We start from the raw sequence: 243,793 nt of genomic DNA on the forward strand, positions 1-243,793 counted from the left end.
GCCCACGGGTTTATTTACACAGATGTGAGGTTCTACAAAGAAGGGACTTAAAGTGCTTTGAAAGTCTCAACAAACAATGACACTATGAATAAAACATTTGTTTATTGGTCAGCAGACTTAAGGAACTAAAAGATACAACAGGCATTTTCTTCTTATTGTGTATATTTGTGTATATGGTAAAGATAAATCAATCTGGATTTAAAAGACAAAAAAAGCATATCTTTCTGCATCCATATGCATACTATCCACAATAAATAATATATAAGATTGAATGTGTTGACTGTATTCCCCCATCATATAAATTGTAAAAAAGCATGATAAAGGTGCCAAAATGATATAATTTTTCAACAAAGAAACCATTAAGATGCAATTGATGATGTGCAAACCCCTCACACACTACAATCACCAGCAAAGTACACACTTTTAATGTGTAGTCTGAGTTTGCAAACTGGGACTCAGTCTGTCTCTTTGCATATCTACATCTGAAGAAATCATCAACTTGCCATCTTGCTGTTTTTGTATAGAGACTGCAGTGCAGTTGATGATGAATCATATGGGATCCAGCATAGACCCAAAACACATTCTCAGACAATCTTACTCAGACTTTCTCAAACAGCGAGTCTCGTTCCCCTAAAAGGCAAAAGGCCTCTTATAAAAAGAGCTGACAAGATGTTGATAAGAGTGTTTCTAAAAAGGAACAGACACTCTACGGTTTATTCAAGACAGCGTCATCATTGAGCCATCCAGTGCAATTAACATCCAAGTGTGAATGACCTCAAATTAGAGCAAATAGGTTACACGACACACAATGGATTTAGGGTCACTACTTTATTTTTTTTCCCGGTACAATTGTTTTCATAGTACTTTTCATTCATCCAAACATAAAGTTAGACATGTGATTCATTAACTTTACAGATGTTTACCCAAAGATTTGCCAAGATCTGTTTTGTTTACGCAACGGACCCTTTTGTCTTTGTCCCTTCCAAACCCCCCATTTGCGTCGCCCTGAAATATCAACAGGTTTTATTTCCAATGTTAACAATGCTTTAAAAGTCTCAGAGAGGCTTGAAAAAAGTAGAGTGGGGTCTGCGTCTATCAATCAATTGTAGAGTCGTGCAATACACAAAACCTACAAGGAAATAAATGTCCAGCAGTAGCTTGCTTCTTTACAAAATCACTTTTGTGGAAGAGTAAGGGCAATTGGTAAATATTGAATTAAATTCCAATGCTAACCCACTTCTTAATCAAGTCCAGACTGAATTCATCCTCCACTTGAACAGTCTTTGGCGTAATTAGATTTAATAGTGGCCATCTGGTTGTCATCCCCTCAAATTCACATTTAGCGAGACCCACTGGTTAGAAGTCAAGTGATTGACATGCACATTGAATTTGCCTCTCTTTCATGCTGACAATAGCTTGTAGCCAGACACAATATCTCATTTGTCCATAGTTCAATGCCAGCAGCATTTCCAGCCAAAGTCTTGTTTGTGAGTGAAAGAGGGGCGCAAGCTCTTGCTGTTTCACTTTTCTTCTGCAGAGTCACCAGGGTCTGCGATGACAAAGTAGATGTCACTTCTGTCAAACCGTATTGTGGCTTTGACAGTGGGAAGCAAGAGCTAAAAAACTAAGATCAATTTTGGGGAATAGATGAAAGATTCTTAGGCCATAGGGGGTACATTTTGAATATTAAAAAAAGCGAAAATGTGAGAGAGCAAACAAGCTTGTTAACGCTATTTTGTAATAGCCTAATATAAAATCGGCACATGCCCAGTACCCTCAAATCAACTTCCAGTATGAATAAATAATAATTCTTCTTTTCGAATCCCAGACCGCCAGCCCATTTATAACTTCACGCCGTCTCCAGTCATCGTGCGAAGAGGAAAGCTGCTTGTTTTAACAGATTGGGATGCTTTGATGCATACTTCAGTTGTGGTGGATTTTTGCAGCTGCAATGCATGTTAAAGTAAACAGTCGAGTTGATAAGATCTTCATAGATGAATTTGCAGGCATGGTCTCTCGAGCAGCTGGAAAGTATAAGGGCAGAGAGGAATGTAATATCATGACTTTTTCTGCTGTTCCACTTTATGTGGCAAAATATGGACAGCGGGAGAGATATTATTGAAAATAACAGTGTGGAGGAACATTATTGGCAAATGAAAATAGTAATGAGAACCACAGTTTTCTCTAAAATCACAAGGATTCATAACAAAATGTGTTACGACCATTACAAAGGCTGTTTATGGAAGTATGTATTCTTCTCACAGGAATGGAAATTCACAAATACAATCTTTTTAATATAAATTATTCTCTTAGACTAAAATGACAAACATTGGATTTGAGTAATTTGTTTAAAGTAGTTGTTGACCCCAAAATTATTTTCACCATTTCATTTTACACTGTTTCTTTAAAGTTTTTATTTTTTTCCTCTTGAGAAATCTCAGTAATGTCTAAAACTGTGCTCACAAGTGACTGACAATCTACAACTGCCCAGCCAAAAAAACTGCTTAAGAGTCTATGATTGGATCATTATTGCAGTGATTCTTATGTTTGTAGCATTTCATACGTTTGGCAACAGTTCTTCTAACTCTAATTGATTGAGTGTGTAGCTTTTCATTTCTTAAACAACCATTTAGGAAGACATCACAACATTTAAGAGGTGCATCAATTTTTGGTCAAGATCTTGTATAGAGAATGGAAGAGTCCAGCACTCTGTAAAGTCTCCTCTAGCACATCCCAAAGACTTTCAATGAATTTAAGGTCTGGACTGAGAGGTGCCAATTCATGTGTGAAAATGATTCTTCATTCTTTCAGTTTGAGCCTGATGAATCATGATGTGTCTCCCTACATGGTTATTTAAGAAATGAAAAGCTTCACACTCCATCAGTTAGGGTTAGAAGAACTGTTGCCAAAAATGTAACATGCTAGAAACTCTAAGAACTCTGAATCATTATTGAATCACTGCAATAATGGTCCAATCATAAACTCTTAAGCCAAAATGACTTAAGTCTAAATCCAAACAGCAACTTTTTTTTTTAGCCAGGCAGTATACGATTTCAGTATGATCTCAAACATTTCTCATCCAATTTTCCACATTGCTATCCACATTGAATTTGTTTTTCTTTACAATTACAATAGCTCAACAATTGTGTAATTTGTGTCTTTTTTTATTTCCCCAGCATTATTCTAAGAAAAACAGCTGAGATAAAATTGTTAGGAGTCAAATTTTGTTCTTCTGTCTGGTTTCCCTCCATGATGTCAGTTTTGATATGATAAAATCGCCGTCTGAGCACAGAGACTATGGTCTGGGGAGAATGTATGACCGGTATCGTTTTCCCTTTGTGCTCGGCGTAGACATTGGGACATACAGAGGAATGAAAATAGAGTGAACGGTGGTCTAGAGGGTCCGCGGGTTCCAGTTCATTATCAGTCCTGCACTTCTCTGGTTCTGTATAACTTCAAGGTTAACAAGCTGTCTGGAGCCGTTCTGTCTGCTGTCCACCGTTACCTGAAGCAACTCTCGGCAAGATAGAAACTCGATAAGAGTTTCAGTTATATGACCAAAAGCAGCTCATGAGAAATAGACTGAAAATAATGTCTGTGGACCCTTCACATAGAAATCTGATTAACCCAAAAGTGTTTGATATTGCAAAGTGTGAGATGTTTTATTAATCACAACTCATGACATTCTCACAGATTCTTTTGTGAATGTTCCCATAGTGACTGTACACTTTTTTTACGAATTCACTACAATTCGGTGTCTAATTATTTTAAATGCATTAGAGGCACAAATCCCATGTTTGGGATTGAAAAAACATTTAGTCAGGGAGGTATGTCTGTTATGATCTCGGATAAAATCAAATCAATCAAAATTCAATCAATAAACTTTTAAAGGCCGTTTTCTCTGTTACACTGTTGCCATAATAAAACAATGTACCGCTTCAATGATTTTGACCTTCTGAATTGCATTCACTTATATATATATTGGTGGTCAGAATTAATGGCACCCCTGGTAAATATGATAAAAAATGGCTGTAAAAAATAAATCTGCATTGTTTATCCTTTTGATCTTTCATTCAAAAATTTAGCAAAAATCTAACCTTTCATTGAAGTAAAAGAATTGAAAGTGGAGGGGAAATCACATTATTAAATAAATGCTTTTCTCCAAAACACGCTGGCCACAATTAATGGCACCCTTTTATTAAATACTTTTTGCAATCTCCTTTTGCACAGATAACAGCTCTGAGTTTTCTACTATAATGCCTGATGAGTTTGGAGAACACCTGACAAGAGATCAGAGACCATTCCTCCATACAGAATCTCTCCAGATCCTTCAGATTTACAAGTTCACGTTGGTGCTTCTTCTCTTCCGTTCGCCCCACTCATTTTCTATAGGGTTCAGATTAGGGGACTGTGACGGTCATGGCAGAAGCTTCATTTTGTGCTCAGTTACCCATTTTTGTATTGATTTTGATGTTTGTTTTAGACCGTTATCCAACCACGGCCCATTATAAGATTTCTAGCCGAGGCATTCAGGTTTAGATTTTTTATCTGTTGGTTGGTATTTGCTAGAATCCATAATACCATGTATCTGAACAAGATGTCCAGGACCTCCAGCTAAAAAATAGGCCCACAACAAATAAGATCTAGCAGTATATTTAACCGTAGGCATGGGGTACTTTTTATCCTTGTTTGCACCAAACACATCTGGTGGGTTTGCTGCCAAAAAGCCCTTTTTTGTTTCATCTGACCATACAATCCAGTCCCTTTTGAAGTTCCAGTCATGTCTGACAACGTTTGTTTTTGGAGGAGCGAGGAGGATTTTTTTTGAAACACTCCCAAACAACATGTGGTGATGTAGGGGTTGTTTGATATATTTTTTTAGGCTTTCTGGCCCCCAAGATTCAAGTAATCTCTGCAATTCTCCATCTGTGATTCTTGGAGAGTCTTTGGCCACTCAAACTTTCCTCCTTTCCATGCATTAGGATGATATAGACACACGTCCTCTTCCAGGCAGATTCGTAACATCTTTAGTTGATTGATGGGGATTTTAAATTCTTTAGCTATTTTCTTACAGCCACTTTCTATTTGTGTAATGCTCAACAATCTTTTGATGCACATCAGAACTATATTCTTTGGTTTTACTCATTGTGATGGATGATTAAAATAATTTGGCCTTTGTCTTTCCTCATATTTAAACTCATAGCTAGACAATTTCATGTTCCTAGTCACCCTGGTGTGCTAAAAAAAGGAAAAATTAATAGGAATATACTTGTAAAAAAATCTAGGGGTGCCAATAATATATATATATAGCACTGTATTTAACTTAACAAAGAAGAAAAACATGAAGGCCTATATAAGCTAGATTTGGCAGATTTCAAATCAAAATAACCCCCAAGAACATTTTCTAAATAAAATATTAATGAGGATTGAAGGAAGTGTATTATCTTTGTTCAGTCCACTTCGTGTTGTGACAGATGGCACAGTTGTCATGACGATGGAACAACAGAAAGAAACCGATGCTCAAGTTTTGTGCCAGAGACGCTGATGTGATATTTCAGTTATGTTTGACTCAAGGTTTGTGGTTTGCTTGATCAAAGTCAGACGGTTGTTTTATGTGAAAGGAATGGAGGAATTTGGTTCTTCTGTAACTGTCACAACAAAAAGAGAAAGTGAGATGGGAGAAAAGAGAAAAAGGGCCCTCAGGACATGAAAATGTTGTAGGACAACAGGAGAGGTGAGACAACATTGATAGGGGCATTAAATATGGCTGAAGAACAGATGCATGAAGCTGTCAACACATTAATCTTTGATTAATATCACTTTCAAAACAAGAACAACCGCTCCTGACCACCAAACACTTCAAAGCGCTATGCTCAACGTCAGCAGTAATTGACTAAATGTTTTGTTTTGAACAATACTTTTGCTCTTCTTGAAATTTTCTGAATTTGCAAATCATATTAAATGTCTATCCAGGATTTTGCATGCAAGCCTGTTACCACAGAAATAAAATAAAATAAAATGATTGAGACAATATTTTCTTTATTTATGGGTTTATTTTTATTAATGGGTTTATCAACATTTGCTACCAAACTAGAAACTGGGTGAAAGCCAACTGTATATTGGTTAAGAATTTGTGTTTCATTTAATTTAATGTTTATTTTATTTTATTTTATTGCTCAAAGTTCAATCTCTCTACATAAAATAAAATAGGACAGAAATAATATATATAGGTAAAAAAATAGGCCTAAGTAAATTAGAAACAATTAAATAAATAAAACAATTATGTAATTATTATAATGATTAATTATATCTCATGTAGAATGTGATGAAAAGACTCATGCCGAGTCTATATCTCCTCAGACCTGAATACATGTGATGAAAGCATTTGAGAGCATGTCAAGCCCGCACATGAACTTTATGATAGCAATCAGATTCGGATTGAGATACATCCCCATGCAATAAGGGACTTGAAATGAAAAAGAACAGGAATGTGTGTGGAAGGATCCCTTTAAAAGCCTGGTGCCGTGACCACCAACATCCTTGACCCGCACAAATATGACCAGATCCTATTGGCCTTGCTCATGTTTATAGCTTCCCAATGTGAGCGTTACTTTTTAAGTCATCAGATAATACAATAGAGGCTTTCTCCTGTCTGGGTCAAGTTTTGGGATAACCAGACCTGATTCTGTGTGACCTGAAATCTAGACCCTTATCAGAGCTCTGTATCATGAGAGCTCAACCCTGTTATCATAAGCTCTGTTTGAAATCGCAAACAAACTGCAGGAAGAGGCCAAAGACAACAGAGAGAGGCAAGATGAAACAAGGAATCTCCCAGAGATAAAAATCAACTGCAGGCTGTCCAATGTCCTCCAGGGGTCAGGGCCAAAGTTCAAAACCATATGTGTATGTAAGGATTCAGGAAAGAGAATTCACTGTGGAAACCACTGGTCAAATATTCAATGGATCCAGGAAAAATAAAAAAGCAAAATGCCATTAAAATTACTAAGGATTAATCAGAACAAAGACACAATTCTCTCTCATATATATATATATATATTTATGTGTGTGTGTGTGTGTGTGTGTGTGTGTGTGTGTGTGTGTGTGTGTGTGTAGTCCAATATAATTAAATAATAAACAAATAATCATTGAAATCATTAATCATCTCCAACATCCCTCAAACAGGAAAAATCTCAAGAAATAACTATTTTAAAGAATCAAAATAAAAATATATAAAAATTATAATTATTAAAATCTCGTTTCGTTTAATGAATGATTTATCATCATTAAATGTCCCATTACATTTAACTATAAGAAATGCTCACTAACCTTTGACCTTTCTTTCAGCATTGAGGACAGCGCCACAGCTTTACACAAAGACAGGATGTGAGTTGTACTGAATATAAATCAATCGTTCATATTGCCTTTCAACGTAAGGTTCAAAGGTCACGCGTCTCGTCTCAGGCGGTTTAAATACTCAAGCATTTATTGCACCCTTGTTTATGGCGAGATGAAACTGCCGACCAGAATGCTGAGCTTGTAGTAGAGATTGTTATGCTAGTGCAACCTGAGATTACACACACAGATCCTCATGTGGGAAAGGTCAGCATGCTGAGTGTGTGTGAAGAACTGTGAGAGAGTGTAGTGTCTTTGCTATTCCTCCTTGAAATATGGTCTCTTCACACACTGCGGCAGTCATTTGTCACCCTGGCACGCTGTCCCGATGTCCTGTTCATATTTATGTGCTGGCTGGCAGCCACTGTCCGACTGCAAGTAATGAATAAATGACCCTCTGCACACATACCTCCTGCTTCCCTTCTGCTCCTTGGCTCAGCATCACGCCATTAGTTAGTAGTGCCTTGCTAAGACAAGCTTCCATCACTATTACTATTGCGAATACTGAAGGTTAATGAGGCAACAAAGTATTAAACTAAATCGCAGAGCACAAATTACACAAAAACACAAATTATATCTCTGGAAGGTGTGCTGTTATATTTCTAAACAATCAGATTTATGATTGTGGACATCAAAATGGAAGAAAAAATTCCCCAGACTTGCAATGAAGGAGGACCCTGAATCATGAGATAAACAAATATCACAGAGACTTCCCAGACAGCAACATAGTGTCGGCCCAGATCCAGTGTGGGGATGAGTTCCAGCAAAGTGATAAATCACAGCTAGGACCCCAGTAGTATGCCTGATCTAAAGCTGTTCTCGTGATTCTTAATGTAATCAATCAAACTTTAATTCATATAATAAACTTTTATTTTTAGTTAAAGTGAAAGAAATTGCATTTTTAGGTATGTTTTGGGACATTGTTAATTGTTATTAAGCAAATCCTTATCAAATTAACGATTAATAAAAGCTTATTTTTGTGCGATTCTTGCACACTACTAAGTTATGACCGCAAAATGCTTTTACCAGAGTGCATGATTTTATAAACGAATACATTTTGATGTTTCCAACATACAGTATAACCAGCTCTGTATGCAATTCCAAAAGGGTCCTTGCACCATCTGTGCTCTGGACCGAAAAAGGTTAAAATATGTTTCTTTGCACATGGATATTTCGACATTCTCACAACCAAAACTGAATGGAAAACATTTGTAGAACATAAATTAGTCAGCTGGCCTGTAGCATCTCCTGTATCATTAAGAATATCAAAGGCAATGGAATGAGAATAATTCATCATCAGACAATGTGCATTAGAACAACAGCAGCTCCATAAAACCCACCATAATCAAGCACAAAGATCTTTTTGTGAGTAAATATATATGGTTTATGTTTCTACCCAGAGCTTTTGACAGATATACTGGTATGGCAATAATGAAAGGAGCTTTCTTTTAAGTAGATTCAATCAATAAATTGATATGTTCCAGAAAACGTCATTGTTTACAGCTGTTTGGAGGACAGCTATAAAGATGAATAAATGAAAAAGGCTTAGGCTTGATTTATGAACCCAGAGGAGCTTATTAAATACACTCAGATCTGTCAGCCTTTACAGTAATTCCAGTTAAGAGACATGAGCAAGGACACATGTCATGCTGTTGTTTCTCTGGAGCAGATGTCCTTCAGCACGGATCACACAATCCAAAACAAAATTGCCAATATGAAACCTTCTTTTGTAATGTAAAGCTCTTTTAAATGAATTGAGACTGAGATTAAGAGGAAACAGATAAACAGACAGACAAAGACAGATTGAAAAGAGAGAATGTTTAGATTGCAGTTCTTATCAGGTCCTCATTAAAGCTTGGTTTGGGATTCGGAGAGAAGGAGTCAGACCTGCCTCAGATAAACCTGTAGATATGACAGCAATGCATTATTGAGTCAGACTCATCTGCTCTCAGCATGTGGACAGAGCAGAATGTGACAAATGGTATCTGAAAACAAATATCAAGAAAAAGGAAAAGTAAATTACATTTTCACCTGCTTGAAATGAGGATAGCTGCGTGGTTAATGCATTAGACTTAAGATCCAATGGATTTGTGTGGGTTTGAACCCCACCTCTGGTGGAGAAATGCAAGTTGGTGGTAATGTGCTTAGTCATCAACAAAAGAATCTGAAAGTCTTAAAGATAAACAGTACTGTGGTTATGACAGTACAGATACACAAACTTCTGTATGTTTGATAACTTGCTATGGTGCTACACCATAAAATTCTTTATTGGCATCTGTGGTTCCATGAAGAACATATATCAAAGCAAACTTTCCATTACACAAAAGTTTTTTTAGAAGGTTCTATGGTTTATCAAACATTTCTTCACACTAAGCAAAAAAAAATAAAAAATAATTCTTTTAAGAACTGTTCACTAAAAGGTTATTTTTGGAAACCAAAAATTGTTCTTCTAAAACACCTTTTTGGAACTTTTGTTTTTAGGATGGTAGGGCTGTTCCTGTGTGGTGACATTTAAAATATGAATACGCTTGTGTTGTAGTTTAAGCAACTTTAAACATTAAAGTTATTGTAATCTACAATGATAATAACATTAATGGAAACACCTAACAAGATGTTAAATAAAAACAGTTAAAGTGAGGGAATAACATTTTGTGACGGAGCAGAACAGGTTTAAAACACAAGCCCAAGTTCTGTTACTTGTAGAAAATTTGATTACCCTACCTTGGGAATTTCACCCAAGGAAATATTAATAACACCTGGAGGTGTTATTAGGTCACACTCTCTTTTCATAAATGGTAGGCTGGAAACGTGGGTAATGTATAAAAATACAAAGATTTTATTGGTACAAAAGTTAATTTAAAAAAAAGGAGGAAGAAATTCACTTTAAAGTGTCCTTAGTGATACTGTATAGTATCTTACAGCTCTCTCCAACAACAACACAAAAATAACTTTACATAAAGACTAAAATTTACAGTTTACAAACTTAAAGACAGAAAAATCAACAAAATACACTCACTGTTCGAGGTGCGTGCATGGCTCAAACGGATTTACAATTGAGTCACGAGACTGAAAAAAGTGATTGGTAAATCATAAAAATAATACGTACTGATTGTTTCCCTCCAAAACTGTCACAGCTCCTAGAGGGAAAGAGATTTTACATGAACTATAAAGAAAGAAAGAAGAAATATTGTTTCTTTATATAAGAAACAATGATATGGAATATAACAAAAATGATGGAGAGTCAATTCATGAATTGGGGAAATGAACTAATATTGCATTGTTGATGAGCACTTAACTGAATCATAATAATACATACTATATGTATTTTAAAATCTAATGGTAGTGAAGCAATTTCTGTTATTGGAAAACCTATACAATTAAAAAGCTAAGCAATGATAAAATCATCAGTTTCCACTGACATCATCTGTTCTGATGTTTTAATTCAAGACCTGACTTACAGCTTAAGATTTCTTCCTCTTTCCTGTTCAGTTTTAGCACCCCATTCGTCCAGCGCTGAGGCAGAGGTGTTTACTGTCTGCTCCAGGTGCTGTTACGAGGGCCATAGCGGGCCAGGCCTGGGGAGAGCGAGGGGCCACCCTGGATAGCATAAACAAACACCCCAGAGAGCCTGCTGTTTTGATAATGTCCATGATTAGCTCAGGTGCTGGGTTATGACCCTGCCGGACCCACAGGCCTGACGGGGGCTGTGTGTGTTTTCCTTCTTCTCTGGCAAGGAAAAGATGCAGCTGCTTTTACCAGGCCAACATTTAAACCAGAAGCCCCTGACAGGACTGACTGAAGGGAAATTGTAATTGTGTGGCTTAAAACTGCAGTAGGGAGTTTTGAGAAAATGTTGACTTAGCCTGAAAATTTGAAGAAGCACAACTTACAGGTCCAACCCCCTTGCTCTCTGCTGCACTACAGCCCTCCCTCCACAGCTCCTCCCCCACAGCAGAGCCTGCCGTGAACGCGCAGGCTAGTAAGCAGGACCAGCGATGACGGCGGATTATAAACAGTTATGGAACATTCACTAATAGGGACGAAACATCAACAATATGCTTTACATTGACTATGGCCTGCCCATACTTTAACTACAAACTTGGTCCTCAAATCATTATGTATTTTGCAATACATGTAACTTTATAAGGTTGCACTCTTTCTATAAGTTATAAATAGCTACTAAGATAACGTTAAAGGATTAGTTCACTTTAAAAAAAAACTTTTGCTGATAATTTACTCACCCCCACGTCATCCAAGATGTCCATGTCTTTCTTTCTTCAGTCGAAAAGAAATTAAGGTTTTTGATGAAAACATTCCAGGCTTTTTCTCCATATAATGGACTTTAATAGGACACAAACGTTTCAAGGACCAAATGACAGTTTCAGCGCAGCTTCAAAGGGCTTTAAACGATACCAGACGATGAATAAGGGTCTTATCTAGCGAAACGATCGGTCATTTCAAAAATAAATAAAAAAGTTTTATAAGCACAAATGCTCGCCTTGCTCTGTTCTGTGATGCACGTTCGGGATCCTGTTCGAACTCGTTCATCCAAATGAACGAATCTTTTTTCGAGTCATTTTGTTCGTTGAATGAACGAAATGACTCCTAAAAAGACTCGTTCAAAATGAACAAATCTTTTTTCGAGTCATTTCATTCGTTGAATGAACGAAATGACTCGAAAAAAGATTCGTTCATTTGGATGAACGAGTTCGAACAGGAGAGTCACGAACGACGGTACGCACTCGGGCTGTGCAAGAGAGGGGTGATCAGCGCGTACACGAGCGTGATTGACACTGCTAAGACATTCCTCCTGGCTCTGATTGGTTGTTTCTGACCGGGAGCGGTGTATTTCTGCAAATGGCAGTAGGACCACAGGGAGGAGCCAGAGGAGCTTGATTTTTTTCACAGATTATCTGTCAAATATTCTACTTTCAGGACATAATGACAGTTTTAACAAATATTTGTTTACAAAAGCTACCTACTGGAGCTTTAAGTCCATGTTTATTAGCTTATTTATGCACCTAAATGCTGAAAAAATATATTTTTGGCAGATTCAAAAAGGTTTTTTATTTCAATGAAAAATTGGCAGAAAGACTAAATATACACGTTTTGGTCCAATATATTGGGTATATATATTCTTAATAAATACCACATACTGATCTAATGGTAAAACAATAAGACAGTTGCTGAAAGTCAATAATTGAATAGCCTACTGTACCATCCATCAACACCCTCCTGATGATGAATCCTACACAACTGAATAGAGTGAATAAAGTGTCTTTGTTGGTTTTAAATTTGTCAAGTGTGAAAAAACATGAAAATCTCCACATCACTTTGGTTTATGGTTCAGTTCTCACTATTAAAGTTGTTAATTAGCATGTTACAAACACATATTAATGCCTTATTCTGCATGATTCATATTCTACATATTCTACATATTCTACATCCCTAAATCCCACCCTATAACTAAACTTAACAACTACCTTACTAAATACTGCTGGCGCTGCTCTTAGTATTAAGGCAGTATTTGAAACATATTCAGCACCACAATTCATTTTTGGAATAGCCTACTGCAAATCAGTTTTACAGGAAATATTAAAGAACGCTCTCAGAAGCAATATTGATATTGATAAGCAGTAGGCTAATTAAGAGTTTATTGAGACAGAAGTCATAGTTAATAGTTAGTTAAGTGTGATAATTAGTTCCTAATCTAATGTGTGACCAAAATGTCCTACCCCAAATTCTTGTTTCAATAGCAAAATCATTATGAAGGCTTTCAATAAGTGAATAACACACTATCCTAACCAGGATGGCCGAGTGGTTAAGGCGTTGGACTTAAGATCCAATGGACAAATGTCCTCGTGGGTTCGAACCCCACTCCTGGTAGTTCAATAAGAATTTTAAAATTACTTTAGTAATGTGGCTGGAGTATAGTAAGATGGCTGTACTAATGCAGTTACATTTCTAACAAAATTACCAAGATGTCTGAGAGGTTTAGCTGTTGGACTTAAGATCCAATGGGCAAATGTCATTGTGGGTTCAAACCCAGGCCGATCTCACGGTAATTCGTACCAATTTTACGAGGTGGCTAATTCGTACGAATTCATACGACCTCACTCGTACGAATTAGTACGATTTTTGCTAAATCGTACATATTTTACGAGTTGCTCAATTCGTATGAATTTGTATGAATGACCTACCCCTGACCCCGCCCCTAAATCTACCCATCACGTGGGTTCAGACAAATCGTACGAATTCATACGAATTAGCCACTTTTTAATCACTCGTACAAATTCGTACGAATTGGTCGTGAGAAAGCGTTGTCAAACCCCACTCCAGGTAGATTAATGTGAATTTTAAATGGGGTACAGTAAAGCAGCAGTACTATAATTACATTAATGCAGTTGCATTACTAACAAGCTTGCTCCTCAAAAATTAGCATCACAGGATGGATGAGTGGTTATGGTGTTGAACTTAAGATAAGTTGGTAGGATACCTTCTTTGAACCAAAAAATTGATTTGAATCCAACTCATGGCAGATGCATGTTTATTTAAAAGAGGATTTTACTAATGTATATAACACATAAAAGCTAAGTAGCCACTATACGAAGATTTGACGGTGGAATGGAGTGATTGACCAATCAGTTAAGACTCTCTGGAATACTTGATTCTCATTGGTCAGTCTTCAAAATTGATAAGAGTGCACATATACCTTTTATGGGGAGTATTTTAACTGAAATGCTGCAAGCCATGCTCGTTTTTTTCTTGTAAGTCTTTGGCATAAAATGCAAGGCAAGGGACACAGACATTTTTTTCAGATTTGCTGTTGCTTAAAACACATACTTTCCAGGAACTTCTTCAGTTTATTGCTGTGGTTGTGGCAGCCAACAACAGGACAGCTGAACCCTGCACTCATTTGAATTTTTAGTTATGTTGAAAAAGTTTCTGTTTAATTAATTCAGTCGCTCTTTTTATTGTTTTAACAATAAATTCCAATGGAGACCAAAACAGGACAGAATACAAACGGAAATTAGTATCCATCATGGCGGTGCTCATATTTTGCTCAGGAAAAGGGTGGAAAATCTCTCATATAACTCATATATATTCCTTTTCTCCTCACATAATAAAATCATTTAAAAACTCAAATCAATATTTGATGTTAGTTAATTTATTTCATGTAAAGTACAGTCAGCTGGTCATTTCAACCACATTCAACCACATTCAAGAGGTTTTTTTACATAAAAATTTCGGTTTTAGACATCTTTAAAAGTAAACAAACATCTAGTGAGAGAGAAAAAAAATCAACTGGTACATAAATAACTCTTGACATTTGATGAAAGGATGAATCAATATACACAGAAACCACCCAGATCGCAGGAATCAAATGAGGGGTGAGTTCAGCTGGAGGGAATGTAATATGTACCCAACACCCTCTCTTACTGAAAAGAGAAAGAAAGAAAGAATGGATGGAGAGCTTGGAGTTTGTGTTGTACTCATGGACCAGCTGTGTAAATCTCTCACTGTCCTCCTCAGGGGGAGTGCGGACTCATTTTTAGAAACACTGGTATTCCAGTAACTTAAGAGCACTCTTCGGGCATGTAACTGTAGAGAGATCAAGAAACAAAGACTGCTGTAGAGCTCCGTACAAATCCCCGTTCAACACAGACTAAAGCTCTCAGGTGGCCTGAAATAGGTAAAGAGGTTGTTAAGGAAGCGAGGAGGCAGTGCATATTAATAGCTTGAGTTATTGAGTCTCCAATAAACCAGTTCACTTCGGTCTGTCTACCTCATTTTCCTCCATCCCTGTGTCATTTTTCGGAAAAGAACCAGTGTGTTATATTGATTTGCAGCACCCTGCGGCAAGCGAACCCTTCCCCCGTGACCTGTCAGGTATGACGCACAAAAGAAAAGAAAGAAATAACAGATAGAAATTAAGCACATGCTGGGAATCACTCGTCTACAATATCAAGAAATCATTCGCACCAAAAGTCACCACAATTACCCAAAGAGAGCTCTCAGAAAAGATAATGACTATGTGCTCTTCAAAGGCAACTATCTGGCCCCCCTTTTGCTGAGATCCAGCAGGGTTTTTCGGAGATGGAAAGGGTGAAGCCCCCAGCCAAGAGTGCTGCCCCTGTTGATGGAGAAGCCATGGAAAAGCAGGAACAATTGAAAGCTCATTAGCATGGCAAAGGTCTGCTCATTACAAGGGATCATTATAGCTGCTCTCAGATGAAAGGGCTGGTCAGACTCCAAATAAGGAGGTGTGCACTATTCTTAAAAAGAGTGCTAGAAATAAGAAACAGAGGATAAATCCCCTCACCCTCGATCTAAATTGACATGTCTGGTCTGCCAATATATGCAAGTTGCAACACACCATCAATAAAACGATATAACCTATATATTTAATTGCATTATGTTGGGACATGTTGCCATTAAAAGTCACCCTGTGTTCAATCAACTGTATCGTTTTCCTAGGCAATAAAAGCAGGAATGTTCAGAAGCTTTTTTGTGGCCATTACTTTTAAATGTGTGACAAAAATATAAATTGACTTTAGAAAATAGACCTATCGTTGGTAAATATTCATTGGAGTAAAAAGTGTGAGAACTAGCTCCAATCTGAATTTGCAAGTCCATCAGTCTCATCAGGAGAAACACCAACTATGTCAGAAAAATAGAAAGACCCATTGTGTTTTTGTTTCTCATTTTTCAACACCAGGAATAAGTTGCCACATGGAATTACACACAGTTAAAATTGGTGGTTAGTAGATTTTCTTTGGTAAACAGTTTGAATCTCTTTTTTTCATTCAAGCAAGTCAAAAAGGATTAGTCTGTTGATGTTTTAACCACTATGTTGTTGCATTCCTTAAAAAATAAGTGGAAAATGCCTTTTGTATTTGCCAAAAGCCAATTTTCACTCTCATCTTGAGCTCGCAGAGTATGGATTTTGGACCCTACATGTACACACAGAGCACCACTGCCATAACCACTAAAACACAGCAGTGATCTCCTTCCCCCAGAGCAGCAAAGTCATTATCAGCTGTCCAGGTCTTACTTATGAGCTCCAAGCTCCCAGGAGACATCGGGATAAGTGTGCTGGTCAGTGGGGGAGGTGAGGGCCGATGGGGTCCTGCTCCTAAACGAGGGCCTGAGGAAGAACAGAGGGATTCAGAATGATGAAGGAGTCTTTGAAGAGCTGGAGATGGAGGGATGATGGCTCTTTGAGGTCTGCTTGAGCACTGAAGGGCTTTTGTGTCGAAACCTCTTGCAAGAACAGTTCACGTTACTGCAGGACAATGGCTGGTTAAACTGCACACAGAAAGGGGTTAATCCACAAAGAATAGGCCGGTGGCCGGTAAAGCTAGTGACACAGGGCCTAGAGAAAAGCATTAGTCAATAAAGCACTAATTAAAGCATTTGCTTGGTGAGCCGTACAGAAGGCGATCAAAGCAGAACGCGGTTGTGTCACAAATGGGGAAGATGCTTAAAGGGACGCGTTCACTCGGCATTAAGGATGGATAAGAACACACACTGAGCAGCTGCACAATCTGTTTAGAAACATAGTTCTACCAGAAAGACTCGGGAGATAGAATGATATAATAACACATATATTTATTAACAGCCCAGCAGGCAAATGTTTATAAAGTTCTTTGGCATAGGCCCGTCCTTAGCGCACAATCCGAGGGTAGCGGAAACTGCATGTCCTGCCTAAGAAAGAAGGCAGGGGCGCAGATGACCCCCCGGAGGGTGGTGGAGGTGGGGAGGATGGAGGGGAAGGGGACCATCTTGGTGGAGGAGGGGAGGATGGAGGTAATTAGCAGCGTCAGCATATGCGAACTCAGACAAGTCTAAGTACCAATCTTTTATACTGCAAATATTATACTGCCTTAGATGTGAAGGCAATTAGTGGCGCAGCGATTGAGTCTTCCTGGTAGAACTTGTGCTAAAGCGTGCATATCCAGTTTTAACTTCTTCATTGATTTAGAAAACATAACTTAATTTTATATAGTGACCAGGATCATTAAGATCAATGATATTAAATGGAATGTAGTAATGTATGTGGTTGCATTACTAACAAACTGGTTTCTCAAAGTGGTTCTGAAGTACATGTAAAACGAACAAAGGGATATTAGCAGCCAAAACAATAACCAGGATGGCAAAGTGGTTAAGCCATTGGACTTGAGATCTAATGGACAAATGTCCTTGTGGGTTCAAACACCACTCCAGGTAGGTCAATTAGAATTTTAGATAGAATATAGTAATATGCCTGTGTATGGTTGTGTTACTTACAAATTGGTGTCTAAACATAACAAAGTGACTAGGATGGTTAAGGCGTTGTACTTAAGATCCAATGGACAAATGTCCCTCTGGGTTTGAGCCTCACTCCTGATAGATCATTGTAAATATTAAATGGAATATAGTATTGCAAGTGTAATTATTTTAACTACATTATAATGATGTGGCTATTTGTGGTTGAGTTACTGATAAAACTGGTATCTCAAAATGAAAGAATCATAAAATGGCCAAGTGGTTAAGGTGTTGGTCTTAAAATCCAATAGACAAATGTCCTTGTTGGTTAAAACCCCACTCCTGATTGATCGTTATGGATTTTACAGGGAATATAGTAATGCAACTGTACTATGATTGCATTATAGTCATTTGGCTGTATGTGGTCGCGTTACTAACAAGCTGGTTTCTCAAAACGAAAGCATCACGTAGTGACTAGAATTGGCATGTGGTTAAGTCTTTGGACTCAAGATCCAATGGATAAATGTCCTTGTGGGTTCAAACCCAATTTTTGTCGATGATTGTGATTTTCAAATGGAATATAGTGATGCCTGTTTTGGTGGTTGCGTTACCAACTTGCTAGTTTCTCAAAGTGGTTCTGAAGTACCTGTAAAAGTAAACAGGGTGGCTGAGTGGTTAAGACATTGGAATTAGGGGCAAATTGGGCAAATGTCCTTGTGGGTTCAAACTTCAGTCCTTGTACAATACTGCAAAATCTGTAGATAATAGCATCTGTTAAACGATAAAATAGAAATGGAGTCAATGGACATATGAAACATGTTTAGGCAAGACTCAGTGTTCTCCACACAGAAGACAAAATATTGGTGAAATATTAATTTCAAGGTGAAACATAGCCATGTGCCACGGTCATTTTAATAACCAGATGTTTTTTTCCTCAGAAACCTCTTTCCCTGCTCTCCCATGTGTACTATGCGTGCTTCTTACAAAACAGGTCTTGTCTCACATGAGCACTTCTCTATATGAGTGCTAATAAGAACCATGTCAGGAGGGATGCATGCTGTTTCACAAAGCGAGAGGAACTGAGCCCAGCGACTGACAGGTTGTATATAGATGCTATCCACACCTTCTACAGAGTCCCTGTTGATCCCTCCGTCTCTATGGCACCCCTGCAATATTAAGCCACCAGAAACCATGGTTACTGATTTATGTGTGCTTTCCATCCTCACAAGACTGAAGCAGATGTAATGAATGGAATCATTATGTTGCTTCATTATGCATTCAAAAACAATTTCATGTGATTTACAAACAATAAATTACAACACATGGACATTTCTCCAATAAGGGCTAGTATCAGGTATTTGATTAAAGGTTCAGGCAAATGTGTATTATAAATGTCTTTATAGCACACAATTCCAATTAGTTTTTTCAAATTCAATCTTTAGGACTGGCTGTCCACACTTTCATTTTGCAATCAATGAGATCAGATCCATTCGTTCAGATAGTGTAGTCAATATTAGGCATAATGGTTACCGTAATAATGACATCAAATAATGCTGGTTACTAAACTAAAGTCCTGGTTGGGACTCTTGAAGTGCCCTCTTAAAATAAGTGACCAGGATGGCCGAGTGGTTAAGGCGTTGGACTTAAGATCCAATGGACAAATGTCCTCGTGGGTTCGAACCCCACTCCTGGTAAATCAATGTGTTTTTTCATTGGAATATGGTAATATGCCTGTATGTGGTTGGGTTACTAACAAGGTGGTTTCTCAAAGTATTAGCATCAAAAATAGTATCTAGGATGGCTGAGTTGGACTTAAGACAAATGTATATGTTATGGGAATAACTAGCCAGACCTTCATTGACATTTCCATACATTGAGTATGATGATACATATAGGTTGCATCACAAGTGGTGAAAAAGCAACTTGCAATACTATTTGATCTTACAGACTGACACATTTCCAAAATAAAATTTTAAAGATCAGATTTTGTAAATTGTTGCTGCAAAGTACTAAACTGCCTTGATTCAGATTTAACAAAAATTTGTTTTTAAAACAGCCATTGTATCCAGATGCCAAATGATTGCCCATGTTTCCCTTTCTAACAACCATATTGGTAAATCATGCCAGTGGCATGCCATTACAGCTCAAATAGATGGTTTTAACAGTGGCCAGATAATAATCCACATTTATTTTTCCTTTGCCTCACTGAGGTTATGTATGTTTATTGATACCCATCTTTAAAAAAAACAGCGATGAAAATGCATTAACAGATGTAAATGTAAATCCGTATTTGCCCACCTTTGATTTTTGGATTAGTGAGATCATGCATTATAATTTTCTTTAATTCTCTTCTCTGCTTGGAATAAGATATTATCCCGACAAATTGAAGCTCATTCATTAGGTGTCATCATGGGGTTCGAACCCCAATCCTGGTTGAGCAGTTCAATTTTTAAGTAGAAGCACATGCTGGGAGATTCCTCAAAGTGTTTCTGAAGTAGTTTTTTGGCATGGCATTCAATGTTTTTTTCTCTGTCCACCAACTTCAACCACTTAAGCACATTTGCTTTATTGCTGAGCCCCAAATACAAACCCTCGTTTTGACTGAATTGTGTAGGAGTATCCATAAATTGGGGAACTCTGAGTGTGCCCTGGTTGGGGGGTCACCAATAAAGGCCCACTTCCCTTTGGTTGTGTGCTGCTGAACAGCAGGACAGGCCTAGTTTTTCTCACCCAGCCTTCCCATCTGACAACAAATAAACAGTCAGAGGTCTTTAATGTGCCATACAGATGACACCTCCGATCTCTTCCTTTACAAAGAGTTCAGGAAGCTTTGGGTGTCAAGACAAATATTATGGCAGTGGAGATTCATTTGGCGTGTGTCTGAGGCTTGAGTCTTTCCTTCTAACCTGAGCGTGAGCTGAAGGAAGAGTGTGGAAATGAAAAACACAAGAGGAACCATCTGTCTGGTGGACAGATCTACATTTGGTCAAACACTGGCCTGTGTGGAATTAGGACTTTAATGAAGAGTCAAAACTCGCAAAAACACTGAACACAATAAGTGATGGCTCTATCAGCAAGTTTTAAATGGGCCTTTTTAATGCCACTCAAATTTTCTTATAAAACTATCCATTTCATAACGAAAAAAGTTTTATAATCTAAAGAATGTTGAGCCATATCATTTACCCATGATTCCTCAGTGATGCTATGTAGAACAGGTCTAATTATCGCTTTATCTAGCCAGCAGGTATCTTCAAACCTGATTAACACCTTGACCAATTATGCAGATAAATTTGCGAAAACATTTGCCTCCCCACGAGGTGTTGTGAAACGAGATTACACCCAAACTAATTATAAACAAGTCCCCCAAGTCCCCTAATCAGATATCAGCTCTGCGACACACTTAATCTTCACAGGAAATAGAATGAATCAAGAAGGATCTGAATGACTCAGGCACCATTTTGCGTGCCATGCTTTTCCACAGTCTCTCATCACAATATGTGAAATTAGAACTGTCATTTAAACCAAAGGGTCCGTTTATTAGGAGCCAGCCTGTCTCATCAGTGCAATTGAAAAAACATGTCCAGAGCATTCTAGTGCTGGCTCTGAGAGAGCACCAGATCCATTCCCATTCGCCTGCGAGACAGACACGGAGACGGGAACCGGTGCAGTCAGACTGAGAGCCGGGAAAGAGAGGATTATCATGTGGCGTGGTCTCTGACCACCTCATTTCCTTCCCCTGAGCAATCTCCGTCTTCATCTCTCGCCTGCAGCTACACATGCTATCACTTGCCATCTTTATGTCTCTTGAGTGTCAAAGCTTTCTGTTTTCTAACCACTCCACCCTACCTAATGTACCACTGACATCTGAACAGACTGATCTCTCGTTGTGGCTAACAGTCAACGCTGTTTTTGGATGATTTAGAAGGCTGCACTTCTTGTCGCTAGGTGGGTATTTCAAGGCACCAAGCGAACTTGATAATACCATTAATCATCTAGGGTTGTGTATGGCATTGGTTTTGTACCACAGTTCTCAAGTCAAGACCAAATAGAGGCATGCTTATGAACTCTGCAGATCAGAATAGCATACTACCTATACTATTTCTGCAGCATGTTAATTTTGCAGAGCATGCAAAAGTATGGAATATACTATACTAAATTGGATCTGTTAGCATTTCCTATTAATCTCAAAAAATGACCTGCTACATTTGCCAAAATATGCAAAGCATACAAGGAATAGACACTTCCTACAATGAAATGCAATCAACTTTTCCACTTTTATTTTAAATTAGAAGTAATATGATCTGCAATGTCCTTCTTGACCTATTATTAACCTGACTGCTAAAAGACATTTTTAAACAAAATGAAATTCAAATGAACCCATTTTTTTTCTAAGAATCCAACATGCCATGTGATATGATCATGTGACATCAATGTACTGTTTGAAATGTTGGCTGAATTTATAGCACACTCGCATACTTGTCTGTTTCTATGGCCCTGTTTACACCTGGTATTAAGATGTCTATCGGATCACAAGTGGATGAGGGAGACACATTCCCGTTTACACCTGGTGTTTTAATCTGTTTATTTTGTCCACTCGCTCTACTATATTGATTTGGTGCTCAAGAAATATTTTTTGTATATGAGTGTTGAAATCAAGTCATGAAATACAACCATGCTGCCTAATATTTTTGTAGAAACTGTTATATTTTTTTTTCAGGATACTTAGAATAGAGTTCCAAACTTTTGGTAGTGTAAACTGTGTAAACTGAATTGAATGCAACAGTTTGCAAGAACGGTTTTATGAATGACTCGCTCAGCTCGTATTTCATGAATAAGGCCCATAGCCAGTGTGATTTATTTTCGGGAGGGTTCTGGAAATGCATATCCCTGTTCAATCTCTGAACCCTGTGGCCTGAGTTGAAGGGGAACTCACGAAATATGAATTAGATGGATGGATTTAAAATTACAGGGATTAGGTGCAAATAAGAAACCTTGCTCTGTCTGCTTTAGCTTCTCCCAGTCTGTTAAATCACTTGAATTAGTCTAATGGTCTTTATTGACGTCTGTTTAGCCTGTTTCATTCAGTGGAAAAAGCATGCCTGACTTGCAGCGTGCCATGCAGTAGTGGGTACTACAAATTAGGAACGGTTTCCTCTCCCAGCCAGCCCACTTTTCCCAACATGAGGCTTTTCCATGATGGAAAACTGCTCCGTCAGCTCTAAAGTTGCAAAACATTCAGCACAGTTTGTGTTGACCTGCGGCTCTGATCAGTCTCCTGAACTGTTACATTCTCAATGGGCTTAATCTCCATTTTTGGAGAGGGGCGTAAACCAGTCCCCCCTCGGTAACCCCCCTGGCCCCCTGCTCATACTTACTTCCAACATTCCAGATGAGCAGCTGGTTTCCAAGGCAACCACAGTAAGCATGGATGACTACAACCATGCAGTCGTCTTTTGTCCTTTTGGTTGATGAGGTAATAACAAGGCCGGTCACCTTGCGTCTAAAACACACTGGGAGTTGCTCTGATTGGTGACAGCTTGTGCATGCTTAAACACAGCTGGCTGAGGACATCGCTCACTGTCACAGGCATGGCAAAATCAGCCAGATGAAATACGACCTACTCAGATTCAATTTCAGTCACTCTTCCTTTGGAAGGAGATAACCTTGAGCCTTAAATGAAACATACAGCCAAAAATGAAACATTTATTCACCCTCATGTTGTTCCAAACCCAAAGACTTTAATCCCGCTCAGAGTGGGCCGAGTAGGACCAGTTAGATTTGGTGCTGTAACCCGGATGGGAGTCAAGTTTAGGGGGGTGAGTGTAACAGATGTAGGCCAGTAAGAGCTGTGCATGTAAACCTCACTCCCCTGGCCTCAAGAAGCATGTTAGCGGCTGTCTCCCATGCCAGAGACCCCAGTTCAAATCCCGCTCGGACTGGGTTAAGTAGAACTGGTTGGATGATGCACTCTAAGTATGTGTGTTTATATGTGAAAAATAGAAATAGAATTAAAATCTGTTCATCATTTAAAACTCACCTATAACCAAAGCCACTTAAAGACAAGTCTGTAACCTTAGCTGAAAAAAAGGACTTCTAACTTTGCAGTATGCAGAGAAGGAGACAAGAGGCCGTTTTTTAATGGATGTAAATGGAGAAGAGCCTTCACTATGTTTTTTTTTTTTTTTTTTGGTGAGGAAAAAGCTTATCTTTTAATGAATCGACAGCCCATCAGCTAATCTTCAACATGTTTGCTCTTAAACATTAGTTTTCAATTGATTCTGTATTTTTAGAGTTTACACCAAGAAATAAATGATGTCCAAAAAAACATTAGACTTCATTGAGTTTCATTATACTAGTGTAATGCCCGTGCAAAATCTGTTTTTGTGTGTTTTTAGTAATTGTTGGTTTGGTATGTTTGAGTTGCTGAATAGCCTAGGCTATTACACAGGAGCCTAAACTCCGAGAAAACGATAACGTTAAGCGTTAGTTTTTAAACCACAACCCTCTAAAGTCAGAATGTTTATTTTTGGGAGTGGCCACTCGGTGTGCAGTGTGAGCCAGAGTGACCAGTGGCTAGAGCGACAAAAGCCAATATGTGCTTCTTTTACCGATATATTAAACGATATCTTTTGCATTTCTAATCCAAACAACGTCAAACTTGGCACTGCACTTACTCGTGCCCGTAGAAAGACACCTGTCAAGTTTGAAATCCATCGGACTAACGGTTCGTGAGATATGCGTTTAACAGACACACACACACACACAGACACACAGACGTTCCTGTAATTTATAGATAGATGTTCAAAAACACTGAAACATTTTTCAGAATATGCGTGTTTGTGTTGCACAAGAATATTTGGCAAGCTAATATAAACACTTCTTTAAACTGATATTTAATTCACAGTAGGTATAGAATGACGAAATTGAATGCTCATATTTTCTGTCAATCTCATGTGTACCTGCATGCCCGCCCATGTCCTAGTTCCATCTACTGCCACTAAGGCGGCAGACCATCACATCATTGATTGATTATTTGTGATCTTGAGCGATGATTCATTCCAAACACTCATCATCTCTCAGCATGCTAAAAACAACTAAAGAGACAATGTCGGTAAGTCATAATTCCATCTTTTTTATTCTGTGCCAAATGCATCTGATAGCCTTATCGTGCGTCTGTGACATGTCATGGCATGCCCCAACTGCCAAATACAGACGTTCCTAATTAACTTCCAGGCGAGGGAACATGAAAGTTTCAGGGTGCATTTCACCAACAGCTCATGCAACCCAACAAAGGGTGGATAAATTGGCTGTGGGCCTCTTCAAACCCCATGCTCCTCTCAGGAGGCCTGTGGAGACAGGTAACTTGTACTACCATCTGGGCTCTTACAATGAGAATGAGCCTCCATTTATATTTAGTAGCTTCTTCCAAATTGGGCGGCTTCCTTTCAGGGTGGTCAGGAGGGAAATTGGTTCGCCAAGATCATGACAGCCAAGATCATGTTTGCAACAAGCCAAAGATATTGGAATATTATACGTAAATTATTTCAGGTGGTGATTTGCATTTCAAAGACTGAAATATTATATATGAAATATATATTTAAAAAAAATTATTGGATGTCAATCAATTGTGGAAAGATTTGCTAATCCAAACATGCAAGTGTAGTATTTTAATAATAGTATTTTTCATTTTATATAATTATACCACCATTCAAAAGTTTGGGGTCAGTAAGATTTTTTGCTATCAGTAAGAATTCACTTTTATTACTTTTATTAATTAACGTTTTAATTACTTTTATTCAGCAAGGCTGCTTTGAATTGATTTAAAAAGGACAGTAATGATATTAATAATGTTACAAAAGATTTCTGTTTTAGTAAATGCTGTTCTTTTGAACTTTCTCTCCATCAAAGAATCCTGATAAAGAGAATGATGGTTTCGGCAAAAAATATGCGAGCAAAATATAAACAGCAATGACATTATTGCATAAACATTAATGAGCAGCAAATCAGTATATTATATTGATTAATGAAAGGATTATGTGACACTGAAGACTGGATTAATGATGCTGAAAATTCAGCTTTGCTCATTTGATAATATTTTACAACATTACTGTTTTTACTTTATTTTTTATCAAATAAATGCAGTTTTGGAGCATAAGAGACTTAAACAACATTTAACAAAATCTCACTGATCCCAGATCTTTGTATGGTATACTGTATATATATTATGTTTTATATGTTGTAACTGAAATGCATTTACCTAAAATAGAAGCCACTAGCAACCACATAGAAATGCACTACAAATCATTGCATAGCAACACCCTGACAACCAACTAACAACCACCAAATTTTGTGAGTTTTGAATGAGCAAACACCATTCACATTTTTGGCAGAATATAAAATAATATAGTTAGTTAATATTATTTTTCACTACTTGTGCTGCTTTGGTTACAAAAGCAGCAAAGAAAAGTCAAGAAAACAAACTTTTTCTTTAGGCACAAAAAGAGTGGGGAAATTAAACAATAAATATAGCTAATTTAAATATATGTTGTCTTTAAATAAGGTCAGCTACAGATGGCCTTTCTGTGACCTCTGAATCAACCCCTGGGAAATCACTGGGCAAGGGGGAGGGTGCGTGTGTTTGTGTGTGTGTGTGTGCGTGCGTGCTTGCGTGCGTGTGTGTGTTTGTGTATGTGCTCTCTTTGTGCCACTTTGAAATCCTTACACTAAATTTCTTCCCTAAATAATTACACACAACCACAGATCTAAAGGCCAATTACATTGCAGGTTGAAAACGAATTTACTTCATCATTTTAACCTTATAAATTTTACTAAGCAGTTAGCTGGAGCCGTGACCGTGGGATGGTGAGTGAGTGAATCTCAGATGGTTTCGATTGGAAACCAGGTGAACTGATAACCTCAGGGATTCACACTCAAAGCCCATGGTGTGTCCTCTGGGCGGCACAGACACACATCTTGACCCCTGATGAACTCACTGATGAGCTGGTGGGGATCCGTTTTATACACATCAGGTTGCCTGTAACTTTTGCGTCTTAGTTTTGTTAGCATGTAGCCATCCGTGTTGCTCCCGCCCTTGTGTTTGTTGCTCAGGGTCAGCTGTCATCCCACCCTGGGGAGATGTGAGAGAGTCAAAAACAACATCCACAACACAATGCCCAGGAACACTAATGATTCCATGTTTATCTATGACTGGAAGATGCAAAAAAGTTAAATGAAATGTGGCGCAATATAGGAAATGGCATCTCAAAATGTAATGTAATACTCAAACCCACTTCTAACCAAATAATTACTTGAAATAGATTTATGCAAAGTTAAACTGGTCTGGCAATAAATGGATGGACTTTAGCGTGAGAGTGGACTCTAGACCAAAGTTTCCCATTGGACCTAGTTAGGGAAATAAAGTTAAAGGAGGGTTGCCCAAGGAATATCTGGAGTAAAATGAAATGGCGTTTATATACTTTTAACAGTGCAATTGTCCGGATTATACGGACTTGCTCCTCCTTAAATTTTAATATGTAGGGTGAAACACTAGACTGATAAAAAATTAAAAAAGCTTTCCGTGACTGTGGAGAAGAAAAGACTTGGAATGGGGCTTAAAAGATTATTCCAGATCTTCGTTTCTCCAGATTTCCTGGAGGTTGCCAATTGTAGTAAAAACTATAACGTGTGGGGTGCCAGGATTTGAAAAACGGCTTCTCTTAAGACTGGCCAAAATCTTTACAAGCCGCTTCAAAGCTGCTTCATATCTGCTTTCTAACTCCGTATTCATTTTCACTTCAGCCCACAACGTTGCCTTTTCATTAGAGTTAAACCCCATGGAAACCACTGTAGCAAAAGAGGACTCCATTTAACTGCACCCATTGAGCCTCTAATGCTAATAGACAAATAACAAAGTACCGCACAGAGTTGAAAGCGGAGGCACATGCATTTGGTTAGGACTGAATGGAGTGTAAGTCCTTCTCCCAGACCTCCTCTGATTCCCGTGAAGAGCGACTTGTTGGTATTTCCCTGAATCAGACTCTTTCTTCCCCGTTTCCCCCCTCTGCCGGTCACCCATTTCAAAGACGGGTCCAGCTGGGACGTCCCACCCTCTCTACTTCCATCACAGCAGTGTCTTCCTGTCATCCCCCACTTTCTCACCTTATCCTCTCTCCCGTTAGTCACATAAGCCCATCAAAGCAAAGACCACCACTTTTCTGACTGTACTTGAAAGCACCCAAAACAAAAACAGCAATCAAAGCAAGCATATAAGACATGTGCGTGTGAAAGTCAGGGCTGCCAATGTAGAAAACGTTAACTTATGAGGTTAATTAAATGTGTTTAACTGTGTTAAATTTAACACAGTTAATGCATTTAGCTAATTGGACATTAAAATGTCTAAAGCCTGGTCAGAATGCAAGCATCGGCTGGGCTCTTGTTTATCAGTAAATGACTTTCCATAGAGCTAATTTAATAGGGTAGACATGTTTCCCACACTTTTAGAAATCACTTTGTCCTTTCTACTCTTTGGGAGACTATAAATATATTTTAAAGAGGTTATATTTTGCTTGGAAAGTATGAAAGACCATGATTAAGTATCTGTTCACTTCAGCAGTGTCCTGCGTGAAGAAGCAAGCGGTAACCAGTAATCTCACCTCAGAAAACCATTTTTTCACATGAATACTAATTCAATTAATAAATAATCATCAAGCATTAGTTCTGGCAGGTCACGTTAGTCAAGCTCGCATCAGCTGACTCTCAGCTGATTCACGTCTATTCACCTATTGGAATACGAAGCCCATCACTGTATACATATATAAGCTCCTTCAGTATTATCAGCAGCTATCGCATTTCTCAGGAGATAATTACCCTCCTCCATCCCCAGCTCCTCCTCTCGTCAGTCAGGATTTGGTTTTCAGAATAAATTCTCGAATTATGTTGTACTTGAATTAAACGAAAATTAAAGAAAATCTTGAATTAACGATATTGCATGCATTCATGTTGGTTCTGTTCTGTTTACCCTAAGGGGGGTTATTGCTGCTGCTCTTATCCATGCTAGGCTGCATGGATGCGCAGGGAGTTCTCGCCCAGAACGGAACCATACCGCCAATCCAAAATGTATGCTAATTGTCAATCGTATTTGACGATAGTGGTCCTGACTGAAATGAACGTCCTGAAAAGAGATGTCAACAACATAAAAAAAAACATTTTCTTGTTTGTTGCAGTTGTCGCAAAGTTTCAGGCTTAATTATGAAACTTTTAGACAAAATGCAGAGGGATTGACATTTCTATAAAGTTTTGTTTTTAAACTGTCACATGGAGTGTATCCAGCGCAAATAGACATTTAGTCCTGTCATGCCTATAAAAAGATACTGATGATTTATAATATGTGTACCCCTCCACTTATTCGATCGTTCCAAAACCGAATCCTAAATTAAATCTAGATGAGACTTTTTACAAGACTTATTTGCATGTGTTTAAATTACGTAATTTAATTAGCACGGAAATCGATGGCAGCAACATGATTAACTTTCAACTTCAATGATTCACATATGAAATTAAAAAGATTCACATGCTACAGTTTTGAAGTAGCTTTAACAACAGTAATATTTAGTGGACAATTTCATGAAAAAACGAAATGTGATAGTTGTCACAAAGTACAGAAAACATTATTTGAATCTCTTGGCAGCCCAGGTGAAAATACAGAAGAAGGACGAGTTTTGTCAGTTGTGTTGAGCTTTGTCACTCTTTGAAACAAGCCAACAAAAGCCTGAATGACTTATAAACACAGACAGACACATAAACTTCTTTTTTTTTTATTTTTGCAGATAAACTGGTTATTTTCTTGGGTTTCTTGTCCAGACATGAAAGTCAGACAGAAACCAGCCCAACTGTAAATGGAGTCTTATTGATTTTACAAGGAAAAACCTTGAGCTCTCACCCAGGTGAAGAGAAAACAACAACTCTGCCTCATTTCAGCTGAATGGAAATAAGCCGCTCGATTGATTCCTTTAAGAACCGTGTGAACACTGTGTGAATGGCTTGGTGGAGATGTATTCACAAACTCTATTCAGTTGATGCATTCTTAACTGTTTTACTGAGAATGACAGAATTACTTCTTTTAAAGCTGGAGGCAGCAGTAAACATCTCAGCATGGCAACTGGGCACCAGCATTCACCTCTGATGTTAGACCAGTATCAGTTTCTCCAGGCCAAAACTGGACCGTGGGATGAGTTAGAATGTCATATGAGTAGCTAACATTAAACTGCATGCTCTCACTTTAGCTGCTAATGAGACCCTTTCAGCACTGACGGTTTGACAGACTGAGTATTTCTGTTGAGGATAGACTGGAATGTGGAGACATCTCTCCTATAGCAGCCTGGATGTTTGCATAAGCAAAATGTTCACACGCCATCCACAACACTGAAACCTTATTTCATTTGCGACGCAAATTCATATTCCAAAAAAAACGAACTTGTTTGACATCACTATAGAATGATACTTTAGCTTCCAAAAGTCTAAAAAAACCAAGGCTAAATGAACAAACATTATGACATCATATAAATGCTTATAAGACCGCTACTTGCTGTTCACTTTTAATTGTAATAAGTATAATAATCATAAATAGTAAATAGTGTATATAGTCAACATTTGAAATGGATCAAAACCTTTCATCAAAGTCACACATGCATTTTGAACAATACCCATTCTTGTGACAATAACTTTGATTAACTTTTTTGATCCACATCAAATCTTGACTACTGTATATTAAAGTCCCTGTGAACCGGAATTTGCAAACGTCTTTACTTCAGTGTTGTGACGTATTTCCAAGTGAAACAAAGTCATCAGAGAAGGAATGCCACTCCAGGGCTGAAGCAAATTTTCAGATTTTGATTAAAGATTACCCGCGATAAACACATTTTTTTTGTGTGTGTATTAACTTGCACAGATTAATTGTTCACCACAAGACTTGTAATGTGCGCTAACAAAGTAAATAGGGTCAATTTTGATTGCATGATGATTTTAAATACTTAAATAATTAAGTAATAATATAAAATTCATGTAGAATGTTTTTTAATAACTAAGGGACTATGTAGATTTGGCTGGTCATCGTCACAGAAAAAAGGGTGATCAGGACCCTGAAAAGGTTTATTTCGAGATAATGACAAGCTGACTGTACTTTTCTCTACTCATTAAATGTTTACTTGTAAATAAATACATGGGCATGCATGAAATATTGATATGAGTTACAATTATTCAAATATGTGTGAATACAGAGTGTGCAGAGTGACACATGCTATGATAAAACTAATTATACAGTTTATTGGTCAGTGACTGCATAGTGCCACAACTGACTTAATTGAATCAGGTATTCCAAAGAACTGCATAATAATGTTTACTGACACTACAAAGAGTCAGTGAGGGGGAAAAAAATCTTGATGAAACCTTAGCTAAAAAAACCCCCCACAAATTTATAATTATTACTCAGCAGTTAAGTAAATAACCCCCAGTCTTTCTCTTCACCTGTATGGAGTGTGTATCATTTACACAGCAGTGGTCTAAGAAGGGCCTCTACAATTTTCCCACAACAATACAGATGGCCCAGCTAATGACTTCTTTTATCAGGCCTTGAAACATGCACAGAGCGTTTAACTCCAAGTGCTGCAAATAATTCAGACAAATGAAATGTTCCATATGCGGCTGCGTTCTGTTATGGTGCCAGAACCGGAGTCACGAATCAAGGGAGGGTCCCGATCAGCGGCATCTGATGCCGTGCCACATAACACACAGTTGTTCACTGCAACACATTTAAATACCACCCAGCGATGGTTTACAATTTGACATTCAATGCTAAAAGATGTTTTTCACTGAGCTGCATAAGGGAGGGAGAGACAACTAGTTTATTTGTCTCTTGTTCTTTCCAAAGCCAAAAGAATCGAAACCACTGTGTATATTTGACGAAATATTTCTTCATTTGTGTAAAACTTTTGTTTTTAGATATGGCCTTGGGGGTCTATCTTTGGCATTAATCTCAGATGAACAAATGGTGTGAAGTCTTTCCCATCCTCAGCTTCACTGCTGAGGCACTAAATTGTACAGCAATGTGACAGTTTTGTCTCAAGTGTCCACATCTGTCCCCATATTCTTCTGTATATTCTGGATGTCTGTAATAGGATGCATTCTTACTCTATATTTGAAGTGCATCTAATAGAAAAACAAGCCAATGATGATGATGATGATGGAGTCAAAATCTTTATAGAAGAAATAAAATCAACATATTTAACAAAAGTGTAAATATATTAATAAACTCTAGAAGAAACACAAACCGGAATACTATAGTGACTATTTATTGGTAAGGAAAGGCAAAAGTCTTAATTTGCTCTTTAAATAATAGCGTTTTCAAACTACTGAAACACATTTTCTTTATGTGCTAGCATTATATGTGTATAAAAGAGCACCAGCAGCAAATTTCTTTGTGATTATTTTCTAAAAGTACAATTACATGCCAAACCACAGTTTGATATGGAAGAAATAACAACCGTCATTAATTCTCATTAGGCCTGTAGACACAACTTCCTCTCTTTAGTGCTCTGGAGGAGAGAGAGAGAGAGAGAGAGAGAGAGAGAGAGAGAGAGAGAGAGAGAGAGAGAGAGAGAGAGAGAGAGAGAGAGAGAGAGAGAGAGAGAGAGAGAGAGAGAGAGAGAGAGAGAGAGAGAGAGAGAGTATTAGTCACTATATCTACAGTCTCAAAATAAGGAAAGGCTTATCTGAGGACAGAAGAGAGGAGATAAGCTTCAGCTCACCCATGTTCATGTGTTTATGTAGAGACAGACAGAGAACTTTTACTAGAATCTGAGGAACAATCAATGACACAACTCAACACCACAAAACTCTTATGCTGTTATTGTTAGAGAGAGCGAGAGAGAGAGAGAGAGAGAGAGAGAGAGAGAGAGAGAGAGAGAGAGAGAGAGAGGGAGAGAGAGAGAAAAGAGAGAGAGAGAGGAGAGAGACAGAGAGAGAGAGAGAGGAGAGAGAGAGAGAGAGAGAGAGGAGAGAGAGAGAGAGAGAGAGAGAGAGAGAGAGAGACACACAGAGAGAGAGAGAGAGAGAGAGAGAGAGAGAGAGAGAGAGAGAGAGAGAGAGAGAGAGAGAGAGGAGAGAGAGAGAGAGAGAGAGAGAGAGAGGAGAGAGACAGAGAGAGAGGAGAGAGACAGAGAGAGAGAGAGACAGAGAGAGAGAGAGAGGAGAGAGACAGAGAGAGAGAGAGAGAGAGAGGAGAGAGAGAGAGAGAGAGAGAGAGAGACACAGAGAGAGAGAGAGAGAGAGAGAGAGAGGAGAGAGAGAGAGAGAGAGAGAGAGAGAGAGGAGAGAGACAGAGAGAGAGACACAGAGAGAGAGAGAGAGAGAGAGAGAGAGAGAGAGAGAGAGAGAGAGAGAGAGAGAGAGAGGAGAGAGACAGAGAGAGAGAGAGAGAGACAGAGAGAGAGAGAGAGAGAGAGAGAGTATTAGTCATTATATCTACAGTCTCAAAATAACAAATAACGACTATTAGGCAGGTTTAAGGCTGTTGGACGTCCCAATCCCCTCTGTTGACTCATTATGGCAGACGTCAGTGTCTGTATTTAAGGTAATTTACGGTGGTAAAAACGTTTGAATGATGGAGTACAAATGTTTTCCTACAGCTGGTCATTTTTTCTAGCAGGCTTTCAAAATAGCTACAGGATATCTGAGGTTTGTCAGAGCATTAGATCAGACACAGCACAAATATTACATTAATATTATATTTCTCCACTACAGATTGCCTACATCAGTCTTTTGAATGCAAAAAATTTGGACTTCTCAGAATTAAGATTTGGAAGTCAATAAGAGGCTATAGCGGCAGATTGAACTAGGCCTATATGAATTTATTGTTGATTCATATACTCCACACTTTCTACGATTGAACCGTAACTGTAGTTTGTTGAACTGACCGAGCCCGTCTATACACACAAGCCCATCAGACGATCTTTGTTTGTTTATCCCTGTTTCAGCATTCAGACAACACACACAGGCACATTTCATGCTCCACAAACTACATCATGAATGCTTACTGCTAAAATTAGCACATTAAACAAATAAGTGCTGATCTGCTTTGCATGAAAACACAGCAAACTGCTGCACAAGTTTTGTTAAAAGAAGTTCCTGGGTAAACATTAAGGCCGGACAATATAAAGAAAATGGTATCTCCCCCCAAAAAGGTCTGCTAGATGAATAAATGCAATATATATATATATATATATATATATATATATATATATATATATATATATATTATAAATTGTTACAATGCATGCAAACCCCATAATGATGATAACCGACCTTGAACTGAACTAAACTAGACACAGGTGGGTTTAATCAGTCATGAAGGAGACAGGAACTAAACCTTTCAAAAGGAAACGCAGGAACATGAACCGAAACTAATTGTGACCCTGACAATATTCAAATCAATAATTATAGAGAAAAATTATACAAAAAAGTATATAAAATAAGAATAAGTCTGCTAAATTACTAAATATGAATATATTAATATATTTATAAAATTAAAATTAAAATGTATTAAAAATACATAAAGTATAAATAAAATATAAATACACAGTCTGCGAGGTTGGATATTTATAAATACTAAATATTTATAAATGCATATATTAAAATAAATGTATGTATAAATATATGTATACATATATACATACATATACATACTCACATATTTAATTTTATGTCATTAACAAAATCATTGTGAATTTATTGTGAATATTCGATGACACATATCCCTATAGCGACCATAAAACAAAAGGTTACTATCCTCATGAGGTCATAATTACCTTTTCATTAAGCATGGTAAAGGGCTTTCATTTGAGCACTGAGTGCAAGTCATGGATCAGTCTGACAACCTAATGACTCTCTGTGGGCTTATCAACAAAGTCATCAATGCTTTTAAAAAGCACTGGCTGCTTGTACCATAAATGTAATTCTTCAGGGCAAGACAAACCAGGCATCCTCAGACAATTATGCAAAATAGAGAAGAGAAAGAGAGGAGAAGGATTATGCAACCTGCTTTTGAATTTTCTTCCATACGAATGCATTTGCCTCACACCGATCACACGAATAGTTGGGATTTTTGACATAATGAGCGTCAGATCCAGTGTTTGCACTCGCCTCATGGCGACAACCTCATTCTGCAACTTTTATTATGCAAAAACCTAATTAAGTGTGTTGGAAAAGCAAAGCCCCCTGCTCCTTTAAAGCCAAGATCAAATATAGCTGTGGTCAAAAGTGTCCATGACTCCCTCAAGCCTGTTTTCAACATCTCTGATTACATGCAAATGAAGTGTAGGGTCCTGTTGAGACCACCAACCCCTCTCCCCACAGGCTCCGGTGACCTCCACAAGCCCCTCTCTCTCCCCTCGGGGTGCAGACGACCCCTCCCTCGACAGCCCAAGCTCTGATGACACACCGGGGACAAACTAAGAGAGGGAAAAAGCTCTATTAAGGAGACAATGTGTTTCACAATAATCACCTGCCTGGCTCTCTCTCTCTCTCTCTCTCTCCATTACACCCGGATCTCTCCCACCGAAACCCTGCAGCGCTTTCTTAGAGGTCAGCCAAGGAACTCATTTAAATAGAGATGCGTTTATTCTGTTACGAGTGACTTATGGCCTGTCGGACTGGGGCGCTGCTGGTGAACACTGATTCCTACTGGTTCCCAAGATTGCAGATAGCTGGGGATCGTGCTGTATTTATTGATCTCAAAGGAGCGTGTGGCGTCGGATGCAGAATAATAATAATGTCACTGCTTTCTGCTGTCGGAGGGCCAGTTACATGGTTTTAACATAAGTTTTGAATGATTCGATCATTAAAACCATATTCTGAGGTAGTCATAAACAAATTGACCACATTTGCAGTGTGAATGCTAAAACGAACCATTAATACTCGCCTTTGGTGGCTATACATACAGCTTTAATACATAATATGATTTATTATTCATTCAAGATGCCATAGATTGAGAATTTGTTGTTGACACTGACATAAAAATATAGACATACATGTCAAATAATAAATACACAATAGACATAAGGTAAAAAAATTTAAGTAGACATGAAAATAAACAATTTAAAAATAAGAGATTTTAAATGTCATTAAGATGACAAAAGTAAAAGGACTTAAAGTCCTGTTTAAAAAATATGTCAGATAATATATGTTCTTATCTTATTTATAATGTTATTCATATAATTATATAAATAAAATAATTTGTATACAGATATAAAAAATAATATAATAAATGTAATTGAACTATTAATTTTAAAAACATCATACATATATATACAATAAAAAGACGTTTGACATAAATAGAAATGTAAACAAATAAAGCATAAATAAAAACTTCAAATGTCAAAATTACATCAAGATGACAAGAGTAAAAGGAATTTTAGTTAAAAAAACAAATTCTATATTTAATTTTAAAAATGGTTATTTAAAACTTACTAAAAATACTTAAAATGCTAATATAAAAATATGAATGAAATAATAATAAAAATATATTTTCTTTATTGTATTGAATACATTATATGAATAACAGTTTTGTACAAAATTATATATATATATATATTCAGTATACCTAGTTAATGTTATAATGCTCAACAAATATAACACTGAACACTCCATTACAAAGAGCAAATGTTTTGTAATGCGAATTATTTTCTTTGAAAACATTTTGGTGCTTTTTTCAATATGCAGTAGTAAGTGATGCATGTAGTCATGAAATCGTTGACTTTCCCCTGGATAAAACTAGATCACAAGTGGTCACTGGAGACACATTTGAGATGCATGTCACTAGCAGGTGCAAACAGGGCCATAGTTACACAACCCGGGTCAGACACCCACTCTGAACATGTTCACTCTTAGGCAGAGAAGACTGGAAAGCTGTTTACCTTTAAAGCTTTTATGCATCGTCCAGATCTCCTTTTAACAACCCAGATGGGACATGTTACATCACCCTGAAGTCTTTTATCCGCATCCAGATCTGATTCTACAAAGAGCAGAGGGGTTAGGACACAGGCGGGGATGTTGTGGTCTGTCTGAGTCTGGTCCCTTTTGATTTACACATCCAATATCTCCATATCTGTCATCCATTTCCTCCCATTTAACTTTATGACTCTTGGTGACTGTTTGAAGATCAATGGAGGAGGACAGACTGCTGCGGGGAAAGGGAAGTCAGAAGTCTCACAAACAAAGTGTCTTTCTATGTCTCTCTCACATACACACCATCTCTTGTTGTTCTCAAAGCCGGTGTCACTCCTCAGAGCCGGGTCGTTGAGCTTGCTGAACACACCACTTAAGCCATGCTGGGCACACAGAGAGCCGTAATTACAGAGAAAGAGCCATCGGTAGAAATCAAGAAGTTCAAGGAGCAAACAAGCTTTGAGATGCCCGATATGGGGTCTAATGTGAACGCTGACTGAGTGCAGTTGAAATTGCTGATCTATAGGCCTATAGAGACTCTGATGGGGTCTCGGATCTCAGTGTATTCTTGAGAAGGGGCAAGGGAAAGGGCAGTGTGTGGGAAGGGAGGACGCTGCATTGTTCCCTATGCATTATTCAGCTTAATGTGACAGTGTTTGGGTATTAGTGCCCGTTGAACCACCGTCATGATGGAGACTAGAAAGTGCCTATTTGTTTTGTCTTCATTAACTCCAAAGTCAGAAGTTCAGATGAGGCCAAACGTTTGGAAGAGAAAGAAAAACGATGCCTTTCATGTGCCGCAGGAAATCTGAAACTGACGACATGAACAACCAACTTCTTCACTTTAATATTATTGCTTGTGAAGCCATTGTAAGTGTGGATATGAGATAATATTTTTTAGTTGATCTTAATCAGGATTTAACCCCAAATGTCTTTCTTTGAGATTATGCAGTTTAAAAGAGAATTAAGATAAAACTGACACATTAAAAAGCTTAGATTATGATAATTCAGGTTATTTGATTATTTGTTAAGCCCATCTTAAAATGTTACTGACCGCTCCTTGCTAAGGCAACTGTTGCATCCATTATTTTCTTGGCTTTTGCTCTACAGTATGTTAATACAAGTAACCACGAATTTCTTTGTTAAGTCTTTGTTTATGGAAATAAACCAACAATATGGTAATGCATCTTTGCAATCACACACAATATCCAAAGAGAATAAAAGGATGTTTCCATTTCTAAATATTCAAATAAATATATAGATTAAATTAGTAAATTTATACTTAATTCCAGCCATTTTTAAGTTCATGTAATAATTATTCAATTAAATTTTTACCACTTTTTAATTACATTTTGCTCAAAATTACACAATTCATCTCACAGTGTTGGTCAAAAGTTTGGAAACATTACTATTTTTAATATTTTTGAAAGATGTCTCTTATGTATCAAGTCTGTATTTATTTGCTCAAAAATACAGAAAAAGTATTACAAAACTGTAATGCTGTGAAATATTATTACAATTTAAAATAATGGTTTTCTATTTTTATATAATTTAAAGTATAATTTATTTCTTTGATGCAAAGCTGGATTTACAGCATCAGTACTCCAGTGTTTAGTGTCACATATCCTTTAGAAATCATTTTGTATATTGTACTGTAAATATATATATATATATATTAATGAATAACATAAAAATACCAGTAATGAATAACGACCAGTAATGGTCGGGTAAATTATATTTTATATCAGCTCCTCCAGTTGTTTATCTCTGGTTTTGCTAACCCAGTGATGCTGGTGTAAACCTTTAAAGCTCTTTCCAATAAATATCAAACACAACCAATAAAACTATAAAGCCAGGGGCTTAAGAGACGTGAAGATCTATTTACTGGTTGCATGAAGCAGACAGCCCGCAGCGCATGTACCACAATGCTAAAAGCCCATCAGCTATCTGATCGCCTTCACTAGCTGAAATCAAGATACTTCTGAGAAACTCTCTCCTGACAATGAGTGCGAGAAGAGAGTGCCCTGGTTTCTGGTGGGGAGATTGTTTTGCGTGGGTTTTCCACCAGTTGTCCATGTATTAAGTTTACCAACTTGGCCTCTCGCTGACCTGGCTGGATGAGCTGGTTTCAAAAGAAGATTGATCTGTGCGTGATCTCTGACAGGCCTGAGAGAGTCATTGGACTCTGGAGAGTAACTCAGAAGCAAGGCTAAATCAACACTGAATGCATGCTTCTCATAGCCCACGGTCTCAGGCCCCAACCTGCCTGTTCCACAGGACCCGACTGACCTTGGGCGACATAGCGACCACAACTGCCATCCAAACCAATGTAAGCTATGAAGTCAGTATGGATCCTTCTGGACAAAAAAACAAGGTGACCTCTAAATTTAAACTTCTTTTGGCTTTCTTTGTAATGTTAAATTATTAGATAGTACTAATCACTTATGACTGAAAAATAACTTAAGCTTGACAGAAACAGAATGCCATGGTACTACCATGGTACCTCTCCATTATAAACATGGTACATTCTCATTATGTAGAATAGCTACTAGATCTAAATGTCTTGTTTTTCATTGCTTGTATTTTCGCAGAAACACAATGGAAATCACAGTTACAGTCAAAACCTCAAACATGAGATCTGTTCTCAGACGTTTTTGCTGACGTCTAAACTCACTGTGAACTTCTTAAAAATACCTACTTAAACACCTTCTGCCAAGTACATTATGCTTCCTTTTTTTGCTTGTGCTGATCATCCACAGGTTGATTGAAACCATTAACCATAAGGCCAATAACCAATTCAACATTTATTAGGCAACCACAATATGGATGCATATGGAAGTTGGAGAAATCTGACACCATTCTGTGAATTTTTTTTACTCTAAATCATTTTAAGATCTATGGTTATCATGCATGCTAAATAAACTATCATCTAACTGATTCTGAATACGAGATTTACTGATCTCAGTGAGGATAAAGAAACATCTTGTAACCAGGCAGGAAAAGCCATGTGTTCTTAAATGCCAGAAAGAGAAGAGCACAGTCTGGTTTTCACACAGCTGCGGTAATATAAACAGATGCACTGTGCTTTAAAAAGCCAGACCTATTCCAGGAGGCTATCTATGCTAGATTCTGGAAACAGAAGGGGAAATCTTTTCAACGTGACCGTGAAGAACATGAGCCAAAAAATTAAAGGTCAGATACTCGTGAAAGAACAGAGTATCTTGAGTGCCACGGGTTTAGTTGCTTCCACTCTTCTCTTTCACTACATATTCAACAAAAAGTTGTATCTGTCATCTACGTTCAATCTGTTTCTCTCCAGAGTCAGACCATATTAGCAACAGTAGAAATGTCTATAGCAAAGATATAAGTCAAGAATAAATTCAACATCGGATCCTCATGTTTTCGTTATGTTCTTCAGTGCTGAAGGAGACTTCAGGAGACTCCAGCACTGCTGATGCCGATGTCTGTGAGTTTGCTGTCCCTGAACGATGCAACCCAAATGGCATGGAGGAAGAACTTTAAGTGTTTGTTTACTAAACACTTGCAAAGACTATAAGTAGATGCCACATTTAACTGCTGCCTCCTCTAGCAGGAGGTTTAGTTTGGTTTAACATGGCCTTGACATTGGAAAATTCAAATTTCCGACTATAAAAATAAACAGGGGTGCAGTTTTAGGATTGTTCAGTACATGTGCTGGTACTTTAACATGGTTTCTTGGATTCAAAAGTACAGAGAAACAGCCATTACATCAAATAAACAAGGACAACACTGAATGATTTTAACAATGGGATTTAATAAAGAATAAAGACATAAGAAATTGACATACATTAACATTTATTTTACAAAAGGGTAATTTACAGCTAATAAGGTAAATGGTAAAGCTGTTGCTCATGCATATTTAATGTGCATTTAACAAAAGCCCTTAATGATCAGCAGGTGAACTAGGCTTGGTGAACATTTCTCAGACAGACTGTCTGTAATACACTTCTTCAGTTCAGTCATACTTCCTGTTCTTTTCCATGTATGGCTAACCAAATATATTAAGTTATAAATATCTTTAGTAAAGTAAACCATGTATGGACAGTGCATTTACATAGTACTTGCTATGTAGAAGCATCACAGCAAAAGCTGAACTTATAATAAATACAAAACAAAAAGGCTACAGACAATGACATCAAAGGGGTGGAAAGTGCAGGGGAAGGCGTTGTGCTGGACAGAAGTTGATTTCCCAGCTGACAGACAGGCAGTTTTAGGCCGTGCAGCTGATTTCTGTCTAGGCACTTGATTGTTTGATAAGGGAGTGAAGCCAATTTGATTGGCAGCATCCTAACTGATCTCTGTGTCCCTCAAGTCTCTCACACTGTGGTCATGAGTTTTAAAGAGCCTGATCGGAAACGTAAGATCTTCTTCTTTAAATTGTGGGAAGCCTTGATTTTGACAAATGCCTTAGCCTGTGCTGACGTCATTCCGTGAGATACTGCACCCGCCTGGTTGAACTGGGGCCAATTGACCCCTGCACTGCCCTCAGAGTCACTGCTAGTGCTGCTCTCAGCTACGTAGTCCGCCTCGCTAGCGCTCGACTCGCTGTCCCCAAAACAGTTTGTAGTATAGTTACTGCGCTCATCCTCGCTTGTGTCCAGAATGGTGGAATGGAAGAGAGAGGCGCACTCTGCTGAATATTCAGAGTCGCTGCCAACGTAAGCGTAGGGGCTGGTGTAGTGTGTGTTAGACGGCAGGTGCATGGCTGACATGTGGCCCAGCATTTCTCGTTTCTGCCTGCAGTGAGCCCTCCTGTAAGCCTCCTCGTACGGGATCTCATGGAGACCCCTCGGTCGCCGATGGTAGTCGTTGCGCTTGTACTTGGGTTTGGCCAATACTGCCTCATGATGTCGGTGATGTCCATGGTGTCTCTGGGAAGAAGATCGACCCCCTGTGGAACTTGTGTGCTTCTCCAGGATTCGTTCTTCAGGGATTGGGGCAGGGATTCTCTTGGCTCTTGAGGAGGACTTCTTGTAGGATTTATGCAAGTGGTGGACGTCGTCCACTTGTCGAGACCTCCTAGATCCTGTCCGATGCTTGTCACGACCAATCTCGGAAACATGCTTGGACACATGAGGTCTGCTTTTTGCACTGGTGAAATTTTTCACTTTAACAATCTTGATGTTCTTGGTGCCACCCTTACGGAGATTTACATTCTGTTTCTGAGCAGCGATGTACTGAGCATTGACCATTTGACCTCCCTCATCTTGGCTTTGTGAAGAAGAACCGAGACTGAGCAACTCTGGAGCCAGCTGCTCGGCGTCTTCACCAAAACTTCCTGGAGCCTGAGCTTTAGGACCCCTCTTAAGAGGACTTGCTTTCATTGCTTGTCCTGATTTATTGTCCTCCATAGCGTAATAAGAATGCTTGTTGAGTTTGGGAGAAGAAACTGCATTCGGGCTGCCTAAATCCTGGGAGTCCTTCGATGCAACACTTAACGGCTGGCCTTTACTGGCTCCAAAAACTTTCTTCTTCAAGAGGCAACTAGTGTTATTTTCATTGGTGATTGAGTAACCGTTCTGTGGCTGACTTGGAGACTCAGAAGACCACTGTCTTTGGGGTGAAGCTGTGCTTGGCTCAGTGCTAATTGCTAATGCATCTTGTAAACATGTCTGCCAGTTAGGCTTGAGGTCAGAGGTCCTATGCTGGGCCTGGACAGAAGCAGGGGCCCGTGAGCAAAGACTAGCCTGCCTCAAAATGCTCTTGGAGGGATCAGTGTTGATGCTTGTTCTTGGTTTGCTGGTCCTCAACGGTTGTGCCCTCCTCTGAAGTAGCCCAAAGATATAACTATCCAGTTTTTTGTTTGGGAGCATCTGAGAGGCATGCCAAGATGAATTCTGGGTGCCCATGACCTGTTCAGGTTTCTGTTCTTCACTCGATGCTTCACCATTCTTGGAGAAGCTACAATCGTCCTTTAGGTGACTAGTCATGGACTGGAAGTAGATGGGACTCTGGACAACCACTGCATGGAGAGGGCTGGGGTACCGGTAAACATCATTACCGTTTTTGGCTATGAGATCAGAGTGGAATTTGGAAAGGCCATCGCAGGAGCCATCCGGAGAAGGGGAGTAAGATGCAGAAAGAGACCTGCGGACTGTTCCAGAACTTGAGTCTTCGCATTGGCAATCACACTCTGCACAAATGCCCAGCTCATCTGCAAATCCCAGAGGACACAACAGTTAATACTACAAGAAAATGTAATGTCAGATTACTAAAACCAATAATTTCATTATGCTATGGCATGTGAGAGGAGAGTATATCTGATTCATAGAGTTCTAGTGCTCAGCTGGGTGGGTGGTTGATTAGTTTTGATGTGCTAATGAGCCTTTTGTTGCTAGCTTATAGGTGTGGCTGGGAGAGCCATCAGTAGGTCTGTGAAACTGTTTCTATCTCTGTCTGGGTCCAAACCTCTCTTGTTTCACCTCTATTTGCACAGTTGAGCTTAAGTGATTATAGAATGCTCTCTGCTAACGGTAATGTAAAACAAAAACAGATGTCATTTGAAGAAACTGGGACAAACGAACAGAGCGTCCCTTCTTTGTGATACCAGCTTCTAAGCCTGGAGGAAGAAATCACCATTAAGTAAATAGTTCTGCATAACAAAGCTAGAGAAGGGAACAGTGTTTCAAGAATGCATTGAACAGCGCTGATAGGTAAGACCAGTCTGAATGACCCATAAACCTCAAATCATCACAAGGAGACTCTCACCTGCAGGCTTAAGCCTTCCCTCAGAGGCACAGAGCGAGGTGTCGAGGGGGGTGCACAGGCAGGTGGTGGAACGACAACTGGACAAACACTCGCTGAAGACGGAGTTGGAGGAATTGGAGAGGGATCCAGAAGCACCGTCGCTTAGGTCGTAAAAGCCTGGGAGAGAGAGGGTGAGACATTAACACATTAATTTTACATCTTCAGGAATGAGTTGATGTGCTCTTTCACTCTTAACTTAGTTCTCTTTTGGAACCTACTTTCAATTAGAATATATTTGAATAACATAGCGTTTACGAAAGTACACATTTGCCAGAGGAAATAGAGCTAGGAACCAGATCTCCATACATCAAAACTGATATTAGCATTAAAATGGTGAAGAATAAAACCATAACAACTACTACAAACAGCCCCCAAAATAGCTAAAGGTTGAAGAACTCTATATTCACGTTAGAAGCAGTTACAGTATAAGGACATTTTAACAATTAAGAATTTCAGAGAGGAGCATACACACATGTAATCAATCTTTACTTTATATAACTTTCCTCCAACAAAAGTGCAGTCAGTTCCAGCACTAAAATTACCTCTCGTTTTTGGAATGTAAACTAATGTAGCTGTAGCAGGCCTCTGGTACAGGGTGCAGATTGTTCACATTACCAAATTAGTGTTTAAGCAAAACAGCTAAACAGTTTCCAACAGACATTAGGGCTCATAGGTACACATGCTACTACAGGCCCAAAGCACAAAGTAGTCTTTTGCAAAGTGATATAATTCGAACAGGACATCTGATTACCACCCTCGGGTGATTGTAGAAGATTAACAATCATTAGAAATGCTTTCCTGTGCTCGTGGATCAGTTTTATTGGAAATCTTTTCTGCCTACGCCAATTGCTTGGATTGGTTTTATGCCGACGATTCTGCAGGCAATCAATTTTGCCAACCCTTAATGATAATTCTATAAAACATGAAGTGCACAGAATTCAAGCCCCTTTAAAAGAGCTATGGCTCCACAAAAGATACTAACCCGAGCTTGGACGGCTGTCCGTTTCCACGTGTTCATGTGAAGTCTCTGTGTCCAACCGCAGGTCACTGATCTGTCTGTCTAATTCCTGGAGCTGATTGATCAAACCTGCATCTCGTCTCCTAAGGCAGTTCTATAAAGAAACAATACATATTAAAAGATGTTAACAAAAGATTTCATAAATGTTTAGTAGCTTCATAAAGGGTAAAATTGTTTGGTATTTAATTTAGAAGGTTTTGCCCTGCAGCCCAAACAAGAACCTGCAAACAGTTGCATTTCACAATTCATGTCTCAATGCCGGTGGCCTCATGGCACTGATCAGACAATTGTAATGAACTAAATAAGAGTCACACCTCGCATGGGAATAACCATTCAAGTTCGACACACCGCTTGCGAGCAATTGGATGCATCTGACAACACCCGTATCATGTGCTGCATTCCAAATTAAGCATGGTGAAATGGCAGACTGAAGAAAATGTGGCCCCTTCAAAGCAGAAGGACATTACTTCAAATGACCTATAATCAGAGGCATGTTATCTGCTGCAAAATTTAACTGCTGTTTGCTGACAGGGGAGGTAATGCAGTGCAGATTCCAGGCTATATGGAGCAGTGGAATGGTGTTTCCTCCGCTGCAGACCGAGGCTGTAAAAAAGCCTGGTCCTGACAGGCGGACTGCAAGTGATTTATGGCCCCTGAGCGCTCAGCATGCTGGGCTGTGCAGACCATTTTTACACAAAGTGCCATTTGCAGAGCACACCAACGTTTATTTTGAAATGGCATCAAATTAACCCCAGACCACTCTTGATGGCCTGGACTTGGGTTTTGGTCGATGGTGTCTACATTTCTGGTTTATACTCAATTCATTGCACAAGCTCAGCTCAGTCAAAGACCATGATTGGTTGGTGATTGGTTGTTTGTTTTTGGAAAATCATAAGGACATCAGGCATTATATGATCCACACATTGCCATTAACTTTAATGTAGTTCTGGGTGTGAGGCCTGCAAACAAACTGACCTCAAGATAAACAAGTGTAATTCTCAAGCCACTTGTGTACATGTCTGAGGCTTTAGCAAAGCCAGGAAATAAATCCAAACCTTGTAATTCTTTTCTGTATACATACATTAACCACAATGCATGAACCCCGTAGGGTTACAATAATGGAAATGTTTGCAAATTCCTCAAGTGGAACCAGGTGTCTTTGGCCCAACTGTTAAATTTAATCTTGGTCATCCTCTAAAGACAGCAGGGGGCTTGAGCTGGGCTTGTAAAAAGTTAATTTCCATTGAAGCCTATCAACTAATCTTATTCAGGCCTGTCAGACCCCCTCCTAGACTTGCATTAGAAACTCAGGGATGTTCTACTACCTCCAGGAAGTTTGATTTAAATTGTTCTCTTTTTTTTTTAATTAGCCTTCTAATGATTATAGCACTTGCGTTTCTGGTGCTAAAAATAAAGAAAGAAAAAAAAGACTATTTTGTCTATAGCCTACCAGTATTCATCTTCCAAATACCTTTTCTACGGTTTGCAATTTGATGCAAGACAAAGCAAAGCCAAAATTTAATAGACAAAAGCATTTTAAAATACTTTTTAATATACTCTATTATTTTTATTGATCTCAATCCAACAAAATGTTTAATTATGGAAATTAAAAAATCTTTTTTAAAAGTCTTTTTTAATTATAATTTAAATTAATGTAAATATAATAATATAATTTAATAAATGTAAAATATGAAAATGCTCAATGCATTAACCATGTAACCTGGTAGTACCATGGTATTCTTGGAAGTACCCTGGAGTACCATGCAAATACAATGGCACATTCAATGGCACACAATGGCACATTCAATTTAGTACCATGGTACAAAGAAAAGTACAGTACTCGGTAATAGTACTTACTAGTATTACTAGTACTAGTATTAGTACTTACCATCACTGTACTATGGTCTCTTGTAAGGGTTATTCGATTAAAATAAAAGGTCAAATGATGTAATCTAAAAATGTCAATGCCAAAAAAAAAAATATGTTGCGCTAGGACTACAGACTACTTCAACAAAAACAATAATAATAAACAGTTTCTGTTACTCACCAATTGTTTTCTGAGTAATAAAATATTCTCCTCCAGAAGTTTCTCTTCAGTGTTCAGATAGCTGTCCTCCACTGTAATGCAGGGTTTGTCCTCCTGACAGTTCAACACACCCCTGACCAGCAGCTCCTGTCTCTGCCTCAGATACTCCAGCTCGGTCAGACCCGCAACAGTCGCGTCCACACGCTCTCGGGTTCGAACCCGCTCCACTTCACCAAAGCGCGCATCGCATTCCTTCCGATCCCGCACCATGAGCGCGCAATAATCCCGGGACACCAGCATCTCTGACAGCTCATTCATTTATATATCCAGCGATAATAATCTGATGGAGATTCTTCTTATGAACTAAATGCATCTGAGAAACACTTACGACATGGTCAGATAATTTCAATGTATTAAAAGTGATCATCAAAACAAAACAAAAAAAGAATCCCAAAAATTCAGAGAGAGACAAAAAAAACAGGACTGTTTGTAATATAAATTTTGAATTTGAAAAGTTTGTTGTCTCTGCTGAAGCTCAGTATAAAAAAAGTCCAAATCCACAGATAGATGGAAAGAGAAGGCTTCGATGTGTCCCGTCCGGTTGATACTGGGATCTGAATGTGTCTCGCAGGGAAGAGCTCAATCACACTCGCGCACAAGGAGGAAACCTCGCTGCTGAGGAGGCCACGGGGTCCCAATGCCCGCCCGGTTCTGTTCTGTTCACTCCACTCCCTCCTCCTCTGACTTATGGAGGTGTCCTTTCATGCATGATCTTTAAACAGGAGGATCATTGCATTAGATGGTTTATACTATTCAGATTACATGCAAAATCATAAATAAGTATTTACTATCCCATATATCCCCTTAATTATCATATTCAACAAAAACAGGAGCACATTTTGTAGCACTGGCAGGTTGCTACAGTACATGTAGCAGAGAAATACAGTACATAAACGCAAACACACCCAAGCCTTCAAAATATGATGAGATTTATAAGCACGTAAATTTTTGTCTTCAAATCAATTTCATATCCTATACATTTCATATATCTGTTTATTAAAAAGTACAATGGTGGTACAGTGATGAGATTAGGTGCTGTACGACCATATTCTTAGACACATGATATTTACATGAACACGGTACACTAAAGGATACCATGGCGTAATGTCTAATAAATGTTATTACTTTGGTATAATTTCTAAAAGAACAGGAAAATACTAGTGGCCATACAAATACACAATGCACAAGGGAGATATAATGACCTAATTTTTTTTTAATAAATTGCATTACCGTTAATGACATGCATTTCAGATAATTCATTTTTATTATTAAGATTTCTGAAAGGTGCATCTGATTTAAAGGCACTCAGGTGTACTGACTGCCCTCTACTGTTGTTCAAACAAAAACATTGTTTACTTTCAAATGCACTTGATTGACTATTGCTATAAAATATATATTACTAATGTGTTTTTTTACAAATGCATAAATTACCCTATCAAAATTTTCTAGATGCATGTAATCTAAAAGGAAATAAAAACACGGACATTTCACTAAGATGTGGGGAAATATACATTGACTCAAACAAAGAATGATCTACAGGTTTTTCTAAAACATGTGTTTAAACATTATTTCTGGTAATAGACTCGACAGCTGCTTCTATAAGAGGCTGAAGTCACATTTCTCAACCAGCTCATCATTAGTCAGACGCGTGGAGAACTCAAAACAGACATCCGATTTGTTTGAAAATGCATCTGTGAAATGGATCAAAGAATTTACATATCGGGAATGCGATTGTTCTGGAAAGGTTTTAAGCTAATTCATATTTTGGATCCAAAGATGTGTATAGTTTTTAAACAGGTTTTTTAAATTAAAATTTAGGCCTTTTCTAATTAAAAAAACATTTTTCTTTTCTGGAAAGGATGGACACTCGTATCTAAATTCCAATTAAAAAGGAACAGACAATGTTTATATTCATTGGAATAAATGAGTTGCGCTTACAGCTCTGACGCAAACCCCCCTTTCCACGAAAGCGTGTCTAATGAAAAACACTGCACCTCTCAAACCCTTGTCCATCAACGTCAGCCAATGGCTCAGACAGTTTCATTTGATTTGCAGCTAAGCAGGCGGTGAAGATGAGTCAAAGAGAGGAGGAGACCCTCAGTAGACGGCACAAAGCTTAATCTCGCTCTCTAAACATGACAGGGATCGAGGAAATGGGATCCATGGCTGCTTCTATGAGGAACAGATGTTTGAAACACAGCTGGTGACCCTTCTCAAACCGCTCTGAAACATTAGCCCAGGCCGAACGGTTGCACAAGCACACAGATATACACACACGGTCACGGATGCGGAAAGAAAGAGTGGCTTTAGGGCACAAACTCAATAATTGGACAGAGTCGTGATTGCGGCCCCACTCCTTTGGACTGTGGGACAGGAAGTGACCCGGGTATACATACAGTGTAATTGGATCAAAGGCTGCAGTCTTTGTACCACCAGAATCAAATCTCTCAGACAAACAGGACAAATCCTTCCTTTCAGTGCCAGATTTCCCAAAAAAGCTCACTGTTTCAAACAGAACACAAGAGAGAAGTGTCTCTATTAAAATAAATTGAACTGTTTTAACAGTCGACGCTTGATTATTTTATGTAAATCATTTCCCATATAATTTGACCCAAAAAAACCCAGACACTTTCCCCTTAGACTAGCTTTTGCTAGTACAAAGTCACATTTGTGCTTTAACCTAATCCAATCACTCACAGTAATTACCTTATGAATTTTGTAAGGCCCATTAAACGAGAACAGGACCCTATTATGTAGGACTGGCAGGAACATGGGGAATAAATTAATACATCTAAATACATCAAAGCCTACAGATGCCGAGCCGTGGCGACAAATCGAGCAAATGCGGCGTGAGGGTTTATAAGCATGATACCAGCCGTCGCCTCTCACCTATATCTTATGTCATGCTGGACACAGAGCGCTTTTATACAACACATCAGTCATATCGCTGATGTTATTACTTTAAATGTACACCCAAAGACTGTGGCAATGAGCCAAAAATAACTTGTCGGAGGTGTTTGTTTTAGTATTCTTGGAGTAGTGGAAACAAAAGACTTGGAAAATATTCCAAGAGACCGGACAGTATACATGGAGTTGAATGGGCGCTGGATGCAGGTGTCAGCGCTGGGTCCGTTTAAGCTTTGTGATTGTGATTCGAAAAGTAGAGCTTGTCTATTCACCACACACTGTGAGAAACCACATGCACTCATCAATATCGTCGAGGGATGCTGGATAAAATTCAAGGCCAGATCTTTGTTCACTAAATCCATGAACTTTCTTGATGCTATAAGCTTAAAAAGGCCGTATAAGATTTTGAGGTTAAGAAAAAATTTGAATAGGCCTAAATTAATTCCATATCTCTTTGTCAAGAAAAACAAGGCTTAAAAGAATATTCTGAGTTCATAAGTGATTTTTTGTTTCTACATACTGAGGGACAAAGCCAAAATTATTGTCTGTGGTCATCGGCAGCATGCCAAAGATGCTGTGGAACACCACAAACAATTTTTTTGTTTGTACAATTTTATCACACTAGTTTCATGTCAGTGCAGTGTCTTGCCTCATACTTCCATTGTTTTAACCCAAAAAATTGACAAATCCAACCGTTAGGAGACAAAAATTTAATAAAGAAATTTAAACCAACAATTGGGTTTCCCCTATTTGACCCAACCATAACAGCCCAGCATTTTTTAGACTATATAAAGCCTACTGTATCACATCTGATACACAAATTTTCAAGGTCTCTATAATTATCAACATGATCAAAACTTTGTTGATCTACAATCTACTTCATACCTTCTGTTATCTGATTTATGGTTTATACTTACTTTTTTTCAAATAAAAGGCCTTAAAGTATAAACTTTAAGTCATGGTACACACGTCTTTTTACTGTGAAATCCTTACTGATTTTTATAGGGTAAAAGTAAGAATACGTTTTCTACAGGTTAAATTAACTGACTATTTTTTCATATGTCAGGCGATACAGCGTTATTTACAGACAAATGTTTGCTCGTTTTTACAATGAAATATATGACATTGCTGTTTAAATCTTTACAAAATGATTACAAGACTGAAATATAATTGAGCAATAGTGCGAGTCATTACTTAATGAATCTAAAATGAGACAAAGACAGCTGAATATTAATGCAAAGTCAGTCGTGCTGCTACTGACGGGTGTCCCATGAGCCTCCTGCTGTGATTCAGACCAACATATAGTGCCCTCGGGCTATTATTAAGTTTGACGTGGATGTCAGGCTTGATATGTCTTACATACGCTCTTGTGTTTGTACTGCTGTTCAGACAACGCATATGGAATAAGAGAATCCGTCATGTCAAAAGCATATAACTCCAACAGAGACTAGAAAAGCCTTTTTTAGACACCTTTTAGAAAATAATTTTGACCATATGTTTCTTACAACTCTAAACCTGAATCTCGAATGACTTTTTCGAGGGTGTCGGTTGATGTTAATGTTACAGCAATAAAAACAGATTTGAAAAAGAAGCATTACCATTGGCACGTGTGGAGATGCTCTGGATGGTGATCTTGACATTCAGCCCTTTAAAAAGTGGAGATTAGATTAAAATAAAGGCTGTATGGGACATTGATGTGTCAAATGTCAAAAGTTCAATGTCAAATCGCCAGTATCTCTGCAGTCTGTACAGAATATCCCGGTAAAACAACAAAGCTTAACAGACATCTGAGCCGAGCTGCCTGAGGTCAGGACATTGTCCAAGAAGTTGTTTCTTCTTAGATTTGCTTACTCATACAACTTCTTACCACACAATTTCTCCCTTATGAAATACCAGCTATGCCTTTGTACTTTAAACTGCCTGTGATCCAGTCCAAAGGTCTTTAAAATCAAACAAAAAGAAACCAGGAAAAGAACTATTTGCCTAAAGTAAGACATGGAGAAGGTGATACTTCAGCTAAAGAGAACGGCGTCAGCTAAAAGTGGTTCTGGGGCTCTTTTATTCTTTGGAGAATTCACACAATAGTGGTCGGACCAGGCGCTTTCCAACATCTCCTTACTGTCAGCCTGCGGATCATTAAGAGTATTAATGGTGGGGTAATGTGGACCGGCACAATGCCAATGACCCCCTCTCGTCACACAGACCCCTCTCAAAAGCCTCTTCACACACATTTACCCCGTGAACACGTTCACCATGACAGTCTGAGTGCAGACACTCACAAACACATTATATGAGTACTTTTCCACCGCAGCTACACGCTGATCTGTGTGAGCCGAGGGCAGGCAAGTGATGAAAGATTTGCATGCAGAACACCATTTAAGGAAAATAAAAAAGACAAAGGAAAACCAACAATGACAAAGAACAATAACAGTGAAAAGATGAAGAGTGATATTGTTCTATGCAGGGTGGATGCTGCTATTATTTACTCATACACTACCGTTCAAAAGTTTGGGGTCAGTCAGATCATTTTTTTGTTGTTGTTGTTGAAAGAAATTTATACTTTTATTCAGCAAGGATGCATTAAGTTAAACAAAATTGACAGTTTTCTACTTCATATCAAATAATCCAGAGAAAAAATATATCACGATTCAACAAAAATAATAAGCAGCACGGCTGTTTTCAACATTGACAATAATAAGATACGTTTCTTAAGCATCAAATCAGAATATTAGAATGATTTCTGAAGGATCATGTGACACTGAAGACTGGAGTAATGATGCTGAAAATTCAGCTTTAACATCACAGAAATAAATTACATTTGAAAATATATTCAAATACAAATAGGTTTTTATTAATTGTAATTATATTTCACAATATAACTGATATTTTAGATCAGTTAAACACATTGTTGAGCAGAGGAGACACGTTTCAAAAACATTTCAAAATATTACCAAATCCAAACTTTGAAATGGTAATGTATGTTGATGAATGTATGTAGATGATTGTTACTTACATATTAAAACAAAAATACAGATAGAGTGGCTTCAAAAAGTATTCGGACATGAAGTCACACTTAATCTAGAAATGTCATTGTGATCTACAGTACTTTAAAATATTATTTATTTTGAAGAGATAGCAAAAAAACACTTTTCAAGCATAGATTTCACAAATAGAAAGGTTTTAAATGATAAAACAAAATATACATACAGTTCAAAATGCGGACTAAAAAATCTGACTGTCAGACATTAGTGGAAATTGTATTGTTAGATAAAAGTGAAAAGTTTTAAAATATCTTGGACAGCGTATACTGTACATATACTTGATATATTATTTTCTAAAGAAATGACATTCAAATTTAAGTGTGAGTTAAATGTCAGTTTAAGTTAAAGTTCACATTAAATAAGCTGGTGCATAAGATATGTCACATCATCACATGCTGATGGTGGAACAAGCGATTTTCACAACATAAAGGAAATAAACAATTATTACTGTGAAAGCAGATTAGAGACTGATTCTTACAAGCTTGCTGTAGTCATGTGGAGGTTGAGTTTGTTCCACGGAGGTTCTGGATTTGTGGTTCTGTGATGCCGTTGCTGTTCAGTTGTCTGTTCTGGTTCCATATCTCAGACTCAAGATGTGAAGATTTGAGTGAAACATCTGAAAGAAATGCTTTATGAGATAAAAAGAATTTCCACCAAAGCCTGAGAGGGCCTTTGAGTTCAGATGACAACAAACTCGAAAGGTCAGATATAAAACCAAATGATGCAGCCAACAATTCACTTCATAAAGAAAAACTTCACAGCTCATATCCTGCATCTTCGGATGCATTTTCTGTCTTCCAAATGTCAAACAATCCACGTAATTGGCCTGGTTTCCATATGCTTCATACACCTTACTGACAGATCAAAATCATTATTTGTTTTACAGGTTTCACAGATCCAGTGTAATTAAAGTGAAAGTGCACAGATTTAATACTTCTTGTCTGAGAGCCAAAACTGAACTTTCAAAGGTTTTCAAATTAATCCATGTTTAGTATGCGAGACTGATCGACAATCTGAAGGAAATGAGTTTGTGTAATGCAGCGATCCGTTTCTAAACTGCAAAGATGATACCGATTGACTTTTTGCTTTGCTTTTCTAATCCCCGCAGCGCTGGCTTTAACCGGGAGGTAACGCGGATACGGTCGTCATGGCAACATCTTATCAGCCACCGGTCCTCCTGCATCCCTTCTCCGCCCCTCCATCATTCCTCCCAGTGATTTGTGTGTAATTAAAACACACTCATGCCGCCGGAGACGCTTCCCGCACACTTATTTTAAAAAGGTGCTGTGTGGGTCTTTGAATTGGACATGGTGGGTTGTCTTCAAATGAAAATGATTGCTGTGAAGGTCACAATCTGAAAAAAAAAGAAAAACATTAAATGCTTTTCTCACACAGCTTCAATTTATTCTGGAAAAGTACAAGACAAAGAAGAGTGTGTGTATGTTATGGTTACAATTTGGTCTATTATTATTAACTATTTTAGTATATGACCATTTAACTCTATTAAAAATACATTTAAATTCAAATCAATTATTTCATGTCCACTTTACTAATTTATTTGGCACGAAACCACTCATTACTGCAAAATAAACCCCTCTGGGATTGTTCTCATATTCGTCTGGGTTTATTTTCTGTGAAAATGATTGACTGACTGACTGTATATATACTGTATATATATACTGACACATACAAACAGTGTTGGGTACACTGTAAAACCAAACAGTTGTTCTAACTAACACTTTTTAGTTAACTTTACTTAACATCAAAGAATTAGTTGAACTTACTTAAAACAATTTAGTAATCTGTACTGTTTGCATGCTATGCCTTCTTTACTCAGAAAACCCAAGTACACATTACTTGACTGGTTTGAGTACCATTTTGCAAAAGCAAAAAAAAAAAAAAAAATACAGGCGGGGCAAAGGGTTTTTTGAGGCAGGGTAAATCTTAATAGACTTTTCACTGATTTCTTCAAATAACAATTTTGGGAGAACGTAACCATAAGTTGACTTCGTAAATTCATGTTGATTTCCTAAAATTTCTCACCATTATTGTGATAAGTGTTTCCTTTGGTTGGGCACTGGGAACTTAATTTATATTATTGTAATTTTCTTCCAATTGATGCAGTGATGCAACATGAAATCAGTTATATGATTTCAAAGGAAGTGAAGTAATAAATATTACATATATTTATACTTAAATTAATTCCATGTTTTGAATGAATTTATTAATGATATCTATCATAACTATTTCATGTATAATAATGATCTTTTAACATTTTATTGCTAACACTTATGGCTTAAACTTTTGATTGGGTTGATATAATCCCTCTATATTTGGGACAATTTCTTGCAATTTTGCTTGAGTCACACACAGACTTCAACATTCAGCATGCAAACCACAACAATGGTAACACATTTTTTTATTATTAATTTAATTAATTAGATCATTACAATTGTATTTGATGTCTCTTGTCAGTATAACCCCAATAACGATAGCAAATACAATTGTAATGGTAAAATAAAGCCAAAAATAGTAAAACAAAGCAATTAATTTATTCATGCCGCAATGCACTCTGGGAGTACACTTCCTCAGATCACAGATAGAATTAAGTTGACACAACTTAAATAGATTAAGTAAGAAAAACTTGATGCAATTAAGTTATGATTACTTAATTAAATTAAGGCAACGAGTTACCTTAGTTTGTTTAAGTAGATTCTACTTATCCGGGTTTACAGTGTACATTATTTACAAATTGTAGTCTGTTACTGATTCCAAATTACGTGACAAAATAATCCATTAGATTACACTTTACACTTATGGTAATGTACTTTTAGAACACTTTTGACCTAATTTATCACATTGAGTTCAATAGGATAATCTTGTACCATATGGATATAAAAGTACAAAGAGAAAGAAAATAGATTTCATTCTTTGTTATCAATAACATGAAATGCATTAAATATTATATTTGGTCAGGGGTTTCCAGACTGGGGTTCATGATAGAACTGCATGGGTTCATGAGTTTAATGAAAAGCTATTAATTAAATCTTTTTTTTTTAAATGAAAATACATACATTTAAAATAAAAACAAGAAAAATGAAACACTTCATATTTTACAAAAAATATTTTAAAATTATAAATATTTGTTTAACCTCATGTGACCATTAAACGACATCAGAGAACTTAATTTGTATTATTATTGACTTAATTTTATTACTGACCTACATTAAGTTATTGACATGTTCAGTTAAGATTTTCAGCTGACAGCAAAGTTGGGGAATCTCTGCTTTGTATGTAAATATGAAATGACGTGAATCTGTACATTTTAATGTGTTTGAAAGACAAAAGCCTTCCAAATATAGTAATACATGGTTAAATGACTCACTAAGCGATAATTCAAATAATAATTCACGTGTTCGTCCGGAGCTGATTAGATATGCACTATTGGAATGTTGAGAAAACATTTAAAAGTTAAAAGTGAATTGATTTGTGTTAATCTAGAGATCAAATGTGGTGGGTGTCATGTTCAGTGATATACTCATGACTAGTGACTGGTCTGTGTGTGCGATTCCACAAACCTGCAAGACCATCTGAACACATAATAGCAGTAAAAAATTTTTTTTTTTTTAAAAAGGAACATTTAAAAGATGAAAAAGAAGTAGCAGGGAGAATAAATGAATTATGAATAATTTACTTAATTTACTTAAAATGAATAATTCATTTAATTGTGAGAATAACAAAACATAACATAACATAAAAATCAGTTAGTTTGGGGAAAGCTACTTTTAAAAGTAACTAAAATTAAAAAGTAACTAATTGTATTACTTACTTTTTATGGAAAGCAATCCATTACATTACTTTTGTGCTGCTGTTTTTTCATCTGGACTAGGCTTGCTTGTGTGTTTTATAACTACAACAACAACAATAAAGTTATATTTATGGCAAATGTAAAGGCCCTTTCATACCAAAAGTGAAATGAATAAGCCTCAGGCTGAAGGAAATGCAAATTCACACCTGTACAGTAGAGGGCGCTGCTCAAACAAACCGCTGCCATTCTGGATTACAGAAGAATAGGACGCAGGAGAAGAAATTCGGATTTTCATCTAAAGCCATTTTTGCTTATTCATTTGGTCGAGGTGGATCATCGAAGGTCAGCAGCAAAGACATTGGTTAATAAAGTGAGATTAAATACATAAAGTATAACTGTATTATTTAACATTTAATTGTTGCAGGGTTGTGTAATATTCTGAGTTTGCATTTCACTGTTTTTATTCATTTTGAGAAACAATGTATTTGTTTTTGAGCAGGTGAGATGAGTAAATTCATGCTCACATTTATTCTAGAACTACAATAGCATTCATGTTTCCTTAGCGCACAACACCTCTGGAGTTACTCACGATTTCTCTTTACATGGAGACAGGAGAGCTGTCAGTCAATGCATGGGTAAACAAAGTAACTTGCGCTACTCATTTGAAAAAGTAACTCCGATATTTTGTTGTATATTTAAAAGTAACAAGTTACCTTACTAGTTACTTGAAAAAAGTAACCTGATTACATTATTTGCTTTACTTGTGATGTGTTACCCCCAACACCGTATGTATATATAATCAAATATCTAAATTATTTTGATGAGTCAAAGTAACGGAAAAGAATACGTGGTATAACTTACAGAATTATATTTATATAGAAATATAAACAGAAAAATCCCCACACAGCTCCTTTTAGTTTTAGCTAAATGGATTTAACACACTTATAGGCTTAAAATTCAGGTTACATGGTGCATTCATTCAAGCTGTCATGGATTTTGTGGATTAATAAATCAACATTGCAGCTGTGGGCTTATCAACATCTCACATACTAATAACTCTGAAATATCATTCATATCACATGGCAGTTTTCCACCACAGGATAATCAGGATTAATACATTCATAGTTCGATTTAATTACTTTCTCCTGATTGATCAAAGTGTCCATCACAAACTGGGCACAGAGGCATTGTACCACAAAATAAATATACCCATTTTTTCCATGTATAAATCAAATAATACAAAGAGCTGATTAAATCAAGCACATGGGAGTTGACTGTATAATTATCCTATGAAAGCATAACCTTCACTATTTTAAGGCTCCTCGCTCTCTCCGTTTCGGTTACTTGAGAATGGCTGCTAATAAACAGAAAGCCGTCCACACTTTCATCACTCTCAATTACCCTGAGATGTGTTTACTCAGGACGACGTTTCTCTCTCACCATCACATCGCTCACACCATCAGAGGCGTAAATCACCCCCATGCACCATTTTCCTCGTCTTTGGCGGTATCCCTTAATCGCCTTAATTAAATGGTGACTGTGGCTCCTAAAATAACTTGGACTTTTCAGCGCTCTAAAGGCCAGATCAAACAAACATCTGCAGCGAGCCCGTGAGGGTCTGCGGTGGCGGTCCTCAGAGACTGAAGCAGGCCTCTCACAAACGTCACCGAATAAAAGATGGACTCCATTAGGGACCTAACGGTTTAAGATCTGCTTCGTGTTAGGAAAACTGTGAGTCTTTTCCTCCCTCCCATGTCCCCACTTCAATACTGACTCTGGGTTTCCCTAAAGCTCCTGGATTAGGATCTGCTTTCCTCCGCACGGTTTGGCCATCTGATGTCTTTCTGCTGTCTATCAGGTGAAAAATATAAACCAGATTAACCCTACTCGCCATTGCCATATGTGAATTATGGATACATACGTACATATTTCAAGTACATGTCAAAAGTCAAACTGGTTTGGTTGTGCTATTAAGAGTATCTGATCCCCCGGTGTCAAATCAACTGTAAAATATACTGCGGGTGCTATCGCAGTAACTTTGGTTGAACTTTTACCTTTTTTTTATATTTATGCATTTGGCTGATGCAAATGCCATTGAATTCAAGGTATACATTTTATCATTTGCCTTGCCTGGGTATTGAGTAACCATCTATTTCATGCATTCCCTGGGAATCGGACCCATGACCTTGATGTTGTTAGAATCAAAACTCCACTTTGATTAACAGGAATGCTTTACATTAGCCGGCACTAAATTACTGCATTAACTACAGGCAAAACGGTGCATTAATTAAGCTTTCACAATTTCAAAAAAGGTATCACCTACAGAAATTAATAATAATAATAATAATTTCCAAATAAATAAATAAAAGATTTTAAATTTCTGTACAAGGAGGGACCTGACCTAAATATTGATGATTTTCGCCATATATTTAATGCATTTCCTGGGAATCAAACCCATGATTTTAATGTTAATAGAGTCTTGCAATGCTGTTTGATTTACAGGAATGTAAATGTAGAATCTCGCAATTCTGACTTTATAACTCGCAATTGCGATTATCACCCTGTGGTGAAAATCAAGTTTTTAATGTTGTTTATGTCTATGTGGTGTTTTTAATATGCTTTAAGATGTGCAAATTCATAAGTCAGTACCATTGCTGAGTTTTTTCTCTTTAAAACCGCAGTGAACCAAAGACGATCTCAAAAACACGGTTTGTAATCGCTGGTGTTTCTGACATCACAAACTACCTTGTAACCAATCACGTCAACGTGTGATCATCAACGAGTGGTTCTCTGAGCTGTGTGAGTGAGTGGAGGCGGGGCTAATTAGCATATTCATAGAACAACATATACTAAATTAGGCAAGAGTGTAGAGTTACATTCCAGCTATTTTAAGGCATGAAGAATTATTTTTTAAAAATGTTAAAAACATTTAAATATGCAATTTTGGTGATCAAAGATTAGTTTCAAGGGATACAATTATTGACTACAGGGGGACTTTAAAATATTTTATTCTGTGGTAGAAACAAGCTTCCATACATTTTCTAGTTTATAATACTTTGCTCATGACATTAGCTATAGCCATTTCACCAGTAGAAACATTACTGGGAAAGTCTGGAGCCCAATGAGAAACAGAAATACCACCAAGGCCACTCTATTAGCGCCAAATGATTTCAGATTTCATTTTACAGAAATCACTTCAACAAGGGCCGCATATTTTTTATGCTGTAAATATTTTACAGCGTTCTGGGGTAGGATGCCGCAAACTTCAAAACCCAGCTGTCCAAATCTCAAGATCTACATCAAAATCTGTGGTGTGGGTTTCCATTGTTTAGAGAGCTTTCAATAATCAACCCGTATTCCATGAAAGTTTTAAGACTCTCCCTTACAGTCCTGCGTTTTAAAACATTAATCAAAGCACTGAAAATAGCGCATGGAGAGCGTATTGTTCTCCGAGTGAGTCAGGAAGGGAGAGAGAGGTGGAAAATGAGAGAGAAATATTTCAAGTCTATCTAGAGACCAACAAGCATTCGACATTAATTCTATTTTGGACACTCAGCCTAAGGACGCTGGAAAGGAAAAGGGAACAGAGCAGTTTCTGTGACTAAAGTCAGTCTTTACAGTACCTCTATATCCAGGACAAATCCTCCTCTGGGATACTTTTCATGGTGAGCATCTTTCTTTCTGAACACACATATAATCAATATCCATCTCCAGTCTCTTTCCATCACAGTCTCCGTCTTATTTTGCCTGACGCATTTCAGAAAGGTCACCTGGAACTAATACACCTTAAATCTGTGGAACCAAATCACAAATTACAAACAGGTTCCTGAGGATATGGCATTCAGAAGCGGAAAATAACTGTAAGATTGGACATAGATCTGTTTATAGCAGTGACAAACAATAATTGTGTTTCTTGGAAACACATTCTAGTCCCCTAAAACAACAGACAAATAAAACAAGCAAAAAAGTGAACAATTGAGAAACCACTACATTTGCATTCATAGGCTGGTGAATGCAAAATAATCCCAATTCACGATAATTAGCAACCAGTTTGGACCCAGTGAGCGCATCTTCAGGGGATTTATTCTGTCTAGTTTTGGCATACTGCCCGAGGCGCAGCTCAAACACACGGCTAAGCAACTGTAAGAAAACAGCAGGTATTGTGGGAAGGTATTAGAAACCCTACTTTTGTTTTTCTGGCTCCACCTGTAAGAATCCTAAGCTGTCAGCAGTGCTGAATAATTCATGCTCTCTCAGGCATATACACACTCTTGCACCAGCACCAATCTAACAGTCTTAGACATCGAAGAGTCGTCCACAATGGCTCTGATCTTCATGCAAGTGACTCATCTGCTTTTCTGTTGAACAAAGACTTTACTGACCGAACACCATGTCAAGACTGTCATACTGAGTTTTAAAACAACACTTAAAAGTGTGTCAGCAAGATATTGACAATAAAGTTGTACAGGAATAAAGATACATTTGATTTAGTTCAAATAAAATAAATAAAATATTTAAACGTGTGTCAGCAACATGTTGACTATCAAAATATGTATGGGAATAAAAATACAATTGATACTATTTAGTGCAGTTAAAACTAGTGCTGTCAAACTGGTTAATCCCGATTAATTGCATCTATGTAATATGTGTGTGTGTGTCTGTACATGCATGTATATATATATATATATATATATGTGTGTGTGTGTGTGTGTGTGTGTGTGTGTGTGTGTGTGTGTGTGTGTGTGTGTGTGTGTATGAATATATATATATACACACACACACACACACACACACACACACACACACACACACACACACACACACACACACACACGTATATATATTAGTATATATATATATTAATCGCAATTAATCAATTTGACAGCACTAGTAAAAATAAAATATGAATCAAAATAAAAACGTGTTCATTTACTTTAGATAAAATACATTGAGTTCAATCAAGTGGTGTTTGCAAATGATACGAACAGACAAATTAAATTGTGAGCTATAAATATTGAAGTAAGGCTTGAACCAGCATAGCAACACACTAAAAACACACTGAGCACCTTAGCAACCACATACTCTATTCTCTAGTCACATTGACAAATACAGAAGTACATTGTAATGGCCACTTCTGTTTCTCTGTACAGCTGCTGAAACGGCTGTCTTTCTTTGGTCTGGCGGTGGAGGATAAAAGCTGTTCTCCTTCCTGTTCTCTCAGCACGCCTGCCATCTCTGGCTCTGAGGGTCAAAGCCCACATCTGGAGACATCTGCTCCCCTCAGCCTTTACCTCATACACAATATAATGGACATTGGTGCCTTTGATTGAACCATTGCATGATGATTTTATGCAATAGTGTACAAATGACAGACATTTCAGCTAAGCGAACAATACATATACGCCTTTGTACATCTTACAAAGAACTTCAGCAGCAATAGAAGGATTAAAAATCAATACTGTTCGCAAATCAGCTGAGACAAACTCCCAGAAGCCATTGGTTTACATGTCCAAACCACTCATGACTGCATAATTGATAATGGAGCATCATCACCGTGAGGTCATAAATGCAAAACAACAGCGTTCTCGCTCCCTTTCTGGTTCTTATTGATGGATGTGGGCTGATACCCCTCTTCCCACAAATCAATGCTTTCTTACTCGCAGATATTCCTATGGCTGGAACAATGCAGCCATCCTAGACTCAATCTGTGCCAAGGAAACTGTATGTCCATCCATCATCTGATCTGGCAGTGTGAACGCAGCCTGATTTCCATAAACACACACAGACAGCTTCCATCTGTATCCCTCCATTGGACGCCAAACCTTACGCTCCATAATTAATCTCAGGCCGAGCAAGGAGCCATTAGCAAACACATTGTAGCTGTATTCTTATTTGTGGTGTGAGAGCAACAACAAACGAGGATGGATGTCTTAGAGAGGTTTTTTTTTTTAGCATCTTCACATGGAGCCTGACGGAGAATCCCTTGGCCAGTGTCCAGCACCCATCCTCCGTTGCGGTTCTCTTATCCATTGAGGCTCCATTAAAACCCCAGAGCGAGATAATCAAACCCCTCCCAAACACCAATTAACAAGCATTCAGCCCAGTGGCGCAACACTCCAGCACGGGCCAAGAAATCTGCAGTGTCTCCAAACAAACTCTCATATTTGACTACGAGAAGTTAATAGTCTCATTAAATAAGCTCAACTCCCCATCGTTGCTGAGACACTTCAGCTATATAGGATAATCCAAAAACGTTATTAAAATAATGCAACTATAAACTAGTATAAATTAACAATAGTATCATGAACAAACATGAGTTAACAAAGGAAAACAGCACATTTGTCATGTATATATGCATGTATGTATATATATATATATATATACAGTATATATATATATATATATATATATATATATATATATATACATATATACACAGTATATAAATACATGGGATGCACCGATATGAAAATTATACCCGATACTGATAATTTTTTATATTTGAAGGCCGATAACCGATATATTGGCCGATAAATCTAAATCCAAATCTAAATAATTATATAATTTTTGATAGCATGATTACAAAAACAAAAGTCTCACCATTAAAATACATATCCCAAGCACACAATTCTAATGTTCTCATTTTAATGTTATGTAGCCTATATGACAGACTTGCTGTGTATGTTGCACTTAACTGTTTATGTTGTTTTTTCCTTTTTTGAAGTGATTCCAATCAATTTCAAGCAATTCAAAACCATCATGGCGAACAGAGGGCATCAAGGGCATCATATATATATATATATATACACACATACACAAACTCAAACATTTGGGATTGTTTTTTATTTTTTTTAAAGAAAGTCACCAAGTCTGCATTTATTTGATCCAAAATACAGTAAAAACAGTAATATTGTGAAACATTATTACAATTTAAAATAACTGTTATCTATTTCAATATATTTTTATATGTAATCTATTCCTGTGATCAAATCTGAATTTCCAGCATCATTCCTCCAGTCTTCAGTGTCACATGATCCTTCATCATTCTAATATGCTGATTTGCTGCTCAAGAAATATATATCAACATTCAATCAAACCAACCAAAATAAACCAAACTCGGCTGTCAAACCAGACTAAAAGCTCTAGTGTGATAGTGATTTACAACTTAAAGAATAGAAGTCCAGTAGACATACTGTATATAGGTGGACATGAGGCTGGTGAGTGTCTCAGCAGGTGGAGGCTTCAAGGTCTGACATGAGGGAGTGATCTGTTTGGCAGGTGTTCAGGACTGAGGGTCACTCGGGTACAAGCCCCACCATCCTGAAGCTTAACTGCAGTCATTCATCCCCGGAGGGACAACAACAAAGCGATGGCACACTAAACTGGCCTAAATCTTCCAAGAAAAGTAATTGATCTTTTAAAACTCTCTGGTCTGAGAGGGTAAGGAAGTTCTTTGTGCTTCTTATCATGACCCCGAACATCATTACTCAATGTCACCTTGCTCTTGTTGTGGAATAAAGCAAGAAATGTTAACCAAAGCTGGTCAATGTTACCGAGTCAGATAGTCTGTGAATGTCCTACTTCCATCCAATTATTTGGTGTAACACTCTTCCTCTAACAACTTTGAAGAATGTGCTAATGTAACACTTAAATGCCCTGTGCAATTTTGTGGCCTTCAGTACTTCTTTGAGGGAATATGCTAATGTATTGTGAAATAGCAGATGAACAGATGAAATATTATACGGTATATATAGGTACAGTGTATATACAGCTTTTATGCTATAGCAGCCATTTTGAGTCACCAATGTGTGTGTTTTATGAGTGGGGGAGATGAACAGCTAATTGATTCTTCTGAAATACTACTTAGACATGCATATTTATGAAGCCATCCTTTTGATTTCATGGCTTTATTATATAATATGTGCTATACTATATATATACATATACAATATATACATATTTAATAGCTTTATTACATATATATATATATACATACATATATACATATTTAATAGCTTTATTATATATATATATATATATATATATATATATAATATGTAATAAAGCTATTAAATATGTCCAATCACTAAATCCTGTTTGTTAGGGTTACACCAACAAGGGAAAGTACGGAGTCCCAGTCTTTAAGTCATGAAATCACAAAGCTGGCTTCATAAATATGCATGTCTAAGTAGTATTTCAAAAGAATCAATTAGCTGTTCATCTCCCCCACTCATAAAACACACACATTGGTGGCTCAAAATGGCTGCTAGCATAAAAGAGCCTTGATATATGTGCATATATTTAATCTATTTTATTACCCTACCCTCAATTTCCCAATAAATGCTTTGCGGAACGACACTGGAGCTCTGGATCCTTAATGCACACAATAAAATGCTCTCTAAAGGGCTGATTAAATTCAAAACTGTATCAGGAGGCGGATCACATGAGCTTCAGTCTGCACTTCTACTGGAAATCATCAAATCCAAATACTCTCCATTAGCATAAAGTTAACCTGTCGCTCTTTTGTTGTGTCAAATCCTAACCTCATTGGTCGCTTTGTAGATGCAAATCACTGTCAGTATTAACACCCCTCCAATAGTTCTGCCTGTACTCCTCAAGAAATCCTTTCCTACCAGACGGAATAGTTTGGAAAAATGCAAAAAAATCCAAGACTTTTCCCAAAAGCATAATCCATCTAAAGTCACAATGATTAAATGCACAAAGTGTCACCTTTATCCTCTGGAGCGGTTTCATCCAATCACAACTCACGCTAGAATTCTACCAACTATTGACATTCCAAACAAAACAGACACTCCGACGTGTGCCAATTCCCTCAAGGTTTAAGCACCAGTCTCTGATGGAAGCAGTCGCCTGATAGATGAAGAGGTGGGGGAAGATTTTACGTGTTTTCTCTGTTCCGCAGGACATTTCAAAAGAAGAGTGGACAATGTCATGGTTAATTTCCTGCGGGTTCTTGCCTCGCACATCTGGCTTTGATAAACAGCTGGCTAACGGGGGCTTTAAGAGGTTTTTTTTTTTCTTTAGGGTGGGAGACTGATATGAGCTGACTGCAAAGCTTGGCCCGCAAACCTAATCTTTAGAAAGCACTTTAAGACAGTTTGAGTGATTTCAGGCCAGTTTGTTTTTTGATGCCTTCTCTTTTCTCTGCAATTGAGTCCAGCTCTCCTTGCGGTTCTCCTGCATATTCATTATAATCCAATCAAACTGAGCTCTCAAATGCAATATGATGAGGTTGATCACTTAGTGCTTGGACACACACATCTGCTTATATAGTTAGCAGTCTACAGAAGCTACATATCATGAACCCAACGAAAAGGAGAGCAGGATTAAATCACATCAAGAGCAATAACACAAAGTTGGCAAAATGTTGATTACCACAGGCATTTAATTCAACTCGTCTCAGCGCACTGCAAAGAAAAGTTTAATATTTTCACTACCACAAAATATAACCACAGTACTTGACCATCGCTTATGTTAGCACAAAATATATAAGATAACATTGCACTGTTAAAAATTGCTGTAAAAATACAGCCAATTTCCAACAGTAAAATACTGTTATTTCAATAAACAGTTTAATCCTGTAAATTTACAGTCTATGTTCCATAAATTAATTACTTGCGGTGAATTTACAGCATTTACAATATGCCACAAGACATAAATTGCAATGAACCATGACTAACTAAAAAACTAATTTACGTTTCTTCAGAGTAGCTGTGTGTCATTGTGTGTTGGTTGTGTCTCTGGTCAGCATCACATCACACAATTAGCTTCTTCATTTTCAGACCGGCTCTAGCTGCTCTTATCATACACACTTATCGCTCCATTGGCTGCTCTACAGCTGTGAAAGCCTAACATTTTCCCAGGTGAGCACTTTATATATAGATTTCACTCTATTCTTCTTATACCTGCAGAAAAAACAAAGCAAAGTGGATAGGGGGTTATTTGGTGCCTTAGTGCTCTCACACTGAAAACAACAATACTCTGAATTATTATTTTATTCCTGAACACAATCTACTGGGAGTTCCTGCGCCAAGGTCAAGATGGATCTAGATGCTTCCATTAAAGTCACTCACAGACCGCATACTGTAGAAAAAAAATGCAATGGACTTCTAAAAATTGTATGCTCCAATCTGGCTGCTTTTATGCCAATTTCATTGGGAAACAAAAATGCATTTACAAGGTACTAGTAGGCTACTATACTGAACACTACTAAGAAATGAACTATAATTGCTAGTTAGTCACTGTTAATTATCACTGAAACAATCTTGGCAGTTCCCTGCATTAGTAAAAAAAAAAAAAAGAAGAAAAAAAAAGGTTACTTTATTTTATGGTGTCCGTGTTACAGTGTAATTATATATTTATGTACTGAGTAATAATAATTCACTACAAGTACTTACTATAGTGTTAGGGTAAGGATTAGGGCTTGGTTAGGCTAAATTGCATGTAATTATGCATAATTTATAGTTACAGTAACTACATGTAACATTTAACAAGGACACTAAAATAAAGTGTTACCCCCCCCCAAAATACACATTAATATAGCCAGAAAACATCAACATTATGGCCCGATTTCACAAACAAGGCTTAGATTAAACCAGGATTAGGTCTAAGTTCAATTAGGGCATTTAAGTAGCTTTTTAAAAAAGTGCCTTAGAAAAAACATTACTGATGTGCATCTTGAGACAAAACAATGGCACTGACATATTTTAAGTTATGTCAGTGCAAGTTTCTTTCAGTTCAGACAGCTCAAACATGCATTTTCGCTTGGGACTAGCTTAAGCCTGGTTTGTGAAACTGGCCAAATAAGTGTAAATATGAGATTAGTGTGATAAAATAGCTATTGACATTGTCTGTGCAAAGTTATATCCAGTTTTCCCAAGTCAGGATCAAATAAAAGCCTGTAAACCTGCAACTTTCAGACAATGCACGAATAAACCAGAAAGTCGCGGTTTACATGGAGCAAAGTCCACCATAACATTTTATTTTTTATCTGCGTTGAAATATAGTCCCACCAATGAAAGTATGATTAAATAATTAACTTTACCGCTCAAATAGCACATAGTTTTGTATTAAAAGAAGCTTTAGTGCTTTAACTAAAATATAAGCATTTCTGATTTGTTTTCAGAGTAATGGCCATGAAATAACTGTACTTATTACTTTTGGAAGGACAGAAACTTGGATTACAGTCTATACATTTTTCAATAATTTCTCTTAGAATGAACTACCACTTTTAGTGAATATTGGTCAATTATTAGCCAAAATTGTGGTTGATTCTAGGCCAGAAGAGCAGTAAAATGGACCAGACTTTATGGCGATAGTCAGAAGTCTGGTTCTACGAGACTGCTTCCACTCATTCTCCCAGACTTTATCATGTCTTAAGTGCTGAAAAGGAAACAGGATGCTTATTAGACATGCATCATCAGTGCAGGATAGCACCATCTGATAGCGGCTATCTCTCTCTATCTCCCCCTGTAATGGGAGAAACAGCAGTCGGAGACTAATGATGTGAAAACCCTCTCTCATGAAGTAATGCACTGCGCTGCTATTACCATGACAGAGAACAGCCGTTCAGACAGAATCAACCCGACAGCCGACGTCAACCTGGGGAGAAATCCGTTAAAACTGTATAAAAAAAGTTCAATCAAAAGGTTTTGCAGGATTTGTTTAAAATTTATTTGCATAAAAAGTGTACAATTACAATACATAGGGTTTTATTTAACAGTGATGCTAAGAGACAAGAAAACAATTCATTATGTCTCTTGTCATCCAACTACGAGCGTCTGTAATGTTAATCATTTAGAACACCAAGAACATCTCATTCCTTTCAGGCACTTCACAGTTTCCTGTCAGAGAGGTTTCATAGGGTCTTTGCTGTTAAAACACATCATTAGCAGAAGAGTCTGTATGTCCTTCAACAGAGCTGAGGCTGACAGACTCTAGATCCTGTTTGGCAGAGGGCAGCCTCACTGACATCACTCTGACATCACTTCCTCCTCCGTCTGTGTGCAGAAACATGTCTTCACCTGTGGGGATGGAAACAACATTTGAGCTTATAACAATGCAAAAGCATTACATAAACAAGATTTCAATGGTAGAAATTATTTGTGATCACTAACATTTTTTTTTTTTCAACGAAATACTTTCATTTCACAAGGATGCATTAAATTGATCACAAGTGACAGGAAAGATATTTATAATGTTACAAAAAAAAAAATAATGCTGCTTTTGAACTTTTTAATTCATCAAAGAATCCTAAAAAATGCATCAGTTTCTACCAAAATATGACACAGCACAACTGTTATCAGCATTGATAATAATAAATGTTTCATAAGTAGGAAATCAGCATATTAGAATGATTTCTGAAGGATCATGTGACACTGAAGACTGGAGGAATGATGCTGAAAATTCAGCTTTGCCATTACAGGAATAAATTACATTTTAATATATTAAAGTAGAAAACAGATATTTTAAAATAAGATTACTTTAGAGTAATAATATTTCAGAATTACTCTTTTTTATTGTATTCTGCATCAAATAAATGCAAATATAACATAAAAGCTATATATGCTATATTAAAGCTAATAATTTCAGCCTTTATGAACACAATCCAAGAGCACCATTTGCTAAAATTCAGACATTTCAATGCAATTAAGTCATTAAGGCAAAACAATGAAGGCTTTCCAGTTAATGACACACAGAATAGGACTGTGAACTCATCATCGAACACACTGACATCAGCTGCTTATTAGGACATCTTTTATAACCGTCACACCGGCCTGGCGGTAAAACACACTTGCACACACAAGCAAACACTCATCAGTCATTTCCTCTGTATTTTGGGGGGCAGGAGGCAGAGGCTGGGCGGGCATTTACCCAGACCAATGGGGCGTGCAGGAGAGGAAGTGTGAGTGAACAGAGCCTCACGGGACCGCCGGGCACACACTGATGGAGATCAGCAGGGAGCTCAGACTCACACACACACACACAACAGAGGAAGATGCTCTTTCCTGTGTGTTTTCTCAAGTTGTTAAGGAATTGTCACTAGTGAGGGAAATGAAGCTGTATCGCATAAAGGGAATAGGCCTGTATTCTACACAAGTTGTATTTTTCTCCTTATACTATTAGTCAAGTTTTCTCGCACTATTTAATGCATTAGTAAATAAAACATATTGATATATTCACAATGATTTAAATTTATTACATGTCCATATGTGACTACTTTCACAATTCTCCTTTGTCTTTCAAGAATGAGAATGTTTAAACTTTAGAATATATATATATATATATATATGTGTGTGTGTGTGTGTGTGTGTGTGTGTGTGTGTGTGTGTTAGTAAGTATAAAACATATATATGTATTCAATAAAAATGTGTACAGTTTGGAGAGGGAGTATGTTGAAATACACCTATATAGTAAATCAAATTGTTTTATTTCAAAGGAGCAAGGAAAGTAATGTTTTCCATAATTTGTCTCCTTTAAAAATATCTTCTAGTATGCTTTGATCTACAAAACATAATTTAAAAGGCAAAACATTTGCTAGGAAACCTAAAGAGAATTTTTTCTTTTTTTTTTTTTTTACAATGAGCCTCTCCCATAATTTCCCTACCACAAATATTGAGCTTCATTGCCTTGGAAAGACTGAACAGCCAGCACATGGTTTTACTGGAGTGTGTTCAAAGCAAACTGACACAATCAGATTCGTTCAATAGATGATTAATACAAGCCTCTTCACACCCCACGCTTGAATCATAACCTGGATATAATAACAAGAAAAACACCCACAGATCTAAACATCTGATATGGATTGACTATTATAACAAAATCATGAGGTGATGCACTTCCACGTGGAAAATATGGACTTGTCATAATTTGGACTGTGATTTGTCTTTTGTCTGTTGCCAGCACTGGCAAAATAACCTGAACAAGACACAAATGAAAAACCAATCAGCACAAGCACAGTCAGAAATGTGGCAACATGCTTATTAAAGGGTCTGTTCACCCACAAATTAATATTCTGTCTTCATATACTTATACTTTCTTTCCAAAAACTGTGTGACTTTCTTTTTCCAGGATGTGACTGTGAAGCTTTATTTCAATGGTTTATACACTTTCTTATTCTTTCAACACTTTATTTTGATAGTCCAATTTAGATATTCTACTAATTATAAGTAACTTTGCAACTACATGTCAACTAACTCTCATTAGAGTTTTAGTTGACTTCAGTAGACTGTTAGGTAAGTCGACGTACTTGCTAAGTTACTTATCATCAGTAGAACGTCAAATCAAAATGAAGTGTTAGCAGATATTAAGCAGACAGTCTAATACTCTAATGACTGCTAGTTTATATATTTTTTGATTTTAGCAAAAGGTAGCCTGAACATTGTACTATAAAAAAAAAATCATCTTTTGTGTTATAAGAAAAAAAAGAAAGTCATACAAGTTAAGAAAAACATGAGTAAATGAGAGTGTTCACTTTTGGGTGAACTGTCCCTTTAAGACATTGTGAAGAGCCTGAAACTCGTTCACAATGGAAGTGATGACCTTCATCTTGTACTGTAAACTACTGAAAAAAGAGAGGACTGAATAAGTAATGTTATTTCACACATTATTCAAAGGTAAAAGACTCTCGGCATGTTTGTTTGCTGTAGTGTGTCTTTATGGCCGACTGCAGTGAACACGGCCTCTGTGGAACAGATGGGCCAGGTTTGGCACAGATCCTTGTTGAGAAACCCTGTGGCCTACAAACACTACAGACTGACTACAACACCCCAGGGTGGAAGGGAGAGAGCAAATGAAGGCAGTGAAAGGAAAAGAATAAAAAAAGAAATAAATATACAGATGAAGAGAGAGTGGGAGTTTGTCCACCAACAGAAATAAAAACTTCTTTTAAGTTACATGTTCATGTAAGCCGCCCTGAGCTATTCATACCCAAGTAAGCATGATAGTGGGAGTCATGAATCAGTAAACAGCATTCAATGAACAATAAAAAATAAAAATAAGCCCTCAAAGAAAGTCTAGACTTTGTGTTAAAAATGAGAGTAGCAGATGAAAATGAGAAACTGCCCAAAAAAAAAGGGTAACACTTTATTTTAGGGTTCAATTCTCGCTATTAACTAGTTGCATATTGGCTGTGTATTAGTACTTATGAAGCACATATCAATGCCTTATTCTGCATGGCCATATTCTACATCCCTTAATTCTACCCAATATAACCTAAACGCTACAAAAACTTCCTTACTAACCATAAATAAGCAGTAAATTAGTTTATTGAGGCAAAGGTCATAGTTACTAGTGAAAATGTATTCCCCATACTAAAGTGTTACCAAAAAAAGAATGCCAGTATTTTCTAGAATCATTGCCTAAAAGCAGCAGTGTGCAATTTCAGAGACACTAGTGGCACTAAACAACACCGCAAACAAACAAACAATAAATAAATAAGACAAACAGGCTATCAAACAGGTCCATTCCAACCAAATAAAGACATGGAACAACATGAGGATGAGTAGATGATGACAGAATTTTCCTTTTTCGGGGAACTTTTCCTTTTTCAGGGCTATGATTTAATTTTCTATGTGGGCATTAACACTCATTCACCTCTCTGTGAAAAGACCAAAACTACACAGCCAAGAACATCACACTTGAGTCAAGAGGCAGACCTGGCTGAAGACTACAGGGACATCAGTGTGTTGGGACATTCTCAGATTGTTGGGATTGGAGTATTTAATAAGAGGCTTTGAAAACATATCAGTACAAATCTCCACAAATAATAATTTTCTTTAAACATACAATCTCAGGACGATGGCTTCTAACGTAAAATGGAAGACATTTACATAATTGTACTCTGCGGTTGGGGGTTTAAAATGGATTGAAACCAAGCAAAACATAAAAATGCAATTGCCTAAAATTTCTTCATATCCTTGGAGAATTTAGGTTTGGAACAAAAATCAAACCATTGCAACAATGGGATAATTGTCTTACTTTGACTCCGACATTCTGAACAGTGCTGTTGGTCACTCGGATGACTTTTTTGAAATATTCCTGAGCGCCAAGGGTCATATGGGGACATGATAAAAAAAGTGAAAGGAATACACTAAAGATCTATTTATATTTGTAGTTCAGTTCTCTTGGTTCTTTTGGTCTGAACCAAAGAAAGACCTGGTTTGCTCAGCGTTCACACTGGCATTTCTAACACTGAACCTAAAGATACAAGCGTGTACATTTGGTGGTATTTTTACCAGCTGAGAACTCATGAAGAGCTTATAAGATGTGCAAACAAAACAAAACAGCGCGTGAACTTCCTCCGTTGCACACACAAATGAAGATCTGCTGCAAGGAGACAGCAATTCCTGAAAAGGAGGGTTTCAGTCTGCTTGTTTGGTGCGCACCAGGGTTTGAATGGCAGCGTTCACACTTATTCAAATGAACGCACTAACAGAGCAATCGCACCAGAGCTCATTTTAATTGAACATCATACCTTAAAAGTGCATTAAAACATTCAAATGTTTTATGATTGGTCATGTGAACCAATGCGGTTTAGCTTCACTGATCAACCTGATCAAAACCATCAGAGTGAGTAAATTAGAGAATTTTCATTTTTCTGTAAAGTATTCTTATTTTCAAGTTAATTTTCAAGTTCATCTATACACAAAAACGTAAAAGGATTAAACATGCATTACAAAAACCCTTCTAAATACTGCATTAGTACAACTAGATCCACTTTTTGGCTTCTGTAAGACAAATAACCGATACTATAGATCCATTAAGGATAGTACTTTCTTTCAAAAGATAAACACCCTAAAAGCTCCATCACTTATTCATGCTTTTGTAATTTCTATACTTGCATAATACTAATAATCTCAGTATGTCAGCATTGTTTCTAGTCTCTTCTAGGTCTGACTTACTCCTCACGTATTAAAGGGGTGGTTGATTTTTTGATTTCACTTGATTTCTGCAAAGTTGCTGCACTGAAAGTTCAATGTAAGCAGAAATGTCGTCTTTTAAAAATCAGGAAGTTTAATGCCTACAAAAATGACTCGAATGGGACTACAACGAGATACTCCCGGGTTTCATACGTAACTAACCCATAACCAAACCTCCCTCCGGAATATGCAAAAAAGGGGGCATGGCCATATTTCTGCGGCTTTGTGGAAGAGGAAGAGTTATAGTGGAGAGCAGTAGCCATGCCGTCGAAAGTGTGTTATTTTCACCCAGCTGTCAGGTCTTCTGTGTTCGGGCTTCCTACGGACGCTGTAGTCAGGGCTGCCAACTCTCACGCATTGAGCGTGAGACACACGCAATTGACCCAATTCTCACGCTCTCACGCCACACCCCCGATTTCTCACGCTTAAGTGTCAACCCGGTAGGTAAAATGCCTGAAAGATGAGTTTATCTATATATCTACCTGTTGAGCCACTCGCGATCGACTAGTTATACCGCAAATTAGTTAAATATCCCGTAATCTAGAGTAAAGATATTGTGCTCCAAACCGCGCGCACGGCAGAGGTAAGCGAGCGAGAGACCTTGCGTGTGCAGACCAACCCCCCCCCCCCCCCCCCCCCCCGTTGGAGTAGTCTCACGCCAAGCTAAACTCAAAAGCTGTAGTTCGTCAACAATGGCTACAATTTATGTTTGATTATGTTCCTGAAAATTACAATCGTAATTTAGCTCTCTGTGCTGCGCATTTTACGGAAGACAGCTTCCAGAATCTCCACGAATTCAATGCCGGATTCAACAACAAACTGTTACTAAAACATGAAGCAGTTCCAACTTTAAAATCTGAGGCAGATGTTGGTGGGCCACAACCTGTAAGTAAGACTTAATCATTTTAAATGTATTTGCATGTATAATTTCAGACGTAATGTTTTAGTTTTATCAAGGACGTAAACAAATGCCAGCGCTGGCTTTAGTAGCCACTTAGTTATGCTATTTCGTGTGTCTATGACAAACACGTACAAACCTTTTGGACCTGAATTTGTAATTATGTACTAATTTTGTAAATGTATTTTCCATGTATACTTTATGACGTAATTTTTCGATTTGATCAAGAACGTAAACCAATGCCAATGCTGTTTGTTTATAGTAGCCAGTTAGTTCGATGCTATTTTGTGTATGTAAGACAAACGTGTACACCTAAAGAAAACGATACACTGAGTAAACTAAGTTTTGTGAATAGATAAACGGTTGTTCATTATATCGATAAAACAATAACTTTAAAAAACGTAATTATTCTTGTCATTTATTCAGTTATATTAAATGTTTAATCAGGAGAAAACCGTAGGTCAAAAGTTATAAGCAGCAGTAGCATTTTCAAGTAACAGCATATAGAAATTCGTATATAATAATAGTAGCCTAGAATAGAAAAGATTAGAATAGAATAATAATAATAAAAAAATGTACCATTCAGAAACGTTTTGTAAGAGCCGTGGGGAGGTTCTGCTTGACTCTCTTCATTGCCGCTTTCTGGGTCTGATTCTGGCTCAAACTGATACGGCAGTAGGCTATTGACACTATGTACATTTGACCGGAGCACATGCAGCTTTCGCATGTAAAGGTAATGGGCGTGAAGTTTCCGGACTACGTGCACTACGCAGTTTAGCCAATTACAACACACCGGCCCAACTAACTAATCTGAGCCCATTGTCTGTTTCTGAGTGAGTGGTTTCATAGAATCAGGAAGTCAACCGGTCGTTCAAATGACAGAGGAGAAAGCGTCTTACAATAAAGGTGAAATTTATGAAAAATAAGGCTTTTTTTTTTTTTTTAAACACACACTTAGACATGTTATATTGCACCCCATAAACACAGTCATGCAAAGAAAAAAAGCAGTAAACCACCCCTTTAATAACAGTTAAAACATGACAAGTCTTTACTAACTGAGCAGAAGATGGGAGTAAGCGATCTGAGATGAGAGCAGAGCGCTCACCAAGAGAAAAAACAGCTTCTTTAGTTTTCTGTAGAAGAAAAAAAATTCATACAGATTTGAAAGGACTTGAGGGTGAGTAAATGATGACAGAATGTTCATTTTTTGGGTGTACTATAGCTTTAAATCTCAAACTAGATTCAGAACTGATTGGTATCTGTCTGTAAAGGACCAGGTGGTAAGGTCAAACCTTATCCGTCAGCACAGTTTTAAAATATTACACTATGGACAATAAAAGCTCACCTGAAAGAGAAGAACATGCTCTTTAGAGATGGTGAAAGTAGTCAGGTGCTTCAGAAACCCCAATCTTTCAACCAGGGATCCAAAAAAGAACAAAAACAGACGAATAGAGGCGCCAAAAAAAACCAAGAGGCACAAACCTGATGCAATTTGGGAATGCACTTACTCCCGAGAAATGAACAATTGAAAAAAAAATTACTCATGAGTATGTAGTGTCTGAATGTGTTAAATACACAAACACAGATTCATACCTCCTCTAAGAAGACACCTGCAAACACTTAACAGTGTTCTACACCCCGTTCCTAACTCTCAGGATGGACAGATAAGTCAAACTCCCCCCTCTTCGGACCCCTTACATCTACTCTACTTTACTCTGTCTTTTCTCTGCTCTCATCTGGCTGCTTAGAAATTTGGGAGTGTCAAGAATGAAGCTGTCTGGCAGAGTTTTACAAAGCCTCTGGAAAGGTCTCTGTGCTGTACTGTGTGAAATTGCTCTTCACCAACAACAACGAGAAAAGCATTTAAATAAGAGGAAATGAGATCAAATGAAGCAAACCGAGTCTGAGGCATTTACACTGATACATATGGAAACAATTAAGACATACCAAACAGTTTACACAAATACCTTTCTCGTTGTCCCCAAAAAATGTGTCATCTGAAAGTCTTCTCAGCTGCGGGAACTCTGAGGAGAAACAAAGACAAGGGGAAAAATGAAACTAGCACAAAAACTGCAGTGACAGAGACTTTGACATTAGAATACTTAAAAAAAAGTATATAGTATATACATAGAGAGAGAGAGCATCTAACTGGACTCTAAAATGTGCTCATTGGAGTAAAAAAAACCAAAACACTACTGTGTTTTGTGTAGAAAACTCAAACCGGCTCATCCTTCAGAATGAGGTGACAACATAACATGAGCACAGCTGGGCCAGAGCTACAGAAACAAACACACACACGCACACACACACACACACACACACACACACACACACACACACACACACACACACACACACACACACACACACACACACACACACACACACACACACACACGCACGCACGCACGCACGCACGCACACACACACACACACACGCACACACGCACACACACACGCACACATACCCTCCACTCAGTTCCCCTAAAGGCATGACAAGGTGTTAAAGAGAGACATTCACCTTCAAACTTTCCCTGGTGCAAGCCAATGCCAGACACGTTTTAAAACCCAAACTTACAGGACTAGACTGGAAGGCTTAAAACAACAGAACTATGGGCTTATTTTGGGGAAAATGCTTTGTGATATGTTCTTTATTCTCAAACGAGGAACACAGTGGGCTTCAAAATCATTTAAACCGGTTCTTTTAGGAATTCATAAAGATACAGCAGAACGAGTCAGATTCATGAACAAATTATTCTTTTGAGCTAATCCTTGTAATAAATCCCTAAAAAGAAGTCTCAAAAACTAACTAGCTAACTGAACTGAGAGTTTGTGAACTAGAATTGAGTCTGGATATCCAAGATTAATGATGGGAAATGACAGAACAAGTACAAAGATAGTTTGTGCAACGATTGATCTTAAACTAACTGAGATAGATGATGTTCTTTAATGTAAAGGAAGTGCTGACTACTGCGCTACAGTGCTAACAGCACTCAACATTCCTTTAGCTTTATATACTTTCTTAGAGTGACATCACAGTACAGTTCCCATGCTCTAACGAGAGCCGAGATAAATCATAAAAGGGTATGCAGGTTTAAAAAAAGATAAATGCCATAAAAGGCTAAGAAACAGGGTGTGTGTTTAAAGAGTCGGTCAAGAGTTCTTCCTTTCATTCTTTCGCCAATGTGTCAAAGCGAGACGAATGGTCCATAAATTAATCATACCATCTTCCCTGCCTCATTTCTGTGGAACACAGCCCAAGGGTTGTTCCTTGGGATAAATGCCAGGTTGACTTTGATTTATAGGGATTTTTTCCACAGGTGGAGACCTCCTGACATAACCCTGCTGAGCCGCGAGCCGCCGCGTTCATGAGGCCAGGTGGAGCTGGGGTCGTCCTTGGAGCATTTAAAACCCCATCAAACTTCCTATCCCCTAAAGACAGATTAAGTCAATCAAAGCCTTCAATGGCTCTTAACTAATCCTTTTCTTTAGGCTTGTTTACAGCACTGCTCAGAAAAGCCGCATGAGCAGCCGATTGAAGCATTGTGTTGCAAAGCGCCACCCACCACCCATGTCCCCCTTTTCCATCAGTCCCGACCTCAGAAACAAGAGCAGCGTTGAATACAGGGTGTGCTAATTGAGAGTCAAGAGGTTATGACCTTTGGATAGAGGTCCACGTGACCCCACCCTACACCCTAGAGAGGGAACTACGGCCTGGATTGGGAGGGGCTTCTGATATGGTTTGCAATCAGGGTCACGTGGAGCGTCCTCTCAGTAGATCCCACTGATAAAGAGACGGGGGCCACTGTGTGAAGATCTAGCAGCAGGGTTGAGTTGGGATAGAGGGGGATTTGCATTCGGCCAGAGGAGCTTTCATCCCCCCTTTCTTGCTCTGTCCAAGGAGGGCTGGAGGGGGGTTTGGGCTGATGCGACAGCCTCTCAATGCCCCTTTCATCTGGATCTGCAGGAGAGGTTGGAACAGAGAGCGGGACTTAGACAGGCAGGACTCCCATGTGGAGAAGCCGGTCCGTAACCTCACACAGAGGGGTCAAGGAGCCGAGAGGAGATAGGGTCATCGAGGCCACTGCTCAGGGCCAAAGATAGAGAGAGAGGCCGAGGAAGATAGAGAGAGTGAAAGAGAACAGAGAAAGATCTTATACGTCTTCATTTTGAGAAACCTCCCCCTTCTACTTCCAAAGGCTCTTTAAAAGCACTGGACACTGTATCAGAACAGCACAAAGACAAGGCCACTGTTTAAGACCACTGTAGGCCATCAGAAGCCTTCAAATGTCACGGCGGCCAAGAGGTGAATCTCATAAAACCTGTCAGTAGCATGACCGGGGACATATTTTACCCCAAAATGTAAACAAACGAATAAAAAAAAATCTATAGGAATACTACTGAAATGTCAGCCTTAAAATCATCTTCAATATTAATTAAGTGACTTAGATTACTAAGTAATTAGTAGATTACTTAATTACTGAGTAATTAAGATTACCAGCTGACTGCAAAGTGTTACAATGGTGCAATGCAATGCAATGCAATGCAAAAAAAGTGTTGTAAGATTAATTTCATGACAAATATGCCCTTTTGTCCATACATTTTCATTACCATAATGTAAAAAAAGTATATGTTTTATATTATAAGTATTAATGGATTAAGATAATACAACATACAACCAGGACATACAAATACTTTACAATTTCAAAAAAATTATATTTTTTACAATGAAATCTGTATAAATTTCTGTCAAAAATGAGAATCATTAATTGAGAAAAATAGACATTACCAAAAAAATTATTTAAAATCCATCCAAACATGCATGGATGAATATAAGTAATGTAAAAAATTCTTAAATGTCATGAGAACAATCATGTAAAATTTGTGCACATTTTAAAAAGCTTAATTTTCTAGTAGCAAAATTTTTATTTCTTATTTTTCTCTTTTGATTTTTGTGTGAAATATGACCTAGACATGTTTTTGTGAGATTCACACGAACTGGTGAAAAAAAAAACATTCAATATATGACTATTATATTCTAATACTTAGGAGGTTTAATCTAATATATCTAAACCACCACCTGTTGGATGAAAATATTCATGTAAAAACGAGTAAACTTAAAAAGCTTAAATTTGTATAAGAAAAATATAATTTCTCAATTTTTTCTTTTGTTTTTAGAACTGAAATGTAACCTGCTTTCATGAGATTCAGCTAAACTGGTAAAAAAAAACAACAACATTCAAATCTGACTATTATATTTTGCTTAATGATACAGCAAAATATATTTAGGAGGTTTCATCTATTACGGCCACCATCTGCTGGATCGATTATATTAATCCAGCATAACTGGAGGGGCAACATGAATCTTCTCAAATACTCCCTCACAAACTTAGACCACAGCAGGACAACTAAACCTTACTACAGAGCGTCCGTTTTCTGGCAACACTGCATTTTAATATATTAACACAACTTTTTCCATCCAGCAAAGATGCATTTCACAGGAGTCACGTTGATAGGGGCTTTCAAAAGCATGAAAGAATAAAGCCATGGAAAGTGAATTGCTAAGGACACTCCTTTGGACTGACTGTTATTTTTAGATAAGTAGGTTATTTGTCCCAAGAGAATCTAGGGGACCTTCAGAGACCGAGCCTCAAAAATGTCTAAGAATAAAAAAAACCTCATATGGACCAGTTTCAAAGCAGGTCAAACAGAAAGGTAAAATAATTGAGAAATCGGCTCTGCTCCAGAAAGAGCTCTGCCAGGCCGGCCTTTCTCTCGCCAAACTCTGATTTAATGAGGTCTCCTTCAACACAAAAGAAAACAACAGAAGTCCGTTTTCACTCACCCCGTCAACGATTACGTCTAGAATGCTAAATGAAGTCTTATTTTTACACTACTCTGAACATACTACAATAGACTAAAGAAAATAAGCTACACACTGCCTTATAAATTGGACTAAAATGATTTAATCGTTTAGCTAAGCAGCTGGAATGGTATAATAGTATATTTAAATGGTATAATGATAGTATTTTGAAATGTATAATGAAGAATTAAGATTGGTGATAAGCTTAATTTCTCACCATGAGTTCTTTTTAAAATTGACTATAAACCAATTTTTAAATACAAAAATAGGTAAAAACTTTTGCAGCTTAGATTTTACTAGGGTGGAACTAGAGTGGAAGTTATGGAAGTTACAATGTTTTCCACTTCAACCTTTTTTTAAATGATTTCTCATGATACGACCACTTTAGCATCACTATAAACACAAAAAAGCAGTTAGGAAACCTTCCCATAGCTTGCACTATTCCAGAAAAATATCATTTAGAGCAAAAACGAAGGGAAATACCAAAACTGCTTTGATATCTACAAACGTTTTTGACTGTCCACGCCCTTTCTTGATGTGTGTGTCCTCAAGCTGTACGTTAGATCTGCGTTCTCATGCAGCGCCACTTCCCACCAACTCCCAACAAAAACTCTATGATGGAGGCCAGGAATCAAGCAGACTTGAGGGAGATCACATGACATTTACCTGAAAACTATTTACTATCTAGCCCAGCCAGCAAAGCGTTATATTGGCTTAGCACACCTTCAGAGCTTCAGATTTGGTAATTAACAGGCATGCCTTTGAAAAGTAAGCCGTCAGCTCCAATCAGGCCATTTGAGTCTGGATCGCTCCTCTGTTGAGGGCCCGCCGAGCGTATCGCAGGTATGTGGGGGCCTCGGCCCCGCAGGAGGAGCTGTAATCAGTGAGGGGTGCCCGGGTGGGCCTGTGGGCGAGCAGCCCGGACTCTCAGCCATCTGCGAACAGGACAGCATCTGTCCTTAGAGCCAAAATTATCTGGAATGAGGGGGAGGGACGGAAAGGCATCTATGTGTGATTGAAACGTATCGCTGGCAAGCGCAACACATGGATCTGTTGCAATGCATGATGGGGCATCCTTTTAAATGTAACTTACAGTGATGCAAATAATTTACATACTAGCATATAATTTTTTATTAAAAAATTTGGGGGCAGTAATTTAAAATAACGATCAAAAGTGACATTTAAGATTTTTAAATTGTTTTATTGATGTTGACCATGCTTGGCTGGTAAAGAATAAGAATGGAGTATAGAAGGTTAGGAAGAGCTTAGATGTGGCAGAACTTGGACGTGATCATGTGACAGCACTGATAGATTCAAGATGCCGGTCTGGTCGTAGGGAATCGGGTGTGAGCCAGGATTTGATAGGACACTGGGGTCCATTCCAGTACACCCGCAGGGAGGAGAGGGAGGGATGGAAGTAGGAGAGAGGGAAAGGTTGACAGGTTGGCAGTGAGAACAGGTCCGATAGGAAACAGATGAGTGGAGAGAGACTCATGACTGTCTGGAATTTAGCCGCAAACACACTCACCTATGATAAAAAACACTGAGCCATGTCAAAGGGGCGAAACAATTAAATGAACCAGCATAAAATAAAGTTATAAGCCACAAGAAGTCATGCGTTACATCATGAAGTAGAGTGCCTTATTGCTCTTATTAAAAAAAAACTGGTTATGGTTTGCTCTTCATCTCTACAGTTGATGATCGCTATTCAAAATATTACTTAACAGCGAGGCAATGTGCCTATTGATTGGCCATCTATTTTTTTCAGGAATATAAATAAAACATAAAAATAAATACAAAAAAGTGTAATAAAACACATTTACACACAAACACACACACATATATATATCTATATATATATATAATTATTATATAATAAATAATATATATGAATAAATAAATAAATAAAATCAGATAAAACATATGCATATACATACATATTATATATATATATATATATATATATATATATATATATATATATACATACATACATACATACATAATATATTATATATATATATATATATATATATATATTCATTTATTTATAAATATAATGATCAGTATCTTGATCAGAATTTTCAGCATTATTACTCCAGTCTTCAATGTCCTTTCAATGTTCATGATCCTTTGATTTGGATTTTCTAATTCTTGCATGTTGAAAACAGTTGTGCTGCTAAATATTTTTTATGGAAACCATGATACATTTTTTTTTATAGGATTCTTTGATGAATAAAAGTGCATTTATTAAAAATAGAAAACTTTTGTGACATTATAAATAATCAATGCAATGCATCTTTGTTGAATAAAATAATTTTTTTTTTTTAAACTACTAACCCCAAACTTTTGAACAGTAGTGTATACAGCAATAAAAAGCTTAGTTAAACCTGTCCACCCAGAAAGCACTTCATCAACTAATCACATCTGAGAAGCTAGTCATCTCTGCACCCAACGACAGCAGAATTACTCAGGAGCCTGAAATTTCCTGTAATGTGGGCCCATGTTGGCCTGTGTCACGCAGGAGGACACACATCTGTCCATCTGCTCAGACAGCATGACTGTAGCTGCCACTCAGCCCATCATCAAACACAAACCGAAGCTGAAACCTCTGCGCACTGTAACGGGAGCGATCCCATGAAAGGCAGCTCCTCCACCTGTGAAAGCAGAGACGAGGCCTTCTGCCGCGTGGCTTAGCGCCGCTGCCTGGCTCGGCTGATCAAAGCGGGATGAGCCCCCATCTTCACTCCGTCTGGCAGATGAGGAGAGTCAGGGGTGAAGAGGTGATGACTACTGGAGCGCACAGCCGCACTCAAAACCGGTTCATTTTCAAAAGTCTATCCCTCTCATCTCCACTCATCCATCTGTGAGGGGAACCTTATCTCTACGCCTGATCTCACGCTTGACAGGATGAGACGGGGTTGCGTGATACTCCTGCTGTAACATCTCCCAAAACAAAGAGAAGTGAGAGTTTATAGTCTGTTAAGGAAAATGTCAAATGTCAATTTCAAGCGAATTAAAAAAAAACAAAAACAAATATCTATATATATAGCGAACAATTTTAAAAAGGATTTCCAATAATAATGGATGTTTTCAAACAGGTTGCCCAAAAACGGCCTTATCTGCTATTGGTCAGATAAACAGATAGTTCCCGCACCAAACTCATGCTATTGGTGGAACCAGAAGTTGTCAAGCACATCAAGCCACTCAAACAAAACAAGCCACAGTTTACACTGTATGGAAAGTGAACCTGTGAACATTATTCAGTGAAAATCTGCCACAGAAGAAACCACAGGGTTTGGTAAAAGGTGGGCATGATGAGTAAAAATTAGACAACTGAATGATATTAATTTAATATTCATAATATTCCAAAATAAAAATATATAATATTAAAAAATTATATACACACGCATTCCAAAGTTTGGGGCAGAAAGATAAAAAAATATATATATTTTTTAAATTCACTTTTCTCCAGTAAGGACTTATTAAAAGACATTAAATGTTACAAAATTTATATTTCAAATAAATGCTGTTCTTTTATACTTTTTATTCATCAAAGTACCCTGAAGAAAAAGTATCATGGTTTCTACAAAAATATTAAGCAGCACAACTGTTTTTGACATTGATAATAATATGTGTATTGAGTAGTAAATCATCATATTAGAATGATTTCTGAAGGATCATGTGACACTAAAGACTAGAGTAATGATCCTGAAAATACAGCTTTACAATCACAGGAATGAATTACATATGAACATATATTAAAATAGAAACAGTTATTTACAATTGTAATAATGCTTCACAATATTATTGCTTTTATTGTATTTTTGATCAAATAAATGCAGCCTTGGTGTACATAAAATACTTATTTCAAAAATATATAAAAATATTAAGAACCCCAAACTTTTGAGCAGTGTATAATCTAAAAAAAAAAACTAAAAAAAAACACACACATATATATATATATATATATATATATATATATATATATATATAAACAGTAAAATGAATATTCAATTAATGAATATCAATTCATTAGGATTTTAGATGACCAAAAACAATAACTGAAAAAAAATAACACTGTATTTTGCCAGAAACTATGTTTATAGAAAGCACAAGAGTCAGTAATATGACAAAACATTTATGGCTGGTGATAAACACAATTTCCTAGACTACAAGCCTTTTTCCGGGACGCACCCGGCCAGTTGGCGTCAGTGGAAGAGGGCTCTCGTAACAGAAAGGCATGGCAAGGAACTTCAAACATGCAGCGTCCAGAACAGACACAATAAAATGATATGCGTGGCCTGAGTGAGTGGCCTTCAGCAGCTGTTCAGACACAGACATGTCAGAACAGCTGGACGGACTGACATCAGATTCTCAGCCTTCCTCAGATTACACTGGACAACTGGATGAGGGTTTTATTCTTAACTAGACACAAACAGCACAAACAATTACCATGACAGGCATTTAGAGCACTGACAAACATACATAAAAAAGAAACTCTAAGCGTGCATTGAAATAAGGACAAATCTTGATTTGTTTTCAAATCTTGAAAGTCCGATTTTTTTCTAAGAGAGATCAATCCATCCATCCATCCATCCTTCCATCCATCCATCCATCCATCCATCCATCCATCCATCGTATCTCTCTATTGAATACCTACCTACCAACCAACGATTTTTGAATATATGTAAACATTGTAGCTCGGTTGCACTTTCATTGCATTGCGAATATGTTTAAATTGCACTATAAACCCAAACTTCAAGTAAAGGGGAACCAAGCTTCGTCTTTGCGAGCACAAGCATGCTCAGTGACTAACAGTGGTGCAATTTTACTGTGAACCATTACAACATCTAATACGGCATTGCAAAATCCCAGTAGCTTAGCAGTACTGAAGCCATAAAAGTCTTGAGAAGTGATCTGAGAGCTTTGTCCGCTGAACCCTGTGACGGTTGTGTTACGGCCGCTGTGACTCTGCAGGGTGGCGAGCCGTAACTGTGGCGTCAAATCGCTCTGCAGCATTTGCAGGTCAGGAGATGGAAAAACTTGATGGAGCGCGACGATAAACAAGAACTTGGCCAGGAGAGTCTCTGTCAATCAACGGCAGATAAGGAGTCAGTGTGGAACTACTGACAAACAGACTGACTACAGTCATCACTTACCCATCTTACACAGACACTTGACACTGTCATACCACACCCTGCTGACAAAACAAACCGTTTAGAGGAGAGCTAGACAACACAGTCTGAATGCAAATCAAACGTGATACAGTCTTGTTTTACCAAGGTAACTGAAGTGTCTGCCAAAATACCATGGTTACTATTGTTATTTTTACTATGAAAATATAAAATTTAATTTGATATCATCTTTTTTTTGATGACAATGGTGGCTAATTTAAGAGTTTTACGCATTCTGAAGAAAATGCGCTGCTTGTCTGCAAAAGTTGCCACCATGATGCGCAGGTTTTGTAAAAAAAAAAAAAAAAACTTAGAAAAGAAAAAAAGAATAAAAAATTTTGGTTAACTGTAAGCTACCGTACCATATTAGATTTAACATAATGCTTAAAATTTTACAGTAAAATGTATGGTTTCTTAAAATATGAATTATATCATTTGTCTACAATATTCAAAAGCTATATTTTTTTCAACAAGACAAAACGTACTTTTACAGCAAAACATTGTTAAATTGCTAACATCATTTTTGACAGTAAAATAATGTTCTTTTTATTTATAGAGTTATGCTTTTTAACTAATACTTCTATTCAGCAAGGATGCATTAAATGGATCAAAAGCAACAGTAGATATTTACTTTTGTAAATATTTACCCAAAAAAATCTACTTCAAATAAATGCTGTTATTTTGGACATTCAAAATAAAAGGTCTCAAGTATTAATAATAATAATAATAAATGTTTTATGAGTAGCAAATCAGCATATTGGAATGATTTCTGAAAGATTATGTGACACTGAAGACTCGAATAATGATGCTGAAAATTCCATCACAATAAATTCCATTTTTAAATATATTCAATCAGAAAACAGGTCTACATTTTAAATTGTAATATTTCATAGTATTACTGTTTTACTGTATTTTTTTTTATCAAATAAATGCAGCATTAGTGACAATAAAAGACTTTTCAAACTTTTGAACAGCAGTGTACATTGATGTGTATTATGCAAACTTTTTATGGTATTATTAAATTTTCAAAAAAAGTCAATTTCTGCAACGGCCTGCAGATTTGCATTGTCATCTCTCAGTCCTGCTTTTTCTCTTGGCAGCTTTGTATCGCCCTGCGTGACTTCTCAATTAAGCTACAAAGAGTGTACAAATCAAATACAGCGTTTGGCTTGGTTGATCAATGCCTTTTTAAGTACAGCTGTTCTGAAATGACAGCACACAAGCGTAAAAAAATATCTTAATCTCCAGCATTTTTAAACAGAGGAGAAGACTTTCACTTTTCAGGTCAAGTACGTTACATAAAACTGGGTGGGGAAGAGCAAAGCAAAATCATTGAACATGAGTTGCTCTTCTTTTGTCCCCATTTTGTGGGAAATGTGAATTTAACCAGCCACATAACTACATTGTGTAAAATACTGAGCAAATAAAAACACTCACTAAGTCCAGTTAAGCCTATGGCCCTCCACTGTTTTGTTTAGAGCAAGATGGTTCCTCCCGCCATTTTCGGAGTTGTTGTAAGTGAATGGTCACTACTGAACTCTGTTTAGATATGTAGAGATCAACAGGGGAGCGTTACGGGTCATTGAGATGACATATCTGGACCAGACGAGTCTTATTTGCAGCAAAAGGCAGTGTTCAAAAGCTTCCCTGTCTTGTTCTATTCATTCATCTGTAGTGGGGTTCTGGGTGACTGCAAAACTGAGACTGGCTGTCTTCACCTCAACTCTTCGGGGTTGTTTACGTAGCGTGTTATTCCAGAGCTCTTGAACCATGAGTTTACATCCGAATGGCCCATAGTACTACAGGGGGATGGGACGGCGTGGCCCTGTGTGAGGACAAAGAGAGAATCCAACTTTCTTGCTGGTTTGTTATTCTTTCATTGGGTTTGATTGTTATTCCTTTACTTCCTGCTTTAATAGAAAAACATGGCAAAAGCATAGCACCAATTTCAGGCCTGTTTGTGGTCTCCTGGCTAGGGTTTCGGCCAGCTTTAAACTGTCGACAGCCCTTTACAGCTGCAATGGAGGAATATGTAGCATTTATGCCAAACGTTTGTGTATGATTTAAACATGTCAGTCTATTAGATTCTCGTTTCATGTGGCGATTACTTTTTACGTTTTGAGGCAAAACAACAGCACTAATACTAGACCTACGATTATGCAAAACTGCACACGAATACAAAAACATTATAAGTCGTCGGCTATTAGCCGACGGGTGAGTTGTTTAAACAAACACACTGAAGTTGTGGTTTTCTTTCACCACAAACCTGAGAGCAGACATCAGGTAAATAATCTCCTCTCATCTCTGTGCGGAGCCATGCGATGAGAAGTGAAAAGCGGAGACGGCGTCTCAGTGTGTGTACTGTTTGTTTGCGTTAGACTGCTGTTTGAAGAGGAAAAACAAGATCACGCCCCACTGCGAGCACAAACTAAAACAAAAATATTAATAATGCAATGATTTATAGAGTAACACCAGCTTCAGAGGTCGTCATAGAGATATCAGGCTGATTTCAAGTGAAGACAAAGATGTACTATTTCTATTATGCATTTTAAGGCCTAACTTTAAAAGACCGTACAAAGTCAAAGTTTAGTCAAATTTCCTGCATTGAAAAAAGTTGTAATTTAGAATATCATGACCATTTTCTGCCCTGTTTCTGACCCTTCAAATTGAATAAATGGAGACTATTCAAAAATGTAAATCTATTCAAGGTGGGAAGCTATACCCAAGGCAAAAAGGTGGTAAAACACCTTATTCAAGGAATATTGTCTATTTCCCAGGCATTCACAATATTTTGCTCAACCCCTGTGTGTGTGTGTGCGCATTATATATATATATATATATATATATATATATATATATATATATATATATATATATATATATATATACATATATATACATATATATACATACATATATAGCACATAACATAAATATATTTAACAAATAAATCCATCAATCCTTCTTCCAAAACGTGTTTTTGTCTTACCCTGATTCACATGGGAAGCCTATTATAAGTGTTTATATTTTATACCTGGCGGGAGGTTTTTTTTTTTTTTTTTGCATACATGTCACTCGCCCATGTGTCTCCTTGTATTCGTAAGTTGAGTTGCTGCGGCCACTTTGACGTGTATGGTGTGGGTAGTGGCACAGGTTAGTTGTAACAATGAGTGAGAAAGGTTGACATAGAGCAGCTAAATCTCCAACCTCTGGTGAATCATCGGTTTTAAAAAAAAAAAAAACGCTGAGCAGAGGAGCTTCTGCTGGCAAAAAGCTGAGCTCGTAACAAAACAAGAATCAACATTGACTTGGCTTTTTGGAGATGGCGTTTTTATTACTCAGCAGGTGAATAAGTTATTTTATTAAACAGATGAATTGCCATATGTGAAGGGTCATTTCATTGTGGTTGTTGTGGCGCGGTGCTGGAATTAATTTTCAAGGAAGTACCGCGTCTATTAACGTGTAAAGTTACAGTAGCATCTTCAGCCCGGCCAAAGGTTACACACAGTAGTGTACCTTTAAAAAAGAGAACAATATTATACATCAAGGAATGTGACAAGAAGTTATATACAAACAAATACAATAATATATACTACAATTCAAAAATAAAATGGAAGTGAAATGAAAAACAATTTAAAATAAGTGTTCTATTTTGATTTATAATTTATTCCTGTGATGGTAAAGCTGCATTTTCAGCATCTCAACATGATCATTCAGAAATCACTCTAATATGACGATTTGCTGCTCAAGGAACATTTCTTATTATCAATGTTGAAAACAGTTGTGCTGATTAATATTTTTGTGGAAACTATGATATTTTTCAGGTTTCTACTATTCATCAAAGAAACCTGAAAAATATAGTTAAAAAGAACAGCATTTATTTGAAATATATTTAGACAATTTAAATGTCTTTACTGAAACGTTTGATTCATTTAACATGTCCTTGCTGCATAAAAGTATTAATTTCTTTCAAAAATATATCTTTGAATGTGAGTTTATATCTATAAGAATACTAATTATTTTTGTCCCTGGCAACCGATCATCTACTCTGTGCTAGTGACATCTCTACTTGAAAATAAAAACTAAAGAATGCTTCAACTGCAAAAAATAATATTATACGTACAAAAAAACAAAACAGAAAACACATACCCACACAATTGGGAATAAGCCTATTGAAATGAGAAAAGAAACCGACATGGTGACTTCATCGAAGCGTGATTATTTCTGAATGCTTTGCATAACAACAAGCTCATATTAGCATTAAAATTCTGCACCACATTCATGCAAGTCACATATTCGCATAGTAGCTAAACACACAGTAAGCTGTTCTCTTTCGGCACACGTATAGCTGTAGGTATGTTGTCGTTCTAGTGAAGAACTGGACATGACGGATGAAGGAAGAGGGCTCACACAGAGCTGGGGTTAACATGGCTCTCCTGGAAAGCCTAGCTCCTTGAATGATGTTTTGATCCCAGTAAAAACAGAACGGTTGAGCAGCTTGGAAACAGTTTATCTGCGTGGCCCTCGAGAGGCGGGCTGTGTATGTGTGTGTGTGTGTGTGTGTATGTGTGTGTGTGTGTATGTGTATGTGTATGTGATGTGTGCCCTCACCCCTTCCTGTGCTCCACAGAGGGGCCAATATTTCACACACAAGAGCCCAGTGTTCAACGGATGTCCACTTTCACCTCGGGATAGAGACCCTTTCATTGGTTGTGCAACTTTCCATTTCTATAAATCATCTCTCTTTGAATACACATCACAAAAATGGACAAAAACAATGCATTTCCAAATCCCTTTTGTTTTGAATAAATTAAATGGTTAAATAAAATGCTGTCAAATCGATTCATCGTCTATATATATATATATATATATATATATATATATATATAGTGTAACATAGTTAATCTGGTTAATTTCTTTTTGGCTAGTAGAAGTTCTGAATGGCTGGTAACTTTTTAGTACCCAAATCGGTGAGTGAAAAAGTTAATTTCTAACCCTGCATATATATTTACAGATAAAACATTTTTTTTTAAACGTAAAAATATCTCTGAAAAACAGGTAAAACACATCATAAAAGGAGAAACTAAAGTCGTGTGTAATAAAATCATAGAAATTTGAGGCTAAATTGAACTATGTAGGCCTAACTACCAAGCAACCACCAGAACATCCAAGTAACCACATAACATACTTGCAAACTCAGAACACCAGTTTTATAGATCATTTTATTCATATATAAATTATTAAGTCACTGATGAATAATTCAAACTATAACCTTATAAGAGCAAAATATTGACTGATTCAAAATGGCAAACCACAAACAACAGAGTCAAATTCTTACATAAACCCCAATTACGAAGACTCCATCTGCCATATCCTCAAGGAGTTTCACCGGCCAACATTATAAAAGCATCTTTAAATCGCTTTTCAACCTCAATGTCACGGCTGAACTGGGACGCTTGAACAGAGCAGCCATTTAGTCATCGCAGAGAGCAGCTGTATAACCAGGGGACGCTGCCCGGGTCATGTCTGCGCCGATCTGGCTGTACAGTACCACACTACGCCTTTTATTACACAACACAATTGGCCCATCTGTACATCAGGCAGAGGTGCAGATCGCAGTCACAGAAGCTCTATTTGTTCAAGGCCCTTCGTCTGGGCTAAAGCTGTGACTAGAAGGCTTTAATGTCATGTTCTTACAGTACAGAATTGCAGTGTGAATTCAGTGACGACTTTCAGTGCACTCACCTTCTTTATAAACTCACAAATGGTTGCATGTGCGAGCACTGATGAGAAAGTGATAGAAAAGACATAACAGACAGGCTTTTGTCAAGGTATATGGCCTGTTTATTGTAATTAGTTTCATGACCAGAACAAAACATCAGTGGAATTGAGCAAAACAGCTAACTTGTGATTGCTACAATAGCACCGCATGTCTAAATTAAAGAGACAGTTCACCTAAAAATTAACGCTGTTCCAAACCGGACTTAATTTCTTCTGTGGGAAAAGAAAAGAAGATATGTTGAAGAATGTCTTTTTTTTCATATAATGGAAGTCAGTGGGGTCCAAAACAACATGGAAACCCATTTACTTTATTATATGGATAAAACCATTTAGATATTTTTCTTCAAAATATCTTCTTGTGTTTGGAACAGTATGAGGGTGAGTAAATGAATGAATGTCAATTTTAAAGTGAGCTATCCCTTTAAACGGACGACTTTCCAAACAGAGCAGACAAGGGCTCTCAAACATGTGTACGTACGTAATGTCCAGGCGACTAAAAAAAAAAAGTAACTGCAGGCACTCAAACACAGGTGCATCTCCGGTCTTTCTGCTGTTGCACTGGTGCGTCAAATTACACACTGAGAGAGAAAAGGGGAAAATCCTCAGAGCAAATGTAATGACACAGAACGAGCTGACGTTCAAACACTAATCACATCCATTCACCCGTCAGCACACACTGGCTCTCATCGCACAATAATCACATGCGACAGGGCGGCACTGAAAGAGTGCATCTGGAACTATATGTCAAATACATATGTGAGGACGTATAGGTCTGCAGGACAGAGCAGAAATTTTTAACTAATAGATGAGAGGGAACGACATAACGACTTGTATCATCTATTTTTAGATTTTATCTGCTCATCTTGTTCGATTGTTTGTGATTTTAACGCTGTAATTTTTTACCTTTTGTCTGTTGTATAAAGAATTTTATTGTATTATAACAGTTTACTACAACCCCAAATCAGAAAAAGTTGGGACATTTTGTAAAATGCAATCAAATCAAGAATCTGTGATTTGTTCATTCTATTTAACCTTTTATTAACTGACAAAAGTACAAAGAAAAGTTTTCACATGTTTTCACTGACCAACATAATTGTTTTTTGTAAATATGAAAAAAATGTGATTTTGATGGCTTCAACACACCCCAAAAAAGTTGGGGCAGAGAATTGTTTACCACTGTGTCACTTCACCTTTCCTTTTAATTACACTTTTTAATCATTTGGGAGTTGAGGATACTAATTGTTGGAGTTTTGCTAGTGGAATATTTGCCCAATCTTGTCTGATACAAGACAGCGGCTCAACAGTCTGTGGTCATCCTTGCCTGATTCTCCATTTCATGATGGGTCGTACATTTTCCATAAGAGATATATCTGGACTGCAGTAAACAGCCAGGCAACATCCCTTCTATGGTGCAGAGTGTCTTGAAACCACTCAGTTTTAGCATGTGCAGAATGAGGCCTGGCATTGTCTTGCTTCCCAGGAAAGATGTCATCTTGATGGCAGTTTTTGTCTCTGTACAATCCAAATATATACCTCCATGTCAATGGTACCTTCACAATAATGCAAGTTACCCATACCGTTTGCAATGATGCACCTCTATACCAGCACAGATGTTTGCTTTTGCACCTGTCGCTGGTGAAAGTCTGGTTGGTCCCTTTTGTCTTTGGGACTGAGAACTCGGTGTCCGTTTTTTTCCAAAAACAAGCTGAAACATGGACTTATCCGACCACAGCACACATTCCCACTGTCTTCTAGACCATCTGAGATGAGCTCAGGCCCAGAGAACTCGCCGGCATCTCCACATAGAACTGATGTAAAGCTTTCTCCTTGCGTAACAGTGATTCAAGTGGCATTTCTTAATGCAGAGTCAGACTGTGTTCAGTGAAAACGGTTTTCCAAATTACTCCTGAGCACTTGGCTGTATTTAACGGATTAGCATGATGGTATCTTGTGCAATGCCATCTGAGGGCTCAAAGGTCACGCACATTCAACAGAGGTCTACTGCCTTGCCCAACACAGACTGAGATTTCTCTGGATTCCCTGAATCTTGTGACAGTATTATGTATGGAAGATGATAAAAGGCATAAATGCTTTGCAATCTTGCATTGGGAAATGTGATTTTTTAATTGTTTGACAATTCTCTCATGATATTTGGCACAACGTGATGAGCCATGACCCATCTTTGCTTAAAAAGACTGAGACGCACTTTTATACCCAAACATGATACCCTCAACTATTACCAATTCACCTGCTCATTGTGGACTGTTTCAAAAGAGTTGGATAATCTAATTTGGATAATCTTTTCACTTTTATTTGGTCTCTGTCTCAACTTTTTTGGGGTGTGTTGCAGCCATCAAAATCTGTTCATATTTACAAAATACAATTATGTTGGTCAGTGAAAACATTGGAAAACGTTTCTTTGTACTTTTGTCAGTTGATAAAAGGTTAAATAGAATCAACAAATCACAGATTCTTGATTTTATTGCATTTTACAAAATGTCCCAACTTTTTCTGATTTGGGGTTGTATTTTAGGATGCCTAATAACATCTGGCAGGGGGACTGCCTGTGAAAACTAGCCTGTGGCTAACTCGGGTACGCTTACATTTGTTTTGAATGTTGATCAGTGTGCTGTCCCTTTTCAAATAAACAAATAAATAAAATAAAATAAACGACAAATGAAAAAGGGAAAGAATGAAATGGCAAATGGAAGAAGAAGGGATGCAGAACACAGAAGGCAAAGAAAAGGAAAAGGCCAATTTTCAAGGTTTACTTTAATGTCACTCAGCATTAGGCGTTATTGTACACATGCATAAGTGATTATTGAAGGAATTTTTGTCAATTAGAATCAGAAGTAGAAGGAAAATTTGTCTAAACAATTTTTTTCAACTTTACTGAAAGTGCAAAAAGCCAAGAAGTTTGTGTGACAAGGCTGCAGTGTTCAAATTTAAGATAGATAGATAGAATGACAAATAGATAAAATAACAAATAGACAGAACGATAGATACATAGATAGAATGACAGACAGAACGATTGAATAATAGATAGATAGAATGACAAATACATAGAAAGATAGATAGAGTGATAGACTGAACGATTAAATAATATATAGATAGATACTGTAGATAGATAGATATAATGATAAATAGATAGACAATGATAGATAGAACGATAGATAGATAGAATGACAAATAGATAGAGTGACAAATAGATAGACAGAACGATAGATACATAAAATGATAGATCGAATGATAGAATGAAAAATAGATAGAACGATAGACAGATAGATGGATGGATGGATGGATGGATGGATAGATTTAATTGTCAGCTGTTGAGATAGAGGTGTTTTTGGTCAGTGAATTCGGGTAATCAGTTCAGGACGAGTACTAGAGCTCACAATGTTCTCTTATATAAGACTTAATAAAAAGCACAGGGCAGAGAGAATGCTTTCTCAGCTCAAATTTCATTATGTCTAATCTGCAGAGCTGTCCTGCATCTGCACACATACAACACTCTAACGTCCAACAGACACACATCTCTCGTCTCTCTCTCTCTGCCATCGTTTCTTATATCACAAACAGCCATTTAGAGTTAAATGTGTTAAGCATGTGTGTACATATGTTTATGGTTGTGGCATCATAACCATGACAGCTTATTTTCCATAAATGGCCTGGCTATACTAAGGAGGGAGTATGACTACAACAGAAAAAAGTTCATTTTATATATAGCCATGCAAAAACTCAACCTGTCCAACTGGTCCTAACCTTCAAAATAAAGGATGCATATGCCATCTCAGCGCCTGCTGTCACTAAGATATTTGTCTTCTGTTGTGCCCCTTCACACCTGACTGAAAGTTATAAAGCTGACTCCAGCATCTCTGCATCCCTGACGCGCAGACGAGAGGACACACACCTCAGATAGAAGTGGACAATCATGCTCTGACCAAGACAAAGGAACAATGCAGACGGTTGCCCTTAAGGTGCACTGCCATCTAGAGGCTGCAAAGAAAACTATTTTACTGAGGTGAGGCTGAGACAAACTCGTCCTGCGTGCTTTATTATACAGACACGAATGACACGTTGATTTACATCGAGGCACATTCATTGATTTACATTGAGCTAGGAACCCTAGTCATTTATAGAGGTTGGGCTCTTTTAACTCGAGTCAGTCAGTAATTACTAGAACACCTCCATACCATTTACCCATTTAATACTGTGTTTTTAATACATTGAGAAAAACCTAATCTGAAAAATCTATTTAATCATTGTTTTCCAGAAGAGAAAAACTGCAAAGTTGATGTGTATATCTTCAAAATGTTCATTTTACTTTTTTTTTTTTTTGCAGAAAACTGATATTTTTAAGACCAAGTTGGGTCTTTAAACATTAGGGATTTTGTGTGGACATGTTTTTGTACCTGGTTCCTCTTTGTCTTCGTACTGCCTCACCAGGATTGGTGCAGGTCTATGAACCGCCTGTGCTGTCTGGGACCTCTAAACACAAAAAATGAGAGGAGATGAGACTAGGACAATAGCGGAGGAGAGGGGCGTCGGGTGGACACTGTATTCAGAGGGATTTTACAGGGAACAGAGGGGAAAAACATTGTTTTAATCGCCCTCATTCAGGGGGGTAAATCTCCACATATGGGCGACCTACAGACCGAGAATCCTGGGTTAATGAGGGTCTCGAGAATTTGCACACACCACTAAAGAGAACACTTTGTTTTTGCGATTAAGAGAAAATCAGGGACAGAGGTCGTCCCTGAGCGGAAATTAGCGGAACACTCAGATGTACCCAGAACAAATTACACAGCACAGACAACTGGCATTTGCTTACCATTTTATAATAACTTGAATAAAAGTGCTACGGTCTCAGTCTGTCTGGAACAAGCACAGAAAAGCAGAGTCTAACAAACAGTTAAAAGTCCCAATGCTTCTGGAATGTTGCTCAGATAATCAGATTTGAAGGGCGAAACCAGAGACCACATATTGATGGTCCACTCGTACATATACCCTATGAATGTAATAATATCTAGAATATACAAGCCTAAGCATTTTTTTGTGTGGGATTTGAGGACAAGGAACTCAATTATTGATCCTATTATTTTCAAATTTTATTCTTAAATTGAATGAAACAGTTATTGAAATTACTGAAACTGAGATATCTGTCTATATATATATATATATATATATATATATATATATATACAGATATATTATATTACTACGTTTCACATATAATTAACAGTAAATTAATGAGATCTGGTTGTTATCCTGTCATGAGAGTTCAACGATGCTGCCAATGTGCCTATTTACAATGTGATTTTGCAGAGTTGAGTATTGTAGCCAATCTCACAGATTTATGTTAATAATAACAATCACCAATCAGAGGTGTTTATGTTACCGGTAGTGAGAATCCGCTCAGTATCTCTCAAAACGCTAAATTAGTTTATATTTAACACAAGTTTACTAAGTTCTTATTCGCAATTTAAAGAAAAGTTTGCTTTTCATAAGACTTTGTGACTTTTTCTACATGCTGCAGTGCAAAAAACTGACAAAAATAGATTTTTAAATGTAATAATAGTGATTGCTGGTCACTATTCTGCTGGCTATAGTGGTCATTTGATTTCTTTTTTGATTTCAAAATGAAAGTTTTTGTTTTTCTACATCGCAAAACTTTTAGGGATTTGGTCATCACATCAAAAATATAATTTAAATTGGATAATATTCAGACTTATGAGCTTTGAAGTTCTGGAAAAAGTTGTGTGAAGTACTTGAAAACGGGACCGCCACGTGGAGGGAGTAAGTGTAGATGACGTCAACCTTGGCTTTTGGTGAACTGATGATGCCACTGAGCAGCAAATCAGTATATTAGAATGATTTCTGAAGGATCATGTGACACTGAAGACTGGAGTAATGATGCTGAAAATTCAGCTTTGATCACAGGAATAGATTACATCTAAAAAAATCAACTAGAAAACAGTTTTAAATTGTAATTATATTTTACAATATTACAGTTTTCACTGTATTTTTGATCAAATAAATGCAGCCTTGGTGAGCATATGAGACTTCTTTCAAAAGGTAGTGTAAAATATATGAAATTCCACCATATTTTTAATCATTAGACAAGTGATCAATTAAATCAACCGAAACATAATGTTACCATAACATTTATCATCGTATAATGAAATGAACCCCTCCTTACTACACACTTAAATGCCTAAGGTGGAAATAGTTATCTTTTAATAAAAAGCAATAACTTAAGTTATTAAAAATCTTAAGTTACTAAACTATTTTTTCTGCCGATGTCACCAAGGCCACACGGACAAAGAAAAATAATAATTAAAAAAATCATCGCCCACTTTTTACAATCCAATCAAATCCTAATGGTTACATTCAAGGTGTGTACAATATTAGGTCCTGCTGTCTAATCACGGAAGTCACGTTCACACATAATTATGTTAGTTAATATAAATGAAAGCTATTATTGTTGGGCTTCCTGTTTGTAACACGAACAGAAACTGCATCCCTCTTGCTTCTTAAAGAAATAATTCAGGCTCTGTCGCTGTACTTGCCAGATGTTCCGTGTCCTGTAGCTGAGGGGAGGAGACCGTCATCACATGATAAACCTCAGCTTCTTTCTGTTCCTCCGATGACCAGAGGTTGACTGACAGCCCACTGTTCTCAACCACTGCACCTGGTTGCCATGGATACAACATATGAATATCTCAGACTGCATGCAAAGTACAGTATGATTTGATATCCGTGCTCAACGCCCAAGAACAACAAACTCAATAAAAATACCACTTTATCATTAAACCATGCATATTTACAGGAGTCTTTGTCATGTATACATATATTCTGATAGCCTGTAACATGCTTGTACATTCAACAGTGTTCTTAGCAGGTTGAATGTGATGTTTCCAGCAGCTTTGATTTTTCTTTGTTAGGGGAACTCTATTGCAGTTAAGAAGAAAGCAAAATAGCATTAAATTCTCACTCCGTCAAGGATGAACTCTTGTTCATGCAGCTGGGGTGTGTGTTTTTTCTTTGGCAGCACTAGTCTCTAGGCAACACGGAGGCTCTTTTTACTGTGAGCAGAGCGATCTTGGCTTAAAGTAAATATTGGTTTAAGCCAGCACAGGAAGAGGTTTGGGACCTACACCGGTGTTCTGTTGCCCGGGACTCATAACTTTAGATGTACTGTCCACACACTTTTGGACTGCAGATGCTCTAAGTACACTAAACATTTAACAGAAAAACATTTTAAACGCCGGTCAGTGTTTTCCAAAGCATCTCTGCTTAATAACTTTTATTTACTTACATAGGTTTCTTTTTAGCGTTAGGTTTTGGACAGTCTGTTTTAGTTTTGGAACATGATACGAAACTAATATTGACTCCAAAAAAGTCCAACACAGACTTTATTCATCACAAAAATTCATGTTTTTTACCCAATCAGAGCTAGACGGATATTCAGGTAAATTGTCAGAAACATACAGCAATTTAAGCTTAACAGTTAGACATAGCCCAAAAGAAATATATATATATATATATATATATATATATATATATATATATACATATACATTTTTTTATACATTTTTGAGCAATTAGATTGCAAAACACAACCATATATATAACTTCAACAACAATAATAAATGTCATTTAATGTAATTGATTGTTATTACTAGCAATACTAATTTTCTTTCTTAAAATGTCCTTCTTGATGTGTATCTCCAGCCGATCTAAATATAATAATAATAATTATAATAATAGAATTATGCAGATATCATTTGAAAATTCCCTTCTTGAAGAGAGGTCAGAAAATTTAGAAAATTATTTTATAATTTATAATGTAACAAAAGCTTTCTATTGCAAACAAAGTCTGTTCTTTTGAACTGTCTATTTATCAAAGAATCCTGAAATAAAAATGTACACAACTGTTTTAAACTGATAATAATAATAAATATTTTTTTAACTGCAAATCAGCATATTAGAATGATTTATGAAGGATTACTGAAGACGAGGAATGATGCTGAAAATTCAGCTTTGCGTTACAGGAATAAATTTGATTTTGAAATGTATTGAAATAGAAAACAGTTATTTTAAATTGTAATAATATTTCACAATATTAATGTTTTTACTGTAGTGAGATTAAGATTCTTCTTTTAAAAACATAAAAAAATACCGCCCCCCGCCCCCCCCAAAAAAAAAAAAAAAAAAAAAAAAAAAAAAAATAATATATATATATATATATATATATATATATATATATATATATGTAATTAAAAAAGTATATATATATATTAGTCAGTCTCTACTTTAAATGTATCTGTTACTTTAACAGGAGAAGAGACATCGAGCAGAGAATAATGGAATAAACATTAGCGGGGAGAGTATTTGTGGTTGTGTTTGGACGCTGTTCACAGGCTGTGTAAGAGGAAGCTCCGAGTGGGAGTGGGAATCATTTCCGGCTGGTTCCCTGAGCTGGAGTTCTGATGAAGTATTCAGACCACCTGGCTTCCCCTGTGTCAGCCTCAGCTCGCTCTTTCACACACAAAATCTAAAGCAAAAACAGCTCAAATCCCTGCGTCCACATAACACGGGTAGTGTGAGACATGCCCCATTAGAGACATCCCCACGGAGGACCAGTAACACTGCCAAAGGCGAACAAGAAAGAGACGTGGCCACCCAAATGGCCAGAGAAATATGACGGACAATAAAAAGATTAATGGTGACAGGAAAAACAACATTAAAAGCGAGATGAGGTTTATATGTTTGTAGTACATGCGTCAAACATAGAGACCTTTAACACGACACACTGGCTTGACTGTTAAGGCATGTGACGTAAAAAAGTCATTAAATTCTGCGTGAAGTTTTATCTATTTATTTTCTATGGTAAAAGAGTGCGTACGTGCAGAAGAATAGTGTTGGTTGTCTGAGTGATGGTTTTATACCCGTGACTTCAGCGAGCACTTGTCCAGGTGACGTGAGCGTCGAGTGAGGTGAGATCTCTGTGGTTCTGGGCTGTGTGTGTCTCTGCTGATCTATGAGTGAGTGTCCGGTCATCACACTCTGCTCTGTGGCCGTCAGCAGAGGTCTCTGACCCTCACTGACCTCTCCACTGCTCTCCTCCTCCCACCATCTCTGAGAAAGAGAGATCCATTATTATGAGCATCTTTTTGAACATATCCTATAGCGCCATCTGCTGGATAAGAGCGACACTAGCAATACTTCAATGAGATATGATTTACATGGATAAAAACCTTCAGTAAAACAGGAAATAATGCGCTGAACTAGGGTTTGAAGAAACGTTCAGAGAAAAATAATATACCAGTGTACAAAAAATTATAATTATAAAGTTCTTAAGACTGGTCAGAAAGAGATTAATGGCAATTATTTTTTTTAAACTGAGAGCCATAGTTTTGTTTATACATCTAACAGTACACTTAATGGTGGGCAGAAAATATTTAATAGAAAGTAAATTATAATATAAAGTAAATATTTTATATAGAGTAAATATTATTAAATTGTGTAATTTTTTTGCATATTTAATATTAAATAAGATTACACTTTACATAATACTTCAAATGTATATTTATGCTTTATGATTTTTACCCCAGTATAAATGAGTCTTTTCACATAAAACTACATCTGCTGCTTTCATGTTTGGGGGTTTTTACTAATCAAAAAAGTCTGGAAATCCCTGGTTTATGTTACACATCACCAACTTCACAGGTACAGCCCTTATAAGTAATTTACAAACGTTCACCAAATCTATTTGACCAAATCTATTTGACCAAATCTTTAAAGTCCCCATGAAATCAAATTTGCCTTTTAGTATGAAAATGTTAAACTTACCGTTATCTATAAGCTAATAAGCTCCAAAACATTGACAAAAATGTGCATTTAGATGATATAAGCATTCAAAACTTACAGTCTCTCACTTCTGCCAATATGGATCAATGACTTTAATGACATCACTCTGCACTTCAGCTTCTCATCTGATTTTCTGTCCAAACAAAAGCTCTCTAGAACCTAAAGCGTCCCGCCCCCTACACTATAAATAGATACTGAAGCTGGCTAAAATGGGTCACTTGTTCACACAATTACTATATTCTACATGGTGAATGGCACATAGTGCACTATATAGTGGATAGGGAATGATTCCATTTGAGTTCTGCACAGAATGCTAAACGATTTTAAAGTGATATAGAGGAGATTAGGAGGAGAAAAACCGAGGTCAACAGCTCTGGCAGAGCAGTGATATAAACGAAACGCTATAGGCCATTTAAAAAAAGGGGAGGAGCTGTTCGATATGGCCCGCCCTGTCTTCCTGTTTCAGTGGAAATTATGTCAACACATTGAATAATGCTCTAGACACTTTCAAGACACTTCAGTGGGCCCTTAAAAAGAACCAAACATCATTACTTAATCAGACTGCTTCAAATAAGTCCTGTGATACCTCTGACTGCTGTGATTGGTTAACAGGGCCACGTTCCATCCTGGCCAACAGAGACAGGACGGGATCATGATGAGCAAGGAGGCGTGGAGCTCTAATCACCTGACCCTCACTGGGCGGATCATAATCCTGAAAGAAAAACCAGAGGTTTGTAAAAAAAATCAGTGCATTTCATTTGATCTATGCACCTCTGGAAAATCTCTGTTTTATTGCACATCGTAATCAATTCTATCACTGTATGAGTTCTTTCCCTCCCCACATTTCCAAAACACTTGGAAATTCTGATCAGATTTAGTGTTTTCCACAATGCTAATCATGACAGATGATTGTTAAATCAGCAAAAACTGTTACTGGCTGTCTCCCCAGTTCTCATTGAGACTGAACCTCCAAACTTGGGCTAAAAGCTCAAACCCAAAGCTGAAATTGTCAGTTCATGTTTAGCCATGTCGGTCTTATTATTTAATTCCATTTAATAAAAAGTTTAATAAATAGTGAGGTAAGACACAAGTGTTTGGGTCTGTTACTAAGACTCGTTGCATTCAAACATTCACCATATCTTGGACTCCATGCAGGGAGCTGTTCAGGCTGGTAATAAAATTAGGCAGAAGGACTCCTTCCTGTTCCAGAACTGGGGAGGAAAAAACAAAAACAAATTTAGGGATCATCAGAACACTACAGGGAATATATAATGGAATTCCTATATATATAATGTATAAATATATATATATATATAAATATATATATATTCCATATATATATATATATATATAGAAAGAAGTATCTTATGTTCATCAAGGCTGCGTTTATTTGATCAAAAATATAATAAAAACAGTAATATTATGAGATATAATTTCAATTCAAAATAACTGTCTATTCCTGTGATGTAAAGCTGAATTTTCAGCATAATTTCTCCAGTTTTCAGTGTCACATGATCCTTCAGAAATCATTCTAATATGCTGATTTCTTATTATCAGTCTTTAAAAGGGTTATGCTGCTTAACATTTTAGTGGAAACTGTGATATTATACTACAATTCAAAAGTTTATAGTAAGTAGGTAACTAAAGAAAAAAAATAATGTAATGCTTTTTTTCACCAAGGACACGTTAAATTGATCAAATTTGACAGTAAAGATATTTATAATGTTACAACAGATTTCTATTTAAAATAAATGCTTTTCTTTTGAACTTTCAATTCATCAATGAATCCTGAATGTATCTCAGTTTTCCTCAAAAATATTAAGCAGCAAAAACTGTTTTCAACATTGATAATAATAATAAATGTATCCTGAGCAGCAAATCTTCATATTAGAGTGATTTCTGAAGGATCATGTGACACTAAAGACTGGTGTAATGATACTGGAAATTAAGCCATCGCAGGAATAAATTACATTTTAAAATATATTAAAATATAAAACAGTTCTTTTAAGTTGCAATAATATTTACCAATATTACAGTTTTAAGCATCTAATTATTACAAACTTTTGACCAGTAGTGCATATATATGTATAATGAAATAATACATTTAGGCTGTTTGTGGGTGTGTGAGACACTGCCCATTGTAGAGTGTTTCAAATCAGGCATTCATAAATGTCAATTTTGTTCTTAGAAGGCATCTGCTTATGTAGACAGTGAGGTTTTGGATCAGTCTGGCTGTGTGAGTGTGTGTTGGACCGATCGTGTACCTTTGACTGCTGCCATCTGGCCGTGAGTGAGCAGCAGCTCTCCCTCTGAGATGTGTCTGGCTGGCATCTCGGTCTCAGTGACAGTCTCACTGGAACTAGAGCTGCTCTCCGAGGAGGAGGAGGAAGAGGAGTCAGGGGTGGCGGCAGGAGGAAGAGGAGGCGGGGGAGTCGCTGGTTTGGAGGTGGGAGGAGAAGATGAAGGGATGACTGGTTCTTCTGCATCGTCATTTTGGGCTACTGTCATCACACTGCGTGTCAGAGAGATGAAGGGTGTTAGTGAGCGGCACATATTCCTACACTGTCAACACTGACATAGAAATTAAACATTGGTAACAAAAACAATATAAAAAGGAAATTGTGATTTTCATACAGAAGTCTTTATGGTGCAGTAGCAGCAGCAGATTTGAATTCCAAAGGTCCGAGAGGATAAACAATAGTCATGAAACACTAAATTACACTGTTTTGCTATGACTCAATATGGGACAATAATGTAAGATACAAAAAAAAAATATGGTAACACTTTACAATAAGGTTCATTAGTTAACATTAGTTAATGTATTAACTAACATGAACTAACAATGAGCAATACATTTGTTACTATATTAGTTAATCTTTGTTAATGTTAGTTAATACAAATACAGCTGTTCATTGTTTGTTCATATTAGTTCACAGTACATTAACTCATGTCAACAAATATAACCATTGATTTTAATAATGTATTAGTAAATGTTGAAATTAATATAAACTAACTAAGATTAATAAATGCTGTAGAAGTATTGTTCATTCTTAGTTCATGTTAACTAAGTTAGTTAACTAATGAACCTTATTGTAAAGTGTTACCATATTTTTAAGTAATAATTGAAAATATTTTGTGTTACCAAAATGCGCAAAACGCATGTTACCAAAAATATTAACAAATCTGGCATTTACTTAACTAAATGAGTTATTTGAGGTGACAGGATTCAAACTGTTATTTTTAACCTGATGTTCTGCTCCACATATTGCATTGTCAGCAGCATCCCAGAGAAAATGGTGTTGACAAAAGTTTTTACATATTAGACCAACTAAATGCAGATTCTATTTTGTTTTTCAGGTGTTGATAGCTACTAATACCGACTTAAAAGAAGAGCAATAATCTAAAAATTCGAAACTATTTATTTAGAATTTGGATGACAGTTAACACATCATAGTTGTGAGACAAAAAAATAAAGGTCTGTGTGACCTTGTTGAACCCCTAGCAGGTGAAGAAATAATATACAAATATACAATATAAATATGAATATAAATATAAATATTATATATATATATATATATATATATATATATATATATACATATATATATATATATATACACACACACACACATTTTTAGTTATATGTGTGTGTATATATATATATATATATATATATATATATATATATATATATATATATAAAACAGTTCATAGTTAAAATAAAATAAAATTATTTATTTGGATTTTATACTGATCATTCTTTTCAAATTGGAGATGTTGTTTTGTCCCATGTTTCTAGAATTAGTCACATAATTACTATTTTGAACAGCAGGTGGCACTGTGGGCCTATATACCACATCCTTAATAATGGGATCACAAAATTCATTGTCAGGCCTACATTTCGAGGTAGACATACTACCCTAAGTTCTAGTGAACTAAAAGGTAAACTGTTTCACTATTGACAACTCAAAGATTCCATGCATGAAATATACTAGCTTTTGATTCCGTTCCTTGCTTTTCTGCACAAATAATATTAGTGTGCGTTTATTTGCTTTGCTTTACTATTTAATGTAAGACCAACATATGAAAGAATGAAAATGTGGTAATAAGACGTACACAGATTCTGGCTGTTGTTCCTCCTCCAGGGGGAGCTCTGTTCCTCCCAATGGGTGATGCTGCAGGGTGGCTGACTCTGGGCTCTGATTGGCTGGAGGAGGAGAGGGTGTGTCCACCCTGGTGGGAGACGGGATTGGTGTGGTATTCGGTGTGCCCACATGAATTCTATCTGGTACTGAAACAAAGGCAGAATGGTTGTAGTGCTGACTGATGTGACTGTGTGAACAACTGTGCTTAACACCTTTACAAATAACTGATGTGTCTGTTGGCAGCATGTATAAGGCCAGTGATTCATTATGTTCATAGAAATCATTGTCAGACCTGGTGAAGCAGATTCCTGATGGGTTTTCTTGGGAGACAGAGCTGTAGAAAGATGTTCGGAGAGATCAGGAGTTCTGACAGGAGATGGCGGCTCTTTCAAGCTGGGCTCAGGAGTGGGTGCCGGTGTTGGTATTGTAGAAACCTCCTGCAATATTAGCACAAAATCATCACATCTTTTTACATCATTACCTGGTATTTAAGTTATTATCATCATAATGGACAAATATATGGAACCTTGTTTCCACCATGGAATAAAAAATAAATAAGGTAATTATGACTTTGTACCTCACAATTTAGATTTTTTTTCTCGTTATTGTAAGTTTATAATCTGCGATTCTCGCTTTATAACTGACAATTGCGAGAAATTAAGTCAGATAAATTTGCGGGATTTTATGACTTTTTTCTCACAATTGTGAGATATAAACATGCAATAGCGAGTTATAAAATCTGAGAAAAATAATTTTCGGACTCATAATCGCTAGTTTATATCTCACAATTTTGTTTTGCGAATCAGAATTGCAAGATATAAACTTGCAATTCTGACTTTATTTCTCACAATTCTAACTTTATTTCTCACAAGTCTAACTTTATTTCTCACAATTGCAAGTTTATATCTCACAATTCTAACTTTATTTCTCACAATTGCAAGTTTATATCTCTCAATTCTAACTTTATTTCTCACAATTGCAAGTTTATATCTCACAATTCTAACTTTATTTCTCACAATTGCAAGTTTATACCTCACAATTCTGACTATTTCTCACAATTGCAAGTTTATACCTCACAATTCTGACTATTTCTCACAATTCTGACTTTATTTCTCACAATTCTAACTTTATTTCTCACAATTGCGAGTTTATATCTCACAATTCTAACTTTATTTCTCACAATTGCAAGTTTATACCTCACAATTCTGACTTTATTTCTCACAATTCTGACTATTTCTCACAATTGCAAGTTTATACTTCACAATTCTGACTATTTCTCACAATTGCAAGTTTATACCTCACAATTCTGACTTTATTTCTCACAATTCTGACTATTTCTCACAATTGCAAGTTTATATCTCACAATTCTGACTATTTCTCACAATTGCAAGTTTATATCTCACAATTCTGACTATTTCTCACAATTGCAAGTTTATTTCTCACAATTCTGACTATTTCTCACGATTGCAAGTTTATACCTCACAATTCTAACTTTATTTCTCACAATTCTAACTTTATTTCTCACAATTGCGAGTTTATATCTCACAATTCTAACTTTATTTCTCACAATTGCAAGTTTATACCTCACAATTCTGACTTTATTTCTCACAATTCTAACTTTATTTCTCACAATTGCGAGTTTATATCTCACAATTCTGACTGTATTTCTCACAATTGCGAGTTTATATCTCACAATTCTGACTTTATTTCTCGCTTTTGTTATTTATAACTTGCAATGCTGACTTTATTTCTTGCAATAGTGAGATATAAACACGCAATTGCAAGTTATAAAGTCAGAAATTCTCACAATTGTGAGATAAAAAGATGCAATTACAATTTTTTTTTACAAAAACAACTAATTCCATAACAATGAGGGTGTTTTAGACTCCAGTACCTCCTGAGTACCCTGTGTTTGAACAGGGGCAGTAGGTGCTCTCTGTGTCTCTCTCTGTCCCAGCATTACAGCAACGGTTTCAGCCAACACTTCATTTACACATTGTCTTATGAGCTCAGAGTCCACTGGTACGCCTGTGTCCACAAACAACTGAAGACCACCACCGCCTGCGGCCTCCACTGCCACACAAACACACAGAGAGAGGAAGATTACCTGGTGGATATGGCACATGGATGTTCGACATGGATAGAAGTTGTCAACTAAAACAATTTTTAAAAACATTAGCAGCTGTTGCCTTCTTTCTTTAGTGTTGTTATTGTGAAGAAAAAAATGTTTGAAAAATAAAGCTAAATAAATAATAATAAAAAACTAAAACTAATAAAAAAGCACATAACAAAATTACTAAAACTAACTGACCAATACTAACAGCAACTGATGCTGTCTAATCATTTTCACTGCACATAAGTGTTGTTTTTGTTAAATAAAAAATAAATAACAGTTGTTTAAATAAAAAATTAATTAAAGCTAAATAGACATTTTAAAAACCCCAAAATGTATAATACAACTAAAAAAAATCCCATAAAAATTACTAAAACTAAACTAAAATGAAAAAATGAAAATATAAAAATCAAAGTCAAATTATGAATAAATACTATAATAATAAAAATAATAATAAAATAACTGCTTTGCATGATGTGAAAAACATTTGTATAGATTCTGATACATAGTCTTAAATCATGATGTTGAATAATTTATCAAATTATTTAAATGAAGAAAAAAAAACATCAAATCAAATACTTTTCAGTAATTACAACTCATTCCAGTCCACTTAAGAATAATATGCATATATTCCAGTTTTTGTATACTAAAAACCACAAAAATCAGGAGTTTATTTTAGGAATGCTTGTCTAGTAACAGTAACCAATAAGGGTGGAGCTTAGTGAACGGTCAACTGCTGAAATTTAACAAAAGCTTATTTCAAACAATGTTTACTCAAAATTCAACATAAAATGTGGAAGCAATATTAATTAATATAATATAATTATTGTATAATTAATAAGCAATAGTTATTCAAATGTATATTTATTACTTGGGGTAGTGGTGGACTAATAGATATTCTAACACAATTTTCTAGCTCTAAATGCTGGTTACGCTTTTTGCCATGTTTTTACTGACAAAGACAATAGAGGGGTTTAAAAAAACTGCAATGTGTTTTGGGTAATGGGATCAGGACAAACACAGTCCCAAATTCAAACCTGGATTTGAAAAAACTAGACCAGAGGTCTCACCTATCATCACTTTTAACAAGAGCATTGCTAATATTTACAATTTCACATCAATTAAAAAAGCTAAAACTCTTAATGTGCATCCAAATAATAATAACGCATGCACAATACCGGCATTTCCACAATATTCTGAAGTTTGAAGCACTTCAAATTTGAGTTTGCCAGCAAAGTAATTTCTAATATCCAATTTGAGACCTGCGTTACCTCTCACCCAGCCTATTCTGAATTCTTGCAGCCGTAAGCATTTTGGACCAGTGCTATTAAAAAACTAATATACAGAACTGACATTCTTGGCAGGGCTTTTGTCTTGGGAAAGACTGCGTTCAAACACAAATGCAGTTCCTCTACAGGAGGAAGAGTCCAGTCAGTCTGCGAATATGCTGACAACAGTTTGCCGCGAACCTCCTCTGCAAATTTGATACATCATTGATCTTTCTATTAAACGAAAGCGAGAATTAATGAGGCAGGACCTCCGCGCCTACTGAGCAGAAGTGACGCAACGGAGACGGAAGGATGGAGCGGAGGAGGAGTAGAGGGGCTGAGCACAAGCAATCGTGCTTTAATGAGGAAATACAATCTTGCTGCGTGCTGACACGCTTGACAGATGCGCTGCTCGCATTCGTAGACGCTATGAATCAAAATTATGAGCTTGTAGACTGGAACCTGGTGCAGCTGGATCATTCTTGCTGGTTTTTGTCATGCGTTATTGATTGTGTTGTTGATTTTTAACATTGACCAGACACATTGGTGAAGATGTATGATGGTTGAAACGCAGACCGACAAACTTCTAAAGCTTGTACAGTGGGAGCTTTCAAATGTGTTTAACACACATTACTTATTTAATAGATGGTGAAGAAGCCCCTATCCACCAAAGTGTACAAAATTAAACAGATAATTAAGTGATCATCATTGTGAGATCTAAAGGTGCAATAAAAAAAATTACATATAGTCACCTATGTCTGATGTCACACTATTCTCTGGCTCTGATTGGCTGGCTGGATCTGTCTGGGCGGGCTGAGGGAACATTCCAGTTATCATTTTGGCCATGAGCTGTTGCTCCACCCTACGACAGAAAAGACAAAACAGTGCTATAGTGTCATGTAGGGGTGTAACGTTACATACAGTCAGACGATGAATACAGTCAGTCACAAGCGATCCACACTCCAATCCAGAAGGGGGTGCATGTTGAAAAAGAGCAGAAGAAGAAGAGACGATCTATGCACGACTTAATCTTATCAATATGACCATGAATGACATAGTATTTTAAGTTGTTTCCGCTTATGAGACAAAATCATTTGGCATTGTGCCGATTTGTGTCGTATATTTGTGCCGCATCACTCTTTGTCTCCTCTTGGAAAAGTGAAGTAAGGCTCAGATGATGGCACTTTTTCTCCTTTTATAACACATGCTTTTCAGTTTTGTAGCTGATTGTGACTAAATACCTTTTGTTTTTTATCATCCCTACCAAAAAATATGACCTATGCAAGAGTGCATTCTGTTTACTGATTAGTGCTTAATCCACAGAAGGAGTCTGTACTGTACCAACTACCTCAGGGGGACTAAATGCCACTAATTGGAACAAACTGTAATTTGCACTACTGTCTGTTCAAAATCAATGAAAGAAACCTAGCATTAGAGGTTTGTTGCTTTTTCCTGTTTGACCGAACTGCAAAATTGCGAAATATTATTACAATTTAATATGATCCTGTCACATGTTCCTTCAGAAATCATTCTAATATACTGATTTGCTGCTCAAGAAACATTTCTTATTATCATCAATGCTGAAAACAGTTGTGCTGCTTAATATTTTTTGCAGAAACCACAATACTTTTTATCCAGATTTCTATACGTTCTATGCTTAATGTGATAATAACAAAAAATATTTTTTATTAATAATGTTTGCATTTAAGCCTTATAACTGTGCAGCAGATGAAATGTGTACAGATAGAAGAGCCTCACCAATCCACCAGCCTGTTCTCCAGGGTCTCTCTCTGCTGGATGGTGCTCAGGATGGGCTCAGTGAGATGGGTTGACTGGGAAGGCTGTGGAGGAAACGCTGGGCCGTGATACAGAGCAGCTGGAGGAGACGGAAGCCCGTTGAGCTCTATAGGAGAGTCTGGAAGTCCACAGTGTGTTTCCTGAATTTAACACAGCATTCAGGAAAATTAAGTCTTAACAGCTTTATGATATACATCTGCCAACATAAGGCTTTCTAAAGAGATTTGACTATCCATTACTGCAAAAATATCCCTGACGGCTCACTGGACCTGACATTTACCTTTCAACACAAATGACAGCAAATAAAAGTGCACACCGTGAACCGTGCGATAATGACAAACATATGTTAGCATGAGCACAATTTCACAGTGGTCATTACAGTCTTAACAGAAGGGGAGGCTGGAGTGAAAGGGGGACGTTTGTCTTGTATAATTCCATCGCTGTATCCGCGAGCCAGCTTTCAACATTTCGGTCATTGGTTTGGATAATGTTCAGATTCCTTTGGCTCGGATTCAGGGAGGTCTGTGTAAGGAGCGATTAGCTCATTTCCAGTGGCCGGCCGCCAGAGGAAAAAGAGAGAGAAATGCATTCCGCCAGTCGGGCGCTGGGCCCGTTTGAAGTTTATGGCTCCATCAGAACTGGCCGAGCCAAAGCTGAGGCACTGGAGACTTGGAGGAATGACATTTTAGGAGCTGGCAGTGATTCATGCCTGGAGTCCAAGAGAGAGAGAGAGCTTGTTCACCGGGGTCTGGACTTAAGTAGCTGTGGCCTTTATTTGGTTGTTGGGAAAACTACAAGTGGACCGAATACATGCCAGACCTCGAAAACACACTTAAATACACGCAACTGCTGCACAACGTGCTTGAATTTTTATTGCTCTCAATCTTTGGAAAATGTTTATATTCCTGGACTCGTAACTGCAATCTTAATTGCCATTCAAACAATTAGAGAGTCAAAATAAAAAGAGTCAGTAGGACTTGTCATGAAAATCTCTCTGATAGGTTGCTTGGGTCTTCTGGCAGGTTTCAAGTTGTTTGGTCTGTAGATATGACTCAGGTCTCTCCTTCAACGCAAGTGTGTGGGATTTTTTCCCACCAGTTTTATTTGTCTAACTTAGAAAAGTACTAACCGCATGATTGGCACAAATGGAACAAGATAAGATTCAATACTTTGTGCTAAGGGGTTGTTCAAATCACTGACTTTAAGTATGAGTACTAGTAATGCGTGTGCTAAGTGATGCTTATACCTGTACAATCACATAGAGTAGGGGTTCTCAACCAGAGGGGCACAAGATGACCCATGGTCTTGGAAAACACAAATATATAAGGGGAAATTTAAATTTAAAAATTTGGTCTAGTTCTGTTTTTAGTTAGAAATTGCAGAGAAATGGCTAAATGTGAGTAAAAACTATTTAAAAGGAAAACTCTCGTAATCACTAATGAATGGCTGGAAAATTCATTTGAATTCATTGCTTTATAAAAGCAGTTACTGAAACTTAATTATTAAAATGTAATTATTATTTTAATATATTGCCACTACTAGTTTGGGTAAATAAAAAATAAGGCAGAAGCACCAAATATACTTGTCTATATGGGGGAGCCTTTGAATATTGTCTTAGACAATTTGAAAACCACTGACACAGAGCCTTCAGTTTGCAGAGGACCTGAGTACTGAATGAAGAAAAAGCAAACATGCACATTATATGCTAACGTTGAGTTTGACAACCAGGACTGTAACAAAATACAAAATTTTCAAAGCATCTCTGATACAAACCTTTCATAATGCAACCATACAAATCGTTATTCTAACATCTGCAAACAATTATCACCTTCAGCATATCGACACAAAAACAATTTCCTTCCACCGCAAAACCTGTTAACTAGAGATCAGTTCCAACTGAGCTTCATCTGTGGAAGATGTTCCCTCTCAGACCAAAAGGGGTCACTGTGGAACAGCTCATGTTATTTGAAACGCAACCCCCTCCATGATTCTTTATTCTCATTATAAACACTCTTTTTCCCAGCACCTTCTACAAATGCCTGTGAGAAAAACACAGATTTGCCTGCTTCCAACTCCCGTCTACTGACTGCTATACTATTTTGGTGCTAACTGACGCCTTGCCCTTGTAAGACCGAGCGAGAGAATCGGCCTGATGCCCCATACGCCGGGCGTCCTGCACTGCTTGTTAGCAGTAAATATAAGGGGCTTATGTCTATGTGTGCATGCTTGATCAAGCCTGAATTCCTGAACGAAAAAAAAAAGAGAATTTCGGCAACACGCCCCTTCAATATCAATTCACTGAAAGGCCGATTTAGCAGCGCACATTGTAATTAGATTTTTTCTCAAGCCCATGAATGATATTTTAAACTCTCATCCATTTTCTTTTCTTCGTTAATTAAAGAAAACGATGTTCTCCTTCACCCTTTGGCTCTGAAAATCTCATTATTGGAGCACTGAGCCATTGATGGCCAATATATCCGAGTAGGAGGAGACGTGGAGAATGGGCATTTATAGTTGGGTCAAAATGCAAATGGAAGTAGGATTTAGGAAACAGTGGATAGGGGCTGATACCCTCAAGGTGGACACCAGGCTGTGAAATGACCTTTACGTTACGAGCTGGAGTGAGTGTGTGGGTTGAAATGTGCTTTTAATTGAATGTACCTGGCTGATGTCGGCTACGGCCAAAAAATTGGTTCCGGGAAAGATATTTTCCTCCTGATCTTGTCCAGCATGCAGTTCCTCGGCGGCCTGGGAGGCAATGATACGGAGACAGAGGTCAGGAAGCAATACCGTGTCTGGAAATTACAAAATTCATCAACAACTGAGGAGATTAGAAAGTTTTAAGTGAGTGAGTTAATTAGGATAATGATGACAGGCTGAAATAAAAGATGATACTTGACCATAGGATAGAGTGGATATAAAATTCACCCAATCTATTTTTTGAAAGCATGTTATAGATTCGTCCATGCATATGTTTCATTAAAAAAAGACCTCACATTGTTCTCTCTGGTAAAGTATGCTTAAAGCTGCAAGCTCGCGTTGGTCTGCCTCCATTTTTTAGTGCAATGTCAACATGTTTCACACGGATGTAAGCCACGATACAGAAGAAAATATTTATCGCTACTTCAGTTTAACTTTAAAGGAACAGTTCCCCTAAAAAACGCAAAAATCTAAAAAACAAAAAAAAAATCTGTGCATTACATAAAGCTATTGTAAGACTTAAAATATTGTGCACACGTCTTGTAGATTGCTATTATGGTGCTGTTATGATGTCCTTTTTGGACCTCGACAGCCCATGATCATTGTACGTGTTCATTTGTATGGAAAGGAGGAGTGTGAACATTCTTCAAAACATCTCCTTTTGCGATCCACTGAAGAAAGAAAGTCATACAGGTTTGGAAGAACATGAGGGTAAGAAAATGTTTAAGTATATTATATAAATGTTTAAGTATATTATATTATTATTAAGTATAGTATATTATATTATCTTATATAAACACCATATCCTGGCACAGCTCCTCAAATGGAGGTAGTCGCAGACGTGATGCTGATCACACAACACATGCATAATAAAAATCAAATGCTGTCTCATCAGCCAATCTTACAAGACAGTTTCAAGAGTGTCTTTACATCACATAGCTACAAAGATTCAATGAATCATTCATTGCAAGGACATAAACTGTAACTGTTTAAGAGACGTGTGTGTGTGTGTGTGTGTTTGTGTGTGTGTGTGAGAGAGAGAACCACGCATCAGTTTTCCAGGTCTCTGCCTCATGCAGCTAAGCCTCATCTCCATGGTAACAGAGAGAGTTGGTTTGCTCATGTGAATGAGAGGTACGGGTGTGCTGAGTACCTGAGACAGATAGTGTTATTATACGTATTGCTCCTCCTAAAGCACTAAAATAGATTTTACAGCTCTTTTGTCACAAATTTTTATCATTTATACAATAGCTGTAGGTGTTTCATCCTGGATGCTACATGAAGAAATAGATGTTACATCCAATTATTATACAGCTCTCTGGAATACATGCTTCTTATTAGTCAGTCACAGCATTCTGCAGGCAAATATTTATACAATACTGTTCGCTATACTTATAATTAATTAGTTACACTATTGTTGAAAACAATGGGTTCAGAATAAAAAGTAATATCTCACAATATCACTGTTTTTATTGTATTTTTGATCAAATAAATGCAGCTTTGGTGAGCATTAGAGACTTTAAAAAACATCTAAAACATCTTCCTGTGTTGCTGTGCTAGTTTTATGCACCTCTCCAATCTCTATTCTGCTCACATAAAATCAATATTTCATTTACATTTATTTATTTAGTAAGCAGCTATGTAACAGGCAGGATAAATTTACAGTCCGTCACAAAATAAACCACAATATCATTCCTGATGACTCTATCCTAGTTTATTTTGAGATAAACTGTTTTTTTTGTGACATTACCCCTTACTTGTATTGTGTGTGTGTGTGTGTGTGTGTGTGTGTGTGTGTGTGTGTGTGTGTGTGTGTGTGTGTGTGTGTGTGTGTGTGTGTGTGTGTGTGTGTGTGTGTGTGTGTGTGTGTGTGTGTGTGTGTGACTCCATCGGAACTGCGGAAACGGACGAGACTGCAGCAAGCGTGCTGCAATGAGCTACAGAAACACAATATTACTTACTATGCTGCTCACACACGTGCACAATCACACTTCCACTGAAAATAGCAGGAAATGAAAATAGCAACTGGTAATTTTGCAGCTGAACTGCAAATTAGAGGAATAGTTCCTTTGTATAGTTTTCTGTCATAATTTCTCGCTCCCATGTTGTTCCAAACCCTTTCTTTCTTCAGTGGAACATAAAAGGAAGGATTCAGAACAATAGGATTCAGTTCACAAAAATGGTTTGATTCATTTGTGAATCGGGTGGATTCGGACTGATGATGACTCCATGATCTGGTTGCAATGGTTGATAGTTCACTCATTGTAGAAAAAGAATACATTTTTGGCCTGTTTATCACAAAAAAAAACTATCAAATGGTTTCAGGGGACTTGAAATATTGTGCTTGAATCCACTTTTATGATAATTATGCTTTTTGAGTCCTTGAAAGTCCTCATCCTTATTCACATTGTGTGCCCCACGAAAGAAAGGAAGTCTTACAGTAAATAGTGACAGAACTTTTACTTTTAGGTAAACTATCCCTTTTTGTTCAAGACCTACAAAAATCAATCTATCACAATATTTTCTCAAAGAACAAAAGTGGGCTTTGTAACAGTATGAGCCAATGGTGACTGCAATGCACTCCAAATGTCAAGTCTCAGAGGATATAGATATCATGTGTTTCAAGCACAAGCACTGTTAGACTTAGTCATATTTCATTCCCTCTGTTTGACAGGCCTCAGGCCTGGTGGGAGTGAAGTGTACGATTCAAAGCATTTTTTGTGAGAGCGTGTGTGAGTGTATGTCCTTGCCCGTGTCTTTGTAGGTGGATGTGTGTGTGTGGAGGCTGGGGTCTGCCAGTCTGATGAGTCAAGGGCATTAACTGGGCACAGACAGTGCTGAACGTAGCCTTACTGAGCTGACAGACCAAAACAACTCTGCCAAGCTGTATCAGACACATGATCTGAGGGGAAAAACGCACCCGTTTGCACGCACACGCACGATTGCTTGTAATTAAAAATATTTAAAATGTATTTATTCTATTTGAAAAATAAATCAAGTATTTAGCAAAGATTGAACCATATTAGAGTATGCAGGACACTTTAAATCTCAACAATATTCTGAATAGTCAAAAGCTTTAAAGTCTTCCTTCCTTAAATTTACTGCAAATGTGACTGATTGTGAACTCGACATGAACTCGAAGTCAAAAGAAGAAATTCATCCCCAAATGAACATGACGGATTCTAGTGCAAGACGTGTTTCTAGGGTTATTTCTATAGAGCTGTAATGATTCCTCTGATGCTAACAGCGGCAGGCAGACCACAGAGAGGCTTTGTCCTCCTAGACGTGTTGCTCCGACAGAAGAGCAACGGAGCTGCATCTGTTGCCTAGCAACCAGATGTGAATGGCTGAGGTCGGGATAGGAGGAATAAGAGCAGAAAACGCTGGCGGCAAAGTCCCCCCTGAAACATTATACATTCAGCTCAATACACACACACCTCATCCATCTTCATCCGCTTGGGCAGGTTCTGAGAGCATGAAGGCGCATGCATGCACGGCTTGGCAAAAATCAATGGCAGTGCAATGAGAAATGCAAACCTGGCCCTTATAGCACTACAGCATGCAGGAGCACAGCCAACATTTAATGGCATAATATCCATCCATTCTCAGAACGGAGCCAAGACAGCTGGTGTATGAACATGAACACACACACACACACACACACACACACACACACACACACACACACACACACACACACACACACACACACACACACACACACACACACACACACACACACACACACACACACACACACACACACACACACACACACACACACACACACACACACAACACACACAACACAAATGTACATGTTAGAGGACGTCCTGGGTGTATCATCAATTTGAAAGCCTGCAAAACTATTAGCTATTTCTCTGGTACAAAATTTAAATGAAATTTGGAGTAGTGCTGATAAAGCCAACTAAACCATTTCATTTTCAAATTATAAGGGTCTACTTAGTGTTGTTGGTGATTTGGGAGGTTTTACGTGAATCGAAGGTGGAGGAAGGATGGTTTCAGCTGGAATTGATAACGTAGAAGAAGCTGGACTGCTACATAGACAACTCTCAATGTTCACACCAGGCTGGACCTGCAAACAAAACACAAATGCATTTGAATGAAAACAGTATGTGGAATAAAAGCCACTTCAACCTGCAGTAGGGAAGTGATATTGTCCGATGCGTGATGCAAAGCTTATAAAGTCTAATTTTTATGCCCCCGAATATAGTGAAATACTGTGCGAAGTGACAAAATCAGCTGAAGATAATCATACAGCTATGTCTGTATGTGTGAACCTGGTGTTACCTGTATTTTGAGCTGTGGGGTCCGTTTCTTCGGTTTTGACTGGACCTCCAGTAAGATGGTGTTGGGTTTCCGAATAGCAGGAGCAGTTTTGGGTTCAGAAATGGTAATAGGAGGGAAGGAGGTTGTTACGGTTGCTGGTTTATTGCTAATGATGACCCGTGAAGGCATTGGGGCCTGGCCATCCACTCTAGGCTTACCTAAAGAGATACAAGGAGTTGTGCTTAATGATCTGGGATTGTAACCCAAAGGTTATATGTTCTATAACAACACTTTGCAATATGAATTGCATTTCAGAAAGTAATGATATGTGAAATCGATTTTGCGTTGCTTGAAGCGCTCTTGTACATTACAGTTTAATGCACGCAAGTTGCTTTGGATAAAATATTACTAAATGACTGCTTATTTACATACCTATATACAAAAAAAAGGGGGAAAAAGTCAGTTTTTCAGGCATTAGAGATACATGAACAATGTCTGCAGAGTGAAACATCACCAGGACAACAAAAGGCGACATTGAACGCAAAGTCTCCATCCCCCTCTTTTCCACAGGATGCGTGAGTGAACTAGGAATACACTTCGGCAGCCTTAATGTGCTTCAGCCAAAACTTTAAAGTCTGCACATCCATCGCCCTGATGCAGCACAGATAACATCAACATGCTGTTTACAGGCAAGGGCACAACACGACCCCTATACTCACGCGAGAGGGATATTAAAGACAGAGGCACTCCTGCAGATGGAGCCCACACACACGCATAACACACACACACACACACCTACTCATTACTTTATCTCTCAACACACCGCAGAGCGACTGTAAAGTACGTCCACGGTACTTTAAAGTGCAGTGTCAGCCCAAAACACATTCACACACATCTGGCTGTGCAGGAGGCCGATCTGGCAACATGATTGGCATCTGTTCTGCAATGGGACCATGAGACAAACAGGTTCAGCCAGAGTGCGCTAGCACAGGTTTGTATCATTCCTGTTCGCAGGAAAGCAGGTTACGGACGCACATGCCCCATTACATAGAGATGCGAGTCTGGTCTCTGCACATTAACAGCAAACGAGGAGGCTGACATTAGCATAAATCTGCTGCGAGCGCCGCAATCTGTTTTTCCCAGCCTTCCATGCAAAGCAGGGGAAACATAAGCTTTACGATTTCCATAATTTGGCTGAAGGGCATCCAAACAGTGGCTCAGGAGCAAGAAGCACTGACTCATCTGGAATGCACAAATACTTCTGATAGCAAACATGTGGGCTCCGCCGAAGGAAGGCTTGAAAGGAGGCGTTTGTACTCCAGAACCTCAAGAGAGTAAAAACTCTGAAATGCGAAACCAGATCGGATAGATTAGCTCAATGATGGACAGTAAGAGATGCTATTACGGGCTATTCACAAACCAGGAAGCCGCAAGGCATGCAAGGAAACAAAGACCTAAATGAAGGGACAGAATTCACAGCCCGCAAAATGCTTGGGAATACATTCAAGAGTATGTAAATCACTGACTTTACTGGACCCGAGAACACTGCAGCAGGAGACTTGAGAAAGAAGATGGAGAGAGAGATGATGAGATGATTAAAACAAAATAAATATGTGCGCACACGTCCTGCTTCTGCAACCACATGCAATTTCAAAGCAACAAATGAAGTCACGTCTTCACCACTGGGGCTACCACCAGAGCAATTTCATCTACAATCAATAAAGTATAAGAAATCGCCTCAGAGACGGCAAGACACGGTCAGCATGGGCTGCTCAAAGCATCTCTGGCATGCAAAAGCAGCAATCACTGTGTGTGAATTACAAGTCTTCACAATGATTCTTTCTTTATCAATAATACATTTAAGGTAGAACAGAAAAGATGGCTTATATGGAGTTGTGCACCATTTGGAACTGAATTGAGAATGGCTAGGGATGAATTTGAAAATGAGGTAGCAAACTTGATTGCAATTCAAATTAAAGAACTGAAATGAATTAAAATACAAGGACATTTATTTAAACACTTTTTAACTAGATGCCTTTTAAGGTTAACAGGTGTAACATATAGAGAGAGCAGCAGAACTATGGATAGATGGATGGATGGATAGAACGAGACATACAGATAGATAGATCAACAGATAGATATAGATAGACAGAATAAAAGATAAAATGACAGAACAATAGATAGAAAGAATGACAGAACGATAGATCGATAGAATGAGAGATGGATAGAACAAAGATAGATAGAACAATAGAAAGAATAAAAGATAGAATGACAGAGCAATAGATAGAACGATAGATCGATAGAATGACAGAATGATAGAATGACAGGACAATAGATAGATCGATAGAACAACAGAATGACAGAAAGATGGATAATTTATTAAATTCCACTTTTTGTCATTCCAATTCTGAAAACTTAATGTGTGGTGTTGCCAATTCAATTCAAATGTACTAGTTTATGCTGCTATAAATGGTATGAACTGCCATTTCTACTCTCTGCAGTGCAAAACTTGCTAAGCAGATTTGCGGAGAGCTTGCCTGCTGTCGTACGTGTGTAAGTGTGACTCGGGGGCCGTCTATGGATGAGGCGCACCGATCATCTGGAGCAGATGAAAGGCTCTCTCACCATTCCCATGGGGCACTCTGCAATCCCCACTGTCATCCCGGGAGAGTCACGGAAGAAGGGGAAATTAGGCCAGCTCTAATCTAGAGCCCTCCAGAGACCCAGTCTGAGCCTTGGCGAGTCAATCCAATCCAGGCTGGGCCAGTCTGGACCCTCTCCTTCACAGATACACCGCGCACAACTGCAGAAGTGTGTGGGAAGTTTTTAATGGGAGTCTGGAACTTTCCGCTTGGGTTTCTTTCACACATTCAATATGAAGGGAAATAGGACAGCCACGGGGATGACACTGGTGCATGATTAAGACGCCTTGGGAATGGCCTCGACTGGTAAAAGATGCTTTTGGTCGATGTGGGGATTTAAAGAAGTTATTAGGAGATGATTCACATTCGTTAGATGAAAGTTAGACAGGCCTGATAGGTGTGATTTGGGGAATGAGATGGTGTCGCTCTGAAATATATCAAGTGTCTAACTTAGCACTTTAAAGCTGCAGTCTGTAACTGTTTTGTCCAAAACTTAGATAATAATGATGAATCCATTTTCCAAACCGTGTTTTTGTCTTAGCCTGAGTCACTATGGTACACCTATAATAAGTGTTTATATTGGGACTATTTTAGACTGGTTAGGATCGGCACCACAGCTAAGGAGCCCAGTACCTGCGTGACTCATCATAGACATAAACAGAGAGAAGTAGCTTTGGCTACAACGTTCTTCCGCAAGAAGCATGCAGTTCTGTATGAGAGCCAAATGTAGAAAGAGCCAAAAGTTACGGATTGCAGCTTTAAATAGATTTTAAAAAAAAACAACATCCCTGCTGAGAAGATCAGCTTAGACCAGCAAGGCTCAACAATAAGGATGAGCTGATGGATCGGTGAGAAAAGTTTTTGGCCAATCTGGTCAAATATCAGTGATTTGATAATGTATGTGTGGTTTAAAGGGTTAGTTCACAGATATACATCTTCTCAGTTCTTGTGCATGCGTCGTGGCACTCTTCCGTGAACTCACGTCAGAGGCTCACACAAAAGAAAAGGAATAGTTGAATAAAGTCGTCGTTATTTTTATTTTTTTTGCGCATAAAAAGTATTCTCGTCGCTTGATAAACTTAAGTAACTACTGAACTAACCCTTTAACAGTATTTGCAAACAAAAATATTTGGTGTTCTAGTGTTCACATTCTTTGTCTTCTTTTTTTGCTTTTTCTGTTGAATTTTGCTGATGTAAATACATTAAGGTAATATTATCTAGATGGCTGGAATAGATGAAGTTTTATCAAAAATGTGAGAAAGACTTGGAAGAAAACTATGTTTAATTAAAAATACTTCTATTTTTACATTTAAAGTTTTTCTAGTCCTTCTGGTGTAAAAGTCTTCATTTTAATCTGGCTTGTCAAACATAGACATTAAAGGGGACATATTATGCCCTATTTTTACAAAATGTAACATAAGTCTCAGGTGTCCCCAGACTGTGACTGTGAAGTTTCAGCTCAAAATACCCCATAGATAATTTATTATACCATGTTTTAAATGCCGATTTTGGAAGGAAAATATGCAGTTTCCGTGCATGTATCTTTAAATGCAAATGAGCTGCTGCTCCCCACCCCACTTTCCAGAAGAGGGCGGAGCCTGTACAGCTCGTTCCACTGATACGCTGCCAAAAACTAAAACATATGGTTTTGATTATCATCTCTATCGTGGTCACGCTCACGTGACATTGCAGTTCTTCATCATCATGAAAGTTTATTATCTGCAAGCGTTTTAAAGCCATATCAGTCTAAACTTCTGATATATGGTTTTCTGAGCGCACACATCCGAAGCACATAAGCTGGCTGTCAGACGAAGCGTCTCCTGGGTATTAAACTAAGTTCTCTTTCACGTCTTACTGCACTTAAACTGTCAAATACACACAAGGTTATGTCAAAAACGAACAAAGTTCACATAAACACAGTCAGTTCTGTCTGCGAATGTAAACAGCAAGTAAAGAAAACATATGTTAGATCTGTGTATTAAAGTGAAAGCAGCGTAATATACAGCACCTACTGCTATATATGTTGTTAATATGAATCAAACAACAAAAGAGAAACAACTCACTGCTTTTGATTGAATAACTTGGCAGCATTCAAGTAAGAAATGTATTCTTATTAAAGCTCCTGTTAAAGATGAACTGAACTGAAAAAAATCAACGTCGATAACATGTTGTTTATGACAATTAAATATTAATTTACATTAAAAATGTTAACTAAAAATATCAATATAGCTTTTTTTAAGCAGCACAAAAATTGCGTTTGTTACACTGGCAATCTCGATGACGTCACTGGCATGGTAGGACCTGCGAAGGTATATAGGCAACAGCTGCAGGTCCTATATACACACACGAAATTCAGTAATTTGAATGGCATGAGTTACGCATTTCAGCATGTGAGGGACAGGCCAGTAGTATCTGACTACCACCACATGGAGGACCAGTTTCAGGCTCCACATACAGTACAGGATCGTTTGGGGGAAGTGACTGGTGCGGGTGTGGGCGCGGGCGCTGCCGGAGCATGGACACTGCACCGGAGTCGATCTGTTGCAGAGAGGGCAACCTGGAACATTTATTGATTGTCGAAAATGCATCTCCATGCACCGTTCATTTCGGATGCTGTGCGGTGAGAGAGACATGTTGGAGGAGGCTATGCTATCTCTAAGGGATGTCCGAGCTGAGACGCTGAAGCCCCATAAGTAGCTGGTATGTAACAGTGTATTTTACGAATTGCCGACTGGGCTAGGCTAGGCTAACTTATATCCCTTTCTAAGGCTGCTTAGGTTAACAGCGTACCGGCAGTTCACTCTTTGGGCGAGGGGGCATTTGGGAAGGATGAATAAGATTCCATTACCCTCCTGTGCAGTGAACTAACGTTAACGTTACATCTTTTCCACTCAGCCGAATGTCAAGGATTCTAGTATGTGTTAGACTTGTAGCTAAATAAAACATTTGATATCAGACGCTTCTTGTATTCATTGCCGTTTTCAACACATCTGTCTCTCGTACCTAGATTAAACTCTAGAAATCACAACTAGAATAATTTTGTTGACAAGGCAGGGGGTAGAGAGAAGCTAGCTCTGCTAGTGTTGGTTGGTAACGGAGTAGCCTACCATGCCAGTGACATAGTCGAATGTTGAAATCCAACATGGCGGCGTCCGTGTAACAACAACAACATTTTCAACGTACCATTTTATCCCTTTTAACAAATTCTGCCATTTTAATAATTGTACCAATGAGAATAAATAAAATGCATCTGTTATATCACATTTCTTCAAATTTCAGTTCAGTTCATCTTTAAATGCCCTGGCGAGGAGATAAACATGGCGGACTGTGTACAGCTCACTCAGGGCGGGGTCTATGCTAATAGGGCCGAGTCCGTCAGCAGTCGTGGGCCTAAGCATATGTGGCGTCACAAAAGCTACAATCTGCAAACGGCTTGTTCTGAGACGCTGCTTATAATTTATGGGAATTTAAAAAAGAGGAGTGGGTGGATTTTTACCATTATAGGGTGTAGGACTATGAACCTCATAGTCGAATAGTAGGGAAGTGTTATGTAACCACTAGGGGTGTGACGGTTATTATATAACCGTGAGACCGACGGTTTTAGTTGAACACCGTCATTAAAACTCTATAACCGCCAAAACCGTGCTATTAAAATATTTTTTACAAAAATTTGTTTTTATCATAGAGAATGTTAAAATACTAATATCATCTTACGAGAGAAACGGAGGCGGAGTTAGTGGTGCTTCGGAGGCTGAGTGCTGGAGATGATTCGGGAGAGGTCTGTGCACCTTTACCGATCTGAGCGCGCGCTGACACGGAGTAAAGCCTTGTTTATACTCGACGCGTCCGCACGAGCGCGAAGGTGCGCACGGCAAAAAATGACGCGTTGGGTGCGCAAGACCAGCAAGAACCCATTTCGCTTGGCTGTGTGCACGGCTTTTTTTTGTAACAGCGCCCGCGGCGCCACGTCCGAGGATGAACGACTTCAAGCCGAATCTGCCCGATAATGTAGGCTACGTCTCACCGCACTGGCACGCAGTTTGCGCGAACTTTTCAAGTTCATTGCAAAGTTTTTTGGTAAGGTTTTGTTTACTGTGTGTGATTTATTTAAAACAAAGCACATTTTGGCACGTTGTTGTTTTTGAAGCCAATTTGTTCCTATTTTATGTGAACTTTTCTGATGTTTGATATTTGTGATATGTTTTGTTCATCTGGCTTTAAATGAATAAAAGGTATTTGTTACACACCATGTTTTTCTTTTAGTTTTTTTCAGCTCTTTTGTTTGAAATGGAAAAAATCTAGCTGCTATCTAAAAAAAAAAAGGTTTGACTATCAGTCGACTACGGCAAAATTTAACAAATCAGATTCGACTATGAAAATCCTTAGTCGAAAACAGCCCTGATAGGGTGGTTGTGTACACACACTGCTGACTCACATTTATGTTCAAAATTTTGCATAATAGGTCCCCTTCAAATTGGGTCCTTCCAGTATGTCTCAATTAGAAGATAGTAATATTAATAAAAGATGCTTTAAAAATAAAAAAAAATGAATTATGTAAATAATTAAAATTAATTATGTAAATAAATATATAATGTATTTATATGAATATGTTTTGTGGTGGGACCGATAAAAATGGTGTAAAAAAAGAAAATAAATACAAGTAAAAAAAATAATATTAAATTAAATTAAACAAAAAAATAAACAATTATTGTTAAGATTTGACCAGCATGGATTTCATGGCTGGATTATGCAAATTAATGGTGGTTTGATATAGGTCTAGGTAGTGCATCATGCATTATATTTACCGGCTGGTGAAGCAGGCCGACTAGCATTATCTTTCTGGTGAAACGGGTTAACTAAGTAAATCTTGCAAGTGAGCAGCTATGCTGGCCCGGGATGTAACTGTAAACCCCCCACCCCCCAAAAAAACATAAAGCTAATGTTTAATGGTTTAATTTTAGCATTGTTTTAGCAACTTTCGCATTGTTGCTGCAGTTTTTCCTCACAAAGAAATTTAAAAAATTAATTCCGTAGTGAAAGGAATTTCAATATGACTATGAAGAGAGTTGAGTATCTATGACGGCGATTAGGGCCACTGCATTGCAGATGTGATTAGCGAGTCTTTGTTCACTTCAGCGTAGCTCCGATCAGAGGTCAGTCCAGACTACGGGCAACAGCCCATAAAATGCTGTTTCAAACATTACTAGACCATTTTCCACTTGTTCATTTCATTCTTAATACCCTGGGCCACAATTCGGGAAACATTGAAATACTGTAAACAGCTTTAGAAGTGCAAAGGTGCTTCGTCAGTGCCATTTTTTCATGCAATACCTTTAATTACCTTTTCAGTCCATTGCAGAAAATAACGATGGCAATTCAGCTGTTACCAAACTAATGGAACGTTTCAGCGCCAGGAGGTCATAATCCTCAAAAGGAACGGGGTAGGGGATAAAAAATAAAAACTAATCAACTCATTATACGAACGCTTTCAAAATGTTTTCAATTGGCTATTTGCAATTACTGCCCTAAAAAGTCCCCTCGTAAAGCACGACGGTGTTTTCATACATATGGCTGTTTGGGCTAATAAACAGAATTACCTCCAACCACACAAGGTCGGACCTGAGACGGAGCTTGCAGTGATTGGAAGCGGGAAAATGAGAGCGTAATAGAAAGGCATTAATGTCCCTGACAGTGAAGTGATTAAACGAGAGCGGCATAGCAAGGCTTTTTAACGAGTGGAGAGGCAGTCGTAATTAAGAGCTAAACTCACACAGCTGAAATGTCGTCTAATTAAGTCCATTCTTTAATGCTGCCGTGTGCTCAGAGCTAGCCGGAGGAGAGACTCTTTATGACTGCAGCATGTGGAGGCTGTCGCATCTTTGTTTCAGAATGGTCAGAGGTTTAAAGGACACAGAGCAGCAGAAACTGCGTCATTGATCCTTTATGTATTTATGTTTTAAAACATAGTTTGCTAATGCAAAATAGGACACAAATCAGTTACACATTAAGTAACAAATCTACAAGTATCCAAGTTGTCATACTGGACATCAAGACCGAGTTGGATTGGAGTAAAGTTTGCCAAGACAGATTTAGCTGAATTCAAATGAACAAGTAAAGGTAAAAAGGGTTCAGGGTTCACAAAAGATTTTTACGAATAAATTCACATGATTTTTCAATAACTTTTGAGGCAAACATTCATCGCCTAATGTTCTATGAAACGTCCATGTATACATGAAGCATAAGAATAAAAATCCATGTTTAAATCTGAATTTAAATATACACAAAATATAACGTCACGTGAGTTTAAGGATTGCCCGAGCGTTACACAGATACTTTGTGTTTATTGCAATGGCCTGGAAATGCCTTTAAAATTTCCATGACTTTTTCAGGTTTTTCATGACCGTACAATCTCTGTTAGTCGTGGTAATGGTGGCTTACCTAAAGGTATAGCCATGGGAATGAGGTAACCTCGCACTGGAGAACCAGGCTGCTGCTGCTGTTGGGCAGGATCACTGGGGCTGAACAGGAAATGGGGCTCAGAGACTGAAGGCTGCAGAGCAGAAACACCATCTAAAAACTGGCTAGTTTGGGTTTTAGATGACTTCATCTTCACCCCTATATGAGTGAATGAAAAGAGAGGGACAAGAATCCATAAAGAGTTAAATGGAAGACAGAAAAGGCAAAATTACGGGTGGAGTGGGCAATATGGCAAACATATATCGTCTTTTTTTTCAGGCAGGATCATGATCCACGATCTTATCAGAATTCTTTTTCATGTTGGTTTTAAAGACTATTTCACAAGTTACTAAAAGAAACGTAGAAAGACCATCAATCATCACTTCTAATTGAAAGGCTGAAACTCACCTTTGACGGTCTCTACTACTTTAGGTCGCTGAGGTTTGGATTTCGGTGTGGGGGAGTTGAATCGAAGGTAAGGGCTTTTTTTGAGTGTGCGTCGATGACCCTCATAAAGAGCTTTTCCATACAGTCTGGCCAGATACTCTTGATCATCCTGAGATTTAAGCACAACCGACTGAGCATGGAAAAAAAGACACTCAATTAACAAACTGTGTATCAAGATTTAAAATAGCAAACATGTTATTTTATACTATGATGCACTCACACTGTATGTATGGTAGACATGGCACATTATACAAACATACACTCATACCTGTAGTAAACATAATAAACTATACTAATCATATTGATAGTAAACATGGCAAATAATATTAACCTATCCATACAGTTATGGTAAATTACTACAATACTACATTTTCATACTCATAATTTATTTGATTAAAAAATTGTAAAACCAACAACAACATAATATTGTGAAATATGATCACAATTTAAAATAATACATTTAAAATGTAATTTATTCCTGTGCTGTAAAGCTGAATTTTCAGCATCATTACTCTAGTCTTCAGTGTCACATGATCCTTCAGAAATCATTCAAACATGTTGATTATATTTTTGTGGAATACATTTGTTTTCAGGAACAAAATTCAAAAGAACAGCATTTATTTGAAATAGTAATCTCTTGTAACATTATAAATGTCACTGTCACTTTCGATCAATTTAATGCATCCTTGCTGAATAAAAGTATTAATTTCTTTCAAAAGACAAAAAGCTAACTGACCCCAAATATATACGGTAAACATGGTAGATTATGCTTCTGTACACTGATACTATACTATATTATGATACACTCATATCATATCGACAGTGATATACTAAATACACCCATATTGACTGCATGCAAAATCACTGATCAGAACGTGGAAAGTTATAGCTTTTCTTATGTAAAGTGAGGCATAGCCGTAAGGATTTCATTTAGTTTAATCTAAAACGCATGGCAACCCCTGATTGTCGCCAGCAAAATAACTCTCAACCTCTTGTAACTGTGTGCTCTGTTGTCTGGATTGACTGCACCTTTAACGATAGCAGCAATTAAATGCCTGGATGGCCTCCACACATAGTAACCTTCAGATAACCACTGAATGTGTTGCTAGGTTAAGAATCACCGGGCAACGTGGACAGCCATTAACAGGACCAGGCTTGTGCCAAACACAGATAAGGCAAGCCTGCCTCTCGTCTTCTCACTCTTTATTTTTAGCAAATTAGTGTCGGGGCAACATATGGGTGCTCAAAGCGGCTCATTTAGAGAAAATGCCACTGAGACACAGAAGTACTGAGCTACAGTGTTTACATCCAGATGGGCCATTTTGGGAGTGTTGTGAGCTTGTCAGGTCACGGTGATAAGTAAACAACGCGTACAGGATTAAACACTGCTAACAAACAGGTTAGAAGATCCTACAATTCATAATCAGTTTTAATATAACAGACAGATGATTTGGACTAGAGCTAAATAGCCAATTATAAAGCTCTCATGTTATATAATGTTAGTCATAATCTAATGCCTAGTGTCTACATACAGTATGAAGATTCCTAACCTAAATGAAAGAGCATACAGTAAATCAGGGGTTTTCACACTATCTGATGCCAAGGACCCCAAAATATGATGATTCTTTTACGAGGGATCCCCTTCACATATACTGTATATTACTAAATATTTAAATACACAAGTTAATAAGCACAGGCATCTTTTAGATGATCAATTCTAATTAATCCCATTTCATTTTGTATTATATATAGTAGAACAGCTGAACATTGTACACAGTCAAATTAAAGCTCATTGCTATTAAAACAGAGCTATATTATTTCCTTATCAGATGAGTTTGGTTGTTCTGTCTATTGTGTGAACACATTTTGAACGGCATTAGATAACACTGATATAATCCTGCTCACCGTCTCTTGCTTCCCTTCAGGTCTGGTTCTAACAGAGAGAGTGGGTTGTTTGCTGTGTGCCAGTGTGCTTTCTGCTTGTGTTCTCACTAAGCCTCTCAGAGAGGTTTTCTTCTCTGCCGCAGAGGTTTCACCTCCCCCTCTTCCTCTTCCTCTTCCTCCACGTCCACTCCTGCTCCTCTGGTCCTGCTGCACCACTTTAGCGACTGCAGCATCACTCCTCTCCACACTCCTCTCAGAGTTCTCCCTCGCCAGATCATCCTGACAGGAGGAAGACAAGACAAAGGGAAGGAGAAAGAGACAGAAGAGCTTGAAGTCAGAAACACTTCAATGTGTGTTCAATGCATAGTGCACGGAAAGTTATATCAACTTATTTTTAAAAAATGCTAAAAAAAAAAAAATTATGTGCTAGATGTTACTTGTGTATGGAAGCTTGTTTCCACCATGGAATAAAAAAAATATACAAAGGCAATTGTGACTTTTTATCTCACAATTCAGACTTTTTTTCTTGCAATTGCTAGTTTATATCTCACAATTGCGAGTTTATATCTCACAATTCAGACTTATTTCTTCACAATTGAGAGTTTATATCTCACAATTAAATTATATCTCCCAACTTAAAAGCAACTTTACAGTGATAAATGGGAAAATAATGATTCAATGATGCAACAGAATTCAATTCGGCTGTAAAGCAGCTCTAAAAAGACAATAGTAAACAGTCATTATACAGTTGAAATCACTTCAGTGTTGATTCAGTTTGGTTCAATAACTGTGTAAAGTTAATCAATTATGGAATGAGTTCAATTAATCTATGAAGTAGCTTTGGAGAAAACAGTATGCCATCATCCTGCTCAGTTCAGTTCTCATCCGATAGTGTCATTGCAGTCAAGTCAATAATATTGCAGAATATTAAGTGTCCTCAACTAAAAAAGCCAAAAGACGACAGTGGCAAGGAACCGAAAACTCCAAACTTTCGTGAAAAAAATAAAATTGCTTGTGAGATGAAAAGTCGTAATTACCTTTTTATTCTATGGAGGAAATTTTTTCAGCTGTTTTATTGTCCGCCAGGTAAATAATCATAAACGTGATCACTTGGAAAATTAATAGCAGATCTCTGCTCAATGCCAAGCATAAGCAAAAGCAAAAAGCACTAATGATTATTCAAATATATTCCCTTTTAAAACAGTATTTCGGAGAACAAAGAGCAGTGACAGATTGTGCAGAAACAACAGATTGTATTTGAAGGCAGAAACAGAGATTAAATCTTTCAGTTCAGCTCACCTGAATCTCCTTGCTGAGTGTATTGATCCAGGCATCAACTGTCTTCTTTATCCTTAGCTCTTCATGGACATCTCTACAGGACAAGACACATGACAGGTCGTCAACATCTTCAAAGACACAAGAGAAAAAAACTATTCATCTAGAAACTCGAGCCACAGAGCTACTTTTCTTGACGGTAAAGCTTGTTGTGTTGCTCTAGGCACGTATAGTCATTCTAGTGCTTTGTACGGTAGAGGTTCAAGGTCACTTTTCAGCTACTTTTAGAGATGAATTTTCCACGAGCTGTGAATTTAATTTAATAATGGGAAGGGAGTGGACAAATACAAATCTCTAATCATAAGTTAACTTGCTAAATAAAGCTAAATGATTAGAATTTATTTAGATTGATGGTGTGCAGTGGAGATTTACTCTACTGTTCAAAAGTTTGGAGTCGGTAAGATTTTTTTTCATAGGCCTAATTCTATTCAGCAAAGATGCATTTAATAAAACTTTAACAATTTCTAATTTCTGTTTTAAATAAATGCTGCTCTTTAGAACTTTGTAAAAAAAAAAAATCCACAAAAAAATTTAGCAGCACAACTGCTTTTATGGTTTCAAATGTACTAAACATCTTATTTATCCAAACACTACATCTGATTTCATTTCAATCATGTGATTAACTTACTGTGAAATGTATAAAGAAAAAATAGAATTATTTTATTGGTTGTGTGTTCCAAAAAGCTTGTCATTTATTTTAAAAAAAGGCTGCAAAAATTCTATATCAGTTTAGTCCTTTCAGAGATGCATTTACTTCAAAATGTGAAAGTGAATGAATCCAATTTTCAACCGTAAGATGAATTTCTACATATTCTAAATGAACTAAATGGATTGGAAACACTGCCATGCAGCGCATGGAATTCTGGCATAAACAGGGACAAAAACACAGTTAGTTGGACTTCTGTGAGTTGTTTTATTTTCACGTCCTGAGTGTCTGAGATCCCCAATCCCAATGAGGGATGACATCTGCAGGCAGAGCAAATCTAAATGTGGCACACTGCGTTTAAAGACGCAACAGTCTTCCAGCGTTTCTCCGCTGAACACATTATGCTAATGCCCTGCTGTTTCTTGGACTGTTAGCCCATCTCTGCAACACTTATTGCACTATATAAATCACAGAGATGAGGAGACAAGTGACAATCCCAGCATGCCGTCCAAACTGCTGCTCTGAACCACCAACAGCCCATGTATGTAATTCTTGCTTCCTTTTTCCTCTTTTCATCTCTGCATTTCTGCTCAGAGGGATTGAAAAGGAAGTGTGTGTTTGTGTAAGGACACACTAGAGTTTATGCTACAGTACGTCAAAAAACACAGCAAATCCAATGAAGGGATGTCACATGGACCTAAATGAAAAATTTAAGACTTTCTGAAGTCGCTCATGCAACCAAAAGATGAAAAAACTAGAGATGTGCACCACTATATATTTTTAAAATTGTCTGTCTTGAAGCTGAATTTATTTTTAACTTGTAACAGCATCTTAGAAATATAACACTCATGGAGGGGTGCTCAAAAACAGTGTGAAATGCGATGCAACAATCAAGGATGTTCATCTAAATGTGTCTGGGTATAACAACAATACTTTAAAGGGGAAGAATTTAGAGGCAATGTTTCAGAGAGGATTGTGTCAACCAGCTGAAGCACATCATATGGTCAGCATGATAATTAAATAGTGGTTCAATGGATCACAAAACTCACGATTCTGATAATTTTGTTGATCAGCAAAGAAAAAAAATGTGGGTGTGTGGGGGGTCAGTAAAAAAATAAAAACACATGCACTAATTACTAATTACAAGCATAGATACATACAATGTAACAAAGTTACGAATTAAGTAAGACATATTAGTATTCAGAAATGTAAAAATTGTCTTAAATCTAGGCTTTAATCTCTGCTTTTTGTTGATTAATTAACATTAAGCAAGCAAGCAACTTTATTTATATAGCACATTTTTTAAACAACAGACGTTGCCCCAAAGTGCTTTACAGAATAATAACATGAAAGTCATACAACAAAACAGACATACTTTATTCAAAAGCTAAAGAAAATAAATAAGTTTTTAAATAAGACTTAAAAGTTGTAATCGATGAATCCGATGGATTCAATATAATGATACACATGCGCTTTCTTTCTCAACGGTTTACATTCGCTTAAGGCAAAACGACTATGTTTACGAAAAATACTTGCCGAGACTGGTATTTTTACATCATTTTGTGAGTATGTGTCCAGCTGTGCGCACAGATAAGAGATCGCAAGTAATTAATGGAGTTCTCTAAATGTATAAAAATAGTGAAATGCAAACTCAGAATATTAGGCAAACCTGCAATAATTATTTATGTTAAATATAATAAAAATATACTTTATGTATTTAATCTCATTTTATTAACAAATGTCTTTGCTGCTGACCTTCAATGATCTAATTCAACCATACCAATAAGCAAAAACAACTTCAGATGAACATCAGATTTGTATTTTGTTTTTATTGCTGAAGTAAGAGTGTTGAACTTTCTTCTCCTGCGTCTTATTCTTCTGTAATCCAGAATGGCAGCGGTTTATTTGAGCAGCGCCCTCTACTGTACAGGTGTGAATTTGCATTTCCTTCAGCCTGAGGCTTATTCATTTCATTTTTGGTGTGAAAGGGCCTTTATAATTGCCATATTTTTGTTTAAAAAAACAAACAAGCAAGCCAAGCCAAGCCCAGGTAAAAAAAAACTAACAGAAAAGTAACATAACGCATAACTTTCCATAAAACAAAAGAGTCAAAATTAACTGTCCCCAACACTGCATACTGTTGAGACAAATATACACTCACCTAAAGGATTATTAGAAACACCATACTAATACTGTGTTTGACCCCCTTTCGCTTTCAGAACTGCCTTAATTCTGCGTGGCATTGTATCAACTAGGTGCTGAAAGCATTCTTTAGAAATGTTGGCCCATATTGATAGGATAGCATCTTGCAGTTGATGGAGATTTGTGGGATGCACATCAAGGGCACGAAGCTCCCGTTCCACCACATCCCAAAGATGCTCTATTGAGTTGAGATCTGGTGACTGTGGGGGCCATTTTAGTACAGTGAACTCATTGTCATGTTCAAGAAACCAATTTGAAATGATTCGAGCTTTGTGACATGGTCCATTATCCTGCTGGAAGTAGCCATCAGAGGATGGGTACATGGTGGCCATAAATGGATGGACATGGTCAGAAATGATGCTCAGGTTGGCCGTGGCATTTAAACGATGCCCAATTGGCACTAAGGGGCATAAAGTGTGCCAAGAAAACATCCCCCACACCATTACACCACCACCACCAGCCTGCACAGTGGTAACAAGGCATGATGGATCCATGTTCTCATTCTGTCAGACCGGCCTGTCTGGCACCAACAACAATGCCATGCTCAAAATTGCTTAAATCACCTTTCTTTCCCATTCTGACATTCAGTTTGGAGTTCAGGAGATTGTCTTGACCAGGACCACACCCCTAAATGCATTGAAGCAACTGCCATGTGATTAGTTGATTAGATAATTGCATTAATGAGAATTTGAACAGGTGTTCCTAATAATCCTTTAGATTATTGAGTGTACATAATATCTTGTAAATATTTATTTTTATAAAAAATAATGGTAACACTAGTTCAGGGTGCAATTCTCACTATTAACTAGTTGCTTATTAGCATGCATAATACTAGGATATTAGCTGGTTATTAGTACTTATAAAGCACATATTAATGCCTTATTCTGCATAACCATATTCTACATGCCTTAATCCTACCCAATACCTAAACTTAACAACTACCTTAATAAGCAGTAATTAAGTAATTAATTACTTAGGAGTTTATTGAGTTAATAATTAGTTAAATAGTAGTAATAATTAAGAATTGGACCCTAATCTAAAGTGTGACCAAAATAATATAAATAATAACATCACTAATTAACTAGTCGGTTATTGGATGATCCATCCCTACCACTGACCAATGAGAATTTCAACCTGACATTGCTTTTTTCCCCACCAATCAAAACCTATCAAACGTCAGATGTACGTCAAGTGCGATCAGGAAGAAAGTTTGGATTTTGAAATTGCACAAACAATGCAACATAAACGGAAGCCTCCCAATGCAGCCAGAGCCAAGAGTCTGGTAGAGAAGATGATTGGAAAGAAAATGTTTCAATGGCCGAGCAGCACAGATTCAGCCTTCCTACAACAGCTGGCCATGAAAAAAAAAAAAAAAAAACACAAAGAGAATGAAGCTCTACTGATCCTTACCCAACATCCAATGGACCCTGTCCGCAAACACACACACAAAGAGTTAGCCATAGAAAAACTGAGGGCACAAGGACTCACTGTTCCACGGACACACACAGCTGCCCGCAAAATCTCACAAGCCGCTTTCGACACAAACAGGCTCTGAGATGAAGGCCCTGGCTGGCCATTAAAGCCTTGTCACAGTGTGTCTGCCGAGCGTCTGCCGCGTGATGGATTCGCCTAATCAGATGATGCTTGAAGACACTTGTGATTCCAAATGGAGCACAATTGATTCGAGCGGTGAGAATGACCTTCAATTAACCTCTTTAGACGACCCAGCATTTTCTTCACTGTTTTTCAACTGAGCCCCTTTAAACTCCTTATTATCCAGTAAATTTGGGCTTCTCGGGAGGGGGGAAAGTGGAAAATGAGCCATAAAGACTATTTAGCACCTCGCTTTATTCACATTCTCTCCACAAAAATGGAGAAATTCATGACAGATCTGGAGAGAACGAAATGAAAGCATGCAAAACCTTGGGTGCCAGAAAAAGATAAAAGCTTCAATTACTGCTGATCGACAAAACTCAGAATAAGAATTATGAGTGTATTGAGAGATTAGGTATTCTTTTGCAAGAAAATCATGCTCCAAAAATATTACTGATTGAAATATTTCCCAAAACATTTTTTTGGGGCAAATATTAGAACACACATTATCTTGTTTACAAAGCAGACTTACCCAGTTCTATGCTAAGAAAGTAGACTTAGCTGCTAGCTTGACAGGCAAAGCCTAATTGTAAAAGCAAAGGGAGGGAAATATTTAATTTGACCATATTTAGCTTAGTATTATAATTTGATGGGTGACTGGTAATTAAATATGCAAAAGACACCATGTTAATATGTAATTTCTATTAAAAAAAAATCATGGTTAAGAATAAATAGAATAAATAAAACTATAAAGGTAATTTTCTAATAGAATACCTACTGTATAAAAAAAGTTTTTTAATATTTATGTGATCAAAAGTGACAGTAAAGATGTTTATATATACAGTAAATGTTAAAAGTTTTCTATTTCAAATAAATGCTAGGTTTTTTTCTACTCAAACAATTCTGGAAAAAAATGTATCAGTTTCCACAAAAATATTAAGTAATTGTTTTTAACATTGATAATAATATGAAATATTTCTTGAGCATCAAATCACAAATTTAGAATGATTTCTGAAGGATCTTGTGACACTAAAGACTGGAGTAATGATGGAGAAAATTCAGCTTTGCCATCACAGGAATAAATTATATTTAAAAAAATATTCTAATAAAAAACAGTTATTTTAAATTGTAATAATATTTACCAATATTACTGTGCCTTGGTGAGCATAAAAGTCTTCTTTCAAAAATCTCAGAGACTGAGACTTACTATTGAATGGTAATGTACAGTAGGTTTGCACATTTGATGATACGCATCGTAAAATGATAAGTAATGTATTGCTAAAGTAAAGTAAGATCAAAAGCAAGTAAAATAGAAGAGAAATGATTTCAAACTTGGGAAATAGTCTACAGAATATCAGGAGAATAACTGTCTAAAATTCAAGACTGCACCAAATGAGACTTTAGCAAACATCCAACCCAAGCACTTGGTCCGTGATGAACGATAAAAGCACATAATCTCTGAGGTTAATAACGGATGTAATTCTCAGGGTAATTACCAGAATCATCAAGCGCTCTTTGAGGAGCAGTTGACACAACTACCAATTACGTAACTCGATAATAAGACAGTCTTTTCCTCCGAAAGTTATGATGTAAGCCGACGGGAAACTTGAATATAATACAGGTCGAACGCCGAGCCTCAGCTACTGACTAAAAGAGCCATAACGATTATGAGCGTAGACGGCAGGAAACATCAAGAAAGTCAGTTTGAAGCAGCGAGAGGAGTGATAAATCTCAATGCTGACTCCGAAACCCAAAGACTCCGCCATCTGTTGAATTATGCAACACCCTTCATGAGATTTTCAGCACATGGGATGATTACAATTACAAAGTCATTGAAACTCAGACTGAGAAAATATTGCCTTTACCCAAGTGTGGGCTGTAACTTTTTCGGTAGGGGGGTGGGGGGCGGGGAAGGGGGTGCCGCGGCACATAATGAAGGAGAATAAAAAAAGATCTGAAAGTTTCACGTTCGCAAATGCCCTCATTAATATTTCACCGCGATGGATGGCGGGAATAAAATCGAACTTCAGACTCGTTTTGCAGTGTCACTTCCTCAAATGAATGAATCCATCAAGCCCTGCACATAAAGCACGACGTGAAACGCTCTCTCGCTGCGGCACGGGTGGCGTGGGCTAAACCGGTGAACGGGGGAGAGCAGAACAGCATCTGGCACCTCAATCCGTCCGACCTTTCAGAAGAGGAAAAGATCAAAGCCATTAGAGCAGGGAAAGGAAGACGCATCAATCAGCGCGTTTGTGTTTTCATGCACGCGCAAGTATTAGGAGCAGGGCTGATTGCAGCTGCCATTTTGGAGACAATTAACATTGAGGCTGACATTTTGTTTGAAGAGTTTGGATACTGAGATGGGTTTGAGAGGTGTCGGAGAGGGACCGTCGAGCCAGGAAAGCAGACCCTACCGTTGTTGGGCTGTGAAGCTTTCAGCTTAAAACAAAAGCACAATGACATCAAAACAGTCGCAAAAACAGTCACGTTAATTCAGAACACACTGGACAATCAGTGTTATGTATTTGATGTATTTAAAACATTAATTTAGATAGATTGAGATATGATACTGTAGATATGTCAAACGATATTATGTAATTTTTCAATCATATCATAATGGTATCAATATATTGGAAATATTTCAACTAAAACTATGCTAGCTTTTCAGATTAAAATAAGTGGTAACTCTCCCCTCTCAGTACCAAAATATAATAACAATAAATATCAACATTAACAACAACACCAATCATTGCTATTATTATTAGCAAATTAAACATCCAAAAATTTCTGAAAGTAATAATATGTATTATATTATATTTATATTATATCATAGCATTGATTGTTGTTGTTGCCATTCATGATAATGATGACAATAATAACAATAATGATAAGAAGGGTAATCAGTAACAACAACAATCAATTATTTAGCAAATGCTGCAGAAATGAAAAAAAAAATCTTCTACTCATTATTATTATTATCAGTAGAAACAACAATTACCAATGCTGTTATTATCATTATTAGCAAACGAGACATGCAAAAAATGCTGAAATTAATAATAATAATTATCATTATTGTTATTATTATTATAATAACTTATTTAAAATTAATTTAAGGTTTTAAGTCAGCTTAAATGTTGCTGTCTCTGTGCACAAACGCAACTTTTCAGTCCAATTGATACAGTATGCTGATCATATAACGTGCAATGAAATTAGAAAAAATAGATTAAAAATGAGAAAAAGATAGCGTTTTCACTAGTGGCCTGAGACTGTCGTCTTCTTTTTTTTTTTACTCCACTGTGAATCAGTCAAACGCTAATAACAATATTTTAAAATATTTGCGCATCACAAATGGTTCCCTGTGATCTTTCCAGCACTGACGTTGCACTGAGCCCGAGGAAAGCGAGAACACTGCTGTTCTTTCTGCTTTCACAGCCTCCGCATCATATAACAGAAGGCAGTCCTGGGGCGGCCTTCTCCATTTCAGATTCTAAACTGCTGCTTTAGCACTCTGCCGCTGACACGTCTCTATCTCTCCGTATCTCTGGAAATGTGCATGATGTAGGCAGCGACTATGGCTCGGGGTGTATCAGCCATTAGCTGCTCTGTGCCTGGGGTAATGTCACATTGAGAGCAGGCAGAATGGTAAGATTGAGTCTGACCTCCTGCTATAGAGCGTTACTACTCTCCAAGAGACGTGGTAAAGCAGACTCCACCACAGCAAAAACATCACTCTAACCGCTTTGCCTGGCTCTGAGCGTAAAGCGTTTTAAAAGCTGCAAACATAAGTGAATTCATAATTCACAGTGACATAAACTCCTGGTGGTGAGTCTCTATCGACGGCACCATGCTGTGACCGGGGTTTAGGTCTGACTCCACTGACCTAAATGTGACACCTACAATCAAATATTGTTTTTTTCTGTGAAACACAAAATAGATATTTTTGATGTCTACACGCAGCTTTTTCCATACAACGACAAAAAGATTCCATTAAAGTACAATAAAAGTAGTCCATTTGACTCTTTCTTTATGTGTAGTCTTCTGAAGTCATACACAATGCATTCTGGAACTGGAAATGGGGAAAATATGCTTTTACTGGCTTTTCCATTTATTAAAAAAATAAAAAAAATAAAAAATAAAAATAATAATAATAATGATAATAATAATAATAATAATAATAATAATAAATTATTACAATTATTGAGATATGCAAGCCAAAATTTGGCAATTTTTCTGAAAATATTTGAGACATTAATGACAGATATTGCAAATATTATAGCCAATTACTATACTCACTTTTCAATTAACAGAAGTGTCCAAAATATCAGACTATCTTTAGTTAAATAAATAATTTATTTTAAGTTTATTTTATGTAAATGTAATCAATTTATTTTAAATACATTTTTTCTAAATGTTTTCTATGTTTTCTAAATTATTATTATTATAGGTTCATTAAAGTAATTTTTGGATGTCTCATTTGCTAATAATAAATCACTGTAATCCCTATTGTTGTTTAATAATTATTATCAAAAAATGCATTATTATTATTATTATTATTATTTTATAAATATATATAAAAAGCTATAAAAAGTGTAATTGAAAAAAAATACAAAGTTCGTAATTTTGTTTAAAGCTTTTTTAGCCATGAATTGTTGCTCTGTGAAGGATTTGTATAAATATATATAAATAAATAAAAATTCTACATTTGTTTTTCTTTTCAACAAAAAATAAATAAATAAATAAATAAATAAATATTAATTTTTTTTAATTTTTTTTTTTATATATAAAATAACAGCAGCATACGGTTTGGACATGACAGTGAGTAAATAATAACAATTATCATTATTAGTTGAACTACTCCATTAATTGTATTTGTGACCAAGCACATTCCTATCCATCACTAAAACATAAGAAGAATAAAAAAAAATATGGCTGATGGAAAGATGTATTTGAATTATGAACCAATTGCTTAAAGATTAACATAGCTGCGAAAGCAATACTTGCAATTTTCTTTTTAGAATAGTGAGCCGTCAAATTTGATTAAAACCCCACACGGCTGACAAAAAAAGCTTGCCTTTTTTGTTAAAAACGTTTATCTAATTTTCTGTGCCGGGTTTAATGTGATGCCAGAGCTGTTAACCTCAGGCGGTCCCATGCCCTGCTCTCAGAGGTGAATATATTGAGATGGAGCTTGGCTATGGCAGGATCTGGGTAGAGGCCTCCACTGACAGATGCCAATCACAGTGATGGTTCCGTTTGGCTTAGCCCTTTCCTGCCTGGAGTGTGCTCTGAGGCCAGCTGTCAATCAAAATCTCATACCAGTTCACCGCCTCAGCACGGACTAACTTTCACAAGCATGAAAACATTCAGAAGTTAACCAGCAGCACTCTCAGAGGCACAGGGAATTTTGCTACTGTGTTACACCTTATGACTAGCAATTTCTTCTGGTGGATTTCCCCCCCCATTGTCAACACTGATACTCATGAGAAATCGTAAATAAAAGAAAAAAAGAAAAACCAATACTTTACAAAGTAATGTGGCAGTACCATGGTTCAATGATAGTCTCCGTTTATTGTATTCTTACACCATGGTATTTAACTAAAACTGTTAGTGCACTTCAAAAATGTAACAATACCATGGAATTATTATTATTGTCCTTTTTTGTACAAGGACATATCATACCTGTTTTTCGACAGTGCCTCTAACCGCGTGTGAAGTACTTCTCCATCCTTGGCTCTCAAAATGGCTTCCAGGTTTTCCTCTAGAACCTTCCTGCTCTGCCTGACCTGCCTCAGGACCAGTCCTGCATCCTCAAACATGGATGTGGGCGGCCGGATGCTCTTCAGAATGCTGGGTCTGTTTAAAGGAGCATCCCTGACGGCAATTACATCAACCGGCTCTGGGGGCTGCGAGAGAGGAGGAAAGATTGAGAGATATTGGATGCATTTAAATGACTCTGTATATTTGGAGGGGGAAAACAAACTGTCTTAGTAAGAGTGCCGCTCCAGAGAATAAATATGATAAATATTTTGAATGGAATGCTGCTATAAGCCATTACGGGTGAGCACTGCTGTTGTTTTTTTCTCAGAAGCATTTTCAGGACTCAACAATTAGGATTTTTTTTCTGCTGACAGACCAGTAGGTCAGATTTGAATTTGCTTTGCCAATATTTTGACAGGTCTCAATTCAGAAGAGATCTAAGTACTAATAAATAGTTGTCTTGTGATATACAGTATTATTATATAGAATAAATATTAATATAAATAATTATATTTGGCAATATATTTTTTAAATATTTGTTGAAGGTTTTTAAAAGAAGTATCTTATGCTCAACCAAAGCTGCATTTATTTGATAAAAAATTGTGAAATATTATTACAATTTAAAAAACATTTTCTATTTTAATACATTTTAAATTTTAATTTATTCCTGTGATGTCAAAGCTGAATTTTCAGCATCATTACTCCAGTCACATATATCTTTCAGAAATCCTTCTAAAATGATGAATTGCTGCTCAAGAAACATTTATTATTATTATTATTATTATTATTATCAATGTTGAAAACGGTTGTGCTCCTTAATATATTTGTGGAAACTGAGATACTTTTTGATTAATATAAAGTTAAAAAGAACATCATTTATTTGTTCATTATAAATGTGTTGACTGTCAATTTAATGCATTATAATTAAACATTAATTAATTAATAAAATAAAAAACTAGATTTTTTTCTAGCTTTTGAAAAAAAGAGCCAAACTAGATTTTCCACTTAAACATTAACTTTACAACCTATTTTAACTGATGCTTTTATCACAAATCATTCTTTCAATTTCAACAAAACTCCATCTTTAATAGCCACAAGGATAATGTTAATTTTGTAATGGACATTACATAATTTGATATAAAATGTCTAATACACAACAGAAAACCATACTTTTAAGTTTGCAAAGAATAAACACACATATACATGTAACAAATACATGTAAGCAATAGGTAAAGTGATAGTACCGCCAACTACAGGTACCCCTGATTTTTCTCATATTACTGTCGAGGAATGATTATCATTGCTCTTCAAAACTGCATTGTACTAAGGTCTCATACATATCAAATTATATCATCTCAACTGCATGTTTCGATCACGAAAATGGTGTGAAACGTGCGCTAAGAGTTCACGGTCAAATACAGGCACTGCTGCACGAGCCCCGTGTAAATTTTGCCCTGAACCGCTGTATCTTTCCCTGTAGTATAAGTGTCACGTTCCTTCTCGGCAAGCACGAAAGTGGGCAGCCGAGGGTCCTTGGCTGTCTCTCCCTCTCATCCTCTCCTGAATATAAATCTGTCGGAGAGCTCCATAAATCCATTACATGGGCCGGCAGATGCTGCTCTGGCAGGCTCGGCTTGACGAGGGACTCTCTAACCTCAACCCTGTGCTCCTGTCAAACATTCAGCTACATTCGAGGCACTGGAATACTATTAATCAGGCGCTTCCATAGATTTTCTTACAGCAGTAGTTTCTGTCCTCATAATATACTGGCTGATATTAAGCAAAAGGGGCACATGGGGCACATTCACAAGACGTTTACGAGATGAACGGCCAATTATATGACAGAGTGAGGTTGTTTGGTTAAAGCACGCAGTTTGTAATTCACATAATTCAACGTTTTGCACACATACGAATAGGAATCGAAATCAGTGGATGCAATTATTGACTCGGGCCAAAGAAAGAGAAACAATCCTAACCAAAATTTGCTGTGGCTGCGTTTGGGAGGGGTGCCGCGCATTTATTCTGAAGCCCAGGTGTAAACGAGTGATAACACTGATTTATCGAAGCGGTCTCTGAATAACAGCAGGGCTGAAATTGCAAGGATACAAAAGTACAATTGTGCCGTTCTGTTGTTGTGGATAGAAACTGCACAGAAGAGAAGGGCTCGTAAACCTGGAACTGCGGAGGATGGGGTTGCCATGGGAACCTACCATGGAGACGGGGGTTGTGGAAGGAGGCGGGGCCGTGGCGGAGGGGGCGAGATGGCTGCTCCTGCTGATCTGGGTCGACTTGGCATTCTGCACAGGAAACGCATCAGCAGTCTGGAAGGACATGGATCGAGATGGAGAGACTTAGTAGCAAACTACAAAATTAAGTTTGGACTACACATATAAGCAGAAGAGACTGAATGATTAAATGCTACGTTTTAAGCACCAGAGGCAAATTGTGAAACCTATATAATACTTTTTTTTTTTCACAAAATGGCCAAAATTATAGGATATTGCTGGCAGGCACATAACAGAGTGCAATGTGAGTGACATTCCATTAAAACAGGCCAGACGGTGAGACTAGTGACTTGGCTGCCTCAGTTCGAGAGAGAGAGAGAGAGAGAGAGAGAGAGAGAGAGAGAGAGAGAGAGAGAGAGAGAGAGAGAGAGAGAGAGAGAGAGACAGAGAGAGAGAGAGAGAGAGAGAGAGAGAGAGAGAGAGAGAGAGAGAGAGAGAGAGAGAGAGAATGAGAGACAGCTCCTCTCTGACAGCGGCCAAAGAGCATTCAAATCCTGCATCCTCAATTATATGCTAATGTGTCATTTGCTGTATGTTACATTATTCTGGGCTGATGGAATTTTTCAGCCGCAAAAGACGTGCCTGGAAACTCAATGGCTTATTGGGAGAGCGAGGGTGACAGTAATGGATGGAAACAGGCAGTGGCACATTTGGTAAGAACGAAGAGGCGCTGTAATTTATTAGTGTGGGTGGCAAAGAGAAGAAACAATTGAAAAAATTGGTGTCTGGTCAGTGAGCCACGAATGTCTCTGATCCGTGTCTCGGCTTGATTTTATCAGTGGTCCCTCTCCAATTAGATTAACTCGATCCGGAGCTCAACACTTGGACTGTCATTGGGCCTCTTTAAATTACCAGAAACTTGCTGATCAATGGCAAGAGTTGGACAGGGCATATGCTTGTGTATTTATTGTCTGTAGAAATTTGTCCACTGGTAGAGATTTTGCTATACAGGGCAAATACTGCCCTGAAGTATAGCAGGGCTATACTTGCTATAGCAATAGATAGTCTATAATTATACATATATAAGTGGAACTTGGAGACAAAAAATTACTATGAGTAGTGTTTTTTATTTATTTGGATGGATGGATGGATGGATGGATGGATGGATGGATGGATGGATGGATGGATGGATGGATGGATGGATGGATGGATGGATGGATGGATGGATGGATGGATGGATGGATGGATGGATGGATGGATGGATGGATGGATGGATGGTCAAACCAAAAATTATTCTGACACCAGATATACATTTTGGTATTGTTTTTACTAGTGGGTGCTGGACACTATAGAGTGCCCGAAGTTATGACGTCACTTTAGGCCAAAACGCGCAAGTGAGTTAGCATTTTAGCACTTCCGGTTCCCCGGCCCTAAAGTCTATGGGTCTTTTGTATGGGTTTTTGCTAAATCGCCTGAAATAAGGTCTGTGGTTAACAAAGCCTATAAATATTTTCACGTTTTGGTCTATGACATAAAACACACCAGTTATAACCTTATTGTGGTTTTTTAAACTTTATTGTGTCTGCTTGTGGTTTTTTAAACTTTATATAGGCTTCAAAATGTATACATTTTGGATTAACTTGTAAAGATTTTCTTGATAGACAAAACGTGTAAGGGTCACAACTCTTTGTTGAACACAGGTCTTATTTTTTGCGATTTTCCAAAAGTCTATGGGGAAAATGCATAGCTTTTCGATCGAGGGAACCCATGCGCCGCTAACTTCCGAGTTGTCCTACAAAGTGACGTCATAACTTCGGCACTCTATAGTTCATTTATGTAAGTGAGGATAGCAAAATAATGTAAACTGTGACATATTATACCTAAAAATTCTTCATACAGTGACTACCAGTGAAATACTGCTAATTGCTAATGTGATCTTTTTACAACACAGACTGAACAAAATTAAGCATTGCTTGGTAGTTGGTTGATCTCAATTGGTATTATCTAATTGTGTACTTAAATTTAACAGCTGACAGATATTCATCCTAATTTATTTGAGAAACAGTCTATCATCTAAGGATGGCAAAAAAACAGTGAAATATCAACTTTATGATTTTGATTTGATAACTCTTGAGTTTTTGTCATATTTTATTACCATTTTCTAAACTATAGCGAATAAACTGTCATAATGTGAGAAATGTTGAAGGTGTCTGAATAAATTTTGGTTTGACTGTAGATAGATAGACAGACAGACGGATGGATGAGGATATTTTGTCTGCATGCTACAAAATCCACATGAGGAAGCCAATTTTTTGCCATCGAGCTGTTTGAGAATATTGACAAATTAGAAGAAGACAGCAAGTCAAGTTTTAATTGGTTTGGCCAAGACTGATAATGCCACTGCAGAGATCCATTCTAGTAACTAAACCAAAAGCAGGACTATCAGAGTGTGAAAGTTAGAATAGATTTCTGAAGCTCTCACCTGCAGTAGACTCCTCATCTCATTTTTAATCTGCCCCAGATCCTGCAGCATCTGATTGGCTCTTTGCACAGCCGAGATGGATGATGCCACATGTGTATGTTCTCCTTGGTTCTCCTGTTCGTTCTGTGGATTCATGAAAGCTGGTTCTTCTGGTTGTGCACTTCTAGTAAGAGTAGCCGATGCTCTAGGTGGCGTCTGGCTTGTCCTGAGGAAAATAAATGCAGCGAGAGGTCAAATTTCTTACATTAGGTGCAATCATGCAAGAAGCCAAATTATGTACACTTTTCCAGTATGCTATCCTTGATCAAACTAGCAATGCTTTTAAACCAAAATTTCAATTTGAAAGCTGATAATACAATTAGATTCAATTTCAATTACAATTTGAGAACTGACACAAGGTACGAAGCGAACACTTGGACACCAGCGATGGCGATCTCATGGATATATCAACATTTTCCAAACTATTAGTATTATTCAATGTACTGCACTACGAATTACCATATGGAGTTCAGCTGAAGGACACTGAGGTCATCCACCAGTGATGTTCACCTTATTCATCAGAGGATGAGCGCGCACCCTGAAACACTGCCGGAGGACGTCCGCTAATCTGCCCCATGCTTGCACTTCCCTCAGTCTGTCTGAACAGCTCAGCGTTAACACCACATTTGGCACAAGCTGTATAAGGCGTAAAACCTGAATCACCTCAGATTGAAGCTGAAATATGTATTTATACTGGCACATCTGCACGCTGTAATGAAGGGGCCTGAGGGCCCTCAGCTGAAGGGGTTCATCGGGTTCCAGCCAAGGGCTTTTAGTCTGGACTGTTTTCACAGTCTTAGGTTGCCAGTCAATCTAACGTTACTGCAAAGGCCATTTTCCCAACACTACAGTGCTTGTCTAATGTTGAGGCTATTAATCACCGGGAGACGGGTTCAGTTTGCCAAGATCATGCTTACCAATTTGAAATTATACAAAAGACACTTTTCAGGCAGATCACACCTACTTTACTTGACATACTGGACGCAATAGAGGTATACATTTAAACAGGATGTTAAAGTCTGGTGAAGGTTTGCAAATCTTGTGGGGTGTATATTTATATTATATTTATGTCCATAATTTTTGTATTGTGACATTATTTTTAGATAATTAAGTGCATGTTCTGCCAAATTCTCTATACAACATTGAATGCAAAAAAGTTAATAATATAGTATTTAAATAAATTATATATATATATATATATATATATATATATATATATATATATATATATATATATATATATATATATATATATATATATATATAATTGCCCTAAGAATATAAATTAATTATTTTAATCTATGGACGTCACCTGGACATTAAATTCTTCCCATCTGAAAAGGTGGGATCAGTGTTGGTCTTGGAGATATAAATGTCATCCTGTGGGTTAATATGGGTTTCGTGTTTCTCTGATTGCTTTTTCCCAGAGGTTGGCTCTTATCTCCTTGGACAGGCTTTTTTCTCTTTTTCGTCTTTTTAAGGATCCGTGTTCTCTTTTAAAGTCCCGGAGAGAAAGGAAAGCTGTCATGTGAGAATGCACACCGAGGAAAATAAAGTGCTGAGCTTGATTACTTTATTTAGAGAGAGAAGCTGGTGGCACAACAAAGAGGAGAAGGAAATTCAAACAGAGAGGGAATGGCAAAAAAATACAAAGCGTGATAAAAATGAAAAGGGATGAGCAAGAAACTGGAACAAGCAAGAAAATGAAATGAGATACAGAGAGACAAAGAGATAGCAAGGGAGGGACAGAAACTGCTTCCCAGAGCTGCCTTCAAAACAAAGGTCAGAGCTGAAAGACAGACAGCGTCCAGTCTCAAGGGCCGGGCACATGGTGTGCAAAGAGTGCTGTCCAACGCCAGCCTTCTCATTCGATATTTCTGAGGCTTGCAGTACGAAACGGTTAATAAGTATCTACACGCTTGCTTTCATCAACACTCCGACGCACCAAGTAACGTGTCTATTTACTCCACTTCACACACAGAGAGCCATTCATTCTGCCTGTGCACAAAGAACAGAAGGCAGAAGAATCTCAGACAATTATGCATCGCAGGCACAGAGCATGTTAGAGAAAACTGTGCAGGAAAGCAAGTTTAATCTTGCCATGTGCAATATATACAGGACCCTGAGATGCTATCGACTTTTAAAGATTTGAAGAGAATATGAAATATTTGTGGTGCTTTTAACTTGCATAGCGTAATGGATTTCAGACAGAAAACAAACAGCAGTGCGGCTTGTTCAGGAGAGCGATGCGACTTCAGATTTTCACTTGTTTTTCACTTTGTTCTTGTTCACACAGATTTTTACCTGATAAAACAGAATAGCAAAGGTGGCACAGAATGCTTCTGAAGTGGTATTTAGGTGTCTTTCCGATGTGTTTACACAATCTATATAGATATAATGTTGCTCAGAAGTGGCATAAATGCATTTACACAGCAATTAGAACTGGATTCTTTGAAACTAGGGATTGAGGATGGTCGGAGCTCTGGCTTTTATGCATTAAAGGTGTATTACGTCTTTACACAGATTTTTGAGGAGGCACAGAGCATTCTTAACTCAGCTGTGTAAAGACGTTTTGGATGAAGGACTAGAGCCATATCTAGTGACTAGAATATCATAGACACAAACCTAGCAACTGCCCATAATACCCTAGAAACCACACATCAATGCACTGGAAAATATTCACATCGCCTAGCATTGTGGTGGCGAGTTATACATGGGCAACACTTGCAGAAAAATAATAATAATCTAAACAGGAGCTGTCATATTCTGTGATTTTTTCTAAAGAGTGCGAGACCTCACGCATCGCGCGCTGTGTGAAATATAGACTGAAAAGAATGTCAAAAAAATGACACAAACTACATTTCTCGGCTGGATAAAGCAAACAAGCGTCTCGCTAGTAAAGTTTTAATGAATGAGGATTGCAATTAAAGGGCAATTCCGGCCAAAAAGGATTATATAATTATCATAGATAATTATGCTACTGTGTTAGTGTGGGGCTATTTTGAGCCTTGTTAGTGGTATTAACTAACGATTTTTATTTTTACTTATTCGATGCCCCATACACTAGCGTTATAAGCTAATCTGTGGTTAAACTAAAGCCAACGTTAAAATTAACGTGATTTCATGAAATTTCATGATTATCATGAAAACGCATCCCATAGAACGGTCGACTCGGTACGCATGTGTTATTTAGCCCTAGGTTCATTTTTGGCCGGAATTGTCCTTTAGGTTAAAGGCGATTGCGGTGAAGTACAGGAGCCGTACAGTAGCAGCGCCAGTCAGTTATATTGATGCGCAAACAAACCATGTCTGTGTGTGTGCTCTTGCAGACTAATCGCACATTTTATTTATGCACAGACACATTTCAGTACAATTCACATTGTTTCCCAATCATTCAGGAAAATGTTTTTATCTCTCATCATGTGTATGTTGCTGTGTTTAGTAATTCTTAATGGATCCATGTACTGTAGGTCTAGGCGGCTGCTTCAGGTTTTTTTGGCATCTCCATGTGGTCCTGTTCAGTATTGCAACTTGACTTGTCTAAAATGTAAACAAGCTCTTTGCTGTTGCGCTGCACACATACTATACACAATGAATTCTGAAAAAAATCAAAAAATCTGTAATTTTCATGTGTGCTTTGGTGTCCATACATTTATTAATTATATGGGCTCCTTAAAAAATTTGGTTATTCAGTGTCTTTTTGGAGTCTCCAAGTGTCCTTTTTTGGGAAGACATCTAAATTTACCTTGAAAAAAGCTTGCAGAAAGTTTTTGTGTGAATCACCCTTGAATCTGATGGTTTACTTTGCTGGATATAGCAAAATGATGACAACGGTAAACAAGATAAATGGCGTATGCTTAATTTCATGATAAAAGTGCGATTAAAAATTTGAATTATTGACAGCCCTAATAAAAAAGCAACAACATTTTTTTTATTAATTATTATTAAAAATAAAAAACATGCAACAATTAATTTTAAAATCAGAAAATAGAAATAAACAGAAAATTGAAATTTAATTTAAGAAAAAAAATTAAATAAATGTAAAAATAAAATGCACTAAAATTAAAAACAGACAGACAAATGATGTATAAAAGGATATAAGCTGAATTCATTAATACGGTGCAATAAGTGAGGAAAAGTGCAGCATAGCCAGACAAACCAGATGTGAAACAACCAAAGTCAGTCTCTAGCAGTCAATGAAATGTACAATGCAATAAAAACAAAACTTGATTTCAACCTGCATACATCCTGAATTACAGACGGTTGACGCTTCCAAACATCACAAGGCTAGTAAATTGTCCTTAAATGATGGATATGATTCAGACGAAACATCCGAAATCTCTCAAGGTTAACCGTCTGATGTTGGAAAGCCTGAGTTAACCCGAGACAGTGTTGTGTTTGATCCACTGCTTGGCAACAGACGCACAACAGGCAGATGCATTAGACATCCGTCTCATCAGAGCAGCCTTTCTGTCCCCAGGTTTCATTTACTGACAGGAAGCCAGGGAAGGAAACAGGTGCTTTTTTTGTGCCTTTTAGGAGCTTTGCAATAAATAAACATGAAGGCAAGAGCAGTGCTGCATGGGGCTGCAGTTGTCCTGATGTATTCCACACAGCACACTTCCCTCAATCAGCCTTAAGATGCCACAAAAGGAGCTAATCCATTTGAAGAGGAAGATGTCAGGCTTTTTGATCTCGCTCAAAATTGATTAGGGTGTAGATACAGAAAGGCAGGGAAGGAGAACGCCCTGCTAGAGGTCACGCGAAGCTAATGTCTCCTTCAACGAACAGCGCAGATATTTCTGAGCTACAAACTCTGGCGTTTAAAGAGTGCCCGTGTTTGTGTTCATGCTGATGCTGAGGATTCATTCTAAAAATGAGCACGGATGTCCTTTTGATGCACTGTCAGATGGAATATGGATTTTTTTTCTCCTGTCATAGTCATTTGAGTGTTGTTTGTGTGCCAATATGAAAACATAATCAATAGGTGACACCTGTCATATCGCCGGGCGTGATAGTTACACATTTAGAATATTTCTCAACTTCAACATCGACTTTCTGTCAGCTGCAAGAGGAAAAAAGCGTTTTATCAACGTGTGCCACATTTTCGGTTTATCATCTAGATAGACATCACCCAAGGTTTAACTCGATGAAACGCTAAAACTCGAGCTTGGAGAATCACTCTTTCTGTGAACTTCATTATCCAAAAGCTGCAAAGATTTGTACCAAAAATAGAACAAAGAATGAAAAAGAAGATGCGTTTTCCCCATCTGTCCAATCAGAGCACTCTGTATCTGGCTTCATTTGTCTGTCACAGCAGATCTGGAGCAGGAACGAAAGGGGAAAAACTCTTTCTGAATAGGTGAAAGGAGAGGGAAAAGCAGAGGGTGGAGGAAGGGCGAGGTTTCCCACTGTTCTCGCCTCAATTACTCAGGAAAAAGCTACAGTGGGATGCAGTAATGTTGCGGGAGGAAACAGTATGAGCTTTAAACGTCTGGTCTGGTGAAGAGATATCATTTGTGAGAGGAAGAGTGAAATGTCAGGGGCAGGTGGGTTATTCACTGTGCCAAGGTGCACCTCATGCAGAGCAAGGGAGACCTGGGTAACAAAAAACCAGCAGGGTTTCAGACTGCTGACTATATTTGTAAAGGTGACCGCGCACTGTTTCAATGACAGACATAATCGTTATTGAAAAAAATAGCCAATTAAACAACTTTCCACACCAAGACTATACTCATACTTAACATACTGCAAAAAATATATAGTATGAGTAGTATAGTAGTATGCATCCAAACTCATGTAGCCGTGCTCTTCTAGTCTATAGTTAGGGATGCATACTACTATACTACTCATTCTTATGCAGTATGTATAATCTAATAGGTTGCATCAAGGCATAAAATTGCATACTGTATACAATATACATACTGCAAAAATAGTAAAGTATGAGCTAGTATGCATTCCAAAATCATATAGCCTAGAAGAGAAATATATAAGATTAAACATATGTACATAAGACTATACACACAGTTAAAAAAGTCTTAGTAGTATGCATCCGAACACCTATGGTCTAGAAGAGGAAGACTACACATTCACATAACCCTTACTGAAAAAAATAATTAGCATGGTAGTATGCATCTAAACCCACACAGTCTAGAAGAGGAAGACTATATCCAAGACTATACATATCCACATAAGAGTATTCAAACTGCATACTGCAAAAATAGTATGAGTAGTGTGCATCCAAACCCATAGTCTAGAAGACGACTATATTTAAGTCTATCCATATGCACAACTATACATACTGTAAAAAGTGAAGATTAGTATGCATTTCAAACTCATATATCCTAAGAGAGGAAGATAATACATAAGACTACACAGTTTGCAAAAAAAAAGTATAAGTATGTACCCAAACCTGTATAGTTTAGAAGAGGAAGACAATACCCAAGACTATACATACTGTTTTGCACATAACACTACAACCACTGAAAAATTTGTATTAGTATAACATTAGGTAGTATGCATCCAAACCCACAGTCTAGAAGAGTATATTTAAGACTATCCATATTGACAATACATAATGCAAAAATAGTACTAGTAGTATGGTAGTATGCATTCAAAACAGTATAGTCTAGAAGAGGAAGACAATATCTAAGAGTATCCATATCCATATATTGGTTCGGAATGCATAAATACTACTCATACTATTTTGCAGTATACGGTAATATACTGCATACAATATTTGTATGAATTTCAAATGTTCAGAATGCTACTAGAGCACACATATCCAAAGTGATGAATGAAACTACAAGCAATATCAATTGATATCAATCTAAGATTTTAAACATTTCCTTCTTGATTCATTATTTGACTGATTCAAGATATTTTTAGCCAAAAAAAGAAAAAAGACGCAGATTAATTTCCAGACCAACACAGTGAATAATTGTCATAATGAGGTCATGTGACAAAAAAGTAGCATAAAACTGCTTGAAACATTAATCGCTAGTATTCTTTTCTGAACAGTGCAGATGCAATTGGTATGCAGCAGAAATAAGCTTATGTATTTGTCTCTAATAAACGTAAAGCTGTTACAGAAACACACACACACATACAAACAAACATACAACAGATAATTGTGGTTTAGAAGGGAACCATTGCCTCTTACAAAAATCCACACAAGCATTCGAGCAACCGCACACAACTGTTTTTCTATGCTGTAACATTAGGCAACCGGACCCATCATCCATCATGCCGACCAGCGTCTACACAGCTGCTGGGTAAATCCCCGCTCATCTAAATGTCATCTCACACACACAGACCCGAGCATCGGCGGCTCTCTCCACCAGACCAGCCGCAACAGATGTGGCCTCGGCCCTTGCTATTTAAATCCGGCCACCTGATGCCCGAGGCTGCGAAGTGAAGCTCTGGCGGCACAGCATGGGTGAGCGCGGCTCCTTCACACACATTTATCATGATTTGTACAGGGTGCCCTGCTTCCTTTAACACTCTTCATCATAGCCGATTTTCAGATGATTATGTTTTCAGATCGAGAATGAAGAGTAAATGTGCTCTATAATAGAAGTGCTGGATGAGAATACTATCAAATTATTACCGATATTATTTTAAAATCTCACTATGCTAATCTTTATTAGGTCTGTCAATCAATTCAAATTTTTATCGAATTAATTATTAATAATATTCTGATTAATGAATTGCATATGTCAATATTTGTTGAGAAAAACATCCAATTGAAGATAATACAAGATATTACATTATGGATGTTGGTAAGCTTGGTTTGATGTTTTTAATTAAAAAAAAATCATTATTCACTAAATTAATAGGTTCAACTGTCAGCCCTAATATATACAGTCAAACATAAGTTTATTTGTGTAAGTGAGGATAGCAAAATAAAGTAAACCGTGACATATTATACCCAAAAATACAATTTTGGGACACTTTGACCTGACCATGTTTTGCATAAGTGTTTTTTTCTTCAATTGCTAATGTGACCTTTTTACAACACAAAATGAGCATAATTAAGCATTGCTTGGTAATTAGTTGACCTAAATTGGTATTATCTAATTGTGTACTTAAATTTAACAGCTGACAGATATTCATCCTAATTCATTTGTGAGAGTCTAACAGAAGGATGGCCAACACCAGTGAAATATCAACTGATTTGATAATTCTGTGTTCTTGTCATATTTTATTACCATTTTCTAAACTATAGCGAATAGACTGTGATAATGTGAGAAATGTTGAAGGTGTCTGAATAAATTTTGGTTTGACTGTATATTCTGCTATAATGGGAAACACTGAGGGTTAAAGACCTGACCGGTACATTGAGTCCAATTCACTGTCAACTTACATAGCTCAAAAGTAGATGAAATGGGATATTCTGAATGGATATTGATTTCCTCTCCTCCACAGATAGTAAAGGAAATCATAGAAGAAACCTAGAAATGTAATTTAAAAGCAATTTTACAGGACAGAACATAGTTGGGCCTGAAGGAGAGAACCAGAGATGAGTCCAGTGCTGAATGCGACACCAGAATGATGAAACTCTCCTCTGAATTACTCCTTTTACAATCCCTTAAGGTTTCCGTCACACTGTGCGCACATAACTTACGTTTTTCATGTTATTCCAGAACAGACATTTTAACTTAGGCTGTTATACAACGTCCAAAGCCGAAATCCTAGGCAGCAGTGCACCTATGTTCCAAAGAAAAAGAAATTACACCACATTTTCCATAAAAAAAAGTACTAAAAAGTACAGTACTGTAGAAAAGTTTGGGGTCGGTAAGTCTTTTATGTTCACCAAGGCTTAATCAAAAATACAAGCATTATTTTGAAATATTATTACAATTTAAATAACCTACTTTCTATTTTAATATACTTTAAAACATTTTATTCCTATGATGGCTCTAATGAAATCAACTCTGTGCAGATTTTAAAAGGTGAGCTAGATGTATGAAATTACTCTTTATTTGTAATGACTATGTAAAGAGACACTTGCTTGTACTAAACAAATAACGCTAAATTATAAACTGGACTACCGTTTTAAATCAGACAATTACGAGGCTCTATTACAGATGCTGCTATATTAGGTAGCAAACTGTGAAGACTAACTACGCAACCACCAGTGTGTAACACAAAGACAAATGACAGAGAGTAAAAGTAACACGAGGGCCATTCAAAGCCAAGCAAACAGAAGGTTCAACAAATGGTTGTGTGGGATATTTAATGGCAAGAGTCTTCATGTGCAAATATAGTCCCTTCTCTCCAGTGTAATGTCAGGGCGGGGTGGATACCGTGACATTTCTGTGGGATCAAGGTCAGTGCAGGGGCTCCTTGCTGGTGCAGGGAGGGGTTGTCTTTCAGTAGTGGGTGACATTTAGACTGGAGTCCACTAATGTGGTGAGACTCCCCCTGGAACAGAAGGGAGAGGAGGGGAGAACACACACGCAGTCTACTGAACGCAGACATCATTCGTGAACACACAACAAGTCATATTTGCACAGTAAAATGTGCTAAGAAATGTCGCATTGCAACCAAAGACAACGAATTTTCAATTCAAACATATGCACAATAATAAAATGGACATTTATTTTCCAGTGAAAGAAATAAAACCCTTTATGAAGTGACATTTCACAAGGCTGTTAAAGGGTTAGTTCACCCAAAAAGGAAAATTCTGTCATCAATTATTCACTCTCATGTCGTTCCAAACCCGCTAAGCCTTTCGTTCATCTTCGGAACACAAATGAAGATCTTTTAGATGAAATCTGAGAGCTTTCTGTCCCTCTACTGACAGCGTACGCAACAACCACTTTCAAGCCCTAGAAAGGTAGTAAAGACATCATTAAAGTAATCCGTGTGACTCCTGTGGTTTAACCTCAATTTTCTGAAGCAACGTGAGTGCTTTGTTTGAGCAAAAAACAATTTGCCACTTGACTTGCAAAATATGAATCTCCAACGGGTTAACGCAACAACGTCTGCTCTCATGACATGCATTTGTCATGGTGCTCCCGTAAACGCGCGTCGGAGATTAATAATTTGTAAATAAAGTGGTAAATAATGTTTTTTTTAAGCACTCGCATCACTTCATAAAATTGAGGTTAAACCACTGGAGTCACATGGATGTTCACGTGCTTTCGGCGGTGGACAGTGGTCAGCATCATAGACTGTAAAAAAAGATGGACGACGCCCCTTCGTTCTCTTCCATTGGCAAGAAGTGAAGCCGTCATTTTCCCGATATGGCGCTGACATCTTGGGACTTGAGTCTGCGCAGTTGCGATTTCGGGACCAGACATGCGCAGTAGTGAGCAGGAAGTAAAGCCGCGAAATCAACGTCCCGCTCTTGTCCCGCCCTCATTCTGGCTGAATCAATTGTAAGCACGCGCCTCTGCTGCAGAACAAGCCATTATGTCGGTGTAAAATAATTAATTATAGAAATTTAGATATTAAATTTAAAGCTCCAATCTCTTCAGTTCTCCAAAGATCCCGAAAAAAAGTCCGTTGTTGCTTCATTGACTACTTTGCTCAAAGAACCTGTCAATCACAGCTGTCAATCATGTACCCCACAACGGTGTTTTTATAGCATCAAATAACTAACTAAAAACAAACTTATTTTAAAAACAAACACTTGAAATTACATCAGCCTGATGAAAACTACAGTAAATGACAGAAACAATCTTTGGAAAAAAGATATATGAAGTGTAATTTAATTGTTTAGTTGGTCTTACGTCCCATTGAATAACATGGGGAGGCAGGGGTTTATGAGATATACTAGGACCGGTCACCGGGGGGCGATCGAGACGCTTTGGCTTCACTTCTCAGGGCTGGGTATGGTCTGCGGCTATGCAGCCCCATAATTAACAAACTGCGATGCACTGTGTATTCTGACACCTTTCTATCAGAACCAGCGTTAACTTCTTGAGAAATTTGAGCTACAGTAGCTTGTCTGTTGGATCGGACCACACGGGCCAGCCTTCGCTCCCTACGTGCATCAATGAGCCTTGGCCGCCCGTGACCCTGTCGTCGGTTTACCACTGTTCCTTCCTTGGACCACTTTTGATAGATACTGACAACTACAGACTGGTAAAACCCCACAAGAGCTGCAGTTTTGGAGATGCTCTGACTCAGTCGTCTAGCCATCACAATTTGGCCCTTGTCAAACTCGCTCAAATCCTGCCTAAATTCGGGTGCACACTGTAAGATTGTGGCCACGATTTGGCCATCTAAAACAAATTTTGTAAATCCTAAAAGATTCCTCTGATCCTAGGCTAAAGTCCGAAGTCTTTGATCGTCGGTTTGACATGCTCACCGACAGCCAATTCATGACCCTTCAATAAAATTTTACCTCCGACGAATTTCTGGTGGTGTCCGAAGATTTGACTCGCTGTCCTGCAGTGTGACTTCTACGACAACAATCAAATTGCCTTCGTTTTTCAAGACGAGCCATGACCAAAATTAACGTTAGAGATTTCTTTGTAGCCACCATTTCAATCCTGTGTATTATGCAGCTCACTGTGAACATAAGTGTCATTGATTGATGATGTAAAACTTTGGACGAATTTTCTTGTGCGCGTCCATTTTTAACGCGTCTTGACAGTCTGACATTAATGACAACTGAGATCCGACAGTGTGACATGGCTTAAAGCGACGATCATGTTCGTACAGTCTGACAAGGAACAATCGTAAAGGACTATAATAAATCGCACAGTGTGCACCCGGCTTAAAATTTCCGACACACTAACAGGTGCCGTGATAGAGATAATCATTGTTATTCACTTCACCTGTCAGTGGTAATAATGTTATGCCTGATGACTGAATAAAATAGATTAACATTTAGGCATCAGAAAAATAAATCAATAAAAAAAAAATACTGAGCGACTACCAGAAATACCTTGAGCACCTTATTGTTAAAAACATACACTAGCACTAAAAGACAAATGATTGCAATAGCACAAAAGGTACTGCAATAACACCTGTGCGTGTGATAACAAACATACAGCAATATTTATGTGCTCTAGGAGGAGACAAGAATCTGATTGTAGTACGTCCACAGACACAGTGCGCTTGACTGCATGTGAATGACTCCGGAGAAACGTGAGGGCTGGAACGGAACAAAGATGTGCAGCCGCATTAGTATTCCGCTCACTGGCCTGCACCCTGCCGGCCTTCCCAGCATTCTCCTCAGCGAACACATACGCTTGTTATTAAACTACATCCGCCCATCCAAACCATGCTTCCTCATTAATATTTATCTAACTTAATACAAATCTCATGCATTTATTGATTAACGTAAAGGTCTTTTTTCCAAAATAACAACCAGGGGCATGTGTGCAGGGTTCATGCATATTAATGCAAGCACATACATATGCGTGTGTTTGTGTGTGTTTGTTCTGGTGGCTGTCACTCTGACTGCTGACACTCCACAGCGTCTCAACAGCAGGGCTGATGTATGAGCACTGGGAATGGACACATGCAAGTCAACACACAGAAAGAGCTAGTGAGGAAGTGCATGGTACCGTTGATGTAAATCAAATAACAAAGCTAACATACAATCATCGAACAGCCATAAAGTAACAGAATAGCGATAAAGTTAGGAATATCGTACTACTTACTGCATACTGTGCAGTATGTAGGGTGAATTCAAGTAAATTTGTAATTGAAATGAAAGACAAAATATCCAGTTCATCTAAATTCATGCCACTTTTTAAAAGTAGTATGCGAAACAGAATGCAATGGCAGACGTTTTAAAGAGTAACATGCTACATTGTCACATGGTCTAACTACATTGCATGATTAATTCCAACCAAGTGGTGGATTTTTAATCCAATTCCTTTGGGAAATCCATGCATGAAATTTGCATACTAAGCACTCTATATACTGTTCAAAAGTTCAAGGTCAGTAAGACTTTTTTTTAAAAGAAATTAATGCTTTCAGCAATGTTGCATTAAATTGATTAAGTGACAGTAAATACTTTTATAATGTTACAAAAGATTTCTATTTCAAATAAATACTGTTCTTTTGAACTTTCTATTAATCAAAGAATCATGAAAATAGGTGTCTACACAAATATTAAGCAGCACAACTTTTTTCAACATTGATAATAAGAAGTGTTTCTTGAGCAGCAAATCAGCATATTAAAATGATTTCTGAATGATCATGTGACACTGAAGACTGGAGTAATGCTGGAAATTCAGCTTTGCCATCACAGAAATAAATTATACTTTCCAATATATTCAAATAGAAAACATTTAACAGACTCTTCAGGGAAAGAATGGAAGAACAACACGTTCTAGAAAGACAAAGTTACTGAAACAACACGAGAGAGAGAGAGTAAAGGCGGGGTCACAATGGAATTTCACTGTTGAAATAGAGTGAATTTAATAGAAATATGTGCAATTGTGAATTTCTCTTTCGGAAAGATTTTGTATACGGTCCAAAACCCTTTTCACCTTAAAACACAAAGAAACAAAAACGAAGAACAGAGTTCGAACTTTCTTTTTAATGTGAGGGAACCTGTTCACTAAATGGAAGACAGGTTGTTTTGTACAAAGCTGCCTGCTGAGGAAACCAACCAACTGAATCTGACTGCGATGATTCATTCTCGTCTATCCCCTATAATTCTGCCTGTTGGCCTTTGTATTTTTTCTCATCATCTCGGCCGCTCTCCCTCACTGTAGTAGACAAACCCCCAACACACCCACATCCGAATGATCTCTCGTCTCGGCAAGGGGGATGCGATTCGCCTTGTATTAACATACTTGGGCACGGGGGCGGCAGAGCTATTACCTAGCAACAGAGCCAGCTGGGATTGGCTGTTTCCATCAGAAGTTAAAGGGGGTTTGGTTGGGCCTGAAATAGAAGGTTATTTTCTGCCCATGTCATCTCTGTTCGTCACATTGGAATGACACGCTAAGGGGCTCCTCCCCCCACGGCCTGCCCCATTGACGGAAAGGGCAACAGACCGAAACGTCTCCCAGCAGCACTAAATACGGCACCCACGGCAGTCAGACGCCCCACGTCAAAAAGAGCGCAGCACTCAGGAAAATATGATGTTACATCACACGCAGTCTTTACTATGTCAGATGCAATTTGGAGCGAATGCTTGCAGCAGACAGGGAGTGACAACGAGGAATCTCATTAAGATTTTTTTGTTACTGTGATAGTCAATTCCAACACCAAATTCATGCAGAGTAACTGATATCTACAGGACATAAACGGTAGGGGGAGCTTTAGTAAACACCATTTTGACCCTAAAGTGGTCCATTTTCCTTTTGTTAAACTGGACACAGCTATGTAATGTGTAAATGTACAGTAAGTTGGTCTTGTTCCATCCTGAAGTGGTTTATTTTGCAATTATGACTGGATAACTGTATATTGTGCCGTTTATTATGCATTCATACCAAATGAATGGACATTAAAGGGATTGTGCACGTAAAAATTAACTATGGCTTTCTTCAGCGGAACACAAAAGATGATTTTTTTTTTTAAGGATCTAAAGAACACTGGACCCCTTTGACTTTCATTGTATTATATTGTAAAAAACAAAACAAAAAAGAAATATATTTTGTGTTACACATAAGAAAAGGTCATACAAGTTTGGAACGACATGCATAAATTATGCCAGATTTAAAAGTAGTATTGATTTCTTTCAAAAATAAAAACTCTTTCTGACCTAAAACTTTTGAAAACAAAAACATGTGACTGCTGAAGGCTAATCAGAATGGATTATTCTAGACAGTTATGTAAAATGATAATAACTTTGCCCGTTTAAACGTCCAAAGCATGGGCCGTATTCCAATTTGCATAGTTTAACTATGACCTAAAAGTATGTAGAGCGAATACAGGTAAAGTGGGATAGTTCAATTCCTAAACTAGTATGAGATGACATTAATGAAGCCATTGGGATCATATTTTAAAAACAACACCAAAGACAAACTATCAGATGTCCCATTCACCTAGCTCATTTACATAGCTTGTCCCATTCATAAAGCTTTAAAAGGATAGTTCACCCAAAAATAAAAATCCATTTACTCACCCTCATGTCTTTCCTGTATTTGACTGTCGTCTGAGAAGATAAAAGAAGTTGTTTTTTTTGCCCATTCAATGAAAGTCAATGGGGTCCAATATTGTTTTTAGCCATAACAATCTTCTTTGATTTTTGCAGAAGAGAGTAAGTCATAATGGTTTGGAAAAACATGAGGGTGAGTAAATGATGAAAGAGTTTTCATTTTTGGGTGAACTATCACTTTAAGTATGTAGTTTCAGAAAAATAGTATACTATCTAGGCACCTCTATTATTACTATTTTCAAAGTACCTTGACTTGGGGTGCACTAATCAACATTTTGCATACTACTTAGTCTGGCTAGCATGCAAATTTGGGATGCAGCTATTGGCGTTCAAGGCGATTGGCTTGAGCTGGGGTGGAATATAAAATGGACAGCTGATATACGCATATTAAATAAAGACATTAGCATACAGCAGGAAATATGAAGTCCTTTAAGCAGAACAAATTAAATGTTAACATTCACCACAAGTACCCTGGTGTACGAGTTGGCTCCTTAGACCTACTTCCAGCAGAACTGGAGCGTTTCGCTCAATTATGCGGCTGTTGTACAACCGTAAGAGCCGCGGCAGCTGCAGCAGAGGGAGTGAGTGACGTATGATTAATATCCAGAGCCATGGACAGTAAATGTAAGAAAAACAAGCCACGAGTGCAAATGGAGAGTGCACTTCATAAATATGCACTACACCGTGGTATAAATCTGACAGCATGAAGGAAATACAGCGGGGACCTGAGAGACCGAAGCGGTCCGTCGAGGCTGAGAGAGGAGCTCAGTGAGCTGGGGTTTCATTAATCACCGTGAAGGAACAAGGAGTTTGGGCGGCACTGCTCCTCTACAGCTCAACATCTGTGCCAGGACTGGCGGCTGCCATTAGCAAACAGGCTGCAATACATTAGACTCGCTGTCTGCATGGTCAGCGCAGGTAATGAGTTTTAAAAGTGGCCCTTCGGAGTATTTGCAGTTCAAGTCAAGCACAATACACTCTTAAAAATAAAGGTTCTTTCTTTATTAATGGTTACATGAAGAACATTTATCATCCACAGAACCTTTCCAACACACAACAGTGTGTTCTTTACAGGCCAGTTAACACTGCACAGACAAACGCCAAAAAACATGTTTGTTGTGTTTTGTCGGATCAGTGTTACCCCTGTTGGCGTTGGTCGGGGTTTGTTTTCATCCGACTGAACATGTTCAATCAGTGTTTGTCGGCAGTGTGAACGACAGTTCTTTTTCATAAAATTCTAAATCCAACGGCCAACTTGTTTGTTGGTGTTTGTTGGCGTTTGCCTGTGCACTGTGAACTGGCCTTAAAGTGCTAACAGTTCTTCAGATTATTAAAATGTTCTTCACACTAAGTTTCTTTTAAGAACTGTTCACTGAAAGGTTCTTCTGGGAACCAAGTATGGTTCTTTTACAGCATATTTGGAACCTTTATTTTTAAGAGTGTACTTCCATAATATGATGCATTTACATGCAAAACAAGATATTCAAAGAAGAAAAATAAGGGATTTTTATTTATCCATTGGGAAGGTGAAAAGTGGACCACAATGGAGGGAAAGACAAAAAATTGATTGATGTTGGCTAAAAACTAAAGTTGTTTTGATGGCAATGATATGAAACAAAAACCAAGCGGCGACCAATCTTGCACAATTAAACCAGGAATGTGTGTTACGAAAGTAAATTTGATTAATTTTGATTTTATGTTGACTTTGGTGCCATTTAAGGAGGTGAACTTGAAGGGAACTGTTTTGTTCATGTGATTCAGTGATCAATAAAGAGGCGTCTTGGTGGTGCCTGTGTGTTTCAGAGATATGTAGGAAATATTGATGCGATGTGACTTCTTTTGACGCTGATTTAGATGAAGTAAAAAGGGACGAGATAGTAGTACAGTCAATAAGCTATTCAACAGCTCAAAACAAGTAGAATGCAATTATCACCGAACAAAAACACAGATCCATGATGCAACATGCAATACCACATACTAACCAGCAGGAGTCCTCCTGACTATAGTGGAATCAGCAAAAGTGTGTGAATGAGCAAATCACAACCTTTATGAAGACGACACAGGCTTTCAAGGGTGCGAATGAAGCACTATGATTTAAAACCGCACTAGCTATGACTCATCCTCACTATGAACTCCCTCGGTAGATATTACATATATCCGATTATCATGCAGACAACATGGGAACACAAGGTTGATTTAGCCACTGGCTAAGATTCAGTAATGGGTTTCAAATTTGGGAAAAGCTGGGCAATGTTTTCTGGGAGGCTGTAAAATGCTGAGGACACAAAGTGGAAAAAGGAAAGCTGGAAAGATGTAGTGGACTCATTGTACTCTTAGGCCCACATTTCAGCGAGATTTCAAACTTGAACAAAAAAATGTGCCATGGAATGTGAATAAGTACAACCAAACCGACAGAATTCACCCCAGGCTAGTGGGACGTCGGACTCCTGGAGCGGCTCTGGTTCTGATTACCAGAAATGTGAACGGGTGGGACAGTTGAAACAAAAGAAGTTTGGCTCCAGAACAAAAACAAAATCATGATGAGAAGCGAGATATATGATGGATAGCAGAGAGACAGCCAAAACCAGTGAGAAAACAAAGAGTAAGAGACAGACGCTGACCATAAATTGACCTTCAAAGTCAGGTGGGTGTAAAATATACATATAAACGTTCACTTTACAAAGTCAAGGGCATTATTTTTCATCACACCTATGCTGCTACTAAAATCATTGACGTGGAAAAAACAACAGCTATTTCTTGAAACTTTTTTAAATTTGGAAGAAAATGTTATTTTGTTACTTGTTAAACTCTAGTCTTAAGTCAAAAGGTCCATCAACGCCAAAACGATAACTATATTATAATGACAGCTATATCAGAGTCCACACCAATGCACAATATTGTTCTGTTTATTATAAGCACAGTGAAATATTGTTAATGCTCATCATCACATTATATGTCATTTTACAGTAACATACTGTCAAATTTATGGTCTTAGTAAGTAAAAATTACGAATACCATAAAAACAAAAAAATAGACATTCCCAAAAGTCTCTGCATGACATCATGACACTCTGCACTGTCTATACAAGTACTGACCATGTTTTATGTTTATGATTTATCATGTAGCTTTCTTTTTAACCTCTTTAGTGTTGTGGTTATCAGTATATATTTACGGAAAACATATCTGATTTTGGTTGTTTAGTTAGCTAAACATTACATTCATTAATCAAATATACAGTTATAAGTTGTACACAGCTACTAATTTGCCATCCCATAATACCTGAAACATTTCCACCACAATGAAAGTCTGGCAACCACAGCTGCCGTTTTTAGCCATAAATCTAACAGGATATTTTTCACAGTGCACCTCTCCCCCAAATCCACATGATTTCAGGCCTGTAGCACAAACGGTGGACGACAAATTGGACGTCGGAGTGCATTACTTACGATTAAGAACTAAACTACTGACTTCTACTGCAGCTGTCCACATGCAAAAATGCCACAAAATCTTTTCTACACTGCAGGAAACTGTATGTTCCCATGGACCGCAGGGAATTCAGAAGGGCTCTGAGAAGAGGAAAAAAACAACACACAAAAAAAAAACAGGATATCTGGAGACTAAAAAGACCTAGACTTTACAACCAACCACCATCACCCCAGGTCTCCTTCTCCATGGTAACAGGCATTTTCTCTCACCCCCTCCCGCCTCTTTTAGCGGGGCTCTCCAGATTGGCACGCAACAGTTTATGACAGACACAGCAGCTGATAGCTGGTCGTGCCTTTCTTGCCGTAGAGGAGGTGGGGAGAGTCACCGTGTCAGCTGATTAGTAATCAGAACACAGACTCGCTCTGAATCCTGGGGGTTGAAAACTGAATTATACATTGCCACTGCCAATCAGACAATGCCCTCCTTCATTGGCATTCTATTTAAAGAATCTCCATCTCCTAATCACACTGAAGACATGAAGAGCCGTCCAATCTAATGCCATGCCAGACTACAGTGCACCACACACGGCATTTGCGGGAAATGTCAAAAACGGTGCCAATCACGGATTGGTAATTTTGCTCAACTAAAGGCACTGCAGCAAATGAAAATGGTGCAAAGCTAAGGCAAGCATCACTGTTACCATTTCATACTTCTGGATTAATTTATACTTAAGGATTTGAGCGAACCTATTACATTTTGGAGCCTACCTCATCCCACAAGACAACAATTCAATTCATTTTATTTTTTAAAGCACTTTTAAATACAACACCTATTCCAAAATCAATAAACCAACAAACAACAAATCCACACAACATTAATCAATGGTTAAATTAAGACCTTAGACCAGGGGTCACCCACATCGACACGTGACAACAGCTAAAGAGGTGTATGCATTTCATATAAATAAAGTCCTTCGAACTTGCATAAGAATGTTCATAATGAGGTAATCATTCCTCATAGTCACACAGTCTGTTTTATTAAGTTAGGATCTGTAAATATTAAATAAAGTGTGAGATTTTAACCTGCGCTAATGTGCACATCTGACAATCCATTCGCACGACCACAAACCAACAAAACTAACAATGACTCAAAACATCTTAGCAACCACATAGTTCTCCACATTCTCAATATGTGGCCAAAATTTCTTTTCAACTTTCTATTCTTCAAAGAATCCTGAAAAAAATATATCCAGGATCCCTCAAAAATGGTTTCCTGACCAAAATGTAAATGTATATTTCACAATATTATTGTTTTTTTTTTATAAAATAAATGCAGCCTTGAGTGCATATCTATTCATCAATCCATCCATCCATTCATCCATCTATCTATATCTATAATTATATTACACACACACACACACACACACACACACACACACAAACACAAACACAAACACACACACACACACACACACACACACACACACACACACACACACACACACACACACACACACACACACACACACACAAAGGAGAGTTTGTCAATGACATTCCTTGGTATAACTCAGGAATCCTATTGAAATTAGACTATTTCAAGATTGGCATGAACAGCATCACAGCCAAGCCTGAAATAAACCATCTGCGAAAACAATTTACACATAGTTTTTCCCTTTACTTATTTCAAGTCTGGAAGTGTGAAGGGAAGTCTGGTTCAGCTGTTGACATTCCTCTAACACTCTGTAATGAAGCACCATCACGGGTCTCATTCACGCAACAGATGGGCTGCATGTTGGGGGGTTCACACTCAGCCCAGGTGAGAGGAGGAAGGTGATTGCGGCTCTACCCATCTGAAACACCTCTGTTTGCAGGGGGTATTGGTGGCGGTCAGGCTGCAGTACTGTCAAAATCTATATTAACCAATCAGCAACCAGGAGCTGAGGTCATGGAGCACAGCGCACGGCAGGCGGCAGCTGGACACACTGCGAAAATGTTCAGTCAACAAGAGGGGAAGACGGAGTGGAATAAAATACGAATGGGGGAGTACAGAGACACACAGTACAAGACTTCAGCTGTTGAGACGAGGAATGTTAAATATCTCAAACTTTCAAGAAAAGTCAATTTTTTTCTTTTACATTATATATAAAGCAATAGAAATATATATATATATATATATATATATATATATATATATATATATATATATATATATATAAAGACATTTTTTATAAAGAAATATGAATGTTTTGTGACCATTAAAAAAATTCTGCCATTATTTTCGTGAAATTCTTATGTAATGCAAAAACAAAATCACTTACTTTAAGGAAAACATTTTCGGGTCAGAACATCTTGGAACAATCTTCAGATGTAAGATAATGAAAATGATGCAAAGATCCAAACACACATTAGTAAAAGAAAATCTATAATCTAACATGGTAGTGTCATTTCTGATTACTTGCCCATTGAACTGATCACACTATTGGTATACTGGATGATCAACCAAACAGAAAAGGTCAAAGTCAGCTCAATTCAACACTAGCATTTACTGCAGAACAAATATCAACATGCTTACAAAATCATTTGTAAATAAAACAAATGAGCTGCTTTCATACAGTACCATACATGGCTTATTGATTCTAGAAAAGGCTAAATCTATCTCATAAATAGAGGATGTATTTGTTGACATGATTGTTACAAACAGCTCAGGAGGCCTCGGCTGATCAATCTAACTCATTTCCTAATGAAAGCAGATGATACCACTCCAGGTGAGATGATGGGCTGGAGTTGTTTAGACACAGAGGAACACCTGATTAGATCCAATCAGAAGGTCTGGAATAATGCCCGAGTGATGGGAAAGCAACAGTGCTAAGTTAAAGACCCATAGACAAATAAATGACATCACCTTTAAAGAGCCCTCCAATTAGACCCTTCGTTGGGCAAACCACACCCATCGTCCTGTCTAGCAGCTGTGATAGACGACAACCTTTGGTTTCACCACAAGGTCGTTGGGAAGGTTTTCATTACATGGGAGTTTCGCTGCTATTAATACTGATGGTTTTGGTCCAGTGAGATCATCTGTGTTTCTTGGTACATGATCAAGGTAACAGACAGACAGATACTAATGCAGACAGAGAATCCTGATCCCTTAACAGCTCTGTGAAAGCATGTGCTTTCAAATCTAGGACAAGACAAGGTTGAGTGACTGCAGAAAAAAAGGGCAAACGAGAGAACAGGACACACAAAAAGTCTTGAGAAAGAGAGCAATTAAACGTAAAAATGAAAAAAAAAGTTGAAAACAAAATAGCAGTCCGTGTTATTATTGTAATATACTATAATACAAAAAATAAATATATTTAAATAAAAAGATTTAATTAAATGAAAAACCAGAAAACAACAACTAAAACAATATATATATCAATATATATATCTATATATATATATATATATATATATATATAGTAGAGTATTAAAACATTTGTGTCTAAGCTGCAATTCATTAAAATTACCATAAATACATTTGACTAATACATTAAATAAAATAAATACATTAATAATAATAAATTCAACTACATACTGAACATTGTTGTGTTTTATCATATTGCTGATGCAACAACATGATAAAACACAATTCCGCAATGCGTTAACTAAAAACACCCCTTAGCCGTGGAAAAATCACTATAATGTTCGGCCTCAAGTGGCTTACTGCTTTAATAAACAACACAGAACTTAAAAGTGAACAGTATACAGCTCTCAGAGTACAGTGGATGGTGACCAGATTGTAGAATGAGAGAGAGAGAGTGTGTGTGTGTGTGAATGTGTAAGGGGGGCAGGGGCCCCGATGGAAGATGGATGACAGAACAAGCCGCTGACTGAACTCGCTGCACTGTGAAAGCCTAAGAAACCCGACACCTCTCTGTGTTAGCAGAGCTCCAGTCTAAAATGGCTACCAGTCGTGTAAACAACTCAGAGAATGAAAGGGGGCTACATTTCTCCAGTGAGCCGGCCAAGAGAGGCACAGACCGTGGTTACAAATTAACCCTTTCCTTCCCCAGCCAGTCCGTCTGCAAACTAAAAACAGAGGAAGGAATGTTTATGGTGCGCTCACGTGCCAAATATGATATTTTCCACTTGTGAACTGGTATTTACCAGTGTGTTGCGTTCAAGGGCTTTTGTTGTCGTAATGTGGTAAAAAGATGGAGATCCAGACCTGTTATTTAGCTAAAACTATTTTAGATTGCTTAAGTCATCTGCTACAGCAAGAAGATGATTTATCAAAACTCAAACGGTAAATAATATGCTGTATATTTTCTAGATCATGAATAGTACATATTTTTACCATTCACGACTCTTGCTTTGCTCTCCGCCATTTTGAAAAGGTCAAAGGTTATCTCATCTTGGCAACTCGTGAATCAAAATATACTACGAGCTGCCCAGTGGAAAATACCACATGAGGGGATGTTCATGTGCATTTTCCACGTCGGCTTTTGGTTTTTACCAAAATTACCATAGCACGTGAACGCACCATTAGTACTCAGTGTTTTGTGGGAAAAATGCGATGAATATCAAAACATGCGTGTCATTTCACACACTATAGTCATTTGAATGCATAAAACCTAAATCAGAGAGCACATGAAAGAGTCAAAGGATACAAAAATTGCACTTCGGTGTGTATTCAGTGGGTTCTCAGTTCAACACTTTAGATCAATCAAGTGAAAACATCCTTGAACAATCCAGCCTGCGAGCTTTTCAAGACAGACGGAGTCTCCATGGTGCCCTATAGGCCATTTCCATGTGCTCAGAAACAATCCCCTTCCCCCAAACTAGCCCCCCACCCCACTACTTCTCCGGCGGGAATCTACAGGAAGCTGTAACAGGGCCCTGGACCTCAAGAGGGACTGGCCCTGAAATGCAAATTGGAATTCCATCCGAAAATTGATGTCCTTTACAAGCTAATGAAAAACATCTGAAAAACTGCCAAAACGGACCCCCTTTTTACAACCCACATGCCATTAGTCAAGGGTAGACCGGAGCTGTGTCTGTTCAGTGAGGCGTATGTTCTTATATAAGGGGCTCATAAAAATAGAGACGAATCACGATTTTTAAAAAGATGTTTATTTAATAACACATTCACAAAAGTGTGAATTCAGCCATTTGCAAAATCAAAACTGCTTCTGAGAGACGCACTAAATCATATTAACAATAGCATGCTATTCCCAAACGGTTGAAAAAGGATTTACGGTCTAGTTTCTCTGCGCTAGGAAAGAAGAAAAAAAAGCTGCCAAAAAATAAACTCAACGAGAGAGTAGGAGTGAAAAGCAGGAGAAAATCAATTCCCCCTCAGTGCCTTTAATATGTGCAGAAAGAGGGGGAAGCACACGCCCGCTGTAGCCCGCAGCTTATTTGCGAGGCAGGAATGGAATGTCTGAGATTGCATACATTATGTGCCAAAGAGGCCCTGGGCTATGGAAGATAGTGCTGACATCACCGTCTATAAATGGTTGTGCTCGGAGGCACAGTGAATGAAAACAAAATGGGAATAACCCTTTTTGCACATAACCCCCCTCCCTCATCCGTTGGTACTAAATAACAAGCACAAGCGCAGAGAGTTAAATGCCATATTGCAGTCAGGGGTGCATTGACACGGTGGGGGTGGGGGTGGGGGTGGGGGGGGGTGTAATGGTTAAAATAGTTTTGCATGTACCAGTATAATATGCACAGACAACTTTAATCCATTCGCATGCGCATTTCCCCATCATTTTGTTTCTTTGCAACATTGACGTATGGGTTGGGACTATCAGGAAACCTATTGCTAATATGCAATACAATTATTTTAAGCAATAAGTAAAGCACTAGCAGCACAGAAAAATAACTTCTAAAGTGGTATGATCAGACTACTGTACAAATGGGCAAAGTTGTGATGAAATGAACATCGCAACAGATCTTTTCTTCCATTATTATGATGTACATCAGAGTAAAATGGATCATCAACAAAGAAAAAAAAGAACCTGGTTCAATCCATTAGTTGTTGATTGGATTTTGAGATTTCACGCCCACTGTAACTGCACTGTTATTCATTCCAATGACAAGAAAACAATGTAACAATATCAGCAAGAAAACGGTATTGTAATTATAAAACAAAATTATAAACAAAAGACATGCAAAACACAGCGGAGCAGACAGCCAAATGCCGGCACACGCAGGGTTAACGCTGAACCTCTCTGCACATTCCTGAATAAATGATGTTTTGAACAAGGCTGTTACCATGGGCAACTGTGCACGATGGCACTGCAGCGTAACCTTTGGAGTGGCTGTATTTTTATCCACTGGAAACTTCTCCCTTGAAGGAGAGAGAGAGAGAGAGAGAGAGAGAGAGAGAGAGAGAGAGAGAGAGAGAGAGAGAGAGAGAGAGAGAGAGAGAGAGAGAGAGAGAGAGAGAGAGAGAGAGAGTGTGTGTGTTATGGGGATGAAAGGAATTGGAGGAGGGGAAGAAGCCGCTGGCTTCACTAGCTAGCAAAGGGTGGACAGACTGCAGTGATTTTACAATGCGACCAAAAACAAATGTTCCTGAAACAGACAGGCTACATTAGAGTTAGAGACTAATATTCATTTTGAGATGTTTGCAGCAACACAAATAAATCCAACACACAACAGACTGTAAAAGAGGTCCAAATATACCAGTGGATCAATAAATGCCTTGTAAACACGGATAGAAATGTATTATGCTGAAAAATAGCAGCACAAAGGCAGTAATGGGATTTGTGCTCGTCTTGATATCGTTAAGATATATCTCCATCCTTAAATGGCCACTCAAAATAATCATGTGCGATTTCTTAAGCATTTATGCATTTACATGGATTATATTTACTATAAAGCCAATTAAAGGGTTTTCTCCACATCTCCCAGTTGTCTGCGTCTCAAAGCATTCCATGGAAAGGTGCAGAATTTAACACACACACTCAAGACGCCACAAAAGCATGTGTAGTAAACAGGAAGTGCGACCCCCGCCTTCTGTAATGGGTGGGGTTGTTGTATCTGTTTATTTTTTCTTTGTATGTGCACTGAAACTTGAAACCCATGTGATTATGGAGACAGCCAAGGGCACCTCAAACCCAAGTCAGTTTTAGCATGACAATAGAAGCCCACTCCATCCTGAACCAGACACCACACCTTTGATTCCTCACAGACAGAGCAGCAGCGACAAGATCACTGCAATGCACCACAAAGCACGACAAACTAAACTCTTCACCAGGTTTAGACGGATTAGGGATGATGTATTATACAAAACTGAACTAAATTGCCTCGCTAATCTATTGTGCTGTCATACGACCCACTGTCTTTTGAATATGTAAATATTTTGGCAAGGAAATCTTAATTCATATGCATGATTCAATGAGGGAAAAAACATTCAGTTTTAACTGTGCAAAAGAATATAGTTACAGACCCTTTCAATACCTATTTTGAAATTTGATGCAGTGCAATATATACATATATACACACACACACACATACATACACGCACTTATATAAACTGATATATATGCTGCACGTAATGCATAATGTGTATTACACAACATGCTGATTAACAAAAACAAATGTTGCACATGGCCTTTATAGAAAAAATCTTGCATAGTGCAGAACTGTTCTAGTTCCCGCTTAAATTATTCCGATCTACAGGATGTGCACCACAGGCCTCCACAGTATTCAACCACAGAGCCCACTTCAGTAAGATAACTTGGCATGTGCATTGTTCTATGACCTTAACGTCCCCCCAGTTATTTGGTCTGGATGCTCTTGCATGGCCGGCTGCCATGAATGAATTGTGCCACCTTCTATTTGTCTGTGAAAGAGCATTAGTTTGAGTCATGGCAACAGCCACGCACCAACTGTTTTCCCTCGCTCCCGCAGCCAATGCAAGAGTACGACTGACAAGTCACATGACCAACCAGCTGAATTCTAAATGAGGAATACATCCCCAGGGCCATCTCAGGCATGTGCAAGCATTTTCCCTATCCAGCTTTCCTACTTGCACCAAAATACTGACACACGGAGAGAGGGAACAGCTAATAGCTCCTAAATTGAGGCATAACAGATTAAGACACAGTGTGTAAAGAGCAGGGTGCGTATTTTAACGGCTTCTGTATATGCAGTAAAACAGTTTTTATTGTGCGCTAACAGAATTTGTTGCTAAGAGAGTAAAAAAATAATGGCACATATTAAACAAGCACTGCACCTACCCCATGTGAAACCCATCAGGGAGTGCTGAACTGATGTTTCATGCCCTGTGGCTGCATCAAACATTTGACTTTTAGGTCAGTTTAGCAGGACTACATCTGTTTGGAGCAAAAACAGTGACATGAATGCAAAACACACTGACAAAGCAATGAAAATGATATGCTTACTGAGATACTCGATCCCCTGTTACATGTAACAACAGAGAAATGTGCTTAGCAGAGTACTTTTCATTTTTTTTAATGGCTTTTGTATGGATATTGTTGGTAACAAAAACACCATTGCAAAGAGAATGGAAAAAATAATAATTTGGTCCTTAGTTAATACAGTTGTTGAACATCTACAAAACATAACCGTTTCATACACAAATAGACGACACTAAACAATATCCACGCTGCCAAGATGTCTTCTATTATAAAGAAAGAAAGAAAAAAACTACAATTTGCCAACTAGAATAATTCATCGGAGAACTTTGAAATAAATCAAGGCAGAATTCAAATATCAAAGACATTTCTAACCTGGACAAATTAACACGCCACAAAGAGTTAATATCAATGAATTTATTACAATTTACTCAGCTCCAAGGCACGTTACAAGTCTTCTGTTACTACAGAAATATGTATAAACAAACAGAGCATTTCATTTTTCATTTACAGTATTTTTTGCTCTACTAAAGCGTCCGTGCAACTTTAAAGCAAAAAGAGAATGAAAACACGTAATAAAATATATCTGTATTCTCAGACCACGGGATACAAATTAAAAACTGCCGTTTTAAAGATCATACTAAAAAAAAAAAATTAAAAAAAAAAAGGACGGGATCAGGAAACAAAGAATGCCCTCTTTTAGACTCACTTCATTTGTTATACCTACCACAAAAAAGTGTATTCATTAATAACATTTTTTTTTTGCTTGGGATTGTACATGTAGATGTGGAAAATAAGTATGAAATTGAATAGAAATGTTAACGTAAACCGCAAAAGTGCCGTAAAAAAAGGTTTCCACGCACACATCCTCCTCCTTCGTGGAGGAAAACAAATGTCTCTGTACACTGGACTATATCTGTTACTTCAATATTCACAACAAGTAGGCTGTGTCTCAAAACCAAGCGTGCTGCACACTTAGCATTTCAAATGCATCTATAATGTTCATAAATGTTATCTTGGTAGGCAGTTCACCAAGTTTTAAGACACAACCTTAAATATACTCGCTTCACTTGTCTGTTTCTGATGCAGGAAGCATATATATTTATATTTAAGGGTCTCTTTCTTTCTTTACTTTCACATCCCCGGCTAAAATGGTCGCTATCTCGCCTTGCATGAAAGCCCAAGGCACGTTTGACCCTACCAGGGGACATTTCTCTCCGCTGGGGCAGTACACCTCTCCTGTGGCCCCCTGCGCTTTGATGCTTTCCCGGGAACACGGGAAGCAGAATTTGTGGTTAGGAACTGACGGGCACTGGACGAAGTGTGTGTCTTCTAAACGTTCGTGGCAGATAGTACAACACAAGGGTCCGTTATTGGCCATGGGTGAGTCTGGAATGTTCTGAGGGTGCACCTGATCCATGCCCTGATGTGAACCCGATTGGGAAGGCGTCCCGGTCAGACTGATCTCCCCGTTTCGGGAGGCCAAACGCCGCTGTCCGGACACCGAGGCGGGGGAGACTGGGCTGCTACTGTTGTGTCGGGTGGATGTGGTGGAGTGCACAGAGTTGCTGTCCTTTGGTGAGTGTGCGTTACCCAAAGTGTCTGCGACCGACATGAGCGCAGCCATGGGGGACTGTCCATTTTGTGGGGCCGATTCGGGTGGGGTGGCTCGGCTGGAGTGCACCGTCCCCAGGGGTGGAGGTCCGCCGTGAGAGGCTGCGAACGAGCTGGATGCCATGGTCAGTTTGAGTGCCTCGCTTTGACTCGCCATCCACTGCTGTCTCTGCTGCTCCCCCTCCGCTGAGTCCGGTTCTGGGGAGGCTTTGCGTTTGCGCACGCCCGTCCTGAGCGAGCTGCCCGACGCCACGGCCCGGGGCATGTTGACCAGTGCAGAGGGCAGCAGAGGGCAGCTGGCGTCGATGTAAGGCTGGGGCAGCATTTCACCCCCGAGCCCCTCCTTAAAGAAACGCACAGACTCCGGCAGCAAATCGCCCAGGAGCCTCCAGTCGCCAGACCCATGCTTTTTCTCATATTCCAGGTATTTAAAGCCAGAGGAAAGCCCTCTGCCAAAGTCTTTCATGCAGTCCTGATACATCTGTTTAGCCACACCGGACGCACTGGAAAACACATTACCAGATCCACTGGGATACTCAATGAAAATTTTCAGTTCATAGTCCATGCCGGGCTTGGAAGTGGCATCAAAAGCAAACACCCTACCTACAAGGGAATGATCTTTCTTGAACCTCACATCAAACGGAGTGCAATTGGAAAGCGTGATCAGTGTGTCCCTCACTATCTTAGGTTTGTTCGCCCAATCCTCTGACCTGTTTCTCAAACTTTCACCAAGTTCAGACAGAGCCTCTGCGTTACGCTGCTTCTCTTTCAGATCTCTCTCTTGGTCCGTGCTGGACACAGAACCGGGTCGTTTACCCTGCTCGGAGAGCGCGAGCGCAGGTCCGATACTGGTCGTGGCTGGAGGGGCTCGTCCTGACATGCTGTGCTGTGCTATACTCGCCGCGGACGGCGGGCCGTTCAGGAGGGTCTGCGGGAGGAGGTTCGGCGGCACGCTCATCTGCCCCGACACAGCCACCAGCCCGTGGTTCCGACGTGAGTTTGGGCTTTGTCGGTTCAGCTCGGGGGGTCCGTCGTCTGATTTGGGGAAGCCGTTCGGTCCACCGAGCCCGTTAGGAAGCCTGTGCGCGCCAATGCTAGAATAATCAAACCGCGATCTCTCTGTTCCGAGCGCGTATCGGTCCAAGCCGGACTGTTGTTGTTGTTGTTGTTGCTGCTGCTGCTGTTTGGACGAGCCGTCCACATGATTCATCTGCACCGACTCCTTGGATGACATTCCCGCTTGTGCTTTCACCGCAGGCGGCGGCGCGGGACCAGGGGATCTCCCTTCCTGGAAGCCATGAGCCCGCTTCATATGGCGCGCGGTCTCGATAACAAATTCGATCCGATCCGCGCCCTCGTAGTTCACGCAACCCCTGCATACGGCCTCCGTAAAATCCCAAATCATCGCCCACGGCATGCGCGGCAGGTCGCACAGATAACACGACTGTCTCCTCGACGAGGAGACCTGCGCCGAAGACATGTTGAGCTGCTCCTCTCGGATCCGTTATACGGTTACTAGGAGGCGAATGCGCCTCTTCTGCTTCTCGGAATGCCACCTGGCTGGGCCAGTGACGTCAGCACCACGTTCCGCAGTTCCTTTTTCTGTTACAAATGACAAGCCACTTGTTGCCATGCGAGTGCGCATGTGCTAACCACTCCCTAACAAATCTTCTGAATGGACCGAGAAACGCGCACCGCCACCATTATGGAAAGCCGCTATAACATTTATGCTTCAAAACATGCTGTTGTCTATTTTTAAGTTACTAGCACTTTTTAAATGATCATTAAGTAAATCCAATTGTCAATATTCAGTCCTTACTCATTATATAGGCCTACTAGTATTTTTGTCATTCCATTCACTCTAATCTCAATAGTGGCAAGTAACTATCCCATTGTTATTGGTAACACATTTTAATTTTTGTTTTTATTAGTATATATATTTTTCGAATAAATAAGTGCTATTAAGTCTAGAATGTGTCTCTAGGAAATAATCACTAGAAACTAATAAATAGTTACTATAGAAAATCTGAAATAGACACCAGCATGCATGCAACAAATAGTTATTAGTCACTTTTGGGATAATGACTAGTACCAAAAACAGAAGTACTGGTTTCTAATGAATAAATGTGATCAATACTAGTTTCTAATGAATAAATCTGATAAATTGTTTTAAATGCTAATTTAATAGATAACCATTACTATCTAATGAAAAGTTACTAATGAAAATTAAATGGATAATAGTCATTACTGGATCACATACAAAAACGTACTAATAAAAAAAAATACTTAATGTTCAAGCTTCTTGCCATACCTCTTTAGCCAGCTTGCTTTCAGAATACAAGAGCCAGAGTTATGGGTGGAAAATCTGAGGTATTCATGTTACTTCCAGTGTGTCGAATCTTATTGCTTCTAAAAATTCCATAAGCTTCATATTGTGTGGTCCTCTTAATAATGCAAGATCATGTTGGAAAAATGCTTACACCAGCAAAATGCATACGATTTACAATAAAACTATGCATACTGTGGAAATACATACACAAGACATTTTTGGGCATTTGAAATCATATTTATGCTCCATGTTGTAGAGGCTGCCTTAAACATAAACAATACCTATAGTAGATATTCTGACATCTTTAAGTGATTTAATAAATATGATTATGAAAGACTCATAATATTTCTGGTAATATCGGTCAGTCTCTGAGTGTTTGTTTACTTTAAATGAGGAAACTTGGCAGCCCCGCCCCTAAAGCCCCTTTCCCATGGTCTATTATTTGCTTAAAACACCCCGTAGATGATGTAAAAAAGAAAAAACTCGCCCTGTTATACAACAAGACGAGGGGGTGGAAAAACCAAAAGAAGAAAAAAAGCAAGGGAGGTCTGGAGGAGAGGAGAAATGCCATGTATTGCAATCCCTGCATTCTGCTGGCACGTAAAGAAGCTGTGCTTTATCCAAGCAAAAAACAACAACATAACTACCAAGTAGGCAGGAGCCAAATCTGAGGATGTGATTTTCTCCCTCCGCTGAAAATTATATATACAGTCCATCAAGCATTGCAGAGCCTGAATTTGGATGTCAAATGGATAAAATAACCACTACTGATTTGGCAAGCAGAATGTCTTCCAGCTTGTAAAGCCGGAGACACTTTGTACAGTATTTGTGCTCTGTGCTTGTGACTCGGATGGTGTAAATGAGCCTGATGTCTTTCGTTTGTGCCCCAAATTAACGACACAAAGAAACGAGTGTTTGTGCAAATTATCTTGGATCGAGTCACTTGACTTCAAAATGAAATCAGGCTTTACTTTGCAAACACTCAAACGCCCTTGCGCGACACAAGACCATAGGTAGAACTCAAATATTTATATTTTGTATTGCACAAAATTTTTTAACTGGGATTTTATGGACAGAAAAAAATGCAATCCTTTAGCAAAAATGTCAAGTCTAAATATGCAGTCTGTCAAGGATATTTCACCCTCCTTCCTTTTCACTGAGGGATGTTTCACTGTCCCTGTAGTCTTCTCATGAATACAGATCACCCTGAAGCTTGGCACTCACTCACACACACACACACACACACACACACACACACACACACACACACACACACACGCACACACACACACACACACACACACGCACACTGTGCAGAACATCCACCCACCCACCTATCCACATACACACACACACACACACACACACACACGCGTACACACACGCACACACACAAACACACGCACACTGTGCAGAACATCCACACACCTACCCACATACACACACACGCACACACACACGCACACACACACACACACACACACACACACACACACACACACACACACACACACACACACACACACACACACGCACGCGCGCACATACACACACACACGCACGCACGCACATACACACACACACTGTGCAGAACATCCACACACCTACCCACATACACACACACACACGCACGCACGCACGCACGCACGCGCACACGCACAGGCGCACACACACGCACGCGGCATGGAAAGTTTTCTACATTCAGCTTTCCACCAGCTTATCGCAGGGGTTAACTCTCAGCTTCCGCTAAGTGGCTGGCGGGCTGCCAGAGTGAGGGATTCTGGGAAAAGGCAAGTCTTGCCAAGTACAAACTGCCAACATTAAGCAGGCCTGACAGCCTCTCTCCTCCTCCAAACCTGGCAGCCATTCAAAGTGCTCTTTCATTTGAGACGCTGGCGGGCGGCCAGATGCATGCAGATTTACTTTACCTATTCTCAGATGGAGCCGATAGAGACCACCCCACAGTTGCCATGGGAACCAGAGGCTGCTCGGAGACTTCCCAGAGCTGCTCGTGTGTGCGCATCTTGTGTTGAACACTCGGTAACCTGCAGATGTATGACTTTCTCTCTCCCTCATTTCATTTTTTTTAAAAAGAGATCTTACTGTTACACAGAAATACTGACTGGAAAAGAGAAAGAAAAATGCAGCTGCTGATCTGCCAAAAAAAAAAATGTGGTGGTGGTATGAAAGCAAATGTACCCTTTTAAAATCTTCTGTTTTTGCTAAACCAATACAAAGGCTTCACACACTAGGTATAGCCACATTTATTGAAAAGGACACATTTGAAATATTACCCAACATGTATGTTAATAAACACACTATTTTTGCTCCTCTAACAAAAAAGGACTGTTGCAATACTACGTATATTATTACCATATTCATGTAACAGACAGACAGACATATCTAGCATATAATTAGCCAATATTTTACTCTCTCTCTCTCTCTCTCTCTCTCTCTCTCTCTCTCTCTCTCTCTCTCTCTCTCTCTCTCTCTCTCTCTCTCTCTCTCTCTCTCTCTCTCTCTCTCTCTCTCTCTCTCTCTCTCTCTCTCTCTCTCTCTCTCTCTCTCTCTCTCTCTCTCTCTATATATATATGTGGGTTGTGGGTATATACTATATATATATATATACATTTATACACATATATACATTTATTTTAGATACACACACACACACACACACACACACACACACACACACACACACACACACACACATCTGATTTATTTGATCAAAATACAGTAAAAACATGTTTAAAATGTGTTCAAAAGAACAGCATTTATTTGAAATAGAAATATTTTGTAACATCATAAATGTCTTTACTGTCACTTTTGATCAATTTAATGCATCCGTGCTGAAAAAAAGTTATTTTCTTTCAAATAAAACCAAAAAAAATCCTACTGATCCAACACTTTTGAATGGTATTATATATTGGCCCATCGATCAACCACTAATTCATTTCATATTGATATGGTAGTCTAAGGTATGTCAAAGAACACATTACACATGCCAAAAAAACATGGTATTGCCATGGCAAACGTCAAAAAACCTTTTAGGTACTGTTTGTCAGCCTCATCTGCAAACTGTCTTCTGCTTGCCCCAAGACAGTTATATAAACTCCAATTTAAGTGTCTTGCTCCGCATGACAAATCTTCTTCAAGGAGGCCAAAATGAATTTTCAGATGTAGCGGAAAAAGTGTTTGGAACGGGATCCAAAAACATGTTCGAATTATTGAGAACCTCCCTTGCTACATCAGATGCCAAGAACAAAGACATTCAAAGTTAACCACTAACATCAACGCACTGCTTCTTGTACTGTCATTTTGACAAGTTGCGGTAAGCCTCTCACAGCGAGAGACACTCGAGCAAAACATGTGATCGCTTCGTCCATTTTTAAGTGACACTTGCTTATGGAACATTAGGAAGGCGTATTTAAACTAAAAAGACAAGGCGGCCTTAACTGAGCACCATAAATAAAACAAAAGCATTCCTTTGGCTTGGGAAAAGAAGTGGTTATGTAGGTCCACTACTATGGTTACACACTGTGTACGGCGAAACACGAAAGGCCAAGAGTTGTGTGCCTTCCAGCTCTGAAAAGAGATCTATTATTACCTGGACCGCTCTGGTTGGCCGTTGTCAGCTGTTGCCATGGCAAACCGCTTTACCCCAACAGACTGCACAACGCATCTCTCGGGAGACCTCTGGTTATTAGGGCTCTGTTCCTGAATTCTGCCATTTCCTGCAAAGAGAGAAGATATCGTAAAGGATCAGCCTGGCCACCAGACACCTGCCGCAGTCAGCAGTCCAGTTCATCACTGCCAGAACACACACTGCTGCGGGCCTACGACTCTAACAAGGCCTCGTGTGTTTCGGCTAGTCATCGTTCTGCAGAAATGCAGTGCACTGTGCCAATAACCCGGACCATAAATACGTGATACGCGCCAGGAGTTTCTGAACACAAGCGAGCGGTTATTCTTTCTCTATTTATTACAGGCTATGACTGTAAATGGAAAAAGTCAAATCGAGAGCCAGGAGGGGGAAACCTCATAGGGCGCAGATGTAAAATATCCTGGTGCTTTTTCCTGAGCCCTATTAGGAGGCCGGAGAGTGGAATGTTCTCCCCGCTGCACTGCGGAATGCAGACGAAAGGAAACAAAGCTATATAAATACGCAGGACAAGGATTTCTCAATCCTCCAAAAACAACAGTAGAGCTCCTGACCGTAATCATTTCCTTAAGGTCAAAAAGGCAGCGTAAGAAGGGCCTCCTCCAACTGGAACAACAGCAGTCTGCCATGTGCGCCTCCAGCGGGCCCCAGCGTCTGGCTAACAGGGAACATGAGGCTTCTTGAATACGGTTAAACGAGCAGCTAAAGTCTCATGACTCAACGGCAAACAAAGCCTCCTGTATCGCAGTCCTTCTGCACCGTGTTTCCTTTGAGAGAACAAGCAGACATGCAAAAACTATCAGCGCTGTTAATGACTGCAACAACAACAAAAAAAGCTGTGCTGTAAAATGTCGGGTAATTTAACACATTTGACCTCAAATTAAACTAGCCTATATATAGACAAATGTTACTACAATTACAATAACTGTTGTCTATTTTAATATATTTTCAAATGTAATTTATTCCTGTGATGCAAAGCTGAATTGTCAGCATCATTACTCCAGTCACTTCAGTGTCACATGATCCTTCAGAAATCATTCTAATATGCTGATTTGCTGCTTAAGAAACATTTCATTCATTTCATTCAATATTATCACCTATGTTAAAAACATTTGTGCTGCTTAATATTTTTGTGGAAACCGTGATTCTTTGGTGAATCTAAAGTTCAAAAGAAAACCATTTATTTGAAACAGAACTCTTTTGTAACATAATACATGCATTTACTGTCATTTAACAAAGACACGCTGTGTGTGTGTGCGCGTGCGTGAGTTTGTGTGTGTGTGTGTGTGTGTGCGCGTGTGTGTGTTCAATGACCGACCAATGGCAGACAGGGAAGTGTTTTGGAAACTTGTCATAAAAGCTAAATAGAAAACAATTAGAAAAAATTGGTTTAAAATAGTTTTTGATGGACTGCAGCATGTCTATTATTCATGTACACATTGAAACAGAACAGAAATGTAATAAAAAATTTCATCATAGCACCCAAGAGGAAAAATTTCAATAAATATATATTGCAACATGAAAAACAGATCAATAACTTAATTGACCAGACTGTAGCAGTCATCATTTTTCTGGGTCATATTCTTTCCAATTGCATTCTGGGATTGTTTACTGTGACAGCTGGAAACAACAGCTCCTGATAGGTCTACACGAAGTTGCCAACGTTACAGCACAGATTCCTAACCCTTTTCCCAGCTGCCGCGTGACGTCAAACCCACACACATCCGCAGCTGCAAAACATCAGCTGTAAAGTTCGAGACCCGTGGCTGCGCGGAGATCCATTCTGCTGCTTTTATAATTACACCAAACACAGAGCTGTAAACAACAGTCAGCATTTAACATGGAGCTGGCACATCACCAAGGGCCGGATTCTCGTAATAGTGCTGCCAGACACACAATGCCAGACTGCTGCCCGTCGGGAGCACAGCTCACAGCGCTAGTGAACGCCTTAACACCCCATGCAGGTTAAATGACTACAGGAAAAAAAGCAGGGGGGGTGCAGGTTGTCTGATACATTACGTGCATTATGGGGAACAAAGAACCTTAATGCTTTTGAAGGCCTGGCTAGCGTGTCTGTGCTCTATTAAGTTGTGACGCACGGCATGTGACCCACCCCCCAGCGCACATCAACACTGATGGAGGCCTCGGCAGGTAAGGGCACTGGCTAATAATAAATTCTGCCATTTACATCGGAAAGGGCATCCCTGCGGGGGGGCAGACAGATTCTCCTGGTATCTCCCGGCTGACATGGAAGAGGTGACAAGAAGCTTTCCAGCTTTCAGAATGTACAATGAACACATTAGGATCACAATGTATGTCATGGTGTTAATGAAACATGCTAGTATGAATATATATTTTATCTGTCTGCTAATCCTAAACTGTATTATCTATATCTATATCTATACTGTTCAGAGGTTTGGGGTCAATATGGCTTTTATTCAGCAAGAATGCGTTAAATTGATCAAAAGTGACAGTAAAGACTTTTACATCATAACAACAGATTTCAATTTCAAATAAATGCTGTTCATTTCAACTTTTGATTCATCAAAGTACCCTGAAAAAATGTCATGGTTTACACAAAATTATTAATCAGCACAACTGTTTTCATTATAATGTTTCTTGAGCAGCAAATCAATATATTAAAAGAATGATTTCTGAAGGATCATGTGACACTGACGACTGGAGTCATGATGCTGAAAATTCAGCTTTGCATCACAGGAATTAATTAAATATTAAAATAAATTGAATTAAGAAAAAACAGTTATTTTATATAGCAATAACTTGACTTGAAACTTTTGAATAGTATACATACATGCATGCATAAAGCATTTAGAAAATCAGAGTATTTAAAGATGATGTCATCGCCCTAAGATCAGCTAACCGCATACTTCGACAGTTATTGTCTAGTACGAGCTAAAATTCCTACCCATAAATCTTTGATGAGGTAAGACCACATGAATTTCTGTTGAGGGCATCTGCAATATTCATAACCCTTAATGTAAAATCTGCAGGCTTCTCAACTAACAGGATTTGACTCTTGTTTCACCCGTTGGGTTTTACTGTCTTCACTACAAGTTTGGATCTGACTGATCTAAAGGCTAAATGAATAAAAAAAAGATGAATAAAGAATGAAATTTCAAACATGCAGCGTGACTACATACAATATTTATACTATTAAAAACTAATTTGTCACACCACAGGACCATTTAAGTGAACAACAAAAAGGCTAAAAGATTATTAAAAATTGACATAACAAAATTTGACTATATTTTTGCTGACATTTTGAATAAATTATTCATAAAGAATATTGTGTTTTTAATTGTTATAGTCAAACATCAGAAATACAACAATTAATAACTGGTTCAACATTTTGATTATTGGACACTTTAACAAAAACTACCTGCATCATATAGGTCATTAATAAAACACTTACACTCACTTACATTGTAACCTAAAAAGCTGATGCTAAAACAATCCCCCAAACACAGTAGCTGCTTATAAATCTATCTTTATGACAAAAGCATAGTATGAGCTCTGATAATTAAAACAGTTCTAATACGCCTCTTCTAATTTCCCGGTGCATTACTCATAAACAGGTGAACATAAAAGTATCCTCTAGTCTACACAACAAATCTTCACGCTCCAGATTTCGCCTCTCCGCATGCATTTAATGCCGCTTTGATGATGTACACGAGAAACAAAAGAAAGGTTGGCTAAAAATAGCCCGTTTCAATGGAGAGAGAGAGAGAGAGAGAGAGAGAGAGAGAGAGATATAGAGAGTGAAGAGAGAGAGAGAGGTCTGACAGCCGAAGAGATGAAGCAATGCTGCCACTGAAATAGCCGGGTTGCCATGACGACAGATTGATGCTCACAAGTGACAAAATGGAGTCAGTAGCAACAGACATCTTACTCCTGAATTTCCCCACTGTCTCGACACACAAGACCCAGCAAAACAGCAAACTGGACCATTTGTGTTTACACTTGCTGATTTGAGAACATCCCTGAATTTCACATCAAATTCTCACACTCAATCCCGGGGAGTGCATTGTGTATGTATGTAGGTCGAATGTGCGGTTATAAGAAAACAGACAGAACTAATGCTTTGGGTGAGAATTTTCAAACTCCAGGAAAAACACACACCGAAAAACTGCAAGCCATAATTAACTCTCTCTGTTCTCCCACACACATCTATCAACGTGAGCCTAAGAATAAGCTCCGGCGTCTGGGAAAGCAATCCTGCGTTAATGTGGGAGACACCTAGGGGGATTCGATTCAGGTGGGAAAATTCTCCCAGGTTTCAGACTGACGAGCGTGTGTCAGCGACCCCATGTCTGAGCGAACGGCTCAACCCTAAATTACCAGCAAAAAAAGAGCAATGTGAAATAGAAAAATCAGGAATGTTGTTTGTGATAAAACAAGTGCTCCTCGAAAGTGATTCGGCCTAAGCTAGTATACTCAAACGGTTACACAACATTGCGAAATGTAATTCAGATCTACCGCGGCCTGTTTAATGACACACACTACTTGAAGACACTAAAGCAGCTGTGTTACCAGGTCAGCCTGTGCTAACATGCCCGAAGCTTTCCAATAACAAGCCTCGGCTCTCTACGACAGGAGCAAAACAGCGTGACTGAGGCGAACAGCTTGAACTGTTCATATTTACACAGCTGTTCAGCGGTGACACCTCTTTCAACAACTGCTTTTTGCCTTAATTGGTTTTTAGAGCAAAAGCAAGTCTTCAATTCAATCCGGAGGAGTGACAGATTGGTTGAGTGATGGTGTCTGAAGGGAAAAAACATGCTCGGGGATAAATTACTGGTTTCTGGAGTTTGAGAACATGAGGTTCTGGGTTGAGCTGATCATTGTTGCCTCCTAAACAGGAAACTAAAAGCAGGCGGTTTCTTGGCGGAGGCGAAGCACAATGGATTCCGAAGCCTGTAGCCATGGATGCAGCGAATGCAATTCGAAAATTAGTGATAAGATATGAGATTTAACCAAAGAAAATATGCCGCAAAATATGAGCAGAAGTAATTAATTAAAATGCTGTGTCTACTTGCCAAAACATAGTCAATACGTACAAAGAAGAAAAAAAAATCAGATAGGCCTATAGATAAAAAAAAGACTTTGCATGTAAATAATTTACTTAATGCAAAGGACTAATAACAGAAACAAAAAAACAATAAATAAAGTGCACAGAATGCTTCATTTTCTATATTTAGACATACAGTCGCACAAAAGTAAATTAAAAAAGCATGCATCTAAATCCAGAAGGACATTAGCCAAGAAAGCTTTAAGATTCAACCACAAAGAATGACTTGGGAGAAATAAAAAAATACAGTTTTCTGCTGTTATGGATTATCATTACCTTTGATTAATCTAATTACTTCTGATTGATCTATTAACCTACATTACAATAATTTAAAAGAAGAGGATATCTGTTTATATATATAATGTAGGTCTGTTAGTGGTGCAAAAGCAAAGATTCAGTGGTGACGCTACTGCCATCAAGTGGTTTCAACTTGAATGTCATCATAATACCACTCTAGGACTGATTTAAAAACAATTAACCAATAAACAATTCATTCAAAGAATCATTTCAGATCTCTGCTTTGATAGGGTCGTGAATCAAAAGAAATAAAAAATAAAGTAAATTGCACCCACAAAATCGGGGCCTTGAAGCAAAACCAAATAAATCAGATATCTGCCATTAATGACCGTATTGCTTCCTGCCAATAAACTATCACAGAGAAAATGATGCATGAGAGAAACCAACCTTGGTTTTTGAGAGAGGATCTTTGAGGTTTGATGGTGCTTGTTGATGATGTCCAGTGGGTGGGTTTAGGAATGACCTTCCGTGGTGCGGGGGTGTCCAGGGGGCTTCTATGCCCACCTGCTTGTTTCTCTCGGCGCACATCCTTGGAGACTGCAAGAGAAATAAACCAATTTGGAAACAATAACATCAGCACCCTTTGTAATTCTAAATATATTCAAATATACAGTTGGCCCAAAAAACTATGTGGGCACTTAAGCCACCATTAAATATGTATAAATGTATTTGCATTGTATAACAGAAATTGTTTCACACAGCAAAAATAGCATGAGCACACTTTTCAAACAAAAAAATTGTGCAAAATGTTTGATGTGTTTCTAAATATTCGAAATGAAGACAAAAAAAAGTATTGAACACTCTATGGTTGTCAAACATATTTATTGTTAATATGATGAACCACACCTATGGTTATTCTGTTAAGACACCTTTGTGAACTTGAGAGGAACGGACGTCATGTGACTTGAAGAGGCCTTCAGTCTTGATTTTTTTTAGGTCTACTAGAATAGGTTTTTATGCTTTATTTTTCACATATTTTACATTGTTGCAGCACCTCTCTTCCCGGTCTCTCGTTAACGCTCTGTTTAGTTCCTGTCTCTATGAAGCCTCTCCTTGTGAAAAGTGCAATGTGCTCTGATTGGTCAGCTGGACGACCAGTGTTTTGTGACTGGTCAACCGCTTCGACCACCCCTTACCATAACTATGAGGTTTTTTTCAACACACTTTGACAACTCAACCAGGCCTCGCATCTTTTTTTGTGTATGCATTGGGTGGTAATTGTTTAAATTTAGGAATATTGTGAAAACTCAAGAGAAATATCACTTAGTGATATGGAGAATAACTCACTTTGGAGTGATTTTGTGCTTTTTTATGCTCAAACATCAACATTACACACTACAAAGGGTTTAAAATGTAAAAAAAATATTATAATAGGACCCCCTTAAACATCCAGAAGTGTCAAAATACTTCTTAGTGTCACTGTATTTATAGATAAAAGTGCATGATTTATATCAGATTTACAAACAATGGACCAGGTCAAAACACAAATTATTATTAGAAGGGCTCATATTATTACTAATTTTAATTTCTAAAAAAAAAATGATGTCATGGTGATTAATTCCTCCTATGAGACACAATCTGCATATTGCCATTATGGATTGTGAAAATATTCAGACAAATATACCACAGCTCACCTAAGCCTGGGCTTCTAGCAGAGGTTTGATCAGTGGAAAAGAGTCTGATGCTGCGACTCCCAGAGATCTGAACGGGCAGAGAGTCTGTCTGGGTGATTCCAGAGCCTGTGTGCAGGGTGGACTGCGAGTCTGTGTTCGCACGAGCTGCTACCACATCCAGAGCCGAGCCCAAGAGACGATTCTAAACACAGAGGATAGAGCGCCTGTGAGCTGCGTCATATGAGAAAGTAATGCACATATTGACAAACACAACCAATTATGAAGCAAATCTGAAACCTCTGCAGGTCTCTGAAATGAAGATGTTATACAACAACACATGACTGCTTAAAACAGATGTCTGGAATGGAAGTCTTTTTTCCAAATAAAAGAGTTCAATGTACTCTTTTTCAGTATTTAGTACTTAACCGCCCTGATGAACAACAACGGAAACTACACTTCTATACTGAGGCCAGCATATCATAACTGAGGATATTTCTAGCAGCAAATACATTTAATTCACAGGTTAAGGAGGGCGGGGGAAACATGAAAACTAAACTTTTAATGTTTTTGGTACAATAAACCATGCATAACATTATAAGTAGACTTTAAAATAAAAAAAAGTTAAATAAAATACTAAAATGAAACAAAAATAAAATGAAACAAAAACAAGTCAAAACCAAACAAACAAAACAAACAAAAATAAAAAACAGAACAATAATAAAATAAAAAACAAAACTTAAAAAAAACCTAAAAACAAAAGAGATAAAAAAATTAAATGAAAAACAAGACAAAACAATACAGAAATAAAATAAAACAAAAGTAAAATAAAAATAATAAAATAAAAAATAAAAAAAACAGAATAAGACTAAAAAAGTGAAAAGCAAAAACAAACAAACAAAAAATAAATAAATAAAATAAAGGCAGATTCGGCATCTCCAGATCTGAACAGAGATCTTGCCTTCTTTACCTGCAGTTGAATCTGCTGACATTGAATTGTCTCCAGATGTTGCAGTCTCTGCTGGATCAGAATATTAAGTTGCTCTTCCAGATGGGCCGCTCTCCCAGCAGAAGTGTTCTCAGTCCTGGCCGGCCTCCCCGGCGGGACACTGCCCTCTGCTGCCTGCAACCTCCTCAGCTCAGCAGTTACCAGTGCAATCTGAGCCTCCATCTCTCTCTGAGCCTGATGGGTCAAACAAAGACAGTTCAAGGAGAGCGCTAGAATACTGTATTGATTTATGAATTTAATGGGGTTATAATTCTGTATGAATCCTTCCAAAAAGGTCTACCTTGATAAGCGGCGCTGTGGCAGCAGAAGTAGCAGCTGTTATAGCTGCCACACTTGCAGAAGACCCAGGATCTCCTAATGGAAAAGCAGGATCTGACTGGCCTCTTGGAGTCTGGGATCTGTCTTGGTCCAACACTTGTACTGTCACATTTCGTCTTAAAGGGGCGGTTTGGGATCTGAAAGACATAGTGAAATATCCACATGTGCAAAATGACCATGTTTGATCATAGAAGCGACTGCATATAAGCAGACGTTACCTCTTCCTGAGGGCTGCAGATACTGCTCCTCTCCCATCAGCAGAGTATGTAGAAATCTGCACATCTTCACCTGTGGTGTTCAGAAATGTCAAATCAATTTACAATGGTGGCATTCAGCACTTGAAAAAGTATATAAGGATAGTTTATAATACAAATATATATATAATAGGCATATATAACATGGTACTAATATGCCAATATAACATAATATATAATATAATATAAAATTTAGAAGAGAAACAGTGTATAATTTAAAAAAAGGATTAATAAAACAAGATTGAAACAAGACAAATTTAGATGAAAAAACTAATAAAGGAGAAACCAAATAAATAAAAAATAAGAATACAATAAATAAGTAAATAAATATTAATCTTCAGTACTATAAGGAGTAGAAAAAAGAACTAAATATTTTCCAAATGAGATATATATATATATATATATATATATATATATATAATTTACCTTTAGACTTAAAGTTTCCTTTCTGCATGACTGGAGTTTGAGCTTTACTTTTTTCTTTCCTGGAGGCCTATGTGACAGACACTTTTGTTAATTAACATAAAAAAATTACAAAATATTTTAATCAATTTAAGTTTAGATTGATTAAAAACAAAACAAACATAAGTACACCAAAGTAAACAAAATCTCACTTTGTCAAAAAGGTTAGCAGATTTACTTGATGGTCCAACAGACTGTTGTTCATCTGGTCCAGCTGAGTTCAGGTAAATAGGAATTTATTCTTTTGATTATTTCATTGATCTCATAATTTAACTAAAACCAGTCTGATAGTGTTACCTGTATCAGCAGCTGAAAGGATATTCACAGGGAGGACAGGTGGAATTTCTCTCTCATCCACAGAATGAACATGTTCTGAGTCTGTCAGTCTCCTGATGTAAATATTAATTTTATTATGACTCGTATGCTGTTTTTCCTCTCTGCTGGCACCCAAAGAAGCTCTGGTTGACTGAATTAAAACATCTGCTGCATCAGAACTAGACGTAGAGTCGTTTAAATGTGTGTTATTGATCCCAGACACAGAATAAGAGTCCATTTCCACTTTTACATCAGTAATAAGACAGTCCAATAAGAGGTGTCGGTTGTTTTTCAGTCTTTAAACGGTTAATAATAACATTGTGCGGGTCCATTAAAGCATCAATAAGTCTTACCGTAAGGGTGACGTCAACATAACGATTATTGTACGTATTTCCAGAGATATCCACAGATGACACACGTCAATCACTCTGACACTGTTGTTGTCAGTAATGTATTGGTTTTAAATTTCCCGCCGCAGGTGATTTTTTAAAGCATCAGTTTTGATCAGCCTCTCTCAGTTCTGTTATTATATTAAATCACGTCTAAATTTTAGTATTTTACCGTAATATCCAAAGGATGCTTTTTTCAGTTCACTTCAGCCGTAAATCCAGTTATTTTCACAGCGTCGGTAGTTGCCGACAACAAAAACTTCACAACAACTGTGATCTTGAAAGGAAACAACGGCGCGACGTTAAACAGATTTCAAAATAAAGGGTTGTCTTCTCTTTGTTTTGGTCTAAGAAGTCTTTACACTGCTGCCCCCATTGGGTTGTTATCAGAATATGTTAAGCTGTTTTACAGTATTTAATGTTTTAATATTAAGATGGTAAGATAAAACACTTAAATAATCAAAAGAAGGGATGGTTGTCTTTGATGCTTTACCTTACAGACCAAAGGCAAACTATTTAAAAAAAAAAAAAAGATCCCCACCATCATAATACCCCTCCAAACACACACGTTAAGGGATTTTAAGATACATAATTTTTAAGGATTCGTACTGTATATTGAATTCCCTCATACATGTTTTTAATATTGAATTCATAGGGACTCTTGTTTTGTCCGGAAGTGCCGATTCCGTTCTCTCACATGTCCTTCAGCTCTGACTGTCTATTAGCAAAGGTATACACTTTACTGCTTTTTACATCCCTTGCTTCTTAGTACGTGTGTGGTCTAGATCTTATTTACTATTAAGCTATTATTAATTTATTTATTTTGACAGGTATTTTTATCATAGCCTGTGTTATAAATGTACATGTGAGATGATGCTAAAGGCTAATCTAGCCACTCATCATCATCATTGCTCGTGAGAGAACGTATATATTTTAAGTAAGCTGTGCGCTGTCAGTGAGAACAGGGAGGTCTACTGTTGTAAATGCTCTTAGTGAGACTAATTTTATTCAATTTCATTCACAGCATCCCACTGTATTGTAACTATGGCAGCTCAGGTTACTGAATCAGACCAGATCAAACAGGCAAGAGGAACCTTATAGACATAACCATACACGTGTATTGTCTATTTGTAGTTATGAAATCATTCAGTAACCCTTTTACCCTTTTACATCGTTGTATTTTGCAGTTCAAAGAATTCCTGGGAACCTATAATAAACTGACAGAAAACTGTTTCATGGATTGTGTTAAAGATTTCACTACAAGAGAGGTCAAGCCAGAGGAGGTATGTGATTAAGTTTTCTTAAACATCCTTTAAAATAAATGTTAAGTTATTATTAAAAAGGGTTACAATTTAAGGTGACATACATAGTTACTTACTCTAAGTACTGAGTAATATTAATCAACTGCATGTACACAGAGATGGGCAGTATTTTCATTACTTGTATTTGTAATACCTATTTAATTACTTTTGAGTATTTTGTAATTTGTATGTTCCTTAAAAATAAATGAAATGTAATTTGAAATTAAAAATTTTGAGAGACTGTAATTTGTACTTAAAATACTTATTTAAATATATCATTTTATTTCACATCTATTAACTTTCATAACCAGGCTCAATAAGACCATAAACATATTAAATACTTACAGAACTACCAAATTGCTTATTACTGTTTTTGTCTAGATGCAAGAAAATGATGTGACGTGACGCATCTTATTGATCTTATTCATACTTGCTGGCTAAAGAGTGACATGCACTGTCTAGCGAAGCGCAGGTCGCAGTCACCTGTGGGAGGGTCAAGTAATAAAAAATAACACTGATTAATTGGGGGTGGGTCGCGGGCGGATGATGTAAATCATTAATGATGTTAATATTAAAACAATGTGTAAGCCTACATGTGTGAGTGTGTTGCTGAAATCTGATTGGCTGATGAACTGCCGTTTGGCGTGGGAACTGCCAGATGGGAACGCACACAAAATTGTCAAAATGCCTGTCTTGGAGAATAGTCACGTAAACACGGTCGGTCGTGTCTTAAATTAATGTATAGCCGCCTTTCCACTGCACACAACATTTTATATCAGTAAGTATTTGTATTTAAATACTTTTTGATGTATTTGTGACCATCTCTGCATGTACTTACTATAGAGTTAGGTTAAGGGCTAGTTACTTGTTATTATGCATAATTTACTGTTGTTACTTTAGTAAGTACATTTAGTAACGTGTAACTGTCACCTTAAAAGGTACCATGAACTTGATTTGAATGCAACTTTTCTCTCCAGACCTCATGTTCTGAGAGCTGCTTACAAAAGTATCTAAAGATGACGCAGAGGATCTCCATGCGCTTCCAGGAATATCACATCCAGCAGAATGAAGCTTTGGCTGCTAAAGCCGGCTTGTTGGGACAACCGCGATAGTCAACTGCCGCTGGATTGAACCCCAGACCATTATTCCAGCGTGGAGCAAGGCCCTCCAAACTGGAGCAGCAGGACACAGGCACTGGGAATAGTGTGAGAAGTCCTCACATGTCTTCCGCCTCTTTGGATAACTGGATTGTTGGGATTTTTGGTTTCCAAAAAGGACAGACACTCACATTTGACTGTAAAACGTGAAAGTATTTTTTTGTTTTATGTTAGAATAATGCAAAATGAAAATGTTAGTCAACTCTAATATTCAGTTTTGTTCATGCATAAGTTATCTAATGAAATAAAAACAAAATGCTTAAGGATGAGTTCTGAATCTCTACTAGTGGGGTGAATCTCACAAAACATGCCCAGGTCATAGTTCACCCCAAATTCTAAATAAATAGATTTTTGCTTTAAGAAATTATATTGAGTAAACCGTATTTTTGCTACCTTTAATTAAATGAAGATTTTATATTAATTCTACAAATTAAAGGGAGAACGTGCAAATACTATATATATATAAAACACACTGTACATTATTTGCACTCTCTTTATATATAAACGGTTATATAACACTTCTTAAAATAAACTAGTTGGCTTAATTTGTGATAATATATTACTTTATCAATTATATTAGTGTATTCCTGCCAAAAAAAATTAATAACTGGTGGTGAAAGGGTCTCGTTTTTTGTGAATGTTCAACCAGTTAATAAAGGAAAAAATATTTCTGAATATTTCAAAACTTTATTAGAAATGAGACCTCTTATTTTACATAATGATACAATGGCTTTGCTCAGAAACCTAATGCCTTCATTTCTTCATCCAGGAATCTGTAAATAATAAACTGAAGTCACAGGGAAGCAAGTTTTCACAATTTCATCGCAGTGAATTGATAGATGCCTACAGCAATAAGTGTTCAACATAGTCATCACTCTAGACAGCTTGGGATTAGGTTTAGGTTCCTAAATGGTTGATTATATACAGTCAAAAGATGTGCTAATGCTTCTACCAACTTGACATAGAAAAGAAATTAATATACAAAGATGTACGGTTTAAAAAATAATATAAATCATTTTTACAGTTTGTGTAAAATGTATTTTTCAAATACATGTTTTTTTCAAAGATCTATTTACAAAAGGAACAATCAGTAAGAAACCCCTGGGCTTAACATACTGGTGAGAGAAGTAACGAATTGATTCAATTGGTCAAGAACTCAAAATGAAAATGAGAATAATTGTTTAAATTATAAAGTATCACGAGGTCACCAATTTATGGTGTTCCATCAAGGGAGCTTTGGGCCCAAATGAATGAACAAAACATGGGAAGATGCGGTTTACTGCACAGTAGTTACCCGAATTGTGATGTCACATTCAAAGGTTCAAGATGACCCCACCGACCGAACTGAATGTGGGACGACTGAGATTCATCTTGTAAAAAATACAAAAATGCTGTCCACGGACTGAATAAATATATTTAACAAGTTGCAAGATAATACCTTTATTTTACACAAAAATTTCAGCTCTAGAAATCTTTCATTAAATAACTTCACGGCTGCGATATATACTTTTTGAAATTTTCCATACTAAAATAAAAACTCTGCAATTACATATAAAAAGACAAAATACACTTGCAAAGGAAATTAGTCCACTGAAAACAGTTTTATCTCGTGTTCCACTGTAAACATTTTATACTTTTTTTTTCAGTTCCATTTTCTTATTTTATTAAAAAGAGACAACAAAAATAGATTTTGCATAATTCTCTGTGCTCACATACTAAGATAGGAGTGGAAGACGCCAGCTGCGGTTTTCAGTAAACTACATTCCCTTTCGCAATTGACTTTGTCCTACTTTTCCAAAATAGGGCACTCTGCTGTAGCACGTGTACTTTGGCAGTTCTGATGGAACAAGCGCACTACAATTGACCTTTCTTTGAATAACCATATCCAGCTGGTTAAGGTGACCATTACCTAGGGATCCGAGACCGCTTTCTTACCATGTTCTGATAGAGGAACAAACGATTGATTAGCAGTCCCTGCTGCGCAGAAGCAGTAAGAGGAGGTTTCTGTTCAGCGTTTGTAGAGATAAGCGAAAAGTGCCGTCGTATTCATTCTGGATGGATAAATCGTAAGCTTTGATTCCGTAGATTACATTCAACCCTCACATAGAGTCCGTTCCCTAGTGCTGACAGCAAGCGAGAGGAGGCAGGATCAGTTTACAAAGTGCAGAAGGTGGGAGTGGCCAATAGGGATCAGAGGAGGCGTGGAGGCGGAGGGCAGTCGAGTGCTATTGGCTGCTTGCTCTGGCTCGTCAGTATGCGCGTCTCCGTGGAGGCAGCAGGTTGCTGAGGAGGCAGAGGTGGGGCGGGACGGGGCGTGACATCACCTGCACTCAACGGCAAGAGTGTTCTGCGTGGGGGAAGCTGAAGACGGGCTCATGCCCGTGTCGGACGAGCCTGATGATGTGGACGCTGTGGTGTGGGACACTGTTGATCAGAAGTCAGCGGTCACTCATTTGCAAATGAAAAGATATTGAAAAACCCAAAAACTACTTGCATTTTTGACTAACATTAAGTATAGTTTTCAAATTCTTTAAACCTGATAAACAGCTCAAATAAATGGTAATATTATAATATTAAAACAGAATAATTAAATTGATCATAATTATTATAAATAAAATTAATTACCTTCTCTTTCTTTCTTTTTTAACCTTTTCCGCCTCCTGTCGATTGAAGCCACCTCAGACTTGAGTGACATGTAGTATTTCCTGATTTCCTGTAACTTCTTTTGCAAGAATGAAATGCGCTCAGTACATGACATGTTGTCCAGCTCAGCTGTGAAAAACAAAAGCACGAACCAGTCAGGAGAGAATGTAAAGTTTACAACAACAAAAAAAGATGAGACGACAGACGTTTCAGCTACAACGGCATGGATGGGCATTAGAGTAGACCAAGAGACATCTGGGTACAGGGATTAAAGCCAAAAAATCATCTTTTAACTGAATTTTTCCCCAGCCAAACCCCATTCCACAGCTATACCTGTCACACACCCAATTTAAGAGCAGTTTTTTTCTTCTTCACGTAATTAAGAGTATAGCAAGTACATGCTTTACCTACACAAATGAAATACTCAAAGCAGGGCTCGACATTAAGCTTTTCCATGTGCTTGTCCTTCACATGTCCGAGTAAAAAAAGTTGCTTGTCCGAAAAAAAAGTGTTGTAAATATAATTTATTTTGAAGCAATATTCCCATCAAAGTTCAATCAGCTTTGATAAATTTAAATCTGCATATTGTCATATGTGCACCTTTAAAGGGCTCCGCGCGGGCCAGAGAATGGCCATCAGCAAAACAATAAGGCAAACATCATACACAGTGGCGCGAAGAGTGTCAATGTTACTTCAGGTTATTTATAACGTGTTAAAATGTAAAAGAACTACGAGGCTGATACGAGAAAGAGGACATTCCTAGTAGGGCTGGGCGGTATATCGAGTTTGTACAATATACATTTTTTTAAACGATATGGAATGAGGCAATACCGTTTATATCGATACAGTAGTTTGATACGAGCACATCTGAAAAATATAGCGGAGGAAGCAATGTGAGCTCCTGCAGTGAAATAAGATAGTACAATAGTCCTAAACATGACAAGCTTATATTAAGCACTTCAAAATAACTGGTAAGATATAGTTAAGTTTAAAGCAGCTTGCCCTGTCAGATACTGTTGCTGACTGACAGATAAATACTGGCGCTGTTTAATGCGTTTGAGACGTGGTGCTTTCCTCAGTGCTTAACTTACATTTCATATGTATATTCTCCATCTGTAAATGTTAGAAAGTCAAACTAATATGTCCATTTCACTGTCAGGAGAGGACGAGCTTCTGCAAGTGAATCTCCGCTAAAATTCAAGCTTCTGTGAACGAGCGCCGCCGTGCGCATGCGCGCCAAACAGACGAGCACAATAGAACAGTAGCGCAATAAAAATATACATATTGCTAAAATATTTGTTGTTGGAGACAATAAATGTGCCATATGTGGAATTTTATACCTACAAGTATATTGTTATGAAAGTGACCATTATAATGGGTTAATCAAATGCAGGCTAAAATAATTAGTGTTTGTTTTTGTTTTTAGTTTAGCCTTCAGTTATTTTAAAAACAGTTTTTAGATTGTAATGTTACAATTTTAGTATGTAATGTGATTTGAACCACCTTTTTGCACATAATATAGCCTATTGCATAGCCTACATTACATTTGTTTCCATATCCTTCAATTTCAACATTATTTTGTTCTTCATTTTTTTTTTTTTTCATTGACAGCTTTTTTAGGTCAAATGTTAAACTAATCAGGCAAACTAATATACTTTTGTCTAATTTCGCCATTTTGAAGTGAAAATAGGCCTATATAACGTTACTCATCACTCCTTAATCCTAATGTATACAATAAATACAGTTTTTGTATGGAAAAGTGCTTTTCCTTATGTTTCTTTCAGGGCAAGTAAAAATACAGAAGGGGCCAGCAAAACTTTGATCTACTGGCCCTAGGAGATTTTTTTTTTATGTTGAGTCCTGACTAAATTCAATTAGAACAATAAGACATAATAGGGTTGTTACCCTAGTTAGGGCTGATCAAATTAAATAATTTACATTGAAAAAGAATAATGTTATGAGATTGTTGTTTTTAAATATTTTTGAATATACAAATAAGAAACGTTGAAAAGTATGATACTTTTAAACAGAACACTAAACCGCCAGTAAGTGGCGGCAAATCGCCGTCTTAATGAGAGAGTCATTGAGTCATTCACACAATAATGAGGCAGTTGTTTATGAATGGGTCATTGAATCTTTGACTCCACCGTTCAAAACCCTGAATCATTCAAAAATGAAAACCAGGTTGAGTGTTCCTGTGAGATGAGTTATGGTTCTGCTGTGATCTTTGTTTGGAACTATTTTCGCTGCTGAAACAGAACAAAAAGAGTCAAAATTGTGTCTTGAACTGTTGTATGAAATCAATGTCACATTTTCAATCGTGATGGTATTCAGGAAAACAGCACTCGTCATGTCAGGTTGCTTAACTGTATTCACTGCCGATAAAAATTCAAAAGGTTTTTATATTTGTAACATATATGTTGTTAAATGAGTTTCTACGTGAACTGTGCTAATTTGTTTCCATTTGTCCTCAAGAGGCTGTGCGAGCCTCAACAGCACAACCTTGTTACCATCAGTAATACATTTATTATCCATTATCGATCTTAACTCAAAATAATTGGAATACATAACTCTCATTTTAGTGATACCCTAGTTTGTTTGTTTTTTATTGACGTTTTAATAAGGCTACTTGTCCGGTCGGGCAAGTAAAATTCTCTTTTACTTGTCCCTTCAAAAAATCTACTTGTCCCGGACAAGTGTTAAATGTTGAGCCCTGCAAAGAACACCTGCATTTAAAGAAAGGCAATTTTGAACTGAATTTTGAATTTCTATCATTTACACACTTTAATGAAATTTCAATGTTTTCAATCTAATGCTTTCAATATAAAGCTAAAATGTTGCTGAACATATGAGAATTGAAGCAGAGGTTAATCAGACAGCCAAGAGAAATGTAACATCATGACATCAGTCAAGTTAGCGAAACCATTCTCTGGTATCATCATATTTGACCCCGTTCTTTTTTGACATAACTTCAATATTTACTGAAAAATAACTGAATAAACCCGACCTAACTTTTGACCTTCAATGTTTTAAATTTTAATGCTTTTTACAAGACTTGACTCTTTGTGATGACCATTTTTATAACTTTTTATTTCTCAAATAATAAAAGCCAACAGAGAATGCTTTTGCCACAAAGTGAGCTAATACAACAAACTATATAGATATTAATAATTTGGAAAGTGCCGTCCGATCGTTAGCAACCAACTTGATTAGCTCCACTAGTGGCTGCGACAGAGTGAGCGGCAGGTCTTGTTCAGCTAAGAACGCGCTACATGTTTCTTTTCCCCACATTTTTTCCAATTGACGGAAATCCGTCGAAACGACGGAGAACTCTGAGCCCTGTCGGTGTAGTAAAATTTCCCAAGATTTAAAACGAGCCCATCTTTATTCTGATATATAAACCCATCTTTAACGCATACAAAAAGTTAAATTGCACACAGTAATAGTAAAACTGTATGGATCAATTGCATCTCAGAAAAAATGATTTTAATATAGCCTGGATTCTGGCAATTGGCAGCACACTGACTTATATTAAGTGGAGAGAATCACTATAAAATGTTACAGTGAGAACTTGTCTACATCTGAATTCAGCAAAGCATGAGAAACCGCAACCAAAATGTGTCAAATTAACTCCGGAAAAGTTTTTAAACTCACTCAACTGGCAGGACCACTTGTGTGTGCGGGGGGAAGGGATGGACTTCTCTTTGTGCTTGTCTTTCTCCATGTCTTTACTGTTGGGAGAAACCATACCGGGCGATCGAGAAAGCTTCTGGCTCTTGGATAGGCTGGAGTGCTTGACTGGGGTTAGCTTATTAGAGCTGTCCATGGCAGACAGGTCCTCACTGTCACTACTGTGACCTGGGGACATACAGAGAGACAGTCAATATTAAAACTAGACTCAAATCTGATCAAATTAGCAGAGTAACACAAACAATACACTTCACACACAGTTAAAGCTAAAATGGTGCTGAACATATGAGAATTGAAGCAGAGGTTAATCAGACAGCCAAGAGAAATGTAACATCATGACATCAGTCAAGTTAGCGAAACCATTCTCTGGTATCATCATATTTGACCCTGTACATTTTTGACATAACTTCAATACTTACTGTAAAATAACTGAATAAACCTGACTTAACCTTCTAGGAGTTTATCAGTTTATAGCATAGAGAGAAAAAAAACTCTGATTCAGACAGCAATCTATAAATGCATCCAAAGCTTTTAAAACACTTCAAAACACTCACCTGCTCCATTCTTCTCTGTTTTACAAACAGCGCTTGAACGTTTCTGGCTGCGTTTTTGCTTCTTGGCCGACGAGCCGGTAATGCAATCCAATAACCTCTTTTGACCTGAAAAATTCAAATCAGTAACCAAACGGATGAGACAAACATGAACAAGGATGATCAAGCAAAAAATAAAATAAATCTTCATAAAAAAAAAAATTTCTAATAATGAACAATATATTGTGGATTATATTAGCATCAGGCAACAGTAGGCACCAGTCCTTAAGCTTTAACTTACCTCTGTCCTTTCCATCTCGATCCTGTAGTGAGATGCTAGAATTGCTCGAACTTGCACTAGCATCAAAGCTATGAGTTGACTCGTTCTCCCCGAGACCCTCCTGTGATTCTGCCACACTGTCCACTTCAATGGTTGCGTCACTCTCTCCCTTAGTGCTTTGAGATTCGTCCAGGCTGGGGGTAGAGGATGGGGAAAACAGACGTGGAGGTCCCACTGCAACCAGGACATGAGGAAGGTGGTTGGAAGGCTCCAGAGGCTGAGGCTCAGGCTGAGCTTTCTCTTCCTCCATCATTTTCAGTAGCTCTTCACCAGAGGGCTTCTCCTTCTCCTCTGGATCATCAAGATCCACTTCGTGGCAGACCAGTGCCTCTGGGCCAATTTGAGGCATAATTTCCTCATTTGTGGCTGTTGTTGGATCCTCCAGCCTTGGGCATGGAGGTTCTACCTTGAGGAGCACCTCTCTGGTAAGAGCAGGCATCTCAGATTTCATCTCGATATCTTTGCTGGGAGATGATAGTGTTGGCGTAGAGGGTTCCTCGGGTTTCTCCTCGGCCCTCTTCTCAGGCTCAGGCTTGTTCTCTATCAGTGGCGTTTTTACCGGAGAAAGCACTTTGGGTTCTTCTTTTCTGTCCAGGCGAATTTTCTTTTCCAGCGTTCGCTGTTCAGTGATTTTGCGTTTCACTGCGCTGCTTCGCTCTGGAGGCCCGATGTCCTCTGTCGCAGAGTCCGTGTCTGAACCGGCTGTCTCCGTCAGCTTTATTCTCTCTACGGGACTGTTATGCGGCGTTTCCTGGGATTTCTTCAAAGGCCGTGGAGGAGTGGAGGGTTCCTCTGCCTCTGTGTGATTAGCAGCCGCAGGTGTTTGTGTCTCTGATCCTGGTTCTTTCAAACAAGGCTTCTTTGCTCTTGGTTTTGGAGATCCGTCATCAGACTCAGAGAGGTGGGATGAATCTTCCTCGGGTTTACACTCACTCTCCTTGAAGTTGGGCATCTCCTGTGGGCTGCCGGGTAGTTCAGGCTGAGTCTGATCAGGTTCTGGTATTGTGCTCTCCTCCGAGAGATCCTCAGCTTCCAGTTGTTTTGCTGTCAAGGGTGAATCAGTTCTCTCTGTCCACTCCAGCTTCTTCTCAGGAGATTCCTCGCAGTCACTATCATCTGAAGAGTTCCCTGAATCTAAAAATGTGAAAATAAGAATGAAAATACATAACAGTTAACCCTCATAAAGCTGCAAACTATCCTTAAAACTAAATATGCACATATGTACTGGACAAGATAAGTAATTATCTGTGCTTTTTGAGCCAACGGTAAAAAAAAGAAAAGAAAAAAAAAGTCTGGATTAAAAACCAATGGTTCCAAAAGGGGACAGGGAAAAAAGGCAGTTATACATTTTTAAAGTGATGAAAATGTTTTACACAATTTCATTTGACTCGTTATAAGCCATGCACTTCAGCATGAGCTCACTGGTTTGCATTTGTCTGTCATGTACAAATTACAAGCACTTTATTTTCCATATTACAGCTTGCCTTTTATTTATATTGAGAAAATCTAGAATAAACATTAGAACTTGAGAAGTTCTAAAATAAAAAAGAATGAATACAATCATTTTACATTTCTTTCAAAAATTTGTTTTAAAGCAAGGTTTGCAGAAAAAAAAAAGCGATCAATTTCAGCAGTTGTTGTTTTTCTATCGACTCAAAAAGTTGCTCTTACCATTAGATCCTCGATCAGAATCATACATCCCAGAAGTTCTCCTTGTTCGCCGGCGAGGGGTACCTGTACAAATATTTTAAAAAGTAAGTTTGAGCAGAAGATCATGGGATTGATTCCTAAGAAATATACATACTGGCAAAAAGTATCCACTAGTGTTGTCACGGTACCAAAAGTTCAGTATTCGGTACTAATACCAGTAAAAATCCATGGTTCTCGGTACCAAAGCTTAATTTAGATTAAATTTACATATATTAAAGTGTATATCACGGTTACAAAGATGGAAATTATAGTATTAAAAACACTTTACAATAAGATTCCATTTTTTTAGATTAACAATAAACAATAGTTATATACTGCAGCAATTATTCTCCTTGGGTTTAATTTAAAAATTTAATATTTTTTTTTTAAATCAAAAGTTTTATCTGTTAACAATATTTAATGCACAATGAATGAAGTGAACAAACATGAACAATCAAGTGTTTAATGTTTATAAATGTTATTTAATACAATGTTGTAAAAATATATTGTTCACTCAATGTAGATAACGCATCAAGTAATGTTAATGAATGGTATCTTATTGTAGTGTTACCAAACTATACAGGAGATGAAACGAGTTTTATTTAACTTGACTGTACTTTTATTTAATCCAAAACTGCGTTCATATTTCATTTTAAAAGGGCTTTTTAAACCTACAAAGAATTATCCAGCCAAGAATAAGCCTGACAGACTGCTATTAATTACATAAATAGGGATGCACCGATACTGATACCAGTACTCGGGTGTCGTTCTGATACTGTGCTCATGTACTCGTAAAACTACCCTGATACAACCGCACCCGATACCACTTTATGGCCCGTTCACATACCGCGTTTTTTGCGCGTACAAATTAGTTATTTCAAATGTAGGCTATGCCGCAGCGAGATGAAAACATCTCACCTCAACAGGTCATGTGACAAAAACCAACCGATCAGCCTCAGCCTTTCCGTAACATCGAAAGTTCGGTCGAACAGCTGATCATGGCTGTACAGGCGGCTTTTTATTTCTCATCTCCATAAATATATCTAGAAGTAAACTAATGCAAGGGCTAGAAATCAATCAATTCTTTGCTGATACTTCCTAGATTTGTATCAAGGGATGGGTATCGAGAACCGGTTTCATTTTAGATCTGGTTCAATTTCCAAGAAACGATAATTCAATAAGAAGCGGGCCTTTCGATTCTGCTTATCGGTTCCTGCGTGCGCATTTTAATGTGATTTAAACCATTCAAGCGCAAAAGACTCACGCTGCTGTATGTGTCGCACACCAGTGTTAATTTAGTTTTTTTAATTTAGATGAAAATGAGACTATAATTAAATAAAACGTTTGAAATGACAAAAACTGAAGAAAATCTATTGACATTTTCGTCAACTAATAAAAACTAGACGAAAATGTTGGGTAGGGACGATTTGGGAAGAGATTTCACATTTCAATTGTAAAATGCTGATTTACCCAGCGGGACTTGAGTTGGCATGCCTTGATGCATGTTTCATGAAACGTTCAAAAATGTAAACGTCTGGGAGAAAGAAGCGCACACATATGGATAGATCTGAATAAGAGTGATGACGCAAAAGAGAACTCTATTCGGTACGGTTTTATGTGCGCACACACCCGAAGCATGCAGCCGTGCACATAGACCGCTATACAGCACACGAGTACTGAATTGAGGTTTCTTTCGCATCTGAATGGACAAAGACACACAACATTTTGGAGAGTATTCACGTAAACGCAGTCAGTTATGTCTTTACAGAACGTAAACAGTGGTGAATTAAGAATATCCGATGTGCATCAGATTTGCATGTCATTCGACATGATCCGATGTTTTAAACGGACAGTGCGTAATAAACCTAATGCCGTATACGCCCTTAAAGAAAAAGAGAAAAGCATTCTCCTCTCTTTAATAAGGATTAATTATATTAAATATGACTGTTTGAAAGAATAAACAATGAAGTTGTTATAAAGAATGCATATCAATCATTGCAAAGACCGTGTTCTACTTTAGGAGATTTTTTTGTCTCAGCAGTTAAATCTGTGTCTGTATTGCATGTTCAAACTTTAACATCATTCATATTAACATTAACAACTTTTTTTATTCAAACTTTAATATCATTCATATTAACATTAAAACATTTTGTAATCTAAATGAATGTTTTACAATTTAACTAAACCCAATAGATTTTAGTTGACTAAATCTACTGTAGAAGTCTTATTGTATTTCGTCGACAAACAAAAACAATTCAGACGACTAAAATGTGACAAACTAAATCAAAATTTGCCGTCAAAATGAAGTCACACAAATTTAAATTAAAAAAAGTGCGCACAGAAAGTGATTTTAAACCATTCAAGGACGAGATGAGTTGCACGCTGTTTTCCGTGCTGCACACACATCCAAAGCGCGCTCACAGAAAAAGATTTTAATGTGATTTTAAACATATGCTGTATCACGTGTGCATCACGGAAAACAGTGCGCGACTCGTCTTACCCTTGAATGGACCCACCAAGCTCTTAAAGTGACAGCAGCCTAATAGTCCCACTGCTGTCTATACAAATATAGTAACAAAACATTCAGTCAAGAACGAGTGAATTCTCTGTCTTCTGTTGTTTGATTAGTGTTAATGTAAATTTTATATTGTTTGATTAGTGTTAATGTAAATTTTATAAAGTGCAATGGTTTTTTACATTTGATTAGTTTCTGAACCTAATGACTTGAAAATCTTAAAACACTATTTTTAATATCCTTATCCGTTCAGTAGAATTTATTTGTAGTGATTGCTAATTTTTTATTTGTTTACTTGTCTTTGATAATGCTTGAAATTTATATTAGTTAGGCTAGTTGTTCTTGCTATGGTAGTTTTGAACCATAGGCAAAAGTTCCTTGTGTAAGTGTTCTATAGCCAATTTATACACATTTAATTTGTTTGATAAAAAAAGCCCAAAAATAACACATTTACATTTTTTCCCCAAATAGTGCAGCCCCACTACCACATCCATAAATATAAGTGTAACTTATAACAGAAGTGATGCCATTAATCTTACCACAGAAACAAGGATGTTTGTCATTAAACGGCAAAAGCCTGGTTTCTGTGACTAGTGACAGGAAGGCGCACAAAAAAAATACCTTCATAATTTTGTTACCAGCACCCCTCCAGTTTCCAGACATGAATTTTAGCTACAGTATCACACAAGTTATGCACACAGCTTTTGACATGGACAGTGGACAGTCTTACTATCTCCATTGGGCAGGGTAGAGGCATCTGCGGGCCGGGAGTTCTTGCAGCTGGATTGACCCTCGCTGCTGGGAGTCTTAGACAGACTGCGGGAGGTGCCTGGAGGGGTGGTTTTAAGTGGTGGACGACCTCGCCGTACCCCCAGTTTGGTCTTATCCTCCTCTCCATCTTCTTTATTCTGTGGTGCACAAAAACATTTTTTTTCCAAGGTTCTAAAAAGATAAGTCTTTTTTTTTTTGGATAGATTGTCACTCACCTTCATTTTTTTCTTTTGTTTTCTCTTTGTTCCACCCTTATCTCCAGGCCATATTATTCGATCTGCATTGACCCATTCATCATATCTGTTTCAGAGACAAAATAGCCTCTTGAATATTATTGTCATCACACAAACAAGGTGAACAATAAATAATCTATTCAGTCTTCACAAACAATTCAGATACAATTCAAATGAATTTAGAAAATTACCCAATGAAATTTCATATTTTGGAATCTTTAATGGTAACAGGCTGAAAGTCTATTATAATTAATGTGACAATTGAAGCAGAGGTTAATCAGACAGCCAAGAGAAATGTAACATCACATGAAATCAGTCGAGTTAGCGAAACCATTCTCTGGTATCATCATCTTAGACCCCGTTCTCATAAACAAGCGTTTGATTTTCAGTATGACTTTCTCATGTACCCAAGTCACCATTTACTAAGTATAGTATTCAAACAAGTAAATGAAATGTCAAAAAGGCAGTCACATCAAAGCCTCACCTCACGTTCCAGCCGTAGTAATGCACCAGGTAAACAACCTCTCCATTATCTGTCTCTGTGTTCTTGATGTTAGCTTCATAGATCTTCTGTGTCTTCCCCTTGCCATATTTCACTTTGACTTTGGTGCCGGTCAAAGAGTGCTCAGAATCCTCACAGCAGTCACCCTCCTCCCTCTCGTCACTGTCAAACAAACAAATGATGATGCTCTTCCTCCACAAAGAGATTTTTTTAAAGGATTATATCATGGAAAACAGAACTTTTCTTGTTCTTCTGATTTACTATATAAGCATACAGTTCACTTACTGACACAAAACTTCTGAATGGTAAAGTAAAAAAGGATGCATTAAATTGATCAAAAAGTGGCAGTAAAGACATTTATAATGTTATAAAAAAAACTGTTCAAAAGAAAAGCATTTATTTGAAGTATTCTATTCATCAAATAATTATAAAAGTATTGTACCCGCAGAAATATTAAGCAAGACAACTATTTTCAACACAGATAAGAAATGTTTCTTGAGCAGCAAATCTGAATATTAGGATGATTTCTGAAGGATCCCGTAATATTGAAGACTGGAAAAAAAATGATATATATATATATTTTTTTTTAGGGGGTGTGGACACAAATAGTCAAATATTCGATCTGTAATTATTATTCGAAAAATAGAATTACTATTCAAATTTTACTGCATTGCTTTGCTGGCCAAACATCAATTGAATGAGGAAAGACAGCTGTTCATCACTGCATTCATGACTCCCAGATATATACACACACATACACAGGGAAATTCCTTCAATGTGACCCACACTGATGAATAACAGGAGAAAAGAAAAAAAAATTCTCCAGGTATTAGACGACCTCAGCAAAAAGAGCCAGATTAATTTAAGGGTCAGAGAGAGGGTGGAACATAGTCTTGTAAAACTAAAGTATAAATTGTAAGAACAAATTAAAACAAAATGGTTTATAATTGGCATAAAGAAAGAAACAAAAAAAACTTGAAAAGTGAAAAATATGGCCCCTTTAAAGAAATTCACTAATAAATTAATACTATTTCTTCTGTTTAAACGCAGAAGTTAATCAGACAGCCAAGAGAAGTGTAACATCACATGACATCAGTGAAGTTAGCGAAACCATTCTCTGGTATCATCATTTTTGACTCTGCTGGAACAGGTTAAATTCCAAAGTTTTAAGCCTAATCACATGAATGACAGTTTTCAGAGTCATTCCATTTTAATGACATTTGGAAGAACATCATGAACATAAATCAGTTCATCAGAACAGCCAAACATTTAACAGGTTAAGCACAGATGATGCTGACGTACCGGTCCCGGAGTCTGGATCTCTCGCAAACTTCCTCCTCATCTTCATCGTCCTCCTGCTCTTCGTCATCAGTATCTTTATCAGACTCATCGAGGCGGTGACTGCGGCGTTTCCCGGGGGTCTCCCCATCAGATTTCTCCTTATGCTCCTCTCCGCTGTTTTCTCCTCCAACTTGCATCTCCTCTTTCTTTTCCTCGGATTTCTCCTGCTTCACAGGCTCACTCGCCTCTACTTTCACAGGGGTCAACGTACACCGCCGCCGGCCCTGAGGAGTCACAGACATACAAACAAGATGTTTTAGCTAGTTTCTAACAATATATAAAAGGAAGCTCCTTGCACAAAACCAGTTATTTGAATCGCCACGTTCTATAAAGAGAAAACTTATATCCTACATTTTAGAACTAGTATAATAATTTAATTACACTCACGTGAGCAGCACAAACACCTTAGTTATAATTGTAGCATAATGAAAATGCATTATGAATAAATGCTTATATGCTCAGAAATTAACATTAAAAGAATAGTTCACCACAAGTTGAATACTACCATTATTTTCTTTTTAATGTGCACAAGAATGAGGTATGATACTTTGTACATTTAAACAAATAACATCATAAAAGCACCTCAAAAAGTGGTCCATACAAGTCATGTGCTGCAATCTGAGTCCTCCAAAGATAGCTGACAACTTTGTGTGAGAAAAATGCTGAAATTTACATTTTTCAATGAAAATCTTGTTTGACAGTTACAGCCAGCATTCACTATGGAACAGGCAGCTTGGACCAATGATTCATTTATTTTTTTGTGTTACACAGAAGTAATAGTTTTCAAAAGACATGAGAGTGGGTTTTAATTTTTGAGAGAACTATTCGTTTAAATGCAGGATGCTTGCCAGTTTAAAACCCCTAAATAACAGACATACACTTAAAATCAATTTAAATTCAAAGATGCGGATCAGACAGCCAAGAGAAGTGTATCATCACATGACATCAGGCCATGAAAGCGAAACCATTCTCTAGTATCATCATGTGCATTTCCTCAAACTCATTCGAGGACAAAAACACTTTGAATGCAAGTATTACTGCTCTGTAGCTGACAGGTCATTACTGCTCTGTAGCTGGCAGGTCATTGAGCATGAAAATCCCATATCCTGAGAGGAGCCTAACAGATAGACAGAGACACTCACCCTGGGCGAGCAGAAATCTTTGCATCCTTTTTCACTCTCGGCATCTGACTCATCAGCGTCTGCCACAGGTTTGTCCTCGCTGGTTCCAGGCTCCGCTGTAACCTGCAGCATCATCTCATCTGTGTCTTCACTCTCTTTTTTTACAGTCTTAACGCTCTGCGCTTCTGGCTGCCTGTCTGGCCGCGGCTCGTTGTGGTGCACCGTCCTGAATTGGATCTGAGCCGAACGGCAGTACTCCTCAAATCCGTACAGATACCTGAGATTCAGGCCAAAGGATAAGTTAATGTATTATTTTATCACCAACAAACAATTATTAAAATAAATATTCTGGGTTACTTTCAACAGTATTGATGTTCTGCAAAGTCTTGTAGATGCATTTAAATTGGGCTTCTCCAAATGTTTTATTGAACTCAAGAAGAGGTTAATCAGACAGCCAAGAGAAATGTAACATCACATGACATCAGTCAAATTTGCGAAACCATTCTCTGGTATCATCATATGTGACCCCATTCTCTTATAAACAAGCCTTCAATTTTCAAAAGGGCTTGTTTTTTTGTTTTGTTTTTTAATCTGGCCACTACGTGAGTTGATGTACTTAAAAAAGAATCGATACAGCATAGTATCGCAATATTTTCTCTGGCAGTACTGTATCGATACACGGGCGCCAAGTATCAATCTTTTATTATTTAAATCGCCCCTTAAACCCCCATTCACTAAGTTAGGCCTATTCCCTAGGTTAGTCCACTAATACTGTTCACTTGAAGGAGTGAATGAAAACGAATAAGCGATTTCGGACAGCCGTTGAGCGTAGGCTACATAAGCTGTACATTCGTTAATGCAGTGCAATGTGAGACAGAGACGCGATCTGACACGCGTCCGATTTTCTCACAAATCGCTACGTTCATTTAAGACTTTTATTTAAATCATTTAAGACTGCTCTTATGAGGACACTCGACAAAACGGACATTTTGGCATAATTTGTGTGTGTTATGGTTTGTTCAAGCCATGTTACTGTAAACATGCTTTTTGCTCATGCATTTACACTGAAAGAGGGGTCCAAAATACTGTTGTAATCAACAGCATGCAACAGATGCAGCCCATAAACATCAAGTTCAAAATGACCCAGAATATTTCATTAATAATCGTAAGAGTTCATCTTAAGTCACCTTCGAAAGTGGAAAATTGTCTCCATTTGCCAATGCCACAAAAAGAACACTGGCTGCTGAGTAAACAAATATAGTCCTGCACAGCAGGAATTGTGAGAGCATGCACTTACTTTCTGTAGGCTGTTTTCACATTGTATGAGGCAGCAGAGTTCAGAACCGGGATGCCGAGATCCATGTAGATCTGTTTCCAAATAGATCCGCTCTCAATCTAAAAAACAAAACAAACCATCTCATTTCACAAGTCTTTTTGATGACTAAAATAACTAATTCTTGCTGCACAGAGTTGGGAGTGTCATGCACATCTGTCTACCGCACCCAGGGATCAAGATAGCTTAGAGAAACTTGACATCACTTGAACAAGCACAACCGTTTTCCCAATTACCACCCCTCCAAACTCCCAAGTATAATTACCCTAAATAACATTCACAGAACATGCTTTTGATAAACAAGCAATTTTCAACTCAGTTCAGCTCTGTGAACTGCATAAATTCAATCAGTGGCTACTTTCGCTTCATATTTTTGGCAAAGTCTCACTTCCCACTTGCCGAGTACAATAAACAGATGGTGGGAATGCTAAGAAGACTCACATTGTCACAGCCTCCGTGAATATACACCAGTCGGAAGAGCTTGAAGAGGTTGAGATCCTTGTAGCCAAGCACTGGAGGTTTGTTAATTGGAGTCCCTGGATGAAAAGCAAAGGTGCACAGAAGCGTTAAACTGAAAATATGCCCTGCAGAACTGGTCATGAGATTAAATGGGTGGGGGGGCATTTGAGCTTTTGAGGCCACACACACAAAGATTATAAAAGACATCCACCATGATATACACTGTTTAGCTGTCCCTATGAAGATTGTTAATCCCCATTTAATTTTTTCCCAATAGTGATTACAACTCAACTGGTGATGTGCAGGCATTACCTCTGTCCTCCATGAACTTGTAAAGCTGCTGTAGAAAGAGGTCCCTTTCCTCTGGGTCTGGCTCATCATCAGGCTGATTAAGAGAAAGAAAGTACAACATCTACACATTTCTGAATTTGAAGTTCACCAAGTACGGAATTATCTTGCCATCTTTTTTAAAACCCAGTTCACATAACCAACAAAAAAGCAGTTTGTTCAGTGGATATCTAATCGATCATAGGGTCAATTACCAAACACTTTGATTTTGTATGACTTTTATTTTTTTAAAGAGCATTAAAATAAAAACCATGAGGAATTTAGCTATTCTGATTCTAGTTACTTAAATACTATTAACAAATCTAGAGCTGTAACTAACAATTATTTTGGCAATCGAATAGCAAACAATAGCATTTAAAATGACTTAAAATACATAAACTACATACTTTAACAATGAGGCAATAATATTTGGTTCAAATATTGTAGTATCAAAATCAAGCAATCATATGGTTTTATAGAACAGCACTGTCAGAATACATAATATAAACAATGATCTTGTGCATTATGCATTATAACAAATGCACAAATGTAACAGTGCGCCAACAACCTGATGATTATTACACTTTACAGCAGATCAAAACATTGTTTAATATTGGCCAAAAGTATTTAATTCAAATGTTCACTTAATCTTTCATATTTGGTAACTTCTTTATGATAGAAATTATACAGCCACTAATTTATTGAACAAAAATATGTGGACATCGAAACATGTAAACTCAGCAAGTTCAAACTTCTATTAAATAGCGATGAACCGTACACATATTTAGAAAGCCATCTCCTGTTTGGCACCATGTGGATTTTTTTAATATTTATTCGAGAAGGAATGGCGGAAGGCACTAACCATGCTCGGGAGATTTTTCCGCCTTTTAAGAGGACCAAATCTGAGGTGTGGTCATATTTTAGCTTTTACAAAAGTCCTGAGGGAAATTTAATCGAGGATGGTCTGATGGTCTGCAGAACATGCACAAAAAAAGTCACTGCAATAGGGGGAAATACTTTAAATCTGCCGAGTCGTATCGTGTGACCATCACCCGCTGTTGTAGCGAACGCAAGGCAAGTTAACTTTTACCTCAATACCTAAACTACGTCTGGGAAATAATTGGGCACAAAATGTTGTTTGGAGTTGAAATAATTTTCTCACTCACTTGAAATAACCGTGAAGCTTCAGTGAAGAAAAGTTTGCAGCAAGTGGCCTTATGCCAAAGACGAACGAACAAGTTAACAAGACTATAAGGAGTCACATTTAAGAGATAATAATGTATATTCGTTGTACACTTAATACACAGATTTTATTTACCACATAATTATGGGGACATATTGAATTGAGATTGTTTTAAATCTTACATGTTAAATCCATTTCGTACAGCGTACAAAACTCGTCCGGACAAGATGATCACAACAATATTATCAAACTCTGTAAACAATAAATCAACTCTGATTTCATTTTCAATACAATCAAAAACGTTCTCCGTTCCCAAGACGGCAAGTTGTATTTGAATGAAATGAGAGACCACGTCCGTTGTGATACATGGATGTTCGCTGCGTTATAATGCGTTGCTATTGACGACGGTCATAAGGAAAAAATGGCACAGAATAGAATCTTGCTTTAAAAAGAGCATTGAACTGCAAACCCACAGGGCGTATTATATATAAATATATATATATTTTTTTGTGTGTGAATTCTCAATAGCATTAACTATTCTGTAGTACGATTTTTAAAATGGTTTTAATACATCGTCCAGCCCCAGAAAACTGTCTAATAATGCTGTTCATGGATTCTCCTATGTGTAATGTCCTACTAACTTCTGGTACTTTGCTGGTTACTCGTCACAGGCTTTTTTTAAGTAGAGTACTCAAATTTAATCAAGGAATCATGCCAGCCCTAAATTCCTTTAACTAAATTAAGAGAAGTTATTATCGGAGAAATTAAATTCTTATTTACAGACTTTTAATTTGAACATAATTAGTCCTATTTTACATTCATTTTATTTTATAAAAATAAATAATCACTTATTAGAAACAAAGTATGTTGTGGAATGTATCTTAAATTACACATTTGTCATAAGAACACGTCAGTAATTACACCAAATTAAGTCTTACTAGCCCTAAATGCAGAACATCAAAGAAGTGGTCAGAGTGAGATTAATTCATCAACTACTCCAACAGATTCATAAGCGTTTTTGATTTATTAAAAAGAACCAGCTCATAAAAGTAATTTGTTTCTGAATGGGATTAAACTGGCAGCATACAAGTACAGACAAAAAAACAAAACCTGAAAATCACAATTACATTCTAACATCATTACAATCTAAAAACAAAAGTAACAGAAAGTTATAATTAGGGCTGCAACTAACGATTATTTTGATAATCGATTAATCGGACGATTATTTTTTCGATTAATCGATTAATCGGATAGAAATTAAATTAGATTTTTTTTTTTTATAACTAAATAAAACCGTAAATCAGGGTATTTATGTGTAAAAGTGTACTTTAAAAAGTGCAAAAGCCACACATTGAGTTTTACTAATATCAATATTTGCATTGTTTTTAATGATAATTGCTGATGGCAAGTTGACAAACATGATTATTGTTAAAAAAATGATATCCAACATATTATGTTTTAACACAATTTTTGTTAAAACAAATTTATACAGACATGTTGTTCAGATGTGAATATCTGAACTAAAAACAAACTAAAAACATCTAAAATATATAATTCATTTAATTTTTATTTAAAATTAATTATATATAAGGATAAAGAATATAATATATATTATATATAATATATAAAAGAATATAATATAAGGATAAATTGATTAAATAAATAAGAAAGACTGAAAACAATTGTGTGAATGTAGAGCCGCAGTAGATCGCGTTTGAAAAACAATTAAAACTTAGTAGACAAATGCTATAAAAAGAGAACGGAATGGAGGTAACGTTACCCAGCAAGCTAACAGGCTTGAGTAAAGGACAGGAGAAATTATGCATTAGTGCACAAGCATTCGCTGAAAACCACTGAGTACAGTGACTAAAAAACAATATTTTACTGCTGCTGTTATTAACTGCCTTTATATTTAGTGCTTCGCTTTGTAAAGACCGTTTTAATTTAACCTATTTCTGCGGTAGCGCTATTTTAATCCATCACTTACGTTGCGAGCGAACTGATTGCGCAACCTGATGCTCGAGACAAAATACAGACATCCCAAGATCCCGGAAGTCCCGGGAGTCTCCCGCATATTGATTGCGGCTCCCTGATGCCCGCGAATTAGTTCAAACTCCCGAAATCTAGAGCGCGCATGCGAGACAGAGACTGCTCCAAACCGTGTAGCGCGCGCGCTCGGCAGAGCGCCTGAGGGAGAGAGACCTTGCGTGTGTGTGCGTACCAGTAAACGCTCCCCGTGACGTAAGCAGACCAACTAATCGATAATGACATTCGTTGACAACGATTTTCATAATCGATTATAATCGATTTTATCGATTAGTTGTTGCAGCCCTAGTTATAATCACTACATTAAAAATAAAAATACACTGACTTAATGTTACCTGGTAAGAGCTTAGGAATTATATTTATATACACTTTACATTTACTACTGTAATTAAAACACACTTGGTTGTAGGTATAAAATTACACAAACAAAATTCAACCCCCATTGCAAATCAGGTTTATTGGCAACATTTACACTTTCAGCTGTTTGGAATGAATAAATCAAACCAAAGTAATAGAAATAGCTCAACACAACAAATGCTTCAAGTGGTTTCCCCAAATTCAACTGAAAATGCAACTTTTAAAATTAAGTCAAAATAATGGTCCCAAAAAGTTAAGAGAAGATATCATCGCCCTTCACAAACCAGGAACAGGATACAAAAAGATAGTGAAGGCACTAAGTGTTCCTAGAGACACCGTTGGAGGCATAGTTTGCTAGTTTGACATTAAAGGAAACACTACCTGGACGGGCCAGAAAAAGGAAGCTATCAACAACTGCAACCAGGTTTCTGAGAATGCAGGTTCAGAAAAACACTAGAGTGACTACAAAATACCTGCAGCAAGACTTGGTGGCAACAGGCACTGAGGTTTCAGCTTGCACAGTAAGGCGCATAGTAAACATGCGGTTTCCAAAACTCCAAGACATAGCAAGCTTAGTCAGTGGTGGTGTAGGCTATGATAGTCGGTGTTCAATCGCAACACTGGTTCCATCACTTGCCCACCGCAAAAATAAGTTTAAAGCGTTAAAAATATTTAACGCAATTACGCAGTAATCAATTTAATCATTTAATGTGTCGTGACAGATTGGCTCAGTTAAAGCCAAGTTCAAATCCACCGACTTTAATCTAGCTCCTAACTCTCCTGACTGCTTTGTCGGACAAAAATGTTGGATTTTGATTGGTCAGATCGCATGTCAATCAAACTCCCTGCGAAGGATGAATTGATGCTAATTTAAAAGTGAAAGTGCACATTGCCACACCAGCTTTTGATAAGCGATGTAACAAAAATTGTTTCGTTTTCAAATTAGCGCCAATTCAGGGCACAATAACAAAATGGTGCTGCTACCCAAGAATATTCCTTAACTGAAGACCATTGCTCATGAGGAATGGTCCTCAGAAATGCTGCCAGAATCTGGTGTCTGGTTATACATCTCATTTGCAGCAAACAGCAAAAGGGTGTTCTACTAAGTAGCCTACTAAAGACACTTGCCATGGAGGGGTTGAATAATTTTTAAACTGAAAATGCAACTTCTCCAGTTGAATTTGGGGAAAACACTGTGAACATTTGTTGTGTTAAGCTATTTCAATAACTTTTGTTTGATTTGCTCATTGCAAACAGCTGAAAGTCTGTAAATTTTGACTATAAACCTGTGTCTTTTTTTTTGTTGAGATTATAAATTAGCCTACATAAAAAGGGGAATTCACTTTTGCCAATAGTTGTGCTATATAGAAATAGAAAACAAATAGTATAAATTGAAACTGAATGATACCAATAACAATAAACATACTAACTGAAAATACTGAAACCCAAGACAGCATTGCAAAATAACCAAGCTCAATACTGGAAACAAACAAATCAAACTTAAACCCAAAATAATAGTGTTGCTACAGAAAATATGGCTTTTCCTGATGGAATGGAGTACCCTGGATAATGCAACAATACTCCCCAAACCGCTGCAACACAAATCAACAAAAACAGGCAAAATGAGGTATGGAAGGTGTAACTGCAGTAAGAGAAAGGAAATACAGTCTGTAATGCAAATCTTCTTATCTGAATGTTGTAGAAAGTCCCAGTCTTTGCAATGACCCAGCGGGAATGTGAAGATATCCAAGAACTTCAAATAATTCCACTGGCATAATCCAACACAGGTAAGAAGTAGTTATCATCACAACTCTCTTTTCTCCTATAAAGCCCCATTACAGAGTCCTCTGTGAGCTTCTCTGCAAACATCCTTAAACACAATGTGATTCCAGCATTTTTCACCCTCATTCAACCCATTCCACCACCATGCTTCCACCTCTCTTCCTCTATGCTTCCTGCAAGCTTAAAACTATTTCCTCTCTTTGTTGCCCTCTTGAGGCCAGGATGAACAATTTCACCCCTGTAACAGGGTAACTGTTACAAACCTCATAACTGTACATATGGCAGGCACATTTAATGTTTTCTGAATAGACGATTAATCCTTTGGTTAATTTACCAATAAATAATAATCGTAAATAATCCATGTATGAACTTTTACCTAATAATATTATTTATGACATAAGATTTATGCAGTGTAGGCCTAATTAGGAAAGGTGTTTACTGTGGCTGTGTTCACAGTCACTTTTTAGGATAAAGCAATTGCTTACAAGTGTGAATCCTGAAAGGTTTTGTTGATTCAGAAGATTAAAGTAGCGGCTTAAATATGTTCATTGAATCAAACAGTTGAAGTCACAACCGTATCTTAAAGCTGCTTTTCCACTGTCGGGTCCGAACAGTTCTAAAAACGGTAAGGAATGGTTCCAGTTATGTTTCCACTTGAGCCTGGCACGGTACAGTACGGTACGATTACAATCCATTCTTGACCAGGAATTCTGTTAGAAAACCATGCTGGTAGAATGTGTGTAGCTACGTTGCTTATCAGGATTGGTCACTTGGAGTTTTCCCCTCTTTTGGCGCTTTTCCACTGCATGGTACGGTACGGTACGGTTCGCTTCGGAACGGCACGCTTTGGCGCTTTTCCACTGCATGGTACGGTACGGCTTGGCACGGCTCACTTGTGGCGCTTTTCCACTGCATGGTACGGTACGCCTCGCTTTAAATGGTACCACCTCTGTTAAGGTTCCAAGCGTACCGTACCGATACTAAAATGTGACGTGGAAGCACTGTAGATCACTGATTGGTCAGATAGACGTCACTGCCAGCGTCATTGTATTTGCGAGACATCAAACCCCGCTAGATTTAAATAGCCAGTAACAGCCACCGCTGTAGCACCTGTTTTAAAACTACTTGCTTGACTTGCTTGAAGAAAAAAAAACTTCCAAAAAATAAATGGTTGAATCGTGGTCAGTGGACGAGAAGCGCAGACGTTCCTCTTGTTGGTTGCCGAGGAGCGGATAAACTATAACGATCAGTCATAATCCAACCCACTTTGAAGCGGTACTAACTGCAGTGGAAAAGCAACCGAGCTTAAGCGAACCGAGCCGCGCCGCGCCGAGTCGTACCACGCAGTGGAAAAGCGAAGCGAGCCTCACCATGCCGCGCCGAGCCGAACCGTACTGAGCCGTACCATGCAGTGGAAAAGCTCCATTTTACACCTCGCTTTTAAATCGCAAATGTATGGCCGAGCCCTGTTTTCGAATTAGCGCAATTCCCCTCGTATTTGGTTGAATGGTGGGTTCATTATTATTAATGAACAAAACAACAGGAAAACAGTACAACGACAAACTTGCTTCTATGAAACATAGAACTTTTATTAACAAATCATTAAGACTGCTTTATTAACAAAATGAATGCAGATAAATCTGACTCCTGCTGTGTTGCGACTCTAGTTTCACCCACAACAAATTGAGCAGACACGTTCAGTTTTTAAATTGCAGTGTCTGTTCTCTAACTGAACTAAATTATTTTACTATAACTATGAAAAATAATAAAAACAACAGGTGCTCAAATCATATGGATTAGATTTATGATCTCTTTATGAAGATTTTTGAAGCAACAAAGTGGTAGTTGCGTGGAGTAAATTTTGATTTTTTTTTTTCATTTATAGGTGAATTCAAATTAAGGCCCCATCCACACTACTGCGTTTTAGTTTAGAAACGGAGAATTAAAACGAATACGATCTCAGTCCACACCAGCGTTTTAGCTGCGTATTAGAACTGATCTTCGTCCACATTAAAACGACTGAAAACGCGGATCACGTGACCATTCACCTACACTGGGCATGCGCGTGCCGGTGTAAACAGAAATCAGATTGACTATTCCTCAGATTTCGCTGAGGTTGATAAGTGCCGATCTGGACATTCAAAAGTTTTCGCACCATTCTTCAGGAACTACAACTTCATTGATAAAATTATCCCACCATAGGCTGGTTCTTCCCGGCTTAACCCAAAACCGACGCTCCATGTACAGTCGATACAGCTGCTGCACACGGGAACTGTCACAGATCGCTGGAATAATAGCTTGCCTCCGGCGCATGTAGGCAGTTATAGCATTGTAAAATGTAGAATTTACTTGCACTAACGTAACTGGTAGCCCAGGCTGTTGTTGTATGTTTTCTTCCGTTGTATGACACCCAATCAGAGAGCCGAGTGTGAGCCTCTGCGTCAACGTTTCTAAAGTCCTCCGTTTTCACCCGTCTGCACTAAAACGCCCTCTGGAGATTCAAAACGCAAAACGGGGTCGGCAGCGTTTATAAACTTCTCCGTTTTAGGTCTTCGTTTTTGCCGTTTTAGTAGCAAAAGGTCTCCGTTTCTAAACCAAAACGTAGTAGTGTGGATGGGGCCTAAGACTGTTTAGTCTGCAACTAGTTGATTGTAAAAAAGAAAAAGGAATAAAATTTAGTTTTGCACATCCTTATTCTAAACAGAATTCAAGTCCAGGCTTTCTGAGGAAACAATTAATTAAAAAGAGAAGCAACCCATTATTTCCAACAAATGTTTCCACTTTTCACATGCTGGCCTTATAATTGTCCAACATGCGGGACCTTCTCCAGCGAGGAAAGAAGACTCTTTGAGATGAGCTCAGCCCTGCCCACCATCAAAACTGGCACACCTCCACTGGGCCTCAGCCAATCCCGCAGCCTTTTCACAACCAAAGGAACGAGCGGTTGCCATGGGAACGTGTCGGAAAGAACCAAGCAAATGGCCATTTGTCCTAACTCGGGGAGCAGGAAGAATGAGACATTGTTGTCCGAAGCCTGGGGGCTTTCCCACATGCTGAGACCATTCAGTGGGCTTAATCAAGGTGTACGAGAACATGAGATGTAAAGGGCCGATGGAATGTCTTCACAAATCAACATAAATACCAACACTGGGGCTCTCATTCAGTCAACACTGGTCTCAAATGGCCTCATATTGCTTCAGTACATCTGATGCCCAGCTCTGGCAAACCTTTCATCAGAGCAATCACTGCAAAACTACATGCCAATCACTGAGACCAAGAAACAAACGTCCAAGCAACAGTATAAACTAAAGTACCATAATAGGAGTCAAAAAGGAAGAAAAAAGAAAGAAAAAAAACTCACAATTTTGAAAGACAAGACTTCAATTTTCCAACACCACCAGCTTCTGAATTTGCCAGCAACACCAACATGTTTTCAACATTTAGAAAATGGCTTTTAAAAAGGAAAACCTATTTCTGGGGCAAAATGTAAAGAATTAGAAATAACAAAGAAATACTGGAGTCTTACTTCTTCTGTTCCTGGCTTCTTCTGTTCCTCCTCCTCGCCTTCTTTGCCTTCCCCATCCCTATCCCTATCCCGATCCCCATCCCCATCATCTTCATCACTGCTGGAGGATTCAAGAATCTCGCTCAAGTCCACTTTCCAGCTGTCAGGGACCTGTCTGGCTTGTAGAAAAACCTGTGCTGCTTCAAACCCTGGTAACAGAAAAAACAAAGACACAAGAAAGAGTGTATGAGAGATCAGACTGTGACCTGGAAACAGTCAAGTCATTAGAGGTCAGCTGATCTTGGGTCTCATACCTTTCTTGAGTGAGTATTCAGGTTTAGAGAGGGTGTCAATGTTTACTTCCTGAACATCTTTGCGTGCCACGGTGTGACTGCAGAACAAAAACAGTGATAAATCAGTAATAGAACAGTAACAACATGAAAATGTTTTTGTTTCTTTTTAATAAAGAAAATTTATAAATCACATTAAAAAGCAAAGCATCTCCTTTACAGATCCCATGAAATTGCTTAATGAGCAAAGACTACAACGTTAAGTTTTACTTCATGGGTTTTGTAAATGTCAATGCTACCTTTCAATGCTACTCACAATTTGGAATCAGCAAATGATCTCACTAAACATTGGTCCTTTTTGACAGTTAGGTCATCATTGCAGCTTGGAGATATCACCTTCAAAGAGGAAGAAAATATTAAAAAGATCTTTAAGTGAAAACTGCAAGTCTTTAACTGTATAGAATACTGCATTCGATTATTTTAATATTCAAACTGCCCGTCTTTAGTCTTCATTGACACATATTCAATCAGAAAGATCTTAATTCTTTCCTCGCTAGCATATTTAAAAAAAAGTTGCCAGCCAGTGCATTTTTGTCAAAGGTCAGTTTCAGAAAAATGATCAAAACAACCTTTGCAACCCCCAAACAAACTGCAACAAGTACTTTCCAACAGCAGCAATACAACATCTCAAGACTGGCTCTGTCTTTAAATATGTGACCCTGGACCACAAAACCAGCCATAAGTCGCACAGGTATATTTGTGGCAATAGCCAACAAAACATTATATGGGTCAAAATTATCGATTTTTCTTGCCAAAAATCATTAGGATATTAAAGGGGTGGTATAATGCCCTTCCACAAGATGTAAAATAAGTATTTGATGTCCCCAGAGGGAGTTTGTGAAGTTTTAACTCAAAATACCCCACAGATATTTTATATAGCATGTTAAAATTGTCACTTTTTGTGGGTTAGCAAAAAGGCACCGTTTTTGTGTATGTCCCTTGTGCAAATGAGCTGCTGCTCCCGGCACAGAGGACGGAGCTTCAACAGCTTGTGTCCTTTTACCTCACACTGACATGCACTCAAATTTCAAAAACTTTTAGCCTTTTATGTTCAAACCGGAGTCAGATAATGATGGAGAGACTTAAGAAGAAGTGACAACATGTAGAATGCAAAAGGACGTTTCTGAATGGTTAGTTGAAGAATTTATGCAGCTGATGTGGAGTTAACCATCTTCTAGTCATTAACTGGTATATTCTATCATGATAATCTATAAATCGCGTTCCCAGGGGAAGGCTTTATGTAAATTCTAGGGTTGGTGACGTCACTAACCCGGGAGGAATGTTGTGTAGTCCCTACCAGCCGTTTGTTGTAATCCTTAAAAAATGATTTCTTAAAAGCAAATATCTTCCTTTGTTTTGAACTTTGAGCGTTGTAACTTTGCAGATGTTGGTTATGCTCAACATAACACACTAACTAGTTAGAAAAGTGAAATCATAATCAACCACCCCTTTAAGTAAACATCCTGATCCATGAAGATATTTTGTAAGTGTCCTACCATATACATACATTATATATATATATATATGCAAGGATGTTGCAAGGTTGGTTTTCCACCTGGCAACGCTGGGGGGAGCGGGGAAAGTCACCATTCTCACCAGAACAGGCTATTTAACCATCCAAATGATTTCTAAATGGTTTTATTAAGTTGAAATAGTTGCCAAGTTCCCCTTTAACTTGTGCGCAAAATTAGAATACCGCATAAAACATTTGCGAGGAAATCAGTGCTTCCATACAGCGAGGCGAAAAGATCAAAATCCAAATGGCACCAAATAACCAATTAATTTGCTGCAGTAAAAGCCACTGTAGCTCTTTTTTTATATATAATAGATTACTTGCACCTCAGCGCGCAAATTAAACGCAATAAACCTGCTCATGTTAACTTGGGTGGATGTCTGCTGTTTGGGAACGCAGTCATGTAAAACAGTTCTGGGAGGTAATTATACTGAACCACTTCAAAGGCAGAATTTTCTCAGGCACTTCAGAATTACCTAAACAACATTTCAGATGCTGTGCAACGAGATCAGCCCAATGGTTAGTTCAGTTATGCCATCCCATCGCGCAAAGTCACATGACTTTTTTGATGGGAATCAATTAATTTATTCTGTAAATGTGTTTCCATTGTAGTTTATGGGCATGTTTTTTTATAAAAATAAAAATAATATTTGCCTATTTTTTTTTTAAATTTATGTGCATCTTGGCATTTCCATCCATTTTTTTAAATGTGATTTCACAAAATAGTTGAATGGAAGCATAGCTCGTCTCTCTAGCTGGATTTTAAATCCAAAAGTTAAAAGAGGTTTGTAAATGAATAAATGACTCACCAAGACGTAGTGGCAGGAATCACTATCAGACCCACTCTGAATGCAAGCAACTTTCCCCAAAAGATCATCATTAAGCCTTCTCTTGTCGTCGTCGTCATCTTCACTCGATGAAGACTCCTTCTCATCTTCTGCACTGCATTTCATCAAACAGAGCACTAATGTTTGAAACATGCTCCCTTTTCACATTTAAACACTGACCAGAAAACTGTATTTTTGAGTGTAGGAAAATAAATAAAATAGACAGGGTTTGTACACGTTGTTAAATAAGTAAATAGAAGTGTCCAGTAAACACTGATAGTAACTCTTCAAATGTGGCAGTACCAGAGACAAACTTTTGGAATACAAAGATTTGAAAACAGCTTTGCCTAACGTCCCTATTTGAATTCCCCCAAAACATTCGAGTTTATTTTTTCCATTTATGCAATTTACACCAAGTTGGCAATTTACAAACTGCAACTGTCAGACGTTACCCCATGCCAGGGTCAGAAATTAACTTTTCCATTATGGGGCCCCTTTGCAATTGATTTGTTGCTCATAAACTATTAAATTAACAGGAACTCATTACAGGGTCATTATTGTCAATTAATGTTCTTGATATTGTAATAATGATTATTAATGCAGATTAATAGAATACATAAAAGTTTTTGTGTTTGAGGAAGATGCATGTCATGTTCAGATCTAAGAAAGACTAATGAATTATTTTAGAAATAAAGACATAATTTATTCATCATGCCGATAAGATTTAATTAACTGGAATAGGGATGGGACGATTACCGGTTACACTATAAACCACGGTAAAATGTACTGACGGTTAGTAATATCGTTTAAAATTCAATTATCATTAAAACCCGTGTTTGATTGTCGCGATTTTAATAACTCACTATAAATCCTGTCCAGCCAGCAACAGTCTGACGCAGGCGCGCAATGTTTTTTTTTTTTATTCGAGAAGGAATGGCGGAAGGCGGTGACCGTGTTTGGGAGATTTTTCAGCCTTTTAAGAGGACCAAATCTGAGGTGTGGTCATATTTTGGCATTTACAAAAAAAATGAGGGAAACTTAATCGAGGATGGTCACTCTGTCTGCAGAACATGCACAAAAAAGTTGCTGCGATAGGGGTTAACACTTCAAATCTGCCGAGTCGCCCTGTGTGACCATCATCCACTGTTGTAGCGAACGCAAGGCAAGTTAACTTTGAACTTAATACTAAAACTACGTCTGGGAAATAATTGGGCACAAAATGTTGTTTTGAGTTGAAATATTTTATCTCACTCACTTGAAATAAACGTGAAGCTTCCGCGAAGAAAAGTTTGCAGCAAGTGGCTTTGAGCCAAAGACGAACGAACAAGTTCAAACAATACTATTAAGAGTAACATTTAAGAGATAATAATGTATATTCATTGTACACGTATTACACCGATTTTTTTTTACCACATAATTACGGGGACATATTGAATAGAGATTAATGTCTCTATTCTGTTAAATCAATTTTGTACAGCGTACAAAACTCGTCCAGTCAAGATGATCACAACAATATCAAATTCTGTAAACAATAAATCAACTCTAATTTCATTTTCAATACAATCGTAAACGGTGACGCAAGACGGTAAGTTGTATTTGAATCAGATTTGAATGAAATGAGAGAGCTCGTCCGTTGTGATACATGGATGTGCGCGGAGTTATAATGCGGTGCTATTGACGACGGTTGCTTTAAAAAATGCATAGAGCTGCTCGTTTTATTTATTGTTTGTTGATTCTCAAATATAAAACTTGTTGAAATGTTTTCAGTGTGAGCATCAGTTCTTTTTTAACACTTTCATTTTGTTTAACAAAACCGTGATAATATTGATAATCACGATAATTTCGGTCACTATAATCGTGATGTGATATTTTCATACCGTCCCATCCCTACACTGGAATAAACTGTATACAGAAATGGAGCAGCGAATGTGACCGATCGCGAAGCCATCCATAACTTAGGTCTAGTGCGAGTTTAAGTACTCACAAGCACTCCCGTTGAAATTAAAGAAGTTGACTTCCCTGCGACATGAATCTCTTACATCGAATCTGGACTTTGTTGTTTATGATGGGAGAATTTGCAATTTCAGTCAGAATTCAGTCACAGAGCGCGCACTGAACAAAACTCTTCGTTTCAGCATTGACTAATCTGAACACCTCTGATTGATTGGCCATCACATTCATAAGCTCAACAGAAACGTGCGTGATTGGTTATAACGCTAAACGCCGCAAAAACAAACCTGATGGATTGCCGCAGTTGAATGGATCGAATGAACATTATGTATTGTAGTTTGTTTAACCCATATTATCACTTAAACATATATTCTATTATATAAATATTTTGAAACAAATTGACCATACAAACCCTGATAGAAATAAATAAAATAGAAAGGGGAATAAAAAAGCTAGAATAATGTTCATTCAAGCTCAAAAACAAACTGGGAATCATCAGTATAAACACTGACTGAGGATGTAGGATCTAATTGTAACAGCAGCAAAACAAGACTATAGCCCCGTTCACACCACCAGCGACACGCAACGTTAAAGCGTCATGATCCTATTCATTTCAATGGAGGGCTGGCGACTTCCGGTGACAAGAGTGATAGTGACCGTTGGCGACAGAACGTGGGCGTGTCAAGCGACGTGACACGAAACAAAAGTTCAGAAATTTCAACTTTATGCAAATGAGAAGCAAATTTCACGAGCAACAACCAATAGGAGTGAAGACTTTCAGTGAAGCTCACGTCACAGTCTCGAGTCTCGACTACAGGCAAGACGGAACAGAGTTACGGAGTGATTTCACTGTATTATATGATTTGACTGTTTAACCACATACATGGATATAATAAAAATGATGCATGGAAAACAAACTGTTGACAGTCTTAGTGAGTTTGATTCATACATTCATAGTTTGTGTGTTGTATTTGTATGATGCAAGTTTAGCACTGCTGCTTCATTTTACAGTTTCCCCTGCATTATGTTAATTATTAGGGACAAGAAAAATGATTATTTGTCCAATTCGAATGACGTTTTTAGTAACTGTTGACAGTATGAGGGAGTTTAATTTGTTGATTGATCGATTGCTATTCTAGTTAATGATTTAATGCACTGAGCACTGCTGTGGTTAATATAACAACACTCTCCAACAGCACAATATTCAGGGATGCAAACACATGTATGGTCAAAAAAGAGATAGGTTATCGAAGCCCTCGCCCCGCGGCAAATAACCATAATTGTGATGAATTTAATCCTTTGTAAGTTATCATTTTGCAGTGTAAGATTAGAGTTAACACCTTTAAATATAACATAAATGTATTATGTATTTTTATTAAACTTAATGAGTGTATAAATCAGCAGCAAAAAGTAATTCTTGAAAAAATCTGCACAGTAATTTTATAAAAACTAAACATGTAAATAAAATTAAAAATTACTATTAGCACTCTTATAAAATTCAATCATGCAATCATACATTTCACAATTTTATACTTATATATTAATGTCAAGAATTCAGAAGTGTATATATTTATATAGCCTACACTACACAGAAATAATATACAATTAAATTATACTTATTTTAAATGTATTGTGCAGGATAGGTATAAAAAAATATATAGGCTTTTAATAATCTTTCAGTGCGCAAAACCATGAATGCTTCAAAACAGAGCGCACAAAAGCGTGTATGCGCATCGCGGGAGCAGAATGATGTGCTCAAAGCAACACGGAGTCACAGTGTGCAGCGCTGCACAAGTGCGCATTTAAAAGTTCACGGCACAAAGCGAAGAAATGTTGAGCGCACAAATCCTAGTGTATATCTGTCCAACAGTTTATTGATCATTTGTTTCTTCACAGTTTTCATTTGTTTCTTCACAATAAATTCCAGTTATTGTGCGTTTGATGCCGATTCATTCATAGTCCTTGTGCTAACAGGCACGGTAGCAAGTCGTTTAAAAACAGCAACAAACATAATATACAAATACACAAAATAAAGTAATTTTATGTAATTTTAATCCACAGCCTTTTATCTACAGATCAAGCACAATAATATATTGGAGAGAGAGTTTTACCGTGCATCCTGCTGTAACCGGACGAGGCGTGCGCGCTGTTTGAATACTGAATGGAGAATGATTGACAGCGGCAGAGGAGGGAAAACGAGTTTCCGTAAACTTTAATTTAATGATGTAAATAGACTTCTGTCCCTCACATTAAGCTATGGAATGGCTTCAGATGACTTTGTGAAATTATAATAAGACCCTCTCAGTCTCAGACCCAAGTCACCCAAACTGACGTGAAAAAAGCGTGAGGCGCCGAAAAGCGCGCTGTTTGCATCCCTGAATATTACTTTTAATCTTTTAAGCCTAATTCCTAGTCAAATGAGAATATCTTTGTTTTATATATCACTTGTGATTGTACTTGCTACAGATATGGTCAGACGTGAAGTCTACCAAAAGAAATTAGAGCGAAAGCACTGGGAATGCCCACAAGCGACACAGAGACTACGACATACAGCGACAAAATCGGTGGCGGTGTGAACGGGGCTTCTGAAGTGTACTATAACAAGCTCAGTATGAATTTAGCTTCTGCACTAATATATCAGAGATCATTTACATACTGAAGTCTTAAATGTACATTAGCAAAAGCCCGTTTAAAATAAAGAAGGGATTTGAACGAAAGTGGGAAAATGATCATGTAAAACTAAGTTAGGACTGTTTTGGGTGCAAGAAACTATGATGTGGACTTGTAAACAGTGAGGAATTAATGTAAAAATGATCTTCATCTAGATAGCACAAAGAGGAAAAGACTGCAAATACTCACACTGCCTGAGAAGACCTTCTACCCCGATTTGTCTTCTTTCCAATGACTGGAGTGCCAAAGTGCTCTGGGTTAGTAAGGGGCAGTTGGTCCAAAGTCTGTTACAGAGAGAAATGGGCAGAAAAAAGGAGAGAAAACAAGGGAAAAGCGTTAACCACAAGACACATGATGCAGATAACACCTCACACTCAATTTATTTTTTACATTTACCTCACTCTCTGCAAAATGTCTTTCGCCTTTAAGACACAGTGAAGTTCTTCTAAGGGTTTTCTCATCCCCGTCATCAAAAACTGCAATGACCATGGGAGGAAAAAAACATTAAAATGTAAATGGCAAGTAGTTTTAGTTTACTGAAGATCAATTATAGGGCCTAAGAGTGGTACTATATGTGCAATTCTAGGGAGTTTTAGACAGCGGTGTCTGTACGTACCCACAGTGTACCAGCTGGCATCTGTGAGTTTGCTGATGACAGCTTCGCTAAGTCCACCCTCTGGGCTCTTCACTTCCACTGTTGAGCCAACCTGAGACCAGAGATGTAGAACACATCATTGCACTACCTAACTTTTTGTGCAATAAACTGCTGTGACACAAATAGGACAAATCAGAGTTCAGTTCAAAACATTTCTACAACTTTTCTTGTTTTAGAATTAAACAGTCTATAAGCTACAATATTTTGCCTCATAATTAAGAGTGCACAAGGTGCTCAGGTTCTTTAAACAATATTCCAATCATGACCATACGTTAATTTTCTCAGTTCACTCTGCAATAACAGTTGTGGGGAAAAGTTAATTTTGAACATGGCAACAACTAAGCAGTACCTTCCAGTAAATTTTGCATGTGCAAGACAAAACATTTATAACAGGCATTATGGGAAAATTGATTTAACTGAATTTGAGTCTCTCTTACCCTTAAGGGTCCTTTGACTTGGTCATCTTGGACAACTTGTGAGGTGCTGTCTCCTTTAAGCATAACCTACAAACAAAACAAAAAAAAGGTAAAAAATAAAATAGAAATAGAGCACCAAAGCATGAAGGTGAGAGTGACATGGATGGTAAGACAGTAACCATACAGCTCAGTGAAGGTGAAGTAATCTGGTTGTGTAACAGACGGCATTTTCTTCATGATCGCTCTCTAACAAGCTTCTTAGTGAGCGCCTACATACAATGTAAAGAGGAACTATTTCCTTGCAGTCAAACTTGAGAATGTGCAACACAAACTTCAGGTATGTGTTACTCAAGGCTGTCATGTTTCACTAGGTTAAAGAACCGCCACAAACCAAGACCTTGAGAGAACAAAACATTGATGACGTACAATGAGATCTTGCAAAAATGCCAGTGTGTGGATTAACCCTATAACAACATACTTGTGATTGGTAGGTGCTGATCAAAATTAAGCCATTTGTAAGCTTACTGTTAGACTACTCTATCTGAAAAGATGGATGTTCTGCACAGCCGAAGTTTGAATGGTCTGCAGAGTTAGTTCACAAAGCAGGATTATTAGGGGGTTTTCCTTTGGCCTGCTACATTACTGAAGCTTGCGGTGTAAAATGCAACAAACACTTCTGCATAAAAGCAACATGACCCTTTTATAGAAACAAATCTCTGCATTGTCACCAGCAGAAAATGACACTTGGAAAACTTTGTTTATCCTCTATGTCATTTGACACTGGCTTGACATAAGCCGCATGTGAACTCTGAACTTCTTCACTTTTCACATTTTTTAAACTAATATATAAAGCTCAAAGTTGATTGTTAGCTGAAAACACACACCAATGGATATTTAAAAGGGACAAAGTTTTGAAAGTATACATTTCAAAGTGATATATAGTATGAGGCTCATTACAACTGCTTGATGTTTTATCATCGCAAAATTTAAACAATATTATTACCTGGGGACATACTTAAAATTGCATATTTTACATCCAACTTTATCCACATGCATACAGTATACTCAAGTAAAGCAATATACTAAATTGCAAGCCTCAACAACTTAATTGTTTACGTCATAGCAAAATATAAACTATATCATTAAATTGTGACTGTAAGGCTTTAAGATGATATAAACATTAAGCTAATGAATTGCTGTGAGGCTGCTTTGAAAATGTGTATTGTGAAAAGCGCTATACAAATAAAATTGACTTTGCATGATGAATACATACTTATATCAGACAGATTAAACGTACCTTAACTTTCACCATGCGTTTAACAGTCTTGATTTTTGCCTCGCAGAAGGCACCGCGGTACTTCGCGCTCACATCCGTCCCCACAGTCAGGTAGGCAGGTTCATCTGCTACCTGTGAACAGTGTAAATATTATTAAGGTGCATAGACAGATTCATACAAACACTTGCTCTTTGCATGGTCACGTTAAGAAAAGCATGAGCAAAAACATCTAAGAATACTTTAAGTAACACCACTTAAGTGTTGTGAAAAATACTATCTTGGTAATTCAGAAAGCACTTATAGAGACTGACTACCCCAATAATTGAACTACTGAGATTCTCTGATAATCCCTGGTCAGCTATTCTACAAAAAAAAAAAACATCCAATAGTGATTTATTCATTTAAGTGTGTTGTTCCAGGTGCTTGCTGGGCTTCATTTAAGGAGGCGTCGCCTATCAGAACTGCAGAGACTCACCTTCATCTTGATGGCTATTTGAGGGAGTCCAGCTCGATTGGTTTCGACTGCTGAAACAGAACAACACACAAGCAAAAAGAAACAGTCACGATCTGGCGCCATGTGCTAAAAAAAACGTGTCATATGTATGTGTGTGAAGAATTTGACAGCACAACACAAACACACAGAACAGAGAATATGCTAAAGTAGCTAACGCAGCTAGCCACTTCTCGTCCTTATCCCTTTCAAAATGATCAAATAAACAAGACCAACCCATCAAAACAAAGCCTTAACTGCCTCACCGTGACTTTACCTCCAATCTGAGCCACTTACGATGTCTTGATGATATAAAAACAAAGCACGGAGTCACTGAAGGAAAACATAACCCCTTCAAACCCTGCGTGTTTCCTTCCCGCTTCACTCACTGTGTGTGTGTGTGTGTGTGTCACGTCGCCATCATAGCTCACACACCGTCCTGCACCATGTCAGCCCCTCCACCATCCACTAACCCCCGTTTTCCCTCACTTAACACTGTATTTACCGAAGTATCTGAGTTCGAAGAACGTCAAACTGACAGTTATGATGGTTATTGACGCCTGTCAATCAAATTGTGACGGTTGAGCTAAATATAGTGAAGCTGTTATGGCGATTTAAATAGTTCTTCGGGTTAGTTCCGCAACAATATGTGAGGCGACTTTTCCCTTCAAACTGAGTTATAAGTTTTTGACTATAAATTTGATCGGTTGTGAGTGGTTAGTTTAAGTAACGTTAAAAGTCGTCGGGTAAAATCTGTGAGAAAACAAGCCGACTAGATGTGACTAACGTTAGGCTCTGCCATTCAATTTTTTTTTCTCTTCGTCGCCTAAATACCTTCGCTGGAAACAACGGGAAAACGGCAAATATGACTAGATTACTTTCAGACTAGCGGGTTTAAATGAGACACGCGTGAATATACAGGTTTACTGACGCAAAATCGGTGTTTGAATGTTGTGTGGAAATATATATGTGTACTTACATGCTCCTATATGACTGCTTCAGCTCAGCATTCGACTAGGTTGCAAAGGCATAGACGAAATAACAAGCTGTTGAGCTGAGGTTGTGTTTCTCGGATCCCTATTGGCTGCCGGGTCCACTCTGAGCAAATTCAAAACATTGCGATTGGCTGTCTGCTAAGCGAAATTCTATTGGCTAGGCTGAAGCGCGAAACCTGATTGCGGAGTACGAAAGCGGCGCTGTGAATTACGCTTTCTCATTGGTGTTCTTTGAGTCGCACTCTTTGCGAATACAACAAATCCATCCTGGTCCACGATTGGCTACTTGTTTCCTGTTCTTCGTTGTCCACGGTTCTGATTGGTCGAATTGAGTCAGATGCGTCCTGTCAGCGAAGCCCATTGGCTGGAAGGGTGTATGGGAACGGAGGTTCATTTCAGAGGGAAAGCCTCTGCTCAGTCTGCGCATGTCGAAACGAAGAGAACATTCGCCATTTTGTACCCAACGTAATTATTTTCGCATTCTGGACTCGGAGCCCGTGAGATTTCGCGGTGAGCCCCGTGACTTTTTTGCCTGCTTTTCTAGTCAGATCGAATAACCTCAGCATCGATTTAAATTAAATTGGTTCTTTATGTGATCTGTATTACAAATATTATACCAATTAATAGTTTTAATGCGGTCGTGTAGAAAAGGTCAATTGAAGGCAACGGTAATGGCGTCTTTATGTCGATGCTGTAGAGAGCGTCTGGCGTCATGGATTTGTTGACCACGTGACCGGAACAGAGCGTCATAGTAAGCATGTGTGTGTCACGTTAGATACTAATTTAATGACACCTGCGTGGTTTCAAATGATGCATTAGATTGTCACTGAAATGCTCGTTTTACTCTAACGATATTGAAGCATTGTGATTGTGAATCAGAAGTGATATTTTCACTGGGTGTTAATGTTTGTTTATGATGGATTATATGTTGTGTTTGATTCAGTGTTGATATAAATCAGCGACTGGACCAGTAACGTTAGAATCTTATGTTTAAGAGGTATTTATTGTATAAACAGGATCAGAAAATAATGTATTCGTGTGCAATCTAGTTGTATATTATATCTGTGTATATTGTGTTTTATTTCAATAAATCTGTCAGTTTGCCTATGCATTGATCAGCTTGTAAATTAATCTAAGCACACATTACATAATAAATCTATGGGACCGAGTTAAAGCAACATTAATTTCAAACTCTACTTTCCAAATAAGAGGTAGTAGTCAGCAACACAGAGCTAAAAATAGAGGTCACGTGCAAAGTTTTGCCCTCAAAGGCCATAAAAACGACACAAAGCTCCCACAATTGTCTATGCACTGCTAGTCTAACGTTTGGATTATGTTTTTCATAAGCTTTGATCAAAAGGCATCTGCTGAAATACTTTAGTTTTGTAGAAATCCTGAGATACAATTCATGTTTTTAACTTTGATTTACTACATCATTCTCATCCCTTACTTTCTGTAATTTCATAAGTTTTATGGCTTTGCTATTAATCTAAAATGTGTAAATTAATTAGTAATAATAATGAATGAGCAGGTGTACCTAAACTCTTGACTGCTAGTGTACATCACAGTGCTAAATATCAGTGTGTTACCCTCAGAACTGCTGTAATGGAAAGACCTAGTCACTTTTGTTTTAACTCCAATACTATATCCTTCATGCATGCTTGGGTTACAATGTCATGGATGGCGATTTTAAAAATTGTAAATTATAATGTACTAGGATTGCTTTGAGACTCCATATGCTAGTGGCTGGCACAACTAAGCTAACCATTAACTCTGGGTCAAATCCTTGCAGCGTATTGCAGATGAACTGTTTATTTACACACCAGAATGCTTAATGTCTTTAGTGCCTTATGTCCAACCTAGTCATATACACATTCTCTAGACAGGGTGTGCATAAATATCAATCAATGACGCCACAGATTTTCTGAAAGAGAAGGTGGATCCTTTGTCTAAGCTTGCTGCCCAACTAATGAATGGTTATTATGCCAATTTAGGAGTCTGAATCAGAGCTTCTTTCAGTTTTATAAATCGTATTTATTGTTAAGTTTGAAACCCACAAAACATAGGACTACATTAGTCCATTAGAAAACATAAAAAAACATTTTATTGTCTGCAGTCAAGTTGAGAGTTGCCAGAATGTTGAAACATGGTACACAGTCAGTGAAGTGGAAAAACAGAGGTTTACATGTTGTCCTCATCAGAGTCATCTTCCTCCTCCAGGGATTCCTGTCAGGACAGAAATGTTACAATAAGCCAATGCTGAAGAGAGCTTTTTGTTATATTAAAACTATTACCAGAGGGACAGTTACTTACTTTAGCGTATTTCTCCGCCTCCTCTTTGATGTCTTTCGGGACAAGCTCATGCTTTCCTTTGGTGACTAATAAGAGGGACAAAAATACATATTAATAAAACCATTCCTTTTTTTCTTTTTTTACTGTTGATACACCATTAAATCAGGGATAAAAAAAGAGTGGCATGTCGAATCACACACCAACATCTCTAAAAGGTACTAGAAGTGTAACAATAACCAATACTACTATTTTATTATAATCTTAATTTGAAAAAAATTCCAACCTTAAAAATGGACAGAAACATTTACAATATAATATACAACAAAACGATGAAAGGGGTTTTATGAGAAATGCAGCACTGAACACAAATGCAGTAAAGGGAAACTGAAAGGAAGTTTTAAGTATTACAAATATTTTCCTAAAAACTCAGATTCCGTGAAGGCTGCATTTACACTGAAAGTCTTAATGCACAGATATGATCTTTTGACCATATTCGTCCTTTTTTGTGGTCCCGCTTGTTTACATTCACTTTAGACAGGACTGGTATCTGATATCTGTTTACATTTATATCCCCGCCAAAATAATTCTGTCGGTGATTGCTTTACTATGTGACATGGTTGACCCTTGGGTTTTGAATGACCGTACTAAAATTATTTTACAATTCATGTCGGGTGGGTGGCCATGATTATTTGCCAACATAGATAAGTTAAAAGCTGTCATGGAACATTTGAATTGATATAGACCAGAAAATAACTAATTTTAATTTGTTGTTTTAGTAGCGCAGTAAGATTTCATTTATTTGAATTGATTTGAAGGAATTAAAGAGAGTAAGAGAGAGAGAGAGAGAGTTGCCTGCATGCATCTGAGCTTGTTACTTTATTTACAAAAACAGAGCAGTCATCTCATTGCTGAGAAATACAATGTAGCTTTCAGTAGCGAATCTGTTTTAATTTTAAAAATTCACAGGGCAGATGTTGAAAACCAGTTTCTATGCTCCTGAATGTTTGTGTCTGTATTGTAAATTTCTTTACTATAAAGTTTCCACCTCAGTAAAAAAAAAAAAAAAAAGCTGTGAGTTTCTGTGCGAGCGCATACAAGCACGTCTGCTTTATAATACAACATTAAAAAGCTATCTTTGTGAGCAAACCTGTCACTCTCGCCTTGTGGTGGCTTGGAATTGCAAAGGGAATTGGATATATGCGTTTAGACGTAGGTCAGATGTTCAGATAACGGATATGTATCTGATTACAAAAAAAAATCACATTTGGAAGCGGCTCAGAACGGATGCAAAAAAATCGGATCTCGACTGATTTTTGCGTTTACATGTGTGCGACAAATTCCGATCTGTCAGATAGGAGTAAAAAAATCTGTTTTTCTAAGTTAAATTCACAATAGATTGAGTATTAGAATATAAAAGCCTGTCATTACCTTCTCCGACCCAGCTAAGCTCCAGCTCAAAGGCTTTGTCCTTCACCTCATCATGAACGATATAGATACTGAGAAGAGATAACAAAACACACAAATAGTTATAAATATAAAATGTTTAATTAGATGTGCCATGTTATACATGTTTTATTCAGGGCTCCCACAATCATGGACAGCTTGGAAAGATATTTTTAGGTCTGGAAAACTCATTGACAAGAATTTCTTTGTGTATTATGCTCTGATCTAAAGTAGTAAATATACTGGTTAGAATTTGTTGGAGGTCAATCTCAATAAGATGATTTAACGTTTAAAGCGTGTATTAAGTAACCCATCAATGCCTGAGAAAATAATGTAAAAGTCATTTAAACTGACTGGTCAAAAGGTGTGGGAACGCGGTTCATTAGTAGCCAACATTATTGTAAACTCAGCAACCCTAACAGATAAGAAAACAATTCAGCTGACAAAAAAACTCAATACTAGTAGTCCGACTGGTTTGTTTTCGTGGACCTCTACTGCTCTCTTGTGTTGGCTATGAATGATGCATTCGATTTTGAGTTAGTCTTCTCCATTTTAAGTTAGAAACAAAACACTCACATTTTTGCCACTTCCTTCACCAGTTCTCTGCAGGTCATTCCTTTCATCTGAAATAAAATAAATGACAGGATTTAACCTTTACACGTTTATTCTGTTGACATTAACATGAAAACAGTGCTAAAGGAATCTAGTATTGTAGTTGATTTGAAATGACAAATCTTCTGGTGGCATGTTGCTGTTACTTCTTTAAGACTGTTTTATATGATGTGGTCCCTGCAGTACTGGAAGTAGCCGACTCTTGTTTGAACTTGTTTCAAAGAAAGACTGCCAAACATGCTTCCAGTGAACATCACAGCTGAACTGTTAGGGGTAAAGATCTAACCGAGTGTATGCTGACAAATAAAAGACAATAAGATGTAAATAAAACGTTCTGTACTACAACCCTGGAGATACTATGAACACTTGTAGATGTACACTACCATTTAAAAGTTTGGGGACGGAAAGTCTCTTATATTTTTGAAAGAAGTCTCTTATGCCCACCAAGGCTACACTTATTTGATAAAAAATGAAGTAATATTGTGAAATATTACAATTTAACAGTTTTCGTTAATGTATATTTTAAAATGTAATTTATTCCTGTGATGTTAAAGCTGAATTGTCAGCATCATTACTCCAGTCTTCAGTGTCACATGATCCTTCAGAAATCATTCTAATATACTGATTTGCTGCTCAAGAAACATTTCTTATCAATTTTGAAAACTATGGGAGACCAGGAGTGCCACTTAAAAATAAAATGGAGATTCAATATATCAATTTAAATATTAAAACATAAAATGTATATAAATAAATCACTTTTAAATGCACAAATTAATAGACATTTTTAAAGTTGTTTATTTAATTCGTGTTTTTAAATGTATTGCAATAAAACCATAAAACAATAAATAAATAAAAACATTTTAAATGTATAAATAAATAGACATTTAAAATTGTTTATTTAATTCATCTTTTTAAACATAGATTAATAAAACAATAAAAAAGTACTTTAATAAGTCATTTTAAAGTCACATGTTAAATCGCTTATTTTTAAGAATTTGGCAAACCATTTCTCTATCTATTTGCCAAATGCTTTTCTTTGTCGGTTTTCCAAATGTTTTTATTTATCCATTTGTCAATCGAGTTAAAAAATGCCATTGGACAGTACACACGTGGGAGCAACCAATCACCTTTCGCCTGTCTCCCACTTGTAAATGTAACACGCACTGTCATTGGACAGTTAGAGAGACCATACGTCATTAGCGGGAGTTTGAAGACGGGTTCGAGGCGAGCGACGCAAAAATGGCAGGTGAATCTGAATGTGTTTTCAGAGGGATTGCGGATGATTTGTTGTCTTTAGCTGATTTCTGCAGAAATTCTCCTCTCGATTATCATTTTATATACAGAAGAGTTTCACAGTTGAGGGAAGACGTTGCAAACGCAGCAGATAATTGTGGTTAGGGTTAATATTTTTAAGGATTCATTGATGAATATAAAGTTCAAAAGTACAGCTTTTATTTGAATTGCAAATCTTTAGTAATGCGTCTATACTACAGCATTTGATCAATTTTATTAATTCTAGCTAAATAAAAGTATTAATTTACGAACCTCAAACTTTTGAACAGTAGTGTAAGGCAAAATGTATGTGCTTATCTGAAAGTTCTTTTTCAGCACTCCACTCATTTTATTTTTGCTCGTTTCTTTCTTCCGGTTTGTATTTGCATGAAGTTAAGATCTTCCGGATTAATGAATGAATCCGCTAGTTTTAAAATGTTCCCGGTCTACATATGACATCCGCTTCAAACATTACAATGCTCGTGATAACTTTCGTTAACTCTACAATAAGTAAATTAACTTCACCAGCTAATGACTTTTACTTTTCGATGCCATATATACCTGGCTACCGCAACAATAGAAAAATGATAAATCACACAAAATTCTAAAGGTGTTTAGAATCGCTTGTTTCTCTGGTGCATATGGTCTATTAGTGTTGGGCGATATGCTCCATTTTCATATCGGCAGCCTGTGAGATCGCCGATACATGATATTATCGTGAGGGGGGCGGGGCTTACTTATTTGATTATTAACTTGCTTATTAACTCATTAATTTGCTCGTTTTATTACTTTGTTTTATATATGAGAATCTTCTATTTTGCTAGCAAAGGTGGAGTGTTTATTGATTGGCTAAATCCGGTTATTTCCTGGTATAGTGAGGTAAAAAAAAAGGTCCTAATCATTTTGTATTTCAACATGTCAGCGGGGAATTTACAGACACATATTATCCTCTCATGCAGTTACAGATGCAGCATTTCGACTGTATTTCTGCACGAGATGTGAACATGTTTTAATAATTTCTTGGGTCGAGAAGGAGTCGGAGTTTGCAATATGAGTCCTCTCTCTGTCTGGATGCACTTCACATATGCACAGTTCAATAAGCCCAAAGAACGCCAGTTAATGTGTTTTAAATGCTGGGAGAAATCAAAAATCTAGATGCAAAAAAAGTCAATCGGTTTATACTTAATTTTATGACTCGGCTCCGATAAAGGAAAACGGTTTAATGCGTTTACATGACCACGTCATGCATTGTCAGTTTATTCAGCATCAACACGCTCATTAAATGAAAGTGAAAGTAGAAAAGGACTGAGCTTTCAGTAGGTATAACGGTATAGCAACTATAATTTACTGGCTTAATATTTCTCTTTTGGACCGACATTAATGACAGTAAAAAAAATTGAAGAATATGTGAAGAAATAAAGTGTTTGAAGCTGCTTTTGATTTTCACAAATGGCAGAGTTGTGCTGTGTTCGTGAATTAAAGACTGTTATTAGGCCTATATCATTTTAGTGATATTATGATTATTATTAATATTTAGTAATTGTATTGTTTTTAGTGTTATTAGTGTCATTAAACGTTTTGTTAATGTGCTATGGAAACAAAATACTGACAAACAAGGATGCCGTTTTCATCTTGGATCTGTATAAGAATGATGCGTCTGTTAAAACAAGCACTCTTGACAATTTGTGAATGGATCACCTTGCAATTCAATTTTGATGAGGGATGTAGTTTTTTAGTCTGTTTTAAAAACATTTTCTTAGGAGTCCTCATAAGCGCGTGTCGGTGTTGTCGCAAGTGTTAGGCTATGTGGTGACGTCGTAATAATAATAATAATTTAATACATTAATGGTAAAATGAGCCAATTATCGTATTGATATCGTCAAAGGCATCTGCCATCAGCGATATCTCTGACTATTGTCGCTACACAACACTATCGGCACAACCCCAAGGTCTATATAAAAAAAATAACACACACCTGTAGTTTCTCAATTTCTGTCTTGGCAGCTTGCTTGGCTTTTCCAATAGCACAGCCCCAGTAACCCTAATAAACACAAAACAAACATTAATGACAAAGGGAAATACATCTACAGGAAGTTCAGGTTAATGAAAACAATGTACAATCTGCACTTTTTATTGCACTAATTATGAAGTTTGTGTGTACGCTTGACACATTTTAGCTGCTTTTCCATCAGTGGTCACTCCAACTTGACCACAAAGGTAACATTAAAGTTCTGTTACATTTGCACGTACATTTGGCTACAGAACTAGTTTCATGTAGCTACAATGGCCACCTTGTGCGCATGTCTGTTCAGTCAACAAGACCGTAGAGTGTCCCATTTGCCATTGTAGGTTTCCTTTTGCAGCCCATGATAGCTCGATGCGCACTTTTGCTGAGCCCGCACGAAAGCGAGCTCTGCAGAAAACGTCTATACAACAGTCAAAGAGGCATTACGTCACAAAACTGTAGACTCGGAGAAAGACTGCGAGGGCTTAGGGTTCCATTTGGGACAGGGCCAAAGTGTGTCAAAGGCTGGTAGTGTGCATTAGAAGGATAGTTCTCTCAAAAACTAACATTGTCATTTGCTCACCCTCATGTTGTTTTAAATCCATACAAATTTTGTTCCTCGTCAAAACACAAATGAGGATATTTTCAATTAAATCTGAGAGATTTCTGTCCCTCTATAGCACGTGTCAAACTCCGCTCCTGGAGGGCCACTGTAAAATGCCTAAGATGACCAGAACTAAATGTTTTTGGTTTTTTTGGTCTGGATCAAACAAACCACGAGAACTGAACTTCAAGTGTGAACACACCCTGAGAGATTTCTGTCCCTCAATAGAGTCGTCCAGGTATGACCCAGAAATCTAATTTGCCGCTGGTTCCTTCAAGATTTTCCTATGGTTTTTTATAATAGGGTTTTTGAATTTATGAGTAAAATTAATTCTGTGGTAGACACAACTTGACGATACTTTGACGTTTTGTTCTACAACGTAAACTGCACACACAAATCACATCCCAAACTGTATTATCTAGTTACTTGTTAATTTTCAAACATGAATATAACTGCTTCAAAATTCGCGTTTTCACTGTGGGTGTGTGTAATTTACGTTTTACAACAAAACGTCAATGTATAGTCAAGTTATGTTAACCACAGGCTTTATTTTACACATAAATAAAAATAAAAACATTTAAAAAACACCATAGGAAAATCTTGAAGGAACCAGCGGCGAATTAGACTTCCTGGTCTGACGTCATACCTGCACCACTCTATTAAAAGTCTGTTCACCCACTTTAAAACGTTCACAAAGAGTGTGTACAAGAAATGAATCCCTTTAAATCAATTGGTTTAATCCAAGTCTCCTGAAGAGACATGATCTCTTTATATGATGAACAGATTGAATTTAGTCTTTTATTCACATATAAACCTCATTCTTCACTCTTCACCAAGTTTGATCTTCACCTTGTGACATGTAAAATGAACCTCATCACCACATATGTTAATAAAAGACTAACTTCAATCTGTTCATTATATAAAGCGATCGTGTCTCTTCAGAAGACTTGGATTAAACCGCTCAATTAATATATTTTACTATCTCTTTATGAACATTTTGAAGCATCAAAGGTTTGGGTGAACAGACTTTTAATGGAGGGACAGAAATCTCTCAGATTTCATTGAAGTATGTTCATTTGTGTTTCGAAGATGAATGAAAGTCTTATTGGTTTGGAACGACATAAGGGTGAATAAATGGAGATAGAATTTTCATTTTTGGGTGAAATAACCCTTTAAGTATTAAGTACTGATTAAAAGCGATAATTTATTTATAATAGATCTCTTACGTATGAAATTCCAGAAGGGTCAACCATGTAGAGCTGTGGACCATCATCTTCATCATGCGATCCCAGAATGAAACTAACAGGTTAAAGAAATAAACAAGTTAAACACTAATAAAAAAAAATATATATATATATATATATATATAAATAAAAGCTCTCCCAATATCTTATATAATAAAATATTTACAGAAGACCTACCTGCATCCAAAAGGCCTCACAGCACTGTATAATGTGTAAGCATGGACATACATGGCCACTCTTTCTGCAAGATGCTGTTTGGATAATATGAGGAGAGTACATCAATGACCAGAACCTCATTTCAGACAACGTATGTTGTTTCATACACATTTTAAAGGACAATTCCGGCCAAAAATGAACCTATGGCTAAATAACACATGGGTACCGAGTCGACTGTTCTCTGGGATGCGTGTTCATGATAATCAAATGTACCCAGTTTTAACGTTAGATTTAGTTTAACCACAGATTAGCATGTAACGCTAGTGTATGGGGCATCGAATAAGTAAAAATCGCTAGTTAATACCACTAACAAGGCTCAAAATAGCCCCACACTAACACGGAAGCATATATAGGCAGAGATAGCCATCTTTGGAAAACAGTTTCGACCAGTCGAACCACGAACGCCGTGCTACGTGAGCTGAACTGTGACTATCGACCAGGACGTAGCACGGCGTTCGTGGTTCGACTGGTCGAAACTGTTTTCCAAAGATGGCTCCTGCTTGTATAAGCGAAGTGTACTGTCTTTATAAAGTATCTTCTTATTAAACTGTCTGTAGACTTACAACGTTCTCAATGCTTCGGTTTGCAGGTAGAGACCCTAATTATGCTACCGTGTTAGTGTGGGGTTATTTCGAGCCTTGTTAGTGGTACTAACTAGATATTTTTATTTTTACTTATTCGATGCTCCATAAACTAGCGTTATAAGCTAATCTGTGGTTAAACTAAAACTAACGTTAAAGGACAACTTCGGTATTTTACACTCAAAGCCTTGTTTTAAGATCGTTTCTGATGAAATAGAACGGTTAAGATTGAAATTTGGACAAATGCTGCTGTCCCGAGAATTTTCGGTTTCTGTGGTAGCACCACGTGAAACTCACCGAGTGTTCTGGGGTGTTCACTGATATGCTCACACAAAAATTGCTGCAAAAGATGCTTTCCAACAGGTTTTATCGTAGTTTTTGAACTGAATTAAATCAATGGAGTTGGACAAAAACTACGATAAAACCTGTTGGAAAGCATCTTTTGCCGCGATTTTTGTGTGAGCATATCAGTGAACACCCCAGAACACTCGGTGAGTTTCACATCTTTGTAAACTAAAGTTTAATGCGTTTTATGAATGATTGTTCCAGTGCCCCTATTAAACCTTTGTGTAGGTGGGGGGGTGGTGCTAATGGGGTGGTGATGGCGCAGTGGATAAGACACATGCCTGTGGTGTGAGAGACCCGGGTTCGAATCCACTGTGAGACACCAATGTGTCCCTGAGCAAGACACTTAACTCCAGTTGCTCCAGAGGCGTGCGACCTCTGACATATATAGCAATTGTAATCGCTTTGGATAAAAGCGTCAGCTAAATGAATAAATGTAAATGTAAAATGCTAATACAGAAACTGAAAATTCACGGGACAGCAGCATTTGTCCAAATTTCAGTCTTAACCGTTCTATTTCACCAGAAATGATCTTAAAACAGGGCTTTAAGTGTAAAATACCGAACTTGTCCTTTAAAATTGGGTACATTCGATTATCATGAAAACGCATCCCAGAGAACGGGCGACTCGCTACCCATGTGTTGTTTAGCCCTAGGTTCATTTTTGGCCGGAAATTATTTACTGTGAATTAATGAAGCTACAGTGCTTATTTTTGGCATATCTATTTCTTCACTCTCTCTCTCTTACCTTCAGTGGGATGTCGTGGCCATAATTGGAGCGGAAGTTTGAGGCCTCTTCTCTGGCCACTTCAGAGAGAGATCGTGCATCTGCTAGAAGACCAGCCACAGCCTAGAAGACACACAGACAGGGATTCATATTTATGTAGAGATTTACTCTATCATTCAAATGTTGGGAGACATTTTTTTTTACTTTAAGACTTAAATTAATACTTTTATTCAGCAAGGATGCATTAAAAGGATTAAAAGTGACAGTAAAGACATTTATAATGTTACAAAATATTTCCATTTCAGATAAATGCTGTTTTCTAATTTTCTACTAAAATAATCCAGAAAATAATTATAAGAATATGTTTAATAACAATAAACAGAAGAATAAATGAAGCAAGCAGCATATTAGAATGACTTCTGAAGCATCATGTGACACTGAAGCCTGGAGTAATGATGTCGAAAATTCAGCTTTTCAAGGGAATAAATTACATTTTACAATATAATATATCAGAAAATGGTAATTTAAAACTGTAAGAATATTTCACAATATTACTGTTTTACTGATTTGTTTTTCTGCTCAAATAAATTCAGTCTTGCTGAGCATCAGAGACTTCTTTAAAAAAAAAAATGTATAATCTTATTTCAACCTTTTTGACCACCAGTGTTAAGGTTTAGGAGGATGCACAATGTCCAAATAATCACATGGATGTAATTGCTTTTAAAGGGTTAGTTCACCCAAAAATGAAAATTAAGTCATTAATTACTCACCCCCATGCTGTACCAACCCCGTAAGACCTTCGTTCATCTTCGGAACACAAATGAAGATATTTTTGATTAAATCTGAGAGGTGGATCACTGCTACATAGGCTGCCAGAGGGAATGAAACTTGACGGCCCAGAAAGTCATTAAAGAAAATGTTTAAATATTCCATGTGCCTACAGTGGCTCAACTATAAGTTTATCAAGCGACGAGAATACTTTTTTCCCGAAAAAAAAAACATAATAACGACTTTATTCGACTATTCCTTTTCTTCCTTGTGGGCCTGAGACGAGAGTTCAAGAGATTTCCACGACGCATGCGCGAGAACTGAGAAGAGAACGTTCTTCTTCTAATACTTCTTGTTCAGTTCTCGCGCATGCGTCGTGGAAATCTCTTGAACTCTCGTCTCAGGCACACAAGGAATGAAAAGGAATAGTCCAATAAAGTCGTTATTATGTTTTTTTTTTTCGGGAAAAAAGTAGTCTCGTCGCTTGATAAACTTATAGTTGAGCCACTGTAGGCACATGGAATATTTAAACATGTTCTTTAATGACTTTCTGGGCCGTCAAGTTTAATTCCCTCTGGCAGCCTATGTAGCAGTGATCCACCTCTCAGATTTAATCAAAAATATCTTCATTTGTGTTTCGAAGATGAACGAAGGTCTTACGGGGTTGGTACAGCATGGGGGTGAGTAATTAATGACTTAATTTTCATTTTTGGGTGAACTAACCCTTTAAAGTACAATAAAGAAACCTAGTATTTTAGGAGACACAATCTAATAATTCACTGCCATCAGCATAATCCAAGTATGCAAACTCAAATATTTTACAAGTTACTGAAGAAGTTAAATAACTGAAAAATTATGAGAATCAGTTTAATAAACAACATGCTCAATGTTCTCACCATTCCCACATGCCGATCAATATTGAAGATGCGTTTATTGGAGCCCTGCTCATACAACTTGGACAGCACCAACTTCTCTACGCCAAACACGACTCCATCTTTGCAGCGGATGCCAATTGCTGTGCTGATGAACGATAAAAAAAAATTGTTTTTTTAGCACAAAATTAGTAAATTAATTTCCTTAATAAGAACTCCCAGTTTGATTAGACATCAAAAGCAAAACAAATAATATAGGTGTTACTGTTAACATCACATTAAAATGAATGGGGTAAAGCCTTCCAGAGCAGCATATTAAAATGTTTCATGCTTAATTTATTTAATGTGTATTAACATGAGTAATAATGGTTAATTAATTACCTGCTGTTTTCTACAGCCTTTATGGCATATTCCACCTGAAATACCCTTCCATCAGGTGAGAAGGTGGAGGCGGATAAATCATACTGGATGGGGGAGAAGAGAAGCGCTGTCAAAATCATCGCTTGAGTTCATTTAATATAAATTAAAAATTCAAATAGTTTTTAATCCCTGCAATAGTAAAGACAAAGCTGTGCATCGATGAGGCTAAATAAATGTAGCAAAGCAGCTTTCGCAGTGCACATCTAATTTACTTTCACTTTGCCTCCTCAGTGACTTTTCATTTGAACTGCTATCATTCATTGTTATCGAGCGGTGACTCAGCAGGAGCAAAATAGAGCAGAAAACCCACAACTAAACCATGTGAATAAAAACTGCTTAAGCTACTTATGTATGAAACCACTTTAATAACTTTGATTGGATTGGAACTGGATAAAACACACTAACACAGATCCTGCACACTAGCAGTAAGTTAGCTTATTAGCTTTAGAATGACACAGACATACACGCATTCCGTAATTAATCGCTCTTTCTGGATAATATCTCATTCAAATACTGTGATTAACTTTGTAGTAGTGAATCCACTCACCCCGGTCCCAATGGAGCTCATTTTGACTGACTGTGATCAACTATAAACGTTAGATAAGTGTTCAGCATAGGCAGCCGCAGATTCACTCTACAGCGCTTCGGCTCTCCCTCTGCCACCTGCAATCAACGAGCTCTGTGATTGGACACAATATCAACCAATCAGATGCTCTCGAAGGGCTAGAGCCGAAGTTTCACAATAAAAGTGGAATACTAAAAAAATTATTTTCTGCGATGTGAAGAACATTGTCTTCAGAGCTCATGAAATATCTTTACATTTTCAGATTTTTCGAGTTATATAATTTCAAAATAAATATACGAGAAGAAACATATAAGAAAATATATTACTATGAAAACTACATACGAGTATACACAAATTTAAGCTGTCTTATTATACATACATTAAGCTATTTAACATACAATTTATTTTACACAAAAACATACTCATGTTTTTACTTTATTTTTTATAATATTTTTTAAATATATTTACGGTATATTTATATCTATTTTTTTAAACTTCAAATGATTTTTTTTTTAACTTCTAGTTCGAAATATACTTATAAATATGGCCTAAAGTTAACTCTCACCAAGCGCCAAATATATAAAAATAAATGTTGGTTAGTATATGAAACATGTCAATCGCATGTAGCTGGTAATATTTTTACTCATTTTATTCTTACAATGCAATGTTGTGACAACATGAACGTGGACAAACGTGAATGCCTGACAGTGCTGCATCGTCACCAAAGTTTAAGACTTGCCAATTTAAATATTAAAACTAACGAAACATCTGCATCTCAGACAGCATGCGAATATTGA

The 243,793-nt window shown here is 37.6% G+C and overlaps 6 protein-coding genes and 8 non-coding genes across 20 annotated transcripts; 3 read left to right on the forward strand and 11 right to left on the reverse strand.

The window, feature by feature from the left end:
* The first annotated feature begins 13,195 nt into the window (after positions 1-13,195).
* trnal-uaa (transfer RNA leucine (anticodon UAA)) lies at positions 13,196-13,278 on the forward strand. Its single transcript has one exon. It is a non-coding gene; the product is annotated as a tRNA-Leu (tRNA).
* A 5,973-nt stretch (positions 13,279-19,251) lies between these two features.
* trnal-uaa (transfer RNA leucine (anticodon UAA)) lies at positions 19,252-19,334 on the forward strand. Its single transcript has one exon. It is a non-coding gene; the product is annotated as a tRNA-Leu (tRNA).
* A 21,075-nt stretch (positions 19,335-40,409) lies between these two features.
* On the reverse strand, positions 40,410-47,213 carry dact1 (dishevelled-binding antagonist of beta-catenin 1). The gene is made up of 4 exons (XM_077238953.1): positions 46,488-47,213; positions 44,405-44,534; positions 43,384-43,539; positions 40,410-42,829 (listed from the first exon to the last, which is right to left on the reverse strand). Exons 1-4 carry the CDS (start codon positions 46,782-46,784, stop codon positions 40,992-40,994), a joined length of 2,421 nt encoding a protein of 806 aa, XP_077095068.1. The 5' UTR covers positions 46,785-47,213; the 3' UTR covers positions 40,410-40,991.
* Positions 47,214-67,952: 20,739 nt separating this feature from the next.
* kiaa0586 (KIAA0586 ortholog) lies at positions 67,953-189,190 on the reverse strand. 6 transcript variants are annotated; one of them, XM_077238964.1, is made up of 33 exons: positions 189,029-189,190; positions 188,658-188,749; positions 188,513-188,574; positions 188,325-188,391; positions 187,863-187,932; positions 187,607-187,781; positions 187,288-187,500; positions 186,342-186,522; positions 185,095-185,244; positions 179,268-179,394; positions 144,800-145,004; positions 142,303-142,413; positions 140,015-140,238; positions 129,856-129,928; positions 128,578-128,835; positions 126,634-126,781; positions 126,208-126,384; positions 117,149-117,345; positions 116,832-116,933; positions 112,799-112,885; positions 110,099-110,277; positions 109,093-109,202; positions 106,854-107,032; positions 105,252-105,396; positions 104,931-105,105; positions 103,079-103,326; positions 101,949-102,025; positions 101,401-101,526; positions 99,893-100,082; positions 97,511-97,632; positions 95,354-95,429; positions 76,088-76,144; positions 67,953-68,326 (listed from the first exon to the last, which is right to left on the reverse strand). In XM_077238964.1, exons 1-33 carry the CDS (start codon positions 189,046-189,048, stop codon positions 68,178-68,180), a joined length of 4,572 nt encoding a protein of 1,523 aa, XP_077095079.1. In that variant the 5' UTR covers positions 189,049-189,190; the 3' UTR covers positions 67,953-68,177. The 6 variants fall into 6 exon arrangements, with proteins under 6 accessions (XP_077095079.1, XP_077095078.1, XP_077095077.1 ...); XM_077238963.1 differs by having other exon boundaries at positions 126,634-126,802; XM_077238962.1 differs by having other exon boundaries at positions 126,634-126,802; positions 188,658-188,797.
* On the reverse strand, positions 172,117-176,909 carry irf2bpl (interferon regulatory factor 2 binding protein-like). The gene has a single exon (XM_077238970.1). It carries the CDS (start codon positions 174,806-174,808, stop codon positions 172,823-172,825), a length of 1,986 nt encoding a protein of 661 aa, XP_077095085.1. The 5' UTR covers positions 174,809-176,909; the 3' UTR covers positions 172,117-172,822.
* Positions 189,191-189,718: 528 nt separating the features above from the next.
* Positions 189,719-191,789, forward strand: timm9 (translocase of inner mitochondrial membrane 9 homolog). 2 transcript variants are annotated; one of them, XM_077238984.1, is made up of 4 exons: positions 189,719-189,794; positions 190,089-190,147; positions 190,252-190,347; positions 191,343-191,789. In XM_077238984.1, exons 2-4 carry the CDS (start codon positions 190,109-190,111, stop codon positions 191,475-191,477), a joined length of 270 nt encoding a protein of 89 aa, XP_077095099.1. In that variant the 5' UTR covers positions 189,719-189,794; positions 190,089-190,108; the 3' UTR covers positions 191,478-191,789. The 2 variants fall into 2 exon arrangements, with proteins under 2 accessions (XP_077095099.1, XP_077095100.1); XM_077238985.1 differs by lacking the exon at positions 189,719-189,794 and adding an exon at positions 189,893-189,978.
* Positions 191,790-192,189: 400 nt separating this feature from the next.
* Positions 192,190-229,743, reverse strand: arid4a (AT-rich interactive domain 4A). The gene is made up of 25 exons (XM_077238982.1): positions 229,016-229,743; positions 228,022-228,071; positions 227,568-227,678; positions 226,292-226,357; positions 225,816-225,906; positions 225,596-225,675; positions 225,389-225,483; positions 220,562-220,694; positions 218,496-218,575; positions 218,204-218,280; positions 217,911-218,098; positions 209,002-209,074; positions 208,672-208,766; positions 208,195-208,292; positions 206,919-207,174; positions 205,738-206,000; positions 204,418-204,597; positions 203,916-204,000; positions 203,660-203,837; positions 200,397-200,459; positions 198,687-199,859; positions 198,410-198,514; positions 197,820-198,023; positions 194,148-194,294; positions 192,190-193,946 (listed from the first exon to the last, which is right to left on the reverse strand). Exons 2-25 carry the CDS (start codon positions 228,025-228,027, stop codon positions 193,843-193,845), a joined length of 3,951 nt encoding a protein of 1,316 aa, XP_077095097.1. The 5' UTR covers positions 228,028-228,071; positions 229,016-229,743; the 3' UTR covers positions 192,190-193,842.
* LOC143747424 (small nucleolar RNA SNORD53/SNORD92) lies at positions 197,033-197,112 on the reverse strand. Its single transcript, XR_013206744.1, has one exon. It is a non-coding gene; the product is annotated as a small nucleolar RNA SNORD53/SNORD92 (small nucleolar RNA).
* On the reverse strand, positions 198,160-198,239 carry LOC143747425 (small nucleolar RNA SNORD53/SNORD92). The gene has a single exon (XR_013206745.1). It is a non-coding gene; the product is annotated as a small nucleolar RNA SNORD53/SNORD92 (small nucleolar RNA).
* LOC143747419 (small nucleolar RNA SNORD53/SNORD92) lies at positions 204,207-204,288 on the reverse strand. The gene has a single exon (XR_013206740.1). It is a non-coding gene; the product is annotated as a small nucleolar RNA SNORD53/SNORD92 (small nucleolar RNA).
* LOC143747420 (small nucleolar RNA SNORD53/SNORD92) lies at positions 205,489-205,570 on the reverse strand. Its single transcript, XR_013206741.1, has one exon. It is a non-coding gene; the product is annotated as a small nucleolar RNA SNORD53/SNORD92 (small nucleolar RNA).
* LOC143747422 (small nucleolar RNA SNORD53/SNORD92) lies at positions 206,683-206,765 on the reverse strand. The gene has a single exon (XR_013206743.1). It is a non-coding gene; the product is annotated as a small nucleolar RNA SNORD53/SNORD92 (small nucleolar RNA).
* LOC143747421 (small nucleolar RNA SNORD53/SNORD92) lies at positions 207,340-207,421 on the reverse strand. The gene has a single exon (XR_013206742.1). It is a non-coding gene; the product is annotated as a small nucleolar RNA SNORD53/SNORD92 (small nucleolar RNA).
* Positions 229,744-231,044: 1,301 nt separating the features above from the next.
* Positions 231,045-243,148, reverse strand: psma3 (proteasome 20S subunit alpha 3). Its single transcript, XM_077238983.1, has 11 exons — positions 242,979-243,148; positions 242,393-242,475; positions 242,036-242,159; positions 240,393-240,494; positions 238,681-238,754; positions 238,486-238,558; positions 236,626-236,691; positions 233,343-233,389; positions 232,752-232,819; positions 231,345-231,409; positions 231,045-231,257 (listed from the first exon to the last, which is right to left on the reverse strand). Exons 1-11 carry the CDS (start codon positions 242,997-242,999, stop codon positions 231,213-231,215), a joined length of 768 nt encoding a protein of 255 aa, XP_077095098.1. The 5' UTR covers positions 243,000-243,148; the 3' UTR covers positions 231,045-231,212.
* Positions 243,149-243,793: the final 645 nt, after the last annotated feature.

This window comes from Siphateles boraxobius, unplaced genomic scaffold (assembly GCF_051911475.1).
Source record: "Siphateles boraxobius isolate OS27281-9 unplaced genomic scaffold, OSU_SipBor_1 22, whole genome shotgun sequence".
NCBI classification, from domain to species: domain Eukaryota; kingdom Metazoa; phylum Chordata; class Actinopteri; order Cypriniformes; family Leuciscidae; genus Siphateles; species Siphateles boraxobius.

Bases quoted from the DNA above. Each gene is read 5' to 3' on its own strand.
- irf2bpl (XM_077238970.1), bottom strand. From the start codon at position 174,808: ATGTCTTCGGCGCAGGTCTCCTCGTCGAGGAGACAGTCGTGTTATCTG.
- kiaa0586 (XM_077238959.1), bottom strand. From the start codon at position 188,913: ATGGACTCTTATTCTGTGTCTGGGATCAATAACACACATTTAAACGAC. The intron at 126,803-128,577 runs GTGAGCAGGATT...TTCCATGCTCAG, and splicing joins CTGAAGGGAAGCAAGAGACG to TCGGTTGTGCTTAAATCTCA. The intron at 100,083-101,400 runs GTATCACAGGAC...TCTCTTTCTCAG, and splicing joins ACCAATCACAGCAGTCAGAG to AGATGGTGGGAGGAGGAGAG.
- psma3 (XM_077238983.1), bottom strand. From the start codon at position 242,999: ATGAGCTCCATTGGGACCGGG. The intron at 232,820-233,342 runs GTGAGTGTTTTG...ATCTCTTCTCAG, and splicing joins GTGAAGGAAGTGGCAAAAAT to TATCTATATCGTTCATGATG. The intron at 231,258-231,344 runs GTAAGTAACTGT...CTGTCCTGACAG, and splicing joins AGGCGGAGAAATACGCTAAA to GAATCCCTGGAGGAGGAAGA.
- dact1 (XM_077238953.1), bottom strand. From the start codon at position 46,784: ATGAATGAGCTGTCAGAGATGCTGGTGTCCCGGGATTATTGCGCGCTC. The intron at 44,535-46,487 runs GTGAGTAACAGA...GTTTCTTTATAG, and splicing joins TATTACTCAGAAAACAATTG to AACTGCCTTAGGAGACGAGA. The intron at 42,830-43,383 runs GTGAGAGTCTCC...TGGGATTTGCAG, and splicing joins GGGAAGGCTTAAGCCTGCAG to ATGAGCTGGGCATTTGTGCA.
- arid4a (XM_077238982.1), bottom strand. The intron at 218,576-220,561 runs GTGAGTCATTTA...TCCTCTTTGAAG, and splicing joins ATTCCTGCCACTACGTCTTG to GTGATATCTCCAAGCTGCAA. The intron at 193,947-194,147 runs GTAATTAATTTT...TCTGATCAACAG, and splicing joins AAAAAAGAAAGAAAGAGAAG to TGTCCCACACCACAGCGTCC.
- timm9 (XM_077238984.1), top strand. From the start codon at position 190,109: ATGGCAGCTCAGGTTACTGAATCAGACCAGATCAAACAG. The intron at 190,148-190,251 runs GCAAGAGGAACC...TGTATTTTGCAG, and splicing joins AATCAGACCAGATCAAACAG to TTCAAAGAATTCCTGGGAAC. The intron at 190,348-191,342 runs GTATGTGATTAA...TTTTCTCTCCAG, and splicing joins GAGAGGTCAAGCCAGAGGAG to ACCTCATGTTCTGAGAGCTG.